At 41.6% G+C, this 288,358-nt stretch overlaps 1 protein-coding gene across 1 annotated transcript in view; it reads left to right on the top strand.

Moving 5' to 3' along the window:
* Positions 1 to 270,817: 270,817 nt before the first annotated feature.
* Positions 270,818 to 288,358, top strand: part of RNASEH2B (ribonuclease H2 subunit B) — a 59,680-nt gene continuing 42,139 nt past the window's right edge. The window contains exon 1 of the mRNA XM_085325000.1: positions 270,818 to 270,919. Coding sequence (XP_085181126.1) covers positions 270,818 to 270,919 — 102 coding nt within the window. The remainder of the gene's footprint in view (positions 270,920 to 288,358) is intronic.

The raw sequence follows: 288,358 nt of genomic DNA, 5'->3' as shown, positions 1-288,358 counted from the left end.
AATAAAGCAGAAAAAAAAAGGTTTCAAATTATGGAATCTGTTATTGAACCTTAATTAGCCCTGGCTCTTGGACATTTTGAAATCTACATCAAGATAAATAATATTTATGATTTTTTTTGTATGCAACAAATTACTCTCAAAATGTAGTGTAGTACGAAACCCTCTATTCTCTCATGACCCAGACCATGTACTGACCTAGGTTTCAGTCTTGGTTGGCRATTCCAGTTGAATAACTGTAACAGAGCATGGGTAATCATCATGTAAGCACAACCAGCCACAAATGGCAAAATGCTTAGCAATGTCTCAGATTTGCACTGCCTCTGCGGTTCTTTTCGGGCCAATGGCTCTTAGTGCTGCTGTGCGAGCTTTTACGTGGCAATACTGCTGTGCTAAATACACAGGCAGAGTCACAAATTAGAAATGGGTGAACTGGGCTCTATTTTAGGCTTTGTGAAGCACTGGGTTACTTCCAAGGTTATCTCTGCGTGGAAAAAGATTTCTTTTCTCCGAAGTGAAATAATTCATCAGAATTAGTGTGATATCAAATGAAATGAATGACTGATCAGGATAAATGAATGCTGGAGCACTTTCAGTGTACCAAATTTGTATTAAATTTCATCTTGACCCCCTAAAAAGTACAAATAGGCAGGATCTGGTCTTCAGATTGTGTTTAGTACTTCTGCCTTTTCTAGAAGAGTGTCTATATACAGACAACCCTGATCATGTTAGGATTTAGTTTGCAAATGAAATATATCCCAAACATTTGACTTTGCTATTTCAGTGGATCTTAATCAAATCAATTGACATTTAGTCATTAGTGTCCATCYTTTCTTGACTGTCTGGATTTTCTTCTCTCAGTGTTTTCTTGACCAATATCACTCTATTTCCCCTTTGTTTAAGCCTTACAGAGCTTGTCTCTTTTTCCCCAATAGGAAATCAAACAAAATTCCTTGCTACAGAAAGAGGGCTCTGTCTCCATCCTATCCATTTGAGGGTGCCATATGCCCAATTAAACCCTTCTTTTCACCTTGATGATTATTTTTTGTTAAAGATGCAGACGTCCAGAGTGTGCAGACTGAGCTAAAGAATTGAGATTGGACCTGGACCAGCAGAAGAGTCATTGTTCGAGTCGTGTTGGTACAGCTTGAGCAAACACTCAAAGCAGCTGGTCAGCTCCAGATGGATTTCATCTCCAGTCAACCGTTACATGCAACCTTGCTTCCAGGGCCTTACCTCTTTCTGCCCAGGCCCTCTGTCTGCTATGATTTTTTTTTCCCCCCAGGAATTCTCTTTCTCACCTCCCATCTTCTTTTGAGTAGTTAGCTGGATTTTGTGGCTGTTTCTTCTTTGGTAGTGGATATGTTTTATTTTTACCTACCATCTTCTGAAAAGAATAAAAACAAACGAAAGCAGAACCCAAAGAGCTCCCCTTCTTTTTGCTCTGATTCCCTGCTACTTTTTTTCCAGAGGAGAAAGGCAAAAAAGAGAGAAAAAGCAGAAAGGGGAAGCAAAACTGCACTTTAATCTGAAAATGAAAGAAAAATAAAAATAGAATYCCTTTTGAAATCAAGCTAAAAATTTTACATTTTCCTGTGTAAAATTCATCCAGTAGCATTTCAATGATGTGGTATTTCTTTTCTCAGTGAAGCCATCTTTTTAGCTTTGGAAAGTGTTTGGTTTATTTTAGTTTTTTTCATCAAGTACTAAGCAGGTCTGCTCTTTTTTATATCTTCTGACAGCTCTAAACCATTTTTTTCTTCTAGGAGTTGAGGCTGTATGTGTGTTAGTAGACTAAATGTGCCCAAGCCTATTCTCGGAGACTGATGCCAGCCGATGTCGAATGGCTGGTGTCTAGGCTAGTAAAGGGCCTCAGCGTGCAGAGCAGGGAGGCCACGTGCAAACTGCTTCCTGKCCACACTCCTGAAATGCTCTGAATCCCAGACCATCCCTGGGAATTGCTGGGGWCACACGAGCTGGTATGGGCCAAAATTATGTCAAAATTGGACCATTCTGAGAGTTTAACAGTAGAGATGATCCAGTATTCAAGACCATTCGATTTAGTGGTGTAGACACAAACCAAGAGTATTCGTGCTTTTCTGTAGGTCCACTAAGTGCTTGGGACATGGTAGTGGACTTTAACTGTTTTAAGTTATAAGGAATTACTTATTAGCTAGTTTTCAGAGGCAAAGCAGCCTCTTTTCTGTTAGAGCTTGTACAAATATCAACTTAGGTTCAAAAAAAATGAGATAAGGGGGTCACAGTCTCTGCATGAGGACCATACCACAGCAGAAGTTCACACAAGAAACATCTCTGTGCAGCAGCCTTTGCACTTTGTGGGAAGAGTCACGGGCATAAAGTTACAAACAAGCACAAACAATGTGGGCCTGGGCTGAGGATGTCTCTTCCAAACCAGGCATCARTGAGAGATCACACAGATTAATTAGAAGGATCCCTATGAAACATTAGAAGAGCCCCATGTAGGATACATAGTTTGTTTCCTGACCTCACCGTCAAGTTCTGCAGAGCTCAGAACTGACTGACTTGCTGAATTAAGCCTGMATTTATGGAAATGATGCTTACAAATCAACTGAGAAATCAATGTCCTCCTTGCTGATTATACATCACGTGGTTGCATTGGCACCTGTGTATGTTGGACCAGAGTGCAGCAGGAAGCTAGCATCCAGATAGTCCAGCACCAACCAGTCTCAACATCAAATTACTGTTATCTCCAGAGCAGAGTAAACACAGGTGATATTCCCCACAATCACATGCAAAGAGCAAACAAAGGTCTGTTTTCACTAGGCAGCAACCCTGAACACTCATCTAAATACCTGCAGAAGTCACTAACCATTAAAGTTTCAATTCTCCRACATTGGCTAGAGCCAGTTGTGAACAAAATCTTCTCAAGTTACAAGTTAGTTAAAACCACAGAATTAACAGCATGGTTTCACTAGTGCTGGCCAGGTTAACTATTAATTAACTGCTCATCAGATGATGTCAAACCTTGGTACACAAAAGACAATTGCCATAATTGTCACTGTTTTTTTTTCCTAGCTGATTCTATTGATTATGCAGTAAAACGATAAGCATGACAAGATTAGATTGCCTTTGATGCCCACTGAGGAAATAAATCATATTTATATTTTTGTTCAGATCCTCAGAGCCTTCATCTCTGTGAAGATATTTTATTTGTATTTATACTAGAAAGTAATATATTGCATACTATTATGACAAGGCCCGCATACTAATCTTTGTTCTTTTTCCCAATCTTTGTATTCTGTTGATAACGTTTTGTTAAACAAGTTTTGAAATAAGATTTTACCACCTTCTGGCAAGGACAGCACCTTCTTATTTTTTCTGTAAAGTGGCAGGCAGAGTTATTCAGAGCCATAAATAGCTCATTCAAAATATTCCCCTTTCTGATGTAAAGCAATGTAAATTATCCCTTATCCTTAAAATTATCCTTAAATTATCCCTCGTTAATTTGTACAAGGAGGAAGGGAATAGGTTATAAAGTTGTGTTCTTATGGTTGCTTCTACCACCAAACTCTTCCATAATATTAGATCTGCCGCTATTTGTGGCTTCCTCCTGTCACTGGGACTTTTTGCACAGTGGTGTAAAATAAGAACACTGTCACTTCCTGTGTTTGCACTGATGACCTTTGAGGTGACCTTTTTAAAATTACAAGCCAGGGTGGTCTGAATGTCATCATTAATTCAGGTTAGTCAAGAACTGTCASTTCATATACCCGGCGTGGCCACAAAATTCTCGGACTGCCGGAGCCCTGGAATCCCAGGGCTTGTGTGGACAAGTAGCAACCAATTTTAGCGGTGTCTCCACCATCAGTGGTAGCAGGTTGTTTACCAAGTTATTTTGAGAAACTGAAGGAAAGTTAAGGCGCTGAGAGGGATCGTCAGAATAGTTTGTCACGTAGCATCTGTAGAATTTATTCTCTGCCTGTTGCTGGGGTAGGTCTGGAACCAATGCTGGCAACATCGGACTTATTGATAGAGAGATTRAATACTGATTTTGTAATTAGTGGGAGTATTTCTTTGTTTTTATTGCAGTAGTGCATAGAATTTCCAGCAGAGATTGAGTGCCTTTCTGTGATAAGCATTAGATTTATGTATAATAATAATTAAAGTTCTTGTCTCATACTCATATGAAGGTCATCTGAAGGATGCTGAGAGATTTCAAAACAAACAAAGCAGTTATGAAAGGGATCCACCTTGAGCTGCTCAGCTCCCAAAGATGCAAGATCAAGTCAGGACCACACACATAGCTCCCCCTCTCCGTGTTGTTTATGAATGGCTTACAAGGGGCTGTTCCCAGGGGGTCACTACCACAGGCACTCCAATATTATACCCACTTCTAAAACAGCCTCCACAGAATCGTTATTATGAACATTTTTTCAGAGGTTATAAAGCAATGGCTTCACGGTGAGTTAACTACTCTCTAGCTTAGTCGAATAGGGAACGATATAATTTATGTGCTCTGAGCTTTCTCATGGATTAAATTTATCATTTGGTCAGTGGAACTGCCCCAGTTTGATAGATGTAGGCCATTATTGAACAATTTGGCCTTCAAAACAGTGACTGCATTCTGAAAAGCACTTTTGGCATAACCAACCTCAATTTTAGCAATCCATAATATAATGTAATGCCTTGTGAGACTTTCCTTACATTGACAAAGACATCTTGGAATAGACTACTCCTGAGAATATTTTAATAAATCAGATGGTGAGGGCATTGTCAGTAGGAAAAAAAACGCCAGGTCAGACTCTTCACTCTCTCCTCTCACTATGGTGAGGTTTTCTGTTGACTCCTGCTGAAGATAATTCCATATAACCCATTCAAAACCTTATAAAATAATTAATCAGCTTCATGTCATAACAGAGTAGAGAGTGAAGTGCAATAGGATTGGTGCAAGAGGGCTTCGTCTCGGGTGAGGGAGTGCTTGAGTGTGCCCTTCTGGGCAGCAGTGAGTACAGGAGGGATCTACGCACAAGCCATCTCTCAAGAAGACTTGTTAGCAACACAGCAATTTTAAGATGATGTGGCTATACAGAAAGCATGATATGTACGTGCACATTTGTATATGAAACAGGAGGGATACAGACCCCATATAGACTCTTAGGCAGTGAAGCCTGATTCCGTATACAAAGTATTGTGTCTGTGTCAGATCAAGTTGTTGGACAAGGAGAAAAGATATCCCCCTAAAATATGGAGGAGTCTACAGCCAGGGTAAGTGAATTGCAAAAAATACAGACAAGAGCAAGGTTTTCCTCTTTTTTTCTTCACAAAAGAATACATTTCTGACAAGAAGAAATGGGGAAATCTAACCGTTAGTGGCCATCCCAAACACTGCGATTTGCAGTTAGGATAATGGGGTATGGAGAATGTGAAGAACAGGGAAAAAAGGTCTGAGGAAAAGTATTCAATAGTATTTAAAAAAAGGTTAATAATAAAGGAGCGGTAAAGCTTGGAAGGGCAAGAAGGGAAGAGAGATTTGTTGCTTGAGGCCAGGTAGAGAAGGAATGGAACAAGTCACTGCAGGTGGGGACAAAGCAGAATCTGATGATATAGGAACAAGTGACTTCAGACTGCAGAGCCTGTCACCAGGGTCAGCCTTGATTTGGTCAAAAGCACTCCAGCATGCCCCCATCCCCAAGTGGAAGGGCTTTGCCCTTCTTTGTGCAGTCTGTGGAGGGTGAAACACTTGGTAATGCTGACAGCATCCTCCCTGCTAGCTTTGTGCCACCTGGACAGGCAATGCTGCTAGTTTTAGACCTCTATAGATACCCATGATGGACAGCTGGAAAGAACTGAAGATCTTGCTGAGCTTTCCATGAGCATCACAGTTATCAGAGTAAGGCCATATATTCTATGACAACCTGAGTTAAACATTGTCACCTATGTCACTGAGCAAGAAAGAAATACCAGCCATGTCCAGAAAGAAAGAGCTGAGGTTCAAAAACAGGTAAGGCATTGTGCTAGCACATCCAATACTGGTGTATTGGATGATGACCAAATGATACCCTTCAGGGTTACAATAATCAGAGGACATTATGTACTTGCAGTTCTCAATGGCCTCTGCTCTGTTGGATATGTCTTTCCCCTAGAAAGTGTTGATGACACTTGAATGGCAATTAATTGGGAGTGAACTGGCTGCCATACAGTCTTATTTCCAGGATATCAGTGGCAATGATGGCGTGTTGTGGAGACCCACAAATATGAGTCTAGTATAGCAGCTTATGCAGCTAGAAATCTATTTATTTCTGCAGCAGTAGAGCAGCTGGGGTGCATTGCTGCTCGAGTCAATGGTTGCTTGTGACACCAGGCTGTGAAGCAATCCCTTCCTGTCCTCTAAGGAATAGCCTGCAGCTATCATCGCATGGCTGGAGCATGACCTGGTATCATCAGCGGATGCTGAAAGTGCAAGACCACAAGTAGTGTGAGATAACTTCTCCATCTCCTTGCCCTTCCACAATCCTCATGAGCAGCAGCAATGTCCTGGCATGGCAGATGGCCTGGAGCCCAGGAGCAGAGCCTGGTGGGGTGCTGTGTGCTTGGGCTGCACAAGGGTGTGCAGCGAGGCTAGGGCAAAGCAACTCTGGCTGTGTTTGAGGATATCTTGGTCAGTGCGCAGTGTGATCACCTGGAAAATTGACTAACAGAGACCACCAAACCTGGGGTGGTCATAGAATCATAGAACCAGTAAGGTTGGAAGGGACCTCTGGAGATCGTCTAGGCCAACCTCCCTGCTCAGCAGGGTCACCTACAGCATGGTAGACAGGGTTGCATCCAGGCAGGCCTTGAAGATCTCCAGAGAAGGAGACTCCACAGCCTCTCTGGGCAACCCGTGCCAGTGCTCCGTCACTCTCACAGGGAAGAAATTCCCCCTCACAGTCAGGTGCTACTTCCTGTGCTTCAATTTCTGCCCATTGCCTCTTGTCCTGTYACACGGGACAACTGAAAAGAGTTTGTCCCCGTCCCCTCGACACCCTCCCTTCAGGTACTTGTACACATTGATCAGATCCCCCCTCAGTCTTCTCTTCCCCAGGCTGAAGAGGCCCAGCTCTCGCAGCCGTTCCTCATAGGGCAGGTGCTCCAGCCCTCTGATCATCTTYGTAGCCCTACGCTGGACTCTCTCCAGTAGCTTCATGACTCTCTTGCCCTGGGGAGCCCAGAACTGGACACAGGACTCGAGATGAGGCCTCCCCAGGGCTGAGTAGAGGGGCAGGATCATCTCCCTCGACCTGCTGGCAACACTCTTCCCAATGCACCCCAGGAGACCATTTGCCTTCTTGGCCACAAGGGCACATTTCTCATGGTCAACCTGCCATCCACCAGCACTCCTAGGTCCTTCTCTGCAGAGCTGCTCTCCACAAAGTCAGCCCCCAGCTTGTACTGATGCCTAGCGTTATTCTTCCCTAGGTGCAGGACTCTGCACTTGCCCTTGCTGAACCTCAGGAGGTTCCTCTCCACCCAGCTCTCCAGCCTGTCCAGGTCTCTCTGAATGGCAGCACAGCCCTCAGGTGTATCAGCCACTCCTCCCAGCTTGGTGTCATCAGCAAACTTGCTGAGGAGGCACTCTGTCCCCTCATCCAGGTCATGGAAGAAGAAGTTGAACAGGATGGGACCCAGTACTGAGCCCTGGGGGATGCCACTAGCCACAGGCCTCCAACTAGACTCCACGCCACTGACTGCAATGCTCTGAGCTCTGTCTTTCAGCCAGTTCTCCATCCACCTCACTGTCCACTCGTCTAACCCATGCTTCCTGAGCTTCTCTAGGAGGATGTTATGGGAGACAGTGTCAAAAGCCTTGCTGAAGTCAAGGTACACAACRTCCACTGCTCTGCCSTCATCTCCCCAGCCAGTCATTTCATYCTAGAAGGMTMTCAGATTGKTYAARCAGGATTTCMCYTTGGTGAATCYRTGCTGRCKACTCCTGATCACCTTCTTGTCCTCCATATGYCTGGAGATGACATCCAGAATRAGCTGTTCCATCMCSTTTCCARGGATGGAGGTGAGGCTGACTGGCCTATAGTTGCCTGGGTCCTCCTTCTTGCCCTTCTTGAAGACTGGAGTGACWCTGGCTTTCTTCCAGTCCTCARGCACCTCTCCAGTTCTCCATGACTTTTCAAAGATGATGGAGGGTGGCCTRGCAACACCATCCRCCAGCTCCCTCAGGACCTGTGGGTGAATCCCATCTGGGCCCATGGATGTGCGGATGTCTAGCCTGCGGCTGCTGTGGATATAACTTCAATGTTTCCTCTTTTGGAGGGGACCTTAACAGCCAGATATAAACTTTCTCTTTCTCTCTCCCGCTAGGTCTCAACAGCAAATAAGCAGCTTCTAATGGAAATATTTTGCTATTCAGGTTCAAGTTTAGATGCAGATTGGCTCCAAACATTCCTAACATGGTGAGGTTTATGCACGCATTCAGATGTCTTCATGCTCCTCAGGCTCTGACCTTCCTTTTTTTCACCTGTGTAGCACAAGACCAAAGAATTTCTGGTGACCTTGATGAGTRTGAAGGACTAAAATTATTTTATATTGAAGTAATCTTTCCTCATGAGTGTTGGTTAACAAGCAGTTGCCACTGGGACAGAGCACAGCAGCCATTTTGTATGCAGCAGATCTTACCGACAATTTTTAAGCAGTGGAGAAGTGGCAAATAACTTCCTTAMTTGAAAATTATGTGGGAATTTCACAGTGTGCAGAAGATAATTAACCACACTGGAATCTGGCCAAGAACCAAGGTTAGCACTGCTGTACTTGCAGAAGTGCCACTGGTAAAGCAACACCTCCTGAAAACTTCAGAACCTAATCTATTCCTATAAAATAAATAAAAGGCATGTATTTGAAAGGTGGTGTACAGCTTTTATTTRTATTTGGCCATACCTTCATCACTTACAACTGAAACAATCAATTGCTGCTATACACTAAAATCAGAAGTATATACAGCTCTTAATGCAATGTATTTTTTCAGTGAATCAAAGTTGAGTTAGTATATTGCATTATGCCAAATCTTTCTAAAATTGAGCCAAAGTCATCTTATGTACGCAACACATTTTATCAAATGTGTAAGAAATATCTGGAAGAGAAATATTGTTTATTTAGAGGGAAGGGGGGAAAAAAGTAAAGTTGGCAGTGTATCATGCAAAAATTAGTTCAGTAAAGGGGGGGGGGGGGAATCAAGCTATGTGCCAGAGTTTCAGTCACAGTTAGATGAGCTTTTCTGAGTTTGCAAGTACAGTACAAATGTGAAAAACATGCACTTGGTGAAAGAGGAAGTGAAGAAGGAAATAGCTGATGGAGAAGTCAGGGCTGTTTGTGCCAATGGTGACGCTGCAAGTCAGCTAGGAGAAAAGAAGCAAGAAATGAACTCAGACTTCAAATAAGGATTTTTCACCCAAGTTGCTGAATTGTTGCAGATTTCCTAGGCCAGAACACAGGACAGCTATGGGTCTTGCTGCACAAATAATGCTGTTTCTTTTCCACAGGGAGCTTGATTCACATCACAGTTACAACTTAATAAACCAACAAAACTTTGCTGAAACCAGGGATTAGATTCACTTGGTGCAAAACCCAGATGGTGCAGGTAGGATTTGACCTGACGTGAATGTCCCTGTGAACCTGTGCTTGTGGGTGCAGTGAAATTTTAAACTTTCAGCCTGCTGGCCTTGGGACTGATGGTGTGGCAAGGAGAAGAAAACCTGTGACCTAATATCTTGATTATGAGGGTGATGTCTTGAAAGTGAAATAAGGAGAAATGCCCAAAACATGGAGGTGTGATGCAGGTGTCTTTTCAGCTGGAGAGATACTGCAGTATTAAAGCAGTGCGCTGAGAAGAGCCTCTGAAGCACTGAGGATACTGCGACTGAGAAGAGGCAAATAAACTACCTCCTGCTGCTTGATTCCTAGTTTGCTTGGTGAAATAAGACTCTGYTTATATTCTTTTAAATGAAATCATCTTGCATCAAAGAAATATCTGGTACTATCATTAATTTCTCAGCCCTTTGGGAAGAAAAAGAGTTTATTTTATAAATTATGAATATTGACCAACTACTTGGGTCAAAAGGTAATGGTATATGACTTCATGGTTTGGTGTGAGCGTGTTTGCTATTTTGTGTTTTGTATTCTGTTGCTGAATGCTTCGAATTTATCTGGTGGAGATTTTATACTATCTCTGCCTTTTTTGTCAGCATGGCTTTGCACTGCTGATAGAAACTTCCACCCTTGTGGATGAACAGTGGCAAGGGGAATGGCCCCATCCATGGCAAATACTAGAGAGGACTCCCCCACACCCTGTTAAATCCCCCAAAAAACCCCGTAACAAAACCCCAAGTCCTAGGCAAAAAATTGCAGTATTTCCCTGCAGCTTTCCAGCTGTGGGAACTGTTAACTTAGTGGGAGCTGCAGGAGAGTGGGGCACGAAGGAGGGGATTTCTATGCATCCCAGCGCACACAAACCTGGAGCCGTTGCTCTGGCAAAGCCTGTATTGACTGGCCCCTTAATGCAATTTTGCTGTGGCTTTGAACGCAATTTTTACACAGCATCCTTCTCCTTGACATATCCAAACCCTTTCATCAGTGATGACTGGCACCAGCCCCCTGTGGCTCCTCTTGGACCAGATTCAAGACGTATGTTTTTTTTTTAGCTGTAAATCTTTCTGTCCTGCTCCTCCACCCCCTCTCCTGTCCCAGTCTTTTAAATTTTTCATTGATTTAATACCCGCCTCCCCCCCAGGCTATCAAACCGCTTTTCCCCGAGTGCTGGTTGCTCTGGCAAAATGGACTTGGGAGAAAAATGGTTCCATGCTGAAAACTCGGAGTGGTTATACTTGAGTGCTGTACGTGGATTGAAAAGCTCTGAGTTGTTATAGCAGCTGTCCCAGCTGAAAAAATGTCAGGGAGTGGGATCATTTTCTCTGTATTTTATGGACAGGGAATAGGCCAGGTTCCCTGTTATTTGAGTTACTCTGGGGTTGCTCAGCCAACCCCTACACTTTGCAGGATAGTAATCGGATCCCCAGTGCCCTTGAAGTATGCTTGCACTCAGTGTAGAAGGCAATAGCTCTATGCCAAGCGCTAAATGAACTTTTAAGTATGTAAGTCTTTTTTGTTCTTGTAAAATCTAGATTTGATTTCATAAAAACACTTGCACACCTTCTTTTCTGGGTAGTTTGGTACAATTTTTCTCTAGATTAAATCAGAGTGAGCTACTGTCAGTGAATAAATCCCTCTCCCTTTTCTTTTTCTTTTTTTTTCCATTTGTGATTAAGAAAGGATTTGGTTATTACTAATTATTTAAATTTGGTCAGCCACACTTGGAGCAATATATTGCAATCACTTGGTCGCTTGCACTTGCTTCGCTATGGCCAACGTCTTTCACAGAACGTAATGCCGGCGGGGACCATCGGAGCCACCAGCCTGACCCCCTGTTCACTGCAAGCCATTAAATTTAACCCATCTGGCCTCCTACTCAGCCCAGTAATGTCCAAGCTTGGCTAAATCACAAAAGCCAGAAACGGATGCAGCCTGGATTTGAAGACATCCAGGGATACAAACTCTGACACTCCCTTGGTAGTTTGTTCCAGTGGTTAAAAATTGTGCCTTATTTCCTATTTGAATCTGGCTGGAAGCTGAATCCAGACCTTAGTTCTCGTTATGCCTTTCTCTGCCAGGTGACAGAGCCCTTTAGTATATGGTATTTGCTCTCCGTGAAGGTACTTATGCTCTGGAACAAAATCACATCCCAGTTCTTTTTCTAGCTTTTAAAAAAATAATGTAAATAGATTATGCTATGTAATTTTCTCCCAAAAAGGCAATTTATGTTTCYTTTTAATACACCTCAAAGCTCTTTCGACATCCTCTCAGATATTTGACTATCCTCTTAAACAGACAGACAACAGAACTGCAGGCATTCCAGTTCCTGTCTTGCCAGAATATAGGTAAAAATTCCTAATTCTAGGTAAATTTTTAAAGTCATTTTAAGTAACCACTAAGATTTTGTGGTTATTTCACRGAGTGAAGGAAAAAAGCAGGAGAAAGACTAATCCACCTTCACCACCAGACAGCGGGCCTGCTGGAAGATGGGGAGCATTTCAAGGAGAGCGAGGGAGGAAGTTTCAAGTTCCTGTCCCTAATCACAAATTATGGGGTGGAAACCTGGGCTGAGGCCTGCTGTGAGCATCATCTCAGCACCCGCTCGTAGGTGGTGCCTGGGTGCATGTGGTTCTCTCCTCCTAGCCAGCTATCTTGTCCTCTACAAAGGGACAGAATGATGGGACTCCTGGCAAAACTTTTGCTCCACTTGGCATGAAGACTTTAATCAAAACTTTTGCTCTGCTCTCACTTGTGAGAGATTTAAAAATGTTTCTGATTGCGTTGTGAAAGGGAGCAGCTCAGGCATGGAAAGCTAATTGTGGTCCTCTCCCGGAGCATGAGCAAGGAGGGCCAAGCCAGGGACCTGAATCTCAGTCCCTGCTACCTGAACAAGGTGCTACGGGCTGTTCTCACATGGATTTCTCTACTGTTATAACTCTCCCATTAGCCGTGGTGTTAATTTATTAGCCACAAGGAGCTAGCTGACAGCTCTCATACGACAGCTAGAGGCCATAACGATCGTGCTTTTGAGTCGGGGTGTCCGTTTGGGACTCTTCTGCTTGACCTAATCATCACGTAATTATGGGTTAAAGCCACTTGATGAGAAGAGCCTGTGGGACCCTCCCGCTGTCAGGTTGCTCCAAGTTCTGTGCAGTTAGGTGCACAGTGCAGCATCTGGCTGCATGAAAAGTACTGTGTTACTCCCAAATCACTGATGAAAGTGATGTGAACAGTGTCTAGYTTATTTTGATCAGTGCAGAATTCAGATACACCTTATGCATAACTTTCCTGCTGCTAACTACTTTTGGAGATGTCATTTAGCCAGCATTTGGCCCAGATATGGGAGCCCTTACTGACGGTGTATGATGCTAATTGATGGAACTGAAAGAAGTGCCATGTATATAATTCCGCTGGACACTTAACAACCTAATAAACACCAATCTCCTTTGTTCTTAGGATGACAAGACCTTTTCCCTGTGAAACCACACTGATTACCAATAATTACACCCCCATCTTTCAATTCTTGGTTGACATAATCCCTCGTTTCTGTCTTGTAAAAATAGCCCAGGATTGATATCAAGTTAGCAGACTCCAGATACCTGTGCCACGCGGCCTGCCTATTCGGTATTTTGGTGCTTCGTTGTAGGCTCTGAGCYTTTGGAAAGGCTCCAGCATTCAAAGAGGCATCAAAAATGACTATGAGTAGGCCATTGATTGTGGTAAGCAGATCTTTAAGGACTCTTGGATGTGGGTTATATGGRTCTCCTACTAAAAATGCTTCTTGCTAATAGATCTTCAACATCTTTCTTGCTTGTAATAGATTCAAATGTTTCTCATTGTACTCATGTGATACGTCATTCATGTTTTACTGTGCTTTACACATAAAGGGCAGAATTATGYGTCAAACTCTTCTGCATCCTTGCGTATTTTTCTACAGTTTAGGCACTATTTAGAATGATTTTTTAAATATTGCATGGTAGGTAGCTTTTTGATATCTTTAGCCTACTCTATCAATTTTCTGTATTTCAACTTTTAATTTATATTAATTGCTCTTTTGCTTCCTCATGCATCTGYCATATATTGCTCCTTTATTTCTAACTTCAGCATTCTGTTCATCAGGATGGGCTTTCAGTCAAAAGTTAYTATCTTTTTTGATTATGAAATTGTGCTTCTTGGCTGTCTAAGAAATTTCTTTGGGAAATACACTCACTATTGATATTTTTCTTTCTCTATTTTTAATCTCCGGTCAATTTTGCTTTTGGTTTTCTTTTTCTTTGGAAAGGTCTCTGGTATTGAACGTACTGTTCAATAACATTTTGTCTGCATAACTATGTCTATATAAAGCTGAATTTAAATATGTTAGTGGTCCAAACTGCCTTTTCCAGTCCATGCTGATTGTTCTTTTGATCAAGACAGCTGTTGTAGTCTGCTGCCTGCCATTTTTGCTTATAATGATGTCTAAAACAGAGTTATCTTGTATTCTGTACCAAGCATTTTGTATTAGAAAATTGTCATTGATATTTTAAAGAAATCCTGCTGCCTTTCTATTGAATGTGTGGGATTTTGTGTGTCCATCTACCAAACTGGGGGTTTCATACTGTGCATCCTCATTCATTTCATATCAGAAACCTTCACCTCTTTTTGATAGCTGCCTTCTGGCTGCTTGCTTTTTAGGATTTGTCACCCAAAAGTCACATGCTCTTTTTTTTCCCCCTTCTTGCTCAGATCTTTTTGAAAATGGGAATGAAATATGTAAGATATTCCTTTAGGAAGAGAGCTGAACCAGACCAGGAGAAGCTGAATGAGGACAACTTTGCTCTCCTCCCCCCTTCCTCTTCCGAGACCCTGCAGGATCATTTCAGTGGAACAGCTAAACAGTTTTCCCACAATCCCTGCTATGTCATTCAGCCCATCCTTCATATTTACTGGGCCACCTGTAAGCTCTCTTGTCAGAATAAAGAGAGCAAATACCCCATGTGGAGCCCTGCATATAAATTTCTATACTGACTTGCATCTTTGCTTATCATTCTTTTTTGTTATAAGCTGTAAAAGTGCCTGGATCTGGACTGCAAGCAGTTGCCCTCTCGCTACTTCAAAAGAGCATATTATTCATGTAATGAACAGGCTTAGTATTGGATTTGACAAAACACTGGGAAATACATGTTGGGCACAATTCTGTGCTGTCAGGGAACTGGACTGAGTGACCTAATACAGTTCTTTCATCTCCAGTTACTTATGATTTTCAGTGCTAATTAAAACCTCACTAGCTGGTGGGGAAGAACATCACAGCCAATTCAAATACCTTCTGTTAAAAACTTTCCTTCTGTTTATTTTTTCCACTTGCCACTTTAATTTTATATATGTATCGGTTAAAAACACCTTTAATTACAAAAGCATCCAGCTATAAAACTACAGGACAAACAAACAAAGCYGTTTATACATAGCAGCTTGCAATAAAAATGCAAAGGCCAGGAAATACATTAGTTGCCTTTATTAAGGAAAAAAAAAGTCATTTCTCTGGTACTATAGCTCTGACCCGTTACCAGGGTCTCTGGGTACGCTGTGGGTAATGACTGTGCTGTCAGCTAACCCGAGCTCTCCCTGGGCTCACACCAGATTTGGACACTGAAATGTGTCTAATGGTGATTTTCTTTTTCCGTAATAAACCATCCTTTAAACTTCTGCTGAGCACCTGCTTCAGCTCGATGGCTTGCTGGTGAAGGACAACCCAAGTCTCTCTGTTGTAGTGTCTCGCTCTTGCATGCTGGATGCTGGGATGTTGGCAGAGGAGGCTATGACATCCTCCATGGGTATGAGGAGCTTGGTTTTCCTTAACCATTCTGAGGATGGCAAAGGGCACCAGCATATCTGGCATAGCCTCACCTGCCACAGCTGTAAGCAGGACGTGAGTTCCAGGACTGGTGTTAACTCTTGAGCCTAGTGAYGGACATGCTGCAGTGACCAGCACTGAAGTACAGGCATCCTGCCTGATGGTCTCTCTCACAAACCCAAATGATTTCTTGTGTTTCTTGAAGGCAYCAGAATCCCTGAGTGGATAGAGATGGGTAGGATGGAGGACCATCTTTGTGGAAAAAATGTCATGAACTGCCAAAGTGGGGACTGCAATCAGTAAAGAGATATTAACACAGAAGGGAGTYGGATCACAGAATAGTTTTGACTGTGGTGCAGTTGCTGCCCAGAGCAGCTCTGCCTTTGAAGACAGATCCAACCTTAATGTTAGAGCAGATTGCTCAAGGTCTTGTCCAGCCAAATTTTRAGTATCTCCAGGGATGTAGACTCTGAAGTCTCTCTGGGCAACCTGTGCCAGTGCTTGACACCCTCATGGTGAATATTTTTGCCCTAAAATCCAATTAGAATTTGCAAAGTGTTGCAAATTGTGGCCCTTCCTCCTCATCCTTTCACTTGCACTTCTGAGAAGAGTCAAAGTATTAAAGTAAATGATAATTAAAAAATCAAAGCAATATTAATAGAAAATAACAAATATAAAATTTAATAGTTCAGACTACTTGTTCACTACATGGAAGCTTTCTATTTAAAGACAAATATCCCTGAGTGGCTGTTATCACTACAGTGCTGCACTATCTAGGAACTGTGCAGCAGTATTGGCACTCACCTTGCTGAAGAGGATGTAGAAACTGTGAAGTGTGAGATCAATTGAAAAATGATATAAGAGATTACAGTTGGTCACAGCAGATTAGCTATTATTTCCAAGAGTAACAGCTGCCTTCAACCCAGGGGCATGTTCAGGACAAAAACGTCCTTTTGGCATTCATGCCAAAATATGAATATATTTGTTTTAAAAACTAATCTCCAACTGTTATTTTTTGGGCCTCTTATCGTAATGCATTCAGATTTGCAATTGACTCTAAGCTCCTTCCATAGAAAATACAACAGTAGAATGCAATATTTCTCCTTAAAAAAATACAGTAATTTCATGTTAGTTCTTGGATTTTTAAAAAATTGGCTATTGCATATTATCCCATTTAAAAGCATTTGCTATAGCAGCTACTGACGAAAATATGCATTATAGAGGTTTGGAATCTGAAACACCTCTTTGCTGGGTGTGTTTCTTACCTCATCACATGTTCTTATCATAAGAGGAACCACTGCAATGCTCTGCGACCCAACCAGTAGGTAATGACTTCTAGGCAGCTGAGATAAGCTCCACACRGATACGCCACTGGCTGGGGGTGGGATTGGTCCAGACCATGCATGGGCATCTCTGCCTGAGCTCAGTGATGACGCTTCTTCTATGGCTTTTTTGGGGGCAGGGTTCATCTAATCTTGAAGGAGGACCTTTAAACAGGCACTACAAATTGCCCCAAAACATGGCCTTTTCTTCAGGGGACCCGAAGAAGACAAGTGGTGGTTCAGCCTTCTGATGTTACCTGGGACAAATCTAGCCCTTGGGACCAGCTCTTGGGTCCAACTAGGGGAAAGGGAAATGGGAGCACAGCCCTGCTTGCTATGGCATGACCCCCAAGACAGACAGGATGGATACATTATGGTCTTTGTGAAGTGTTGGAAACAAAACCAGGGTAAAAAGTTCAGGTCCACCTGGAACAAGAATTTTTCCATTTTATGCAAAAACAAAAAAAACATGAGAAACTTATTKGGTCTCGATCCAGACCACTTGGCTGGTTGCAAAATTAAATGTTTGGAGGTTTGACATTAATTAAAYATTAATTAATTAAAGAGTTAAACATTTCTTTAGTTGAAGGTATTTTTCTTTCAACTTTGGTCAAATTTGAAACAACAAATGTTATTTTGAAAAGAGAAAAAACAAATGTCTTTTTTTTTTAAGTTAACTTTTAACTTTATAAAGAACTTATCTTTATTTTCCCAGCAGAAATTGGATTAGCCAAATTCTGCTCAAATTCTTTTTGGATTATTTGAAACAAATTTGCATCTTGTCAACAAGATAYTACTAACTCTCATAAGGAAATATCAAGGAAGGTGTAACATGTGAAATACAAAAGCATCTTCAAGCAGATATTTTCTCAGATGGGTGAGGGAATTGGTGAATATGTATGAGAGACTCCATGTGCATGGGGAACTGTAGACTGTGGATGGAGACAGTGTGAGGCAAAATGGAAAGAATAAAGCAGGTAGCTATTGTCAAGAAGATAGAAAACTGGTGGTAGGTAGGGAGGGTTGTGTAGGTATGGATGGGGAGCCTTGGGGAGGCTGTAGAAGGACTCTAAGAGGGTAGACAATGAAGTTAAATTGACCAAAAATGGGCAGAGCAGGTACCAGGTTGTGTGCAGACTCTGGGTAAGTGCAAGGGTGCCAGTCAAGCCAGCTGAGTAGAGTAAGAGGGTGCAAGGTGGTAGGTGATCATGGGTGAAGTTAACACTGTAGTTTCGTGCATAGGCCATGGTGCTGACAGYGATCTGAACTAACGTTCTGCTTCATCCTGGACTCCCTGAATGTGGTCTTCAGCAAAGTACTTCTGAYAGAGACACTAGGAGTTGTGAATCTGACAGAGGATGACCTACACACGTCTAGGTAGTCCAGGAGCTWCTTGGAAGCAAGGGTGCCTTTGTATGGGGGGAATCCTTCAGACCATTGTAGGAGATGGTAGGGATGTTTTGGTTTGAGGGGGGAGGTCCTTCAGACCATCAGAGGGAGACTGTAAGGACATTTTTTACAGAGGAGTCCTTCAGACCATCAGAGAGGGATAGTGGGATGGATAGTCCAGCACCATCACCAGGGGCTTGATGAATGTCTACACACTACCGTGGATCCTGATGATGATTTGTCTGGGATTCCATTCTCCATCCTGGAAGTGGTGGCCTTCCCTATTGTGAGGGTTGCTTTGGGGGTGAATTCAGTAAAGCTCTCACATTAATGGAGCTAGGGTCATACAGGCTCCTAGGACGGTGGAAAGGTGCTGTGTCAAAATTGCAGAACACTTTGGGGTACATTGGCAAAACTGAATGTTAGCACTTTAGAAACAAGTTAGAATTGRAAAAAAGATGATAAGAAGGCTACTTTTTGCAGAGAAATTTACTTGTTACAAAAGGTAGGGGAAACCAAGATGCCCTAAAGGTTTACTGAGCATACATAAGCCCCCAGCCAGCAGTGGTCCGCAGTAACAACAAGTATTTCTTGCAGCATGTTATTAATTTATATTTTGGTTTTCTCATGTTCTTGTTTACATATTTAGCATTTCCTGTAGATATTTACATGGTAGTTTAGAAAGGAGCATTTCTGAGCAGCCTGAATTTATGGATTTCTATAATTTATACATTTATATGATTGTTGGTCAAGAAATGTCTGGTTATTCATAGTTTTTCAGCTTGTTTTTGCATTCAGAATGATGGCTTTGTGCATATTCTGAACAGGAGTAGGATGAATAACGTGGCAATTATCTATTAAATTATAGTATGCTTGAAGGAGAGTAAAACTGGGAAGGGGGTTGTATTAAAATATCGTCAAGAAAGAGTTTACTTGTCTTTCACTTTATTCCTTTTGTAGATACTTTTAGATAGGTTATAACTGTCATTCTCATGAAATGGTTTCTGTTTGTGATAGATTCTGAGTCAAATTGTTAAAATCAGCCATGTGGTGATGGCCGACTTTTGTAGAAATACTAAAGTTGGAAATTCAATGGAAAGAAAACATTCTGTTCCAGGATGTGGGCAAATACTTATGGGTAAAATAGAGCTGAAGGGCAAGAAATGTATAAATTTTTGGCTTGTCCTTCCAATATATTCACTGATTTATGTCAGGAAGGTAGCAGGATACGTTCTCATGACTTTATAAGCTCACAAGGGAGAAGGAGAACATTTTCATTTAAATTCAAAGGATAGAATTAAACTTGCTAGGAGATGGTTTGATACTGTTGAAACCACTAAAGTGTGAGAAGAGGTAAGAATCACATAGATTTCTCCTTTTTTTTTTTTTTTTTGGTTTGGAGATTGGATTGGACACAGATGCGATACATTGTAACATTGGTAGCACCTAGCTTTGAAACAAGACTTGTCCAAGTCTGCTTATCTCTTATACAGATCAGAATAAAGGATAAATCAACATTAGCCTGACAGGTGTAAGAAGAAATGTATCCTGGAGTCATTTTTAAATGTCCCACAAAGAAACTGAGTAGTTTTGAAAACTGATGTGACCTAAATCTAGAGCCTTTCAGAGAGCGATGTCTTCAGCGTCCAACAACAGGCCAGGCAGCAACTCATTGGCAGGATCTTTACCCGTCGCAGGTGACTTGACACGAAAAGGGAAAAGACCTGCCTTTTGGGTTGAAAGGCACTTCTCCTGGTGCTCCCATGCTGTATGTCTCTGACTTCACAGCTTCACAGTGGCCACTTGAGTTGATTTTGGACTGGGAGGCAGTCTATATTATGTCTGGGACAACTGGGCATACCCCAACAAAAATAGCTCTTACACGTTTTTAAAGTGTTTTACTAGAGGGCAGGGGATTTAAAGGAGGGAGAAGGGTAGATTTCGTCCAGAGAAATGCTCTTTTACAGCCTGCAGCCAGCTGGATGCTTGATGAGCTGCTTCAAATTGGAAAGGAGGGAATAAAATAATTATCCTTCCCTAAAATGTAAGGGTCCTAAATTGATTTTACTTAAATTCAAGCCTAAATGGAGTGACTTATGATTTACAGCAAGGTGAGATCAGAATCAGGCCTGAAATCATGTTTTTTTAAATTTTTTTTTATTTTTTTTTATTAAAGCTATTTTCATCCCTTGATGCCATAGACCTTTCTGGGTCCCATCTGTTCAGGGGTGTTTGCAGCATTTCTTCATAGACAGGGTATTTTTCTGGGCAGAGATTTCATTCCACCGATCGTTCACCAGCCTTAGTGATACTGAACTTACACAGTATGTTGGACTTCATGTTTTGGGGGTAACTTGGCTAGTGTGTGCTTTTCTATGTATGGCCTTTAAAAGAAATTTTTGGTGGTAGTGCTTGGTAAGAGAGCCAAGTTTCCAGCCCTGAAAAGCAGCTTGCTCTGTTGTAACATACAGTTACAGATCTGGAAATTCTCTTTAGACCATTGCTGTGTCTCAGGATGATGTGGAAATGACAGTTGCGGAGGAAAAAAGATATACTGATCATCATTTTTCTGCTTCTTCACTGAGTCTGTTTTCCTGTGCTTTGATTCTGGCAGATCTTTTGACTTATAGCTGTTGTCCCCTCAGATGAAATTGTCCTATGGGCTATATGATTTACACAAAACAAAATCAACTTAAGTAGTCATTCCATACACAGCTTTTAGGAGATGCTTCCCAGGTCAGATTTGTGTGTCTGCTATTTCTTTTTCCTTCATGTTGCATCAAGAAAAGGCAATGCAGTAAGACTGTGCTAGGGGACGAAATGGATGAGAATACATTGGAGAAGTCTGGCAGAAACGAAAGGGTGGAGGAACTTGTGTGGCTGCTAACAGACATGCTCCAGATAACTGTTCTTTCCCCTTCATACTACACAGCTTTTACACAAATCAATCGCCTCTGACACCCTCATCGCAAGGGCTGCAAGTCCACATACCACAGTCATGTGTGTAGTCACCTCTCATCAAAGTTTCTGCGCAGCTCGCAGTGATGAAAGTACATTTCCAATCTGTATCAGTTGATGTGCTGATTAATGTACAGCACCACCCTGAGGGGAGGGCACGGTTGGTTAAACTGCTTCATCACAGCTTGAGACTCTGCATGTGTTTTCCCCTCCTTCCAAGAAAAGCTGACAGGCCAGTGGTCAGCAAACATGTTTCAGATATAGAGATAGTTTAAACCTCAGATAGACAAAGGCAACACTGCAGATCTCAGTCTTCCACACCATAAATGTTTACTTTCATCACTAAGATAGGGATTGTAAACCTTTTTGATGTTCAGTAAAAATTTTCTTTCAGCTAAAAATATTGTAGCTCATTGGTGTCAGTCCACAGGTCTAATGGTGCCAGTGCGTCACAAGGCCAATTTATTTATTCTGGAATCTTTCTCTGTCTAGTATTTTGATTTGGTTTCTATGAAGAATGAAAAAAGAAAAACCCAACCYTCAAATCTCTAAACTTTATGTGGAATAAGAAAACTATTTCCTACTCACTCTAGGATTATTATTATCTGAGGGGAGACCAAGGCCCAGGTATGCAAAGAAGTAGCTGAGGGCTTAGCTCTCTAATGAGAGATTAAGGTTGAATTTGGGTGTCCAAGTCCCAGCATATGATCCTTAAAGCCTATGCATAGTTCTTTACTATTAGTGGCTGTTCACCAGTGAATCCTAGAGCATTACTACTGTGTGTGCCCAGAACTGCCTTCCTCTTGTCAGAGTTGGGTGGCTTGGTGCCATTTTCATGACTAAATGAATTTAGTCGTGTCCCTCTAAATATGAAGAGGGACRTGATCTTGCAGGTGTGCTTGGAGGTCTCATGGCTGAGCTCCCACTGGTGCTGGAGGGATTTGTGCACACGTCTTCCATCTCTCAGAACAGTGCTGTGATCCCTGTCGGTGCGGAAGAGTGCCGAGGGGTGTCCTCTGTCTCCTCGTGAAGCTGCGGGGAGAAATACAAGAGCTGTTGTGGCACAGAAAGAGGATATTTGTCTCTTTAGCCCAGAGATTAGATCTTTCAGGTGGAGGTTTGGGGCYCCGGGATGACTTATTCCTTTGGCATTGCGTGATTATGGATAAAATATATGTACTGTTTGGCAACGGGGAGTGCACTCCGAAGGCTTCTGTATTTGTTTCCAGCATTAGCCGTTGGACATCTCTATGGGTGGGATTCATCTCTTCTAACTGCAGATGTCTACATCTGAGCAGAGCAGGGGTGGATATAGATATTGCCTGACACTAGGATGAGATTTACCAGATGCATTGGGTGACAYGCACCATTATGCCCATGAACAGATCAGGGTAAGTGAGGAGAAACAGGCCTTCTCTGTATTTCTGTTCTTCTCTGCTCGTTACTGGATAATTGCCAGGTATGTTCATGCAATTAATTCCAAGTTAATGCYGTGGAGCAGCCTCGTTTAGTCTAGCAACCACTTCACTCTTCTACAAAAAAAAGGAAAACCAAAAAAACCTACTGCCATCTTGTGTCCCACTGGTGTTTACCAGTTGGAAGGTAAAGAGCAAGAGAGAAGTAAAGCCTTTAATATTTAGGTACACAATATTCTGTTGTTTTACAAAAACCTATAATTTTTCTCTAACAATGTTGGTTCATCAGAAGTACTGGGGACCCTACAGGTGACCCTCATGGGAAATGGCTGCCACAGGGAGCCAGCTCTGACCTTTGTCTGCTGGCAAACACTTGTGCACTCACTGGCTTCATGGAAAACTGTGGCTATTTTGCTTTTCAAGCACATGGTTTTGCAATGGTTTTGCAGACTACTTCCAACTGTGATGTTGATCCCAGTCATCTGTGGGCTGTAGATTGAGTGACAACACAGTAAAGGACTTTGTCTTTGAAAGCAACAGTTCAAGAGTTGATCTGGCTGAAATTTGGTGTTTTTTTTTTTCTGCTGAAAATGCATTTTTTAGGTCAATACAGTTTTCTGCGAAGGAAAGTAGGAAAAAACCCAAAACATTTTGACTCATTATTTAAAAAAAAAAATCTTAGGTTTGTTTTGAGATGTCTATTTTYAGAGACTGACCTAGCCTTAATTAAAAAAAAATAATAAAGTACTTCCCCTTCCTCTCTCCACTCCCAGGAAAACAAAAGGCTTTGTATTTACTTTTGTTTGAAAGAAACCTTTTGTGAGATGGCAGTTTTGAAGTGCTTTGTTTTGGGTGGAGACACCGAAAATTATTTGGTTTTGGTCAACCCCAAACAATTTTTGGTCAATGAGATGAAAAAAGCAATTATTTGCTTAGCTCTTGTCATGGGTTTGAATCCTGGTGCTGTAAGTATGAAAAAAAGGCTCTGTGCTGTGTTTCAGCTGTACATGAATATCTTCAGTGGTGACTTAGCCAAACATCTCTTATGAAGGAAGAACATTTGTTGAACAGTTGTGGAAAATCAGTCACTAACATATGCTGTAAAAAGAARTCCATTTTTTCCCTCAGAGCACTTTAAGGTCTACACGGTGCAGCCTTGAGAGACCTTCTGTCGGTGTTAGATGCAYGCAACACCCCCCTGGGAACACGCCCAGCCCGAGTTCTGTGGAAGTAAACCCCAGGCAGCAGCAGAGGAAGCTAGTGGAGTCGCTCAAGGTTGATGAATGGGTGACTCAAATGCGGGAGTTAATTTGCCTTTCAGTTAGAAGTTGCTCTGGAAGCAATTTCAGGGTGTTTTCAGGCAACGGCTATATAAGCTGGGGGGCTGACCTTCTGGAGAGCAGCTCTGCAGAGAAGGACCTGGGACTGCTGGTGGATGACAGGTTGACCATGAGCCAGCAATGTGCCCTTGTGGCCAGGAAGGCCAATTGGTCTCCTGGGGTGCATTAGGAAGAATGTTGCCAGCAGGTGGAGGGAGATGATCCTGMCCCTCTCCTCAGCCCTGGGGAGGCCTCATCTCGAGTTCTGTGTCCAGTTCTGGGCTCCCCAGGRCAAGAGAGACATGGAGCCACTGGAGAGAGTCCAGCGTAGGGCTACAAAGATGATCAGAGGGCTGGAGCACCTGCCCTATGAGGAACGGCTGTGAGAGCTGGGCCTGTTCAGCCTGGGGAGGAGAAGACTGAGGGGGGATCTTATCAATGTGTGTAAGTACCTGAAGGGAGGGTGTCAAAGGGACGGGGACAAACTCTTTTCCGTTGTCCCGTGTGACAGGACAAGAGGCAATGGGCAGAAATTGAAGCACAGGAAGTTCCGCCTGACCGTGAGGGGGAATTTCTTCCCTGTGAGAGTGATGGAGCACTGGACCAGGTTGCCCAGAGAGGCTGTGGAGTCTCCTTCTCTGGAGATCTTCAAGGCCTGCCTGGATGCAACCCTGTGTACCATGCTGTAGGTGACCCTGCTGAGCAGGGAGGTTGGACTAGATGATCTCCAGAGGTCCCTTCCAACCTTACTGGTTCTATGATTCTATGATTCTATAATGAGTTTCTGCCCATCATTTTCATTCRTGGTTCTACCCATGACAGGTGATACTGCATTTTGCGCATGGATGCCCAGATGTCTAAGTGGTCTTGCTTTAACTCACAAACATAAATCATCACAGACAAATTGGGCACACATATGCATTTCCTATGACTTCWAGATGTCATACAGTGATGGGAAACAAGCACAACACTTGAGATTGGAAGAAAAGCTGAAGAAATACAGGGGTCTCAGGTTTGTTAACACTAAACAACAGCTAGTCCGGCATGGTATTGGAGACAGCTGAGTTATCCCTACAGGATTAAAATGCAAAATGCCTGTGGATTGTCATGTTATACATATGTTCAGCATCAATATTTAAAGCCCAGACAGTAGAAAGAAACATTTTACAGAACTGAACAGATGGAGAGAGGGGAAAATTGATCATTGCCTTTTGATTCAAAATACTCATAACCTGAAACGTGACTATGCAACCCCTAATCTGATACGGCCTGGCCCAGCACACGTGCTTTATGCCAAAGGCTCAAACTCATCTTCTAAATCACAAATGATCACCAGAAACGTTCCCCACCTGTAAGCCAAGGTCTCACGCTCTTTTGCCAGGCTGACACACACCCTTGGGACACCCCTGGGATGCCTGTGGGCAATATGCTCACCCCATCTGCTGCTGTCTGCCACCCGACAAAACCCACCTGCAGCCTCCACCACAGTCTCCCTTTCAAGTTCATCCCTGTCTGCTTGTGACTCCTTTACAGCACACTGGCAAAATTTAAGACAGGTGAGGACCTTGTCTTCGCTATTTATGGCTTAAGTGGAAGAAAGATGTGAGAATTTTCTTTCCGAATGTTGGTTGTCCCAAATGGCTGCAGATGTGTAAATAGATGTAAGTGTTCTCACTTCCTTAAGAGTCTGTTTTCTTCCACAGATTTGGCTTTCTCGTTTGGAGCGGTCATTGACTTTTCTGTTCTTTTAGAGAAAGTTGGATTTCCARCTTGTAGGGAAGTTATAAATCTTGGCAACACATATCATAGTGTTTTGAGAAAGATAAAAATCTGCTCTTTCCACAGGTGATTTTCTGTAACCCGTCAGTGCTGCGCTTTATTGAATAACTCAGTACTAAAAGCCAACATGCAGTTATTTTAAAACATTGCCATTAAAAGGGGACCTTAGAGTCTTTCAAAGCCACAGATGAAGTAGTGCCCCCCTTTTCAGGCTAAAATAGTTAGAAATACATATTGAAAAAGCTCAGTTCTAAGTAAATGTCACATATCACCTAATTTCTCCCACGGAGAAATTCCTTCTCTTTCTTGTTAATTCTGCACATACTGCAGTGTGAGGTGTACCTCCTTAACCCCTTTGTTGTCTCGTGCCATCGTAAGTTTTATGGGTTCCTTTGAAGAACCATGTTTCACTAAGACACCAGCACTTTAATTTGAAACATGCCTTTAATTAGACATCTATGAGACATGGGGTTGCTTACCACCACGTACTTGCTATGTTGTTTAGCAGTCAAATGCTTAAATGTATTCAAAGGAGGTGGCAAACCTCATGTGGCAAATTTACTGGGAAATACATTTATTTACTGTGGAACCAAACCTACACAAAATGTCTTGAGAGAATCTGCTTGTGAAGACCTGGATTAATACTAGAGAAAAATAAAATGTGAGTGATAGTAYGAAACAGGTGCCCAAGTATTGGTAGGATGCATTATCTTTAAAGCAGTTAAATACCTCGGTTTCATGAGAACAAACTTTCAAACCATCACAGTCTTATCCAGAATGTCACTGAAAGACTTAGTGCAAATTAAAATGCAACAGAAATCAGACTAGCATTTTTTTTCAAGCTCCACTTTCTGACTCAGTCCTTTCCCAGGCATCCTCTGGGAGAACCACAGGGGTATCAAATAGCCCATGGGTACTGCAACCCTATAAACACGCACATCAGCTTGCCCCTGCCTTGGCCSCCACGCAATCATTTACCACCTTGTTTTTGGCTGTGCTTCCCGTGCCCCATGCAGGCAGCCCCAGGTGCAGTGCTCCTGCAGCCCTCTGAGCAGGAAGGGCATTGGCCCTACTTGCAACCCTCTCCCTCTTCCTCCTCCTCCTCTGGAGCTGATTATGGGTTTTCTCCTGCCACATGTTAGTTTGCTCCATTTTGGAGCCAACAGCCAAGCAGATTTCAAAAGGTCCATCCTTTCTGCTGGGCAGGAATCACGTAGTTTTAATTGCCCCTGGATAGCAGAGTTCAATCCTCTCACTTGGCCCAAGGAGCTAAATGTCATCCTTAATTATGGGAGATAATAATTTAGTAAGAACAGATGTTTAATCATCTTGGGGTCTTCCTGCTGTGGTGGGGATCTGCTTCCCTGCTTTTTGAGCACGCTTGTAGGAAAAGCACAAAATTGCTTCCTTGTGGGTTCTCCCCATCATGCCCCCCAAAACTTTGTCTTCTCTCAGTTCCAGTAAGATAAAAAGGAGAGAATAAAAGAAGCAAACCATCCCCAGGACATGATGCTCATCCCAGGCCCTGACTGCCTTTTGTTTGTGTCATCAGAGAAGCAATGGTGTGCATGATCTTATATGAGCGCAGGGGGAAGGGTGAGGAGTGCAGAGTTTTGTGTGCTGATGTAGAGTTCTTACAGGAACYCCAGGGTTTTCAATTGAGAAAGTGCTTAGAGGCAATTTATGTAGCCAAAAATGAGGTGGTAAATGGTTGTACTGGGGCCAATATGGGGGCAAGTTGGCGTGCCTATTTATAGGGTTGCAGTGCTCTCAGGCTATTTGATACATCTGTGGTTCTGTGTGGGAAAGCCCAGGAGAGGTTTGGGTGAAAACGTGAAGCTCTTAAGGATTTTAATATGATTTGTATTACAATTTAATTTTTAATAAAACTTTGAATGAAGTTTTGATTAAATGGTCATCATGACTGGAAGATTCCGCTTTAACATAAAATGCCAGAGTTCCCAGAATGTGTTAGGGTATGTTTCATAATAGCGAGATATGCACCTTTCTCAAATACATTTAATAATGAATTCTATCAAAATGGAAAAAAGGAAGATATAGATAAAAAAAAATCTGCTGTGTAGTCAGTAGTTCCACGTTTTGGAAGAAATTGCTGAGCTTCTGGCATCCTTAAATAATACCCTTTTCACATGATAGTTACACTACTCCAAAGACAGTATAATAAACCATGCCAAAAATTCTTCTGTTTCGTTTGCATGAAATTGAACTGACAGATATACCTGTCTATGTTACGTCCAAGAAAATGTCTTGTTAGAAACGTGTGAAAATATATTATATGACAGATGCTGAAAATGTTTCAGATACAGCAATAAATTGATTGTGGTTTCTGGACCAGATGTGAACTCTGTTTAAAATTCATCATGCTGGTCTCTACTCTAGCTCTGCACTTAAATAAATGCAGAGAAGTGGCTTTGCTTTTCAATGAAACCCATTATAAGAATAGAAGAGCTTCTTTCCATCTAATAAAGAAYAGCACTGACAGTAAGACTTGCATCCACAGAACAAGTATTAAAAGCACAAACTGAACTCAGAGAGAGCTGTGCCTGTTCTCAGTTTTTTGCTTTATTAATGTGCATGAAAATGCTTGGCATATCTGAAGCYGCTGAAACCAAGAAGACTGCAATGTGCATTATTTTCACTTTAGAGGGAKATTCACAGCCATAAAGTAACTGGAGGGGAAAGAACATGGGTTAAGGAACGATGTTGTTTAAAGGAAAAATAGCAAGTTACAAAGGCAGTACAGACGTGACTGGATATCTGTAATCATTGTGTGTTTCCCAAATCTTTTATTTTGTAGCCATGCGTTCCCTTCTCCTGCAAGGGAAAGGGAGCAGGGCGAGAGCCAGGCGGGCTCTCTGGAATACAGCTCGGGAGCTGCGCTAGCCCGGCTGGCCAGCCCTGGCTGCCTGAGGCAGGTGCTGAGCTGCCCCGGGGATCCGCCGGCACCTCCGAGAGCAGCCGGGAAGCCTGGCGGCAGAGGCTGGCGATGTGGGAGCTCTTTCTGTCACCGATGTTTGGGATCTGGATCCGAGTGGCTCATTCGGCACCTTGCTCTGGACATCTGAATCTTCCCATCATGCAGTTAACAAGTGCCTTTTTCTCCAGAGATGGAGGGGAGGGTGCACATCCTTTTGCGTCAGTAGTTTCACCTGGGAAAGAGAAAGCCTCTGCGTGAAAGCAGAGCCTATTATTTCTCCTCTTTGCAGCTTTTTCGTAGTGGACAGGCACTTTTGTTCAGGTCCTCCTTGATCTGTGATATTAGGGCCAGCAAGTAGAGGGCCTCTACTCAGCCCTAATGAAGCATCAGGAGTGCTGTGACCAGTGCTGGGGTCCCCAATAGAAGAGAGACATCGAGCTACTGGAGCAAGTCAAGCATAGGGCTACCAAGATGATTAGGGAACTGGAGCATCTCTCCTATGAGGAACGGCTGCGAGAGCTGGGCCTGTTTAGCCTGAAGAAGAGAAGATTGAGAGGGGATCTTATCAATGTCTACAAATAYGTTAAGGGAGGGTATCAAGGGAATGGGGCTCGACTGTGCTCAGTGGTGCGCAGTGATAGGATCAGAGGTAATGGGCACAAACTGAAACACACCGGGGTTCACCTGAACACGAAATAAAACTTCTTTGCAATGAAGGTGACAGAGCACTGTAAAAGGTTGCCCAGAGAGGTCATGGAGTCTCCTTCTCTGGAGATTTTAAGCTGTCTGGACACAGTCTGGGCAACATGCCCTAGGTGACTCTGCTTGAGCAGAGCGGTTGGACTGGATGACCTTCAAAGGTCCCTTCCAACTTCAACCATTCTGTGATTCTGTGATTTTACGTAGCAGCACAACCAGCCCTCTGCRATCTACGAGGAGGGTCATGTTTCTTTGCAGCCACAAGTTTTACGAATGTAATGGGGGTCTTGTAACCACTTCTCTAGATTTTACACTCAAGTTTTCTTTGTCATTCTCTCAAAAACTCTCTCTCTCTCTCCCTTTCTCTTTCTGAAGGGAAAACAATTTGCCTGATCCCGCAGAGGAATATCTACAAGCAGGGGAGAAATGACACCTATGGGTATCTTCCAATATAATGCAATATCTCCTCTGTTTTAAAAGGTGTTTGGTGCTGTCATCTGATACACTATTAAGGATACGTGAATCTCCCTCTAATGTCAGATAAAGGTTTTCTCTGAGTAAAGAAGCTCTTCATATATGCTACATCTAGAACTCACTAGGCACAGTACTCTGCATTAGTGAAATGATTATAGATATTCAATCATGTCTGTACTGCCTTTGTAACTTGTTATTTCTCCTTTAAACAACATCGTTTCTTATGCTGCTGTCCATATTCTTTTTGCCCTTAGAGCTTTATATTTAAAAATATTCCCCAAACTATGCAAAACCACATATCTCAAAAACTCTCTAGTTGTCAATAGGCTGAGACAGAACTGTTTAATTTTTATAAGTGTGCGGAAATTTCTTTTCTGACACATATCTGCAACTTTAATATAAAATCACAACACCCTCTTGTCCTCCAGTGACTTCTAGTTGTCTGAGCTTTCTGTCCCCAAACACTACTAGTGCTGGATTGTGYCATCATTAAATACATACATAGCACTCAAACCGAGCAAAAACCCTGGACTGCATGAATGCAGCTTCCATCTTCTCTGTAACTTGTAATCATGCTGCAACCCAGAATCCCTGATTAAATTATAGTTGTTATGTGGGTTGGACTGGAGGTTTTTCTGAGTTTTCTGTTTGTTAAATGCATTGTTAACATTGTCAGTCTACTTTGTTGAATGTGATAAATCTTGTCACTGAATGTCAAGATAAGGTTAAAGTATCAGGTAGAAAAATATTTTGGAAGTTTCTACATTTGACATGAGGTGTGAGAATTTTTAGGTTTCATATTCATATTCTGGTTTCTCTCAGAAATGTATTTTTTTAACAGAGCAACAATCAAGTAAACAAAAGTTAAATATGAGTTTCTCAGAAGTTCACAAAAGCCAGGAGCTGGGTCTTTAGGAATAGCAATGCATACTGCAAAGCTCATGATAAAATCATGTTATTTGGCAAGATGCTCTTTTTCCTGTTTGTGAAAATACAGCTATAATCTTGTCTGCAGAACCTTCTCCGCCCAAAGTAGGACTTAAGTCATGACTGGTCAGATGTGAGGCTGAGAAGCCTGGCCTTATTCTTCTGATTTAACAAAAACAAATGCTCTCAAAATGAAGACTGAAACTCAGCCCCTAAACAGTCCTTTACACATCCTACTTCCTCCAAACAGTCCTGAAGAGGGATGGCTGTAATGGAAATGCTGACACAAGCTTAGCTGTAGAGACGCTGTAAGACACTGTTATGCTAATATGAGCATTACACCCTAAGAAAACATATTGAGTTAGTGATACATATTTTTCTCTTGAACAAAATTGCCACAGGAACAAAGGTCATATGCCACATGGATGCCAATGTTTTTAAGAAAGTGCAGTCTGTCCTGTAAGTGACGTAAATGTATGGGGTTTCACGCACATATACATTTTGCCACCTTTTAGTAGAAATAAGCTCCTATTAAAAATGAGTTTAGCTTTTTGGTGGGCCTCTCTTTGGCTAGTCCAAGCCTTCTGTTATTCTCCTTTTTGGTTTCAGATCTACTCTTTTTCTCTTGGAAGAGATAATGATTGCTATGTAATAGCAAACTACTAACAGCATTTTCACTGTCACCGTCAGTGACTACACAGATGAGCAAAAGCTGCTGGGAGAGTGCAGGGTGCAGTGATGTCCAGAGCTGTGTCTGGCTCCATCATGTCCCTGCCAAAGGGAAGTGAGGAAGTCAGGATATTTCTGTTCTCTGTTGGTGCTGAATAATTCTCCTCATCACAAATGTCAAAGCCTCCCTTTGCATTTGTCCTCTTTTGGGTGGAAGAAAAATATAGATACGTTTCATCCCTTTCCCATACTGGTACCCTCAGCAAGATCGTTTACTGTCCTCTTTCCTCTTGTTTTTAGAAAAGATATTTTTTAGAAAGATTGCTTGTTAGATCTTTTTTTCTAAGTGCTTTTATCTCTTTCCTTTGGAGAGTGATGCAAGCAGTTTACTCAGCCCCTCTATTGTATACAGTGACCCCAAATCACTATTTCTGAACAGATGATGCTCCAGTAGCCTGGCTGCTCAATACCCTGTGGAGCTGGGCTAATCTATGATGAGGCTTAAGTTCTCAGTCTTCTTGTGCTTCAACTAGTGATCTGCCAAACACAAGTATGAGATCCCAGGCATGTGTAGGAGTGGGCCACAGCCTGAGGGTTTGGAATGGACTGTCTCCTACCAGCTGGCATTGAAGCTCAAAAGAAAACACCCAGATGTACTATAGGCCCCTAAGGGAAGGAAATGGGAGGCATGACCATGACACCAGTTGTGCTCCCTCTGTTGCTTGAGAGAATGAAACACCCAGGCTTTGTTCTTCTTGCTGCCAACTGCATGATAAACCCATCAGTAACYGGGAGGTTTTTAGACTGCCCAGTGATGGGTTTATATTAATAACCTCATCTGCAGCTTGGCATTTTTTTTCTGTTTTTGAGAATGATGTATTGATACCACAAGAAAATCTATTCATGCAATTGCATTCATTCTGGAATGACAAGCAAATCCACGGGCTTGGAGAGCTGTGTGTGCACATGGGAGTGCTGACCAAAGTCATGATGATGTGCTAATACACTTACCAAATCAAAAAGAGAGCATGGCATGTACTAGAAATGTGAGGCACTCAGATATGATTTGTTCTTCTGAGTGGCTCTGAACCCGTATCTCCAACTCCAAAGAGCCTATTCATCATTGCGTGCTCTGGAGAAAGATTGACKTGGTCCCTCCTGGGGACCAATGGGCATTGACTAATCATGGATATAGAGAGGTACACCAGATAATTTTAGATTAGAGGCTAAACTGTTCTCCTGGGAGGTAACATTTTTGCTTCTTGTCTAATTAATATTAATTATATATGCAAAGTCATACAGTCCCAAAAGAGACTATCCCCATGCATGGAATGCCCAGAGAAAGGTGTCTGAAGCTCTCTTGGGAAAAGGCAGAAATGAGGAYTCAAATCTTTTCAGAAAAAGGGAAGAAGTGAATTTGGTTAACTGTCATCCTGAGTGGACTCATTGACCACTGGGATATGGGAAAGGAGAGAAATGGAATGACCTGCCCAGCCCTTCTACTTTTCATTTAAGTGACTGAAAATGAAGCTATGAAGTGTGACATAAAAGTGAAGGACACTTTTCCATTTCCCCCATCCCTCTATGCCTCAAGAAAATGATTTAGGTTCATCTGAGCTGAAGTTTTAAAAACCTTCTCTGTTTCAGCAGCCAAGCCTGAATGTTGGCCACTTGCACAGCTATTGCTTCAAGAGTGAGCGAGTGCAAGTACTTCCTGGGGACTGGCTGACTTCAGTGTTGAGCAAGCACTGCCAAGAGCACCAGCAGTAGTCCTCTCTAGAACAGATTGAATTCTTGACCTCAAAATATGCTATTTCTAGTCACATCAGTGTCCTTTGTTCAGCAATTCAATTAAAACAAAAGCAAACATGGATTTTGGTAGAAAGGGCAAAAGGTAGAAGTTTGCTTATGTGGAGGTAACAGGACACAGGGTCCTGGTTTGTGGCTCTCTCTGTGGTTTTAGGAGGCTGCCTAAGGTGCTGTGGGGGAAGCTTCTTTCGGCTCACCCCATGTCCTGGGATGTGCTGGTGAGCATTGGTGTAAAAACAGCCTAGGGCACAGCCTGCTGTCATCACCAAGGCATCCCAGCAACATCCGGCTGGTGTTAGACATGGTGACTTACCTCTGTCACATGAGGCTTCCTCCTCTCCTCGGGGAGGGTGAGAACAATGTATGGAGTGGAAGTGTCTCAGATGGAGTCACAGGTTTTGCCAGCTTCTCTTCTCTTTCATGAACATGGCTTTGGGTTTGTATTAGCAAAAAGAAGTCAAAAAGTGTGCACTCACATATGGAAGCTGATAGTGATGAGATTTATCACACCCCTTAGTTTCTTGGGAATTGTGTTGCATACTTTGAGATCCAGGAAATAGATAAGAAATAGATAAGAAATAGATAGGAAAACTCAGAGCCCAGATGGGTTTTTGCCCTGTGTCAGAGGAATGCCCTTGTCAACCATGCTTCTTCCTACAGCTTTAGGTAGACTTTTAGATGTCACAGGATGCGACTGTTGGGTGCCTTGAAGATAAAACTTGATATTCTGAACTTCATCATTTGGGAGCGCCATGCAGAGCATGAAGACAGGGTTTAATACATGTTGTTAACCTGCGCTACTGAGGAATGCTTTATTCAGTGTTTTGTGTTGGAGTTTTCTAAGGGCTGACAGCTTCACGTCTGCATGGATTGCTTTGCTGAGGTCTTACTACAAAATGATGAAGGAAAGAGTAACCTGTGCCAAAACACTGTTAGCCAGGATGTCCTGGGTAAACAGAGATTTTTAGAAAGTGTTATTTATAAATGTTAGCAAGTGAAACCATTGCATCAGTGAGGAATTCAACAACGCTGTTAAATTACCAGAGTGAATTGACTAGTTGTGCATGTGGGCATATCTTCAACTAAATGATACTAGGCGGGGCTGCAAACTCTCCAAAGAACTGTTATTCTCAAGCTAAACCTCAGATAACCTCCAGTCCTTTAAAAATATCTGTTGCTGAAAATAAGTCCTCAGATAACCTTCATCCTTGGATAACCCACATAAAATCAGAGGTAAGGGACTAATAATGGGAGAAAGGGGATTTGGAAATAAACTTGTCCTCATATTGCCCGCACATGTGAGCAACACACGCTGCTGCTGACTAGGGGCTATTTTTACATATAGTCCATGTGTTATAAATATTTGAAAAGGACGCTTTCCTTTGCTTACCAGCATGGCCACTTTCTTGCTCAGGTAACCAGAAACCTGCACATTTGACTGATTCCTTGTAGAACTTGAGTTGTAACTGACAGATTTGTTTCCCTAGAGGCTCACACATTAATCTAACTAGGACCAAAGCTATCTTTGGGCAAACTTAGGGAAAGTGGAAACCCAGGCTGGTTATAACTCAGAAAAGTGTCCCCAGATTATCTGAGTTCTTTTGGTATTCCTGTCACTGCTACAGGGACAAGCATTTTTCCCTAGCTGACAGTGGAGTTTTAGAATTTAGGTTTGGARTGAACATTGGTAGTTGAAGAGATGTGAAAAAGGCGTGCCTTAAAAAAAGAGAGGCTGGTTCATGTGCCTCCTCAGCATCCTCATCAGCCCACTTCAGCATTGCATGTGTGGCCAAACTTCAGAGCAAGGCAAGGAAGCAGCAAACCAGTGAGAAAACATTCATCTAAATGTGTCCTGGGGAGAAAGTTCCAATACTTCCAGGCTCCTGCAGGTGACGAACTGGAGCCCTAACCCACGTGATCTGATTACAGTCACTGGACTGTCTGATAGTCTTTGATGAGTGAATATGGTGTCCCCAAGGCAGGAGGCTGCATGACACTTGGTGAACAGAGGCAGAAAGCACCTGTTTGTGAACCTCCCTGAATGTACATGGTCTTTTCTACAGAGCAGAAAAATGATCCATAGCACTTGGTGAATAGTTCATTTAAGTGCTAGGGCACAGAGGTTTGATAAAGCAGTTTGCTGCCCAGATAGTTCCTCTGGGTGGGATTTGGCAGCTCTCATGGAGGCTGAGAGTAAGGTTTGAATTCATTCATCTGACAATAGAAACTGGAGCCAAAGCTAACACAGAGTTTTATGCTCATTTACAGATCTCTACAGACTAAAGAGTTCATAAAGGAGTTCACTGATACCTTGTTGACAATGGTGATGAAATACTCTGACTTGTCATCCTGGGAGATTTCAGCATAACACATCCACAAGACTGCAGACACAAAGTCCCCTGGACTCACCTCCTGGCTTTCCTCCCAAACACTCTCCGGGTGTGTCTRCACTGACATTTGCAGTCAGCCTCAAAGTCAGCCCCTTTACCCATTCTAAGTGATGTGTGTCACCCTAACAGCACACTTTCTTCTTCAAGTCGCTTTGAGTTTCATATACGTGAAGCAGGACTGGTATCACCTCCACCCATAGGCAGGGCAGGAAGAAGCAGGGTGTGGGTGGTTGGGTGGCCAGGATCACGGAGCACGGCCATGCTGGCTGAATTCCTCTGCTTGATGCCTGCAAACATGCTGCAGAAAAGTAGGTAGCCAGGAGCAGCCATGGAGCTAAGCTCCTGCAGATCCCTCAGTGTGTGTTGATCATGGGGGTCACAGTATGAATGTTTAGTTGGTCTAAGCTTAATAATAACCTAAGGCCAGTCTTCACTATCAGTGTTGATGATCATCTCTGATTCAATCCACACAGTCTTTGACCTACTCCAGACTGAGTGTCAATAATGTGGACCAGGATCTCCAAAGGCTGTCCTGGAGTAAGCCAAACATTTGGCACTCACAAGTCCTTTGGCTTCTGTTGCCCCTGTTGCCAACCTCTTCTTCTTGCTGCTCTCTGCTCCTTAACATGTCCAYGTGGCAAAACTGATAAGCAGTGGCAACAGCTGAGAAGGATCTGAGCAGACCAGATTAGCAAGGGTTAGTGGAGGAGATATTAGGCTGATGCGAAGGAGTAGCAGCATGATGGGACCTTCAGACCTCTCAGTATTTTCCAGGCTCYGAGGGGCTATGCTGGCAGCTTGCCTTTTCCAGGGCACAGCCATTTCAGCTCAGCTGCTGTCTTGGATAAAGCGTYGCCTCACAGAGTTCCTGGTTGAAACTTGCTTAGCTAGGCAATTTTAGTGCTTTTCTAAAATTGCCTCCAACCAGCCTTGTAGAGGAGAGTAGTGCTCCACCTACAGATTCAGGAGCTGAGGAGCCAGGAAGCTGCTGCCCCCATGCACCAACTTTGGTCATGAGCATCCTGACCCTCAAAGACCTTTCCTACCTCCGCATCCACAGAGCACCTCAGGATGGAGAAAAGATGGGGAAGACAGAAGCAAGTGGAGGAAGCCAGGGTGGTAGKGCTGAAAAAAACACTTGTCATGAATCAAGCTCCATCTTCACTGATGTGGCACAAGATGCCATGGAGCCTTCCTTAGCTATAACAGTAAAATARTGAAAAGTTCATTATTTTCTGGCAGGGAGATCTCCAGCTAAAGGCCATGGGGAACAGCATGCAGCACATGGTTTTGCACTATGCACCGAGTCTCAGAAATGATTCAGCTTCCCTTTTGCTAATACACTGACTGGGTTTCAAACTAACAGTGGGTGAAGAGTGGCAAAGGATCATCACCTTTTAAAATGTATTTTCCTCATTTCCAAGCCACTTGTAACCTCTGGAAGATATTTCCTGGCAAATAACAGATAAAATTACCAGCCATACAAACTCCTACAAATAATTTTGGGAATAATTCAAAACATTCAAACATAGCTTTCACTTTCTTATCTTTCTTTTTTTTTTTTTTTTTTTTTTTTAAAAAATTTTAAAACTTGTAATTTCAATTGGAACCTTTTTTTTTTTTTTTTTTTTTTTTTTTTTTTTTTTAAAAAAACCTTTAAACCTGGAATAGCAATGGGAACCATTATTTATTTATTTTTTTCTGACTGCTTTATTTTCCTAATAAGCAGATGTGGATTCTTTATGCTGTCCTGCTACTGTAGCAATAACTGCACGTAACCAAACTTAGTTGCTTAAACAGTGATGAGGAAGTGTCACTTTGCTCTATGTTGACAGAGATAGCTTGTTAATAGTCAATTAGTCCTTTGATATGATCATCAGAACAAAGCTGTTAACTTATATGGAGATGCATTTTTTTTAATTACTTGTTAGCAAACATTTGGACATTCATCATTCCCCAAATCAGTGAATCTTGTCTYGCAGGTGCAGTTACCAAGAGCTTTTTTTAGTATTTTTATTTTCATCCAAGCATAACAGAACTTGACTCTAGATCACATACCTTCTGTTACTGAAATCTGAGTAATGCATTAAGTAATGGACGAATCYGTCTGGATTGACTAATGTGGTTACAGAAGTTTATTCTGATTTGAGATGCATGAATCTGAGATGAGAAGACCCAGTTTTAATAAAGTGCAGATCCCTCCTGGGGACTCCAGGGGAAAGCGGTCGTTTAGGTACCCGCACTCCCATCTGCATGTGCCACCCACCCACCAGGCCTCTTCTTTTCTTTCTCTTTCTCTTTTTCCTTTTTTTTTTTTTTTTTTTTTTTTTTTTTTTTTTTTTTTTTTTTTTTTTTTTTTTTTGTCATTTTTCCTGGAGTGCTGCCTAAAGGAATGAATTAAGCCTGTTAGGGTTGGAGTTGATGTGATGTTTATGGCCCCAATACCGTGATGATTGTTTTATGATGTTTGTGTTTTGGCATCAGTGATGCCGTGATGTTTGCACTGTGATGTTGTCATACAGGGAGGGCAGGGCCATGGCCACATTACATATACATATCCCATATGTGATATAAAACACGCATATAAATCATATGAATGCTGTGCACCTGAGGCTTGTGTCCAGGGGCCCTCATCCTGCAAAGGAGTGCTCATGAGGAACAAGTGAGCTGTCATACGGACTGGCATGAAACTGCTGAGAGTGGCTTGCAAGTCCAACAGCCTGCCCATCCGGTCCTCACACCTGGCACAGCGACGCCAGCACAGCTTGTGAGATTGGCCGTTGAATTAAATGGCTTGCATTCACCCCAAAGCATGCAGCTCTTGCCTGCATCCTTGGAAAATGTTCCTTGGTAATTTGGAGGGAGGCTCCAAGCCCAGGAGTYACAACCTGTGACTGCCCTGTGGATGGGCCAGGCAACCAGCATTTCCATGGGCGTGAAGGTGGCCCGCGGGTGATGCGATACTGCCGTGCGGCTCTAAATCCAGACAAACGGCTCGTGGCTCGCAGGATATCCGGTGAAGCCTTCCTTCTGTAGCCTGAGGGGCATAAGTCACTGTATTTCCTGTGAGGAGTAAAGTTTCTCAGGATACACCCTGACTACTAAGTGCTCACAGATATGTGAATGATACATTTTTTTTGAGTGGTTTTCTACTGAGCTCAAAATGAGCTGGCTCTCCTGAAGGCTACTCGTACCTGCTGTACTTTTCTCCAGCTGAAGAAGTCATGGAGCAAATATAAAGCCTCACAGTACTAAAACCTCCATCTTCCCCACTTAGCCATCAGACAAGACTCTGCTTCCTGCGTATCTTCTAGGCACTTAAGTCAAGCATAAACCATGTTTCTGCATGAATCACCCCAAGTGAGAACTGTACACTTCACCTTTTTTATTTATTTATTTATTTTTTGCTATTGTTATCAAACATTTGTAACTAGTTTCTGTTTCATTCACCGATGTGTAACCTGTAAATGCCAGACCCCTGGTCCCATCCACAGGGCAGCTATAAATGTCCTTCTTTAGCTGGGCTGTGTTTTTTTTGCACGATCTGTCGGCACTCTTGCCACATATGCTACAACAAACCAAGTGTCTTTGTTCTCCTAAAGCAATACTGCACTGCCTGAGGCCATCCTTCCAGTAGACATTAGTTCTTTTGTTTGGATAAAGAGAGTGTCATCACTCATTCACTATGAGAATATGATTCAGCCCTGTCTTTTCACATTCATGGTGCAGTCTTCATAAATACTCTGTTTTACAGCATATTGTATGTGTAGTCAAATGGCTGACATCAGTGGGCCAAATTCTGCCCTGATGTGAAACTGTTTCAGTCATGTTYGTATCAGAGAAGTTGTGGAATTAGAGGCAAATATCTCTATCCAGTCCTACTTTAATGCATCKTCTCTCTGAAGATAATGAGAGGTAAGAGTCCCAGCCACTATATGAAATTACTCCCAAATCAAGAACAAGCAACAAAAGTAGCTAAGTAAGCTCATTTTCCRTTAAGCCCTTTTGTAATCACAGGGTCACATATGCCTTTATAAATTTAACACAGTGCAATGAACTCTGTAAGTCAGAAATGACTTGTTTTTGCCCCTCCCTGATGACCATGAAGCCTGAATTTGAGACTTCTGCATTTTAAACTATGGGTCTTCAAGAGAAAATCCCATCTCTTTCATCTCCAAGCCAYTAAGACACAAGGGCTACATCAAATGGAAGGATCTGGGGGAATCYTCATATGTGGAACAGTGGCCTAAACCCAAGGGCACATTGGAGTTCATGCTGGCACCTTCTCCTTCCTGCTGTGGTTTCCACCTGGGAGAGACCTGGTGGCACTTGGTGGGAATGGTGCTGTGTCCTGGCCAAGCCCTGCTCAGGAGCCAGGCTGTTGAAATGCATGAGTCACACACTGGCTGCTTGGGCTGCTTTGTAATCTGTGTAGACTGGCAGGCRAAGGAGAAAGGGAGAATTATATGATGCATGAGTTACATTTATATTAGTGGGTTGAGGAGTCTTGGTAAGGCTTTGAGGGAACAGGGGAGAGCCAGCTAGTGAAGGCCCTGAATTACCTGTTGTACTCTTCCAGGGTGGTTCCTTTGAGAAAGCCGCCGTGAGGAATGGGTGGGGATTTCAAGGAAAATTTTTTAAAAACTTAGAACAAAGTTTTCCCTGAAAGTATCTTATCCCATTTTCTGAAAGAGCAAGGGTCTCAGCTGAAGCCCATTGAATTGAATGGGATTTCTTTCCTTTACCTCCATTTTTTCATTCCTACCTAGGAAGTTTGTTAATGCTGCTGTTGTCAAGCTGGCTTCAGGTAGGCAGCCAAAATTTGGTGCTCACCTGAATTTACTGGAAGTGCATTTTTGAAACTTGCCCATCACTCATAGTTTTCTTCATTTCTTTTCTTCCAGGAAGGCTGTAACTAGTCAGAGACACCACTGAAAAGTAGTAAATAGTAATAATTAATCAGTATCAGCTAGGGCCTCTTGCTTTACTCCTGAAAATTAAGATTTGTTATGGCTGTTATGTCTGCAAGGCACAGACTGGTGAATGCACTGGCCTCTCTCTGCCCCTAGGTTTTACCACACTTTGATTTTCCAGAGTCCCTTTAGTGTACAGCTGTGTCCCAAACTGGATCCCTGCCAGCTCAAGGGAGAAGTGAGGATGCAGGAAGACCTCTAAAATGTATAAAAATACTTTGACTGCAATGATTTAACCCAATGCTAAGTTTATTTAATGACAGCAAGGGTGTGGTGTAAATCTCTATAATTTTTGCTGGAAAAAAAAAATCCTCGAATTTGCTGCAATAGAGCTAAAAGATATGGAGAGATACAGGATACGACTGACTTTAAAATAATTCCTCACAACATCTGTTAACACTGAGACAAGCTAATGTTACTTTATTTCATGAACTAAGGAAGTGGAAAAGAGCCTTAAGGAAAACACATTAGGATAAGCTTAAGGAAGAACGCAGAGCATATGGTGGCACATGGGTAAGGAGGCCTGGCTTACCTCGTTTATAACTCACCCAACACATTTCTGCACTAATCTATTTAATTTCCATATTTACCTTAAGTTGCTTTACATAAGAATTTCCTAGACCTAACTGCAGCTTTCCAGTGTATTAGAAGGTTTCTGTTTGGTGTGGAAGGATTTGTGATCAGCCAAACATTTCATAGCCCTGTTGGTAATGTGTTAGTGAGCCTTCTTGACATCAAAATTTATTTTAAGGAAAGATTGTCCTAACATTCAGAAAAGCCTCTAGAAGCTCTTCTATTGAGCCTTGAAAGCTAATCCAATGTCCATTGAAGCCAAAGGAAAGACTGTGATTTAAGGATACATTTGGTGGGGACCCTTAAGCCAGGTGYTGGCTAAAGTGAGCATCTGCTTTGAAGATGTTAGTGTTCAAGGGATTGCACAGTGCCCATAAATGATGTGTTTTAGTACCTACTCAGTTTATTTTATTAAATAAGAGCATTTTTCATAAATCTGCTGTCAACATTACCATGCCAAACTGAGTTGTCAGTTCTGAGCYGGGCTTGGGAGGAAATCAGTTTGTTATTAATTAAACTGATTAAAAAATTAATGAGGCACATAACTTGATGAATAGTGTTGAAAGACTTTATGGTTCTGGCTGCTTGTTGCTGAATGATGCAAATGCATTGGATACCTTCTGCGCAGAACCATGGCAAAAGCTGTGAAGTTATTCAACAACTTTTTTTTTTTAGTGTTAGGCTTTCTGGGACTGGTATTACTGTATCTGCTATATGAATCCTAACCCCTGCTCTCTGGGAAGGCTGGTGGAACTTCATGGGATTCTTCCTTGTAAGTGTCACCATAAAAATAGGACCTGCATGGCTTTCTCTGTGATTCACCACAACAAAACATCTTTTGTTTCGAAAGCCAGACAAGACTAGTAATGAACTGCATACTTGACTAACACGTCATGTACAAAACCAACCACTTAAAATCATGGAAAATTCAGGACATCATAAATCTTACACCAACTGCATCATTTTATTTATTCTTTTTTTTTCCCAGTTATTTAAAATAAATGAAATGTGTTCCTACATAGGCTCTAAGAACTCTGCAAACTTAAGACTACAAAACTAAAATGCAATATAATTGACTCACTGCTTCTACCAAACTGAAGTAAATAAATACCAGTGCACCATTTATCAATCAGTGTGCCTAAGACTTCTCAAAGAGCAGTCCCAACACTTGATTCCTGTGGCATGACCAAAAGTCACATACAGATGGTTTCAGACTACAGGAAGGGATTTATGAAACCTACAAAGCTTTCAGGGAGTATCTTGCTGATTATACCTTCTCTGTTACATTGAAGGGGACACAATCCAGTCATCAGTGCTTCCGATAGCTGCATCTCTGAAAGGTGCATGCATCACGGAGTATTTCTCTTAGAAAGGATCTTTCCTGGAGGCTATGGGCTTCCTAGGCCAAAGCCATCAGCTGAAAAGCAGTTAGTCTTCTCAAAAGTAGCTGAAACAAGTCCCAGTGCACAGAGGTCCTATGTTTTCTATAGGAGATGTGCATACCAGGTGTGTGATTGCCTTCTGCACCACAGCCTGCTTCCAATTAAATTGCAATGCAGCCCAATGTGAAGGATGTGCTGCAGGTCTAAGCCAGAAATGACAAAAGCACAGATGATGGAAGCAAGTTACCCATCTGAAAGTAAAAACCGTGGCAGTTTAGACAGGCATATGTAATAAAAACCCTGAGAACGACTGCCAAGAGTGAATGCAGCCCTGTGTAATGGAGAGGACCATGCAGCCTCTGCATGAATTATGTGCTGAGGGCTCAAAGGAGGGACACGTCACCAAAGGACAGGGACAAGTACAGACCTTTAGAAAAATTGAGGACGTCTGGAATTACTAGGCTTGTTGAACCTCGATATCCTGGATTCAAAGGAAAAGGAGCTGTAATAACAAACCTGAATTGGTTAGGTGACCTCTTAGGAGATTATTTTTGATCCATAAGCAGAGGGAGACAAAGCTGAAGAGCGTGGCCGGGAAGTAACACATAGGTAAGTGCAGCAAATTGACTGTTTTTGAAGGTAAAAGATTGAGTTTTGAGTATGTCCATCTACCTTCTCTCTGAAGAGACACATGTAAAGTTTGGACAGTTTTTATCTCTGTGGAAGGGGAAACAATTTCCTAATGAATAGATTGGCTTGAATACTCAGGAAGATATTAAAGTAATAATAAAGATGTTTTAAAGGGAAAAAGTATACTTTCACTCAGTAGCAAATCAGACTCTTGAGCAAGTAGAGAGCAAATCTGTCCAAGGACATGAGGCTAAGAAGTTCTATCATTCCTGACCCATCTGTTGTAGGTAATTTGGCATATGTTTCTTCTAATGGTACTGAAACTGAGTGAGAAAATTTGCTGAAGCAGAATGTGAAATGGTTAAGATGTGTGAACTGTGGACTTTTTGTTTTGTGACTTAACTAAATCATTATTTTGGATAGTCTGGAATATTTTTCTCATTCTAGGTGTGAATAATATCAAAATGAAGATGTAATTTTGACAGAAAAATACACTACAGTCTGGCTGTGTTTAAAATCCTATTTTTAAAAGCAGAATAGAATTGATAAAAATAGTTAGATTTATTAGGAGGRTGATGTTCAAAGGGTCATCATACAGTGGCTGGGATACTCACTCTGGGCAGCAAGGATTCAAACTCCCTCTCTGCCAGATGTGGAGCAATGACTTGAGTCTGTGTCTTCTCCAGTCGTCCCTAACCACTGAGCAGAGCTTCTATTTCTTCTAACATTTCAAATGCATTGAAGTTCAGCAGAAACCTGATCTAATTATGACAGATAGAGAGAAATTGATTACAGAACTCAAGGGAATGGCTGTGTATGTGCAAAAGATCATGTCTTGATTATATTTGTGTGCAAAAAGAGTAAAATACAAACCAGTAATATACATTCTTGATTCTTTAAAAAGGCCAGTTTGCAAAGCTGAAAACAATTATAAGACGAATCTACTGGGAGAATTTAAACAGAAAAATGTGAATGATAATTGCAAACTGTTTAAAAACATTTTCCTAAAAAGTCATACTTGTTAAAACCCAAAACAATATAGCTTAAGTGAAAGCTGTTCTACTATGCAAAAGCCCGTATGTAACAACTGGAAGAAAGAGAGAGGCAACAGAAACTAATCTAAATCAGAAGACAGGAACGGTGATAAATTCATAGGGAAAGTTAGAAAATGTACAAAGAAATAACTGGCCGACAGAGTTAAAGAACATACAAGTTAAGGACAAGAAGTTTTTGATTTATGTTAGGGAAGAAAATCAATCAGTGACGTTACTCTCAGTAGACAGGAATGGAGGAATTATCAATATCAACTCAGAAAAGAAAGGAATTGCTTTCTGTGTTGTTTGGAAAAAACTGATGAAAATTTATATTCACGTGATAGTGATAATATATTTTCTGCTACAAAAAATAATTCAGGAAAATGTTTGAAGAGCAGCTACTAACGCAGATATGTTAAATGAGAGGCTTGAACAGCTTATGTCCATGAGTTCTACAAGAGCAGGTCAAGAAATGCCTTTGATATAAATAATGTTTTTGGAAAAAACAGGGAGCACTAGAAAAGTTTAAGAGGACCGAAAAGATACAATATTTTCAACTGTTTAAAAGATAGGCTTAGAGCCACAATCATATGCTTTTCTGTTTGACCCTCTCTCTCTGGTTTTGGAGAAATAAAAGCTGATTTAGGACTTTGCTAACAACTTGATAAAAGAGAGTATTGTAGTAAAAACCTTTTAATAAGTGTTTATGCAACTAACTTGATATCTTCTTAAAACAAGCTTATCAATGTGACCAACACAGCTAATAATATTGCTGTAAAATATCATTATTTCTGTATGACATTTAACTTGGCATGTTATACAAATTTGATTAAGAAAACAAATATTTTCTTAATTATAAATCTTAATTATGAAGATATGAAATCACCATGTCTCACTGAAAGTGTGGCACACTGACTGATCTCAAAATGAAATGGTCAGTAGARAGCTATCATTTTGTGTTTTGAATGGGATCCTCAAACAAGTGATAGTTGGCCTGCTATTCAAGGGTTTTGTCATGAAGGGCACATACAACTATTCCTAAAAAGGAGTACAGGTAAAAAAGAAGATTGGTAGAATGATGAATAATATGGACAAAAAAGGGAAACTCTCCTGTATTACTTAAAAAGCTGGATGTGAGCAAAAGTCTTTTTTTTTTTTCAGTAGGACCACATGTAATATCCCAGGAAACACTAGCCTTGTCTAACACAGCAAATAATTTGGCAGAAGAGAAGCGGGCCAGCACACTGGGCCAATTCCTGCTGGGGTCTCTCCATGTGGCTCAGTGTTTTGTGTCAATGTAGATTTAGTTGGGTCCCACACACCGCTCACCCTCACCGTACACATGGGTTTAAGTGATCTGAAGGATYGGTTGCTGTTTCAGACCTTGATGTCTCCAGCAGGGCTGAGGGTGCCTTTGGTGCGTGCTGGGAATGGAGCTTCTGGCTTGGTTTYCTCCTGGAGGGATCTAGTTCGTCTGCACCAGAACTGCTCCTACACCTGCTCCTGCACAGGGCAAGCAGAGAGGGGACAAAGTGGGCAGAAGCCACTTCTGAAACTTGCCACAGTGTGGGACCAAAACATTATGGTGGATACAGTCACTGTGTCTACAAAGAAGCTGGGAATCAGGATTACTTGTGAGCTGGGCAGAAGCTGCCAGAGGGTGCTATACTCAAGGGGCCAGKTCTGAAAACATGACATAGGAAGAAGGACATTACATGTGCTTTTGGTACCACTGTGGCCACTCCGGGTACGTGGTTCTTCATCAGGGTTTCCACGCTTGAAGAAGGRTGCTGGATAAATTGGAGAAGGTTCAGAGAGAAAAGCCACAGGAACGATGAAAGGTCTGGAAAACATGCCTTACTGTGATAGACTAGCGGAGCTCGCTCTGTTTATCTAACAGAGAGAGTTAAGGGGTGGCTTGATCACAATCTATAAATACCTACATGGGGAGCAGAAATTTGGTCACAGTTAGCTCTTTACTCTGGCAGACAAGGGATGTGATAAGGTCCAATAGCTGGAATTTGAAATTGGACAACTTCAGATGAGAAGAAAGCAACACACTTTTAAACAAGAGGACAATTAATCACTGTAATAGCTTAYTAAAGGTTGTGGTAGATTTCATATCCTTGACTGTTTTGGAACATAGGCTGGTGTTTTCTCTTAAGTAGATGCTCTACATTACTGTACAAATCCTTAATTTTCTTCCCCTGCCAAGGATCACCAATCCTCTTCAGAAAAAAAGAAATGCACAGATGGTCTGATATAATGCTTCCACAGTAGCTTTCATTTACATGCAGCTCAAAATTAAGATAAATGCTGAATGTTTGTTTATTCTCTTTATTTCTCCCAATTTCATTCACTTGCTTGTTTGCATGTGGAGAAATGTGAATATATATTCAATGGGAATGTGGGTTTCCCATTGCAGAACTGCAGATACAATGAATGTAACAAAATTTAAAATAAATTTATTTTATAAATTTCAAAGATGTTTTGTTCCCAACTGAAAAAGTCCAGATTCCACTAATAAGAATATAATAAAAAAATTCATTTTTCTTTCAAAATTCTGGCTTACATTGAAGTCAGTCAAAATGAAAACCTTAGTTCAAATTTTTCTCACAGTTTTTTTCTCCACAGCAAAATCAACATTTTCCTGTGGAAATTTTCAGTTTTATAGGAGGTACATTCCCATTAGAAAATAACTATGCTGTGAAACTGCCAGGCAGCTCCAGTAATGATGACCATCACAGAGAGGGAGGGCGACGAGTGGATTTCTTTGCACTCTTTCGGTCAACAAAGAGCTTCTATTTTCCCTTTGTTTTAGCAGTTAAGTTTCTTAAGCCCAGAAACCATATGTGTATGCATTTATTCCTAGGGTATCAGACTGATAATATATTAAAGGGATTATGATTTACTACTGTAATTATTGGCCTCCCAACTTTCACCCACAATTATTGTGTGCATATATCATCTGGCTTGCAAAATCCCCATTTGCCCATATAAATGATGTGACTACATTGCTCCATACTTTCTTTGCTGCCCTAACTGCTCATTAGAGCAAACACCTCAAAGTGTGCATGTAAATATGTCGGGACTGCCTGGACTATCTGGCTCACTCTATCTTTCTCTCTGTTTCTTTTCCCTCTTTTCCCTTGCCATCACCCCACTTTTTCCTGCTATTGTATATCACAGTGTATTTTTCCTCCTATTTTTTTCAAGTGTCCAAATGTTCCTGTCCGATTTATTTATGTCTGACACTATTTTAGTATGCCCAGTTCATTTCCTCTGGGACCACACTGCTTTTATCTCTCTTCATTTGGATGCTTACTTCCTCCCCCTTCGGCTCCCCTGCTCAGCTTCTCCAGTGCATCGTTTTTCTCCCTCTGCCCAGAATTACTCTGYCTTGACGTTATTCTTCTTCCTTAGTCAGGTCTCTTCTTCTCCTCTACCTCTTCTTGTCTCCTTTCCTTTCTTYCTTCACATTCCTTCTCCTGTACATTCCTGTTTGATCCTAAGGCACCATGTTGCTCACCTTGCCTGGCCTCCTGCACAGCACAGGAGAAGGAGCTTCTCCCTCCAGCCCAGTTTTTCCTCTGCTCCTTTTCTTCCATTCTACTCTTTCTTCTTTTCTTGCCTTTTTTTTTTCCTTTCTGTGCCTTCTGCTTTTGCCTGTTTGTTTACAGTGTAAAAAGCTTTTTCCTTGATGTGCTTGTTCCTCAACTCCACTCCTTTGGGAGATGAGAGAGTTTTATCCATGTCTCCCTGGAGTGTAACACAAGTTTTAAGGAGCTGCAGGTGGGATGGAGATCGGAGGATATTATTGTCCAACCTGGTGCAGAAGCTCTGTTGCATCCAGCCCCTGTGTGGCTCAGAACATGTGTGCATGGCCATGCACGCATGTCCTTGGGTGAAGTTGTCACTGGGCTGCGTTGCCAGCCACACCCCAGGGTCCGGTCCGACGCACTGCACAAGCCAGTGCTAATAGGCAAGCAAAAGACCCCTGAGGGCCACTCACCTCCATCCCAGTAAATGCACACATGGTTTGAAGGGATACTTTATTAGGTGCTTCTGTGTACTTGATGCCTTGTATTTTTTACATGCTGTGAAGCCTGAGGCCCTCCTTCACATTTCCTACAGTAAACCAAGACTTTTGGATCCGGAGTGTCCTAGGGACACTGCAGGCAGCAAGTTCAGCTTTCATAAAAGTCACAGGTGCTTTCATCCGCGAGTCACGGGTCAGCAGGCGCTTGTGCTCCTTGGAGCACTGCCAAGCGCTGCAAGCTGCTGTTTGGAGGCCAGGGAGGTTGGTCTTGCAGCATTGTGTCTCTTTGCTCTTCCATGGTTCAGGCACTATGTTTCTTGGAGGCTTTCTGACCTCTGCCCAGCTCAGGGGAATGACTGTCCTAGGACTTTTTTCTCCTATCTAGTCCTCAGCTGAACTACCTAATAGCTGAAGTGGTGCCACTGGTGTTTACACAAAAACCAAGAAAGGCACTTAGAGAGCAACCATGCCTTAGTGCAGAAGAACATTAAAGAAAAGGGGTAGAAAAAGAAACCAGCTCCTGTGCCTCCTCCATGTACTGTTCACTCACGCAACTTGGTGTCCATRCAGTGTCTCCTCTGCCAAGAGGCAGAGCTCCCTTGCACAGAGAGGATGTTGCCAATAGCTGACCTCACCCTTTCCAAGGAAGAAATGATAGAGGACTTTCTAGGGTTCCACTTAGCGTCCTGGGAAGATGTGCAACCACATGGGGAAAAACAGAGCCTGTAAAAGCCCGTAAAGGCCATCAAAATGAACGTACTAAATAATAATAATAATAAAATATAGTGTGTAGGTCTCTCAAATGAGTTTTTGGATAGTGATTTTTAATAAGGAAAAGGATACATGAAACACACTGGAATCTCTGCTTCAAAAGGCTTGAACATGCTGCATATAGGCTGTTGCATTTCTGGAAAGAAAAAAACAATCAGCAGACAGCCTTCTCCCTTGAGTCTGAAGATGTTACAAAAAGAGAACAAACAGGCTACAGACAGAGTTTTGGGAGTAGCTGCCCTATCAACCAGTGATTATCAGATTGTCTGCCTGTAATGGCATATCCAGTCATATGTTTTCTCCATCAAACCCAAAATAAATGAAAGGAGGAAACGAAGGAGTGCAAGAGTCCAGCACTTCATTCTTCATACTTCAAGAGCTGCAGCCACAAATGCTAAGGGAGAATTCCCAAGTGAGAAATGATACCAGTTCAAGGTCACATAAATTGATGCATGGAAGTACATTATAAGAAAACTAGAAAGCTATTTTAGGGACTGTCATTGTTTATTGAATGCTTGGGGGGATTGTTCTGATGTTCTGTGCCTAGGCTCTGGGTTAGCAGTTAAACCAACGCTTTTAAAGCAAAATGCTGGGAAATGGGTAATTTTGTATTCTGTTGCTGAGGACCACAGACCAAACTGATTCCTCTTTCCTGAGCCTCAGAGAAGTTTCCATTTTCACACTCAGGATCATCAGGGCTATATCTTCTTAATAGCATGGTGGAGAAAACTAATTTCTTAATTTCCTAATATGATGGCAGTCTCCATTTTGCAGGGGAAGAACTTTACATTTTTGCTACTGTGGTCCCTCATTTAAAGCAATGTGAAGCCCCATTATCCAAGAAGAAAGTCAGAAGAGGGGGCTTTACACCAGAGGAAGGTGTTACTTCATGGARCTCCTGCATCTGCACAGTGAGGAGCATCTTGGAGCAAGAGAGGGTCCAGGGTCCTCTGCAGTGTGGTGCCATCACACTGTTGCTTTAGGGATGTCTTTTGGGTTGCTAGGATGGCAAGCCTATGACCATCACCTGAGCTAAGCACCTCTGCTTGAAGCTGAGCTCAGGGCCGGATTGTGCGGGGAGACAGCCCCGTCTTCTGCCCTCCTGCAGGAYCTGAGGGGGCTCATGGTTTCCCCAGGAGGGGCTTTGCTTCCCAGAAACTCCACCCTGGGCCCGCAGAAATCTTCCCAACAAGACCAAGGCAGTACTTTTCTGCTGGATGTTTCAGTTAACAAGCAAACAAACGACTTGGATGAAAAATCCCCAGCAAGGGCTAATAATAACATTTGTGCTGCTCCACCCTCTTTCTGTTTAGGCAATGCAGATGGTGAGCGCGTCCGCGAGAGGATTGAGCGCAGCACGGGTTCGCTTGCGCTGGCGGGCTGAGCTGCCCGAACTGTGGAAGTGCCTCTCTGCACAGTATTATTATTATTAATAATAATCTTGCGAGAATGGTATGTGCTGTCCATCCTCCTGACATAGCCGAMACAGGCTCTGTAAAACCGGTCTAATTTTAGAGCAGCGCAGGCTGAGCGTTGAATAAGATGAGACCCGGGAAATTTTGAGCTTTCATTGTTTCCTCAGCTGTGTGTGAAATGCTCCCAGGGACGTTTGGGAGAGTTTTTCCCAGATATGCGAGCCCTCGGTTGTAGTCTCATCTCGCATAAGCTCTGTCTCCCAGAGCCAGGTGACATCAGCCTTTTTCCCTTTGTTTCCATGTCTTTAAAGTGGGAGATTGTTATTTTCCTGCAGCGCTTCAAAAAGAGAGAAATTAGTTAGGAGAATTCGTAAAGAACGTTGCTCAAGTATTTGAGTAATAAAATGTTAAATGCTTTGTTTTGCGAGATAGCACTTCAAATTTAATGTAATTTGTTTGGGCTTCCTGGGAAACTATGAGATGCCTATGTASGTTGCATGGGCATGCGTGTGTGTGGAAGGGGCAGGGAAATTTGAGACCTGTTTTTATATGTGCAGGACAGATTTACAGAACTCTGTTTTCTGACGTCTTCTTGCCATCAGTCAGTTTAATGGCACGGTATGCTGCCGAGTTGTTAAYGTCTTGTTGTTTGGCAATGGAGGAGGAAGCCTGCAGCGAGGCTGGTCCCTGCTTGAGCGCTGTATATTCTGAAACCTTAACTAGTGCCTGTTGTACCACTGAAAACATTTCTTGAACACTTTGTCATGTGAAAGGCTACCTGATAGCACTGTGCATGTAGAGTCATATCAGCTGGCATATCAGAATATGTTGCATGAGGAAACATATTCTTTGCACAAGAGTTTTTTTTCTGGTAAACAAGCTGACTGGCAGGGCAAAACAAAACTGTTTAACCATAGCGAAGAGAAAGGAAAAATCACGCTCCCTTTGTCTGCAGAAGGTTGCTCTCAGTTGATGAAGTCTGGTACAATCGACCTTAAGAAGGTCCATTTTGTTACTGAAAGAGGTTTTCCTCTTTGGTGGATGGATTAACTTGAGCTTAGAATATCCAGCTCTTTTTATTACTTTCTTTTATCTCCAATGGTCGTGTCAATATTCCCTAGAGTATCAGAGTTAATACTTACAATGACATTGCTGGAGGTGAGGGATGGTGACAGCACTGCTTCCACTTCAGCTTTCTGCCAAGTGATTATACAGCATGTTTATTTAATACTTCTTATACTAATTAAACCTATTCTTTAAAGGTATTTGCATCAGGCTTTCTACTGTCCTCTTTCAGATCCAGGAGACAGAACAGGCAATTTGCTAGATTTTTTTTGTTTATTTGGGAACCAAATAGCAGAAAAGTAAGAAAGCAAGAAAAAGGCTAATAGAATGAGTGTGGTCATGTCAGCAGGATGGAGAGGCAAGCACCAGTTAAGGTGTCTAGCCTGGAGGAAGCCCTGTCCAACAGGTCAGGCCTCAAACCACAGAGCAATTATAAGTTATTTCCAAGATTTTTTTTTAATTATACTGAAGCTGTTTAATGAATGGAGAAGAAATGATATCTAGTGGTATGACATAACATCATTATTTTCTGGCCCTGAAGATAGAAAGTTTCTAGCAGTTTCTGTCTCTGCAACACTGCTTCTTAGGTTCTTAGATGTTGTCATTCTTCTTAGGTTCTTAGATGTTGTGGCTGGAGAGATTTTTGGTGTTATCTATTACAACACAGTCTGTAGGATTGAATTGCCGGGTAGAATAGATAGCCCGTCTTTAAATACTGCAAGTGATAGAGATTCTATCCCATTTCTAGATAAATGGTTGCAAGGTTTAATTCCTTCCCTTGTTAAAATCTTGGCATTTATCTAGTTTGGATTAATCTAGTGTCAAATTGCACCTACTGGATGTCACGTCCCTGTCTGCTAATTCAGAGATCCCTCTGGTATTAGAAATATAATACAGCTACTTGTAAGCTAATACCGAACAAAATTTGGAATTTTCACGTGGTGGGCAGATACAACTTGTCAACGTTTGTTTCCATCCCAAATTATACTAAAAAGCTGCCTTCCAAAAAAAAAAAAAAAAAAAAAAAAGGGAAAAATAGAATGGAAATTGAAAGAAAATGTAAACAAAATTAATATTTTCTTCAATACAGGACTTCTGTTGAAATTTCCTGAATTGATTGACCAGGGCTTTTGTTTTGTTTCAGTTCAATATTTAAAAAAATATTTTCCCATAATGCTGCATTCTCCCTGGGAATTACAGCTTGAGTGCATGCTACCCTTCTTCAACTTAGGCAGAAGCTTCTTGGCTGGCATACAGCTCCTACAACATTAAATACAACCCAGAACTGAGTGACAAACTACCCTGTGGCTGGCCTATAGGAGGAAACAGGTACCCAAGCTGTAGGTCAGTGTGGTCACATGAAGAAGAAACTTAACACTTCCTTGAACAGAACTTGAAGTGGAGTGACTTGCTGTGAAACATTGCCTTTTGTCTGTCCCAAAGGCAAATTAAGGTTATTTCTTCTGTAAAGAAATTTGTGTGGAAACTTCATTTTCTATTATTGATAGACTTCCCAGCCAGCTCTGTTATGAATCACAGACAAACTACCATTTATTCTTCCATTAGATAAAATAAATGGAGATTTTTTTAATATCTCACTGAAAGCTTTTGCCAACTGCAAATATATTTGTAATTCTTTCTTCAACTATTTCCAGTTTGTCAATAGCCATTTTTAAATATGGACATTATAACTGGACCTGCTCTATTGCTACTATTAATAGTCTCAGGAACAGTGAGCATCTGTCCATCTGTCCTTGTGTTTTATAGTCCCCTGCATGCACATAGCAGGATCACATTTTCTCTCTTCGTCAGTGCATTGCATGGGGAACTCTTGTGAAGCTCAGCTGGTTGTCAGCTGTGACCTCTAAATCCTCTTCTGACTCTGTTTCTAAAATATAGCCCACATCCTCAGTGTACAAACTATCTGGGCTCCTCAGAATTATGCTTAACTGTATGATAAAATATGTGCTTTTTTTTTTTTAATGTGCTCAGGTTACCATACAAACCAGATTGCTTGTAGAACAGATCTGCTTTTCTCATTATTTACCACTCCATGATTTTTGTGTCATCTGCAGATTTCGCAAGGAATGGTTTTAGATTTTTATATTGGATCACAGATAAACATATTGAATAACAAAAGCAAATCCAAATGGGCCTCCTGTAAAATATCCCCACTGAATGGGGACTCTCTGTTGAGTTACTCTGGGGACTCCTCAATTTTTACTCTGTTTAGTATGCACTATATTGTCTTTTGAGAAGATCCATTTACTGGAATGTTGTGCTGTGTTAAACTCAGACATTAGCAGGGGTATACTACATCAGAACAGTTGTACAAAATTGTTAACCTTTGTAGCTGCTGTATAAAAACAGCCAGATGACTTCTGGGATATAAAGYATTAAATTAGAATTGAAATGTTTTCTAAAGTATATCATAGATCAATAAACCATTTTYCCCCCTGTTGTGAAACAGCACTATTCTGCATCATTACCAAAGACCTTATTTTTTTTTTGTCTAGTCTGGTTATCGTCTTTCTTACACTTATGGGATTTTTTTTGATGTATTTATAACTTCAGTGCTGTAAGATGGGAATACATATTTGGTACTCTGATACTTGGCTACTAAAGGCATTACATTATTCTTTGCACCTATCAAATCGTTTTTCATTGCATTTAAATTATACTCTGAATCGCTGATTACTTTCCTTGAGTAGATGGAAGAATAAGATATAGAAAGAGTTCCCAGAGTTTAAGTGTAGAAATAGCTGGAGCTAGGTGTATAACTAGGGTGCTGCATCTCCTGCAAAGTAACACTCCACTGCAAACCACTGTGATGTGGAGGATGCTAAATTCTGTCTATAGGCCAATTTCCTCTAACAACCTCTTCYTGCAAGAAGATTTGACACCATCTTCCTATTTGCCAACTTGGAATATCAGAATTTTCCATTAGAAGTCTAGGTTGTTGAYGGTTTAAATTTAATAAAAAAAGGTTTGTTTTAATGATTCACAGTCAGATGACATCAGGCTGAAGTTTTGCTTTCTCCTTTCTAGACCCAAATGAATTGAATCTGWTAGGAAACAGCTACCAAATGAGCAACTGCTGATCTTAGTGCCTGGCTCAGGGCACTGCAGATGCTACTTCCCTCATGTTTCTGGGAGAGTAGCTGTGCTTGGTCCCACTACAGTGCCAGTGACACAGATGTAAGCAGGAATTGGACTGCAGGTGGGGAGAGAAGGGTTTCCCATGCACAACTTTGCAATGCCAGTTTGCAACACGAGGCTAAGCAACACAACCGAAAGTCATGCATTGATTTCAGGTCAAAGCCGACTTGAGGCAGCAGGTAAGGGAAAAGCAGAGCTCAAGGTGCCTGGTGCTGGTATTCACCAGTGAGGGCTATGCTTGGTGGCCTCAAGCATGGGATCTGGTCAGGAGGTGTCTGCTAGGGACATGTTTTGAAGTCATTGTCCATGGTACTCTGGAGACCAGAGTTGCTTAGCATCTCCTACTTCTGGCAATTTCTCTGGGACACGCATTCAGCTCTTTTTCAAGAAGCATAGATTTGAAAGGAGATTTTTGCAATATGTGAATTGCTGTGTAAAATCCTTACATCATTCCTTAGCGTGAGAATCCCTCTTGCTCTTGTACATGCACAGAAAAAGCCTGAGAGGGAAAAGACTCAGGCTGGATGTACATGAGATTGGTTTGACAGTCTTGCCCCTTTTCATACCAGTCTTGGGGGATGATCCTAAGGGCTACTGGTAATGTCAGGACTTTAGCCTCCCTAGATCACCAAGGGCTCCATGGGGAATGGAAGGGAGTGTGCAGGAGGTGACTGAGGCGAGCAAGCCAATCAATGATATGCAGCAGACGATATGTGCAGGATTTCGACAGGGGAACCATTCTTCCACTGGAAAGTTCAGAAAGTTCATAAACTGAAAGAAGCAGAGGTACCCTGCCCTCTCCTCAATGAGGAGATTTGGAGAAGAGATGTTGCTTCAAGCATTGTGCTGGGGAGGAGCCTCTTGCTCTCCAGAGTGGCCTTGGGCTGAAGTCAACTCTGGTGGATACCCCATAAATAGTGAACCAATGCTTTGTGGCTTATGTGACCAAATGCATATACCCTTGAAATAGCCAAGAGTCATGAATCACAGGCAAAAATGTTTATTAGATGCACAAAGACTTTGCTGAATACTTCACATACAGTGATGTGTGAATACGAGGAAAGCAGAAAAAAGGATGACGTTTGTTCAGGAGAATAATTTATTAGGATTAGTTTCCCTATTTTTATTCCTTCATCGCAAGTCTTTGGACCAGACAGTTTTAAGCAATATTTTAGAAGCTGGATACAAAATATAAGTTAAGCTCACCCCTGTGCAGAGGCCCGGTTTAAGGTTTATATTACACCACAGTACTATTTAAATCTGGTTTTGAAGATTCCCCTGGTGCATGGGCCTGGTGACGCTCATCCTCTGTGATCTGGTGATGCATCAGATGGCTGCCTACAGGCCCATGGTTTCTTACCATGTTCCTATTTGCATAAGAAAAGACTTCCTATTTTAAAACCTTCCCTAACCTACAAATTAGTGTAGATGAATGGCCTCAAGTTGGAACTAGAATGGTTATCSTGGTTCCAACAATAGCACAGGCAATGCCAGATTTTAAACCTTCATAATACATATAATTGTGCAATATTATACCAGAGGGGAAATTTGTTCTTTAGTCCAGCTGGTCCTTAGCTTTACGTTGAGGCATAGGGATTGGATACCCCTTGAAACTTTATCCTGGTTAACGTAACTACAGCTGGTATTTTGTGGTATAACAATTCAACCCTTACTCCTGAGAGCAGTCCCACTGGGCCAGACCTGGATGTCCTTGCTCAGATTTTGCTCAGGCAAAACTCTTGCTACCTTCAGTTAAAACTGTGACCTGATAAAGCCAAGTGTGGACTCCAGGAGGAGATGATCCAACAGCATTTCTTGGTTGGACAGTATTTATTCAGATGAATAAGGTTTGCAAGATCAGACCAAAATGAAGCATGAATAGCTGTTAGAAATGTGGGAACTACTAAATTATATTTTATTAATAGCTTACTTATATTAATATTCCAGCATCTCCAACAGCAGCAAGAACCACTTCTTTGGAGATTATCCATTGCTCAGTTTTTTGTGTTTACCTGCTTGCAGTCTAGGATTACCTTAACCTAATAATTCATAGACGGTTTATATACAGAACCATACCTATTTATACCTATTCCCTCCTATGTACCCCATTGCAGTGTGCACGGTCTTATAGTTCCTATCCTTCTCTATTTTGTTTCTGAAACTTATGTACTAAATGGGATCCCCAAAATTTTCTGTGATAAGAATTTCTGAAAGAGGAATTTCTTCTCTCTCTTTTCTATTTTTTATTTCTATTTTTGTGAAAATGAAATTCTAAACGATTTTTTCTAAGTTAAATTGCAACASGTTTTTGTGTTTTTGTATTTCCTCATCTAAAAAAAAAAAAAATCTTGATTTAGAAGAAGTGAAAAATTCTAATACCGAAGAGAAAGGCATACAAAAACCAATGTCAGCTGAAAGGAAACGATGTTCTTCCTCTCATACTGACTAAGTTAAAAAAATCTGGCTTTAATAAAACGTTTCAAAATTTAATTTGAAAAATGAAAAACGCTACCACTGCTGTTTTTTTTCAAGTGAAAACAAGGCTGAAGATTTTAAGACACAGAATAGAAAGAGCTCTTTTTTAAGAAAACAATTAAGTGTTTTTTACTAATATATTTATTGCAAAGATACGTGGTTACAGTATGCTTCAAAACTTACTTGTGAATTGMAATCAAATCCATGTTCTTTCACTTGTTGCTTTTCATTTTGAGCGTATTTTTTGTTCTAAAAGAGTATTGATAAGAACATACATTTGGACTTTTATGCACTCTATATTTTGTGTATCTCTAGCATATGTTTTCCTTTGTCCATTGTAAAATAAATGATCCCGTTTATTCTTTTTTTTAACTTGAATCTCCTGTAGAAATTCCCTTCCACGCTATTAATTCTTTGAATAATTTTCATTGCAGCATTTTGAACCTTTCAAATGTCTTGCACGTCTTGTTAAATAGGATCACAAATGACTTCAGAAGTGTAGATGAGGGGACATCTTCACTTTTTCCTCAATGCAATACCTTACTTTATGTTTCATCCTATTTTCATTAGCATCTTATTTATATATTTGCTTCCCTTTGTGTAACGAGCTGCCCCAAATTGCACCTTTATGCTGAAGGTACAGGAGAGTTAGGAGATTAGGTTGGACCAATTGTAACCAAATAATTTTTTTTTGACGGGGTGTCAACAACGGCTGACCGGGGGGAGCGGAGAGCAGGGCGGGCTGGGGGGATGCTTCCTCCGTTCTCCCTTCCAGCAGTCCGGCTCGGGTTGCAGCTAAGCCATCATTTTTATAGCCGCTAATGGCCTATCCTCTACTAATCTGGATAATCCCTTTTTGACCACTTTTATACCTTTGCCTTCCACAAAACTCTGCGGTGATCTGTTATGCAGCTTGGCCTGTTCTGCGTCGTTGTTTGCCTTGACCTTGTTGCCTGATAGTTTAATGGGGAGAATTGTGATACTGTCCCCTATTTATCCTTGTTGCACCATTTGAGATTTTTTATTTGCTGTCCTTTTCCCTTTAGCATTTCCTCAAGGAGCTGGAAGGCTTGTAAAGTCCTAGGAACTGAAAGTTTGAAGTAAATCTCTAGTGAGGTAGGAAAAAGAAAAGAAAATAAAATTCTGATTTACTGAATGTGTTATGGTAGATGTGATTAAATTTTTCAGAGTAAAAACTAATTGGACTTAATTGTGAGGCCAGTTGTTCTAGTAGAAACATATGTAGAGTTTATATATTTGGCTGATAGACTATGTGGAGGCTATGCTGGCCAATGGAAAGATACAAAGGAATTTGGCAGTGTAGATAATACAATTCATTGAACGAAATGTTTTGAATAAATCAATCTGCATTGGGATTCATGTCTAAGCATAGGGATTTAGGTTAATCTTTTGGGGAAACTTCTGATATTGAAGATCCTGCTACAAGGTGGAAAAGAAAGGATAAAAAGCTCTTAAGAAATAATTTTCAATTTACTTGCATCTTATGACAGGCTTCTTGCTTAGTTGTGCTTTCTATGAAAGTGTTAGCTGCTCTGCAAATAAGCGGTGATTATTCCAAAAGTCAGGTGATGATTTTGAATCACAGAAGGTCACATTTTCTTGGCAATTGAGTATTGTCTGCATAGGTACAGGCTTGCTGTTGCCTGTGACACCAGAGAAGCACCCCACTATATTATATTTCTGTGGTCTTTTTTGCATTGATCTTGGTGCTGTTTGACTTGTTAAGTATGCTGAGATGTATTCAGCAGATACACTTGAATGCAGTCTTATTGAGAAATTTTACATTGAGAGATATACATTTATTCATACAAAATGTCTAACAACTGGCATCTTATGAGCTCTCTTCCGTCTCTCTCGTGCCTGTCCTGTGGTGCATTGTAATTTTGAACAAAGTACTAAATTCTCTCCCTAGCCTAAATTTTTCAGCATTTTCCAAACAGTAATTGCCAACTCTCTGAGTAGAAACTTTCTGCTAAATGAATGGCATTACACATTAAAAAACAGTCTAAGATGAGGTTATCTTCGGATTTATCATGAAGTTGCCATGAATTCTTTTCAGTCTCAAAAAATGTTATCCAGAATGAAAGGAAGTTAAAAATCCTAAARTAAGAAATGGAAAATAGGGCCTGTCTACATTACGATGGGCTCTGTAGACTCCCTATGGAAACCTGCAAAGCTAACGCAGCATGTGCCAGTTTAATTGCCCTCCTGGAGCCTGTTCCTCAAAGTGAAGGAGAGACGTGCACGTCTCGTAAATGATAGGAACAAAGACAAGGAAAGATTTAGCTCATTGCTGATCCAGGTGAGAATGTCTTATCAGCAGCACCAGTGCCGAGGTTGGAAAAAAAAGGGGTRGGTGAGCCGGCTGGTCCGTGGAGAAGTGAGTGAACTCGCCTCCCTGCTCCTCCAGGCTGGGCACCAGGAAGCTGTTAAAGTTCATATTGCTTTGGTTAGATGTGGCCAAGCTCTCCTCAGCATTTCCTCCGGAACTGTATGACTGGATCAAGGATCAGATGAAATGCAGTCAAGGGCAGAGACTGAGGAACAAGGGGCTGTGCGACAAAAAAAYGCAAGGAAATGCACCTCTTATGCCAGCAGTCTGCTTCATGACTACACGAGATCTGTGATGGATGAATATGGCCAATTTTTCCAGGTTGAAACCTGGAGGATGTTGGGGGCCCAGAGCAGGGCAATATCAGTGGAAATTGAAGGGAATCTGGCTGCGTTACCTCTGGGGGGTTGCAGCGGGCTGCACACAAGGCTGCGACTGATCCCGGGCATCCAGCAGGGATCAGGGACAGCCACCACGGCTTCTTGGCAATGCCTTGGTCGATCTCCCCATCCCAGGTGAGGTGGCTGCCCTGGGCACACTYGCAGCTCCTGGGCAGCCTGACACCAGGAATTTATAACCCTGTCGAGGATAGGAAGGAGGGAGGAAGGTACAGGTGGATGGCATGTCTCAGGGGTAGTCTTAGGGCACTTACAAAGTGGATACAGACTCCCCTGCATCTGAGTAACAGCTCCTCAAACTCCGTGATCATTCTGTTAGTGCTCAGGTGATTTATCAGCTAGGCATTGGTCTTTTAGTGCAGCTTTTCCTCTCCAGTAGGAAAATGATTACCTATCTGGCTATTGGAAACATTAAAAACTTTCATACTAATGAATCTCTCTGCCTGTTGCCTTCATTATTGTGTGAACCACAACAATTTTGAAGATACAAGTATTTTCCATCAAGACTATGAATAACACCACTTGGCAAACAATCCCTCTAACAAAGAATAAGCCTCCAACTTTTTTTAGTGACTTTACATACAATGTGCCTTAATTACTGGCAAGTATGTCAGGAGCCTATTCCCACATGTGTCAACACTTCCTTAATACACTATAATTCATCATGTTAGCATGGCAGAAACAAGGTACTCTACATCTTTACACACATCCTTCTCCAAGTTCTGGTCCTGAACCGAGTATTAAATGAACAGAAAGTCTTCATCTAGCGAACAAAGAACAGACCACAGCATCGAAACAGTAAGGTCCCCCGAGTCAATCAAAGTCATACATCACAGAGCACTTTATCATATTCTTCACAACACTGTCTAAATCCAAGAAGCACTGCTTTATTGTCAAAAGGACATTCACTTAATAACAGCAGTAAATCCAGAAAGGCAGGCTAATTTTAGACAGAAAACTTGGCTAAGAGAGAACCCTATCATTTCCCACTCCTGACATTTTTATTCATTGAGTTCATTTTCATGCTAGTTGTGTGATTAAATGCAGATAGGGATTTATTTCCCTTTAATAAAAAAATACATGATTCTGAAAAAAGCCAAAATTGCAAATAAGGGACCTGATCCTTTTCCCACAGAAATAAACAATAGTTTTGTTGTTGGCTTCAGTGATGGCAGGAATCAAATTCGTGAATCTTTGTTGGAAGAAAAGGTTAAAATTCCATTTGAAATCTCTTTTTCGACCATACATTAACTCTCTGGCAGTTCTGGTGGTAACCAAGAATCAGTATGATTTCTTTTCTAATCTGCCTGCATGCGTGTTTAAATGTATGTGGTGGTACAGGGAGTCATTTTGAAAAGAAGCAACTGGAAATAAATCTGTCCACAGTGTGCTGAAGTGAAATGTTTTATTTGCACTCGTAAACCAAAGTGCTTGCTCTATTTTTGCATTGCAGTTTTATTGTCAACAATGATACAATCTTCCTTCCTTATACATAGATCCTTATACAAAGCCAAGGATCCTAGATGAAGAAAAGAGGTATCATATATTAAAAGTAAATGTGAGAAATGCCATTTGCCAAGCATTTTGAAGAACTCTTGTGAGCAATACATATCCCAGAGAGAGTGTATATCTTCTGTATTAGTCATTCAATCAAAAATAACTGGGTTTCAGCTGTATTCAAAGAAAGATCCAATTCTTTTCTTGGGTCACAATTTCTTAAAAAACCACTAAGGATCAACTTTTGATCTTCCTTATGCCTCTGTAAACCTGAAGGGCTCTACTGAATCAGCTGAGCTCTTCTGGAACAACAAGCTCAGACAAAAAAAAAAAAAAAAAAAAAAAAAAGGTGGTGCTCAGAGAATTGGTTATTTTAAAAATGGATTGTATCCTTCCACTGGCAAAATTTATAAATTTCTTTTTGTCTTAAGAACACAGTGTTTTCTTCAATGGAGCTCCCTTACCCAGTTCTAGTGGTACAAAGGAAACTGCGCTTCTGTCATCATAGCTGTCCCAATTGGATGGGCTCTGTGGCACAAGAGCAGGACAAGGACTCCCCTGCCTACCTCTTCCTCTGCTCAATAGATGCTTCCTGCAGGTTTTCCTTTGCTGTATAGTAACAGGCAGGGTTGGACAAATAGATCCTCACAAGCAATCCAATAAATTTCACCTCTCCTTTTCTATTCACAAAGTTTCTGTGACCTGACTACAATTTTCTTTCATTTGATCGTTATTGAAAATTATTCAGAGTAATTCATCAAATAATTTCTATGAATAATTCTTGGTCTGTAGCTTGTTTGCAGTCAGCTGGTCATGAGTATATTGATACTTGAAATTTAATCTGTTTTGGCTGGATGCAAAGAATGTTCCCTAAATGAGGACACTTAACATTCAGAATCTTTTTTACAGTGCAATTTCTCTCCATTACAAATTTCAACTTGACTTTGCACAAGTATTCTGCAATGTTAAGTGATTTTTTGGTGAACATTCCTTCCTGCAAAAGTAACCGTTAAAGTACTCACAAAAAGAAGATCTGCATACACAGGTTCGACCAAATTTCTGTCCACACCTGAATGTACATTTTCAAGACTTCTTGCAGAAGTAGCAGGTTATGTTGCAGCTTTGATATCATTCTGCTCCTAGTTAATTTTACCATAGTTACACAATCATTGTAACCAGGAGAATGATAAACTGATTCTGAGTGTAAATATGTAAAAGTAAAGCTGGTTTCTGTACATTCCTCTCCAGCCTCATTACAGTATGTGTAAAAATGATGTGTTATCATTGCTTCATGTGTAAAACACATTATGAAAGCACTAACTGATCTGATTCACAGTAAGGCACACACATAATATAATGTGGTTTGGATCCAAATATGTTTATTTTATCTGCCAGAAATTAAAATGACAGTAGAGCTTGTTTTTTAAAGCAATAGTTTAGTTAAACAAGAACATCCAAAGCCTGTTTGACTGTGTCCAAACCAGTCCATATGAGGTTTTCCTTTTTCCAGACATGTGTCACTTCTCAGTGAACAGAGCAATGTGAAAGGATCCTTCAGGGTAAAGATGGGCTTGGAAAGGCTTTGTTTATCCCTCCCCTAAAATACCTTTCTGGAAAAAGTTTTCTCAGCTAGGATGGTTAGGTGTTTTTTGCACTGTTGAATAGGATTGCCAGAAGGAGTCTATTCCTCAAGGCACTGACTGCAGCCAAGTTCAGGTCTGTTTTGGACATGGTAAAGCTACACTGCTTAGCTTTCAAAACAYAAAATAACCTACTTATCTGAAATCTCAAAGCCATTTTATTCTTCCTTATATGTGTTAGACAGCAAAGAAAGAAGACATTTACCCCTCACCCCTCCTCATCAGGCCTAATATAGAAAAATATGGGCCAAAAATATTTTTCTCAGTGGAAATCTTTCTTTTACACTGTGTGTGCTGATAAGTGTTATCTAGTAACCCTGTATGGGTTTTCACTAGCAATTGGAAATAGCACACAGTAGAAATCTCTATGAGAGACTAGATGGTTACAGTCCTTCCCCCAGAATAAGATTGTCTGGTCTGATGAGTACAAGCTATCTCATTTCTACTAGAGGGCATTGAATCCTGTTTCTCATATCCTCAGTTAATATTCTTGCCACTGAGCTCTTGCTCTTGGTATGGTTGTCACAGTGGCTTCCTCCAGCCACGTTTGTTGGTGACATGGATCTGTCACAGGCTTGGAGAAGCAGATGCTTCAGGAAAAGCCAGCTTTAAACTGCCCTTCGAGCTTAGATCCAAAAGCTCTATGAAAAATGGGATTTCATAGGTGTGAATTTTGGAGTGAGCACCTAAAGCAGCTGTAAACCAGTGCATTTCCCCCTTTCCTCTCCCCAGTGCTTTCATGGCTCTAGCCCCAGTGATTTTTCTCTGTGCATGAAGACAAGTCCACTAAAGGCATGGYCAGAAGATCATGGCTTCTTTTGCTACACTAAGTCTTCCTTCAAGTGATTTTTCCCTGAACTTTGCTTTTCTAGCCCTCATGCTGTATGGTAGGTAACCCATATCCCATGAGGCAGGACCCTTCCTCTACTCTGCCTGCCAYGCATAAGGCAGGCCAGGAGAAAAAAGATAGTTCTGCTCCATGTGTCACCAAATACTTAGTAACAGATAATCTGCTGTAATCTTGCCTTACATTATGGAGGCTTTGCTTTTTCTATAAATTATACAATGTCATAGCAAATAAAGTGAAATAATAATTGTCAAAAGAAGTGTGCGTTATCATTAATTTTCCCTACTGTTTATTGTTGTTCTTCATTTGCTTTAATATGGTAAATTCAGTAATTTGAAATGAGTCTCTAGCTGCTAGTGGGAATTTTGTGAGGACTTATTGTTCAGTTTGTTAGGACTTGGTCATAAATAGAGAGAAAACCCCTATCYACCAAACATCAATGTAGGTGTTTCAGAAATATCACACAGCCTTACCACAGCATAAGAAAGTAACTTGTGCTGAAAGGAAAATAAATATACATTTTCTATGTGTGCAAAGCATATAGCAACCTACCATGAACAGCTGAAAACAGCATCCCAAAGTCTACACAAMAGACCATAAGTAACACATTACATTCCCTCTGTTCTTCTCTTTTGCCTCTGCTATTCTGAAAACACTTCTTTCACTTCTGCTCTCGTCTCCAAGCCTCAAAGCCTTTGCCTTTCCTCGAGTCCTGAGCACTCACTCTTTCACTTCTTCTTTTGATTCAGCTTTTGCAAAATGCTGAGGTTATCCCTTCCCCTCCTCTCTCAACAGCTCCAAGCTGACAATTTTGTTGTTCATTGTCATGCACTTGRTTGACTTTTGGGGTTTCAGGTGATGTGGTAGGACTAACAGGTCAGTTTTCAGCAAGACAAAGGTGGAGATAGGGAGGGTCTTGCAGGTTTGGAATATGATGGAGTCTCTTCAGCATATCCTCTTCATCATCCGAAAGGGCAATGAGATGAAAAAGGGACTTAGAATTAAGTACAGATGAACTTAGAGAGGCATAAAGGTGCTTCACAGGGGCAGTTTGTGACAGACCTGAGGCAGTCTGACATTCCCAGATGTCCAAATGATTGTCMTTACATGCCACCTCCTTCCCCGGCACATCATGATGCACCATCCAGAGCATCAACAGTTCTTCACAAAACTTCAGAGGACCTGATAGTAAGAGATGGCCTTACTAAGGGTTTCTGCTAGGCAGAGTCCTTTTCCATTTCCAAATTTTGCTTATGAGATCATTTTGCCATGACGATAGCAATAGTTGTCTGTTCATCCTCTGCATATGTGAAGYTGGACAGACGTCTCCAGTGCCCTAGGGAGATGGGGACAGGAGCAGTGGAGACTAYAGGTGCCGGGTGAGGCTTTGGGTACTGGCTGCCTCCACATCTGGTAGGGCAGTACTCATCAAGTAACATCTCCTCCGAGAAAGGGCAGCATGGGTCTGGAAATGGAAATGTCTCGTGAGCAGGGTCAGCCTGCTTTGTACTATGTCGACTGTGCTGGCAAAGCAAGATACAAATTGTGACTGACTGGGACAGCCTTGGTTACTACAAAGGCAGGTCATTGTGCAGCAGTGATTAAAGACCAAAGAAAATGTTTATATATACACATATATACTCACTCACACACACACACACACACACATACATACACACATGTATAAAAGCTACTATGTAAAATATAACAAATCCAACATGCAGAATGTGGCCCGTGTCCACTAGACCCATATTAGATCTACTGTGTGCCTATATCAAAGTTACTTCAGTCCACTTTCAGTTTCTGGCTAGTCTAGTGACTCTGAAAACTCTTCCTTGCCATATGAGACTTCCACAGTCATTTTTCTTTTCAAAGTCACCACAAAACTTTGACATATGACAAACATCTCAAGACTACACCTTCYGCTCTGCACAGTCTCTGCTTTTCCATGAACTTGAGATTTGTTCATCAGTGAGAACCAGAGGGGGTTTCTTTTCCCTACCACTACTTTGTTGCGTGGCAATGGACAGCTAATGATACTGTGAGCAATATCTCTGGTTAAGCAAAATTTCTTTCCTCTTGCCATATGCTGAGGCTGGGAAGCTGCAGATCCACCAGGCGTGCCAGCACCTTCTGTTTAAAATCTATTTTTCCTTGGGTTTGGGCCAATAGTTCAAAGCCAATTGCCGTTGCTGGGTCCAGACTGCTAGGCTTTCTGGGGCAGTGTCTAATACCTTTCCTTGACAGCAGGCTGTACTGGAGTGCAGTCCCACACCTTGGCTTCAAATTAGACACATTCAGTAAGTCCTACAAAATGGAGGTTAAAATACAAAATGGAATTCACGGTTTGATACAACTGTATCCCACTGTTTCATGGCATAAACGGTATTCCTCTAGCTGCCTGGAATGCTGCATTCACTTCTGGTCTCCTTGCTCCTGGAAAGGATATAGTAAAACTAGATAGAGAGATGGACAATAAAAAATGATTGGAGACATGGAATGACTTCCATATGAAGAGAGACTGAAAAGGTGGGATCATTTAGAGAGGAAATGAAAAAGAGAAGGATATAGTAGAGCTATCCAAGCTAGTTAATAGCATTGGGAAGATAAATCAGATACTCTTCCCTACCCTTTCTCCTTATAAAAAAACAGAGGAACATTCAGTGAAAATAAGAGCAAATTAAAATGGATAAAATCAATTGCACAAAATGTAATTAACTTATGAAAGTCATCATCACGGGATATCACTGAGGTCAGGAAGATGGAAGGCATGAAGGGGAGCAGAAATTTTTGGTGAATGGAAATACCTTTGGGGATTTTAACTATGAATAAATAAATAAAAAGCCATAAGCTGTTCTATACCTGGTGGGGCCCATGTAGAAACACTGAACCTGGCTTTGATGTGTCTGGATAGTTTGATGTCCTTGATAACTCACTGTGAACCAACCAACATGAAAGGAAGGTGTCTCAGGAGGATCTTCTCAGCAGAAGATGTGCTGGTGCCTTCCTCACYATGACAGAACTTTGAGAAGTGCTGACAGTTGTTAGGCCCTTTCAAAACCATTGACAATGGCCTGACTTCAGTGGGTTGTTGAGTTTGGCACAGTGGAAGGAGTAAGTAATGTAGAAGCAGGAGCAGGACCTAACTGCATGCCAGCTCATTGTTGTTGAGACTCTGTCTGCTGTCTTGATCCCAAGGTCTGTTGGTCTGTAGATGTCCCTCCCACAGATGCATACATATAGGGTCCTTAGGGCACAATCCAAAGAAGGACGTGGATGCCTAATGTATGATTTAGACTGACACCAGGTGCCAAAATCTGAGCTCAAAAGCTCTTAGGTTTCTACAGCTCTGCAGCTGTGTACACTCAGAAGTACTGCTGGCTTGGCTGAGCTGAACCTAAAACTTTTGAGAACTAGAGTCCAGGAGTCTCTGCCACTGAGGGAAGCGTCCAGAAGCAAAGGCTGTAGAGTCCGGACCATCCTTTCTCTGGCCGCAAGAATCTTCTTCTTCTGGCACAGCTGCTTATCTTTCATAGGAATGGTGGGATCTGCTTCACCTGCCTCCCTTGGAAATAAGCAGCTGATGCTGTCCATGCTTGGGTGCTCAGGACACCTTCATGTAAAGTGGGTGATATGGAGTCTGAGTGCCCTCAAGATGAGGGTTATTMTGGGAAATTATGAGATAACTGCTGAGCTATTGTGCATTAGACTCTCGAGGTCACCACAGTTAATGAAAGCATCTCTTGCTTTCATGACTGTTAAGGAACTTTAGGTGTGCTCTGAATATGTTTATTGGATCTAGCCCTAGGGAACTGAGGCATGATCTATGAATTCCACAGCCTTTGGCAGAGATGGAGAAAAAGCATCTGGCTCAGCCAGTATCATGGTTCCATTGGGCATGCTTTGTAGCAGAAATATTGATGCCAAACTGAGCTTTCCTGTCCAAACTAAAGCACTTACAGACTCTCAGACATCTAAAGGATTAAGCAAATCCTTAGTGGATCACATATTTGGACATGGGTGACTAAATTCTGCCTAAGCTGCTTGAGAAGTTGGTTTGAACACATTGTGATTTTCCAGTTCCCTTCAACTAACCCTTTGGTGTTATACAGGTGATAATTACCTTTCTCTCTCTTGCTTTGTCTGGCTGTCTCAAAGGGACCACTCTCCTTGCTAGCATGCCTCTTTGTTCCAGTGATAGAAATCATCTTCTCTCTCAGATCACCTCACTGATTAAGATAACCAAATTCAGAGCAATTCTTCTCAGCTATATTTAACTTTGAAGTTTGCTGCCTTTCTTTCAGAACTAAAGAAGGGCCCCTATACCTTGTCTGTTTTTTCCACCAGCTTTAACCTTTTTACCTCCTTGGAACATTATGGCTGCAAGAGCATTGCACATGTGAGAAAGACGCATCTAATGTCACCTGAGTGCTCTCAACAGCTCAAAGAAAACCCAGCACCTGGCCTAACTGTGTCCTTGTTGCAGCCAGAAGATAAATACTTCAACCCTGAGAGAAAAGAAGAATTAGTTTTCTATCATCAACACAAAACTGAAGATCTGTGTAGGTAGAGACAGTTATTACAGTCCTGCTGCTTAGCCACCATACTCCCCACAGAAAAGCTGTGCAGCTGTTCTGCTATTTTTCACAGGAGACTAACTCCATTTCTAGCCTATTATATAGCGAGGAGCTCCTCTAGGAGTTTTGCCAGCTAGAGCAAGATTTGGGAGGGCCAAGGCCAGTACTTCATCAGAAGCACAGGAGAGGCAAAGATTACCTGTTGCAAAGAAATATGAAGAGTAGCAAAATATTCAGAGTGYGATTCATTCCAGCTAGCTGTTGATGTCAGGAGTACAGACATCCACACCTGTGCTAGCCATCCAGCTCCTCTGAGAACCCATGGAGATCTATTTAAGACATTGTGTGTTACAACAAGATGAAGCATGTCCAAAAGTGTCTGTTTCTCCCCACTGACGCCAAATGGGCCTTGTGGCAAATAGCTTGGACATAGACCTCTACATCCAATCAATCTCATCCTCAGTATGTGCTTGCTAAAGCTTAGTGGGTGGATGTTTGCCTCTTTGCTGAGGCTGGGTGAACTCGTGGAGTGTGCTCTGACTCACACGGCTCTGCAGCCTTGTAATGGGCCATTGCTCTGGAAAGAGACAGCTACTGTCTCCAGCTCATCTTCTCTTTCTCCTTGCTACTTGTGCCATGAGGGTGGTGGCACATCTGCAACTCTCTGGTCACATCTGGTTGAGGGCAGATAGATGCAGTAAGAGATATCCGTATAAGACATCTCCAGAGGGTCTGCTATGAGGACAAGACTCTGCCACAGGATTTGAAGTAAGGATGGCTAGCAAGAGATGCGTCCATCTTTCTCTCTTTCTTTTCACCCACATGGCATGTAGCTGTTTATAGAACAAGATCCGGTCCTCTAGGATATGCATATGCTTGCATGTGTTGGATGAACACATATAGATGTGTGTCTGTATGTGGTTTACTAAGAATTAAAAATGCTTCTTTTTGACTCAGACAGTGCTTCCAGTGCTTGCCTTTTCAGTTGGGGGGGGACTGTGTTTCTAATCTTGCTAATACAAAGAAAACAATGGACCTCTTTCTCTGCTAGCTGTAAAGGGTCATAAGTAAAATGAGTTTTGGCAGACTCATTCCAACTAGACATGCAACCACATGCAAAAATGACTCTAAATTTAGCATGTCAGTTGTCAGGGTTAACCCTTCCCTTCCTCAAAGAAAAARAGCCTATTTGCTATCTTCACGTAGTCTGTGTTTGTAAACAGATCTCACTTCTCTAAAACTGCAGGACTTTAGAACTGCCTTTTCTTGTGTAAGGCTTTATTTCTCTTCAGAGCGATGATAAATGCAAGTTTATTCCTGCTTCTGGGAACAGGACACAGTACTTTTATGCAAGAATAGGTACACTTAAAATCAAAGAAAGTATTTTAATCTCACATTTTGGATTAGTGTGGCATGGTCCTGATTTTGCCTTTGTACGGACTTTAAAAACAGTTGGAATCAGCTCTGTGTAATTCTGTAAGTCTCGGTCACCAGCATGAAAGTAGTTTAATGGAATAAGGTTACTGCTGTGAGAAATCAACTGAATTGAAGTCAGTCCAGAAGTCTTTGAGAAATATTATATTGCACCTGAGACTTTATGCACACAGACATTGGTGTAATACCTGTTATAGCAGGAGAAACAGGAACTGACCTTCAGCTGCAGCTATTTCCAGCAGGAAAAGAAACATTGAAAATGTCCTCATCCATTTTCCAGTGTGTGAGGTTTCTGACGTTAGAAAGTGTTGTTTTATATGGTTATCAAAGATAAACAAGCAAGAGCTTCAGTGGAGGATGACACAAACACAAATCCTTGCTTTAAGCTGAGTTGAATGTCTGTAGAGCAATGCCAGTAACTACGCTAGGCAAGGCAAATGAGTGACATATATGAGTGAAAGTGGAAGCTTATCCACTTTGAAATGTATTTCTTGGAAAAGTTGATCTGATCTGGTCTCATTCTGTCTGTGTTTCTCCCTTTTATTCGCTTTTCCCTCTTCAAACCAAGAGAATACCATTCCCAGAAATCCCAGAGGACGTTCTTAATTGAAAGCAATGATCATGAGTCATTCTTGTATATTAAGTGAAATACTCTTGCATGCCTCCCAAAGGACAATGTGATTAAACCCACTAGAGAAGGGCCCAGGAACTCCTGCTGTCCCTGTAAACCTGGAAATTAAAAATCAAGAAGACAGCGTAATGCTGCACTGTTTTGTTTCAAAATACATCTCTCTCTGAAAACTTCTAGTGCCTGCACACGGAGACAGAAAATGGATTACTTTTCTAACAGTTTAAGATTCAGATTTTGTCAAATGAGACTGTTTGTTCTTCTGCTCAAATTGTATCCTGCACTGTCCTGTTGTCTGGGATATAATGGARTATAATGTTAGCCTCGGACAGTGGTTCTTGAGCCAGTGCCAGCCTCACTAATGAGCATGTGGTTTCAATAATAATATGGCTACTTGTAAGATGGCTGGCAACAAGCCAAGCACTTAATATGGAGGGGGCAACAGACGTAAAAAAGTACCATCCCCTGACATGACTGCATTTCCAAAAAATCTCCGGCAAAAAAGTTAAGACTCAGCAAATCAGGATAATGAAGAATCTCCCATATCAGAAAAGGACGAAGCTCTGACAAATGAATAGGAGCCCTATGGACTTTGTGCACATATGGTAAAAAACAAGAAATATAAGAACAAGGGTGATAAAGGCATTGATAATTCTTCTTTGTGGAAAAACTCAGATTGCAAAGGATTTTTCTTCTTCTTCTTCTTCTTCTTCTTCTTCTTCTTCTTCTTCTTCTTCTCCTTCTCCTTCTCCTTCTCCTTCTCCTTCTCCTTCTCCTTTTCCTTTTCCTTTTCCTTTTCCTTTTCCTTTTCTTTTTTTTTCTTTTTCTTTCCTTAAGGCTTTTGACATTCGAGGCTTGGACCTGAAAGTCTGAGTGCATCAAGACAGTGAAATGAATTACAGTTTAATAATATTCCCACCACACAGACAAAATAGATTCAATTACATAATGGTAGCATTAAAAGTTATTAAGAAGGGGATTCGGAGTCTTGAGGCCAGACTTTCAGAAAATCATGATAAGCTGCTTAAAACAGCTGAAATAGCACATTTATAGGTTTTCCAGCCATAGTTTTGCTGAGGGGAGAGAGCAAGGGGAAGGAGTCATTACGTTTGCTCAGAGACTCTTGTGTGCTAATCTGTTATCGAGGATTTAGTGTACAGAAAAGAAATGCAAGAAAGTTTCTAATTTGATTGTTGTGTCTTAACCTGTTTGGTTTGGGGATGCTTTCCCGTGTGGCTGCCCTGACGGGAACGTGCCCATCGGAGGGGTGCAGGTGGACGGGTCCAGCACCTTGTGAGGCCGTGCTGGGTGACGACAAAGCCAGCGAGAAGCCAGCAGTGTCCGTAGGGCTGGCTCCGTGCGCTGGCACAGCCAACAGCCCTCCACACGYGTGGAAGCTGCCCAAACTGCTCCGCATCCGGCACCCGTGGGCTCCCGGGGTGACGGAGTCATGCTGAACTGCTAAACTCTGCCAGGCACATCAGTCCGGGCTTGCTCTCCAGGCTTCTGGTTGGAGGGGGTTTGACTGCGGTGTGGAGCACACTTTGCAGCTCTCCCAGAACGGGGCAGTCGCGGGCAACGCATCATTTTTTTCCCATGAAACCAGAAAAAAAAGACTTTTCTATTCTTGATATTTAGAACTACACTTACAAGCAATATTTCCTGAACCTTCAACTATGTTTCTTTTTCTTTTTCTATCTTTTTCTTTTCTTTCCTTTCTTCTTCTACTTCTGTTTTGGCTTCAGCTTCTGCTTCTACTTCTTACTGGAGAAAAGAAAGCTATGATAAAAAAGGTAGGAAGAAACAAGAAAATTCCCTTATTTTTTTTTTTAATTACTTTTCCATATTTTTCAGTCAAAAAATTGGGGAGAATCTAAAAACAATAGAAAAGCAGAAGAAAGCATTGTAAGGATACAAAAGAGTTCCAAAGGGGAAGGGAAGGGAACTTTTCTGATTTCCAAGACACAAATGAATTGTTATTTTTAGGTAAGTGAAATTYTAGTTCACTTTACAGTGAAAAGATATGAACACTCCTCCTGAGATCTCTGGCTGGTGATATCAACATGATCACTTTCTATAATAGTTTTTTATCTTTAATTATTTCAATCAATTCTGGATAAAGTTTTCCATGATCCAAATGATCCAAACKCCTTGCTCTCTTGATTATGTTCCTCTGAATATTTGCCCAAATTTGGATACTCTAACCAGAACAGTTCTTTCGTATGCTACTTACYAGCAAATGTTTCTTTTTAAAAGTTGGTTAGGCTGAATAATTTGTGCCAGAGTTGGGGGAAAACTCAAGCTGTGTTTGAGTGAGCAATACTTTTTTTTGGAGCATTTGCTACAGGGATTCATGGTCTTATGATAAATGCTTTGTGACCAGGTAATTACATATATCAGTTTGTTATAGGCAGGAGAACATTTCACTTCTATGCTTCTCCTAATAAAATATCCACAGGCACCTCAAGTCATCATTGATCATCCCCTCCAAGGGTTGGGAAGGTATTCACACCCTCCAAGAGTGGTTTGGTGGATTATCAGAAAAGAGCTCTGAGGTTTCCGTGTCCTAAACAGTCCTGTCTGTAATAAGACCTGGGACTGGATTTGCGTTCCCTGGCATTGGTTTTTGAAAAGGTATTTGTGTGAGGCTCCCATGGYAGTTGGAGGGGAGGGGAGAGACAGAGAGTCCTTGAGAATGTGATTATCTCAATCTCAAGTAGATGTCTAAGGGAGAGGCGATAAATTGCTCTGTGGAAGTGCTGCTTCTTTTGTCTTGTCATCACTGGGGACCTAGACATCTGCCTGAGACAGGCTGCCAAGCTGGTAGGTGGCTAAAATTAAAGGAGATGTACCCTGGCTGTACCATGAGTTGTTGGCAGTGTCGCATCCTTTAGATAYTGCCAATACCAAACTGCTCTGTGACTGTGATACAGCTTTACTTTCAATGAATCGATATTACAGATTTTTGTTTTGGCTGCAGTGTGTTAACTGTATAAACAATCAAGTAAACTGGGCACCACAAAAGCTTGCTGGCTGGTTGCTGCATGCCCTCTAGGCAATAAAAACATGTGCAAAGAACAAAGGACTGCACAAATTGACTGCAGATATGACCACACACGTTAAGATGTAACACGTCACTGAGACAGGAGAAAAAGCCTTTGTAGAAACTAGCGCTGGGCGGAACTGGCTAATCCCATTAAAGAGTACCAAAACCCATTGATAAAGCGCCGGCTTTTGTGCTCTCCCTTACACTGGGGCAAACCTACTGACCTCTGGAAAAAGGAACGGAGAGCAGAATCCGGTGCAGCACGAGTCCCGTCCTTGCCTACAGAGATGACAGCATACGTGGTAAATGACATAAAAGCACTGGTTTCTCCAAGCACCCTGCTGTTTGAGGAACAGAAGGCTGGAGGAAGCGTATAAATCTGCTGATGCCAGGATGTTATGGCATGTGAATGTTCAGATTTGGGGGGAAAAGCAATGAAAACTGCATAGACAGTGCTGTTCTGAAGAAACCCACCGCTTGGAGCTTTGATCCTCGGAGYCTGCAAGCTGTCCCAGGCATCTCTGTATTTCAGCACACTCCAAAGTTTGAGTTGCTCTTTGCTTGGGCACTTGGACAAGAAACTGGGGCACATCAGTGGCAGGGTCTTCACTTGCATGATCTGTGCACTGATGGTGTCCTCAGCCAAGACAGGCATCCAAGCTTTTCCAGGAGATACTGTGCTGGTACCTTGTTTGCCTATTCAAGGGAGCAAGTCAGCTCTTTATGTTCCTTTAAGTGGTCACTTCATAAAATAAAAATAAAAAGGAGATTACTATCTTGAATAGTTCCTTTATATTCTTTGGGATTTTATATATAGGTGTGTTCCAATTTCCACACTGTATATTTATACAAAACAAATTATACCCAGTCTCTCTTCTCCTCCCACCAAAATGAAGCAGAGTGAAAAAAATGTAAATCAAATGAAAACATGTTGTTCTGTGAGTCACAGGACCAGTGATAGCTTGTTCCATACAGATGTGCATCTTCTGACTCCTAACGCCCTGATCCCACTGCAACAACGCCAGCTTCTTCCCGCTCCCCTCCAGCCAAGCGGCACCATATAACTGAACACACATTTGTAGCCTGTGTGCGTGCTCGCTTACCAGCCAGTAAGTTTGTGCTGGTTGGCCAGATGAGCTCTGCCAAATATAACAGCTGAGTTTGGCGTGTCCTTCCCTCACTGGGGTCACAAATTTGGGTCTATCTTCTCTTCCCTCGTTTAGTTTTAGTTGAAATTGGATTCAAAATTTCTTCGTGTGCGTGCACTAAGAGGAAGTGGAGGCTTAAAGACAGGCAGACACACAGACAGTGCAACTGCATGATTCTCATTAACCAAAGATTACACAAGGCTTGGTCTGGTTCAGGGAGCAAACCCCAACCCAGGCTGCAAGAAGTCGTGGTGCGATGAGCGGAGACAGTCCTCATCTGCCAGGGGGGCTCACGGCTTTGGCTTGGGTTCGCACGGAAGGGGGATGTGGCAGATAGGAGAAGAGGTTTGCTTGGTCATGCTTGTGCTGTGGGACTCAGGGATCCTTCTCGGTTTCTAAATTCACGTCAGGGTGAGACCCCGGGCACAGAAACCCAGGGTATGTTGGGGGGAGCCCTCCAAGCCCCACCTGGGCTGGGTGTGCTGGGAGCCAGTGTGCCTCGCAGTGCACCCAGCCTTGCCAAAAGGCCTTCGCAGCGCTGGTGCCAACCTCTCCCATTTTCACATTCGCAGACCGTGGCGCCTTTGTGAGCTCGTTTGCATTGAGTGAAAGGTTTAATAAGTTTGTGGCTGTCTGGCTAAAAAAACCCAAACAAACAAACAACAAGATAATTCTTGTATCTGTCCACATTGGCCTGTTGCTGTATGTGAAATGAGTTTAAAATGTATGTGGAGAATGCATCTTTGCTTCTACGATTATATTAGGGGTCCTTTRCCACATATAATTACATATATTTAATTTTGCATAAGCTCTTTGCTGTTCACATTTAAGCAGATGTTCTTYTACATCTTAAAATGTATGAGCGGCTTAGAGTTGGCCAGGCCAAGGAAGGAGARAGAAATTAACCCACAAGTGAATTTTTACAAGGAATATATTTTTAGACCAAGAATTTWAAAACCTGTGTATGTCTGTGAATCTGGTTGTGCGTGTGGCTTTTTGTCTCCCTGCCCTGCTCTCTCCTTTCCTTCTCCTGCCTGTTTCCTAGATCTCCCCCTCCCCATCCTGCTTCAGAAAATTAGCTTTCATTGAGCTTTTATAGCTGTACTTTTAAGTCAGTCAAGATTATTATCTGGCGCTTAAATTCCTAGTTAACATGTCACGGTGCCATTCAGTGCTGAAAATGATGTAATTTATTGGGTAGCTGGTCAATTGCACAAATAGCTGGAAAAACAAGTTTAGCTTGATATAAATAACAAGACAMAACAGTATATACAGTACAACACCTTGCCTCCTGCTGCGAATCTCCTGATTTCTGTTATTCTGGTTTCAGCGAGTCTAGCTGCYTTCTTACATTCACTACTATGAAATAAGATAATTATAGCGCAAGTAAATATTACTCAATCAATCTACCGTAACAACTGTTAAAACAAGCCTTCTTATAAATTTTGCTAACAAAATATGCCTCAACCCAATATACACAGAAGGTAAGTTGCTCTGACCTTGAAATAAATTTCAAGAGCATGATGAACACGCAGTGACGAGAGGYAGAGCTGGGGTTCAGTCCTGTTTCCACTGGTCCCCTGAAATCTTCCCCAGTTCAGTGGCAGAAAGATGATGTATTTTAGGACGGCTTCTCTTTTCACATTTAGCATAAATAGGTATAGCCCTCTGAAATCAGTAGTGTGTGAAATCACAGTTGCCCCTYTTCTCCTCAGCCCAGTGGCTGGACTCAGGCAAATTAACCTTGCTTTTCCCAAGAGAAAGCCAGAGACTGGTTCTTATGCATGCGACCATCTCACACAATATCAGCAATTCAGTGCAGTGAAATAGTAAATTCTCTGAAAAACAGAGCATCCTTTCTCTCTTGCTCTCTCTCCCCCAAACTCTTTAAAAAGAAAATATCAGCACAGATTAGAATAAGTTACTCAGTGGCAAGCTACTCACACCTCTGTGCAGAAAGTACCACATGGGCTCATAATAYTGCAGAAGACCACTCAGACCAACAGGGGCAAACTTTTGCACCAACTATAGTAGCAATCTGGTTTTGAAATGCTCCTGGATTTAATCCAARCAGGATTCTGTAGGACTTCCTAAATGACTTACAGTGAGAAGAGGGTTTCTCTTAGGGTGGGGATAGATGAAAAAAAAGAGAGAAAAATGCCTGATTGTAAAGATTAATGCATTTTAGAAGAAAATAAAGATGTTCTAAGTCTGTATGTGGAAGAGAGTCTCAGGGGAGAAGCTAATTGTGATGTACTGCTTGAATAACATTATGTGCTAATTAATGAGAAAGATGATGGATTTGAGAATTCTTGTGTTACTAAATGTAAGCAGAATAAGGTCGATGTTGGCAGATTTGAAAATCTCACCGTGCAGCAGTCGGCAGCCAGATCATGCACTGCCTTGACATCTCACAACAAGTATGTGCCAAGTTTCCCATGCAAGAGGCAAAGCACGGCCATCTACTGCCRCACAGAAGCAGGTATCAGCAGGGGTTGTGAGGGGGAAAGGATGGTGTGCGGCCCATCCCCCATTTCTGTTGTACAACTAGTCTTAGAAGGATAGCCATTTCCTCATTGAAACCCCTCAGAAACATTGCCCTAGATATATCCCAATGAACTTTATGGCTGCCTAAACAAGGCACATCAAGTATGGTCGTAGCCACCCGAGGCTCCCTCAAGGCTCAGTGGAGAAAGAGAAATCTCTGAGGGTGAGCTTGGATCCACGATGACATGAAGGAGCTGGCTAAAGCTGGTGAGCTTCCCTCTGCCCAGGAAAATGGCTGGGGATGGAGGCAGGGTATGGATGACACAGCGCTGCCAAAACTCCATGAAGTCCACCCTTCATTTCAAATGTATTATATGGAGGAAGAGTGGGCAGGACTGGAGGGGCAGTAGTGCATGTGCGCCTGCAGTGTACGGAGAAACAGCACGTACTCGCCCTGATATATTCCCTGCTGACCTTTTTTAGGTTGTCTCTGTCTGTACCTGAAGCATGCCTGTTTGGTAGTGCCATGCGTGTGTTGAGAAGCCAGGCTAATATGCTAACATTCGCAGGGGAATGGTAGGAATTTTGCAGAGCAGATTAACAGCCCTTAGGACTGGAAATGTTGGTGTGACTCACCTGTGTCTCTCTATATTGGTAAATTAAATGTCCCTGAGACCATTTACCAGTGTAGTGTGGCCCACATCCTTATCCGTGTCTCTCTCCAAAAAGGGGAACCCTATCCAAATAGTCCATCGCAATAGTCCCTTGCCCAAGTTAACACGAGTCATGCCTGCAAACTATGGGATAGATATAGCTGGCATGAAAGAAAAGCTATGCCTCATTTTTTTTCATGCCAGAGATCCCTGGAAACTTCTTCAAGGTCCCCAAAATCTGTCCAGGGCCTGGCTCAGCTGAAAAACTTCTCACTTGTGAAGGGCCACTTCTAGCAACTGAGTGATACAGAGAACTAACCGCCAGGCAAGTCCCATTTTCTTTGACATAGAGTGACCAGAAAATGAGCCTTCTCAAATATGGGAAGCAAAAAACATGGAGAACAAATTGAAGAACTTAAATGCATTTGCCTGCTGTGGAGTGACTTCCCATGGGAACCAGTAGAAGTTGCTTCTGCTGCTAAAATTTAAAAGCTGTACTAGACGAACACCGAGGAACATACAGAAGATGTTTGGAAATGGAGTCTGTGACCTAGTGATGTCTTCTGGTAGGAAATCAAACCCACTTTTTCATTAACTTTTAAGTCTTGTAGGCTGAAAGAGGAGGTCATACTTTCTGTCCCTCCGAGGAGATGTTTCTGGTTTGTGTGTGCCAGCCATGTTCATCCAGCCTATGGAGCTGAATGGAATTCATTGTTTGACATATACCTTTTGTTGCTTTTTGCTGAAAATCTGGCTTTCTCATCAAGTCAGAATTTTTCATAGGAAAATTCTCAAGCCCTCACCCATTTTTTTTCTGTCAAAGGTACGAATTTTTGAAAGAAAAAATTGAATAAAAGCAAAAATAGCATTTGTCTTATACTTTTTTATGAGAGAATAAGCATTGTTCATCCCTAGATTAGTCCCCTTTCTTTGAGGCAGCTGTCCCCAGAGTGGTCAGGAAGTTTCCCAGGCTCTGCAAGGGTACAGAGCAGTCTCCTCTGTTGAGTGCAAAGGACAGGTAGTGACTACCTCTCTCAAAGCATACACTTATGGTGCTGTTGACTTAAATAAGCTATGATTTGGGTCAGAGTTTCTTGAGCAGTAATGATGCAGAAAGCAGAAATGTGCAGAGGTGCTGGAGCTGGTCTGCAGTGCTAAAGCCACCAGCACTGGAGGTGATTTCCAGACAATTGTTCTTGCCTATTGCTCAGCATTTCTCTCCCTCAAGTGTACTGACCACAGCCTGCACTGGGCCTCTTCTTGTACCATTATGGCACTAAAATACAGCTTTATTTTTGTATAATCAGAGGAGAGAGGGTGTTTCTATAATGTGATGCCAAAGGGCATGACGACAAGGGATATGCAGATGTTGGAGGATGCAAAGACTACTGGAAGATGATGGAGTAGTATTGTAGGGAGCTAATGTGAGAGTAATCTTGTCCATAAWTCCCGCAGGGAGCAGTCTGTGAAGTCAGCTATTCCCAGAATCACACATGGCTTTCATTTTTTGAGAGAAATAGCTGATTCACTCCAAAAGAGAGAAAAATAAGACATACTCAGAAGAGACAATGAAAGGATGGGGACCTGGGAGTGAAGATGGAAACAAGGTCATCTCAGAGTCCCAAGGCATCCTGAGCTGAGTCTAGAAGTGGGGAACTGGTTCTCAGGAGAAGTATGGTTGCGTTTGTGCAGGCAGACCTGCTAAATAGCCTGTGCAGACCAGTGTGCAACAGCAGCTGTGCTGCTCCTGCTGGAAGTGCCAGCTTGTTCAAAGCTAGTTGCCTTATGTCCCACCACATAAATGGCTTTCTTCAAACATATTTCATGCCTGACAGTCAAAGCCAAACGTTCAAAATGGTCTCAACACAACTTTTCAATTGAAATGCCCTCAGCGAACGTGCAGACCAAACTGCATCCAACCAGAAAAGAAACCGGCTCTACTAGTTTCAGAGCATGAACATTCACTGTCTCAACGGAAAGACCTAGATTTGTTACTGCAAAGCTAGGGGCAATCTCACAAAGGCAAGTATAGACCAACTAGGCAGCAGAGAAAAGACAGCAACACACTGTGCAAGGGTGGAGAATAGGAACATGGGATTTGGGGTATGTGGTTTTGGGTGTGCATGTAAATTGTTTGTGTGGGCAATTTGCTGTTTTTACAGTGAAAAATCCTGATCTTCTAAAACTGCCTATATGGAAAGAAAAAGGGAGTGCAATTTTCACTACTCAGATTTATAATCTGCTTTCGAAAGTATGCCCACAGGAAACAAAATTAGAATTTTCTTCTCAGGACAGTGCTAGCTCAGGAGTTTAAAATACATCTTGAGCTAACATTTTTATGAGTCATGCTTCATCACTGAGTAAAGATACATATGATGTGAACATTCTGGATTTAGGAATGAGCTGGTGTTGTTTTGTACCTTATTCCACTGCAATGAATTTTCTTGTTCTGCCACCAGAGGTTCATTAGGATAAGTTTGTTCCAGGTATAGCTTTAATGGAGGCAATAGAGAGGTGACTGTGGTCCTGTAAATATGCCACTAAGATTGTAGCAGCAAAATATGTGATTATGTTTTCTGGATTTCTGTGGTGCGTTCTCAAGTATCATTACACAAAATAGGCAATTAGTTCACAATCTTATATTCTCAGAAGGAAAAATTAACTCTAATTCATGTGCTGTTTTTTCTCCTCAACGGGAGATATCTCAATGAACTACAGAAGATGTAAAATGAGTTTGGGCTGCAATTACACCAGCAGTGCTAGGAGAATAAAGCAGGGGTTAAATAAGGCCATGTGTTTAGTCAGAGTCTTATAGGGCTATGAATACAAGGAAAGTTGTTCTTTTTTCATGATATCAGGACAATGCACTCATCCTGTGTCGATTTTGCATACCATCCTGTTCACAGCAGAGAAGCAACTTCTATTTCAGTATGAGCTAAAGCAAAACCAAAGGAAGAACAGAGGGGTGAGGGGCGAGATCTGAAGGAGATGATGATAAATCCCACTGCATCTTGTAAAACCCTCCTGCTCTTTCCTCCAGAGCGGCATTATTTTCCCATCATAACCACTTCCTTAATAAACAATTAGGCTTTGTGTTTGGAATCTAAACATATTTTTGGGGGCGAGGGAGAGAGCGACTGGATGGCTCAGGGTTTGGCAGTGGCCCAGTAAGGAGTCTACRGTGGTTTGATTTTAATTCAGGCCATGGTGCCCTCAATTTATTAGCAATTCTGGTGCACGGAGAATTACCATCTCCCCTCCATTCTATTTTGGCAGGTCGACACTCTATAGACATTAAACAAGATAAAATAGCACATTGCATTTCTTTTCTCGCAAATATGTGACTGTTTTATTTTGGAAAGTGAATTCATGCTGATCCTGTTTATGCACCTTTGTAATGGAAGTTCAGGTATACAGTCCAATGAATGTTGAATAAATGAATAGAGATAGTCAGCCCTGATATTTGATCAAAAAAATGATAGGGACAGAAAAGTAATGAGGCAGTTTGCTATGCTTGCATATCCAGTGCATTCCTCCAGTGCTAGCTGTGGAGGTGGAGAAGGCTCAATCTGGTATCACGGGAAGGAGGGGTGGACTGACATGTTTTTAAGAAGAAAGAAGCCATAGATCCAGCTTGAACTGCAAAGCAGGTACGCTCTGCCACGACTCGCCTTCTCCACCGTGTAGCACTGCTTTGGCCTTCAGGCTGAGTCCCGGGGTGACAGCGGCCTGATGTGACCTCTTGCTCTCCACACGCCTGCACCTTTCTCTTGCCTGTGGCAGCCTCCAGCCCTGCCCAGCGTCTAGCACTAAACTCCCTAACGCTGCTCAGCTTGTGCAGTCTCAAAATGAACAGCTTGCAAATGGGCCTCGGGCCAAGAATTATTCAACAATTCTAAGAAATAAATCTGTGAAATCCTAAGCAGTCTGTAGAAATTCACTCCTCAAATCACAAGAAAAAAATGAAAAAAGACAATCTGGCAAATGGCTTGCTCTGAATAATTCACTCATCTCCAAGATAAAGCCTAGGCTGCCCTCCTCTGCTCCCTGGCCAGGGACTGTGGGGACACTTAGGCTGCTACTGTCCACACTGGTAATTCTCTGTGGCCTGAAATACTCCTTTCCTTTCCAATGCCATCAATCTGGCATCTTCCCATTGTACGTAATTATTATTAATATTTTTTTTTCAAATCCTTGGAAAATGATGAGATGCTTTGCTAACAAACAGTTTTCATGAAAGAAACAGCTGGGTTATTCTATGTGTAGCTCTTTACAAAGACTTTCTGCATGTCTGTCGAGCCTGGGTGTAGCGTGATGAGCTGTTTCTGTTGAGAAACCAGAGTTTACAGAATAAACAGAGTTGAGGTAAACCCTGATTATGGGGAAAGTCTGYGTGTTAGGCTCCCTAGCAGCCTTAACTCACACGACTGGCCTGTATTTTTGGAAACACTTCCAAGCTTTTTCCTTTGTGAATTGGTGCAAATGGCTTGTTGGAGCCAGGCGTGCCTAAATTCTCACCGACTTTTCCTTAATCTCTTTGACTTGTGCAGGGCCTCAGACAGGCATAAGGAGATCAAGGGATTCCCGCGGGAGCGCTCAGCCAGCGGGGTACCGTCCAGGAGAACAGGCTCTTTGCTTCCAAGTTCCCGCCATGCACATAATTGTATACTTTCCTAAATGGGAGAAGAAACAAAGCAATGTGTGTCAATAAGCTAAAGGGAATTATCTCATGTGAAAGGCACAGCAAGCTCTGTGTTCTCATTTGTTTGCTCTTGGATTTTCATTCTTTGTACTAAATTCAGTGCACAAGAAATTGAGTGCAACCCTCTGAGGGCAACATTCAGATATGTAGTATCCTTGGGGTGAGAGTAGCGCGTTGAGGGTGATTTGATGAAAAATCAGTTGTAAATGGATCTCAAGTAGCTCTTTTTCTTGGACATTGTGCATAACCCAAGTGCAGTCTAACTGCCCTTGGCACTGTCAGCTCTTCTCACRAGGCATTGCTATGTGGAGTGTAACTAACCTCCGTCTCCTCCTCTGTCTCCTCCGCAGGCTTGACCAAAGCTCGCACGTGACTAAAGCTCAGCCTATGCATAGGCATGTAGAGCCCTAAACCTTTCTGTCATACAGCAATTGATTTTATAGTGTTACTTACATCAGTGGAGGCGGTGTGAGGCATGTGCTGATGTGTCTCACCAGCCTAGAAAAGATCTTGCAGTTCAGATGATGACCTAAGAGCCTGATTGCCCTCTCTGTCTTGCAGCTGAAGTTATATAGGTGTCCTTGGTGGGTGTAAAATGCCAGATCTTCATTTAGACAAAATTCCCCAGAATAAAATTTCCCAGCTTTACTTCAGTCTTTCCATTGACCAGATCTCTTCACTCTTCTTTGTGGGACTGTCTACAACAGAGATGGGGGCAGGTCTCTAGGTTATGTGGTATTAATCATTCCCCTTCCCAGTACATCAGGATTTTGCAGTTCTGAAGCCAGGAGGCGAGTGGCTTCCTAGCTAAATACTCCAAGATTTCTGTTTGTTTTATTCTGCTCAGAGGAAGGTTCAAAGATAGAAGGATGATTAAGAATGATGATGTGCTCCCACTCCATTTTTAACYGTCCTTTAGCCAGATCTTCAAAGTGAGTTTTATTTGTTTGCATTTTGAACAGAATTTCTGGAGCTCTGTGTCTACAAGAGGCTGTAGTATTACCTGGGAATTATTAATTGGGAGATGCATACTACCTTCTGCTGCTCAAAAGCAACTAGAACATGTTGTTTGTGAAATGTGAAAGAAAAATGAAAACAATTTCCTATTTGCTCTCTTTGAAGTTAAGGAGGAAAAAACCCTCAGAGTATAGCTGAATTACCACATAAAGCAACTTATTTTTTTTTATTATTAAGTAAAGATCAAAGTAGAGGGAGAAAAGTATTCCAAGGAGTTTACTTTGATGAATTTGGTTAAAAATCAAAACTCAGTTTGATGGGGGAGATACAGACACAAAGCACTATGTGCCACAGATTTGCTGAATATGTTAAAAAAGTGCTGAGCAGTATTAAATTAATGCAAAACTGAAGATTACACAAGGGTAAACACTGCAGCTAATGTTTGACTAGTGCTGAACTGAGGACTGAGTGCCTCCACTTAATTTGCAGACCATGCCCACGGCAACCCCCAAGAGGCTGGGAGTGGAGGAGGCAGACATTTTATAGTGAAGAGCCACATTATTATTTTTAAATTTAGAAAAAAAAAGGATTTCTGGCTAAAGTTACTGTTTCTGAACTTTGTGGAGAGAATTGAGAGAGAACAACAAAGGAGGAATAGTGAGTGGCTGAAWGTGAAGCTGAAAGAGAGAGAGATCTGTTAAGTTAATGTTCAGTAGGTGTGAACGTCTCTAGCAAATACTAGATCATCGTAAATAGAACTGAGAAATCAGCRTCATTTAAAAGTCCTGCTGCAGATAACAGTTCAGTCAGAAATGGACTTTCATTTTTTCAGACGCTGTTCAGGCATGTGTATGAAAAACAGGCTTTTCATGAATATTCATTTATATAATATCCACTAATCAACCAGTTGTGGTGAGCGAACTGGATGGCATAGGGAACATAGTGAAATACAAAGTGGCTTTCAAATTCAAATGAAAACTTGAAAATTATTTCTTCCACTCCACCCAACTCACATCATGACATACTCTCCTTCCCTCGCAAGGTGGGCCATCCCCATAATCCTGCCTGGTCGCCTGAGCCTGCCTTCTGGATCCTACCTTCAAATGAACGATGAGCACGAGTGACYGTTCTTGCTTTGCAATGAAGAGTTTTATACAAGAGTTTCCATTTAAAAGGTACAAGTTTGGTCCCTGACCATCTGCTGAAATCCCTACTTGCATTGGTGGGTTTAGAAGTGAGCACTGCAGAAAGGAAAGAAAGGAGGGCAGGACTGGCCAGGACCATAACTGATTTGAACTTATTCCTTAGATAACCTTTTTTTGGTCATTGAAGCCCTAAGTGCCTTTTAAGCATGATATGCTATGTCTTCAGTAGCACAGCAGTGGATATCTTTAGATTGGGTTTTCATCATATACTTTAATTTTCTAGGCCGGGGGATGACCATAATTGCTGAACAATTCAATGTAATGGAATGGGCTAATTCAGCGCTTTTTACTGCATTTTTCCACATAATATCTAAAATCTTTTTTTCCACCATAACCCATGTTTATGAAAGCAAGTACTTAACCCGCACATTTCCTGGGCTTGAATCATTTCCTTAATAAGGCATAAAATTTTGCAAAATCACTCCCTTTACATTAACACATCATTATAAGGAGATATCAGTGTTTAGCACGTCACAGGCATACATGAGTCTGTGCAATGTACAGCTACACCACTCAGCTTCAGAGTCCTGTATCACGGCTTTTGAACAATAGTTATATAAATGCAAGAGCTTTCCTTCCTTCCTTCCTTTCTTTCTTTCTTTCTTTCTTTCTTTCTTTCTTTCTTTCTTTCTTTCTTTCTTTCTTTTCTTATGTTTTTAATTCAGTGTTTTCTTCTGAGCTAGTTATAGGCTGTTCTCTTGCACAGGATGAAGTATGTCAAACATGCTAGCTTTACTTTTAGTTTTGGCTTGGAGTCTGATAAGTAGAAACAAAGCAGCAAGCAATGCTACAATTTGGAACTGCTATAACCGCAGTTCATAAAATAATATTAAAAGATGACAAAAGCCATAAAAATCTCTGTGTTCCCTTTCATTGCTGTGTTTTGTCAGACAGGAATCTCCTTTTCTAGAGAGACATTGGAAAGGTTGATATATTACCTCAAAAAAAAAAAAGTATAAAAAACAGAATTTCCCCTGTCAAAGGGCTGTGAACCTATTGTACTCCTGCTGAATGCTTAAACTTTCAGCACCCAGTGAGCTGAGTCTCTGTCCTGCACACAGGTAAAGCAGCTCCTGAGAGCAATTCCTCCGACATTGAAAAAATTGCCTACATCAAGTTAAACATGTGCTCAGGACCTGGCCTTCATAGGGATTTTTTGTTGCTATGTGAACTTTGCTTTGGAAAAAAACTTTTTACCAGAGCAGTAAGGCTGCAACAGCCTTTTGAGTAGATGGGGTCACTGAGCTGAAAGTTCAGCTATATWCAGTCTTACAAGTTGTATGCCTCTTTGAGTCCACTAGAATGGGATAGAGATTAAGRATGTCCAGAGCACGCTCCAGGGATGCAAGTTTGAGCCTTCCTCTAGCTTTGTGCCAGAGGCTGCCCTCAGACAACCCGCAGGTAAAAGGCCATCTGGTTATTCAGACAAGAAAACCAACGGCAACCAGGTGCAGTAAGTTCATCTTTGCTCGTCAGTGTGATATTGGCTGTAGAAACTGGTACGCTTGGTGTAAGTGCCCTCTTAAGCGCCCTCCACGYGGCTGGAATGGTACTCCTTTAAATACAAGCAAAGAGCTGAAAAGTCAAAGATGATGCTCTGACATAAGGCTGTAATCTTTGCAAGCTCAAACGTGTAGTATTTATATGTGGGGAATAAGGACAAACCTCCCTGTTTCGTAAAAAGTGCCTCAGATTGTTCACTTGGTCTTTCTCTGTTGCAAGTATTCCCCAGCAGCTCCAGAACAGACTTCTGAGGAATAAAAGCAGCTCTGTTGACTAACATCACTAACTAACATCAGGAAACACAGGCTGTTTCCTAGGAGAAGGTCTCACAACTCTTGAAAAAATACTAGTTTGTCAAATCTTGCTTCCTATTTGATTTGTGATAAAGGTCAGACCACTTCAGACAGTCAGATCTTCCATCTGAGTAGGCAATCCTTTCTCCCATGAAGATAAGCACATCAAGAGTTAAAAAAATAACAGATTTAATGAAGAATGTGATGTTTTGCACCCTGAATGGTAGAGGGTTAATGAAAAGCAAACACATGAGGGCTAGCCACAAACAGAATTAGCACTGGTAGCCTGCTGGTTCAGGTCTTTATAGCGTGTTCAGGATTAGTATGAGTGGCTAGCAGCATATTACTACAGTGAGGCTATTTGTGTGGGACTGAGCTTATTTCTCTTGGAAATGCGAAATCATAATTATTGGGTTTCTTTCAGTTTGAAGCAATCCAGAAATGATACATCTTCTAAGTGTGTGGGAGGAGAATTTCCTTTCTTCCTTTTTTCGTTCTCTCTCTCTCTCTCTTTTTTCACTTTTTGATCCTAATGTGTGACAGGAAATAGTACTGAGAGAATTATTCATATTGAATGATTTAGTTGATATATTTTACCCTGGAAGCTCTACAAGCACGTTGTGATTTCTCTCCAATGCATTTGAAAAATTCCACTAAATTTAAGCCACGTGGTACTATTTCCCTTCCCCAGCTGGATGATAGACTCTGTGATGAGGACTCTGATTTGAATGCTCAGATAGGTCAGGAATATGGAGCAGGAATATCCAAGTCCCGTGAATTTTTCATAGGTTGTAGGATTTCCAGCTGGTTAGAGCCCATCTCTTTGATTAAAAAAAAAAAAAAAAAGAGAGAGAGAGAGGAAAAAAAAGCTCCTTGTCACAGAGTTGGCTAATTTAACCAAATTATCCAAAATTGGCAATAGCTGTATCAAGGACACTTAGCTCCTACAAATAAGCAGCCAGGTAAAGGAGAGAAGCCCTATCAACATATTTGGGAAGAATAGCCTTAGCCTGAAATCCAGCTCCCTTTTAGACACCAGATAAGCCACATGGAAAGGAGGTATCATAAATGCTCCAATCAGGTGAAAATCTCCAAAGGTCAAGCTTTATTCCAGGCCAGAGAATTCAACTGGGACAGTCACTGGAAAACAAGAAACTGCACATTTTGTAAAAGAAAAATAGTTTAAATTGTGATCACTAACAGGCAGCAGATAATTAAGTGTATGTGAATGTGTGGAGGTGAACGTCCAAAAATGAACTTTTGAGCTTTTCACACAGAAGCCTGTTACTTGCTAGCTGCAGCTGGTACAGGCTGGTTGTAAATTTTGATAGCACCTGGACTAAACAAGGGTAGTAAGTCTCAAATCCTCCAATTGATAAAGAGACACGGTGCAAACCCACCAATTAGGAGGCTGATCACATGCTGTGCTTCTGCACAGAGGCAATTTAGGTTGGGGAAACTGAGGCCTTGGGATCTCAGAAAGAAGAGGAGACCAAAAAGAGGGCTTACTGTAAAGAAGAAGGAAAAAAATGGAGAAAAGAAGGAAATAAGGAGGTGAAGTTCCTGGCTGCAATAAGGACCCTGGACGYGTGAGGAGAACCTGGAGATCAGGGAGACATGGTAGCACTGCCACTAGTCCAACTCAGTCACAGGACCGTGGCTAGCCCAGGCACGAGTTGAGTGAGGATTGTGGGCTGGGCTTACAGTCCCATGAGGTATGCTATTTCCACATGCTTTCCTTTGCCAGTTGGAGTTTGCAGAGCTCCAGAGGTGTGTGCCATGTGAGTGTGTGGTGGGAAGAAGGAGTAGGGCAAATGGGTGCACGATGGGCTGAAGCATCATTTAGGGATTTGGGTATAGGGACAAACAATTATGTTTGGGAGAGTAGCAGTCCAGCGGGGGGACAGTTAGGCTTGTGGCTCGTGAGAGTGGTGCCACCTCTTGTCCCCTCTCTGAGCCAATCGTAAGAGCTGAAGGGAAGTCATTAACCACACAAGGAGGGATGCTGCTCAGCCCACACCAGGGGCAGGGGGCATGCTCCTGTGGCTACCCCTGCAGCATGAGTGCGTGCCCATATTTCCACCAGGGACCCACCACATGACACATGATAATGACAGACCTGTGCTACGTCATGCATACTAGATGCGTCAGATATACTGGGCCTGCAGAAAACAAGCACATGGCATGTCTGATGAGYCCAGGGCATGAAACCCACCATCGGACTTGGCCACTTTCCTGGCAGGGCTGCCACTGCCCAGACAACCTGCAAGGGTGCTGGGGAGGAGCCTATGATCCCCTGAGCTTTCCCCTTTGCCCCATCCACCTCCTTCTACCTCTGTGGTCACACTAACATGGACATCAGTCCTTAATCTACGCTGGCACCTTCTAGGCAACAGGTGAAACCATAGTGTGCATGTCCTTGCTGTGAGGACCCTTGTTAAGCAAAGCAGGAAAATGACAGAAAAGCACAAAAGGGAGAAGCGACTGTCTCCAAGTTCATCAAATCTCAGCAGCATGACCAGGAGGAAGACTCAATTTTTCCTGACGCTGACCTCTTGGCTCCCCAGATTTTTGGCCAAGTCAGCAACTATCCACCCTCAAAGTGTCTGCTGGCCCTCACATACTTTTAGCATCAGTTGTCTAACTGAAARCACTACTGGTTTAATACAGACCTTACCCAGGGTTCCGTTTCTGGATAATTTTGCTATCACGTTCAACCATGCATGCTTATGATTGGGTAGAAAAATGCTCTAAAAAGGCTATTCATAATTTGGAGGGAAAAATTTTCAATGAAAAGAGCTGGCAGAGTGATCTGGATAATGAAAACAATTCTCAGTTAAGGCCTGGAAAAGTGGGGAAAATGCTGGTCATCATGGTGAATTTGTCCTCCTGTAAAGGGACAAAAGAATGACAGTGTATAAGGTCATAATGACAGATTTTCCATTTCTTCCTTTCTTCTTTCACTTCCTCTTCCCCTTTCCCCTTTCCTTCCCTTCCCTACACTTCCCTTCCCTCTCTCCCTCACTCCCTCTCTCCCTCACTGCTTTCTCCTAGTAGAAACAAGGAAGGTGACAGAGAGGTTGGTTATAGCTCTGATGGTGGGAGGTGAGGAGTGACTTGGAGTCAGGAGTGATCCCAGCTGACATCAAGGTTCGCACTTACTGCCTTCTATTTCCCAGTCTGAGAGCTAGGTTCTGCCTGTTGCTCGTGCTGGTGGCGGCAGGTCGAAGTGGTTTGCCTAGCTGTTAATTCTCTTTCCAACCCGCAGGGACCTAGTTAAATTGAGGCTGGTTGCTGGAACCCTAATTCACAGTTTAGGATGACGCTGCTGTCTAGGCCGTTTCCGTGGACCGGGAGCTGGGACTTTGGTGCTCTCAGCAAACCGCAGAAGGCTCCTGACAGTGAGGCGTTCACAGGCGGTGTGACCTTATCCTACTCCCAGTGTGAGTGCCCTCTCTGACAGAGACGTGAAAGCCAAGGGAGAGAGAGAAAGAGAGAGGGTATGGGAGAGGGCAGGAGAGAGAGGGGGAATTAAGAAAAAAAATGTTTAAAATGAAGACTTACAAAGAGTCTTTTACTGAAGAGTCTTGAGCTTGGCATAACACAGAAGGTTACCAGTAAGGCACCAGCAGAAGCACACAGGCAGGTTAATGTCCCTAAAATAAAGCAAGAGCCAGTAATAACAGGGTCTTACAAATAGTAAGCTACAGCTGGTCAGAAAGTCTGCACAGTAACACACCATTAGATTTAGCAATCGCTGTATATACAGAAACATGTCCCCACTTCCCAACAGGCACTGGGAATGTGTAGAAACGGCTTTCTCTCCAAATGATAACCCAGTTTAAGTCCCTCAGGAGTTGGGAAAACCTAAATATTTAAAGTCGTTCTTTGTGTCCTTGGCTGCTGGGATCAGATTGAACACGAGGCAGTGAGGGCCAGCCGCAGAGGCAGGGCTGGAAGCCTGGGAAGTCAAGAGCAGTCTTCTCCAYGGGTACGGCTTCCTATGCGTGCTACCATGCGTAGGTAGCACACTGGCAGCTTGTATGAGGAAGGGGGAGAAACTCAGCTTGACCGTTAAGGTAACATAATAGAGTTTTATCAACATGATAAGGCAATGATTGGGACAAAGATTATCTTTCCTTGACAGATTTTCATAACATTGCAGGCATAAATGATTTTTTCTTTCTTTTTCTTTCTCTCTTTTTTTCTGATGACAGTGAAATTCCTGTATATGGCAAAACTAGAGATATTATACGAAGAGAAAAGAGACACAGTCTCTTACACATTTCAAACGTAAAAGAAACTAGAACTTACTTTTTACAGTAGTTAACATTGTATTTTTGTTAATAGTCATTCTTCTATGGATTTTGAATACCCATTCTTCTCCCTGATACGTTCATTTGCCTCCTAATACAATGTGCATATAGACAAATATTTCTTCAAGAAACGTAATTTGAAAATCATCTGCATTTTTAGAGACAATAGCAGCTACTTCCTTGCTCCTTTCTGTCATTTTATTAGAGTGAAAGCACACACACACACACACACACACACACAAAAAGACCTGAACTTGAAATACTGTGCTTGAAAAAATTCATATTGATGAAGAAGTTTACCAGGCACAGGAATGAAACAGTAATCTCTTCATCTGTATACAAGCATCCATCCAGCAGTGATTATGGAGTCCCTGAGAACTTGAGACTTGTGCTGTGGTCTCTACACCCTGCTCCATGCTTTCCACTGAGTCACGCAAAGGCACTGCCTGTGTTATGGGTGTGCAAAAACCTGGTGCAGGAATTAATAGTAACTTAAATAATTCTACCGAGGATTGGTCAAAAGCAAAGGAAAATGGTAATGCTGGACTGGTCAGGCAGTGGCAAGCTACACCTGAGTAGGAGCAAATCCTTACGTGGTCTGCCCATCAGTAGTCCTTGCAAGGATAAAGGCTGTAATTTCTCTGAGAGGCCTAATGACTCAGGAAAATAAAATTAGTCTCTTTTTCTTGGCATGGATACTCTTTGCAGGACCTTTTTTGGACCCAAGGTTGAAGTGCCTTGAGAGGTCATAAACAAACAAATAAACAAACAATCGGCAGCAAGAATGGAGAAGACATCTGGCCATGTACAACCATGTCACTGATATTTTGGGGAGTAAGGGAAGTTTCAGCAGTAGAAGGAATTTACAATTTACACAGTTAAAATGAAAGGGACCAAAAAGAATATAAGGAAGTCGTTTATGTTCTGTAACCCAAGGCCCTTTTTTTTTTTTTTTTTTTTTTTTTTAAGATGTGATAAATTTGTAAGAGTAGGAAGTGAGAGGGTTAATGTTGGGGGTAAGGATATGTGTTTGCTGTGGATTAGATGCATTTATTTAAAAAAAGAAGGAACAGCCACAGTCTTGTTTTGGAAGGATCTGCATCCCAAGACATTATAATGCATGCTTGCTTTATATACAGCTCTGGACAAAATGCACCCATTGAGTAGAGATAGTGCTGCCTGAAAAGTGGAGATTGGGCTTAATTTGCCCCTACAAGGGACCTTCTCTCCTCTTTGCTACTTTCTGGCTGTTCTTCTGTTTGTCTGAATGCAGAGAGCACCGAGTCGTGTAGTTGGGACTAGGATGTGATGCTGCATCTATTTTTAAAGCTTGACTACTACAGACCAAGCGATCACTGCTCCTATCCCTGAATTGCCTACAAACCTACTGCCTCTCTTGGGCTGGTTCCCACTGCTGCTGGTTTTAAACCCTTGTAATGCCATTGATTTCAGTGGAGCTAATCTGAAAGGTACACATGTGGGAGATAAGAATCACTTCACTCCCATGCTGAATGACATGGTCTGCACTTTATAGTTGGCAAATGTGTATGTTTAGTGGCACCACCACACACTTGGGATAGTAGATGTTGAAATTACATTAATCTGAATCGAATATTCCAAGCAAAACTGCTGCCAAAACACACACCCGTTTTGGTAGCAGGGATGGACAGAAGCCAGCGCTCCTCCCTCAGCCCCCTACAAAGAGTTCATGCAGAGTCTTTAAAAAGTTACTGAATGCATAAAGCGGGGGAATGTCATCGTCACCTGACAGTAATGATCACATTTCATGGTAAATAATTACCAGCTCCCTATTACAAATGTGAACTTCTTAAACTGCCATAATTCATGGCAACATGCACGCTGCCTCCAGCCATAAATCACAATTTTTGCTAGGGTGTGGGTGAAAGAACCATCTGTGCTGAATTGCAGCAAAGCCTTCAAAAAGCCAGATTTATCAATACTGCATTCGTCTTTCTGCTCAYTCCTGCTGGCCTGAGCTCTTCTGAGTGATTCTCCTAATTCTCCCTCCCAGTGATGGTCACCAGGACGAGTCTTCYGACATGCACATCTGCCCCTAAAACAGCAGTTTCACAGACCTGGAGACCCACTCAGCAGTTCCCTCTGTCTGCCTGCAGCACCGGAAGGGCTTTTTAACCAACGTACATGGGTAAACACTCATTTTAACAAGGCACTCATGTGCCTCGCTCGCTTTTCTGTAGCGCGGCGTCTCTTGTGCGGCTCTGAAACATTATTCCTTTTTTTTGCCTGGCAGTACACCTAGCAGCAAAGTGCCTYGGTAAGCAGGCAGCACGGCAAAACTCCTACCTTCGTGTTCACATCTCTGTCATGGTCCAAATGACTCATATACAGCTGTTTCAGCATTCTTGCTTTTTTTAAGCCAGCTCTATTGGTGACTAAAGCTTATGTAAGTAATCTAAAACCTCAGCGTTTACAGTATGAAAGCACCGCAAGGGATCCCTCTCAGACTTTAAGCTTCTGTATGATTTTATTTGGGGGCATTTTATTTAAAAACGCAATATCCTCCCCCCCCCCTCTTTTTTATACTTTTCTTTCTTTTCTTTGAGGAATTAAAAGAGAAGAACTTGGATGGCAGTATACTATTTATAAAAATGAGCTTACCTCATTTGTGTAAGAAGGGAAAATCTGTCAACCTTGATTAGAAAAAAGTAATTCTTAAAAGGAGTCACACAAGGTTTGATGTTATTATACACTCCAGGCCTGAAGTAATAGAAGTTTTCAAGAATTTTAAATAAAAAGTGAAAAATGAATTTGCAGCTCAGGAAATCAATGCATCTGAGAGCCATTGCCAGGGCTGGTTTAAAAAAAATGTCCAAAATAGCTCGTCCTGATTTAGGGTTGGATATTTTACAAAATGCATTGAGGGAGTGCTATTGAACTACGCTGCGTTTTACTACAATGGGCACAATTCCAGCCTGACAATAGAGTCACACACAACAGAGTATTGCAGTGCTGAATCAGGTCCTAAGTGTCATTCCTTTATCTGGTTGTTTCATTCCTCTTTTTAATTCTTGCTCCTTGGCACATTGGTGGGATACAGTCCACACAAAATTGGTCTAAAAATGACTTAGTTAAACTCGTGCAAGACATGGTCACTTAGACTGATGTAAATCTGCTCTGTATCAATTTAGTTTAAGTCATTTCCTGATCAGATTAAGCTAAATCAATATAAACCAACTTTAAATAGATTCCAGTGCTTCCACTGGCTTAACTAATTTGATTTTAAAACACACCTTTAATTAAACCAGTGCAATTCTGAGTAAGGAAAAGGCTTTGCAAGGAAGAACTGCTTAACTGTGATAATCAGCTAAAATTTTACTACACTGCTGTGTTAATGGTGACCGGTAAAATACATCGAAAAAACAATGCTGTGTCTAAGAAGCATGACAGTAGGTGAGACTTATAAAAACCCTGTGCTTTCCCCATGGCCTGGAGCAGTCCAGATGTGGGAAGATAGCTGTAGCCTGTCAAAAGACAATTAAGTTACAGGAAAGATGAGCATCATTTCTGAAACTAGCCACTCTTCAAAGAATGGATAGCACTGGGAGAAAGTGTTTGTACCTGCTGCTTGGGGTGTTTTAGTGTTTTTGTTTTGTTTCAGGCTCTTTGACTTGGCTGTTCTGAATATTTCTCACTATTTTAATAGCTTTACCTAAAGAGAATACCTGAAACTTGTAGTTTATTCCAGGGTTAGAATTATGATTATTCTTTTCTGTAAAAAAAATTTTTTTTTGCTATCCACACAAGCCTATTTGTGTATACTCTGCTAGTCACATAAATTCTGAGCTTGACTCAGGTTCAGAAATTTGCACAGAATTTTTGGTAGCAGCACCAAAATATTAGAAATATATATATTCTCCTACAAGAATTAATGCTCCAGATAGTAAACTAGCCAGGAAGTCTGTGTTTTATTTAACAGCAAATTGAAACACAGGGAAACTCAAAGCTGAGACTCAGCCCACCTTTCCTAGGTGTCTCATGAGTCACCAAAAGAGGAGCCAGGCCATCAAAGTGAGCTGCCTGCAGGCCGTGGAGAGAGACAGTGGGAATGAAGAGCAGCAGGGAGGGAGCTGCTTGGAGTCACCCCGATTCCCCCTCACTCTGCCAGTTCTGTAGGAAACCCAAGTCCTCTAGGGCTGAGTTTATCTGCTTAAGTAAGGAGTCTATTTCTTCCTTAAGAAGCCAGAGGGGCAACAAGAAACATTATGTGTCTCCGGACACTTAGGATTCAGGTTGYCCAGCCCTCTTCTGAGGGCAATAGTATGTATTAACAGTATGTTTTAAGTGCTTTGTACCAGATTTTATTGTCTTTTATATCAGGTTWGATAAGATGAATGTTATGCAACTAATCAGGCAGCAGAAAAAAATTCATCTCCTCTATAGTACAAAATTTTTATAAGGTTCATTCAGTCTTAGATGCCTGTAAAAAATCAGAGTCTGGGCTAGCCAACAGGCGCATGGAGATGTAGTGATTTCGCAGAGTGTCATTCAAGYGAAGGGGAGAGAAAATGACCTGCTCCACGTGTTACCCTGCCAGGTCCTAGCCCTGTATAAGTGGTGAAGGATGAGACCACTCTGTTCTGGGAAAGGAGAGGAGGGTGGCTAGAGCTGTTGCCCTTGTGCTCTCCCASTCCTCTCTGGAAAGCTGGAGCAGAAAAGATACTGCATTAAATGCTTCCTGGGGGGTAAAGTGGAAAGACTAAGCATAAGCCTTGCAAACGAGGTGTGAGGTGTGGAAGCAGCTGTGGAAGACCTTARCTGACAAGGGTCAGCTAAAATGACGTATATGTATCTTGTGTGGTCTTCAATACACATCTAACCCTGAAGGCCAGGGCAGGAATGGCAGATGCAATCTTCCATCTCAGAAAAGCAAGCAGTGAATCAGCAGCTGAGGGTAGTACAGGGCAACTAGCCCTGACTAAACTTGGCTCTGCCTAAGCTAGTTTGCTGGTAGCTAACGCAGGTATTGCTGCATGTGGCAGATAGACATCTTGCCCTCAGTCTGAGGAAAGTGAAGAGCATTGCCTCATTCCATGTGCACCTTGGCTTTACTGTGGAAAATGCACCTAGAAGAGTCTTCATTTACTTATCATGGATGCAAAGGAAACTTTCTTTTAGCTTTGGTGCAACACTTTGCTGTCKACAGGCCAATGTCACCCAGGAAGTGCTACATGGCAGCCTGCAGCTATTCTCCTTTTTTAATTACAAAGATAAGTTCATGGAGCCCCAAACCCCATAACGCAATGCCCTATTGTGACTAAGGGGTGTTTTAGTCACTCATCAAGATGAAACAGAACRTATTGGAACCTGCAGCCTGGAGGCCTCCCAGATGGATATTGTAGCTGCTCTATTTAATTAATTCAAATTGGTTGGGACCCTGACAAGCTGCCAGTGTGCCTAACAGGCAATGGTTGAACATGTCCTTACTTAGAATATTTCTGTAGAGCATAAAAGAAGTTAAGAATGCGCAACCTGACACATTTTAACGACTTGCATCCCACCTTGTAATTTCTGTTTTTAAAACCTGGATGAGTCAGAAGAAGCATACAGAGAATTCAGCCGCTAGCACAAAGGAAGCACACCACCCAGGACCCCATCTTTTATTGCAGGACTAAAAGTTGCTATTAAAACCTGAAGGCCCAATATTCTCCATATTGGGTTGTTATTGTTATTCACAGTGCCAACAACCCCAACAATTAGTTGGGGCTGACTACTATAACGACCTTAGGAAAGCTGTGAGATCCAACCCCTGCCCCCTAAAGCAGAAGAGCTGAACTGGGAAGGYGAACAAAGGATGCGGTAAGAAACTGAGGCATGGAGAGACAGAGTGACTTATGCAAGCTCATGAAGTAAGCCAGTAGCAGAGACAAAATAAGATCTCAGAGGTGAAAGTTAGTTCTGGTGTAAGAAATTATCTATTCACTGTTTGAGGAAGAGATGTGAAACTCCCTTTGATGGAGATCTGATCTGTTCATGTACACATTTAAGGAAGGCAAACTAAAATTTTATCCTTCAGCCAAAAACACCTCAGCAAACCACCCATCCTGAGGGTCCTGCTCTTCCTGTCACAGGGCTTACCATATTACTGATATTCACAATTGCATAGAAGAGTGAAAGTTGGACCAAAGTTTGTCTTTTTTAGTAATACATAAAAAATCTGGGCAGAAATATTGTTGAATGTGAAGGTAAGTGCACACACTCTTGCTTTGCTAATTGTAGGTGACCTCCCAGGGAAAAATCATCATGGCTTGATCCGAGCCACTAGTGGAGTCAGTGCAGTGGAGTCATTTGTAGATTATGAAGGACTGGGAGAGTGATGCACTACTGGAGCAAGAGGGGGCTGTATTATGGTGATAGCCAAAGAAGGGTGAAGTCCTAAAGCAGCCCTGTGAACAGCTGAATGGGATACAGTAGGATCTGCAGATATTGCTGAAGACTTAGGAAGCTCATCTGCATGGCATGTGAGGGATGGAAAAAAACAAGAGTTTTGCAGAGTCATATTCACCTCTAGAACAGAATAATAAACAAGAGTTTTGCAGAATCATATTCACCTCTAGAACAGAATAATTAACAAGACCTTCTTCCCCTGATGATATTTTGATGAATAAAAAAATCTATGTCCAGTGAACACAGAAAGCTGCAAAGATAATTCTGGAACGCACTACAGAGCAGTGAATTCACACACACAGAGACACTCAGCTCCTCACCAACAACACACCCACATAATTCTTGCAAACTTCTGAATGGAAACTTTCCAAAAACAATACCACAAAATACATCTCTGCCCTTCTGTTTGTGATAGGCAGTGGTGTAGTTAAGGGTAGACTTGGTTAGACAGAGTATAATCACTTTTTATTTTTGGAGGCAAAAGCTTGCCCACTTTTTGGCAACTGTAAGTGCGGGTACMTCAGGAAAAAAAACACAACAGCCTTGTTTACCTTACATAGCTTCCAACCCTTTCACTTACTGAAACTGCCCCCAAGATGATATCCTTTATGTACACCATGGTATGCGCAATGGTGCTGTGATAGAATACTTGATAATATCTCAACCACTCGATGAATTAGACATTGTCTTCTGCATAATTGTCTTGGTTGCTAATTAAACAAAACAACAGAAAGCTAGAACTTCAACTACAGTCTCGTTTTTTTCCCTTGCAGGACCTATTCTTGTSAGTACTGAGGACCGTGGGCTCTCCAAGCTGGCTCCTGTCTAACTTGACCCCCACTGCAAAGCATGAAACATCATCACTCTTCACATAAGTCCTTCTTCATGGCTCGAGTTTCAAACATTTTCAGYCACATTGACGTAGATGTATAAGTGACAAAAGCACTGTGGTAAGTCTTATCTGGCAGCTAGCTTGCTGAAAAGGACCAAAATGGAACAGCCAACTTGCTGTATCTACACTGGATCTCTGTCTGGTACTCAGATTTTCTAAAACAACCGCTCAAAATAGATTTTCAGCATGTGCAGAGGTACCAAAAAAGTGGCCTGATTTTTACTGTGGTAAGCATCCTCTGCCTTTTGTTCTACTCTAACTATGCAAGCAAAAGTAGAGATAGGAGAGTAGTGAACAATGGTAATTTATATACTGATGTCCTAAAATTTGTAAATGTTAACTCATGAGTGTTAGATACCCAATTTACAGAGATAAGCAAGAAATTTAGGAAATAATTTATTTACATTTCACTGGGGTGGGGGAGCATTAAAATTGTAAGGCCTGATTTTATGTCCAATACACTGAATGGACAACTTTCTACTGTCTTTAATAAGCTTTGGATCAAGCCATTGACTATCATTTAGGCAGCTTTATTCAAAGCCAGAAAATGTCAAAGTCAATACAACTTTGTTTTGCTGTGTTTTATTTTGCATAGCCAGCATAGTGCAAACGTATGGTTAGAAAGTATTTTTCCAGTAAATAGCCCATTTCAGAAATATTTTTATAAAATAGGTCTCTAGGACCACTTGCTTTTACTATAACTTGAATCATCTGTATAAGACCACTTGCCACTAGTGAGAAGTTCCTAATTTTTACTGACTTTGCATGTTTTAGTTAACTTTAATGTTTCAGGGACATGAATTCTTTTCTCCAAAAGTTTTCACTGTTTATTGGGCAAAAGAAGGGCATGGAAATAACTAGATCTATTGTTTGGAAGTTTAGTTTTGCAAAATTGGACAGTTTTTGCAATGTTTGGCAGGAGGGTTTCAATATTCATTAAGAAGTCTTCTGCAACCATATCAAGAATTTGAGGACCCGTTACTTTAGGACCCATTCCTCTGGGTGAAGAAAACTGGAGAAGACATAGGTCCAACGCCCTATTTGGATCGTGTCCATAGTTTCTCAAAGTTCAGGAATGTTCTGATCCAACACTGAGTTTATTTCCTAATAGATAAAGGAGGCCAGATTCAAAACTTGCTTGTGGACCCAAGTCCAAACTTCTCCACGGTTTATTTTAGGGCTGAATAGTTCTGCTCCTAAATATCCAGGAAGAGGCTCAGTGGAGAATTCAAACTACAGGAGTTATATGATGGTGTAATATGTTTATCTTTTGCTATTGCTCCATGTTTATTTAAAAAGCACCCATCAGATGACTCCACGCACTTGGGTAATTATTTAAAATATACACAGCTATGAATAAAAATCCAAGATATCTTAATTTGCTATACTGCAACAGTTCCTGTGCCAAAGCAATAGCCTCCCTCAACTTGCCATTTTGATTTGCTCAACCTGTCATCTCCAATAAAAACTAGAAAAATAGATGTATCTTGCCAGTATGCCCCCAAGTCAGTAAATCTGAGCTTTTTGTACAAAGAAAGTGGAAATTATTCCAGGATGGAGGACCCTGCAGGGAAAAATACCTGATATCAGTGCCTCTTTCCTGAACAAAGGATCTCTTTGCCCAGGCAATATCATGTGTGGGAAGAAGGTCTCTTGAACAGCCACAAGCCAAATATAGGGGCTAAAACCATGTATTCCACTTTGACACTTTATATTCTAACTTACGTTCCAGTGGTTGTAAAACACTAGCCTTTTGGAGCTTTTCCACACTGGAAAATTGCATCATGATAAAACACAACCCCGAGGAATCCTGGTAACTAAGACAATGCTAMACATGCTGCTAAACACTGAACACAGACAGGGACTGTTGTGTTTAACACCACATCAGCTGGTTGTGGTTAAGCCCAAAGGCTGACCAGCTGCCACAATGTTAAACATGATGGTGTCTGCCTGCGCTGAATGTTTAACAGTGTGTTAGTGGCCATAACTCTCGAGGGTCTTTTGCTAGTATGATTTAGTTTTCCAGCACAGGCAAACATTATGCTGATATATGTGACTGTTGTGAGGTACCAGAATAACCAGATTAGGACAGTTTAAATGTTACTCTGATTTATGTCAAGGATTTCACTCTCCCAGCTGAGTTCCTAACTAGAGCAATCACAAACACCACCTTACTTCATGCCTTTCCTTTATTCTGGAGAGTTATTCTTTATTCTGGAGTTCTCCAGTTATAGCTGCAGTGAACCAATGGTGAAAACAGCAAAAAAATGGCACCCTGACAAACCTTGTATTTTACAGAGGTCTTATCCTAGCATAGGAGAAAGGGGAGACAGATGTTTGAATGGTATTTGTGTACCAGCAAGATGGTGAGGAAAGAAATGACAAGCATCTGCTTTCCTTCACGTGATTGGGCATGATGTATTGGAAGTACTCTCAGCTCCGTAATGTGAAAGGATAACACAAAGTTAACTCTACTAATGGACCAGTTCCAGAACTATTTCAGCCCAAAGAAATATATGACATGTGGATGTCTCTTCTTATTTATTACCAGATATCAGACTCCTGCAGAAACAATAGATCAGTATGTGAATGGCCTAGAAATTAAGGCCAAGTTTGTGAGTTTGTGCAGCTTGATGCATGACAAACTCCCCACAAGATTATTGGGATGACCAGATATTTGGCTTTTGAAAGGGAAAATAAAAGCACATAACAAGTGAAATCAGTGCTTATTCTGAAAACAAGAAAAAAAAACCAAACTACACATACAGCTAAAGGTAGGAAATGGAAACCAAGGTAAGTATTATTAAAACAATGTGTAATCTGACATCTTAAATAACCAAGTGTGGAAAGAATAATTGGGCATATTTTTTTGGTAATAAGAGGTGTAGTTTAGCTCTTGATTCAAATAACTAAATATACGTGACTATATGTGAGCAAGGTGTCCAAACTCTCACTGCAGACACTCCAGAGCAATTCAGCTGGTTGAATGTATGTGTCCATGTTAGAATGAGCACAAATGCGCCAGGCTCCAAAGACCAAAGGTTTAGTACTGACTAGATCAGGACTTAACTGCAAGGGAGCTTAGACTCCCTTGCACATACAAGCAGACACCTATTTTTCTAGATGAGAAAGTATTCTGCTTTCAGGAAGACTACTAGCCAGCTGAAGAGCTGTCATCTAAGCTGCTTTGCTCCCTGCTGTGTCCCTTTGCTTTTGACCTTGTGAGATGCAGACTGTTGTGAGATGCATACTGACTACTTTGGACCTGACAGCTAGCCAAGACTCAAGTGCTTCTTGTAAGACAGTGGGCTAACCTGAGAAAAACTGGCCAACTCTCACTGCAACTTTGAGATCATCTAAACTTTGTTGTCCCTAAGAAACTAGGTTAAAATTCATGTACAACATATTAGTTAATGATAGATTTTTCTTTTGTTTATAATTTTTGAAAATCTTTTATAATTTTTCTATAACTCTCTATATAAAGTTTGGATTAATGTAAGAAGAGAAAAGCAGGCAGCAAAAGACCAGGTACTAGTTGTGAAGCACTAGCCTACAAGAGAGAGATTTATAAGATACAAAGGGTGAGTCCAGCTTGCACAGAAACATAAAAGGAGAACAGAATTAGAGGACAAGATGATCAGAGAAGTGGGGCAGGAGTAAAGAAAGGGCTATAAAGAGAGCACTCAAAAGAGAGAACAGGGAGACTGAGTTTTTCAAGTGAGCATGGAGGCTCATCAAATACRGGGTGGGAGCAGCTATGTGAAGGCTATGGAAAAGAAGTGTGATTCTTCTACCATATGAGTTAAAGAGGAAAGGGATGGGAGGACAGAGGCGTGTAACAAAGCTAAACCCTACCTGACATCCTTCTACTACCTCCATTTCCACTCTTTATGAAGACCTAAACTTGGGCCCAGATCCTTTTAAGTAAAATAACACCCATTCTGGCAATCTGATTTCATACATGGTCATCAGAGTCTACACAGTGGCTAGTACCAAGTGAGCTTTCCTCCAATTTCATGGTGTTCCCAATATTTAATTGGGCTCAAGGGCTCTTCTTCCTCCTCCAGATATTGCTACTTGGCACTTCCCCAAAGCTTTTGCCATCACTGCACACACTAAGAGGAGGTAGGAACCTTCCCCACTGGGCTGGCAGCTGACCTTTCTACCACTCTTTCAGCGGACAACAGACCCTCAAAAACTCCACTTGGAAGATGACTAATATATAGATGGAGATGGAATCCAAACCTCTTAAAAGTCTGAGCAATACATAACAATAAAGTTATAGAGTAGTTTCAGGCAAAATAGGGATGTAACTGCTGATAGGGCTATTGGTTGTGGAGAGGATGAATAAGATCCTGACCATAGAAATTTTGCACAGAGGAAAGTGACAGGATTGGATGAGAGGAGAGCAGAAAGGACAGTACCAAGACAGCCCAGGATGATGAGCGTGTGTTTCAGAAAGCAGAGTTTAGAAAGTGTGGGAGAACAAAGAGGGCACAGAGAGGAAAACAGTTGCTTTTGCCAGCTAGTATGAGGGAGCTGCAAGCTATTAATGAGGTGTTATCAAAAAAGATGTAAACCTGAGCCAAGGGGGATTGACTTGGGATGGAGAAGATTTTGGAGTCATCAGCATAAAGATGATAAAAGAGGTGATGGGAGATGATGTGGTCTCCCACAAGGAAAGAGCATTAGAGAGGGAGGGAAGGGAAAATGGAGGATCACAGACAACCTGCTGGGTGCACCAGCTTAGATAGGAAAGGGATAGAAGAAGGAGGCTGATAGAGACCTTTGAGAAGACGAAGCAGCTGGAGGAAAAAGGAAGAAAGAAAGAAGATAAGAAGGGAAGAAAGAAAGAAGAGAAGAGAAGGGAAGTCATATTCGTAAAAAGAACAGCTAAAGTGTACAGATCAATGGATGGTCTTCAGTAAAATATGACATCCAGCTGAGAGTTTCCAGTGCCTGGGGGTGAGACACAGAAGTAACAGGCATAAAGCTCAGTTCAGGCTGCATGCTACAGAAATGATCTGAATATCATGACTTTGGGATGATTCAGAGATTAAGGAACATGTAGAGTACTGGTAAACTCTGGAGATGAGATATGAGTACAGGGGGGACGCAGTGCATACCAGCAGCCTCCACTATGCCAAAGAAGGTCTGGCAGCACTAGTGAGACTACAGAAACCCTCTCCTCAGCAGACTGAGYAAGACCTTCAAAGCTACTGCCCTGCTCCAAGGATGCTCCTCACCAAAAGGGTAGCAAGACTGCTGATGGATATGTGTTGTCAAAGCCAATTGACTCAGTATGGTGAGGGTTTTTCTTCTAAACTTCATGGCTAAAAAAAATCCTAATTTGATCTAAATTCCATTGCAGCCCTTAGGTCAAGGGTTTCCTAGCTCTGCCAAGACTCTAAAGTACCCTAGTCAAAAGGTGCATGGGGACTAAAGTGGAGCTGAGGTGAGGAGGCTGTGTCACAGGGTCACTGTGCTCTGGAAGGAGTGCACCCCAGCAAATGAGGATTTTGTGTTTGCAGAGGCACAGGGTTGTGAAAACCCTTCTTGTCTAGCCCCCAAATTAGCCTGTCAAATGGGATAGCAGAGTAAGCAAGCAAAACTGTTGAAGGATTTACTTGCTGAGCCAAAAGAGCCTGTAAGTAATTAACTAGTGTTTAGCCTTGCTGAACTTTCACAGCACTGCCGGTGATAACCAAATGGGACCTGCACTGCACAGACTTATGGAAAAAAAGATCTGGACTCGTCCTTTCTCAATTATAAGAAGTCTCTTAAGCCCCAGGTGGTGAAAGATATCAAATTTAAGGTGCTAGTAAAAAGAGACAGCTGAAGGCAAAGCCATTGCCCATTTTCTTTGATAGAATTATAGTAAAACTATAGAGTGGTCTGGTAGCATGCGCAGCAGGAGCTCTATTGTGCTACCCTAATGTCAGTCTGGGGGACAAAACTGCAGGAGGTACACAGAAGGTCACTGCCCAGGGCGAAGTGATTGTGCTCAGATGTTTGGATGTGGATGCACATTGTGTAAGAGGCGGCAAACAGGTTAAGCCAAGGGTGTTCACGCTTTTATTTGAAAGACTAAAAACAAGGGAGTTTTTACATGCATTTCATTTTTAATTTGATTTCTAGAATTCAAGGACTCATAAGATTTGGCACTTTTTTGTTAGACGAAAACTGGGATTGGTGTGGGTTTTACATAGGATTYTTATTTGGTGACTCTGCTGTAAAACTAAAGCAAGACATCATTCAAAATCATTCTAAAGTTTTGTGAGTCCTTTTCCCATCATGGGATGGATTCAGGTAAATATATAACTAATTAGTGGACCAATATCCAAACATTTAGGCAGTTATCTTCCAGATTTATGAAGCTCAGAAATGTTCATTTTCAAAATATTCTGTGACCATTCCAAATTGATGACTAGTGGGAACCTAATTCAATTATTCCGTCTCTTGAGGAGTCTCTGAACATTCCCAGACATCACGATATATATGGTCTGACTCACCAGAGCAAGATGGCCAAATTTCTGAGCTGCACACCAAAGTACGCAAATAGCCAAGAGCTATCTGATTTGTTAGAGGGCTGATGGAAAGGAAAACCCAGGAGCAACTCCTAGGCATGAACTTTGCAGAGGTCCAATTGCCACAGGCTGCCCCGGGCCGCCCATTGGCCTTGGGCTGATCACACAGCTGGSGCCCAGGGCAGCCAATAATGCCGGTCTGAACTGCCCTCCTGGCTCACTTTTCTCCCAGCTAGGCAAGCAAATTCCCAACTGGCTCTAGTGCTAACACTGGATTACCAGTCTGAGAAGAAAGGCAAAAATGCAGAATATATGTAAATATGGCTCTAGGAACATAAATTGAGAMTGTAACAGAGGGGGTTAAAGCAGCTTAGTGTCAATGGTGACTGCAGAGTAGCAGTCCTGGAGCCAGCACTGGTCTAATCTGATAGAGGCAGGCGGTGCGATATGGTGCTGACCTGGCTGAACTGCTTGAGGACCCAGAGTAACTGCTGTGAGGTCATGCTGGGCACTTCTGCCCCTTGCATGCCCTTCACACAGTCTGCATAACCACCTCACCACAACTAAATACAAACTGCTCCGGGTGCATTGTCATTGCTCTCAGAGTCATGATTTGCAGTTAAAAACACCAGTTTTCTATTTTACATGTAACTGTGCTATGCARTCAGGCAATCTGAGAGGCTGTGCTCATTCCACATAGATGTATAAACACAGCCCTCTGTGGACAAAGTGCAGTTTGTAGTGCTGGTAATGGAGGCCACAAGCAGCATAAATCTGCAGTCCTGCATTTAAATGCTTTGTTTCCAGACATGCATGCAAAGCAAGTTCCAACTGTTCATCATGTTAAGTGGTTTCTGCCTGAAATGCTACATTTATGCACGGATCTGTAATAATGCGTGTTTGCTGTGGCCTTTCTAACAGCTGCCAGATCTGCTGAAGAACAGTGAGAAGATCACATTTTCCTCTGAATTCAGTAGAGGTCCTTGAACAGTACTTGCATAAGTGTAAGGAGAATCAAGCCCAGGAAGCCTGTAATTATCAGCTAAATACATAATTTAATTAATACAAATTCTCAGTTAGCTCTCAGTCTGTCTTGGCAGATTTATTCTGTTTTGGSGAGCTATAAAGCAGTGCCAAAGCCCCCACCTCTTGCCTTTAGGGATTCTTCTTCTGGAAGGAAGTCCAGGTGTCGTGTAGAGGGGAGGACCTAGCCCTGTAGGTTAGCAAAATACATCAGAAATAAATAAGAAGTGACCCTATTGAATAGTTTTTTTTTMTTCTTGCCTCTCAAAAGCTCAGCTCAGTTCCTAACCCCAATCTCTCATCATTTTTTTTCATCTTTACATACCTCTAAATTTCCTGCCTTTTGGCTGGGACCAGACATATGAGAGCCAAATACTGTTATAGCTGTTTTTGTGTTGGTTCCAGCCCAATTGGAAGCAGGAAATACTAAAAATCTCATGAGTAAGCCTCTTCTCAAGAGACTTCGACTCTAGTTTTGCAGATTCATGAGTGTTTCATGCTTTGGGTAAAGCTCAGAGATGCAACCAAGGCCAAATGCTACAGATAYATAGGCATGAAACATGCAGGGAAGCCAGCTGAGTTTTGTGTGTCTGCATCATCTCTTGATGGCTAGATGCTCACTTGAACCAGACTACTGCAGAGTCTGTTTTAAGCTGAGTCTAAAACCATATTGTTTCTGCACACCCCCAGAACTTGCTCTGCACTGCTTTTTCTGAGGGTTAGGATTGAGGGTTGAGCCATTTCTGGACCTGAGAGCAGGGACAAGAAAAAAGTAAGGAGATTGCATCACACTCCCTTCTATCCTCACCTCCACTCTTTGAACTTTTTCTGTTTTACGAAACTGATTATTTCAGGCTGCAGTATACATCCCTCTCAGTAACATTATTTTCACTCCAGATGTGACAGACTCGTCTGGGATGGTGTAAGTGGCTTGGGACATCATTCATACTATACGCAGTGGCATTGGCAAGAATTCAGGATTTGGTGTTTGGACTAAGGGCCAGAGGGGCTCCACTGTCCTAAACACAGTTTAGCTGCWCCCTGTCCCTGCCCGAGAAAGATGGCAATCCAGGGTTATATACTTTGTGTTTCTCCAAGGCTTTGGTCATAGAATCATAGAATCAGTAAGGTTGGAAGGGACCTCTGGAGATCATCTAGTCCAACCTCACTGTTCAGCAGGGTCACCTAGAGCATGGTAGACAGGGTTGCATCCAGGTGGGCCTTGAAGATCTCCAGAGAAGGAGGCTCCACAACCTCTCGAGGCAACCTGTTCCAGGGCTCTGTCACTCTCACAGTGAAGAAATTCCCCCTCACGGTCAGACGGAACTTCCTGTGCTTCAATTTCTGCCCATTGCCTCTTGTCCTRTCACATGGGACAACTGAAAAGAGTTTGTCCTACAGTTTCATTTGTCCTACCAAGGCTGTTTCTGTGTTTTCTCTCTCATTTACACTTACGTGTACTCTTGATGTATCATTGCATCATGTCACTGCCTCTCTTCTGCCTTTGCTCGCTCTTCCCTATGCACAAGAAGAGATCTTACATGCCTGAACTGAAAACTGAGTTTCAGAAAGACTATGCCTCTGTGTAGGATGCAGGAAAGACTTCAGCATTTAGGTAAACAGCTCCTTGCCTTCCCACAGAACAAGGCGCTGAAGRCAAGCTCACTGGCTGCTCTTCATGTTGGTGATTATTTGTAGTACCAGTCTTTAGGCATTGCAGCTTGTTTAAAAGCCTAATGTCCTCAGAGAGCCCATGGAAGAAGGGATATTCTTCCCAACACTGGTTCATGAAAAAGGTCTAGCTCTGTTGCTGTCCTGGGTGTGTCCATACCATGAAGGATTTCAGTCTACAGCCACAAGGCCCTTAGGACACTAATAGAGGCTGSCGTGTGCTGACACAGCCCATTGTGAGACCTCCTAGAATAAACCCATCCATAACCCACAGCACTTGCACACATACGAAAAACCCTTGGTTGGAGTTTCCTCTGGGCCACAAGTGATGCCTTGAGGCCCTAATACTTATTATTTTGTTCTTCCCTTTTTCTTTTTTCTTTTTTTTTCTTTTTCCAATCCAGTCCTTGGAATATTGTGAAGGCTGTCTCATRGCCCATCAGGAATAATGTTTTAATGATGCAATGCTGCAGTGTGTGTGTTACATGCCCTTGGGAATGGTAGGAGGGTGCATGGAGGGGTGCCTAGGAGGTGATAGACACCTCCAGCTGCTCTGATGCTGAGTGGCACTTGCACTAGCTGGGGCAGAAATGGGACACTCAACATCATCTGAGCCTCTCAGGACCTTTTCTGCCAGCTGCTCTCTCCTGGGGGCCTGACAGCAGTTTTAAAATGATTCCTTCTGAGAAGAGCACTTGGAGATGACAGCTCTGCAAATACAGGTTCCTCTGCACAGTGAACTGGAGCACAGATTTGCCGATGGCAAGCATGTGTAGGGCAGTCCTTTCTGCCACTACCATGCAATGGAAATTTCTACTGGCAGTAAAAACAATAAAATCTTTGGGGGAAAGGAGAAAAAAAGTCTGGGAATAACTTGGGGAGCCCTTGGAGGAAGGGAAAGGGAAGAGTGCTGAGTTCTCTTAATATCAATGTGATTTTTATCACTAGTGCACCAATAATCCCACGTAATAACCCTGTCCTCACTGTGTGCTCTGCAAACAGCATGGGCATACAAAGATTTATGGACCTCAGCCACTGTCAACGAACCAGGGAGATTTGCTTCATGAGGCCTGTTTGGGGGGGGGGGAATGAGAATGTCTTTCTTTGCCTGCTCTGGAGCTGATCAGAAGATACTTGTTTAATAAGACTGTTATTTTGTATTGTTTGTGCAACATGAGTACAACATTAGCATCTGTTGAAACTGGAGACCCATTTTAAGTAGCACTGTACTCAAACACCGTAAGAGACAGTAGTCTCTATGCTTATCAGTTGAACAGAAAAGATCCTTTCCAAATGGGGAACTGATACACATAAATGATGAAGTAATCTACCCAACAGATACTCAATATGCAAACACAAGCATGACAGCCAGCTGCGGTACTGAACCATGGTAAGAGATTTAACAACGTGGAAAACAATAGGCATTGTATACTGTAGGCTTATAAAATAGGATTAGATGAAAAATGGTTCTTTCCTTCTTTTATCCCCTGAGAAATGATAGATCTTTGTCAGACACAATTTGTCCTAAAACTGGAATATGTACCAATTAGAATATCTTTTGTTTGGTGATCTTCACTTATTTTAAGGAAAAATGCTATTTTTTTTCTCTTGGAAACAGACACCTCTCATGGAGAATTTGATTTTGATCAGAAAAACAATTTTCACTGAAAATCTGCTTTGATGGAAAATGCACAGCCAGCCCTGATGCAAAGTATCTTGTTGTAGGTGCCTTCTTTCAGTTTGCGCTTGCATCTGGATCTGCCCTAAGGTCTTGGGAATCCTGCACCCTTTGCCTTCATTTGAAAACCACCTTCTGCTCCTAATATGCTTTGGCTGGCTCCAGCAGCTCTAGCAGAAACCTTCCCAAATTTGAGTGTTGAGGTGTTGCTGGGAGGAGGTGGAGAAGAAGAGAGGAGGTAAACAGGAGGTGAAGGGTAGTTCAGTTCCCAGCTTTAGAAGACTTGTCTAGCTTTGTTTAAAAAAAAATAGAAAGGAAACTAAGTTTTAGCTGTTGTGGTCATGGAGAAAAGCTAGAAAATGTGAAGCTCGCAGGCACAAAAACCACCCGTCTGCAGATAAGAATTCCTGATTTTCTGCTTTGTTTGTAATGCTTAGGGTTGAGGACTCTGCCTGCATCAGGTGTGCCAGGAATCGCCATGGGCATCCATGGCATTTCCCCCCAGATCCTGGGAGCAGGCAGCTGACCTGGCTCCTGCCTCCAGGTCTCGCTCTGGGCTCCTGCCTCCCACCAGCTGCCCCCACTTGTGCATGGCCTCCTTACAGCCCCTGGAGCTGGGCCCCAGCATGCCAGCCCTGTGGAGGAGGAGGAAGGAGCAGCCTTCATCGCTCTGCTGACTCAAGGCTCTTTGGCTTCCTCTCTTCTGTTCTATCAGTGGCAGAGGTGGAAAATCCATAAGAAGAAGCAAGGAGGACCTTGCATGGACCATATGTGGACTTTTATCTGGAGCAGCTCTGCTACAGTGACATCAATTGCAAGCCAAAAGCCCAGCAATTGCATGGCYACCTCTCTTTGACTCATTCAGGATACTTATTTTAGATATTTCAGTCTGGTTTTGCCAATTCGAAATACATTCTTTCTTTCATAAGCTAACCTTGTGAATTTTCTCTCTGCCTTGATCTCCCTTCCATTTGAAGAATAGTGTTCATTTCTCCCTGAGGAGCTTCTCCTACAGTAATAACACAAGAATAGCCAGTTTTCCTCTTGAGTTATTTGCTCCCCTACCTTGAGCCATGTCCGTCTCCTGTCTGCTGCTCCGGGATATTTTTGCTACAGGACTGATCACCATGAGTCTAGAGAGTATCTCAAATTAGCTCAGCAAGGGTTTATGCTTGTCCCGGACCCTGGGAGATAGGGAGTAGTTTTCATGCTGTTTTCAGCTTCCAGGCATGCCTGTGAGGAGCACTGGCCTGGCCTGAGTTGCAGGGGACATGGCAGTTGGCTTGAGCTGAAAAACTAGTGACTCTGGAGACAGCTGGCAGGGACAGGCGACAAACAGAAGCATGAGGGCGGAGGGGGGATGTGAAGTTAAGTGGAACTGAACAAGCAGAGATTATTTATTGTAAAAAAACACAACCATGATCAGAGGGTCCAGGTGAGATGCTTCCCGACAGAGCCGTAGGGAAGGTCTGAGAAGCGCCGCACAGGGAAGGCGCACCTCTAAGGACCATCCCCACACATCAGGAAGGCTGCATGGACTTCTGGGAGCGCACTGAAATTAAACCTAAAGTCGACTGCAGGTAGCAGAGTGGAGTTGCTAGGCATATTTTTACCCTAGTATTGAATAACGATTCCATGAGCAGATTCCCATGCCAATGCATTTAAAATGGTGGAAGACTGTCATGTTTTAAGCTCTTTCATACCAGCAGTTCAACTCTTACTCCTAGGTACATGGCACTATACCCTTGCCTACAATGCTGTTGAACACATGAACAGAATATATTTGCAGATTTACAAAAGTGAGCATTTACCCTCAGTGGAAAAATGGTATCATTTAATTTTTAGGAACTACTGAGCACTGTATTGTGTGCATCAAGATATATAGGCCAAATGCTCTTTATCAAAATAATTTTAAACATTCTAACACATTAGAAGAATATTTCAATCAAAGCTAAGAGCAGATGTTGTGTGGCATCAACTACATTAAGAAATACACTCAGATATTTTTCTCTTTGTTGCCTGTTACTTTGTGTGAGAAGTATACCACGGAGTAATGAAAATGTTATGCCAAGCATTAAAGAGAAAACTCTCAGCTTCAAATATTATATAAAAATGGAAACATAAACACAGTTTTTAGAAGGATGTGTCTCCAGGGGGCAGACTGGGTGGCCCTATTGGTAAGAAAAGTCTCATTGCATGGGGCATCTTTCACATACAGTTACTTGGAGGACAACACACATTGTTTGCAAATTAATTCTGTAGCAGAAAATGAGTTGAAAGGGTGAAAGCCACAAAAATGCAGGCAAAAATGTTTTGCAAAGCTGCCCATATCTTTTGAAGTGAAATCAGTTGAATAGTTACAGTAGCATGAAGACTTGTTTGGGTGGAAAAGACCAGTGCAGTATATATTAATAAAAATTCCTAGCATCCCTGTCTTAGCATTGCTTGGGGGGTTTGTGCTATTTTTTTCTTCTTCAATTTACAGCACTGAAATGCTTGCACAACAACCCCTTTACTGAAATACTGGACGAGTGAAGGATACACCATTGGGACAGGATGCTTTCTTAATGTGTGAGATTAGCATGCAGTCAGCACACAGTGAACACTATATATATACACATATACTCCCTGCATGAATGCTTCTAACTAGCCATTGAATATTAGCTGCAGTGACTCTCAGAAAGGAAGAAAATTATTTGTGTGAAGTTTGATGTCAGACCTCACTGGTAAGTTATTAAGTAAGTAATTTGTTTTGGGACAGTCATCTTAGGTCATAAACCGTTCTCAGTGTGAATTGATATACAAAACCTGCAAAGGTTGTACGAAGTCTCTTCGACTGACTTCCGAAACCTTCTACACTCAAGATTGCCATTTAAGTTAGCAGGTACTCAACGCTAGAAGGGACTATATATGGAATTGGAACGCATGTGAGCAGCCAGTACAGATATTCTTAACACTGAATCCCTGTCTGAAATGGTCGCTAAGCCAAGACCATCTGCGTATCACTTTTTAGGTTGTGGGAGAGCCTGAAACATTTTTATTGAGTGTTTATCAAAGAATGATAYAGACCATCTGCCTCATGTTATCACCTATCCTCCATTTGTGACCAAAAAGGTATACCTAATACCAAACGGCTCTTTTATCTTGTAAGAGTTTTAGGAGGGCTAAAATCATATTTCCTCCGATCGCCGAGATCTGCTTTTTGTATACTTCTTCCAACTGCCCCTATCTTTCTTTAGTTCATATTCATCAGCAGGTGATAAAAACTGTACTTTCTTAGTTCATTTTGCTTGCAGAGATACTTCTAAGCCCCCTTAAGGAAGCTTTACTTTTACCCCTGTTATTTTGTCCTACAAAAGTTACCATACAAGCATGACCTTAGATTCAGGAGAGTGTAGTATATACATATATATATACACACATACACACACTCACACACATATATACATAACCGTGTTCAGACTGTGCTGATTACAACTGAATTGCAAGTAGCTCTTCCAACAGGGAATCCCCCAACCCCACCACATTACGGTGTACTACTAAAGTAGCAGATGAGTCAGGTTTCCCAGTAAACAGCACCGGAAAGCAATGGCAGCGAGGAAAAGCGAGTCTTGTCACGAGACAACTGCCATGCTTACCTTTTTTGTTGCTTAAGTGTGTACTAATAAAAGGAACATCAGTTACTAAGGTATTACCTAAGGGACTAGAAGTAAATCAGGGAGATTACAACTGCCTTCCACACAAACAGGGGACCCCGAGCATTTTCTGAGCCATTAATTCACTAAAATTCGCTAGCAGGGAGTTAAAAGTTTCACATATTGCATCATCAGGAAAAAGCTACCATTGGCTAGCGAATTCCCCGGGGATCCACCGCGGTAACGGCAGCTTCTGGGAGCTCACTAACCCTTTCATGCCTGCTAGCTGCATCGCGAGTTTGGGAAGATCACGGAAGGGCAGACAGCATTCAGTGACTGCCCCTTCAATATAGATAAAAAGATATCGACCAGGGCTGGTGAGGAACCATTTTTACTGGTTTGGCCTCCAAGAAAAAGTTTTCTCCCCAAAAAAAAAAAAAAAAAAAAAGGCAGCAAAATTGGTCTGGTTTCACCTGGCATTTTCTTCCAGTTTTCCCAGCTTAAGTGAAAGCCTGCATCATTTTTGGACCAAGTGGAATATTTGGCACGAGGTGAAAGGACGTTGTCCCCTTTCAAATCCTAATCTGAGAGCAAATCGAAGGAGGGGAAGGGCTAGATGGGGAAAGCAGCTCGGGGAGCAGGGGAAAATGGGATGTTTTTATCTGAGTGTCCAATGTCCAGGGCGTGCAGCCACCTGCAGTCCAGAGGGGGCTGGAGGAGGAGGAGGGCACCGATCTTGGGCACCAAGGCAGCAGGGGAAGAGGAAAGGTGTGTGGGAGCTGAGCCCAGGAAATTACTGCCAGCTTTCTCAAGTGCCAACTTTTCTCAAATTGAATTTGATGAGATTAGCAAATTGTTTTAGGGTAGCTGATTTGTTTTTAGCCAAATAAACTCTCTCTCAGAAAAACTGCATAGATCTAGGATACATAGTATTGAAGATCATGACTCACTGAATAGCAAACAGCTCCTAAATATCTTCTGCTTAAAACTGTACAGCTCCTGCTGCAGTATTATACCAAACCTTTCAAGTACATAGATGTATCAAGGCTTGGAAGCTAATCCTGAAGGTGCTTCAGATTTTAATCCTTAAAGGTCCCAAGAGCTCAGACAACAGATATTTTAGTAGGCTGGCAGAAAGGGGAGGACGTGGGAACTCTATGTATGGTGGCCAGTGGAAAACAGAGAGGCAGGGCTGAAGATGCCTCGAGAGTGACACCTGAGACAACAGCTGTATATAGCAGGTTTGATAAATTTAGATGGGAAGAAAAGAAACCAGGGAGAAGGGAAGGGGGAGCTAGGGGCTTGCAGAAACATGCTGGCTGGTATTTCAAGTGAGGGTTTGAAGGTAGGAGGGGATATCTATTCCTCAATATTCCTGAATTATGTCTCCAATGTATGTGTACTTTAGATCTGCCTCAGATTTGTGTTAGCTCTGTTCCTTGTTGCCTGAAACGCTGACCTCTGGCTAATAATCGTTATGTACTTTTTTAAAAAAAATGTAGGAGTAAAGAGGTTGCAATAAAGTGAAAACTACCTGAATTCCTACTTCCCTTACAGCATAAGTGCAGAGAATTGTACTCTTGGTAAGAATGCAAGGGGAGGCTGCCACCCCGCAGGATGCAAGGTATGGTTTACACGCAGAAACTGTTCATGTTTCATTTAAGCTGGCTTTTAAATCAGTCTAGTTAAAATCACTTKCTTCTGCCCACTCTGGTTAAGCTGCTCATTTGGTTTAGCTTAAGTCCTTGAAGAATCAGCTGCAGCAGAACAAACATTAAACTGCTCCAAACCAGCGTAAGAGTGTCTGGACTTAGAGCTGTCCCAAGTTAGCAAAGTTGTTTTAAAAACGCACCCTTGGTTAAGTGGTGCACGTCAGCGTAGATAACGCTCGAGTGTCGGCTGCCTGTGCGCTGTGTTTCCCGCCTGCAGCTGATGGCACAGCTCTGACCCGAAGCTGTATTCCTCTTATTCATTAAGGTGATAATGATTGTAGCAGGGAGCACTCACTTTGATAAACTGGCTTTAAATTGCATTTATTTGTGATTCTTACTTGCTCTTAATATCTTTGCGACTCCATTCTGGATTTGAGATTCCTGCAAAGTGGTGTTGTGGGGGAGGTTTCTTCATTTATAAATCTGTTTTACAATCTTTTGCTTCGCTTCTAAAGCAGACAGATTGATGGAATAACTACTGTAYGACGGTGCCACGGTTGTAGAAGTGCACGTTCTGTTACATTTTGGTGTGGTTTTGTTTTCACACACTGGCTATTTTCTTGTTGAAGTAACTTTTTTTCCCTAATACCTCCAGCCACAAAGTAGTTTCATCTCAGCAGATGTCTTAAGCGTAGTTCAGCTGCATCAGCAGATATTCCGGCGATGGTATTGCTCCCCTGTGACTCTCAACAGGGATTTTATTTTTTTTTTATTTAAGTGCTGGCAACATGGTTTATTTATAACAAGGAACATATTTCAAGAGCATTTTCTATATCCATATCTATTTCTTCAATCTTTATCTCAGTAAATAGAACTTTGTGTTCACATTTAGCTTTTTCTGCCCCCTCTCCTATACCCCCCCCATACATTTTGCTCTTCAAACAGCAGCATGGTTAAGAAACATTTGGTGGAAGTACTGTTTGACCGGTATTATAGTCTAAAGCAGACTCAGCGGCACTATGCAAACATTTTCTTTACAGCATTAGTTCTTTCACCTACCAGATATATCAAGCTAAAAGTTCGTAACACTGCTTTTTTCCCTCATGTGTGTTTCAATCTTTCTGACATCTGGAAAAAGTGGTTTCTGACTTGGTCCTTCCTGCATAACTTCTGTTTAAACTCGATTCACAAAAAGATATAGTGTTTGCCTAGGGTTTGGGTGATTAAGACCATTTCTCCTTTTGCCTGGCAGCGCTACAACTCTTTGGTAGAAGGAGCCCCAAAAGAACTACTCTGGGAATTGTCACGTTTTATGATGTATGAGCTTCTCTTTCTTTTTAATTTTACCACAAGAAAAGAAGGAGCAGGCTTCCATCTGCACAGATCTCCTCAGCCCCTCCGAAGGTCAAGGCTCGAAGCTGGTTAACTATTAAAATGAAAGGCCCAAATCCTGCAGATTCCTCCTAGCCAAAATTCTCATTGACTTTGGTAGGCGCTTGGCTTGTTTAAATATGGAGGGTCAAATCCTAAACATATGAATAAATTGGCCTTGTTTGAGGATCTCGCCCTCTCTGTGGATGGGGGTTGGGGCAGGTTGTTTTTTCCTAAGGGGGATGAGAGCACTGCTAATGCAACCCCTGGGTTACAGCAACAGTCAACACCCTTTTATTTCCTTTGGGGGATTTTTTTTTAAATTAATGAATTCTCAAAACTGCAGATCCCCTGGCTGATCTCCATTCCTGTTTTCTCTGTGCACCACTCCTGAGCAGAAACGAGCAAAGAGCCAGTCACCTCTGTGCCCCTAGGCCTGTCAAGTTCTCACCACAGATTAGGAGCCAGAAGAGTTGGTTATATTATTGGCCTAGAAACTAGGGCAACACCTTATGCTAGAAGTTTCCACTGGCATAAAACAACCAGGGTGGAAGAGCTTCAGCTTCTGCTTCTTAACTGAAAGCAAAGGGAAAGTTGATTGAGATAAATTAAATTTGTCCCTAGGGTAAGCTGGTCTGGAAGTCGCTTCTGGTGTGGGCTTACCTATTGATTGCAGCTGAATGGGGGCAATTTCTGCATGTAGGCAAGCTCTGTATCTCTTGGGCTTCCAGACAGAAGAATTATTCCTGGGCACTGGAATGCAATTACCCGCAGTGCAAATTTGTCAGCAGAGCCCTTAGTATGGGTTTCAGYTGGGTCAATGACTGTGCTCTCAAGCTACTCCTGGCTGATGAGTCTGAAGTTAGCACAGGGGAGGAACAACTCCAAGGGAGCCTTTGGATGTGGCCACCCCATTTAGGAAGTAGGGGAAGTTTGTAATACAGCTGTGGGCTGCTCCAAGCCTGCTGGCCTCGGGGCCAAAGACTGGTCCTAGGCACATTTAATTTACTAGTATACTTACTAGTAAATTATATAGACTTGAGTGCCTTTAGTATTTCTGTTTTGGACACAGGAAAACATGAATGAAGAAGCTACAAGTTCCCAGTAAACCTGCTTGAAAGCCTCCCTGCTTATCCATTGCTTAAAGGCATACTCATTTACACTGTTCATGTGGTGATGGAACTGTTTTAAAATGCTGGTCAAACGAATAATGTTTTTCTCCTCCTGTTCTCAGCACTAGATCCTGTCATGATGAATAAAACCATTGAAATAACATTTTCCATTTCTCTTTTCCAGCTGCCCTACCTTCTCCTGGCCTTGAATTAGTTAAATGAAATGGTGACCTTCCTGAGTGTGCCTTCTGTCCATGCCTTCTCTGTCCATGTTGTAATCCCAAATTCTGTTTTGCCCCACTAAAAAATAATTATAAGGATTAATTACCCACCTCCAGTGCTGCTTCACACCATCTCACAGTAGCACTACTTTACAATCTGCTTCATTCATAACTGCCTTGTATTTTCATAGGAGCACCGTGGTGGACAGTAGAAATGGAAAGAAGAGAGAACTCCTCCCCGTAGTCCATAATTACAAAACACAGTTTGACCATTCAGTTGAAAATATCTTCAGAGCAGGACTTTTGAGACCAATTGTTGTTTTCATTCCCTGTAGTGTTACCTTAGAATAAAATTGATGCAAAGGAGAAGATAATCAAACCTCTGTCCTTCATACACATCTCTAAAATGTTTGGGACAGTTCTGTTTCTAAATAGTATTGATAATGTGCATTATTTTATGCACCCCTAATAATCTCGTTTCGGGGATAGGGAAGGTTTTTGGGAGGAAGGTTTAAACAATCTGTTAGTTGATGATTTTGGTTATAGAGCTAGCAAGGCAATAATTACTTGTATCTTCTTAGCAAGGGACTGTCAAGGAACCATCAAGGGTTAAGGGATTGCTATGTAATGATGGTCAGGGCTATCTGGGGAAGGCTCTGAGTGCCAGCCACCTCCCAGAGTCAGTACTAGCTCTACCGTGGGCCTCGGGGTGCCTGCGTGCAGCTGAGTTCCTGCCACTGGCAAACGGCTCTTCAGGGAGGATCACACGTACCTTCAAGCCTTCCCAGCCTGATGCGATAACCACAAGGGCAAATGGGGAGCTGGACACCTGGGACTTGTGTCTGCACTGGAGGTAAATTTGCCCTTGGGTGGCACTGTAGAACCTGGTAAGGGGTTAAGTTCCTCCCAGAGAATAACATCAGGATTCCTGTGGCCTGGCTGTGTAGGTGTTCCTCCAGCTGGGTGATGAAGACTGCTGCCTCCTCRGCCTCATATCTACCCCTCTGGCCATCCTCTGCAGCAGTGCAGATGGAGCCACTTGGGATGTCAACAACACAGTATTTGCTTAACTGGATTGAAGCCATGAGACTCTCAGCAATGGTGACAACTGAGCTGGAGATGGCAGCAGACCCTTATCATGAAGAGGGAGGCTTGTGGTTTCAGTCTGCTTTTTTAAGTTGTCTGTTTCCAGAATGTCCAGGGTGCCTTTTCTGAACTCGCATACTGAGTTGACTCTGCTGCAGTTAATCCTACTTTATCACGGTGTAAATGCTGTRATTAGTTCCTGAATCACCTAGAAAACAGCCTGTTGGCAGCATTGGAAAAGAACTCACTTTCATCCACAGACACACTGACCTCATTGTTTTAGGTAGCTGGAATCTGTATCSTTGCTGTCAAGGTGCAAATCCCGCCCATGGTACTTATTTGATCAGCTCTAATAGCTCAGTGAACTAGTTCCTCCTGTGAAGTTAAGTGAAATATTAGGAGTCTCATGATAGAGCCTTTAACAATCAACAGCAGCAACAGTGGATGCACTGCTGTTTTGGATACCCTTTCTGCCATCTTGATTCTATAGGCCTGACTCTTAAAGCCACATTCACGCCAACCTACCTACAGAATGCCTCCTCTGAAAGTCCCTCTGGAGTCTCAGCACAMGGCTAACCTGTCGTTTGACCTTCAGATTGACACATGGGCTGTTTCACCCAGCTGGGAAGACAAATGAAGTTCCTTGCGTCACTTTGTTCTTCAGGCCTCCTTTGCTGTTCTCAAAATCCTTGAAAAATGAAGAGAGAGCAAGTGGAGGCACCTGCAGGAACTGTTGCTGCCCCTCACCAGTAGGCTTCTGCAAGCCCTCCATCCCCTGGCTCAGCCTCCTGTCCCTCTGATACTCTGTGCGTGGTGGTATCCGCAACCTGTGGAAAGTTCGGAGGGTTCAGCTTCTTCACCCTGTCACTGGAATCTACCACAGAAATAATCCACTCTTCCAGCTCTTCTTAGTACAGAGGGGCAAATGTGAATTGTTACTAGTCCACCAAGTACTGGCGGACTCTCCACAGAGCTGCACCCCTCAGAGATATGKTTCATGCCTACACTGAGATTGTTATATATTTTTTTCACTTGCTGAAAGTGGCGATCTTGTTTCCACGTCCCTAAATCTGGTGAGCGACATGCACTTAAATACATATTTTTTCTCTACCTTTTGATCACTTTTCCCTTGATTCTGTTTCTGCTCTACATGGGACAAATTCAGCTCTGACAGATGAAAGTTTAMCTCTGTTGAATTAAAAAGAGCCTCATCTATTTCCATTTCTCCTTGGTAGGAGAAATTTTGTAGAAATCATTTTTCCTGTCTTTTGCTTAGAAATTGACCAGATAATGTTCTCTTTAACATGAAATAATGCAGAGTAATTCCAGAAATAGGAGTTTTTCAGCATTTGTAAAACAATTTGGCCTCCTAGAGTGTCTGAATATTTATGTAGTGGGAGAAGGGAAATTTAAAGAAGTGGCATGTTACATCACAGCAACAAAGAATTTCAGTAGGTTGTATAATATTCTATTTCCACTCCTTCTTCTAGCATCCATCTAGCAAAGATGTGGCACTCAGGCTTTAAAAAATATATTTAGCAACAAAATCCAGACTAATTAAACAAGACTCAGCAGTGTCTGTCTAGCATCATTACTGAAAGTTGCTTTTCACTTGATTTAACTGAGAAGGATTTAGAGTATATTAAGAGTGGCAAAGAAAAATTACCAACCTGATCATTTTAAAAAAAATATCACTGAACAACAGCATTGAACGTTTTGCTGACAAAACAAGGTTCTGGAAGTAATGTGGAAAAAGTGATTTAATTTGAACACCTTTTAGCCAAAAAAACATATGTTGTTTTCAGTGCAGCCTAATAGCTGAGCTTCTTAGGGCWCTAACTAGCCTAGAGAGTCTTCACATCTTGATGTCTGTGGTTCAACTGCTTCCCACAAGTTAAAGGTACAGTTGTGGTGAAGGGTGAGCACTGGAGCCCTGCCAGGAGCTGTCGGGGYGAGGTTTGTTGGCAGAGTACTGGTACCTTGGAAGAGGGCATTGTTTTAAGTGAATGCAAGAAAGCCACTTGGAGCAAGATCTAAAATAAGCTTGTTGGCACCTTGGTAGGTTTTAGGCAAATAAATCCCAATCTGTGATTCCTGAACTCTTTCTCTYAGCAATTTCTTCATCTGGCCATTTCCCTCTTGTCCTGGAAAGCCTCTAGATGCCAACAGATCCAGGTAGCCCCTTTGGGCCTTTGCCTGAGCTGTACCATGTTCCTGACTGTCAGAGGAGTATTTCTCAGGGTCATCGAGTCATCTCAGGGGTATAATTGTAGAGCCATGCTCCATGCACAGTGTATGTGAAACGAAGGAGTACTCAGTGCATCATCCTTCCCTCATTAAAAAAAAAAAAAAAAAAAAAAAAGTTAATAAAAAAAAAAAAAAAAAAAAAAAAAGAAAAGAAAAGAAAAAAAAAAAAAAAAAAAAAGTTAATACCTTTATGTATTAGGCTGGCAGTTAAATGCAATGACTAAGGGGCAGTAAAGCTGGATTCACCCCTTTTACCAGCCTGAGGGCATCCATACCCACATTTACTGCTGAACTGGTGAGTACTCTGAATCATGCCTTTGAAAGTGAGTTTGCGTGGGAAGGCTTGTCCCATCCTTCCTCCTGAAGCAAAGCTATGGTGTAGCAAATAACACAAGATTCATGTAACAGGAATGAAAACCAAGAGGGAAGATGACTCAGGCGGCTAGCGGTAAGAGTACTCAGCTGGTGGAGTGCACCTGGGGCTGATCTGTGCTCCCAGGGCTTCTCATAAATTTCCTTTTAAATAGACCCTGGATTAAAAAATGAAATAGCCATGGTATCCTGTCTTCTAAGTTAAAAGGTCATATATCCTTATGTTCCCTTTTTCTGAAGGAAGCTTTTGCAATTTTTTGTTGAGTATGTGCAGCATGAGAGAAGATACCTCCTGGAGACTAATTTGATGGCAGGAAGAGAGGGAATTTGTGGATGGAAGYCCTTCAGACTGAGGTCTTCTACTTCCCAAGTAAGCGGCTATTCATATGAACTCCCCTCCCCCCAATATTTCCATTATACATCTCCAAGGTTATTAAAAGAGGAGCCTAGGTCTACTTTTCTAGAAGATATTGGCAGATCTCATGGAGCACACTGCAAGTACTGAGTAGATGGAGGCACCTTCTGCATTTGATGTGCAAGCTCCCAGATGGGCCAGAAATTCAGATCCACTGATATGACTTGAGCCTCTTATTGGTCCCTGTAGAGTGTGGGTTCTGGGTTTTGGGGCAGAGAGTTAGATTATTTTTCTGTGGTCATAACTCTTCCCTAGCTGAAGGAGCCAATCTGGGTTTTGGATTCTGTCCTAGAAACCAAGACTCCTACAGAAGTGACAACATCTATCTTTGTCTCAACCTGGCCTTTGTGAGTGTCTTTTAGCCACACTGTGAACCACACTGCTGAACACAACGTGCCATGCCTTCTACTTCTCTCAACCCACCAAGTGTCCAGCATTGTCACTGCTTGATAACTAATGCATATAATTTTGACTTAACACAATGCAGTGCAATATATTTGGCTCGACAATATGGAAAGGGTCTGCCCTTTCTCTCTCTTTATCAGTGTTATCTGACACTGAGTTATGAGCTGCTAATGACCCAAAGATAATGAAAATCATGTCTAGGAGAGCTTGCAGTCTGAAACACTGATGCAAGAAGTCAGGAGAACCACTCAAGAAATCCAGTGGGAAGAATAATCTGTTTGAGAGTAATATATGTTTTAATTACTCTTTGTTTGGCTCTCTGGTAGGGAACATGGAAGAAAAAAAGCTTTTAGGAGAGTTTTCAGTGGGCTGAGGGCAGTGATTTCATTTTTTTTTTCAGTTGAATTCCCTCCTCTTAGCTTTCCTTCTTAGAGTACTAACACTTTGATAAGTGTTGATGGAAAACACAGTCTTTTATGCCTAGTGTGGGTGTGGGCGTTGGAGAGAGTATACTGAAGGCACTGCATCCAAGTGCCAGGAATGCCTGTGGTTCCCACACTCGAAGGACCAGGAAAAGGTCTCCCTCTGGAGGCCCAGTGGTGTCAGAGGGTGTGAAGTAAAAAAGAAGGTGGGCCATGACTTGAGCTCTTCTCTCTCCTGTCTCTCCCCCAGGTTCTAACTGATTTGGAGAATTCGGCAGGGACACCTATGTTAGGAGTTTGGTGGCCTGGGATTGCCTTCTGAAGATGTTTCTCTCAGGTGTCTTCACGACGAAGTCCTGCAGACTTTGTTTAGGCCAGTTTCCTGTTGAAGCCTGTTGGCCATACTCAGTTAAAACAAGATAATGATTCTTGTCTAAATTATTCAAGATTTACACTGATATGATCTGGAGAAGAATCCAGYGCAGATACGCCAAGGAAGAAGGCAGTTAGTTCTATGTGAACACATTCATTATACATATTACCCTAGAGAAGCAAGCCACTGTCTCTGCTTGCCACTTCAAAGGAGCAGAGTGGGTCTGTTCAGAGAAAGGCAAAATCCTCAAGATGCCTCCAGGGAGAATAATTGAGATTTTGTTGATTTGCACAGACAGCGTTGGAGACAGAAATATCATGCTTGATTTTAAGTTTACACAGCACCCTTTTTTTCAAGCACGCTGTTGTATGTGAGTCTGAAATCTTCAGCTAAACCACTGCAGCCGAGCAATGAGGCTCCATGATCTTCACAATATGCCTTTGTTTTTATAAGTCAAGAATATGCAGCTGATGAAAGACTGTCACAGATTCCCTGCAGAGCACTCACAGTCTGAATCTTTCTCTCATGCCACCAGAATGAATCAGTCCGTAGACAGCAGTTTTTAGCAAAGATGCTTTATTACTAGGACTGTGGCACCCACTAGAAGGGGGAAACTCATTACTTTTAGAAAATTATTCTTATGTTTGAAGTTCTTTCCCAACCCCAAACTGAAGAAATTGCAAAGCTCCACATTTTTTAATGAGAATAAATGCACTGGATGTCTTAATTGGACAGAGGTGAAAACATATTAATTACCAGAGGATGAGTTTCCATCTTCAAGCAGTGATACAGAGGCACTGGCCTGAGCTCCCCATAGTAATAAAGCATCCTGGCATGTTGACTAACAGCCTGACTGCCTGCTGGATCAAAAATAATTAGTGGCTATTTCCAAATCCTCACTATCATGAAGTACCATGAACAGAAACATGTGTTATATACCTTTGGAATGCTATTTGCTAATATCACATAGCACTTTTATCCAGCTTCGCCAATTTATACATGAAAAACAATTGATTGTTGTATTTTCATTTGTGTTTCCAGACCATCCTTATTTTAGCAGCAGCTGTCTTGAAGCAGAGGCAATAGGCTGTTTAAAATCTTGTTACTTCCATTTTCAAGTAGAAAACACTATTTGCTGAGTCTAGGAGTTTGTGAGAAGCTTGATTGCTAAAAATCTTGCTGAAACTGAAGGAGGGGAAGGAGAGGAAGGTGATAATCAGAACAGCCTGATTTTTAAGTGSGACTGTCAATTAACTTATTCAGGCTCAGTTCCTTTCTGCTGTTGTCTTTATCAGCTGTTGTTACTCCCTCATCTGTTAAAAATGCCCAAATAAATTAAATGCAGAAAAACATTGGATGTCAAAAAATATTGACTGAAATTCAGAGTGCTTGGGAACAGCTGAAGCTCTTATGGGTTGAACAGGGAGCTAGTAATTGTTCATGACAGCAAAAAACAGTCCAAATGCAAAAAGCCCTTAGTGGAGTTGAAAGGTAATTATTGATATCCAAGTTTGCAAAAATATTGAAACTTTATTGTTAACAAAAGATTTTGTATTTCTGTGCTGAATGTATACTTTTGTGCCTCTAAACACTCCAGGAGACTTCAAGGATGCTCTAGGTACTTGCTSGCTCTGATCAATTTTATTTTTAGATACGACAGCTAAAGAGCAGCTAGAGAAAGTCTGATTCTGTTGGCCAAGGTGATTTAGTCAGTGCAGAATGGTAATATTAACTTAGCTAACTGTCTCTGCTGCTCCCAGATTGCCTTTATCAGCTTGAATGGTACAYTAGTTTATTGCTTTGAACACTTGCATGGAAATTACACAACAGACAGTGTTTGTTCAAGTAACTACTGTATAATCTTTCTGCTGTAACTGTCTTTTTGTGTGCTTGTGCGACATTAACAGTAGCCCTTAAAGTATCTGGCACCCATAGAAGAAGAAATTCCCTCTCACGTTYGGGCGGAACTTCCTGTGCTTCAATTTCTGCCCATTGCCTCTTGTCCTGTCACATGGGACAACTGAAAAGAGTTTAGTCTCATCCCCTTGACACCCTCCCTTAAAGTAGGGAAATGATGTTGTGTATTCATTTCATGAGTGCATGTATCAGTCCTTTTCCCCACTTCCAGCTCCTCAATTCATTAACTGATTTTGACAAATTTTAACAGAGGAGTGGAAGGCTCAAAGATAAGAAGTTTCTACAAAAGGTCTGTGAAATGCCTGCCCAAAGAGCATATGAAACCCCATGTATTTGACCTCATCTATAGCCTGTCTTCTCCTTCTAAAATGGATGTGGGCGGAMTGATTCATCGGGCAGCTGCACGGTGGTGATGGGGCCAGGCTAATGGAAAAGCGTTTCCCTCCTGACCAGCTGGCTGAGCCATCAATGTGGGTCTGTACTGGGCAGCCAAACCATGCTCTTGTAGCCCTGGCCCCTATGAAGATCCTCATGTCTTTTGGCCCACCAGCAGGCTAGATAAAGCTGTTAAAAGATATGGGTGGTGGGGGGGGAGGGAGAGGGGAAGGGACACAAGGGTGTTGTGGTAAGGGATTCAGGAGTCCTGCAGTGCGCAGAGACGAGGGGCTAAGGTTATTGTGGTGGGGCTGCAGGTGATATGAGGATGAGTTCATTGTTGTGGTTCATTTGAAGATTCAGTCAACCATGAAGCACAAATCCAGAGGAAATCAGAAATAATTAGTGATGAAGTTTGCAGAACTGCTTGTTGACAGTATATAGCATTCCTCTACTTAGTTTCCTTTGCTACGTCAGGTTCTTCTTTTCAGACCTAGTTATATGAAAGGTCATCTTTTTAACCTCGAAGTAGTTACGTAATGGCTTTAAATGATGGATTACTCTGTATCTTAACTTAATGACAGTGGCACTTGAAAAATGTGGTGGTGATGTATGGATGAGAAAAACATGGCTTAGATTCTGGTCTTATGCCAGGGTCGTGTTAGTCAGGCTCTGTAGTATTTTGTATTTTTTTGTGTTCAAGTAMCCATACAGAACCTGTCAACACTGCATACACTGCACCTGATTTCAGCAATCAGTTTAGGCACTTTATTTGCCTAATTCTGATCTAATGGTAAGATAAACAAGAAGTGATTCAATTTAAATTTACAAAACTAGAGTAACATATTTAAGGCAGTGACATCAGAAATAGACTCTTAAGATCTGATCTGACTTCAATGTGCTCATGCAATAACTGGAAGAAATGCTGCTTATTAAATGCTAGACTCATTGCCTTTTTTTTTTTTTTTTTTTTTGACGACTTTATACACCTTTTATGGCTGTCTCTAAAGAGTTGGAGGCCTTTTGGGAAGAATTGCAGGTTTCAGGCCCTTGTTTATCCCCAAGCCAGGAACAATGCTGATAGCTGAAATGTGAGCTTCTCTGGAGCTCTGTAAATGACCTCCATTTGGTCCCAGAGGGTGATCCTCTCATGAGCGAAGAGCCAAACTTGAATACAGCTTATTTCTGAGTTGGCTTTAAAGCTTCTGATTAGTGGGCCTCACGCTGAAAGAATGGATGGGCCTTTCCTCCCTTCTACTCCCTCCCCCCCAACACTTTAACTCATTCTGAGATACAACTCAAGTATGGTAACGAGTTCTGACTTCACCTAAGTCACCCTAACCCCTTTGGGCTTTGAATTGGTGATTCTCTTAAAGTCAGTGATGTGGAACCATTACAAAACTGAGCAGCTGTGGTCTTTCTAACTTTTAATAGGTATTCTCCATTTTGTTTTGCGGTTCATCTCAGTTTCTAGTGGTTTCTACTTATTTATATYCAATGTTATTCATCTTTGTAGAGATTATTCTTATAGCTGTGATCTAATCACTTAACAATTTTCACCTTTTGGGAAGGATGCTACTAGCTGAAAACACCTATCTTCTACAGAGAGAGCAATGGCTTATACCTTTTGCTAGATTTAACTGTGTGTTAGAGGTGAGTCAGAGGTGATTTCTCTGCCTCTTCATGAATAATGTTAGCATCTGAGTTTAGTGTGACTCAGCAAAGAGCCCTGTAGATCTCCTTAGTGCTGCCATCCTGTTGCGCTGGCAGGCTGTTTCATACAGCTTCAGTGGAGAGCAAAGATTTCTGATTGCATTTCATTTGAGTACAGGTCCAAGAGTCTTCATTAGGGCTACTCAAGGGAGAGGCTACTCAATGGGAGGGAATGAGGTCATTATGTTACAACTAGTGATTTTAAGTTATCAATCCTGTTTCAAAACAAGTTTGACTATAACCTGGTGCCTCAATTTTTTAAGGCAATTTGAGGTGAAAGAGAAGGGGAAAAAAGCAAGAAACTATCTAAAAGGAAAGAGGCAAAATGAGCAAGAAAAACACTAATTGAAGAGCACCACGATACTATTTCTAGATAGGCACTCTTGCCATTGAGTTGAGGGAAGGTTTTGTCAGCAGAAGATGGCACCATGTTTTCTTCCTGAAAGATCATTTAAGGATAAAACCGTATTTACTACCACTAAATAGGTAATACTCACTTTTCCTTGTGATGTGGTACTACCCAACAGTCTGTAGAAAGGGCTGCTTTGTATAACCACTTGTTTGAGAGCTGCTCTCCTGCCCTGATGAATGCAATGTCTGGGTCATGTTCTGCTTTATAAACAATRTTCTATTTCTGTTTCATGTATAAGATGTAAAATGGCTTACCATGAGAGTTTGATTAAAGCAGTTGAAAAGACCAAGAATTGCTTGCGTGGGATTAGTTTTGCTTTGATACTGAAGACCTTTTGGCTTTGGCTTTTTCATCAGAAGGGAAAACAACTGTGCTGAAACACTACTTCAGTCTCTGTCTGCCTCGAATAGCACACGGGATGTGAGAAGTGCTCTGAGGATTTTGGTCTGGAGATGACTTTTTCCATGCCAGATAAATATCAGAACACTACAAAAAGCTTTATGGAGCATTTGGGCTGCTACAGGTTCAGGTGGGTCTAAAGGTCTAAGCACTTTCAGCCCTCCCAAATGCGCACCTGAGAGTGGCTAAAACGCATCCTGTTTTGCCATATTGCTATTAGATACTGCTCTGTAGTAAGAATTTGCATGTAGTGATGCCAGTACTAGTGGCAGGCATCTCATAAGTACTAGCACTGCCTATAACATTTGTTGCTTTTTCCTATGATGTGCCACGTGCCATGTATTTCCCACACTTGAGTTTCTGTTAGCTCAAGAAGTAATAACCCTATTGGGATTTGGGACTAGATAGAAAGTATTGCCATGAACTGCTGGCAGTCAATATTGGGCACTATGTGGCCAGCTTGATATAGTATGCACTATCAAAAGGATTACAGAAAGTAGCAGAAGGATTTAAGATTTTTCTAACCAGTTTATTAAAGATTCCTTGGACAAAACCTGTTTAAACTCATGTTTTTCAGAAAGCTAGTCACTTTTTTAAATATAGCTTWTAGTCTGAGACCTATTTCAAAGTAGCTATAATCAAACATGTATAACTTTAGCCTTTTCTTAAGAAGCGTAGAGGTAAATTATGCCCTCCTCTATATAGGGGTTACACCTAGATGTTCAGTTTTGGGTAGGTAATGAAGAACAAAATCTGTCTTTTCGTTTTCTTTTAAGATAGTGAAAAGTTGGATGGCAATCCATTTTGTTTTTATACCCTGCTCATCTCTGCAGTGCTGGAGTGTTTTCTACTACTACTATTAAAATAACTTCTGCTGCATGCTTGTTCTTCCAGTTTCTTAGAGAGAGAAACGTGCATAATGAGTAGATTTGAGTTTCAACTGTATGAAATGTGCATGCATTTTTGGATTCATGTGCACACACCCAATCTGATATATTTATATCTAAGTTACTTAATGATCACACGTGTCATTGGAATTTGATTTGTGTGGTACAGTCCAATCAACTGATACTTTGAAAATTTGTATCAGGTTCTCTTGTACTTCAAACTTAGTCATCTTGCATGGGACGGTAGCCAAGAGGTTTCATTGCTACATGATGTACTATGAAATCAACACGCAGTACAGACTAAACTAAAACTGGTGTTAGATAAACAGACCCAAGCATGGAATAAGTCTGGATGACCTGAATGGATGTGTCATATATTGCCATGAGTTATTGATGACCTTTCATAATTCACAAGTGGCTCAGGTTCCCTCCACCACTTCTGAGCTATGAGATCATTAATAATGTGTGGAAATAAATAACACATCTCGAGTCAGCTCATTGTATTTCCTATTGCTCTCTCTTTCCCTATATGTATGGTATGTATGTGTATAATATTTATTTCAGAAACAGCAAAATTCCCACCAGCAGCTGTTGAGAAGAAAGTTATATCTCATAGTTATATCTTTGGAGAGCTATATTTCATAGCTGTGAGGCTATAGTCATAAAATATAGCCTTTTAATGTGTTAAGAAAACTCAGAAACACTTCTACAGTTGCTTAAACCAATAGGACTATTGTATTCAAATGAAATAAACTTTACAGTATGGACTACATTTACTGGGTCAAATTCTACCCTGACTTACACACTGAACACACTGGGAATAGCAAAAGGCATCAGTCAGTACAAAATTGACTTTGCAAACCCTCTGGGTATCATGGAATCACACCAGGGATGAATTGGTCCAGCAGTTAAGGTCTTTTGACCCTAAATGTGCTGTAGCTTCAGTTATCCCTTGCCAAGCCTTCTCTCTTTTAACTTGGAGTAATGTGACTCTCAGCCAAAAACTAAACTGATCCCAAGCCCATTGAAGTTAAATCTTTCCATTGAATTCAGTAGGCTTTGGATCAGCTCCTAAGAGCAGCTGCCATCTTGGAAAAAAATATGTGAAAAGTGTCCTTGATTTCACTATTAATGACCTTTACGCTCCAGTTACTTCATTCCCATATTTTTCCAATACTGTATGTAAATACTGTTTTCCATTCTTCATTGTTCAGGCAGCTTTCACRATCTATTCTCATCAGTGGTTTCCTTAGTGTGCTAATAAGAAAAATACTGCTGTTTGTAATCACTTCTTTCATCTTTGTGTTTATTATCTTTTGAGAACGTATGCAGTTCCACTCTGTCCACTGTCTTSTTGTATCTCTCAAACTTCCTGCTCAGTTTCTGGTGGRCTCCTCCTGAAAAATGCTGTAATAATTGAACCAATAAGACATATTTGGGGTGGGGGCAAATAAGCTAATGGGTATTGTTAAGTTATGTGGTAAAAYAACTCATCTCTGCATGGCCCCGGTGTGGATCCCATCATGATGATTTAACGGGGCAGCTCTCTGGAGCAGTGTCCGGACTGAGGGGGGATACTGCCGAAGTGTGTGGTGAAACATTGGGGGATGCAGGGGAAGAACATTTTGGGATTGTGTGAGACTTATTACAGGGAGAATTTATTCAGGGGAGGATCCAAAGGCGCACAAAGGGAGGGATTTAGGTAATTTGTGGAGGAACAAACATGGAAAAATAGAGGAATGTGGGCATAAAAAGGGCCCAGTTATGTGTAAATAGTGCTGATCAGTATGCTTGCAAGGCCATGCTCTGTGCCTGAWCAGCAGAGTCTATCCTATCTAATTCATTTCTTTTCTAACTCTTTTCCTGGATGAGGGGCTCTACTCTGAGCAAATGTGCATCCGTGGAGGTCTGAGTGCCTGTAACTGGAGCAGGGCCCTTGCATCTGGGATGCCAGCAACTGGATCAAGTGAGGGAGCACAAGTGAGTGTGCCGAGAGTGACTGACCGAGTTGATCTTCATAGCTGGACGTGTATATGTGTATACATATATGTTGTATATGTGTATTGGTGTGAGTGCCTCCTGGGAATGCATGCTCAGCCCCACTACTTGTTTTACCTAGGAACACAGTGATATGCAGCAGCCCTGCCCCGTTAGGTAACCAAGTTCGGCCTCTCATGACAAGTATAATATCCATATTGCTGCATACATAGCAGTGGCCTAGTAGTTAATTGACTGATTATTTATGGCTGTTTCCTCACAAGGGCAGAAATTCAGTGTGCCAAACCCGCTTTAACAGAAGCCAGGTATAGCAGCGTTCTGTTAAATGCGATATCAGATTGGTACCAAATTAGGAAACCTCTGTGTTAAGCTGGTGCCTGTATCAACAGAAGTTAAGTTTTCAAAAAGCAGAACCCTTTACTATACACAGATGAATCTTATTCAAACTTTAAAACTATTTCTTCTCTTTGATATAAATTGGAATGTGATTTTGCAATTATTTAAATAAAAGAAAGGGAAGGAGTAAGAAACGTATACATAAGTGGGGCTTTGTTCTGACACATTTAGTCGTGCTGTGTGGTCCTTCATCCCAAGGCAGAATGGGGACATTTTGGTCCCTCTACTGATCACCTTGGTATGCGTTCACACTGAAAGGTGATGTTAGCAGGTTGAAGCATCCAGAGCGAGGAAGCCCTGGGCCAAAGTAAGGAGTTGCAGCTGGWTTCCATATGGCCCGCTCTCTTTATTGTAACTCAGCAGTGCTTCGTGGCAATGACTGAGTGGCTGGACAGCAAGGAAGCCTGAGTGGTCTCCTTAGTTTATCTGAAGATAGCTGTCTAGTGGGAACTCTAGGAGGAAGAGYTTAGCTGTGAAAGAGAACAGTGGTTGAACTCAAGATGCGTTGCTCCAAAGGCAGAATACAAGGTCTGGATGGGGGTCCTTTCCCTGCAATGAAGTGATGTGGTATTCACAGTAGCTATTTGACATTATGATGGAGTTACTTGAGATTTATATCGGAGTGTTCGCTGAGGAACCACTTTCCACATCTCCCAAAGTGATCAGGAAATGTGATATTTCCCAAATGCTACTGAAGCCACTGCTGCTGTTGGATCACACTGGCTACATCCTTCGAAGAGAAGCATCCTTCACTTCAAGTATGATTTTGGGGGGTTGCCCAAAAYGTGGGTCATTTCTTCACAGACAATTTTCTCAAAAATCTCTGCCTCTGTGTTAGCAGATACCCATCTTTCTACTAAATAAGCCAAGGATTTGGCTAGCTGGACTAGCTGCACAGAGTAAATCATACTTTGACCCCTTCATGCAGTAATCCTTCCACTCTAGCCTTGAACTCATTGATAGAGTAGCATAGGAAATCTTGCATTCTTACTGTCTGGCAAAATAATAAATAAAAATCTATCATTTCTTAATAGACTTTGGAGAGGTGAGTAACATAAATCTAGTAAATGTGAGAGCTGCAGCCCTTTTTTTGCTTGGACAAGGGAAAATGGTTCTTTAAAAATCATCTAAATATCCTTTTGCATGTAATGAAAAATTGGTTCTAATCTATCTAAGAAGATGTAACTAATATTTTTTATTCTGGCTAACCAGTTGTAATGCTACCCAGAGGGATCCTGATCCATCTTCTATGGATGGAAGTCATCGTGGAGCCTTTCAAACTTCCCTGATAGGTTTTGTTGTATTACTCAGTGCTAATCTGAGAATAACAATGAAGTCAACAATCAAAAGCTATTGTGATTCATCAAAACAAGAAGCAGATTTAATCATTGTAAGAGTACATAGATAATTGGTTTCTGAAAAGTTTGATTAAGAAACTCAAAACTTGCCCATGGCCTCTTTGGTGTGAATAGCAAAAATCCTCCTGGTATTAGCAGAAGCAGGATTGAAGCTTTAAAACCATTAATGGAAGAGAATTAATTAAGGTACAGCAKATTGAGGTCTCCTCAAAATGGAGACAACGAAGAGCAAATATAGCCTCAGTGTAGATTATTCCATGGCTTGGGACTTCAGACCACAGTGAAACACCAAGAACAATAAAAGAGTACTGGCAGCRGAAGAGGCAGGAAACCTAGCCAAGAATATTCAGAAACTGTTATAGTCAATAACTGTTTTGGTATTGGTGTGGGATAACAGTAAACTCAAGAGGGCAATGGATGAACTTGTTCTTGTGCAATGCAAGTTAGTCATTGAGATTAAAGAAAATTAAAGCTTTCTTTTCCTTTCTTTTTTCCCTTTCTTTCCCTTTCTTTCCCTTTCTTTCCCTTTCTTTCCCCTTCTTTTCCTTTCTTTTCCTTTCTTTTTTCCCTTTCTTTCCCTTTCTTTCCCTTTCTTTCCCTTTCTTTCCCCTTCTTTTCCTTTCTTTTCCTTTCTTTTCCTCTCTCTCTTTTTTTTTTAAGAGAAATGGCTCTCTTCTATATGAATGAAGTAAATAAAATCCTTATCCTTGATTTTTGATGGACGCAAGATAAAACCTCTCAGGAAACAAACAAAMAAAAMAAACAAACAAAAAAAAAGAAGAACATATGTAATTAGTGACAATTCAGAGACTGAGATAATGATCATCTTTATAAAAAATAAAGATACGATGTTAATTTAGATGGTAAATTACCATATAATGCAAATGTAAGGGTAAAGGCACAGCAGCTAGAAAATATGAACTTGTCTTAACAATCTGACAAACTTATCAGGCTATGCAGAGTTATCTTTTAGAAGGGTACTGGGAAATTGCTAGGATGATAACAGAAGTGTTCTAGCAGTCCTCAGAAAAGGAATGATCTCAGTAATAACTACTTTATTTAGGTATTTATAATCAAGAAGTCAACATTTTAAAAGGAAAATAATCTTTAAACAACTAGAYAGAAGTCAATAAAATTCTGATCAATAACCAGCACTGATTTGTCAAGACYAAATGTTGACAGACAAACTATTTTCAGAGCCTACAGTAACTAGTGGATGAAGAAAATGAGGTAAATGTTACATTGAAGGTCAGATTCTCAGCTGGAGCAAGTGAACACAGGCATATCGACTTCACTATACTTACTGAAACAAGATGAAGATCAGCCTTTCTACTTTAAAACAGCATTTCTCAGAGTCTAATGAAGTCTTATCTGAAAAATTAAATAGAATTGGTTCTTAACATGTCCCATAAACTAGAAAATGGTAGAATGAGTACAAAACTGAGTAATCTGGAATGTTTTTAGATGTTGCCAAGATTATTGCTAAAATCTGTTTTATATCCTGATTTTGTTAATAATCCAGGAAAGATCTAAATTTTCTTAATGCTACCTGGTACATGTGATGAGCATTAGAGGAAAATAATCCAAAAAATACATAGAGTTAGGGAGAAAGGTGAGAAATAGTAAAGATGCGATACTTTTAGGGAAAAACTTTCAAAATACTCATCTTCAGAAGGAAGAATCATAGAATCGGTAAGGTTGGAAGGGACCTCTGGAGATCATCTAGTCCAACCTTCCTGCTCAAGCAGGGTCACCTAGAGCATGTTAGACAGGATCGCATCCAGGAAGGCCTTGAAGATCTCAAGAGAAGGAGACTCCACAACCTCTCTGGGCAACCTGCCCCAGTGCTCCGTCACTCTCACAGGGAAGAAATTCCCCCTCACGGTCAGGCGGAACTKCCTGTGCTTCAATTTCTGCCCATTGCCTCTTGTCCTGTCACACGGGACAACTGAAAAGAGTTTGTCCCCGTCCCCTTGACACCCTCCCTTCAGGTACTTGTACACATTGATAAGATCCCCCCTCAGTCTGCTCTTCCCCAGGCTGAAGAGGCCCAGCTCTCRCAGCTGTTCCTCACAGGGCAGGTGCTCCAGMCCTCTGATCATAAGAAGAAACTGGACAACAGTAATGAAGTTTTGCTTGCACACGCAAGGATATAACCCCAGTTTTATTATATCTATATTTTGATATATAATCTATATCTTCTATGTAAAATATCTATTTCTATATGCTTTCATTTGAAATAAAATGAAATCAATGCCAGGATTTCAATTCCTTTCCTTAAATTCCTTTACAGAGACATGGTGGGATAGCTCACATGACTGGAACRCTGTCATGGATGGCTGTGTGCTTTTTAGGAAGGAGGCCAGGGAGGCAAGGTGGTGGAGTTGCTCTTTATGTGAGAGAGCAACTGGATTGCATCAAGCTCTGCCTAAGGGGGGAGGAGGAGGAGGCAGTCGAGAGCTTATGGGTAAAGGTCAAAGGGCAGGCCGGCATGGGGGACACTGTTGTAGGTGTCTACTACAGGCCACCTGACCAGGAAGAGAAAGTTGATGAGGCCTTCTCTAGGCAGCTGGAGGTAGCCTCATGATCACAGGCCCTGGTTCTCATGGGGGACTTCCACCACCCTGACATCTACTGGAGGGACTACACARCAAGGCACAARCAGTCCAGGAGGCTCCTGCAATGCACTGATGATAACTTCTTGTCACAAATGGTGGAAGAGCCTACGAAGAAGGGTGTCCGGCTGGACCTTGTCCTTACCAACAGAGAGGGACTGGTTAGAGATGTGAAGGTTGGGGGCAGCCTTGGCTGCRGTGACCACGAGATGGTGGAGTTCAGAATCCAGCAGGAATGAATTAAGGCAACAAGCAGGACTGCAACTCTGGACTTCAGGAGAGCGGACTTTGGGCTCTTCAGAGACCTGATTGGTGGAGTCTCATGGGTTAAAGGCCCTAGAAGGAAGGGGGGGTCCAGGAGAGCTGGCTAGTATTCAAACATCACTTCCTCCAAGCTCAAGAGCGGTGCATCGCTATGAGTATGTGCAGCAAAAGGGGCAGGAGACCTGCATGGGTGAGCAAGGAGCTCAAACCATGAGAGAAGATACGGATGGAGACAATCAAGGAGAACACCAAAGGGCAGTGACACAATACTGACCAGTCAATAGGCAATTATTTCAGTGTAAATTGTGTGAATCAGTTCATCCATTCTGTCTTGAATATGTGCCTCTGCCCTCAGATCAATATGGGTTAGAATTTATTCTTAAGATGACTTTCCAACCATTTACTGTATGAACACTCAGTCATATCTTGGGCATTACTTCAGCCTGAGGTCTGGTGCTCTCTAGAAGAAAAACTGTTATTGTGTCATAGAGTAATTTAGCTTGCAAGGGTCTTCTGGAGGTCATTTGGTCTAACCTACCCTCAAAGCACGGCCACGTAGAATAACACAAGGTTGCTACAGGTGTTGGCAATGCCCTTCTGCAGGCCCAAGAAGTACTGCAGGTGGAAAGGGTGTGTGGACTGTAGTACTGCTGATATTCCAGAGCTCACTCTTCATCTCCCAGGTAGAGACATGCTTAGATTTCCCAGGTGCTCCCATAGACCATACTTTTTAGTATGAAGTGGCTTTGCACTGATAGGCACACCTATCAGTAAGAAGGGAGTGTTAGCATGCTGCAGGGCTAGTTGAGCGTAAGCAGAGAAGGAAGGGCCAGCTTCATCCAGCTGGAACTCTGTAGTTTATTTGTGAGAAAATAACTGGAAATATTCGCTAGTGGGAACTCATATGTCCAGACTTGCACACAGGTTATAAGCAGTATTACTGTTCCCATGTTCCGGTTTGTAGTGAGAATGTGGGGCAATTACAAAAGTAAAATTTGCTTTTTCGGCAGTATGTGCAACATTTGTTTAAAGTGAATTGTTCCAGGGAACATCTTTGCCAAGAAACTCTTTCAGGAGATAATTTAAGGAAAATGAGCATCAAAGAATGGAAATTATGGGATTGAATTCATTTAATTCAAATGGAAAATGTTTTCATGGTTTTTACCCAGCAGGTAATGCATATGTTTATTGCATTATAGAAATTACAGAGCTAGTTAAATTATTTCACTATTTTTGACATTCTGAAGATCTTTCCATTCCTTGTGATCTGAAATTGATCCTTTTCCTGCTTATTTTACAATATATTTCCATAGATTTTTGCCAGCATTTTTATGAAAATCACTTTAGAAAATCATGTTTACTGATAAACTCTCTCCTTCCTCAAAGTAGGAATAATAATGAAAACAATGTTAAAATATATTTCAAAAATATTGACATATAGAGTTACCAAAATTTTAATGAGAAGTACTGATACTTCTTGAAACATTCCCTTTATGAAATGCAGGTTATTTTCAAAAAAAAAAAAAAAGGCATGAGATTCGCTAAGAGCTATCATAAATCACAGATTTACAAAAAAATTCAGGCTAGAAGAGACCTCCAGAGGTCCTCTAGTCCAACCTTCAGCTCAAAACAGGGCTAGCTCTGAAGTCAGGTCAGGTTGTGTTTTGAATATCTCCAAGGGAAGAGTTTCCACAGCCTCTCTGGGCAACCTCTGCCAGCACTCCACTACCATCGCTGTAAAAGATTTTCCTTAAGTCCAATGAGAATTTTTCATGTTGTAACTCGTGACTGTTGCCTCTTGTCCTTTTGCTGAGTACCCTGAGAAAAGGCTGAGCCTGTGATCCTTTTCTTCTCAAGGCAGAGCAAACCTACCTCCATGAGCCTCTCCTTCCACCTCCGGACCCCTACTCATCTTCTTGGCTCCATCTCCTTCGGACTCTCTCCATTTTGTACATCTCTGTCTTGCACTGGGGGGCCTGAAGCAGGGCACGATATTCTAGACATGGCTTCACAGATCCTGAATAGAGGGAGATAATCATATTCTTGCTAATAGAGCTCAGTACGTGCTTAGCCTTCATTCCCACAAAGACACACTGTTGACTCATGTTGAACTTGTTCACTAGGACTGCCAGGTCCTTTTCCACAGAACTCCTCCCCAACTGGTTAGCTCCCAGGCTGTACCAATGCAGGGGGTTATTCCTCCCCAGGTGCAGGGTTACACATTTGCTTCTACTGAACTTCACAAGGTCCCTGGTGGCCCATTCCTCCCACCTGTCTAGGTYCCCCTGAATTACCACCCAGTGCCTCCCAGTTCAGTGTCACSAGAGGACTTGCTGAGAATTTACTACATCTCACGGTCCAGGTTATTGAAGACTCTAAGCAGTGCTGGTCCCAGAACTGATCTTGGAGGAGCACCACCTACTAGCTACTTGTTAAGCTGAATCATTGACTACCACCCCCTCAGTCCAGCTGTTTCTTCATCTACCTTGGAGTCCATCTACCCAGTCCATATCTCCTCTCTTTGCTACTATGGCAGACTGTATCAAAAGCTATGCTAAATCAAAAGAAAGAATAGCCCCTGCTCCCCACTTCTACGTGGAGCCAGTCATCTCATCACAGAAGGTAATTGCATTGATCTAGCTTGATTTGCTATAGATTAATCCATGCTGGCTGTTCTCAGTCACTGTCTTTCTCTTCATCTGCCTTCGAATGGCTTCCATGAAGTCTTACTCCATAATTTTTCCCCCAAAATGACTGATCTGTGGTTCTCTGGATCCTCTTCCTCAGGTTTTTGAAGAATCCTTTTTTTTCCCTCTTATTGCTGACCCAAGGATGTTGTCCTTTTTGAGGATACCTTTTCTTTGTGGTGCCATTTGCCCAGGGTATACACATGTTAATATATGTGTCTATCCTCTCCTAACCAAAAATATTCTGCACCCTTGAGAAAAAAAGGGCCTTCATGGGGCACATTGACATCCCCAGGGATGTCAATGCTGTCTATTAATCGTGATTTTTTTCCAAATCCTAAGTCCAGACTTATCTGCTGTCTGCATTCTTTACATGCAAGTATATGCTCAAATGTAGACATGGACTGAGTTTTGGAGCTGTTTATGAGAGCTGAGACATGCCTGGCACTTTAGTACAGGGCAAAGATCTTGTTCGCTTGAGTAGACTGTATAGAGGCAGGACCACACACTCTGCTGCTGAGGCTGCTGATGCATGCCTCAAGCTTGGCTATTCTTCAACACATAGTGAAAGAGTCAAGCCTAGGCCACATTTGAAGAAATACTCAGTGATAAAGACAGAAGTGACATTAGGTGATGGGTGCAGCATACTTCTGCTCTGACCCACTGTGGAAGGAAGAGATGTGCAGTTTCTAGTTCCCTACTCTGGGAGAACATGATGAGCTTGTGGTAGTGTGTGTTTTTTGTAACYGGAGGTTGAAATGAAGGTTGTGGGAGTAGACAGGCTTTGCTTCTATATCTCATGCACTCATTTTAAAAGAAATGCTATAATAACAACTATGAGGTCTAGTAAAAGAGGGCACATTTTGTTTGTTTATTTGCTAAGAGATTTTAGATTGCTTTAAACAAAGTCAGTGGAGAGGGGTTGACAACCAGGCTATAAAAGTGTTTCAGCTTTAGCTTTATTCCACTCTGCCCTGTGGCTGAGCACTCTCTAGGATACAATTTCAGCCAATTTTACATGAGAATAAAATAGAAATAAAGGACTTGATCAGCATACTGTTCAGGTAACAAGCCTTTTATCTTTCTGAGTCAAAGAGTCTCAAGCAGCTCCTGTTTTTGTTAAGCGATATTCCAGCAATGAAGGTGACTTTCASTTCAGAAGGATGTTTGTCTGGAGTGACATCATCTTATTTGGGCTTTGAAAACTCCTGTTGCCCCCGTGAAAACGCAGGCGGATCAGCACTCGCTTCTAAGGTACTGCTGATGGCTGAGCTCAGCCTGACAGTTCCCAAACAAGCCTGTGCATAAACCAGCATTACCTCATATGTCACTGTGATATTTTAAAATGGTTACATAATTACTCTGACTGTTGTACTCAAACTGGGTGACAGGACTATGAGAACTGGAATTCATTCCAGATCGGATTTTGTCTCTTTTTTCTCACTTGTTTTTCCCCTGTTGTTGCCTAGGTGTACATGAAAACCCTAGGTGCTAGGTGGTGAGGGAACGTTACAGAGGAGGAGAAGGCACAGTGACTACTAGACACACACACTTTTCCTTGTTCCTCAAAACTCRCAGTGTGCACAGTCACCTTATTGCCATGACCATTACAGGCCTAACTGTGCTGCTGAGCTGAGCATTTGCATCTTTAGTGGATATTTTGGTACTAAGTGACCATCTCCCAACCATGGTGCTATCTTAGGAGAAAAGACAAAGCTATACTCACAATCACCTTCATACGGGATGCACTATGGCCAGAGATGGCAGTGAAAACTTCATTTTTCTGCCCTTTTTGAGGTGACATCTACTGATCTCTCCCCTAAAAGGCACTTTTGGGGCTGCGACAACACGCATCCTACCCTTTAGGAGTGTGGTCTGTGGTCAGAGGGACCAAAGGTCAGGCAGGACTGAAGACCATGGTCCTGCCTGACCTCTGATGAGCTCAGTACCTCCTGAGGGCAGGAGGGCTGGCACCTCAAAGCTGTGTGGGCCCTCTTGCTGAATGATGGCCCCAAAATCAGGATATAATGAAGTTACCACATGGAAAGTAAACTCAGTCCAGTGTAAAGCAAATGCTCTTGGCGTTGAAAGGAATAGGAGGAAAAAGAAGTCTTTGTTACCTCTATAAAAGATATTTACATTCAGCCTTTAGGCCATGACCCAAGGTATCTGATTCAGACTAAACAGCCATTAATTTGGGGACCTCACAGGACCCTACTTATGATGAGCACACTTTAAAGCATGTGAGGATCTACTGAGTAGTCTGAGTAGGCTGGGTTTCTTGTACAGATTTTACAGGGCAGGGATGAAAAGTAAGTATCAAGAAACGCACTTCTCCCAGACRCATAGAAAGCCCTTTAAGAATGGACTGTGCTCCACACAGAAAAGAGACCACATGAAAAAGACAATCAAATGCCTGAAAGTCTATTTGACTTTTGACTTCAAAAGAGTTCCCTAATAGAACTGTACTCACAGTATCTGCCTCCTGATCATATGGTCAGGCATGAGGGAAATTCATTTGATTTCTCTCTCAGCTATATAACAAAGCATGTTATGAAATGTAAAATTGGAAAATTATGCTGGATTCTTAATCTTTTTATGTCAAACAAGTGGATTCTTTCTTTTACAGTCTATCTACTGGAAATGCAGACAGTGATGTACAAAATGAATTTAGAAGCTAGAGGTTAGTGAGGTTAAATTTTCATCTTTTCCATGGATTAGGGGACCAATTATGTCTCCTTGCTGTCTTGTCCAAACTGAAAAGATGACTGATYCTCTCAGGCACTCTGATTACCACTGTTCAGTGATGTGGTCCTTGATGAGTACCCTGCTGGTTAGAAGATGCCAGAGAGAACATGGGATAATTTGAAAACAACTGACCTGCCTCACTGAGACAATATCTATATAAAAYAGAAATAAGAGAAATGGGGGTAGAATTGTGTTGATAATTGACTAATATGTTTGCAGGTTGATCTGAAAAAATCATTGAACTGCACATCATAATTGTCTTCCCCACAGCAGATTTTATTTCTTGCCGAAGTGGAAAGGAGTTAAAAAACAAAACAAAAATTTGGGTAAAATGTAGCAGAAAGTTTTCCTCTTGAAGATTTGAAGTAAAAGTCAAGAAAACGAATGAATAGACTCATGAAACTGGCAGCAGCTTGGATTTCCCTTTGACTCCAGAGGAATCTCCTGGTCCTGCATTACCCAGGCTGMGAGGGGATGTGGGTTGTGCTGACACATCCAGCTTTTTTTGGTGTTATGCTTGACTTGAGCTCCCTCCTTTGCCTTGTTCATCTTCATCTTCCTGCAGTGTCCCACTCCTTGTGCCTCAGAGCGCTGGTTGGAGCATCCCCAGTCTCCTCACTTGGCACAGTCTGGTTGGGCATTGCGAAAAACTGTTTTTGGTGAGGGACCGACAACCGTTGTGCGATTACTGTCCACCAAAGGTGACTTTAGTTCAAGTCAGTGATCTTAATCAGAAAGGACATGGCTGATGAACAGATGTTTAATTAGTCTATGGAAACTGCAGCACCATCCACAAGGACCCGTGAGAGAAGAGACCCATCAGTACTGACTGAAGGCCAGTACAGTGCTCTGGGATGGAGGTTCAGCTCCTCAAGGCAGAGTGAGAAATCAAACCTGAATCTTTCATTTTTCAGCTGAGAGCATTACTACTGACCTATTGGATAGAAGGTAAATGGTTACCAATATACTTTTGTTTACATGATTTTTATTGTAAGTACTCAGAAAGCTAAATATTTCAAAAATATGTGTTCACAAAGTGTCTAGACAGACTGCTTCTGACACCTAAGAAAACCCAGTCTGTATTTGCTTTGGCCAAAACTATTTACTGAGTTTGGCCAAAATTCAGAAATTCACCAGCCAACCTGAAATGGCATTTTTTTTGGTGACTAATAGTTTACCAAAAGAAACATACTTCTCTTCCTCTCATTTGGGAGCTCATAGTGGATTTTCCTTTCCTCTCTTTTTTTCCTTTACAGGGGGATCTACGCTTCCTCAGGAAGTGTTTTGCTGCACAGGTGGTTTCAGCTGTAATTTGGGCTTCCAAGGTAGGAGAAGTTGAAGCCACATGGATTATAAAATCAGTGTCCAGCAGGTGTCCTGCCTGACCTGCTCTGTGGCTGTTGGTGGGCCACTTCTGCATGACACAGGCTCTTCCCAATGCCAGACCTTTTGGCCAGAACAGGCCAGTTTATCCTACAAAGCACAAATTCAGAGGCTGTTTCTCATAACCCCTGCTTTGTGCAGAGGAGGACGTTATGTGCATCACCCACATGAGGTGCACTTGCACTTGAGGACATGCCATGCACCATGCATGGGCAGAGATCTTGCCTGTCACAAGCCAAGTGCTATATGAGGGCTCTGAGTCATTAACTTGTTGATTACATGGGAAGCAGAAARCCTTGCGGAAAGAGGGTGGTTATCTTTTAAAATGATCTTTGTCCAGCAAAGCAAGCTTTTGGTTCATCTTCGCCAGTGTGGAATACTCCCATAACTTTAAATCATATCAGGGTGTGACTGTGAGTTTAAATATAAGTAGTGAATGCTTAAATCCTATGCAAACAAAGACCAGACAGGGGCCAGGAGGAGCTGACGTGTAAGCAGCCATGTTGTTCCTTCTCTAGCCCAAGAACTGGATTCCTTCACAAAACCCTCTGTGTAGCAGCGATAAAGAGATGAATATTTGACATAGTTGTAAGATAACACTCTGACGCCCTAGTAAACATAAGTGAATTAGTGGTTATGAAAGAGAGTCTATGATGCGGCTGCTTGCAAGAGCAGCAAGTTGGATGCGTTGCCCCAGAAGGCCCCTTCCAGCCTGGTCTTATCATTTCTCAGCACAGATTCATGGGAAGACTTTCAATGGGATTTGAGCTGCTGTGTTGTTTAAGTGCTTTTGAAAATATCGCTTTATACCTTTACCTTTGCTATACAATGTACTCAGTGTACACTGGAGCTGCACTCARAAAAACAAGGTTGGATCATATTCTCTCTCTTCCTCCTTCCCTCTCTCACTCTTTCTCTTGCTCATTGGGCGAAATTGTCACACCTCTATTTGCACTGAGTTATAATTTATGCTGCAAATAATCCCCCAAAGGTCAGCGCAGCTACCTGTRAAATAAGCAGGGGTTAAAGCTCTCCCCCCTCTGCTCTGCTGAGTGCCTAGGGGACACTGCTGTAACTTGGGGGGTGGGAGGGGAATGTCCTAGCCACAGATAGTACTGTAATCATTGTCACAATTCAATAAATGAATTCATAATTCAATAGTCCGCTGAATTCAGGGGCCTGCTGGAGAAGTCTCATAGTAGTATTCCTGGGAAACAAGAATGGCAGAGACTAGCTGTAGAGTAAGGAAAACTGGAGACTTTGGATSTATGCAGGCTTTAGCTTGTAAGATATTAACATAAAACACTCAAAGGGAGAGTTTACAAGAACGAGTCCAATTTAAAAACTGAAATAGAGGGAATTTTAGAATCCTCTGCAAATTAGCCTATCAGACTTACAGCAGCTTTCAGAGTCCTTGTCCCTCCTGAAGCATAGCTGGTTCTTACTCCTTCAACTTGATTTGTTAACATGTATGCTGTCAAAAGGTCTGTTTCTTATTTTTGTTGAGTTATACCTTAAATGTGTCTTTTTTTGGCTAGTTATGTTCTAGTTTCTGTACAGYGGCAGCCAAGCAGGGGCCCAAGTGCTCATTCCTGGCCCTCAGATTTATTCCCACCGCTTTGATGGGTTGAATCTGGTTTTGCCTGTATCGCAGAGCACCTGGATGGGCTGAGCGCAGACATTCATTGGCACTGCAATCTCAGCTGTGGAAACAATTTTGCTGGCAGTGGAAGTCTTGTTTTGCTCGGGAGGGGCCTATATTTCTTGTTTGAAGTGTGTGAAGCCTCATAAGAGCTCTGTTATCAGGCCCACTGGAATTTTTTCCCCTTGTTCTCTTCTTGGTCCACCGTCTCTCACCCCCCTAAATCTTACTTTACTTCTGCTTCTTCTCAAAGTCCCTAATGTGTCTTTTCTGGCTTCTTCTGCTGTAATCTCTCCCTTCATTTTTTCTTTGCCYTTTAGCTCTTCTTTCACTCTGCTTCTCCACTGCCCCCTCCACTTTCTGTGTCCCACCTCTTCATTTCTCAGGAGCCTACAGTTTATCTTCCTTTGTCCACACTGCCATTCCCTCCCCAGGAGCTCCGTAAATAGCAATTGTATTAATGGAACGTATCGCTTGGAAAGACAGCTCTCTTGTCCACAGAGATGCTGTGAACTGGAGGTCCAGGTGCCATTGTTACTGTTAATATTTTTTTAACAAGTGACACTGGGGCCCCATAGCGCCAAGCACTGCAGAGTTCAACTGCTCTTGGCTTGAAGGCCTCCTGCTTCATAGGCAAAAAGGGATTTCAACCCCCTTGTTAAACATAGAGAACTGAGGCTTACAGAAAATAGAGACAAATTTACTAAGCTATATAGGCACGTAAAGATACAGATACATATCTTTCCCCCAACTCAAAGTCCCTATGCATGTTAACTGTCTAACTCTGTTTAACCTATTGATTTTACTGGAATATAGGAACGACACCCACGTAGAAACTTTGGAAAACCTTGCTCAGGGTGACTGGGTCAGGGCCATGCAGGCTGTTTGTATCACAGTGTCTCGAGTTCTAGAGCATCCATTTCTCTCTACAGTTTCGTGGGGAACACGAAAGCTAAGCACAAGTTAAAAAAAGAGAGAAAATGAGGGGAGAAAAACAATATTATGCTCATTGTGCTGTATCTGATGTTAGCTCAACGGCCTGGACTGGGAAGCCTGTTTTCCTGGAGCAAGACTAGCCTTGCTTTAGACTAAAACACACAGCACGGTCCTTATATTCTGGGATAGTCTAGTACACTACTCATAAAATACTGTGTCAGCTTCATTACTGTATTAAGGTGGAAGACTATAATGAACAAGCATGAATATCATTATCCACATTCTCTTGTTTTGAATTATTTTGATGTTTAGAACATCACAAATTTTACACCATCTCCCAGTAAGCAGGTTTTGATCTGCCACAGGTGTTACCCGTGCAGGGAATAAGCGGATCTGCTAAACTTCAGAGGAGAGAAATGGTTAATGTGATAATATTTAACTTGCCAGAATCTTACTTTACAGAGGTAACAAGCTCGTGAGCAGAATATGGCAATTCAATCTCCCTCAGCTATCATTTCAGGATGCCTGCAGAATCAGGAAGACTACGTATCAGTTTACACTCAGTTTGGTAATCTTGCATGGGGCCTGTTTGTGTCTCCTGTGCTGAAGGCTGAATGTAAAATGAACATTGTTAGCCAAGAAAGCAAATAAAGGGAACTATTTCCCAAGGTATTTTACTCTGTTTATTTAACGCCTCTGAACAAACCCCTTTCCACATCCTCTGAACCTACTGGCCACTTCAGATAGCTCCATTTCCTGCTGGGTGAGTTTTTTCTAAAATGTTTATTCAGCTCCAGGAAATGATGATTTCCTGAATATTCTGAAACTTCATATTTTTGTTGTATCCCTGTTTATTTAATAGTCTTACTTATTGTGCAAGTGTGCAAAGCACAACACCACCCCTTGCTGTGTAACTGCAAAGAAATAGTGGAACTAGATGTAGTACATCAAAAACTAGTTTAAATGAAACTAAATCTGTATTTTCTAATTTATACACTGACGTATTTCCATTAGCTTGAGTAGTTGCTCTTTTTTTACTGGCCCTAATGAGTTCAGAAGGAAGCTTTCAACTTTCTCCTACTCTTTAAGAAAAAGTACCTAAAACTTTGTGGTAATGAAGGAGAATTAATTAACTTAAAAATCAAGATTTTATAATTCACAGTTTTCATTAATGGCATTTTCTCTGTGGTTTTGTTCTTTTTTTTAAGCAGCAAGCCAATACAAGGGATAATCTGTTTTCCTCGCTCTACACTGGGGATAAAATAAGAACTGCTTATTTTGTGAGGTCAAAGCTAACCTATAGCCAACACTCCAGCCCAACAWGGATTTCACTAAGCAGAGTAAAAACTGTACACCACCTTGATAAAAAGGCCATGATACTTTATGCACAAGAGTGTGACTCAGATGAAACTATGCCAAAATGAGAAGTGTTACTCTAAGGTAAATCAGAATTGGGCCAGAAGAACTTCAGGAATTACATAGCTTTGTCATTAACCCTGGGCTGAGCCTTGAGTGTCCCCCACATCTTGGTCTTCTCCTTTCATGTCTGCTTATTTTTTACCTGCATCTGCTGGCATCGTTGGCTGTCATTCCTTTTGGCTYGTTAAAGACAGAAGAGAGAGTTCACATCACTGCTGAATCTAAAGASAAAGGCGGCGTGGGTGCGCTGGCCTGCCATGCCTCTAAATGAGGAACTCATGTAGTATCCAAGTAAAATTGCCTTGTCCTTATCTGGAACTTCTACTCTCACGGAAACCACATTCTTCGATTACCACCCATGTCTCCATTTAGAAAGGATTTTGATGGAGGAATAGACTGAGAATTAGACTTCCCTTTTCTGAGGCTTCCTCCTCTACTAGGAGGCTAAACTAACCTTCTCCCCTCCTAAGAGCCATTTGTTGCTGCTCCTTTTCCTTGCTTTCAAATGTTCCTTTTTAGGGCTTCTCTCCTTCCTTCCTTCTCACAAGCTGTTTCTGTTTCATAGTTTCATGTAAGAGTTCTTATGCATCCTGAATTCATCCACTTTTTTTTTTTTTTTTTTTTTTTTTTTTTGAGCCAGGTGGAGACATGCTGCTGGTGGACTATTGCCTGGATGTCTGTATCAGTGATGGAGACTGACCCTTCTGTAGGCATTAGCAGGGGTCTACTTTCAGATCACCCCTTTGTGAAGCAATACAATACCGCTGTGACTCTGTCTGAGCTGAATATTCTTCGTTTTGACTCTCTGAATATTTGATATCCACATTGCTGGGCTGAGTATACTCTTAGGGTGGCTTTTCTCCTCCCTGAGTTTGTGCTGCACTACTTTACCAACAAATAGGTGAACTCTTCTATCTCCTTTACTACCGCTGTGCAATGTTGCTGCTGACATCCTGATTATAAGGATGTTAATTTTACTGTAATTGATTTTGAGCCCTGCTTGGAATGTTATCTTGGCCAGGATGTCAGCTCTCATTTATAACATTTTGGGAAAACCCCTCAGTAGAGCAGAATTTAGGTCCTGGAGATTTTTTGGCATCTCTCTCCACCTAGCCTCTGGTAAAGCAGGAAAGTCGAGCATGTTGTCATGTCTGTGCTTGCAATGAGCACAGCTCCATGGGTTTTGTCCCATTTGGGGAAGTCTCAAAACAAGAATAAAGAGAAAAGGAAGAAATGCTCCAGGTGAGAGAGGAATGAGAAATGGGCAGAGACAACATTTCCAAGGAGATCTCAACAGGACCAAAGCCAGTCAAACCAGTTCTCAGTGTGTTATAATTTGGAATACCTTACATTTATCCTCTCTGGTGCAAACAGCAAATGTATGAAGAAACCAAAGAGCAAAATAGGCAAACTCAACCAAGCGCATAAAGCACTTGGCATCACAACTCATGAAACTCCATGAGCTGCAAGGTGTTTACAGCATTTCAGACTATGGCTCTGCTTCTCTCTAACTTGCACTTTCCTCCTCTTACCARTCATTATTTGTTTTCTCTTTTTTTCCTCTACTATTTCAGTTGTCTCTGATTAAGTCACCTTACTTCTTTTAGTGACCTGTTTTCTGCCTTTGCAGGGGAATACTTCCATCTCTTCCTCTTGTCGAATGTGGTCAGGCAGAGGTGTAACCCTTTTATCTTTTTCCTTTTCAGGAACCTTTTTCCTCCTACCTTTTATAGTCCACTATAGCCATGATACCAAACTGTCAGCTCCAAGATCCTCTTCCCCAATTTAACAGAAGATTACATCATCCTGAGAAATTTGTTATGTTTTCTTCAGGCTTGGTGAAGTTGTCAGAGGATGTAAGGGAGTCACGGAAAATGTTTTTATCTCCTATAGAAGTTTTGGCTACTTGGCCTCTATTATCACTTCAGCTGAGAATGCTGGGAGGCATTTGCAGCACCATGTTTAAATTTGAAATTTCATGAGAAAAATCTACCCCAGGGTGCTATTGCATTAGTGAAGTAAGTTGCTAGGTGCTAGGTAAGTAAGAAAATCACACAAATAAATAGGTTTAAATTAACTCCAGGTCCTGTACTAATGCATGATGACATTTACAGCTGCCTTGGCTTACCCTGCCATCTTCTGGTGATACCTGCTGCAAGATCAAAAGTTAGAGGTGAAATGAGATGAAATATTTTATTACTAAGAACACAAGGGTTGGCTACAGTCCAACAGAACAGTTTCCTTACATAACCATTTTTAATATACAGCACCATATAAGATTCCTGCAATAAATGTTAGGATTCTAGATTTTGATTTAACTTCTTTCAATAACGTATTTGTTTTACTGAATGATACTTCGCTAGGCTAAAGAAATGTTTCTGACCTGACATTGCCTGCCCTGGAAAAAGCAGACGAAAAAATGTATCACTCATTTCTCTATCATTATAAAGCAACCAAGGATATTGAGCCAGCCAGAGTGCTTGACTGGCCAAGTATTCAAGACTGTGACCTCTTGGTCTCCAAATCTTTAGATGTTCAGTTGCAAACTGTTTCTCTGCCATCCAAAATCTGACTATTTGACACTTTCCACAACAAAACCACTGATCTGTGCTCCAATTCTCTCACTGTCTCTCTCTGCCTAATAACTTTAATGATTTTCTTTTTGCTGGTTTTCCTGCTTCTTTCCATTTCTTTTTGCTGGTCCAAACTTACGYTGTTTGTCTTCTTGGTTTCACTCATTGACCTGCCCCCAGTATTCTTCCTTTAAAAAGGCTTCAGTACTGGCCATCCCTTTAAGCAGGAATTGAGTTTGAATTTTTTCCTTTTGCATTTAAAATTCTGCTGGTTTGGAAAGTCCTCCCACTTACCCCAAGGAAAATTTTGACTTTTTATTAGAAAACCAAAAAATATTCAGTATTTGGCAACAAAGGGATTAGTCATGTCTCAAACCTACAGGCCGTTCTTTAATACTCACTAAAAATGTTCACTTTTTGTCAGAAAATGTTCAGTTGCCATAAACAGAGGACTGGGATTTTTTGGTGTTTCTACAAAATATTGGAAATTTTCATGGAAAGCAGCTATTGTGAGAGAAAAAAAAAGTATTAGACAGAATAAGCATATAAAAGCCCTTTTTTTACAGTTGTATAGAAAAGCTTTGATGGAAATTTTTGGCCAGCCRTGCTTTAAGACCTTTTATGGTGCTGTATTATGAAAGGATTAGATTTAGACACTCTATCTTGCTTCTTCACTTATTTCTGTTTATATTTCATTATATTAGTCTCTTTGCTGTCCTCAGGTCYGTAATCCCATTTCTTTTGATATTTACAGTATTTATTCATTTGATTTGTTAAAAGTATTTTTGTTTTTTCTATTTCCTGGGCATTTTAGTTACAGTCTTTTGTCAGTTTACCTGATTTCATAGTGGCTGTACAACTCTGCTTTACAAGATTGCTCTCCAGGAGCTCTCCAGAGGCATGGTACTAGGTCTTTACGGCACTTTCACGTTGCAAACCTTCATGGCTCCTTCAAAGTGCACCAGTAGCACAAAGCTCCCTAGCATCCTTGCAATGTCTTCATCCTGGGACTGAGTAGCAAGCTCAGATTTTTGTCCTCGCTGTTTCACCCCTGAGGAACTCCCGATTTATAGCAGAAACTGTTATTAGTTACTAATTGCAGGATTTCCTAGGTGGTATTATTGCATTTTATCTCATTTGTATCATGCCTCTCCTCATGGTGTTCAAATTTTTCCTGTTTTTCTGGCTGTAAGCCTGCTTCTGCCCCAGCTCGCAGTGGCTGTTCTGCAAGGGGCTGCAACTGGGAGGCATTGTGTTTCCCTAGGGCTCCCGCTCCCTCACCAGCCCTAATTACGGCCTTAATTACGGCAAACTGCACAGCCTAATTCCAGATGTTGAAGGCTCCTGGTGGCCACAGAGAAAAGCACCTAGGGGATGCAGAAGCACAGCTTTTATGGGTATTTGGGCTTCAGAAAGATAGACACTTTTAAATTGGAGGTACTTTTGAATTCTACCCCAAATGGGCCAAAACAGTGGTGTTTAGAAAGCCCACACAATGCTGTGTCCATGTCAGAACTACACAGTAATGCTTTTTTTCCTTTAATCCATCAAAGTTCTGTGGGGAAATGGCAAGCTAATTTGGCCAATTGTTTTGTTTTTTCCCCCAAACTGCACTTACCAGAATCAGGACTAATTAGCTCTCCAGACAGTATGAAATGCAAACATATCAATCTTTTATTTTTCTTCCTCTAAGTCCCACCTGATCTCATTTGGTTGCACCTTCAAGCATTGAGCACATTAAGAGGTTTGCTGTCAGTGCCTACAGCCCAAAAGCAAACGATGTGAGGGAAGCGGGGTTTGCTATGATTCACACGGTCATCGTGGGTGAAGCTGATGCCCACGGTGATGGCAGGCAGTCTTGAGTCTCCACCACCTGTCATCTCAGGCACTTTTTGGTGTAAAACCAAATCAAATCAGGCTATCTATATCGAATAGCCCATTAATACTTTTAATGCACTGAGGAAAGTATCATTTTTTCTGCTTCAGGCAATCAAAGCCCTGCATCTATTGCTGCAGGCAGGGCAATAAACCTGGGTGAAGCGTTGATTCAGAAAAATGGGAAGTTTCCTGCATGAAACGAGACACATACAGGCTAGGTGAATTTTGGCTTTCTCTCGAACCTCGCCAGGATCCCTAGGTGCAGTCTCTGGTAGTGCCCAGGCCGAGCAGTGACCCAAAATATTCTCCAGGCAGTGACATTTTGTTCATCACTGAGTCTGGTCCCACAGTGCCTCCTGCAGTACCCGTTGCTACAGAACGCTGAGCTTTTGCAGAGGTGATGGTAATATTTGAAATAAGAATGACCAGATGGTAAGAGGTTTCTGAATAACCAAGAACATGCTCTTAGTCTGCGGCTTTACTGTAGAAAAGATATTTTTGGCATCTTTTGCTAAACATTCATCTTAAAACAAGCGGAGTCTGATCTGAGTGGCACTGGTGTGAGTCCAGCTACCTGCAGTGAGTGACTGAATTATGCTAGATTCACAGCAGGGTGATGAGATCAGACCCTGACCTGCAGCGACTGGTCTGCTCCGCAATAGGCGTCCAAAATTCCTGCTCAAAACTGGTAGGGACTGCAAACATAAAGGCTGATCGTGATAATTAGCGAGTTTTACAGGAAACACCACTGTCCGCTGAATCCCTGTGACTGAAGAAATACAAAACCACCTGAACTCCRCCAGCATTTGTTTTCATCATTTCAGCGACTGATGGCGCGTCGCAGGTGGTGAATTGCAGGCGGTTTGCTAGGGCAGCCACAGCCGTAGCCTGCTGGAGCTTCTGGCTCTCCTGCACACAGCGTGAGGAGCCGGCAGCTTTCCAGAAGCACGGCAAAGACTGACACAATTTCATGCTGCAACGCTACAAAGCAAAGCTTGATTAAGAAAAGTTGAATTCCTTATCTTTCTGTCTTATGGGAAGATGGCACAGCCCTCTCTACAACAAATATTCTCATTCGAACGCCTTTCGGAGACATCACAGACTTATTTAGTCATCTTTGAAGCATGTGATAGGTGTTTTTAAATCCCTGCAAGAGAAACTAAACAGCTCTTTTATGAAAAAAATGCAAGGGATCAGAACTGTTGAACCCTTGTTAAGTGTTACAGCTGTTAATTTAAAGGTCTTAGCTGTGGAGACTGTGGTAAAATGCCAAGAGACAATATAGTCTTATGGCACTTAGAGGAATATTCTTTGAAGTAAACCTAAGCAACCCTCAAAAATGCAAATTGAACATGGCAGCATTTCACCTACAGCAGTAGGTGAAGTGATACATGCACAGCACTGGGATATTTTGATTTGAGGGAGCAGGAGCAGATAGCAGTGAGGATGGTTGGATAGACATTGCCGAACATGGATCCAAATTAACTTTATCTTAACTTTGATAGCAGAGTTTTAAAATCAGATTTTCTGACACTGCCATTTTTCAGGCATTTTCCTTGGCTGTGCTTCCAAACTGGAGAACTCTTATTCTAGCGCACTTAAAACTAAATCAATCTGTAAAGAGATTAACTGAGAAAAGGGAGATATTTGTAAGAAACTTGTATTTTTAATTGTAGTTGTGTTCTGTGACAGTCCTTCAACAATTCTGCCTTCCTGCTGTGTATTTCCCCATCCTACCTGTAACAGGATCTCACAATAAATCCCATGTTTCAAGGTGAAAAATGCTTTTCTATTTTAGGTGGACTTATTTTAAGGAATTGATACAAGCAGATCCACCACATCACCAAGTCTGGGTCCTACTTGAAAAAATATTAGCTGCAATATGTGTGAGTATAATTGAGACAGTGAGAGCTTAGCATTTGAGTTTAGGGTTGACATCCCATTGTGGCTATTGAGAGAGAGTATTGAGAGTGCTCAGTTGTGGTTTGGGGCTGTGGCAGCACATACCACACTTCTTATGCCTGTTTGATGGTCGGAAAATTATTATACCTAGCAGGTCAAAAGCTTGGCTTTTAAAAATAAACAAAGAAGTGGAAAATGAGGATTCTGTAGAATCCAGACGTGCCAGGTAGACAAAATGATGTTTTCATGAGGGCCAGATACAGCCTGTGTGTTAAAGCCATCAGTGAAGCCTGGCTGAAGCCACGGATCCCGGCAAAGGCTTGTCACGGCGTAAGGCAATGCAGGCACGGGTGCCACCCGACACCGGCCTCTGGAGTGGAAGCTGTTGTGACTTTGCTGGGTCAGCACAAGCAGCAGATAGGGAGGGAGGTGAATTTAGTGTGACCTGTGCCAACTCTGAGCCAGAAGTTTCAGCTCAAAGCAGTGACATCACGAGCAAAGCCTGAGCATCTGGGATCAGGAAATTAAGGGCCATGTTCAGGGGCCAAATGCTTTGATAATGTGCAGGGTTGCACCTGAGGAAAGTCTCATTATTAGAACTGAAAATCAAAATATTAAACTGTCAAACAAACCCTGAAGACTTAGGTAATAATTCTAACTTTTCAGTTCTTTTCCTCTTCTGAAATAAATTATTATGGAATTTACATTCACTAGATGAGTAACTGAGAGAATTTTTTCAAAATGGGATTTAAGTACCCAGACAAATCTGGTAGGACATTACCCTCCTGAAGTATGTACGMTATTTTTTGGCATGCTGCTTGTTACTTAATGCAGCCATTAAATGTGGTTTATCTGTGGAARTGGAGGGAGAGATTAACGAGACTGGCAGAAGTGATGAATTAACTGACCATGATGAGGTGTGCTTGCAGAGTGAGCGCTACCGTGCTGAACAGTTTTGTAAAAACAAGAAATATTAAAACTGTATCCCCTGGAGAGGATGAAAGTGTTACAACTATAGACAAGGTTTCTGCTCTAGGGGTTACAACAGGCTCTTTCCATGGGAATGGGAAATGGGATTTTTATAGGACTGATGGCTTCCAGGACCTATGGGCCTATCCTGTGATCCTACAGTCACATGTTATACTGGYCTAATGTATGACATCCCTCTAACTGTGGGCGTGCAATTTTGGCAAGCTATATAGCATGCTTGTTTTGAATGTAGACTCAACTCTTTCCAAAGTTTCTTATGACTCTTGTCTGACTTACAGTTTGACAGAGTGTCAGAGACTTAGGACACATCTGAAAAAACCTGAATACAAGAACTTAACATTAGCTTGACTAAAGTTAATTTAGTTAAATAAGTTTAATTTGAATGAATTAGACTTTAGAAGATAATTTAGTGAAACTTGTGCATGGCCCTGAAGATGCACAGGGGACACCTGGGTCTTCCAGAGACCTGATGCTCAGAGGCAGTACAGCAGTGCTATCAAATGCTCAGGGACATGGGGTCAGAAGAACCTCAGGGGGTTGGAYGGGGTTTTCTGCCTCCACTAAGCCTGTGCTTCCTACTTGATGTGATGCCATGGGGGAGCTGGGACCACTTCCTTGAGCTAACACCTAAGCTGCAGCACGAGGTGGAGGTAAGAGCCTGTGCACCTTCCTCACTCTCCTGCAGTGCCTTAGGCCAAGGCATGATCTGTTCACCCACTCCCCTTCTGGAGCCCCCTGAGCCATAGGTATGGCTGATCTGTGCTTTTTAGAAGAGGAAGAGCTTTGCAAGGTCAGTGGGAGTCTGACCTCCATCCCTTCTCTTTACTGATGTTGGAGGAGACAAAGAGAGTAACAGTAGGACATAAGACTAAAATTTCCTCTAAGTCCTCAAGAATACCAGCATCTACCAATAAACAATGTGTCAGCATCACTAGATGTTGCATACACTCAGAACTGTGACACTACCATACATCCCACTATTTCTGCTCTATTAAGTGCTTAAGTGATGTAGGCTTAAATATGAGCCTGGTTAAGACCGTATCTACCTCCAACACCAATTATTTGATTGAGGGACATGACTRTTTGTGTTATAATAGCACAATGTTGCAGACCAATTGCAAGAGTTAGGTTGAGACCTAACTTGTTTCTGAGGAAGGAGGGCTGGATTGTTTCTGGTAGCTTGGGCTGAGAATAGGAAGCAGGGTTTGTGTGTCCCTGCATCTTCAGGAATGGGAATGGGGAAAAAGAGAAGGGGTCCTGTGAGGGAACAGGATAGCTTTGCAGGGAAGAAAATATCCATCTTCCTGAAATAGGGTCAATTCTTCCTTATTTCCCCTTCTCTTCAGCCACATATTTCCTGGTTGTCAATACAAAACTGAGTCTTGCCTCTGTAGTAGAGCTCTGTAGCTCTGCTTTAAGATGTCTGTCTACTATCAGTGATTTTTTCTTCCTTAAACTTATCCAGTCTCCCCTTGAGCCCATGTACACTYTTAGCATCCACAGCACCACACAGTTTGCATTCACACTCTGTACAAAACACCCTCTTTTGCTTGTTTTGATCCAGCTACCACTTGTTAGCTTCCTGGCGTACCTCTGAATTCTTGCATTGGAAGATGTAGTGAACAGTCATTTCCTATTCACCCTCTCCATGCTACTCATGACTATATGACTTTTGACTCTATTAGACGCTTTACTCCACTTCTAGATCTTTTATTTTTCAAGCTGAAGTGTTCTAGGGTAATCAGCTGTTCCTGTGTGGAAACCGCTCTGAACCTTTGACCCTCCTTATTGCTTTTCTCTGAACCTCTTCCAGTTTCCACTCTGTCTTTTTTAAGATGTGGGGGTGGAAGAACAACCAGGACTGTACAAAGTGTTCATGATGCAAGTCCATCATGGCTTTGTATGGTGGAAAATGCTGCTGAGCTAGTTTTTTGGCTCATCTATAGCACTCTGAATGCTACTGCAGTTAAAGAAGGATAAAGGAGCTGTGGTGGGGGCAGACTTTCTGGAAAAGGGCAAAGTGCTTCCAGCCAGTTTGGGAGCCGTGTGACTAGGAGACCCCATTGACTGGTTAGGACAGAGCTACCACAAACTAGTCCTGGAGGAAAAAGACAGAGGAGAGTCAGGAGACTTCTGATCCTTCTCGTCTGCAAAAGGCTGAAGCCTGTAGGGCTGTGACATACAGCGCCCGGTCCATGGTAGGGGGCTGTGCAGGAACAAAGGAGACAGGACAGAGAACGGGCTSTTTTCCAAAGGATATGGGCCTGGAACAAGGCTGGATTGATAAAGCACTAGACTTAGGAAGGGAAAAGACTGTAGAGATGTCTGGAAGCAATAGAGGGTAACTGCTTGTAAAGTAGGTGGTCTGTTAAGATCCTGTGAAAGGGACATTTATACAGGCCACCCAGGACACAAGCCTTCTGCTGGGATCATTCCTTTTCCAGTAAATGAAGAAAAAAAAAAGTTAAAAAAATGGATGCAAAACGAGTCCTGGTTACTAGGGACTTTATTGGCATAACTGTTCACGCCAGTGTAGTCTGAGAGCTCCATCCTGTTTACAAAGCGGCACTGAAGATAACCTCTGAAACCTGTCTCCTCTGAGCTGTCCCATAATTTCTGCTGCAAGCAGTCATTTCTCTGATCTTAATTAAAGGAACAGAATTGCATTTTAATCTATTTCATCTCCCCCCCCCCAGCACCACTAGTATGTGAAACACATGTGAAGGAACTTAAAACACTTGTCTAATGTATGCACCTTCGTGGTCGTTACTTGTGAAAAAATTGCTGTTTGATACTAGCCGATTTTGAAATGAGCAAAGTTTTTGAAGAAGGGACACTAAATGCCCTGAGGCATTTGGAGGCCTTGATACGCCAGGTCTCAACTTCTGCTATTCCAGCTGTGTCATCTTTTACTTCAGCAGAACCACAYTAATATGCTCCAACCAAGGAGCTGGCCTCCCATCTCAATTACGCTGTACTTGCTTCATAGGTATATTGTTTGCCAAAGGCTTTAGCTCTGTCTTTGTGGCTCAGTTTATCAAAAGCAGAGCCAACGCAGGCAGTCGTAAGGGTGGGGCCACACGTCAAACTGTCAGTGCTCACAAATTCTGTTTCACATTAAAAAGAGACTTATTTCTGCATTTCTGTGTTTCATTTTGCAGAGGGCAGGTAGCTCTTATTTACTTCAAGATATTTTTACATCTTCTTTCTGAGTGCTTGATATAGGGTAGGCTGCAAAAAGGGAAAGTAGGAAGAGTTAATCCAAGCAGAAGTTTTGACTGCAGCTGTGTAAAAAATGGGCCAAAAAGTGTTTTATACATTTATCTTTGTTTCAGCAAAGCCTATTTCTTTTTCGTACTTCAAGTACATGAAAGGGGGTAGTCAACCTGAAATCGTTTATTTAATCCAAAATAGAACATCTTGGTTTTGGCTTGCTTAATCCTAATAAAAGAAATAAATAAAAAGAGTCAGCCTCTAAGTGAAAACATCTTCTAAACACCAATTTGAAAACATTTCAGTCTGAGCATGGTGAAAGAATACATCTAGGCTGTAAAAAAAATGATTATTATTTCTGGCCAAAAGATCTTATTTTTTATATATATATTAAAAAAAAAAAAAAAGTCTGTTGGGGGAAAGAGAAAGAGAAAGAAAGAAAGTACACTTTTTGGTGCACACAGTTAGGTCAATGACAAAACGTACTGAGCGGGACTGTTGCCTGCGTGTAAGAGGCGTAGGTACCCTCAGTAAGACAGCTTTCCAGGCCAGATCACCTGCACCGTAGACAAATCTGATGCTGCTGAGCAACAGGGAGCCTTTGGTTGTCCCTGATTCTTGGGCTGACTGAGTTAAGGCCATCAGAAGCAGCTGGTCTGTGCAGTATCATACTGCCCATAGCTGCAAAGAGGCAATGMGGGAGCATGAGGTCTCTCCCTCAAGTCCTTGGCTTGGCTAGCCCTGTCCTATGTTCTCTTGGTGCTTTTCCACCAGGCCCAAAACTCTCATTTGGGCAGACCTGCTGGGTTTGGCTGCTCATCAGCTGRGCAGAACAGCCCTGAGCTGGCAAAGCCGGGTCTTGCCCACCCTCTGCCGCCGTGAAAACGAGGGCTGGACCCATGCAAGAACCAAAGCTCTAGTGGGCTGAGCTGCCTTGGACAATTATTACAGCATGTAAGCCAGACAAAATCTTGATTGAATCTAGCTTATAAAGAGTAACTTACTGAAAACTCCTTGAGTTACTTGCACACATTTTTCTAATAAATGAGCCATGCAAACATTTAACCCTATTATTGCTTCTTAAAAGGAACATAATAATAGCTTATCTTTAATAGCACACTGATTGAAAAGTTATCTGTGGTGCATTATAATTTATCATAAGCAATTTAAAATCAAATAAAAAATCAAAGGAGGTTGCAAATGACAGGTGACAATATGAATAATGCTTCACTAACCCTTCTGATTAAATATTTGCAGTGGGCAAATGAGCATTTTCCTGTGAACAGAGCCTTTTGGAAGCTTACAGGTGTCAATGAATTTACAGGCAAGTTTCTGTTGGGAACCAGTGAGAGGAGCCCTCAGCAGCCCGCTGGCTTCACTGGCACCGTGGGTGCTGAGACAGCTCTGTAGCTGGGGACCTCAGGCCTCGTGATCCAAACTGCAGGGGACGTCCTGATTAATTATTCTGGAACAAATCAGCTCTAAATTCTTTTTTATTAGTTTCCCTTTGAAGGAGAAACTTTTGAAGGAGAAACTTTATTTTTAATATCAGAAGTCACTGTAAAGTGGAAAATTCGTGCTTCCACTGGCTGTTCCCGTGATGGAGGCAGTAAGGCAAATCCACGCCCTCGGTTTGGTATTGACCATAAGCCGCTGTGGGTACAGGGGGTGCATCCCTGAAGTGCCCTCATGCCGATGGAAAGGCCAAACAAAAGGCTCTCTGAGGCTTTAGAGTAGCTGGCATGAAGCAATGAGGCAAACTGGGTGTTCGTTTGCTGTCCGCAGGAGATGCAACTGGCACCGCCAGCTTATCCCCTTGCTGCCTTCTCACAGTGTCACTCGGCAGTGCCAAGASCGCTTTATTCCTCCTTCACTCCCTGTTCCTTTCTCATCTCCTCCTGTCTCTCTCCTGTTAGTCTTTTCCCCCGTTTCTCACTTTSTTCTCCCTCCCTTGCTTGCCGTGTATTTTTGCACAGCCCCCGCTCTCCCCGGAGCGTGGGCAGGGCCGGGAGCGCCGGGAAGCGCCGGTGCCCAGATCCGCAGCGCTGCGCGCGGCCGCCGTCGCAGGGTTTCTGCAGCAGCGGCAGGGAGGATGGGCGAGCAGCAGCTCTCCCAGACCGCAGGCGCCTGCGTAAGTGCTTGGGCACGGAGCGAAGGGAGCTCGGGGTGCCGCGCAGCTTGCCTCCTCTCTCTAGCTCTGCTTATCTTCTACCTTCCCAATTTAGGAGATACTAGATTTGGATCTCACTCAACTAAAAAAAAAAAAGAGAGAGAGAGAGAGAGGACAGGACTGTTCTGGCTTTGGAGCCGTGCTGCGCAGCGTGGGAGCAGCCAAGCGCTGACCGGTCTGCCGCGGAAACCCGACCCGTGTGCTGAGTCAGGCCGGGATGAGCTGGCAGGGCAGCGGCTGCTCATCTGCTCGTGGTCCGGTGCTCGCCGCCCGCGCCTCGCCGCCGCCGTCAACGCGTGGCGTAGGACACGGCCCAGGGAGGCCACCCCCTCCCGGGCGYGAAGGAACCAAAGGGCGAGGAGTTCTCAAGAAAGAGAGACTATTTTAAAAACCAGGATAATATCCTTTTCACTATTTAAGGACCAGCAGATCTTCATGTAATGACGGGCTACGTGACAGACCTTCAGTAGATGGAAATAGGTGCAGCTCTGCGATGGAGTTATGCCGAGTTATACAAGTGGAAAATCTGTCTCTGTGCTAAAATTTTGGGTGCTTTAAAGGAAGAATATCCAGTTTAAAAATCAAAACCTTTTAAAATTTATGTTAGTGTCTCAAGATGCATAACCAAAAGAGAGCAAAGAAAATRTTTCTTCTTTATTATTATTATACATTTCTTTGTTTCCTGGTGTGTTTAAACTGACCTTTATATATCACTGAATGTTGCCTATTCACTGCTTCTGAATAGAGGTGATTATTCCTWGTGCAGGTCTCCCATGTACCTGGAGGAAAGAAAAGCTTTTTTAAAAAGGAAAGGGCAAGTAAAAAAGTCCTAAAGCTGGATGAAGGATTCAGGAGAAGTGTAATACTTGGAATATATTTAACATTGTTTTGATTGGTATTAACCTGGGACAGAATCAGCTCTGAAAAGTAGGGAACCTACTCAGAAATTAGAAAATGGTTCAAACCACATCTCCCTCCCCCCAGGTCATTTATATACTGTACAGATAAGTGAATGCTATCACCTTGCACAGTACTGGAGGTATATTTTTAAATGAAAATGTTTTTACTATATTCTTTATTGGTCCTAATTCGACCATACACTAAGTAGAAAAAATACTGTTTAGGCTTACAGTGTTACACAGCAGTAGAAATACTTAAGAAACATTAGCTACAAAAACTGCATTGGGACCATTTTTACTGCTAATTAAATAATTAGTTTATGCAAAAGCAATGTAAAATGACATCAAGTATAAAATATGTTTAATAAAAGCAGTTACTACATTTAATAAATAGTGTTGCTAGAGATGTTTTCTATTGAACTAAAATTTACTTTAAGTCCTTTTCCATATTGTCTCACACTCTAATGCAACAGTTAATTACTGGTACAGCTGACTGACTTTATTTTATGCTAACTTAAAAGAAACAGTTCTTCAACCGTAATAGAGCGAAGAGTGTGTGCCTGTATGTTGCTACAGTAGCTATCATTTAGATGACAGCATTTTGGCATCAAGAAAATCAGTTAGAAATAGAGAAATMAATTAGAGCAAAGGGCTGTAAAGAGAGTTACACTGGTAAGCCTGCAAATAGTCAGTGTATTTCTGTGGTCCTTTGAAATTTTACTGTTGCTCTGGGTAAAATTAAACTAAATTACGGGTATTGCATGGGGTACCTCGGTTGGTGGGGAGCAGGCTCCTTCAAAGAGGGCCCTTGGGATGCTCCTGACCGACCTGCTTTCCCTTGACATCTTCTCCCAAAGCCCGTTGGAGAGGCGCCGCACAAGGAGCAACGGGCTGCCATGCTGGGGGGGGAYCTAGGTTTGAACAAGTATTTCATACCTTGGAAGCCTTGGCAAGGAGCACTGCGCTCCTGCCGGTAATGAGCACCAAGGAGAGTAATTTCCAGCAATGCCTGGGTATTTCTTCCGCTTTCTGCATGTTGAAGTGTACAACAAAGCTGAGGCGATGCGTACACCGCAAACACGGTGCTTATTTCTAGCTCATTGCTTTTCCCTCCGCTGCCCTGTTGTTAAAAACTGTTGTGTGAAATCCTGTTCTGAAATTCCCCCTTTCCTGTGGCATTTCAATGAGAGTAATTGATCTCCTGGCCTTCTCCGAGGGGGACTGCGCTAGCAGAACAGGCTCTCCTCATGTTATTTYAGGAGAATTATTTATGGGAAAAGAGCTGAGGAAATAGGGTTATTACTAAGGACTTGGGAATGGAAGAAGATGAACAGAAGTAGAGGCTGTAAATTAAATAAAGAATGGGACTGAAGGAAAAAAAAMCACAGCAAGTCACAGGACCCAGTTCTGCTCTTGCTTTACATGGATTTGCCGTCACTGATTTTTAACATTTCTAGGCAACTGAGAGGAGAGTGTCAGAGTCTGGGTTGTTATTGTGTATAATAACTCTTGAGTATGATTGCTGGGCAAAAAATTAAACTGTCAGATATGTGTACATCCTAGGGCAGATCCTCAGATCAGGACAAATGACCTAAATCTTGGGGTTCAACAGAGCTACATGGAGGTGAGCTTTTGGAGGACCTGCTGTGTTTCATTTCTTAGTGGTATAAATAATTTATAATTAGGCAAATTTTTACTAAACTCACTTCACCATTTTGTGTATGGCTTGCTATTTTATGTGTGAAAAATACTGTATATGCATAGCTGGATCTAACACAAAAATATTCATCARATTGCCTCCATTCGCTGGATTTGTGCTGCCACAGAAGAGACCCAAATCTCAGCTCGATCTTTGAAATAAATCATTGAAGTGCAACCTTGGTATCTTGTTCAATTCGCTGTTCAGTTGCCTTCTAATTCAACAGAGTGGCCTTTTGAGCCTGAAACCCTTTCTCATCTTGAGGGTAGGACAGAGGAGCAGCTAACTTCTGAGGAAAAACGTTGGAAGTTACATGTAACTTCATAGCRATGCCTTATTGCATGTTTTGGAAATCTGCTGCAAATCCCCATGCTGCATTTTTTATACGACATCAGAAGTGAAATGTTCATCAAATGGAAAATTGCAAGAATAAGTAGTTCATTCAGAAATTAAAAGAGGTCAGATGTAASTATGAAGCAGAATAAAATGCTGCTTAGCTGAATGACTGATTTTTTGCATCCAAAGTTTCCTTTCTGTCCATGTGCTTGGCTGAATCACTTCCTCAAGATTTCTTTTGATTATTTGAATCTCTTTTTAGCCAAATAATTTTTGTTTCCTGCAGCATTTCAGATAAATGAGATTGTACTGAGAGAAAACAAGAGCTAACACCGTTCCAGTGTAGAATTTCTTGGCTCTGCAGCTTGTCTTTTCTCACTTAAGAGGCTCTCCAAGTAACAGAACATATAATATAGCCTTTTAATGTGCRTATTGTTTCCAATGTTCTTTCTAATGGCAATACTGTAAATTGAACTAACTGTTAGCTCATGTTTTAATAATTAACGCTTTAACATAAAATAGTCTTTTTGGTATCCTGTCACTGAGTGAAGTTTCATAGGTGATTTTAAAAGTCTGTTTTGTCAATCTATTCTGTAGTTGCAAGGAAAGATATTCTAAATTAAAACTAACAAGCCATTTTTTTTTAAAAAAAAAGGGCCTCAGCCTAGATTTAATTTGTGCCTGTAACACAGTGGTATAGTATGTGCGATTTTACTGCCTTGCTGTAGCAACAGTTCCTGCAACAACCGTTGTTTTTTTTTGTAGCGAGAGGCGCTCTGCACCCTGGATGGCCCAGGACTGCATTTTGGGTGCTGAAGACATAGCTCCTGTGCCGAATGTGGTGTCCATGTGAGATATGACTATTTACACACTCAATTTAATGGGAAACAGGTCGAATTTCTGGGGGAAGGTAGGCTTTTGGGGGTCTGTCTCAGCACCCGCCGCTGGGGCTGACATGAGAGAGCCGGGCACTGCTCACGTTCGGTTTCGCACAGATTTGGCAGGGCGAGGAAGAGCTCTCATTTCTTAACCCTGATGAGCTATTTTTTCCTCTTTATCTTCCTTTTAAGGGAAAAAAGGCAGCCAGTGAGGGGGCCATCCTCCCCCGAATTAGGAGTGTATGTACGTGCACTGAGGAATGACTTGGTCCACTTACTAGAAATTGCATTTCCCGTGACATGAGCAGGAAGTATTTAGCAGACAGGATACAAGTGTATACAGCGGTGTGACTGCCTAGCGCTGTCTTGCAGGAGGTGTGTTTCAGGATTGCAAAGTGATTCATATTCTGAAATAATTCAGCAGTGTTTGCTCTAAAGATATATTCACATTACCGCACATCAGATACCTAAATTAAGGAGCTGTTCTCCTTGGCTTCATCTCCGGCATTAGCTGGAGAAAAACATGCTCTGGCTCTTATTTGTCCTCTGGAAAGAGAGGGAATCCACTGTGTAGAGAGGAAGACTTCCTTCCAACCATAAACACCTACCATAGGTGGTGTGAGTGTACCTGTTCTGTAACAATTCTCTGTGCAGCATCTGCCATGGCTTTCTAATGCCAGTTGTGTGTCCCCCTCCTCTTTCCTACTTTATTTATTGCTCCTGAGCTGTGGGAGAGCTTTCAGGTGTGTTGATACTTTACGGTCAAGGCTGGGGCCAGTTTGGGACAGCACGGTTTGGTACTGGAAGCGGTCTAGCAGGATGCCCTGGAAAATGGTGTGTTACTCACTGGTGTAGTACAAGAGAAATAACAGAATTTAATGCAGAAAAAYCCCCCCACTATCTACAGGGATCGCACCCACAATATGAACCTAAATTGCCAAATAACCCCCTCTGCTTGTGAAATAAATATACAACCACAATGCTGCAATGAACTGGAAAAAGCAATTTTGCCCAAAAAACATTGTTGCTAACAGCCCTGTGTGCTAAGCTCAGAGCCCACCACACCCAAAAGTCAGGACAACAGCAAGAAATAAAATCCCAGAAAAATAATGCAATCTTGTAATGAAAACTACAAATTATTTGCCTCCTATCCACCCTCCCTCACTTCCTTCTGTTTCTGGTCCTAAGCAGATTTCCAGATAGCTGTGTAGCTGTATGGAATTTATAAAGAGAAATCCAGATACTGGGCATGTACAGCACCCTTGCTCTTTGAAACTGCTTCTGTTCCCTTAATAAGTCATTTTGTACRTAGCAGAGGAAAAGCAGGGTACTAAGTGCTTTGAAAGAGTATTATTGACCTGCAAATCCTAGCAAAACTCTCTTTTGTCGCTAGTTAACACACACCAATTCTCATTACTCATCCGTGTTGCCAAGATCTTCCTTTCACGMTTGCAGAATACATAGGTTAAATCTAATCTTTGTCCTTTTTTCCAGTTAGACAGGAATTTTCCTAATCTGAGATTAAATTAATAAATTGTTGCTGCTGGTTGTAATATGTAAACAGTGCAAATATGTCTGATGGTTGGGACTTCCAGAGATGTTCTCCATTAGCCTAATTCTGCGAGCACTAAGATGTGCAATAAAACTCCTATCAGCTTCAACAGGAACGGAGTTCAGAAAACAATTAATCCTCAATTAATTCTCATGGAAATCCCATCCTTTATGTTGGCTTTTTTTTTTTTTTTTTTTTGCTTTTCTTCATGAACTGAAATAAAAATTACACCAATTCCCCTCTATTTCTACTTATTCCTACTGAGTCATGAGAATACAGAGCAAATCTTTTGCTATTTCAGTACCTTTCAGTGCTGTGTGCCATTACAGCTAACTAATTCTCTCTTTAGCATCCCATTTTAATACTTTCTTCCCCCTGATTAGGAGTTTCTAATAAAACCAGGGCAGCCTTCCTTTTCCTGAATAAGCACTTTGCCAGAAGTTGAATTCTGTAGTAAACTATGTTCTGTGTTGATGTCGTGGCCCTAGACAAATGAGTCCTTTTGRGTTATTTTGCTAGAGACCGTTGATCGAGATGGTTTGTGAGCAATGATGGCGCTGAAATTCTCACAGTTACAATCCATGCCTTTAGGACAGGAACCCTGCTGAAGGGCCTGGGTGAGAGGAGCGAGGCATCTGCCTTAAGGCGCTGATACRTGTGGTCAAATATGTCGATGTAATATTCTTTGAAGTCATACCAGAAGGAACAAGGTGCCTGGGATTTCCCGTATGCATTTCATTGAGTGCAGCATTCTGCAAAGTAAGATTATTTAGGAGGAGGGAGGACACTGGACCAATATCTCTCTTCATGAACCAGAATGTTTTGCTGTGGCCTCGAATCCAGTGAAGATTGGCATCTTCCACTGCAACAGCGCAAGTAGTAATAATGAATGAGCCTCTGAGGTCTCGAGTTCTGTTCCCACCTGGCCACTGTCCCAAAACTGTGATCCCTGAGTAGTAAAAATCATGAGTCAGCTCCCCCTCCCTTCCCAGCAGCGTGCTAGAGTGCAGTCAGGTCATGTTTTCAAACTTTCCTCTGCAAACAGGAGGGATGGAAACTTCTCTTGCAGGAATGAAAGTTGAGATTTGTATTCAAGTCCAGCAGCTGGGACTTGAAGACCAGCTTTAAATCTGTGAAACTTTGGATAAAATCAGGAGAGCTTGCAGCTCTGAGGAATGATTTTATGCTGTTTTTTGTAGGAACAGAGTCCAAGCTACACCCCAGGATATGAACTTTTGTGGGTTTGAAATTTAGTGTCCCACTTCTGAAGCTCTTTCTCTGCTATAGTATGTTTCCAAGGGAAAAAATAATATGAAGGTCTATCTATAAGATGCAGTGAAAGATGAAAGAATTTTAATATAACTCACAAGGTACATMAGCGAAATATGGGAAGTGGATTTTCTTGAATGACTACTAAACACTTCCCTCTCCTCCTTGAAAAGGTTACACTAATTAAAAAATGACTTTGGATGAAAGCAACAAGCTGATTTGGCTACTAGCAAGATGCATCACCATACAACTGCTCGGTAGCAGGTTAAATTAGCTTTTGTGACACACGGTGCTGACGAAGCTGCTTTGTCTTCCCTGCTTGAGCAGACCTGTTCAGAGCTAGTGCAGGGATCTCTATGTGCGCAAAGAGAAGAACAGGGCAAGTGCAGGGGGCTGAAACATCACACTTTCCTTTTCTCGTTGGGAGCAGACTGTGATCCACTGCTCCCTGAATCTCCCTATGACTCTTAAATAAAAAGGCAGCTGTATAGTTTTTTTTCTTTACGTTTTTTTTTTTTTTTTTAGTGGAGAAACAAGGGAAAAAGTTTCAAAGTGAAACCAGTGCACCTTGGGATGAATGAGTAATGAAACAGCACCATCATTGCGGCCACATGTGGCATTGTTTACTCGTGTCAGTGTAAATGATTAATGCGGAAAAGCTGCATTTGAACAAGTGAGATTGATGAGAGCTTTACAGGCTATTTTTGCGTAATTTAAAACAGTGCCTATACTGGATGGTGAAAAGAAGAATGAAGATGAGACAGCCAGTGCTGTCAGCTTTTCTCTCTCCTGATTTGGTCTTTGGCCATGCCTTGTCTCCAGTCCAGAAAGCCAAGGTTTCAGATGAATATTGGAAGCAGAAAAGCTGGGGAAAGGTCTTGGTCATGTCCACACCAGCAGGTGCAGAGATATTTGAGCTCATTCTTCCACATTAATCCTGGAGCTCATAGCGAGGGGAAAGTTGGATGGTGGGTGCAGAGACACCCGAGTGGGCTGGAGGTGTGCCAGGAGGGGTCCAGATGCAATTTAGCTATGTTTGGCCCTGGTCCCAAACTAATAGGCTTGTAGAGTTGATACTTAAAAGCTTCTGTGCAGCATCCAGGTACTTGGATCCACTGCATTCAGACCTGAGCCAGTTAAAGACTRGGTATTATGCTGTGGCTAGGGATAATCACCAATAGTGATATCTCTAGTGCATTTCTTCCTGCAGATGTGCCTTTAAAATTCTTTGATCCTGAAAGCCCAGTTTTCATGTGTCTTYGGAGCAAAAGACAGGTTACAGGTAAGTGTCTTTTATAGCTGAGCAAGTATGGATAGGAGATAAAATGAGCTGCTCCTTAAGCATCTGTTAATAATTTGTTGGGGATGTGGGAAATAACAACAATAATCAAAAAGTAACTGAGAAACTTATCATGGATGACTTCAACCAGAGGGCCATTTGCTGCTAATCTCCTGTGGCCAATAACAAATTTCCTTAGTGTTTCTATAAATAATAATGTTGTCTTCTCAAAACAGGAAGTCCTGTATTCAGTGCAAGGTAACTTGATATTGGGCTGAAGTCTGGTGAATGAAAAACAGTTAGTCACAGACCCAAAAAAAAGCAGTTGCTGAGGTACCAGAGATCACAGTCAATTTAAATTTACTTTATGCAAATAAAATAGGGCACTGACCAAAAATCTGCACATTTGGAACTTTAGTAGGGCCAGTTTTCCAAAGCTTAAGGCATTTGTTGGCATAACTGACTGAGTATACACATTTTAAGTGGGAAGACATTGAGAAAAATTAAGAATTGTTCAAGAATATTTCTACTAGTTGTTCTAAAACCCATGATTCCACCAACACAAAGAGAGTTATGTAGAGGGAAAAAAAAAAGCAGAAACTGCCTTAGTTAGATGGAAAAACAATAAAATATTAAAGTATATATTAAGAACAAATASAGGAGATCTGATTCCAGTGGAGTTAAAAATGATACAGAGTTTTTAAAGTTTGTTAGGATCCAAAACAGGACTGTGCCAGGTATAAGTCAACTACTAGATACAAATGATAAAATCATGAACACTCGTGCAAAAAGGTAGAAATTCTGATATATACTTCTTACCTGTGTTTATTTGTACACATCTCCAATGATAGGACWGGTATTTTTTTAGCTGTAACAATATGAACTGTTCTGCTAAAATCAAACACTTAACTTATGCCATGGAGATGTAAACTTATMACTTGATGAGCTATCTGAATTATTACTATTAATTTCTTACAAAACTGTGAGAATGAAAGAAATCTGAAGGCTGGGTGTATGTTCAGTTTAATTTTGTTATTAGAGACAATAGATGATCCCTGAAAAGCTGTAGTTAAAATGTTGCATTTTCAAAAAAAAAAAAAAAAAGAAGCCCAAAACAAAAAACCTTCTTGTCACTGAATTTTATGAGACTCATGAATTGAGATTTCTGTTTTACTGTTTCCTGAGACCAGTGATTGACAGGCTAACTAGGGGATATGCGCTGTTGGACTAGCTAATCACTAGCTAATTGGAATAGAGAGAGAAAAAAGTCAGAGATGCAGATTGATAAAACAGGAGACAAAGGACAGGAATTGCAATGAACGAGGTTCACATTGACTTTAGGAAAAATATTCCACAATGAGTGTGGTCAAACATTGGCAGAGGTCGCCCAGAGAGATTGCGGCTTCTCCATCACTGGAGTTGTTCAAAACCCAACTGGAGAAGGTCCTGAGCAACCTGATCTAGYTGGACRTGTTTTCAGCAGGCTSGACTGGATAACCTACACAGGTCCAATCTAACTTTTTCTGATTCCATTTATGTATCAGTGGTTAAACTCTCTGCTTTATTGCTTAAACCTATAGAAATTCAGAAAGAGAATGAAAATGAATGAACAATTAATTTTAAAGATCCAATATAGCAATATTATTATATGTGATTTCTTAAATCTGTAATATCCCTTTGGCATACTTTCCAAGTTCTGTCATATTGAAACTAATCAAACACGGGACTAAAATACTGGACAAGACAGGAAACCCACTATTTCTTGGAGTTATTTAAAATTWGAGAAGCCATGCTTAACATAGCTTCTGGCAGAAAAAGAAAAGATCTGTCTTGGTTGCACTGGGTCTGTTCTGGGCAGTTGCGGTACCTCTTTCAGTCCTTCTGCTCATTCCATATTCTCATAAGTGTTGGAGGAACTAGACTGTATAGTCCTCAAAACTGTCTGTTAGGAGAATATCATCAGTCTCAGACTTCAGTGTTTCAGCTGGTCATCCATACAGTGTGGGAAGACTTCCAYCTGCTCTCTCTTATTTTAGGGACAGGACATGAGGAATGGGCACAAACTGAACCATAGGAAGTTCCACCTGAATATAAGGAAGAACTTCTTTACTGTGAGAGTAACAAAGTACTGGAGCAGGTTGCCCAGAGAGGTTGTGGAGTCTCCTTCTCTGGAGATATTCAAAACCCACCTGGATGTGGTCCTGTCCAACGTGCTCTAAGTGACCTTGCTTGAGTGGTGGTTGGACTAGATGATCTCCAGAGGTCCCTTCCAACCTCAATCATTCAGTGATACTGTGATTCTGTGATTTTCCTCCTTAGTTACAAAATGGTAGATTGTGATGACAAAAAAACACAGGGAGTCATGCTAACCACAAGTAAAAGTGCCGAACCCTTAAGAAACAGTAAGAGTTAATACCACATTTTAAAATTTCTCCAATATGTTGCAGAATCTAAAGTTACTATAATAGTAGCATTGCCAGGTAAATAAAGAAGGTATTATGAATACCTTTTTGCATATTTTTTATTAGGCTGTGGTGGAGTTTGAGTAAAGGGACAAGACTGGAAGGGTTCCTACCAAAAGCTACTCTGTTGAATTTTAACACCTTGCATATTTACTTATTTTGATCAAAAATCACAAGCATTGCAATGTTCTACTTCTTTGGAACTCTGCTAGTCTGTCAGGGTGGAATGAGATGCAATGATGTCAGCTTCACCCAAACCACCTGAAGTAAAAGGAAAAAGAACGGAAGATTTTCCCTATCCTAAAAGTATTGGTCTGATTCTTGTATATATGACTGTTTTCTTATCAACAAAAGGTTCTGTACCTTTATAAAACAGTGATGGGGACAGTTTTCAGGGTTGGGCAGGGAAGTCAAGGCAAACATGCCATCTTAAATACAAGTTTACAAGGCATTTTGGATACCTAAATATCCAAAAACTGGTGAAGTACTGGACAGATAAGTGGACAGAGAGGTGGACTGAAAACTAACTAAACTGCAAGGCTTGAAGTTTTTGATTAGTGGCACAAGGTCCTGCTGGAGGCCAGTCATTAGTGGTGTCCCCCATGGGCTCATACTGTGGCCACCACTATTTAACATTAAGTAATCGATGACTTGGATGATGTGGCAGAGCACATTCTTAGCAGAATGAAAAAAATGAGAGAGGTGGTTGATATACCAAGTGGCTGTGCTGCCATTCGGTGGGTCCTCAGGGAGTGGAAGAAACAGGCCAGCAGGCATCTCATGTTGTTCAGCAAAGGGAAATGTCAAATCCTGCGTCTGGGGAGGAATAAYCCTGTACACCAATAGAGGCTGGAGGCTGACCTCCTAGAGAGTATATCTGCAGAGAAGGACCCCAATGTGCGCAACAAGTTGACCATATCTAGCAATATGTCGTTTTGACAAAGAAGGCCAGTAGTATCCTGGCCTACATTAGGAAGAGTATTACATCAGGTCAAGGGATGAGATTCTTCCTCTCTGCTCAGCCACACCAAGAGGGCTTAGGCCAGTGCTTGGCTCTCCAATACAAGAAAGTCTTGGATGAACCGGAGTGGGTCCAAACAAGGACCATGAAGATGATCAAGGAACTGGAGCATCTGTCATACATGGAGAGGCTGAGAGAGCTGGGACTGTTCAGAGCAGAGATGGCTCAGGGAGAAGCTTATCAATATTTATAAATATTGTATGGGAGGGTGTAAAGAAGAAGGAGCTGGACTATTCTCAGGGTCAGGGTGAGAAGCAATGGGCACAAAACAGAGACACAGGAAATTCCATCTGGACACGAGAAAACACTTCTTTACTGTGAAGTGATTGAGCACTGGACCAGGTTGTCCAAATAGGTTGTGGAGTCTCCATCCTTGGAGATATTCAAAACCTGACTTGACATGGCCCTGAATAACCTGATCTAGGTGACCCTGCTTGAGGATGATCTCCAGTGGTCTCTTCCAACTCCAGCTATTCTGTGATTGTGATTCTAGGCACTTCAGGTAGTAACACAACACACATGTTAAATTCTAATAACTCTGAGTTTTGATTGACAGATCGAACAGCAAATATGGGATTATAATTAACCTCGAAAGATCCAGACCTCCTGAAAGCCTCTCTAGATAGAACTCAAGGAATTTTATGGTAAGCTCTGAGCATGCTGACAAGTACCCTGCTCTGGAGAGGTAAACATTTATCTCCCGTTGAAGCACCACTGCACTCCAGAGAACAAATGCACCTACTCATAAGTCACAGTTCAGAAGCCGAGTTTATCAAAAAAAAGTTGCAATCTGCTAATTGTGTGCAAGGAGACTGTGAGAATGAATTTCAGCAACATAGTTAAAGACCTGCTCAAAGCACGGAGTCATGAGACCATGCCCTGCTTCAACAAAAGTTTATGTTATTTACCAGAGGTTGTTGGAAAGGCGAGGGTGGTATGAAACTGTCTATAGAAAAAGCAAGTGAATGGAACAATTACATCCTGTAAGATCATATGGGCCTACACATGAGATATCTAAATTAGGTCTTCATGCAAAAGATATCTGACTCCTTCTCTGTTATGTGAATATCTTCCAAAGAGGCTCTGGATCCGGCATGACTAGAGATACCTAAATTTCAATTGGAGTCAGTTAAAGGTGAAGAGCCCAGACACACTTCTCACTTCTAACAAGTGAGCTCTAAGCAGTTCCCCAGTCAACATGTAGCTTAGGGTGCTCTGCAGAGATGCCTAAACCTTTCTGAGTAGATGGATATTGCACACTGTACCATTAGCACTCTGGATCTTGCCCTTAGTGCCCTTACTGAAATATCCTAGCTTCAATTTCAGCTTCGTAACACTATCTAGCAAACTAATAGATTGTCAGAGTTAAAGTTTTACTGGGATCATACTCATCGGACTGCTTTTATCTGATAACAGTTTTAATGGCAATTGTCTTATGACAAGAACACAGTCCTTTCAAACAAGGTAGATGGATGTGTTGGGATACCATTTGAATAAAAACACTMTCCACCTCCTGAGAACATTTACGTCAGACACTCGAAATCAAATTCACTGGTTTTATTTCCCCGTGGTTAARTAAAAAAAATTAATTCTTTTCAGGAAAGGCATCAATGCGGGCAGAAAACTTCAGTCTATAAAGTGGAGACCGGAGAGTCAAAGAAACAAGCTGTCCTCCCTCATTACATTGCCTTAGCTCTGTCCTTTCAGGTCAGCCTTTAACAATGCCAATTTAACATATTTTTTATTCCCATACTTATCAAAACCACTAAAGATTTTTCAGGAGTTATATTGAGTTTTCTGCTTTTAGTCAGAATCACTGTGAAGTATTCAGCCTGGGACCATATCCGAAAAATGTTTGAATGTTATGAGCTCTCAGAGTGCAGAATGTTTATTTAGTGCAATTTTGGGTTGATTTTTGAATGTAGTTCATTACAGATGTTATTAGCATCCTTCCGTGCTGACTTCTGTCATCAAAAGGAGCAATTCAAGAAATGAGTCTTCCTCTCCAAAGTCTAGGTTTTCTGATCTAGTAAAGATTTCTACCCAGAAGGAGAGCACATCAGGATGAAGGCACATCAGGAGGCAGATGTTCAGACAGTTCTTTTCTAAAATAATCATTGCGTGTTTGATGCAATATAAACTGGCAATGATTTATATTCATTAATACTCTATCTGAAATATACATTCAACTGTTAAATGTTCTACAGCTTTCCAAGTTCTAACCACCTAAGATCTAACCATCTAGAGCTAGATGTTACAGAAAATGGAATTGAGAAATGGATTGAGTTTTGCTCATTCAGAGTTGTATTTGAGTGTCCACAGGGCCAAATACTCTTCTGTTCTGATGACAGGTTGATGTTTGGGGCTGCAATCCTTATTTCCTTTTGAGGAACCAAAGTCCCTCACCTCTGTAAAAAACACAAGGCAACCTGCTTATGATGATAGGATAGACAGGAGGGGATTGGCAAAGCTCTAGAGTCTTGAGGAAGCCAAATCATTCTCCCAAATGCTGAGAAATACCAAGAGGCAACATACAACTCAGGTCATGTTGAGGCATCAAAGCCACTTTAAGAGCAATGAATATCAGACTTGGCTTAGTTTTATATCTTTTAGTATTTGCTGATGAATTCTTCAGTGGTCATGATTTCCACATACCATGGGATTGAACTAGATTGAATCTGCACTTGAGTTAGTCAAGACCTTCTGTGTTTTGTTGGTCRCTTTGATTTGATTGCAAAGATAAACTGTTTTGGGTGTTCATGTTCTATTTGGGAGGAATCAACAGGTTTGGGGACTACGTGGGGCAGTATTTGATCCATTCAAACTCAGAGGTTTGTAAATCAACCAAAACATTTTTTGAGAATTCCTTCTTTTTAATTCTGTGTGATTTCCAGTGTTTTGGGCTTCTTCTTTCATTCTCCAAAAAAAAAAAAAAAATAGCTTTCCCCAGATAAAAATGCAAGCCTCTGTCTTTTTTTTTTTCCTAAGACCTGCATCTTGATATGCTTGCTATATAATTCTACTCCAATTCCTCAAGGACTAAGATAGCTTTCAGCAGAGGAAAGCTATCTGAACTTGGCCGAAGGACGGTATTTAGAAAAGCAAGCTGTACACCATTTCTGTAAATGTGACAAATCTAAACAGAATGCAAATAGCTGGCCTTCTTAAGCTTCCCTGAAAAATTTCACAGACAATCCAGATCAATATGATTTAAAGGTAAGGATTTGCTTTTCCATGACTCAAAGTGAAAAAATGAGCCATATATCATGAACTCCAGTTCTTTCAACACTAGATTTCTTCAGTTTGATAAAACAGGATACGATATTTTGGGAGGAAGTGGCCAAAAGTGATATTGGCTGAGTGAAAAGTAGACAAAAACTTGCATGTATTTTGGTGGCCTCATCTTTCTTAAGCTGCTGATTTAATTTCTGCATTTTGCAGCTTTTATTTTAAGTGCAGGTGGAAGAGTACCTTTTTAAAAATAAAAATTCCCATCTGCCTAGGTTTCTGTATCAGAAAACTCTTGTCAACAAATGTCTACAATGAACTTTAGGAACAATGTTATGTGAAACATGACACTGAAATATCTTTAAAAAATAAATGATCGTATTCTTACACAGTTTTACCCCCTGGTTTTTTTCAGTTGCTTTCGTGTTCCTCTTCCTATTCAGATGTGTGATCACCGGATACTTTTCGAGGGCTCCAGGGTCCAGGCCTTTGGTCCAGACTCCTGCTGCTCATGAAGGGCTCAGAGGAAGGATATCAACAGCTCCCTCTTGTCACAGGGGCTGTATCTCAGCGAGGAGGGAAAGAGAACTCGAGTTTTCTGGAATTTGTCAATAAACCCCTAGGTGAAACTGAAGAATTATGTTTGCACTTCAGGTCAGGTCTGCTGAGAAATGCCTGTGAACACTAGTACACTGGAGAAATGTATTCAAGAACATTTCATCCTTGTGAAAATATTACCCTGTTACAACTGCCAAGGTCACTGAGACCCAGAGTGATCTGTTGTCTAAGTGCTGGTCACAAAAGTTAAAGATGCCTGGCGGCTACTATAATTAAGTTATGAGTGCTAGGAGAATAGTGGAAGCAGTTTTCCCACAAATATTTGTTTGAATTTAACAGTGACTTTAGACATGACCATGCTCAGAAATCCTCTCTTTTTTTTTTTCCTCCCTCCTTGAAAACATTCAGATGATCAGGCTGCTTGTGAATGCCCAGGGCATCCCACATTTCACAGACTCACTTGTGCTGTGTCAGCCTGAGTAAAGAAAAGCAACACGTCGCAGCTTTCTATCAAACACAGTGGGTGTTTTGGATATGTTGCTGGGTGAACTAATAGATAGATAGAACAAGAAATGTAATTTAAATTCTCACTAGGGCCTGTTGTGGACAAAATAAAAAAGTGGCATTTGGATAAACTGCCTTGACAACCAGTAGAAACCTGTTTTGATATTAATGGATGTCCTAGGAGAAAAACTGAAGAATTCATATTGCTGCCCATTTTGAATCACTATTTGGTCAGCTTTAATGGTTGTTTTTTGTTTTCTTGCTCCCCCCTGAAATGCTGAATAGCAAGTTCCCAGGTAGGTACATGAAATATTCCAAAAATAACTACCTACAGGCCCTAGCATACAGTGGAAAAAACCATCTTACATTACCTCTTTGTGGTTTTGATTACATGAAAATCCTGCAATACTGAATGTCAGGGAAATCACGAGATGACCATAAAATGCAGAGTGTGCACACTTGCAAAACTGAAGTGCAAGGGATGGAGATAGTATAGATTTTGTGTAGTGGATAGGATTGCTATGCCTCTAGGCAAGGCACTTAACAATTTTCTGTTGTTGTTTACAATGGAGAGATTTAGAAGTGTAAAAAAATATAGTTACAAATGACAAAAACCCTCTAGCTGTATCTCGTGATATTTTAACACACACTGTGTAACGAATATTCAGCATCTTGAAGCACAATTAACCTGCAGCTAGCTGAGGGATTAAACATGACTATTCTCAACTTGAATGACCCTTTCCCCTAAGTCGAGCTGCCCATTTAGCGCCCTTAATAAATACAGGGATAATTTAAACCATGTGGCTGCAAATTGAAAACATGGGCTTTTGAACTATGTATTTTCTTTCTCATGTTGGAACTCCTCCCTGGAGATAGACTCAAGTCCCATGATCTTGTAAAAGACAAATCTGTGTATCTTTTTTATTAAGTGTTTCATGATATATATTTTTTCAACTCCATTGCAGTGGATGTATTTGAAAGATGTGTTCCACCGACAGTACACAATACCCTCAAAGACTCTTGATCCATTTATCAACTCAAACTAATAAAAGAAGGATAATATTTCTATGAAGAAGAATGAGTTTTAAAAGCAGCTTGACAGCTTGGTAGAATACATCAATTAAGTGTACTGAGAAATTRGAGGAAAAATGGGGATCCTACTTTTTTGCTAGCATTAGAGTTAATAAAAAAATATTTAATCTGTCCTTCAACAGGAAAAAAATAGTGTTCATTCCCAGCTTGCATACCTTGTGGTTTGTGCTAAAGAATGTTACACTCAAGTCCTATATTCAACTACTGGTTTAAATTATAGCCTTTAGAAAATAATCTACCATTCATTTTAATTAATATCAACAATCACAGAGTCAGTTAAAAAAAACTCAGCACAACATGCTAATGTGAAATTAAAAATGTGTCTGTCCTTTTTTTCTTTTTCATAGAAAACATCAAAGAGTCTCATCTATTGGCAGCTTTGGTRCCCTGTAGCCTTAGGCTTCTTTCATGTTGATCCAAGGAAGGTTCACAACCGATTTTCTCTAGTTGGTGGCCCTTGAGACACATCTGGCCCCATCATTTCATCTGCAGTACAAGAGACACAAAGTACTCTGCTAGACTATTTTACCACAAATGCTCTTCAGTACCTTCCTCTCTTGAGACAAAATCCTTGGGCTTGCCTTTTCTACCTCTGTTTTGCGATTTATCCCCATGGAAAAGTGAATGGCTGAGATCCCCTTCCAGGTTTAGGTCAGAGACAGCACCTTGCAGGATTTTGTCTCAGATCCTGCCTAGTGCCTTAGTGTTTTTCCTGTTCAAACTGGCAACGCTGATGCATTGGATACTACCATATCAATGGAACATTCTTGCCTTCAGCTGAAGGTCCAGGTGTCACTTAAAAAAACAGGGTTGTAGCTGGGAACAAGTCTGGCCTCCATAATCTTGTGTGTGTTAATAGCCAGTCCCCTTCTTAAAAACAAAAACCCAGGCAGCTAACTTGCAGGATCCAGGCTCTTGATGTTGCACCTGATACCAGAAAAATCCATCACAGAGAAGTTACGTGCACAGGTTTGTGAACATTAGGCTTAGTGTGTTGTGTGTTTGTTACATTTATCTGCYAAACTGATGTTGGGAGTGATTCTTATTAGGAACTTGTCTTAGTTAGAAACTGTCAGTTTTGAATCTATGGGCAACCCTTGGATCAACAACGCTTCTTTCTGCTGGTGATTTACTGGACCTAATTGAGTAATATTAGGGCACAGGATAACAAGGGGTCAGAATAAACTATTACTTTTTGGCTTGTATGGTAAAACAGTTGCAGATATAATACTTTCTAAACTATATTTGCCTGGAAGAGCAACATTCATTTGTGTTTTGTTGTTCTACCACACTACCACCAGCTCTATAAAGCTCCCCTGCAAAACACTCATATACAGCATTGTCCACAGAAGCAGCAAACTGATAGTAATTAGTCAAGCTAAGAAGCTTTTTTTTTCAAAATTATTTTTCTATCTTCTAACAGTACACTGAATTAACTGCAGTTGTCCAGTTGTTTCTGTATATGACCCTTATCAGYGACAGAGTTCACCACAGTGTGTTTCTTATACTTGCTTGTATCTGCTCTTGTGTGATGGTGTAGGATGAGGAAAGTGAAGCCCTCAGATCTTAAGAGGTGTTCATGCAGGACCTAACTCATCAGATTTCCATCTTGGCAATGCCCAGAGGCCCTACTGAGTAATGCAAATAACAATCCTGCTCACCCTTGGGAATCTAGCAATTGGGAGGTTCAACATTGCTTATCTAGGTCACTGTGCAGTGCCACAGGTTTGGTGAGAAATCTTCTATTAATATATCTTCACCTTTCTCTGGTTGGTTTTTGAATTTGAAGAAAGTGATGGGAGAATGTTGAATTACATTCCTAAATTTTTGCAAGGCTGAAAAAATGATAACTGGCAATTTGCTTGGCTAGCCAGGAATACAGTTAATATATTTTTCTTTCTTTTTTCTTTTTCATGGGTTTTGCTTAAAATTTTCTAGCTGTATGCTCATGTACAATAACCCTTGTAAATGTTCCTTGCTTTGTATATTGTCCTCCAGTTCCATTCCCATTGCCAGGAGGCTTCATTTTTCCTCATGTTTTTCCTCCATGCATGAGGTGGCTCAGTCCTGCAGCCCCTTGGTGCATACTTTCATGTCTATAAAAGCAGGGTGACCCCATGCAGCTTGTTGGCAAGTCGAACCGTTGCTCATGTGTCAGAGTTACATCACCTCACTAGCATGAGGAAAGCCTCGATATATGATACCAAAGAACAGGAAGGTTGCCTTAACTCTACCAGAAAGGCTGACAAATGAAAAAGAGCAATATTACGTACTCTTAAGTCATATTATATGGATCATTTTAGAGGTGTCTCAATGCTTTCTTAAACAGAGCCCTTTCTGAATTTCTAAAATTGGAGGGTTTTTGTGGGTGCTTTCTCTTGGCATTGTCTCTGTATTTGTCTTTGTGCTAGTTCAGTGTTGCTTACTTACCTTATGAATGCCTACTGTCAACAAATAATAAGAGAGGTGTTGATAATTGCTGTTGACTGAACATCATCTGCTAATTTCTGAAGCTTAAGTTAATATTTCAGTCAAAATCTCCAACTCTGAAATGGAGGTTTGTCTTGATTTAGTTTATTCCTTACGGTATCAAAATGTGGTGACAGCTTAAAAAAGAAAAATAACATACAGCTTCAGGGAGCAAAACCAGAGTACAGCATTTTTAATGGTTTTAATTATATTACAGCACTGCTGGTGTTTTTTTTTTAATATTCACGCCTCATATTTTTCTTTTGTTAGTAGCCAGTTGACAAGGGGAAGCTCTTTTCCCTCCTTTGTTCTACTCTGTAAATTCCAGTTGGAAACATCTTGTTTATCAGAGATATATGAAGAGTTGTAAGTGGGTGTTCATTAGCTTCAATATTCGAAAGACCCATTTCATTAAAACAAGAGTATCATTTCTTTTTTCCTATCTCCCCATGTCGATTATCTTTTTATCAACTCCTTGCCTCTGTGCAAGGGAGATTATATTAGATACAATGCAAGAAAAGCCTGCAGAGTGTAATGTTTCTGCTTATAAACTTGCTTATAAAGCAAGTAATGAAATAGCTGAGTAAGAGCAGTATGCAGTGGAGCAGCCTTGCACACGTGGTCAGCCTCTCTGCTTTCAGGGCTTATATGCATAGAGTCATTCTCAAGTGCCAATATTTGGAGGATAAAGCTTCAAATGAGATTGTGCTAGTCTGAGAGATGATATCTGTTGGCCTGAGACCCTACAGCAAATTTGTAGTAGATAAAAGAGATTTGGAAAGGAATCTGTCTGGGGCAGAGGATCCGCATGTATGAACTTGTGAGCACTGTGATTTCTTGAGGAACGTTCTCAAAAGGAAAGTGTTGGTATAAAATTGCAGGTTTGTTAGAATGCTTTGAGCTTGTGTAAGACCTTCTGTAGACTCCTGTTGGGACCTTTAAGAGATATGTCCTGCTTCTTCTAACTGTGGAGCCTACAGAAACCCTGGGAGAATTCAGTACAACTGAATGATGTCTTGTCAACATATCATTCATGTCAGGGAATTGACAGGAAAGGGATCTTTTTTTTTTAATCTGATTTGGCCCAAATCAGCCTTGAACCAAATGAGAGGGGAGAAAGGTAATGATTAGTTTATTCTTTACCAGGAAACCTTTGCTATTTTGCCACCTCCATAATGAAAAAACGATCTGTGGCTGAAATATTGCAGCTGAGTGCTTGAAGGAGAAAACAAAGGAGTAGAAAAGTAGAAGAACAGGAGAGGAGAGGAGAGAGAAACCTACATCTTCACAGCTGGTAAATGTACTACTATTATTAGGCTTCTGTTTCCTGCAACTATGTTCTGCTCAGGAGTACAATAGCCATATGGGATTTTTATGTATTCTTTAAAATGTCCATATACATTTTTAATATATTAATGCTCATGTTTTTTGTATGGGTATGGACACTCCATGTCCTACAAGAACAGTGAAAAACATGGGATAGGCTACCAGGAAATTGGGGAAGTGCCACCACTAGCGGCTGCCCAGACTGATACGACAAATCTTAAAGATTGTCCAAACTCACTTAAAACTGCCCTAGTGCAAGGAAATGGACTGGATGTTCTCTTGAGGTCCTGTTCAGCCCTTCACTCTGTGATATTATTGTGGGTTTTCTGCTGGCAATGTACCATTTGTTGTTATATTGCAGTGCCAAGTAACGTAGCGACCTTTATGAAATGAAGCCTCTGTTTTAATAAGTAGACACGCTAGTGGGAAACCAAAAGTCAGCAGCAAGAGGTTTGGAAAACATAACTTACAAACCAAGTTTGAAAGAAGGGAGTTTGTTTTTCTGGAGGAGAAGAGACAAAGTGGGACATGATACATTTTCCAGAATGCAAAGGCTGCAAAAAGAGAACAGGGATGAAAAATGTTCCCTGTGGCTGTTAGGAAATGGTCAACAGGCATTTAGCTTAATTTACAGCAAGGAAGATCCAGGTTCCACACCATGAATCAACTTCCTAGCTGTAAAGGTGATGAAACCCAGCCTGCTTAGGGAGACTGTGGACCTCTCCTTCATACGTCTCTGAGAGCAGGTGAGAGTAACATTTGTCAGGAGTCGCATACTCATTACTGCCCCATGGGGTTGGCTAGAGCAGATGAACCTGAGCCTGAGTCTCTTCTAGGCTTTTGTTAGTGAAACAGCTAGGAGCAGTGGGTGAATTGTTACCACTGCTGACTCCTGGCAGGTTGGCTTCTAGCTCGTGCCTGTGAGAGGTACTTCCCCAAAGCGCTAGCTTTCCGGCATCTAAGCCCCGCTGGCCTCCGTGTCCCGGCAGGATAGATGTCTTTTGATATATCCTTGAGGGTGCAGGTCCCACACAGGTCCTCGTGCACCTTAGTCAGGCTGATTATGGTGGCAGGTGGCAATGTTTCTCTAGGTTATCCAAGTTCAGCCTTAGCCACCTGGGCACGCTCTAGCCAGACTTCATCTTCAAAACAGCGGATTCTTTGCCAGATACAAGCTAAATACTCAGGGTGACAGCTCCAAGCACTGGAAATGAAAGGAGTTACAAATGCAACGAAACCTGAAAAGACACCCAGTCTGATTTCAGCTCAGTAGTTCACAGCACTCTTCGCTGACTTGGTGTAGCCGACCCGAAAACATCACCCAGCAGCTGCTCATCTAGCACCCACCGCAGATTATGTCAGTGAGATAATCGTGTCTGGTTTCCTGGCAAGGGACCATCAGCAATCCCTGTGCAGCAGACTGTTGGGCCTGGCAGCAGGGGTTCGGTAAGCATCATATATGCTTGCACCGGTTTTCCTCAGAGAAAGGAGAAAGGTTTTTCTTTTCCCCAGCTGGCCACTTTCAGAGACAGGATACTTGGCTAGACAGGGTTTTGGTATGAGCAGATATAACCATACTTCATGCTTACTGTGCTCATGTTCAGGACCTTTTTATTGGAAGGAATGCCACATAAGAGCAAAACAAGGGTTTTGTCCCATCCATGAGTGGGAAGCGCTGGTTCTTCCCATATCTAGCCCCCTTCTGTCAGGTTTGTGATTCCCACCTCACCTGTCTGTGACTCTGAGGTGTAGAGATCCAGCAGTGTAGGAGATGAGGGATCAAATCCTGCTGAAACTGGTAGAAATTCCTTCTGCCTTCCTYAGGAGGGAAGTGAAAGCCGTCTTTGTGCTGCCTCATTTCAGCCTTCTCGCTTTTGTTGTTAAAACTTACTGGAAACACAGTCTATGTATAGATACCGCTGCTTGTGAATCTATGAGTTATTTCTTCTAATGACCACTTCAGGGAAATACTTGTAACATTGCAAAGCTGAATACTCATGTTCCCTGCAGTAATAAAAGCACAATAAATAGATTTCCGAGTGCGGCACTACACTATTTGCAGCAATGAACTCCCTGTGACTATTCAAATCCCAATAAATTTTTCACTCTGGAAAACATATTCCACTAAACACTTGTCAATAGCAATGATTGAGGAATCCAGTTTGATGCTAATCTCAAATACGGAGGTGTCAGGCAGGTGCAGTAGCACCTTATACCATGCTCCCAGCATGTGAATTAACGTTGGTCAATGTGCAGAAAGGCTGAATTAAAAGGGCTAGGGCTGAGATGTTCACCTGACAGTTAAATGGTGCCTAGGTGTTTTCAGGCCCCAGTGATTTGCCTTAATCAGCCTGCATCTTTATTTTCCTTGGAAAGACTTAGGATTATCCAGTTCAGCCGGGAGCTGAATTTCATCCCAAATGATGCCCCAGCATGTTCTATTCAAGCCATAGCAACAGCAAGACAGGACAAACAGCCCTCAGAGGGGGTGCCCCAGAGGGGCAAATATGCCTAACCTCTGGAAGCGCTTGCTGGAACCCAAATAAAAGGATTGAAGCTGGGATTTGAGCAGGCAGCAGGGTCTGAAAGGAACAGGGTCCAGGCAGGAGACCCAAGGGGTTGAGAGCGGCACGGAGAGAACGCCAGGCATCATAATGTCTCTGTTGACTGCACTGAAGATAGCACATCCACTRTGGAGCCCTGTGTGGAGCTGAGCTCAAAGGGGTCTTTGTTATGAGGCCTTTGCAAAACAGCTGTATATTTTTAAAGGTTTTATTAATAAAATATTTTGCAAAGATTTTTATTTTTTCAAAATAGCAACGTGCTCTAGAAAGAGGCTTAGTAGGCCAGCACGCCAAAGTGCCACATCCAGATTTAAGTATGTCCGGCGGTCACTAACACAGAGTGTGGTGGCTAATGACCCTAACTCATGCCAGCTCTGAATGAAAACTAAAGCTAATTTTAAGCTAATCCTATGCTGAATGTTTCCTTTGGTCTGACCACAGGGAGCCGTCTACAGATCATTTTAATCTTGTCATTTTCTTTAATGTTTCTGTGTCTCATTTTAAAATAGAGCATATCCTGCTTTTCAAATTCAAAATCTATTCTGAATTAATTTAAAAACTAGGCATTGTGAGGATCAGAATACAGCTAATGACTGATACAACCAGTATTTATATTTTGAAGGGTCTTTCTTTCCTGCATTCCTATGCACACTTTGACCTACCTCTCTCAGTAAAAGCATATTTTTAGTAGTTCAGTTTAACTTCAAATGAAGTTAAGAAGTCAGAATGCAAAGCAGAATACTTTCTGCATTTTATCAAACTTGATTTGTGATACATAGCTAACTTTCTTCAATTTCATATCTATGCTTTTGTAACCTTTTTAACTGCTTCCCCATCCCACTTCCCCACACCCTGCCAGCTCTGGTTCATTTCATTCCTAAAATTTTCCAAACTTGTGATGTCAAAACACAAACTTTAGCCCATGCAAGAGCTTTGCAATTCTGATGGCCATGTGAGACTGGGTTTTCAAAAGAGCCCAGCTTCTCTGTTGCGATGAGACCAGTCCGTTTGCATGCTGAAATAAGATCTGATTGAAAAACAACAAAAACAATAATAACAAGAAAATTTGGCTCAGTTCTATCTCCAGCTACACCCATGTGGCCCTTGGATATTTTTTTCCATTTTCTGTTCTTGAGTTAAGTGCTGAAAGCCTTAATGCACCCATTTTACTTCAGACAGAGCATTTTGGCAAGCAGGCCACTCTAGCAAAGATTTGTCCCTCTGATTTAACACAGATACTCTCCTACTATCTCCTCCATAAGGGGTCTCTCTGGATATCCAAGCTTTGCCTTCGCAGACTACAACAAAGAGAGAGACATCATATCTGCTCCTGCCACTGCTCTGTCCCTCCTTTTCAAATTCAGCCCTGTGACCTGCCATTGGAGTTGTTTCAAGCCTCCCAATCAACAAAACTAGTTCACAAAGACTTTGACTGAATGTATCCTCTCCTGTTTYAAATAATGCAGCAGAAAAGTGGTCAAAACCTGGCCCTAGACTGTCCCCAAGTCCTAATTCTGATTATAATTCTGATTCTGAATTTCTTTGGCTGTTGGCCTAATGCTGCTCCACAGGMTGGACAACTGTCGTTCATTGCTCTCCTTCATTGCTGTCTCTTTGGAGAAGACAGTAAATCGCTCTCTCCCAGTAATGAGCAGCTGAATGGAGCATCTCCTGCAATGCTTAGACCCTGGCCTACAAACCTGACAGGAGGCAATAGATGTGCTTGTGTTTGGTGGAGCCAAAGCCCCTTCCCATATCACATCTCCCTCCTATGAGCAGATGCTTTGAAACTCAGAGAGCTCCGTTCTTCCATGTGTCATAGCCCCCTGTGGCTGATGCCCTTCGTGCCATTCCCTTGGTCAGATGCTCTTAGAAGCACTCCCCTGCTCCATCTCCACCACACAAATATCATCTTGTGAGTCTGAAGGCATGTGACTCTTGCTGCATGTTGATTTTCTGAGACTTTCCAGGATCTTTATCATACCATTACTTGTTATTTATACCTGGATTTCTTCCAAGTGTAGCTACACTGCCTTGCAGCTCTCTTGACAATATTCCTACTGGTTTCCTGCTGGGACATCAGCATCCTCCCATACCCTTCATGCATGACTTTATTGAAGAGTCTCAGACTTTTTGGTTGGTTAATATTCTAGTCTATATTTTTTTATTCCCAAAAGATTTTGTGTTGCATTTGCAGCTCAGCTGCCTCCTTTGATTCTTCATCATGGTAAGTCTGTCCTTCACCATAACTATTACCAGGTAATGCTTTGCTCCCTTTGGGCTTCCCATAGACTGGAAGTTACTTTTGTGTCTTAAATCAGTAACTTTAAGGTTGATCTGTCTGGAGGTGCTCCTTCTCTAGATCTCTGGGTGCCAGTGTGGATACTCCTACAAGGAAACACTCACTCTCTGCATCTGTTACTTCCTTTTCTCACAGCCTACTATCACTTTCCTCATGCCACTTAGCAAGTGTGTTCAACATCATTTCATGGTTCTCAATAAATGTAGCTGTTTTTGTTTTTTCATGACACTAGGCAAGTTGGCTTGAGCCCACATACAAGGAAAAAAACCTACCTTCTTGTGGATTTGCCACCTCTAATTTTCTCTTTCCTTGCTACATCCTAATCCCTGTTCCCACCGCAAAAAAAAAAAAAAGTGATTGCACTCTCTTGATTGTTTTAGTGGGACTAGATTGGGTTTTGCCCTAAGTCAGGCTAAAATGGCTATTTTTTTCTTCTGTGTTCTCCCATCTGTATGGCCTGGGTGGTGGAGCTGCCCCAGGCCCATGTTACACCTCCTGCACAGCTCATGTCCTTCACAGTTAAACTGCTGTAACCTGAAAGAAGTGGCTTCAAGGCAAATGACATGTTTCTGACTATGTGACATTTAATCCATTGACAACTGAGGGGTGAAGCCCTGATGTTGTACTAGTTAGGAGTAGTAGTTTTGCACTAGCAAAGTGCAGGCTACTCAAGGTAACTTCAGTCTGATTTAGCTATCAACAGCAGTGAAGGTGTAGCAGTAGGAACTAGCATGTCCAAAAGCTGCCTAAATACCTTGAGCCACTGGAGAGTTTTTGTAGCCAATGCTACTGCCTCTCCTCCTGCTGCTATTTGCTGCGCTGTCTGCAGTGTGTGCACCTATGCTGGAATCACCCCCTCCAGTGTAGCCCTGTTTGGTTCAGCCTCAGCTTTTGAGCTCTGAAGCAGGACTTGGTGTGTTGCAAGGCACAGGGGTCTTCGTGCCCTTAAACCTCCATGTGAGTGCTACTGGCATGGCACCATCCATCTTCCTCCTGCACCCGGCTCCTTTCAAAATGCTCTTTTGTGGTTCTGTTGGCAGCACAGAAGAAGAGGGAATTTACTCTGAAGGGAGGCACCTGTCAGGGTCCTGTTTTGAAAGCCCCTTTTGGGATTCGGCTCAAGGAACAGAAGTGGCTTTTGAGAAACACGAGAGGAGCCCCAGCTCCCCCTCCTCGCGCAGCCCTGCCAGCCAAGGCAATGGGAAGCCACGGCAGGTCTACGCGGAGAGACCGCCCGGCGAGGCGGCGCGGCTCCCGGCAGCCCGGCGAGCCACGGGAGGGTTAAAGCGCTGCGTGCCCAAACCACACCTCTCCGCTCGCCTGCCTTTGTTCGGGCTGAGCTGACTGCGGGCACGGAGGTTGTGGGCAACTTGCCACTCTCCAGATGGACTTGCTGCCTCTAGTTTGCTTCTTTTTTCTTCTTCTTCTTCTTTTTTTTTTCTTTTCTTTTCCTTGCTGCAGGCTAAATCCTGATCCCAGGGATCTCATCATGCCAGATGAGAGTGGCAAAACTCTCATCTGTTTCTAGAGGACCCAGGTTTGGCCCTGTGTATATGAGTCAGGGTAAAATGGCAAATGGGTTGTGACAGAATATTTGTACTGAGGCGTATAGGTGAAAACTTGAATCGTCTCTCGTAATTTTGGCTGCTGTAACAGCTGAGCTAATATTGAATCCCCTGAATACATGCTGAATTATCCATGCTCTTAAGATTGCACTGAAGCACTGAAATACATCTTTTTCCYTCAGAGTTTGTATGCAGCCCAACGTGTTAAGGTCAAGATCCGCACTCCAGAGAGAAGCAGATGGTATCCTGAGTGATGTGTTTTCACTCACTGAGCATGAATATGAAAAAGTCTTCTTATTTTCCAAGCATATGAAAGTCAGTAATGTAGAACAGTCTCAGAGAATCTTAATATGTGAATAAACATGTGTGTTGCAAGAGTTTATTTTGGTCTTTGTGCTCACTATGGATTCCTAAGATTAAATGATACTCAAATACTATATATCATTGTTTTTATTAACTTGGTTCAAACATCAGACCTATGCCAAAAGGCTGTTTYAGTTTGTGTAGATTTATAATAATTCTGACCTTCATAATGAACTAACCAAAAGCAATCTTGGAGTCAGTAAATATTCACTTTATAGAAATCCCTATGTATGATAAATACCAAATACCTCAGGGATATTCTGAAGTGTGTATGATGTAGTTAGTCAGTCTATATCGCRGAGGGAATGTGACAAAGGCAATTGCTGGAAACTCTCAGCAAATAAGTTAAACTGAGTTTTAAAGCCCAGTCCTGCTCTCTCTCAGCATCATGCAGCCTCTAGGAAGGAGACTTAGGCAAAGGGCAGGTTTAATTGCACTGAGGACCATTCTCATCCTTTACGTCCCTCAAAGCAAGCCACGCCATGTCCAGGTRCACAGCCACGTGAGTCCCTCTCTATAATACCTTTGCCACCAGGCACCTCGAAGGTCTGTACCYTCCTGGCTTTATTTCCCCCATTCCCCCATCTAGGTAGAAAGGGAGGGTACTGGCCACASGAGGAATGAGTGGGACATCTTGCACCATCTCCTGCTGCCTTAGTACCCTGGCTCACTCKTTGGCCCTACAGTGGACAGAGTCAACCAGGTTGTTTCTCTGAGTATAAGCTGCATAGGAAAGCSGGTTTCTGTTCCCTCTCTCCAAAACAGCTGTGCTTGAGAGGGGAGAGAGGGAAAACAAAATATTTTTAATATTTGGAGCACCCACTTCAAGCCAGTGGAAAGAAACCCATTGATTTCAGGGAGATTTGGATTAGACTSTAAAATTCCTCCTAGATCTAAGAGGGGTACAAAGTAGAAAATTAGGGAAAAGGCTCTTAAACATTTTTTCCCCTCTAATCCTTCACCTGTACCAGCTGTTGGAAAACATCTTGCCAAACATCCTCTCTCATCATGCTCACTACAGAAATTTCCTGAGTTTGTGCAGCCAACCAAAACATTAATTTCTACTAAGACATACACAACCCCCCACCTTTCTCGCCAGCTCAAGTAACATTAAACATTTTACTCAAACACAGAAAAACAGAGATTCAGAGCTGAGGCTGCCGCTTCTCTATGWGCACTGTGTATTTTTAATGTTTCTGGCTAAAGATGTGAGGTAAGGAAGAAGTGGAAGTGAGAACAGTGAATTCCATGTTGAAAGAGTCATGTGCAGGTTTTAAACAGCATTTTAAGTGCACCTGAAGAATTTGAAGCTACATCCATTTTGTGCACAGAAAATTGCATGGTTGTGCCACTTCTTTGTGCACAACAAAGAACTAACTGCGRATGCCTGTATAAAATGTCATCTCTCTGCTCATTTACCCACTTGCCAAATGCAAATAGATGTGCCTGCAAATTCTGCAAGGGCAGTGTGGGAGTCTGTGTTGAAAATATGCCCTTTTCATGGTGTTTAGATGTTTCTTTAGCTTGTTCTTATCTGCTTATTTTTCCCTCTACCTCCAAGCCAYGTAACAAAGGGTAAAAAAAGACCCTCTGACAGTCTGAAGTACCCCAATAATCAACAGTTCATTGGCTCTCAAGAGTATTAAAGCCCAAAAATGAATGCTGCTTGAAACTTTATCTGGAAGCTGACTGACTGGTGGACAGAGCAAACCACAATGGCAGGCATTTAAAAACCCAGTTGGCTGTGCAACACTCGCACCCTTGAGTGCGAGCAGAACGCTCTGTACCTCCCCTGAAAAGTCTTGCAGCACAGTAGTTCCTTTATGAATTTTGATAACTGGGTTGCACACCAYGCATTTTAAATACCTCAAGACACTAACCCACTGATTGTCTGCACTTTTTTTTATTTATTTCAAATGTGAATTTTTTTTGGAGCGAGAGAAATGCTTGTAATTACCCATGCACGCTAATGCTAACAGTTGAAAATTAACATTAAAATACCCTTCTGCTTCAGAATAAATGGGAAGAAACCTTTTAAAATCATGGATTTACCTTTTTTTTCCATTTTGAGGTTTTTCTTTTGACAGATCTGTACCTTAAGTCTGCTTTTATCCCATTTTGACTCTATTTGTTTCTTAAGAAAACAGATTCCCAGAGACTTCATTTGCCCAGTGTGTGYGTTGTAATAGAAAGCACAATGTGTGGGACTGGGAAATAGATCTTAATTCTTTTCCTGATTCTGATTCACTGGTTGATTGGGGGAAACATTTTTGGCTAAATAAGCCTTATTTAACTCCATTCCTAACACAATGAATTTAGCCTTTCTTACGGCGATAGTTTAACCCACCAGGGTATTGAACCTACCTCCTGGACTTGCCTTGCTGCTCTGCGGATTCCCAGACCCCTTAGCATGGACCCAGGCTCCTCAGGGTAATCAGCACTATGATGAGGAGGAGCTGGATCCCATGGCTTCTATGAAGGAGGTATTAGCCAGTGCAAATGCCCAAGGATGGACTTGAGGGCAGCCTTGGAGAAAGAGAGCTGCACCTGTCCTTCAAAAAGAGAAGTACTCATCTGGGAGGAAGGGCAACTTCTCCTCCCAGCTCCCCTCCACCCCTCAGGGATGCCCCAAACTCAGGACAGTTTGATGTAAAAGCAACGCCGCTATCTGCTATCACTGTGTGTTGCGCTGGGCTTGGGGAATGCCTACAGCCTGGCAGCAAGGTGGGAGGATCACGGTGGGCCTGTGCATCCCCAAACATGCCCCTGCACAGCTCTGTCAACAGCCACGCATGCCTGGAGGCTACAGCATGCCCTGGGGAGGACATTTAGACCCCTGGTATGCCTCAGTCTTCCTGCAGCCTGTGCTCAACTCTTGTCATCCTACGTGCCATAGCAGAAAGTCATCTCTTCTAAAGCAACCCTACTATTCATTCTTGTGTCTCCTGTGCTGTGTTTATAGATATCTTATGAGACCTTTTGCTTTTTTTCTGGACTGAAGGCAACTCAAACTTATCCTTTTTTCGGAGAACAGTGCCCCAGACTGCACACAGTGATTCCCAGCCACTTTATAGAGGAGAAGGCGGATTGTGTGTCTCATGGAGTGTAATTCTGTTTGTGCATTGCCAGTCTGGGGCTTCTCTTTTTTGCAACAACATGCAGTTGCTCTTCGGCTTGTGATCTGCTATAGCCCCTAGACCAGTTTCTCCAGAACTGCTATCCAGGCAGTTGTTTTATGTCCTACAAATATAGTTGGTTATTGCTGGTGAGGTGCGGGATCTGTAAGCTTGTCTCCAGAGTAGCTTGTTTTTCTGTTAGACCTTAAAAACACCAGTTTGCCAAGATCATTTTGAATTCTAATCTTGTCCTCCAAACTCCTGACAATCCCTCCCTGCTGGCTGCCATCTGTATATTCTCTCTGTTCCATCGTCTGGGACATGAATAAAAATATTGAATACGACTAAACCTGGGAGAGACTGTGCAGCACCTAGTCCATATGTCCTTCCATTCTGACTGGCAATACAACGATTCTCCAYGTACGGCCTTCCTGCCTTATTGTGGCTTCCTTCAGACTATGCTTCTCGAAGCTGTCTTTTATGACAATTGTTCTGACTAGGTACAAATATCATAAAAAAGAGAAAGACTACAATTCAACTCCTTTCCTTTTACCATGCTTGTGTTTATTATTTTAAAATTATTATTTGTAACAATAACATCAGTTCTGAGAGGAATAATCTGATGGGTGCATTATTTCCTAGATCTACCTCATTTTTCCATTTTAGAGGTAGGCACCACGTTTGCCCTTCACTACTCTCCTGCCTAGCCAAGATGGTCTCTTTTACAAATAAGTAATTCTAGTATTAATACATTTTTTTAAAGAAGTGTCCTGCCTTCCTTAAGGATTTCTGTTTTAGATACGTCTCTCAGGGACTCTTATCTATTTATTCTTTGATCCTGTTGAGATCTGCCTTCTGGACCACCATTATTTTATTCTACTGCAATTCCTCCTCCCTGCTGCCCCACTCCACCACGCTCTGTTCCCAGAAGGTGTCTGAGCAGTTAACTCCTTCCCCACAGTAAYGTTGTGATATAAGAGCAGCACTGCCTTGAATTTTGGAGATCACTGTCACTTYTCAAAAAGCACTGTCTAGCTGACCTTCCTGGTGTGAAGGCCCAAAGTAGCTCTGTGCTATGACAACAATTGTCCCATTTTTCCCTTTTATCATTTTCTGAAAACCTTCCTCAGGTTATCTCCCAGTATGATCTGAATCTTGAAGCATTTTGGTCTACAGGGCAATGTCTATGCCCTGATTTCCCAGCCATTCTTTCCGGACGTGTGCATATATTACACTATTCCAGGTATGAGAATTGTTCCATCAAGTCCTTCTGCCATAATCGAAATAATAATTTAAGCATTCTATATAAATCGGCTCTTTCTGCTCAGTCCCTGTACATCCRTGAATGCATCAGGCTCTGTCCTAGAGAGGGTTCGTGAGGCTCTATGTGCCCCCTTGTCTCTCCTGGGACAGGCTGCGGACCACCCTAATTCTCCCCTTTCCCAGCCCTTCGTGAAGACTTCGGCCTCTCTCCAAGCCACAGGAGCTGATGCTTTTGGTAGCCCTAGCCTGTGGCTGCTTGCATGAGGCTGGTCCRCCGCTGTGCCAAAAAAGCCGGCGGCAGCACTCCTGGGAGCCACAGCAGCAAAGAGGGGGSTGAGCGTCCAGCTCCTGTGATGCCTCATCTGTGCAGGAAAGCTGGAATTTTAGGCTTGCTAAATTGCCCCGTCATTACAGGAGCACTGCAGAGGCTCTGATCTAAAACCTACCCAGGCAGATTAGGAATGTGTCAGATGCTGAACCCCTCAAAAGTGCTAATACCTTACTGCCCTTTTATGTGGTTTAAGTCCTGCATTTGTTTTGGAGCCAACCAACAGTGCCAGGAAAGAAGACGAAGCAACCTTTGCCAGTCCTCCCTTTGTAAACCTACATAGCACAGTGGGAAGCAGGAGAATTTACTTTAACTAAAGCCAAGTCGGTGGTTTAATCTTTGTAAACATGTCTTAAGTGCTGTGTCTCTTATCTTTATGCCATGGTTTTTGTACCAAAAAGAATGGGTAAAAAGCTACTCAGCCAGAAATCACAGTTCTGACATAAAAACTGTTCATTAATCACTTTGTATTGAGCTCCATGTGTGTGCGCTTGTGTCTATGTCTGTATGTATTCGTGCGCTTATTTTGTTCAGACAGCTACTGGTGGCCTGTAATGCAAAAGCAGGCTGCTCCTAAAAGTGGCTAACATGAAAGAAAGAAAGAAAGAGAAAAAGAAAGAAAKAAAGAAAAAGAAAGGAAGGAAGGAAGGGAAATAAAGAAGGGAAAAAAGGAAGGAAGGAAGGAAGGAAGAAAAAGATCTGTTGTTTCTTTATTTGTACGAGGCAGTTTTACTTATCTCTTATTCCTGTGCTTGTAATTACAGGCACCTAAGGCACATTTTCTTAGGCACTGTGCTTACAAGCTTTTCTTYAGGTATATTTCTTTTTAGCCCTTTTTGTTACAATAACAATAAAGGACAAACTGAGCATCCTGTGAGCGAAAAATGAGTCTTATTCAGAAGCTTTGTGATGTACCCGCAGCCACACCGTTTTGATTTTGGCATCCGAGGGGATCCCTTGGTATGAATGAAGCACAAGAGAGGAACCTATGTGTCTTCTGAACCCCTGCTGAGTGGGGTACCAACRCGATGGTGAGGTTCATCATGGGCTGCTGAAGTGCCACTTCTTTTGTAGTATGTAAAATGTCATAGGACTTCGGTTCCCAAGAGAGGCCAGCAGAAGAGGTTTCCTTGGAGCATAGTCAGGTAAGAAGAGAAGTAAGGGATATACATGTGTGTATATGTGTATATGTGCGTGCATATATGTATATATATATAACGTGTATATATGTATATATATGTATATATGTGTGTGTGTGTATATATATATATATATATATATATAAACTAATTAAAGCATGCAAGCACAAGAAGAAAGACCTGGGAGAGCTGAGAGTCTTCAGTAAGGTTCTTCAGCGGATTTGCTTGCAAAGTAAAGCGCTAAAGGGAAATAAAGCATGGGAAGTCACTCTGGGCTCTGAGGGAAGCTGGGGTTKGTTTTCTATTGAGCAAACAGGTGTTGCACTGTTTAATATCTCGGCGATGCAAGTTCAGGCTGGGGAGAAAGCTCTTCAGAGACACCGCAGGCTCATACAACCACCCAGCAAGGCTCACCAGCCAAGCAAGGCACTATCCTGTCRTGGCTCCTCTTTTCCTAGACTTTATGAAGTTTGGGCCGTATTAATCTGGGTATTGGCACAACRCGGTGCTGCATACTCCGCAAAGGTACTCTGTGTGCTGTGTCCACACAATCTGGTTGCATACTTTAGGCACAGAGAGATTTCCCAGATCACCAAAGAAAATCAAGTGCGGTCTTCCTGAGAAGATATTTTTCGTCCTCTATCTTTTGCTTGCCCTAATTTTTTAAAATAGTCTAGATTTTCTGAATGAGAGGAAGGGMTACCAACATAAATGCTAGAGATGACAATTTCCACATTAGATCCAAATTTCCTAGGATAGACCTCCTCTTGACTGTAGCAGAGAGACTGATTATAAAATGAACAATTAGCAATGACTTGGGTATAACTGATGACAGCTGGATTATATTTATTGTTATCTCCAAATGGAATGAAGTCCAAACCAATAAAGTATATTCATTGTGCCTTAAAGACCAAATTTCATTTAGCTGAAAACAATGCTGGGAGAAACTCAGCTGGGAGAAAGATTTTATTAACAGGAAAATCTGAATGATGATTGAGAATCACTGGATAATACTTAAGTGGATGCCCAAAAAGCCACACCCAAGAAAGAAATCTGCACTCATTAAATGGCCTGCCTCAGAAGGGAAGTAAAACTTCTTACGCATATGTGTATATGGACCCCAAGAGAAAATACAAGAAAGGCTTAATGACAATGCATATAAATTAGAAGGTAGGATTTGGAGAAAATTGGTAAAAGGGGTGACAGTTCACAAGGAGAGCCAGGACAAGCAGAACTAAGGAAAGTTGCCTATTGAAGAGTGTTTTGTTGTATGTTTGGGATTTTATTTAAGTATTTCCAGAACATAAAGGAACCTAACAATGACATGAGTCCATTACGAGATGGAARTAGTAAAACTGCCAATAATAAAGAAGTAAAAGAAGGCTTACTCTATAATATTTCTGATCTGTTTCCAAGGAGAAAAAAAAAACTAATCATTTATTCATGTCACCTAACAGTGTTCACATACTTTTTGTTCTAGTTGTAACTAAAGAGGAGGTTAAGCAGCAGATAATAAAGTCAGGCAAAGATCTGAGTAACTTGCATCCAGCAGTCTGAAAAAAGCCAGCCAAAGAAAATAAATCTTAGTACGCTGGGGAAGTTCCAGATGCCTGRGAGAAAGCTAGCATGATAAATGGCAAAACCTGGATAATTTGTGGGCCTGTCAGCCTGACACTGATCCCCAGGATTTGACTTGGTACTGCATAACATTTTGATCAGGCAACAAGGATGACACAAAATCAGTGGGGCGCATGCTGGATGCACTGAAAGCAGGTAAATCTGTGACCTCAGAATACTTGCACACAGCATATGTTGACCATTTATAGATGGCTTTGGTATGTATGTGCTTTTGTGTGTAGCAGGAAAGAGAGCCAGGCGAGGTAGTAGATGAGAGTTAGATCTTATGGCCTAACTGGGAGCTAGACCTTATGATAGTAGTGATGTTCCTGAGACTATTCAGAAATAAACCGTAATAATATCCCAGACTGGAAAATGTACTGGATAGTGAAAGATCTAAGGGGCCCATCGAAGCAGAAGGTGATTTGATCACAACATATAGCCATCCATATATTAACAATTGCCTTTAGAGGCTGTTGCAGTCTGGCAGCCAGACTCACAAGATCCAGTGGCTAGAGTTTGAAACAGATTTCCAATTAAAATTAATTAGCTGTAAAAAAGCACTTCACCACTGGAACAACTCACAATGAGTAAAAAATGTTTATACTGGAAAATTTTCCAGAAAGATTTGTTTTATTCCAACCATTGCCATTAGACCTGGAGCAGGAGCTGATCTCAGCAAGTCCTGCAGCCCATGTAAAAAGGACATTAGACTGAAGGTTTGTGGTGAGTCCTGTTAAATTCTATGACCTGCAAAGAAATAAAGGCAATGATGCACACTCAGGCACTTGCTACTGGCCAGGTGCCTGTCTGCGGAGGTCCCACTCCTGCCAAAATATGTGATTTCTGAAACTGAGGAGATGTTTCATTCCAGAGTGAAATTCATGTAGAGGTAGCCTAACAGGATGGCACCAAAAACCTTGGTGGTCCAAAAAACAGCAGTGTGGTAATCTAAAGGAATAAATGAAGAGCGTRGTGGCAGAAGGATGGTTATTCTCTRTCTCCAGCCTTTCCTTTAGCACATCACATTCAAATAATTCCTTGGACCTGAAGTGATGCTCCTTATCACGTAGATTAGATTGAGCTATTTGGGGAAAACAGGGGGAAAAATGTTAGAGAGTTTTGCTTTGTTCATTTTATAGTCATTTGGATCTTCCTGTAAAAATACCCCTGAGCAAGTTGGCAATATTATCAGTTCTCAATAGCACCATTTCAYCCCATCTCTGTACAATTTTTTAAAAAAGCCTCCAAAAAGTGCAAAGCACTACATAAGGTAAAAGACAGTTAACAAAAGGGCCATCAGAAGCCATCAGAGATGCTGTCTTTAATGTCTCCTGGCTAAACCAGCTCAAACTTGAAATAAACTGTAAGCAGCAGTGGGAGGACATCTGTGGACTGTCAAAGATGGTGCAAAGGTTGGCGAAAATCCTTGTGACCACTGTGATTCATAGATATCAACCAAAAAAAAAAAAAACAAAAGCTGTTTCTTTTCTAACATACATGCTTTTGTGGCTTGAGTCAMACAGAGCCCTATTGTTGAATTATTTTGTCTTATTTCTTTTGCAGATTCAAGTGGAGAAATAGGCTCAAAGAGCTGTTGGGGCAGAGTCTGTTCTGCATGTGGACCAATGAGATGGGTCTTTCATCTCAGGCTCCCCTCTCACAGCTTTCTATCCTTAGTCSTTTCTTCCATCTCACTAACTGTCATCCAGAGATGACCAGGTACAGGGCATGGCCTGACAAGTGTATTCACCAGCCCCATTTACACATGGGTCCCATTTATCTACTTAACCCTCTGTTTTCCTGTGCTTGTTCCTCCCTAAAYCACTTTAATTCCTCCCTTTCCCTGCCTTTGGTTCCYTCCTGAAACTTCTCATARTAAGTCTTGTACCATCCGAAGGTGCTCTTCACCAGCTCCTGGAGGGGGATCCCAAGAGCCTCCCCCCGGCTCATGATGATGGGTGTCCCTTCTTCCCTGGGGACAAGGGACAAAGGACAGCCCTAGGAAGAGCTGAGCCATGATGCTACATTTTCTCTGATTATGTTATTGGGTCCCCCACCAACGGGTGTGCTTCTGTGCTCCTTTGTGTGGGTGGAAATGAGCCCTAAATCACTGGACCAAACAAACTGACCACACATATCATACTGAGATACCTCAGTGACCAGCAATGCAACTTTGATACTAAATCATGGCAAAGGGCAGGGAAGAAAGAGGGCTGAACTTTCAAAGCACCTCTGTAGAAATCTAAGTTGGAAAAAGTTACTATAGCACATAGCTTAGCATTAGTCTGCTCTGCATGGATACCTCGTCACAGAGATTAATGTGCAATTTGCTGTAATTTTGCATCTCTGAAATTTTTACATTATGTCAAGATTCCTGATGCTTGGGAAATCTGTTATAGTGTTATACACTAATGAATGTCAGGACAGGCAATGACACTTTCCATGCCCTGTGCCATAGAAAGTGGGTTCCCTAATCTGCCTGTAGCATGCAATTTCCAATAATGTCAGTGGAGCTCATTCACTGGCTCTCCTAAAGCTTCTTACTTCAGAAATGAACTGGAAGGAGTTTAGAGGAAAAGGGAGGAAGTTAATTTTCTTCTCATTAAACCTGGATGGATACTTCCAAAGTATTTCCTAAATGTGCCGACTCGTATAAAATATTTATTTTCTTTCACCTAAATGCACGCTCCTGTCTCTGCTTACCACAGATACTTTAGCAACAGAGTTTGCTGGCAGRATATCTGAGAGAAAAATAGTTAAGTGAATAGCAAGCAATATTAGATTTGCAGATAATATACAACGGTAGATTAGCAAACCTGAGCCATTTTGAAAATCCACTCATCCAAAATTAGGTCATATCTGGCAGAGGAAGCAATGAGATCTCTGGCCGTGCTGTGGTCAAAGAGGACTTTGAGGCCTTTCTTGAAAACTTGAGCACCGAGTCTGTTTTGGGAAGCTGATTTATCATCCTTCTCCTTGCAGGAAAACTGTCCTGGCTGAAAAATGGAAAAGAAGGTACAAGGTTGACAGATCTTTCTTCTCCCATCTGATGCGCACAGAGCCTTGTGAACCCTCTGCCAACTCACCACCACCTCCATAAGCCCTTTTACCACCACTGATGAAGAGGGATGATACCATGATGACATTCACCTTCAACAACAGGCTTCTCCCTCCAATCTTCATAACTAGAACCTCTATGGAGAAAGGTCAAAGCTCCTGCTTTAACTCAGTCTGACCAGAGCAAATGTCCCAAGGACCTGTGTGGGTTCTTCACCAGTTGCTCATGACCCAGTCTTTGATATAGCCATCCTCATCATAAATTTCCATCATTGAAGGTCATGTTGAACTTTTCTGCTGCTTTTACCAACTTGATTTCCTTACAGTTGTTTTCTCAAACAGACAAGGAAGGCCGAAAGACAGTGCAGAAGGTTTTATATGACTGATTAATCAGATGCACTTCTTCTGTCCTCAGCTTCTTCACATCAGTCAATAGGCTCCTTCTCTATAGCTTCCCCCACCCACGCCTGCCAGGTCTCAGGATTTTAGGTGGCTCAGGCAGTATTCACTGTTTTCCTTAAAGTCCAAATTCCCAGAGGCAAATAATTCCTCAAGAGACAAAGGGAAGCTTGTGTTCTCAGCCGTACTGTCTAATAGGCTGACCAAGTGATCTCTCAAGACTCAGATGAAGAGACAGGGAGTCTGCAAGTCACTATTGTCTTGTTTAAACWCAAGATTTCAGTTCTGACTGATGTTTGTAAATGACAGTACTTTTTCTCATTTTTATTCCCTACTTCTCAATCTCTTTCCCATTTCAGTCACTAACAAAGGAGTTGCTGAGGTGATTTTAGTCTAAGCATGAACCATCACTGAGAAGAAATACCAGTTTTGTTCTTTCTAGAGTTTAGGAGCAATTATTAATATTTATCTTTCCTGCAGTAGTTTTGGAGAGCTGACATATGGCATCACAGGTATTTACAGATCCCCCAAGGGTGGAGCATTTGTGTTATTTTGCTAATACCTTYGTCCTCTTCTCTGGCAACTCTAGTGCTTCTAATCTAATGTGTGCTACAGAAGTAGTGCCCAAATGCATGCATTAATTTTTACCACATAGCTCCACAATACATTAGAARCTGGCATCTCTTTCTGCTACACACCAGTTGAGAACTATGCTATCATCATCTTTTCCACTGATATCCCCTTTTGATGTAGCCAGTATATGGAATCTTTCATAAAAAGCATWCTATTTTTGCTTAGGTAATAAATGGATTTGCTGTTGTGGACGGCTTGCTTGGCAGCTTACTGATGCCAATGGGAGCAAAGCAAACAGTGGTAAATGGAAGCTAAATTCTTGTGCTAGCTTTATGCTGAGGGTCTTGTGTCTGCTGTTTCCTAATTCCAAAAATTGTATGGAAGGTTCTGCAGATATCAGAATTCTAATCATTTCCATATAATCAAAGAGATTTTGTTTTTTCACCTGAATTTGCAGGTTTTCAGAGCAAACTGGAAGACCTCTGAAGGATATCCTGCCATATTTACTTCTTGAAGTGTAAAGCTCTTGAGGATGATGACTCATAAAGCACTTCTTCCTGCCTCAGGGAACCAAGCTTGTGAGTGGAAACAAGGTCTACAGTTCCAGTGAGAAAGTCAGCATGGGAGTAAGTGTCAGGGCCCACATCACAGGAGATGACAATGGATTGATGGGACCACATCTGTGGGCCGTGAGAACCAACTGACTGTCAGAGTGAGAGGAGATGGCTGGAACAGAGGAATGTCATTAGTCAGCCCAAACACTGGGCAAGAGAGACCTCAGCATAAATGAGCAGCAAACTGGAGGCATCCAGAGGCTCATAGCCAAAGGCAGCACATGAACATGGTTTTCTGAAGGGAAGTCTCCCTCCAGCTGGTGGAAAGTCATTGAAGTCCCCACCTGCTACCCCACTTAATGCAGAATCACAAGGCATCACTCAATAACACCTGAGTGAATCCTACAAGAACAGAATATAAGTTTGGCTCAGTCTAGAATTCAGTTATATATTTATCAAACAAGATAGGCCTCACTAATGCCATGTAGTTCTGTTTCCTGAGTTATTTAAGGTCACTTCTGAGTTTTTTAAATCAGGAAGAAATTGCACAAATGTRTATGTATTATGAGATGGAGCCAGAACTCCTGCCTCTGCCTCTTTTCTCATCTTCCCCATGATAACTCCAGTGGTGAAAATCAGAGAGTCAAAGAAAGGAGAAGAAGCAGTTAGCATTTCCTCCACAAATAATACTAAAAGCAGCATCAAATAATGATGTATATGAATAATTACATCTATTCTTACACAAACTAGAATAAAAATGTAGGAGTGGTGCAAGCTGGGATAAATCTTAATGCTCTGGGACATAGYGCATCTCCTGAAGTTAAGCAGAAACTGTTCCTTGGGCATGCTATTGCATAACTGTACATTTTGTGTGTGGTTTTTGTACCTTCCTTTAAAACATCTGGAGCTAACAACTGCCAGAGACAGAATACTAGATTGCAGGAGCCATTTGTCTAACCTACAATGGCAATTCCTATCTCACTACTGGTTATATTCTGTTTTCCTTTCACCCTTTCTTTAAAAGGCCATCAGGGTGCATTCATGTCCCTGCTATGAGAATGTAYCAAGAATGCCATTCAAAGGCAATAGATACACATATGATATTAGATCTGCCAGGTAATGAAAYTTTTCTTTTGCATGCTTCTCTAGTCACAGTGATTTCTGTGGTGCTGTAATATATATCTAATAAAATGATGATGTCTTTCTTCTGTTGATTATATGGGTATCTTTGTGTTTAGTGCACTTTCGAAGGTTACTACTCCTTTTGTCTTGTCTCCTGCAGCAATACTCTGAAGACCATACACTAAAAGCAGCAATTATCACATAGCAGCAGTACAGAGGTCAACTAATCCTCACAGTGATGAGACTCCAAAGGCAATGCATGTGCTAATAAACCAAATGATGCCAGGGAACATTCCTGGGCACTGGCACTAAATCATCTATGKTGCTAAATTGCCAGGCCTGTTCCAGGCACACTTTTAGCCCAGYCCAATTAGCAATCTCCCAAACAGCCCCCAGTCTGGGAGTCAGTGTGGGTTGCTGACCATTCCCCCCAGTCAGTTTGGACATGGTCACCCTCCTCTGCAGGGTTTTACAGTGTAGGTGTGCCCCTGCTGTGTCTGCGGCCTCATTTCCAGTGATGGACACAGTAAATTCRCTAGCCTTGGTCCAGCCAGAGTGTTCTGTCTCACGTTCACATCTTATCTTCATTGCCCACAGTCCTGCTCTTGCTATGCTTATCAGCACTCTCCTGTTCATTAGCACATCATGGAATGTATGGCTAATTAGTTGGGTGAGGATAGCCATCACCCTTCATGCTCCCTTACAGGCAAGGTGCTAAGGGCTATAGGACTCGCTAAAAGTCACTAAAGGTAGAGCAGTTGTTCATCTTTAGGGCTCTCCTCGCTCACAGTCAGGCACTGCATCTGTTCTGCAAAAGGTAGGGTCCCCAGTGGCCGGCAAGCCTAGAGGTGTGTGAAAGAGCCGAYGCAGAAAGCTGTGGAGGAGAGTGGAGTCTATTCCCTTTCTCAGGGCTATGCGCCTACAGCTGGTCCTTCTGGTACAGATTCATGCTATTTGTCATCTTCTGTAGTTAAATTCTTAAACTAACCCTTTCTTAAGGGCTCCTAAAGGACACTTTCCAAGCAGGCAGGTAAATGCTTTTTAGGTTCAGCAGCTATTGAATAGGAGGGTTGAAGAAACATGATACATTTACACCCTTAGAGTGGAAGTAGGTTGCCCTTATTTGCCTAAATGATCTGTGGATCAAGCCCTAAGTCAAGCACTGCTGAGATTTACAGGGTTTTCTTGTGGTCAAGCACCGTTTCCTCCCACCGGTGCCTCCCTAAGCCTCACCACAGCTTCCCCATCACTAAACCTCACCACAGCTTCCTGTGCAAGGACTCCACGGGGTGCAAATGAAACACAGCCCRGCACAGAGGGACAGGACAAGGTCAGGATCCCTGCAGAGCCGGGAAAATGGGGCCAAAATGAACCTCAGGCAGTGCCAAGGCACCGTGGTGCTGTGGGGCAGGGTAGCCCCTCTCTCCACTGTAGCCCCGTGTGCTGTCTGATGCTGCATGACATGCAGAGCCATAAGCACAGGCTTTCTTCGTCTGAGCACACACCATATGGGTGCCTCGTTGCCTTTACATGCTGCTGCAGGTTTCCTGTGGCATATGTTCAGCGTCTCACAGCTGGAAACAGTAAGAGGTAGTTTGATCTGCATGTTATACTCAGGAAGGATTGGAGTTTGCAAATTTTTAGCACTCTGCACACTAGCAAGCCCATAATAATCTTTATTGGCTGGTTTGCCTGCTTTATGGTTGCAATTTTCATCCCCCTGTGAGAGGCTGCAAGCACTTCCTGCGGGAGCAAAAGGCTATTGCCACTTTATCACTTCACCCTCATGTACCTCTRTGCACCACTCCCTCTTTTGTGAGGAAAAAAAGCACCTTCTGCATTGCTTCTGTCCATCAGATGAAGGAGTAGAGCTGGCATTTAGCCATGTTTGGCGAATGTGGGTTGATATAAACTGTTTGAGGCTTTTTATAGAGCCTATCAACAGAGTATCAAAGCACTGAAATACTGTTATTCATGTTTGGCTCCCCATTGATCGTATTACCAAAGGCCAAATTTACTAGAGCCCATGGGTCTTCCATGGGGTATCACTTAGRKGTTTTGTTTTGTTAGATATCCAGCRCTGGGATAATCTCTAATGCCTGAGTCAGAAAAGCATTGTTCATAGAAGCTTTTTGCAAGGTGACTTTAACATAAAAGTGTTTTCTTAAATTCGTTTGTTTCATGCAGTGAAGTCTTTAGTGTTTAAGGAGGTCTGTGGACATTGCAAGCACTGAAACTGATGTCACAAAATTCTGCCACAGGTGGAGCCTGCATAGGAAACATTGTAGAAATGGATTTATAAGAGAACCACAATGTTTAGAAAATAGCCAGCTGTGCCATTCTGACTGACGGTTTTGCTCATAATCTATATAATGGTTATATTAGACCTTTTAAATTTCAACATATTTTTATACTTTGGCACTCTCCAGACACACTGAAATAAATCTTGCGGGTTTCTTTGCATGTTGCAACAACTGGGTGCGTGCTACTGTGGTCAGTTTTAATACGTATTAATACAGTGAGTAGCAAGCAAATTATAACTGTTTCACATTAGACATAATTTTACAGCAGACACTTTTATAAGGAGAATGGAATGAATCAAATATAGTAATTTGTATTAAAACATCTTTTACATTCCCAGTGTTCCAGTGGAACTGATGACAAGACTAGAGAAGCATGCTAGGACAAACAGACCAGAAAATTAAATTCTTCTAGCTTTCAGATGCCACAGCAGGAATAATTTAATTTTCTTTTCCTTTCTCAGTCTTTCTTTTTATTTTCTTTTTTGGAGAGAGAATGACAATTTAATCTTACGTTTCCAAATCACATCAAAAATATTTCTTTTTTTTATTTTCATAGAACTGTTATCTTTTKGGTTATTTTGGATGGAATCTAGCATGGTATTCATGATAGATGGCATTCACTTTACACATGAATAAAACCAAATGGTTAAAACAAAGGTTGGAATCTCAGGATTCCGGATCTTCAGGGAAAGCGTATTCTCTTAATTAAGCATATATATGTGCCAGATGTCCAAGATCCAACTGCACTTCTAACACACAGCCTATGCTACAGGGGGCTGTGCTCAAGCCTAGATGCCGCTGAAGAAACATACTGGGTGCCTTAGCACTGAGGCTCTGGCAGCTTTGAGCTTTGTGTGCCCCTTTAGTCAGGAGATACCTCCAAGAGCTGTGAGGGCTTCATGGCTCCTGGTAACTGGGGGGAATCTGAGGTCAAGGTTTCCTTAGTATAATAATTCCCTCAGCCTGATCTTAGCTGCCTGTACATTTAGTGTCTTGCCTAAGTCACTTAGTTAGCTATAACCAATGTAGAGAGAGACACACTTATAAGGGGCCCATTTATCCCATATGCATATATGTATTCAAGACAGGTGGGAAGAATGCGCTCCAAAGGTGCCTGTCTGTGTCTTCGACTACAAGTAGAGCTCGAACAACAAGCTTAGCTGGATGCCTGACATTTAGATAGCTGCCTTAAAGACCAAGCAACGGGTAGCCTACTCTGGCAGCAGAGGAGTCCTATCCAYGGAGGGCATGGAGGTGATGGATGGCATCATGTCTGTCAAACCCTTTCTTTACCTTGTAGTAGACACAGCCACTGCAAGTCTCTGAGCCAGGCATAAATCAGAATGATTACTGCCTTCTTCACCAGATCTTTACAACTTGTAAAATAAGGGCTAGCAAAATATTTGCAACAGCTTCTTACACACGGCTGATGCATGGTCATTAGTCAACATATGCAAAGGGCTGCGTGATTCATGGATCAAAGATGTTGAGTTTGCCTCTTTGTTTTAGGGTTTTCCATAACACTCATCACTTGCTCTGAAGTTCTGACCCTATAAACACCTCTGTATATCCTTAACTTTTTTCATGTGAGGAGTTTCATCGATGAGCTAAGCACTGGTATCACTCACTATACAGTTACTTATTCCACTCACTTTATTTATAAACTCCAAGACCTTTTCTCAGAAGGTCAAAAGCGCAAGATACTTTATACTACTTACATGAGTAAATTTAGGTATGTTTCCTGTTGAAGTGTCTTTATTTCTTGGCAATACATAATTTATGTTTTCTTAAAAAAAAAAAAAAAAGAAGCTCCGTAAATATGTGAGAATGATTTTAAAAACTCCACTAAATCTTTCTTTCTTCCCCCTTTGCTTTTTTATTAATCTACTCTGATGCCTGTGGAGGAGGGCTTATTTTTTTGGTGACACTCAGAGCTAAGTGATGCAAAAGTTTAAAAAAYGATTGATCATATTTTTTTCATATCATAGTATTTATTTTTTCATATGGCTTGATACACTGTTCTGCACGCATCTCTTTAAAAGATACTGAAACCCAGCAAAATGAAATCTTACTAACCAAAATGGTTTTTTTTTCCTTTAGAAAACTTGTCTTCTCATCACTGTCAAAATGTGGTCAGATTTGAGATTTTTTATCAAAGCTCTGGCAAAGGGTTTTTTTTTTCATGAAGCCTCAGTTTATAAGGTCATGTAATTACATTCAGATTAAGGCTTGCATTTGAAGAGGGGAAAGTTACTGATGAGTGTAGGACCAGTAAAATACCCTCTAACATTGAATGTAAATTTTTCCAAAAGCGGTCCCCTTGAGGAGTTGTTAGGGATCTTCACAGTACTAGGTTTTATTCTGAGGCATCTTTAGAGGGAAAAGAGGGGGAGAGGTGTGGATGAAGGCCAGAGCAAACCAGCTGTGGGGCTTTCAACAGAGAGCATGGAGAAATTTGGAGGAGGAGGGAGCCATGGAAGGTTGGTGGTTTCCCACAGACCTCCTTGAGCAGCTGCTACTTCACCAGCCTTTCACAGCCTGACTGTGAGCATCTTGTGTGAGCTGCAACCCTCCCATGCACCTCAGTGAGACAGAGAYAAGATGGCCCTGCGTTTCGGAGCTGACTATCCTCCCGTTCTCCTGACTCCACCACGTGTATGCAMTTTAGCTGCTCGCTGTGGTTTTTGTGCATGCATGCGGCCGCAGAGCGGTTGTGCATTTCTCCTGGCCCATGACATTATTTCATGCTCAATAAAAGTTGTTGCTTTTATATTAGCATTTTATACAAGATTTCTAGGAGGAAAGGAAAAGATTACTTCTGTACAGTGGAGCACAAAGCTCAGATCTTTGACTGTAGGCTAAGCACTCTCTGTAGCCCCTCAGGGATAAGGACAAGGGGTGGAAAAGGAGCTATGGGCTTTTGAGAGCATGAAATCTGGATACAGGAAGGGTGTGCTCTGTTCCCAGTCCTGCCAGAGAGTCCTTCTTGAACAATCTGTTCTTTTCTTTCACGCCGCATTTGTTAAATAGGTATAACTTCTGCACATCTGCCTGCCCCRCTGCAGAACTGTGGACACTCACGTCTGCGTATCATTACTAATATGTCAAGATCTATATAAATAAATGACAGATATTGTTACCTGGGGACTCCGCTTGCAGGCCAGGTGAGTACAACATGGCCTTGAGGCTTTTCCCTGGGTTGCCTTCTGAAAGCCTGTCTTTTGCCACAGCTCAGGAAAATTTGCTATTCCCTTGATCCTTTTAACATATTCTTCTTTCAGGCAGTCTCAGCTCAGTTCAATCTGTTCTTACTCTAATTTTAAGGCTTCAGTCAGCCCATAACTATATCTCATGTACTGAAAAAATGCTATATATCACTAATGTATTGTTTGCTATATAGCCTGTTCTCTATGCACATTATAACAYGATTAGTAGTTAATAATAACTAATAGTTATGCATAGATTTTGCATGTATGGCAATAAACAGAGGCACTACAGACACCATATCTGAGTATTAGAACCGTTCTCCTCAATCAATTGCATGAAAAGCAGAAATAGCTTTAGCGAAGTTAGTACAATTCTGCCAATGCCTTCCAGTATCACCATTGAGAGGATCAGCAGCATTTTAAGGTCACCCTGGTCAAAGACCAGGTGAAAGGCCAAGTAGAAGCATCGCTGAAGTTATTTGGAGTTGCTTTCCCCACTTCTTGGCAGCATTCAGAAAAGAGTTCACCTTTTGTTAGGTCCTCCTCTTTTCTGCTGTGGTAATGTCTCTGGATCTGCTTATTTTCAGTCTAGGTAGATGCCAAGGAGGAATCTGTGATGATTTCACACTCTTCAGTTGCGTGAATTTTCCAGGTATGTTTCCTTTGATGTTTTTGCAGAGGGTGAGACTCTCACTGTTGAATAAATGTCACTACATTTTCTGTGCATATAACACATCTGCCAAAAGGTGTGAAGATCTGCTATCTAGTCAAGACACTTTTTGTGGTTTCCATTTACTTGGCATAGTAGTTAGAAAGATTTCCTTTCTAACTTTTACTTTAATAAGAGTTTCCTTTTACTTTAATAAGAGTTATTGAATAGCAAACATTGAAATACTGGTAGGCTTTCTGCTAGTGTGGAAATAGAAGAGCAACGCAGGCCTCTCCACATCTATGAGATCCGTACCATGTCATTAATGTTTCCAGCCACTCTGGAAAACAAAAGGATTGCACAGTGTGTAACACCGTTCACAGTCTCAGTCTTAAAGCTCTGAGCAATAAAGAAGACAGCAGTAAATATCATGTTAAAATTTAACATGTTGGAAAGGATAATCAACCTGTGCTTACGCAAGTCACATGAAAGCATCCTAAAAACATTTGGCATCGTGGCTGTCTGTCTCTCCTGACTGAAGGGACAGCCACTTTCCAGCAGCCCCAGGGCTGATTTTTATCATTTATCATTCCCTCCAAAGTAGCTGATGAAATAACTGAGCTTGTGTGACGACCAAGTGAGCCATCTGTGGAAGGCTGGCTGAATTTACCATAAGTTTGAATGCTATGAATTATGGTTTAAGAGGTGAGCACTCCTGGCACTTGTCCAGGACCCCAAGCCAACACCGCCCTAGTAGGTCTGGCTTATCAAAGAGGCATCCAGCATGCAGATGGAAAGAAGGAACAGCCCGTACCCCAACCTTTGCCCAGACTCGCTATGGGTCTGACACCATCTGTAGAGCAAAGCTGTTGTGTTTGCACACAGTCTTGTCTACAGAGGTGCCCAGAAAAAAAGAGTCTAAAATCTCTGCTGGCTGCCCAGCTTGCAGCACTGGACACGCTCTTCACCAGCTCTCTCATGTAGATACTTACACCACTCACAGCCAATGCTGTACTAGCACAGATCCTGGGTGAAATTCAGAGCAGTCCAGAGGGACTCTGCCACCTTCTTGTGTCCTTCAAGAGTCACTTGAATCCTTTTCCAAGTATTTTGTAGGGACACAGGACTAGATGGGACTCTACGGATTGTCAAGTCTATATCCCTGTAGCTGCAGAGAGTACAGCATTCATTTCAGTCAGAAATGGTCAGGACCACCTCCTCTGTATAACCCCGTAGAGCACTCCCCACCCCACTACTACAAACCTGAAGCCTCTGCAAAGTCCAGGGAAGGTCCAAACACTATAAACAGAATGGCTACAACCATGCCATATCTTTGAACATACGGGTTCTTACTCTATTGAATTACTTTTCCTTACTCTTATCTCAATAGAGGAGGCAGAATTTGCCTAATATATTAAACTGTGAAAAACAGCTACAGCAAAACTCCTTTCCAGTTGGTCTACCCAGGTCTCATTTTGCAAGAAATACAGCGTGAGGCTGATCCAGACYCCTGCTGCAGTCAGAAGCAAGACTGCAAATGACACCTGTCCCTTACGGCTGATGCCCACGTGGGAGAAGGCGATGCCTGTGCAGCCAAGCAAAGCTATCAGGCAGAGCGCATGCTGAAGGCTGCACAGTGCAGCCCCCCATGCACATACTGCTCTGTGCTTGCTTACATGGGGAACAGGGGCTCCCATCTCCTAGCACAGTACTTCCACTCCTAATTTCCAAATATTTCTGCATAAAACTGTATTTGATACTTTCTGCATCAATGAGATGATTTTTTAATACAAACAAATTGGTTTATCTTTGCATCTCTGTTTTTAAAGGCATCCTCAATTAAATAAGCTTCCTGAGAAATGAGAAGTAGCAATTGATTTAAGATCTGATTGTTTCTATAAATATAAAATGATGATGTCTTTAGACACTCCTTTCACATTTCTTTCTTTCCAACGGAGACTGTTACCTTTTTTCCATAGAAGATTCTTTCTGAGTTTTGAGTTCCTTTCTCTGTCTCTCCCTCTTAGTTTCTCTTTTCTACCAAAGGCCTGAGCAGCATCGACGTCTCACAGAATATATCGAACAAGACTCAAATGGATTCTAGGTAGCCCCTTTGCACCGAGGTAGACTTTCTCCACATGCAACTCCAGTATTTCACAGGATCTTAAATATTATGAGAGTTGCAATTAAATGATGCTAGCTGGGATCGTTCAACAAGGGTGAGTACAGGGTCCTGCACATAGGGAGGAACAACCCTATGCTCCAAGATAGGCTGGAGGATGACCTGCTGGAAAGCAGCTCTGCAGAGAAGGACCTGGGAGTGCTGGTGGATGACAAGTTTGCCATGAACCAGCAATGTGCTTTTTGAAGCCAAGAAGGCCAGTGGTATCCTGGGGTGCATTAGGAAGAGTGCTGCCAGCAGGTCGAGGGAGGTGATCCTGCCCCTCTACTCAGCCCTGGTGAGGCCTCATCTCGAGTGCTGTGTCCAGTTCTGGGCTCCCCAGCACAAGAGAGACATGGAGCTACTGGAGAGAGTCCAGTATACAGCTGCAAAGATCATCAGCGGGCTGGAGTATCTGCCGTATGAGGAATGGCCGTGAGATCTGGGCCTGTTTCGCTGGAGAAGACTGAGGGGGGATCTTACCAATATCTACAAATACCTTAAAGGAGGGTGTCAAGAGGATGGGGATGGACTATTTTCAGTAGTGCCAAGTGACAGAACAAGAGGCAATGGGCACAAACTGAAACACAGGAAGTTCCACCTGAATAGGAGGAGGAACTTCTTTACTATGAGAGTGACAGAGCACTGGACCAGGTTGCSCAGAGAGGTTGTGGAGTCTCCTTCTCTGGAGATCTTCAAGGCCTGCCTGGATGCAACCCTGTCTAACACATCCTAGGTGACCCTGCTTGAGCAGAGGGGTTGGACTAGATGATCTCCAGAGGTCCTTTCCAACGTCAACCATTCTGTGATTCTGTGATACACTGATTGGCTCATGTGTGAGACATGGCTTCACGTTGGCTGGACACTCCTGCCCCAGCATCTGGGAGAGCTCACGGTCTCTGCATGCCTTCACGCGCCATCTCCACGCTTCGCCATGACTGCTGCAGCCCTGGCCGCCAGGCGTATGTTACACTTCAGAGTTGCATTTGTTAATTGTTTTTCAAGCTCAGTTTGGGCAAATGCAGTTTTAGCATCATTTTATTTTGGTGGGGAAGAGCTTAAACCAATAATGTTAATGACACCTATGAAATGCAGGTGTTCTGTCTGGTTCCACTAAGCAGACCTGCTGCACTGCTTCTTAATGCCAGACCTGACCCTACAAACTCTTACCAGTCGGGGCAAGTTTTACACATGGGAATATTTCCTGCTGCATTGGTTGAGACTGTTAGGTTGTACAAAATTGGGCACCAACACAGGTGTCTGCAGCACTGAGCCTACAGTTTGAGTGACTCGGTCTAGTCTAGTCTGTTGCCATACTTAAAAAATAATCAGTCAAGTTACAAAACATTACTACAGTTAAGGCCTCTATTGCTTTTTACAAAAAAAAGCTCTGATCAAATCTTGATGAATCTCTTGATTAAATTATGTTATTAAAATTTTCTTTTTCACCTTAAAATAGCCTTGCCAAAGTCTGTTGTTGATCAGTGACTGTGACTCATCTTAATGATGTACAAATCTGAAAGCCTACATACTTTAAAATTTAAGAATGAAGTCTTTTTTCTACATGTGGAGCCAGGTAAATAATTACCTGAAATAGAGAAGCAAATAAGAAATAATTTACAGTTAACCTTTTTAATGTGTAGCCGGATGTGATGCATTTATGTGCTGTAGAATAAACAATAGCTTTCTCTATATTTTTAATTTTTATCTGTACTATGAAAAACAATAACACAAAACCTTAAATAAGAAAATGGGAATGAAGATAAACTGAGGACTACAGTAAAAACTACAGTAAATCATTTATTCCTTTTAATTAAATATATTTCTATTGGTAATTATGGTATAATGCAGCTTACCATATGTAAAGTATTTTAAAATAATCTGAGTTTCTGCATATATAAATGTATTTTTCTGTACAATGGGAATAATACTTACTCCACAGAGAAGCTGCAACATTAGACTAATCTTTATAAATCAGGCAGAGATCCTCACAAAGCAGGTATAATACAAAACATTTTCCAGTAAGTGATTAACCTTTTTTTAATTAGACTTAAAGACTAAATAACTTAAGTTTCTAATAGTTCAGAAAATTTTCGAGATGTTCCATAGATGTTTCAGGACATGGCCCTCAGCTGGATAACAGAGTTATAGTTGAGTCTCTTAGTCTAACAGTTGATGATGTCTTCTATTATTTTTCCACCTTTTGTGACTTTTTAAATTCAATTTTCATATTTTCCTATCATTGCACTGTGTTTTTTTTCTTAAGTTCTACCTGCTTTGACTATGGTGGTAAAAGCGGTAAGCTATTGTGAGGCACTAGAAGACGGAAGAGGAGCAAATTAATTCTGCATACGGCATCTAGTGTTCCCTGAATTTTGCAGACTTTTGTCTTTCCCACTTAACAACATTTTAAAAACATATTTGCTTTTAGTATAGGGGAAAAATAGAAGAGAAAGTGAACGACAGCGGATCTTGCTATGACCTTAATAAATAGTGAAAAGGAAAAGAAAAAAAACATATTACAGTGCTTCATGTAGATGGAGGCCAGAGCCTCTGGCTGTTGTTCCAATAGCAGTGTTAACAACACTAGTAACAGGAGAAAAGACAGATGATGGAACTTGGAAAAATATTTTTAAGGAAAAATGACCATCCCTCCTTCTGTGACTTGCAGGCACAGAATGGTTAGTGTTGCAATTCTGCTTTGGCTGAATAGCAAGAGACTAGCCATTGTTGGATCACTTTGGGTACATCAATAGCAAAACAAAAAAAGTGGCTAAATAGTGCAAAATACACTGTGAAAACAGGAAGCAAGTTCATGTAGGTGGGACCAGATGGCATAAACTACTTCAGTAACTGTAGATCCTTCCTCTTCTGAGAATAAAGTAGAGCCAGATATAGAAATGTTTTCCTATGCATTCAAAGAACTTGCTTAGTATAGTAAATGGACAGAATAAAATTTGTACTTGTTACCAGTATCTCTGATGGAAGTTTTTGAGCCACATTCAGTGAAGAGCATAAGTAGTGATGCGAAATTGATAATAGGTGGAAGAATTATATACCCAAGTAAAAGATTATTTGGATATATAGGATGAGGAAACTCATTTGTCATGACGAGGGCTATGAGGGAACTAAACTCATCTCTTTCCTTTTCCTAGTTTTCTGTGGGAAAAAAGTTCTGGAGTGGGGAAAGAGCACAATTTTGTGAACAGAAGGAAACTGTAAGCTTGAGAACATCACTCCTTGGAAAAGAAATCAAACAATAAGGAGTTTCTTTTCTTCCTTCCTTGCCAGAAGGTACTACAAAGGAAGCAATTTCATGTAGTTTTATTTCCAGTGGCACCTAAAATGGTCAGATCACCACTGAGAGAACGGGATAAAAGCTCAGAAGGGTACGTAAACCAAGTGAGGACACTATGGAGGAGACATAGATGGCTCTGATAGGAATGAAATAGCATAGACCTTATGAGGATGCTGTTTGAAGTTTTCCAGTGACAAAGCCTAGAAGGTAACCCTGAGGAGACATAAAGCAGGGATTGTTTAGAGACCAAGTTTGGGTTTTGAAGAGGAGCAAACTGAATCCCTGTGTCATTGCAAGGAAATGCTTGTGTTTTTCACCTCACTTTGGGAAAAGAGAGGGCTCTGGATTCATGAAGGGCATGTGAGAGGGAGGGTGGGAGAAGAGAGAGCAGCTCACAAGGGGAGGGTCTGGATGAACGAAAGGGGAAGATAATCATAATAAATAGGGTAGCATTGTTATTCTCATTTGATTTTGGATTTCCATTTCCTAGAAGAAAGAGAGGACTTGGTCCTCCCATCTTCCCAGTGGGAGGACTGCAGAAGGAAAAGGGAGTGTGGTCAGTTAAGGAAGAGGTTTTTCCAAGGGCATATCAAGAGCATTGTCCTACTTAAGCAATTCAGCCATCCAACTCAGAATTTCACAGATGTGTCATGCCCAGACACATCTTCTCATTCTTCCCTCAGAAATTTCTGGGTACTGGTACCTTTTGGACAACCTGTGCTGTATTGGCTGGATGCAGTCCTGGTGGCAATCTTCCAGTTAAAACAATGCTCCTCTTCACCAGTGATACAACAGACATCTTGTACCACAACTGTTTACTCTTCCTTTCTTTGTTCTTATTTTTAATCACTAGGCAGTGATTTTGTCTTGAATGAGCATGACAAAGCAAGGGACTATGGTAGCAAGAACACATTGGTGGAGTTCTGGCACAAATGCAGTTAAACTATACCAGACATCCTTGTTCTTTGCAGTCAAGGTTATTCCTACATCAGTGAGGAGAGGAAATCTAAATATAATCCCTGCACTTACACATCAGTCCTTTCAGCTGACTAATGTTTATGGGGCTGATGCCTTCAGCAAGATCTGGAAATCTCAGGTAGAGCAAAGATTTATCCTTTTTAATGTTTCTCAGGTCTGGTTCTCTCTTATGTTATCCTAAATATCTGGGTTTTGTTTGAAAGATTCAGACCCCTAGTAGGCTTTTCAGGCACTCTCTGCCTGACGAAGAAGACTGGTCACTGAGTTTGCAAAGCAGGATAACAAATAGGTGACTTATGGACCCAGCTGGAACAGAGAAAATCTGTTTGCATTTTCAATACTGCAAAAAGGGGACTGTTCATCTGTAGAATTACGATGTTGCCAAGCAAATTCATACAAAGAAGAAATCTCTAAGAGTTGGCAAAGTAAAAGGGAAGCCAACAGATTATTCCACACAGATTATTCTTTCCATTCTAATGGTAGAAATACTGCTATTTTCAATGAATAAGAGCAAATTGTCCTTTGAGTCCCATGCTGGAGCTGTAGAGAAACCACTGCATTTACAGTGCCAAGGGAAACGCTGCTACGCAAAATACAGCATGACCCAGAAGAAAGGACATTTGTGCAAGGACCTCATTGCACAGAGTTGTTAGGGACTCTGTAAGGTCTTGAAAGGGTTCTCAGCTGGGGGCATAGTTTTCATTTTCTAATGATGGCCAAGTCATCCAGCCTCTCTGTTAAATCAAATTATTGCTAAGCAGTAAGACAGATGTAGGCATACGCATCTCTGCTAGTCATGTAGGCTCCCACTGTAATCAAAGTAGAGAAGCCCAATATTGTGCAAGTTCACTTCATGGGAAAGCAGACATCTAAAATAGGCTTGGTGACTCATACCCTTGAAGCGCCTACTTGTCTCCTGTGACTCTGATGGGAGCTGACGGTGACTAGGTCTCTTCTGTGATGTGAGGTGAGGTGAAGCCCATCTCCAAGTCTTTTAATCTCCTTTTGTTTGGGATGTTTAGGACAGCAGCTCTGTTGAAGTCTGGACCCTGGGAAGAAAAGTGCACATATGTTTAAACATGCCTGCAGGCCAGCCTGGGCATCTGGGGCTCTTTGTGCCAGGCCTGACTTTGAATTCCTGCGTGCGCTGTGCAGCGCTGTGCAGTATTTCAAGCAGGCAGAAGAGCAAAAATGTGTGGGAGGTTTGTGCAGGAGAGCAATGAAACGTCTTTCTGTCAAAACCTGGTTGCCATAGAACAAAAAGCAGTTAGCTAGACTGTTTGAAAAGAAGAGTTTCTTCCTAATAAACACTTAGGACAGTGTTTATTTCTTGTTTAATAGAGTCTCTGTAGGACAGTAGACTTAATTGCAGTTGTAGCCTTTTGAAATGACATATACTTTCCTGCTCTGTGATCTAAGATCTATGTAGACTGTCAGAGATCTAGAACATAATCAAATAAAGCTGAAATTTTCCGTGAAGTGGAAATTGGAAACATTTGATGATTTGAGAAAGTTACTTCATTTCAGAATTTCTTTTCTTTAATTTTCATTTAGCTGATGTAATGTCATCTTCATTTTTATACTTATTTACCTTATTTCACAACATAGTATTAGTAATGGTAAACAAACACTTAATTGAAATGTTCTATTATTTTAATTATCTTTAAAAATCATGGAGAGGCAAGTGCTATTTAGCATGTTAAAATATTTGATCTTCTTTTCTATTTCAGAATGTCTCCTACTTGAGATATTTGATGATAGTATAAATAATAATCTTGAAGATTATTAAAGACTTAAACATTGATCCCCTCAAAATTGAATAATAAAATTCTGAACTACCCTTTTCAATTAAGTTTAGATTTTATGAAAATTATACTTTCACAGAAAAGTAACTAGACTGTGGATGAGTTCACACTGGCTTTGTTTATAGACTGTTATTCCCCACAGCAGTTTTCATATAGATTTTGTTCAAATGCATAGGCCTTTGGTCTGGAGATTTCCCCTCAGAGAGAAGGCCATAATTCCCACTAAATCTAAGAGACATATGCATGTCATTGCATGCATAAATCTGGAGAAAGAAATGGGCCTAAAGTTTGAATGAAATAGAGTGATTAGATAGCCAGATAAATTAGGATGATGAAAGATGTGACTAGGAAATGACAGCTAAATTAATTTAAATTGCCTTACGTTTCTCATAGGCAAATGCATACCACAGGTTAGCACTGAAACTTGCTGCAACGCTAGTTTTTCCATGTATCCTAATTATCCTAATTAGACAGACACACAAAATTATGTACTTAAAAAGTTATTGAAGTCTTAATCCAGAGGTTTAGCATCTGAGTATGTAAGAGAAATGTAAGAGTTGCTGGATTTTCACACATTATTTTAATGGAGGAAAAAAACAGTCCAATGGGAATAAACTAGCTCTAGAAGTGTATGAAGTGGTGATCCAGTGGTGGGCAAGGTAAGGGAGAAAAGAGATGCCAGTGGAGCTCCCCCACTTTTCGGACCTGGCCTCTGGGTGCTGGCGAATACCCCAAGAGGGAAAGGAGGGGAGGGGGAGATGGGGAGCACCGAGGTGCCGGTGCCAGCTGGGACTGCCCAGGCCATGCCCTTGCTTCCCTACACAAAATTAACTTTACGGCTCCCGGAAGACCTCACTGTATGGGGAATATATGAGTCCCCGCTACAGCTCTCGGATTCAGAGCTGAAAACCTGTCTGTGGAGACGAGATAGCATCTGCTGCTGTTGCTAGATGATATTAGTCAAGTAGTTCACGCGGTAGCAGGCTGTGCAGCAACGGAGACAGTTCAACTTTAAAGGCAGCTGTCGATGCATGGCTGAACGGGGGAGGGAGAATTGTTACAGCTGCACATAATGGCATTTATTTTTAGAAATTTTTTCTTCATTTAAAAAAAAAAAACTTGGAAATTAATTGCTGCCTCCAGTTAGGTCAATGTGTTAGACAGAGCTGCTCAGGGAGCTTCTAGTGCAAAGAGGCCCCAAGGAGACGTGCTGCAGACTGATCACGGCCAACAAACTTGCCAGTGTGTCGAAGCTGTCTCTTTCCCTGCACCACATTTCACGTCTGCAACTACACAGTGAAAAACATGAAAAAGTGCTTTAGCAGTGCTTAAAAAACCCAGAGTCACCCCGCACTGCAACAGCGGCCAGTTCCACAGCTCTGTCCCCGTTCCATATGTGCAATAATTTGTATACACCCAGTTGCCAGCAATGATGAATGGACTTCCAAGTCACCTCGTGTGGTGGCTTAGCAGGTCCTGAGTCACCTCCAGGATCCTGAGCAAAGCCATGAGCGCCCTGGTGGGCGCCTGCTCCCTCCTGGACCCCRGAGGGACACAGCACCCACCACCTCCTGCAATTTCACGGGGAATGTTTTGTCCTGTTGGCCACAGCTGGACATTGAAGCACTTTGCAGACCACCCTGCAAGGTGGTCCTGCAGGAGCCCCAAGAGCCTGCAGACATTTGTGTTAGACAGTCACCATCGCGCTAGCTCGTGCTTAACGGATACGCCGCTCGGCTGCATTCRTCGAAACGAAGAGCACAAGCATTTGTGTTCCATTAAATAGAAATTAATAAGATTCGAATAGGGAGAAACCAAACTGGACCGTTTTTTTGTGTATACAGCTGTGTTATGAAGTAATGCAGGGAACGTTAGTATGAATAATGATTGCACATGTGCATTCAATTTATTCCTTTTACTTCTTCTACGGTCTCCTTTTACCGTTTTTCTCTATAGGTTTTTCAGAAATCAAACACAGGTTTAACAGCTGGGTAAGACAGGGATTTCAACTGTTCCTTTCACACTACTGAGGTCCAATAGCACTTCTTTCTTTAAAGGCAYGCTGGGTCACTTGGAAGTTGTGCTTTGAAAAATGTTCACGTACTTGATGACTGAGTACACGAATGCGGTGGTCTAATTTTTACCAAGGTAAAAAAAAAAAAAGGAAAAAAAAGGAAAAAAAAAGGAAAAAAGAAAAGTGTTCTAGCCTCTAAACAATGAAGGACGTATCCTGAACTGCCACGAATCCTCACGCCTTCCTCAGCAACRCTGTAGCAGAGCTGATTTATACCAGCTGAGTATCTGCCCTTGGGTCCATAACTTTGTTTAAACAAAATTAAAAAAAAAAAAAAAGAATCGTGTTTCCAGCTCAGCTGAAAATCAAAAGTGAAAGTTCAGGAAGAAAGCAGAGCCTCCTCCTCCTCCGACAGCCCTTCTTCTGGCTCCCGGTCGAAGAACAATTTAGAGCAGTTCCTTCCACTCGTTGCTACAAGTAAACAACAAAAGTAGACTGTGTTACCCGGTTTGACAATGACAGTCTGTACTCAGCTTGATAGGCCACAAAAGGCTATGGTAGCTTTGCTTTCTCCAGTCAGCTTAACCTCGCTTCTTTTCTTCCAAGGGAAAAAAAAAAAAAAAAAAGGAAAAAAAATTGGCCAGGATCCAGGCTGAGCAACGGGCCCAGGCCAACTGCCCAGTGCCTGTGTGCGTACCAGTGCCTGGCGTCCCTCTATCGTAGCTGCTCGTAATTCTTCCTCGCTTATCATTTTCCTGTTTTAATGCTCAGACTTTGCAGAAATAACCATCCTAGAGGCTGTTTTTCTATCACCCGAGGCTTTTATTCCTGTGAGGCCTGGTTTTGCARCAGCCTGAATGCTTAAATTTTTGTGCCAGGACTCTTACCTCCTCACCCTACCCCCCCCCTTTCTCCTCTCACTCCCTTCTATCTTTCTTTTAGTCTCTGAAACTCCTATTATCCCACTAAACCTCGATCTTTCAGGCTGAACTGAACGAGACCCTTATCCCAGGCTGGGCAAGTGGGAGGGGAGGCAGCAAGTGGAAAACGTTCCTCGTTCTAGATGTAATTGCTGAGCAGGAATTTGCTGTTCCATTAGCACACACACCTCCAGACCTGCAATTCTGCAGAAAAGCTAACTCCTACTTAATCCTTTGGATAGGGAGTCAATTTTCTGGAGAGTTTTTCCATGTCATATTCCCCAATTCCTGCTCTTTGTTTTCCCACACTTTCAGGACAGGACAACAACCGAGGGAGATTGTTTGGCTTCCCTGAATGAAAACACTACGTTCAACACAAATGAGCCCTGCGCGGTTCTGGATCCCTATAAAAAAGTTCTGGCTTAAGCTCATCCCTGTTGTTAGGTCCTATCTGTGCGCCATGCCATCGCACAAGATCATGGGTCCTCTTCACCTGCCCAGGTGAGCTCTGAAGACACCTAGTCTTGGAGCAGGTCAGGAACTTTCAGCAACTGCACGTTTTAAATTGGAAAATGCCTATATTTGTTGAAATGAAAATCTTTCTTACAAATAAATCCTTTTCAACAGACCGTCTTTTTAGAGTTGCCAGTCAAGCTCTCCCACAAAGAAAAAGGAAGCAACTTTCACAGAAGCTCCTCTTGGTTCAGCCACTCAGCTAGGGTTTCCAAGGCTCAGCTCCAGTCCTGGCCTGAAACAGGGAAAGCAGTGATTTGAACTGTGTCTGGCCCCTTCCAGGTTCATGCTTCAGGAGAGATCACTGGTTATTCTGGAGACAGGGTRTGTGAGTACATAGATAGTAAAAATAACTTTCCCTTCTGAATATTTTTGAAAGGGCTTAGTTTTGCCTTGCATTAGAAAGGAAAAAAATATCATTTTTTTTTAGTGAAACAAAATTCTTGTCTTCTTTATTTCTTTTCTTTATCCAGCAACTTCAAGAAGAACAAACCAATACCATTCCCGTGTAGAGTCTGATTTTCTGGAAGATTAGCTTACCTACATAATAATGTGTGTTATGAACAAATCTTCCCATATTCATGAACTAAGAGCACAATAATGGATGTCACTTACTAATATTGAACATTTTAAGAATAGTTCATATTCCCATTGTGCCCACCTACATATAAAAGATTGCAAGCTTTCATGACCTTACATTTACATATCACACATACATATTTGCTCTACTCGGACCATTGTTTTGCTAAATCCTTTCAGTCCTTGCGGACAACAAGCTCATATACAGAAACACCTCTGAATGATGTTGCTGGGCTAAAATCAGACCCCATTTTTTTTATAAATTTGTCCCCTCCCAGCTGAGCAACATAATAAATGATATGAGCCTTCAGCACTCAAGAAACAAGTGCCATGCATCACTTCAGTCATGCAAGCTACCATAAATATGTTGGACTCATTCTTTTCTCTCTGCAATGGTTTCCTATAATGTTTAAATGAAACTTACAGATTGAAGTTTAAATTTTAATTGAAGAGGTGGAAGCAAGGACAGCTGACCAAAGATGAAGACAGACACACTGTCCAAGCATTCAGCGATGGAAAGGATTCAGGATTAGGAAAGGCAAAGACTTCTTGCAGTTGACTCTGGCAAAGGATGTGAAAGGCAGTGAGAAGCATATTGCTTGTCTGTTCAGAGAGGTATTACTTATCCACCAGCAGTAACAAAAAGACTGCTAGGGAATATGTGGGCCCACTGCTGAATGGGGCAGAGGACCTGGTGACAAAGGACATGAAAAAGGCCAAGGTACTCGATGTCTTCTTTGCCTCTATCTTTCCTGCTATGCCTTGTCTCAGGAATCCCAAGCCCTTGAGACCATTGGGAAACTTTGGAGCAAGGAAGACTTATCCTTGGTAGAGGAGGGTCAGGAATATTTAAACAAGATGGACAAACACAAGTCCGTGGGCAGTGATAGAATTCAGCCATGAGTGCTRAGGGAGCTGGCCAATGTCATAGCAAAGCCACTCTTAATTCTATTTGAAAGGTCATGGTGATCAGGGGAGGTTTCTGAGGACCAGAAGAATCATAGAGTCATAGAATCAGTAAGGTTGGAAGGGACCTCCGGAAATCATCTAATCCAACCTCCGTGCTCAGCAGGGTCACCTAGAGCATGTTAGACAGGGTTGCATCCAGGAGGGCCTTGAAGATCTCCAGAGAAGGAGACTCCACAACCTCTCTGGGCAACCTGGTCCAGTGCTCCGTCACTCTCACAGGGAAGAAATTCCCCCTCACGGTCAGGCAGAACTTCCTGTGCTTCAATTTCTGCCCATTGCCTCTTGTCCTGTCACATAGGACAACTGAAAAGAGTTTGGCCTCGTCCCCTTAACACCCTCCCTTCAGGCACTTACACACATTGATAAGATCCCCCCTCAGTCTTCTCTTCCCCAGGCTGAAGAGGCCCAGCTCTCGCAGCCTTGAAAGTAAATGTCAACTCTATCTTCGAGAAGGGCAAGAAGGAGGGYTTGGGAAATCACAGGCTGGTCAGCCTCACGTTTGTCCTTGGGAAGATGATGGAGCAAATCCTCCTGGATACCATTTCCAAACATATGAAGTACACAAAGCCAATCAGGAGTAGTCAGTATGAGTTTATGAAGGGGACCAACCTGATAGTCTTCTACAATGAGATGACAGGCTTGGTGGACAAGAGAAGAGCAGTGAATGTTGTTTACCTCGACATTAGCAAGGCTTTCAACATGGTCACACATAACCCACTCATAGACAAATGGATGAAGTGCAAGCTAAATAGGTGGCCAATGAAATGGACTAAAAACTGACTGAACTGCCAGGTTCAAAGGGTTGTAATCAGCYGCATGAAGTCCAGCTGGAATACAGTCATTAGTGATGTCCCCTATGGRCTGATACTGGGGCCAATACTGTTTAACATCTGGATGATGGGACTGTCTGCACTCTCAGCAAGTGTGCAGATGATRAAAAAAAATGGAGGAGTGTTTGACACAGCAGGTGGTTATCCTGCCGTTCAGAGGGACCTTGACAGGCTGGAGAAACAGGCCAGTGGGAATCTCATGAAGTTCRACATATGGGAGTGAGTCCAGGGAAGGCCCACAAAGATGATTAAGGGATTGGAGAACCTGTCATGTGAGAAGAGGTTCAAAAAGTGCTGAGACTGTTCRGCCTGGAGAAGAGAAGGYTCCRGGTGAATGAGAAGAGAAGGCTCAGGAGGAATCTTATCAATGTGTATAAATAYCTTTTGAAAGGATGTGAGAGAGATGGAGCCAGTCTCTTCTCAGAGGTAACTGTGACAGAACAAGAGGCAATGAGCATAAACTGAAAAACAAGAAATCCCACAAGAAAACATTTCTTTACTGTAAGGGTGAATGAACACTGGAATAGGTTGCCCAGAGAGACTGTGGGGTCTCCAACACTGTAGATATTCCAAACTTGGCTGAATATGGCTCTGCACAACCTTTTCTAGGCTGTTTCTGCTCTCAGCATGGCGTTGGACTAGATGATCTCCAGAGGTCTCTTCTAACCTCAACGATTGCATGATTCTGTGAAGTCTGAAGACTTGGCTCACTATCTTAAGAAACTCAAATGTCTGGGACTACTTCATGTTGACGACTGTCTAGGGCTTTGAGAACATGAGGCTTAAAAACTTGACTGCTGTCTACATGAGAAGTAATATTWATACGTGTGGAGATGAAAGGCCAGGGTGAGACTAGAAGGAACTTCTCCAGGAAAGACCTCTCTCAGAGAATAAATGCTGCCACATGCTTCATCATCTTTTACTCAGAGTATGGTCTAAATTCTTTTGGCTTGCCCTTTCCCAGCATAAACCTGCAGCAACACACATACTGAGAAAAAGTGCTAACAAAACAAGGCTACTCTCTTCCCTGAGGTGAGAATGAGAAAGGACTGCTGTGCATGGCACATGTGAAACATGTCACTTGGCATATTATGGGATGGCAGCCAGACACTGCAGGGATTTGCATGCCATAGGAACCTGAATGGGCTAGAACAGAGTATGCACACATGCCCACATGATTTTCAGCATCACTAAGTATGCTTATTTCTCATGAGCCACAGTGGCAACTGTGGTTGTTATATTCTTCTATAAACCTTTTCTTTAGGTGCTGAAATAAAGAAGGAGAGGAAGATTGGTTCATTAGGTGAGTTAGGCACCTGAAGTGTGGGCTAGGCAGAATACAAATACTAAATGCAAAATTTTCTTTGTGCTTTTTCTTCCTTCAGATAGCTCCTGCCTTGAGATGGCAAAATCTCAAGCAGGATTCTGGCCGCCTTCATATCTGACCAAGTTTATTTATATGTGGGTAGTTAAGTACCCAAAATACTGTAGTCAAGTTGAATGACCTGATTTGATAGAAATCGAACTCCAGAAAAGATAYTGCCTTTTGTGCATTAGCCAACAATTCTAACCTTGAGTATATTGTTTGCTGGAAACCTGTATTGTATTTTGTTAGTCTACATGCGTATGTGATTATGACTGCAGTGTGAAAATTTTAGTAATAATTTTTATAACAATAAATGCCCTGATCCAAATATTTTCCTTTATGTCAGTGAAATTTTTGATAATGACTTTTGACATTCTATATTAAAATAACAATCAAGAGCCCTCACTGAATTTCTTGAGCCAAAAATGTAGCATAATACTCAGAGCAACTTAAAAATTTTCCAGCAGACAGGTTTTCTGTCAAAGAAGGTTGTTTGATTTGAGAAAATGGAAATGTATCACAGCATCTTACTGAGACTTTGGCACATAACTGTAAATATGACATTTAATTTTGGCTTATTGAACTGTCCTTGAAGTATTCCTTGCTGGTCAACACCACTGAAATCTCTGAGTTTTAAATTCAAACGCTGCTCTCTGAATGGCAGAGCTGGAGAAGGTGACTAAGGGCCACTCTTTCACTCTCTCATCTGAGACGTGAAGTGGGAGGAGTAAGTGGAAGAGGCAAAAGGGAGTCAAATGCATCTAGCAGACGTCAGGCTGAAAGCAAGCACAAGGAGGTAGTTCAGTGTCTWTTTAAGTTGAGGATCTTCACATGAAAAGTTATAAAAGCAAAAATTTCAGAGGACAAACCTTTTCAGTACTACATACAAAGACACCAGCTCTAGCATACAAACTAGAGATCCCTGAGCCACAAATCACTGGAGACCAAGRGTATATTCTGGTGAAGAATCACTATTTGCTTGCTGTTAGGAATTTCCTAAGGGAGACCTGGTTTTGAGCAAGATGTATCTCTGATCCTATGTTTCTGCACAGGTAGGAAGTATTATTTCTAACTGGTTCTAGTACTAACAATTCAGTTTTCAGCTTTGCACTTTCCACCCAGTTGTTCTATCCTTGTCTTTTCCAGGATGAAAAATAATAGTAGTCAGAGGATTGGGGGAAAAAAAAAACCTGACCTTTACACATTTTCAGATTTGGGGTATTGGGGTATAAATAAAAAGAGCAAATGAAAAAATAATAAAGGATATGAGAGAAACTATTCAGTCAAACTCCTTTAAAGCTGAGACCTCAAGCAACAGTACAGGACCTAGCACAACAAAACATTCTTTTTTTCATTTCAGACTAACACTCCGTGCTTGATTCACATTGTTATTTCTGCAAACTGTACCCTGAACCATGTAACATCACACAGAGATGCTGTTCAATAACTTACAGACCTGGGTTTCTGTTCTGTAAGTCTGCAACCTGGAAGAATTTAGGCCAGGTGTACCCTCAGCTTTTAGGAAGAGGGTTTCATCCACTTTCTCAGGGGACCAGTAGAGGCCTGAGTGCATGAAGACTACTTACCTGCGGTCAAAGTCAGATTGGAGATATCTTTAATTTTTATTGTCCTTGGCTTTTCCTAATGGCATGAGAATTGCAATGTTTTACTATTTTGGAAAGTTTACTTCTTTTTATTTTAAAGTAAATCCTAAAGAAATCCATGATTAATCATTCCTGGACAAAATATGAAAATCCTTAGAAAAAACCTTTACAGTTTACTGAAACTATTGCTAAGTACCATGTGAAGATATATATTTACGAGCCCTTTAAAACCACAATTATTTTTACAGGACATTGGAAGATCTTTTAAGGTCTGTTCCTATTCAGTACTAAGTACTTGTTCATGAAGATTTCATATCACAAAGTATTGAGCTATTTATCTTTAGGCTATGCYTGGCATGTATATGTAGCGAGTTTGCAAGTTTTAGGTTGTCATAAATGTTTCTTGAGAAACTGCCTTGGACAGAAGGCATTTTTCTAAATTAAATAAATATGTTGTTTCTGATTTTCCAAAATACCCAAAGGAACTAGCTCACATTCTAGATCAATGGCCTGCAAAATTTCACTTTGAAATACGATGACATTTTTTATTTAGTGAAGCAGAAAACATGTCTGGAAACAAAGAAACCCTCTGCAGAGGATCTGGTCCTGCAAACCTGCAAAATGAGAATTCTCCAGGCAAGTTTCCCCCCTGACTTTAACAGGACCACTTATCTAGGTTTTCCTGTTAGCTGAGTAGCTAGATGGAACATTATGCACAGGTCTCTGTACAATCAAGATTATTTTGTAATTAAAGCATATAATTGACTGATGCTTTCCATAATATTTGGACTTTTTTAAAGAAGGAATTAAGGTTTTTGAGTTTTTTGTTGTTGTTGTTGTTGTTGTTTTAGAAAATCTGGAAAATTCTAACCCTCTAAAGAATAGGGATTTTTGAGGGTCAAATTCTTAATCATTTTAGACCTGACCCTCAAAATCTTTTCTGCATTGTGGCTTCATATAAATTGCATTCAAGTCTCCAAGTTAAGAGGTGTGGGGATAGAAATAAAACTTCTTGATGGCTCTGGCCTCTCTGAATACAGTCASTCAAATGGTCCTGGGAGGTCTGGGTACAGCAAACTGCTACGGACACAAATCCAGTCTGCACAAGTTTATTGCTGGGTCTGTTTCAAATGTACTGAGAACAGTGACTAAAGCCTTTAGAAATCAATGGAAAGTCGCCCATTGATTTCAGTGGATTTGGATCCAGCTCTAAACAAGCACTTTGGGATAATGGATTCGTTACAGAACAGGGGAAACAAAATCAAAGAACTTCTGTAGCCCAGATACTGTGGTGCATTCAAAATACCAAGGCACAAATACAACATACAGAAAGAGACACCAACCCCGCACGAATTCAGCCATCTTTAATACCCACGCAACATCCATGAAGAACCAGAGGCAAAATGGGCTCCAGGGTGTTTATGACTTCACTGTTTGCTTGCAGTTATACATCACTCTGGCTTAAATTTCTTTACAAGCAAGGCTTTGTCTTGCATAAGATCCGCTTCTTGTTAGCTTTGGCAAGAGCTGTACACAGCTACCTCTGTCTAGGTCCTCTGCCAAAAAGGTAAATTGGATGTGCAGAAAGACTTGGGCCTGCTCCACAAAGTGTTATCCATAAAAACAGAGTCAGAGTCATACAGACATGCCCAGAAAGGCTGTTAGATCATCAAGATCAGTTTCCCAGGATAATATAGGCCATACTTTTGTATTTTTTATTAATTAAGTTACTTCCATATCACATTCTCTAGCTTGAGTTTCCCTGACACATAGTCTTCCATAAAGACATCCAGTCTTGAGATGAAGACTTTTGGTAGTCCGGGCCAATAACTCAAATTATTCTCGCCTTCCAAAACATCTGCCTTGTTTCTCTTGTGAATTTGTTTCATTTCTGCTCTTCATTACTCATCACAGTAGCTTTCTCCACTTTAGAACCCATTGGCCCAGAGTAGTGCCTTGAGTTGAAGGCACTTCTGGTATATTCAAGTTTCCTATTCTTCCTCTTTTTGATCAAGTTGCTAGGGCTCACAGAGTGTAGAATTCTTATTTTAGCCTTCATATATTTTTTCTGGCTCATTTTCTGCATCTTCTTCAGTTTTTCAGTATCTTCTTATAAATGTGGGACAGCCAGAACTGCACATAGTGTTCCAACATCTGTGTCACTGTTGCTATGTACAAATGTAAAATTACATCCTTATTTCCGTGGATTGTTTCTCTCTTTTTAGGGCTTGCTAGAGCTACAGCATTATATTAGGAGCTCTAATGCCACTGCGCTTGTTCATGAAACTTAAGTCCTTCTCTGAGGCGCTACTTTCCAGAGTCCCATACGCTGTGCCCATCCTCGCCTTCCTTGATCCTACAGGTAGATTTTCGCTTTTTGTTTCCATTAAAGCACATGCTCTTTATATGCCAAGTCCATATGATTTTGTATGTCTGCCCAGTCCTCATCATTATGTATCGTTCTGCCAGTTTTTATGTCATTAGGACATTTTCAACAGTAATTTTATATTCCCCTCTAGATCACCAACAGAAACGCTTACTAGCATCAGCCCTAGTACTAATTTGCACAAATTCTATTATAAACATCTGTATGTTCATATGGTTTCCTGCTAAAAATGCTATTTTAGGATTCAGTTCTTCGTCCATTCCAGAATTTCTTCACAGGTGGTGTATTTTGCGGTTATATATACACTCAGTTATATATAGCACAGTATTAGGGCAAATAGTATTTTTTAAGCATTGTACACCTATACAATTCATTTTATCAACCAGCCTCCATCAAACAGTGAAATCATTTTGTTTAACGAGATTTATTTTTTTCTTTAAAACATTTTAACTGGCAATATATTCTCACTTGTTATTCCTTATTACAGTTTAGTGAAAAGTTTGTCTAGACTTTCTTTTTCCCACTGAAAATGCAAATTGAAATAAACCGAGGCATTTTCTGAATTTGTATTAGTTTTCTCATATCACATCAGTTGAAAACAAGTTTATATGTGTATGTGTGCAGAGAGAACCTGAAAAAAGTGTTCAAAGACATTAGCTTGACATTTTAAAAACRGAACATTTGAGTTTTTCAAAATTTATTTAAGTTTTAAGTACTTTTTATATCTTAAAGACAAATAAAATATTTCTTTTGGGGTCAAATAATGCACCTTTTTGAATCTGGACTTTCTTTATATTAAAAAAAAATCTCATCAATCTAGAACAATTTAAAGAATGCTATTGCAAGTGGATTAGGAAGGACTTTTATTCACACAACAGCTTCCTTTATTGCTTGAATACGATTTCATTTTTTCCTAAAATTTCTATTAGACTATAGAACCTCTAATAACTTTTGCTTATAATTTCCTATTTGCTTTTATGGATATTGGCACAAAGTCGGCATCTCCTCAGTTACCTGAACTTATGTGATACTCCAGAATCTCTTAAATATCTCTTAAATAGAAAGCCAGTATGCCAAAGGTCTTCTCAGCTAAATCTGCCTCAGGAACAGGTGCTTTTTAATAGTCTCCTTAGCTAAATTATTCTGCAATACTCRTGTGACCTACATGTGCTTCTTTTTGCTGCTTCTAAAGTATCTAATGGAATGACTTATCTTAAATATCATTGGCCACATCTTTATGAGAAATTTGACCGTTTGTAAACATTTCAAGGGCTATAACTCTTCTATGCTTGTTTTCATTCAGCAGCTCTACTGCTGAAATACAGACTTTAACAGCCTTATCCAATTCATTTTTTCCTGATGTGTTTATGTATGTCCCATATTGCTTTTATACATTGCCATACTTTGGGTCTACTTCACCTTTTTCCCTCCACATGTTWTATGTTGTCACTATGACTGTTCTACTATTAGATACTTTTCTTGTTTGTGGAGTTGAAGTGTTCTGGTTCATGCAGTAAATGTCTTCTAGACAGCTCCCTGTTTCTCACCACAACTTCTTCAGGCTGTTCTTTCTCATCAGTGAGGACCATAAGAACCTGTCTGCACATGCAGCTGAAACTATACCAGTAATTATTTTGTACAAAAATAATCTTTTTTCCACAAGATGTTTTTTAGAATCATTTGCCTGAGCACCCTAACCCAAAGCTTTTTATCTTATATTACTAGCACAATTGCATACAAAGCATGTACAAGGTTCAGTGTGGCTCAAGACAAAAAGGTGAGGTATGGGAAGAATCTACTAAATTCAAAGTTATTTTTTTTTCATCATACCAGCTTTTGGCAATGATTTGCTTTTTTCCTGGGCATACATTATTGAAGGAACTTAATACAGTCATTTAGAAAACGTCCTGATTCTCAATCTAGTTTGGTGTAGGAAAGTCTGGATTTGGAAGAGGACTGAAAGTCTTCTTGTCCCCTCACACTCCTTCTGACAGGTGGGATTTGCAGCACAGCTGTACACCCCTAGTCAGGTCCACCCCTAGTCATGTCCATGCTTCTGCACTTTTTATCATGCCACCAGCATAAGAGAATGCAGCTGGCCTGAGAGCRTGTTATAAAGACTAGGAGCAAGGTCTCTCAAGCATGAATTGATTGCAAAGAGGACAAATGCTGGAACAAAAGTTAACTTTATTGACACTGGTGGGGAAAGCCCCATTCTGTGGAGCTGAGTGTGTAAATAGTGAATAAAGTCACCTCTAACAAGGGGAATCTCAGTGCTTAAATAATGGGATCACAAGGTCATATGAAATCCCCTCTAAGAAAGCAGACTCATTATATAAATCATGGGAGCATAATCTCTCTGAAAAGTACAAATAACAAAGAGGACTCAGTACATAGATGGTGGGATCACAGGTCACTCAAGTTTAAATCCCCTATAAAAAAGGGGGAATTCAATACCTAAACAGTGAGAGAACAGTGCTGTTGTGTACCATCATAACGCTATGGAAATTATTTTTAAGATRGAAAAAGCAAACCCTTTTGCTCCTCCATTGATAATGCTGCAAGATGCATTTCTATGCATATATACAGCAAGAACTGCTGCATCCACTCAGAGAGACTGCCCAGGATGGAATCATCTCCAGGCAATATTAATAACTTCCTTCCTGGGGTGAGCATGTGTCTTTGTACTCAGGAGATACACCAGGCAGATGGTGTCCACGCTTTTGCTCTGTTCTCCTCCCCTTCCACGTTCTCCCTGTCTGCTCGTATCCCACCCATGTCCTGCTGCACTGTGCTGACAACCTTTGCAAATAACCCTGACTCCATCATGTGGCAGCTTTTATTTGATCTGAAACACTGACAGCTGCCCTGGCTGAAGGCAGAGGGAACCTGAGAGCCTTCTTAGGCCCATCAGGAGAAAACAGGCTGCTTTCTGATGGAGTGCGTGGAGGTGCACACTGCCAGGACAGGTAGGGACATGTGGCCATCCTACACGCTCGTTTAAATGTAGCCATCCCTTCTCACAGAACCGATGGGAAACTGCCTGGCCACAGCGCAGCATACCTGTCTCACTCCCACACAGTGAATCCTCATCCCAGTTAAAGCTGGATGGTAGCTGGAAGATCTAATGCATGGAGGAGGACAGGTACCACTGCTGCAAATGGGTATGTAAAGGGCCCAGCTGCAAGGCAGCATGAAAGGCAACTCCCTATTCCAGGCAGCCTCGGACCARTGGCAGCTCGATCCTGGTCTTTCCCAAACGATGCTATCAAGATCCTGTGGACTGCCGTAAAAATCAGTGACCTGTGGGTCTGAACCCACCCAAAGTATTTCTTTGAAGAGCTCGAACTGGTTTTCTGATTGTGTCTGCAAGGGCAAAGGGCTATTGTCTTATCCCATGAATCATTCTGCTCTGCAGAATAYCACTTCGAAGGCTTCTGTGTAAAGAGCATTTATACCAAATTTGCAACATGTTATAATGTAAGAATCAGATTACRCGCAAATATGCACTCATAAAATGAACTACAAGTGTTTTATTGCATGTTCACAGGCAAAACATTTTATTACACTTTTATATGTAATGCAGTCATGTCCGTGTCCATATGTGCGCTTAGGGAGAGAAGAATAGCTCCCATTATGAATGCACACACATACATCTTCAACTCAAATGGGCCCACTTACATAGACATAAATCCCACTGAAAAGGGCAAATTCTGACAGTCCCTTTAGGTGTTCTGTTAAGAAGCAGTACATCTGTCTGGTGTAAGATCAGAATGATGTCTTTTTTTCTTGAACAGAAGTTACAACGGTATAATTGAGAGTAAAATTCCTTTCTGTGTTTAACAGGGCTCTGTGTCATTTGGATTACATGTCTAAATGTATTTCTGGTAAAACAGTTATCTTGGTTTAGTTCAACAAAAAGAACTGCAGAGAAAAACAAAGGTTTCTGTTGTTAAAATAATATTGGCTTGTGCTCCGATCAGGTAACAGATTTATATGTTTCTCATTAAATAATAATAATATATGTTTGCATGTATAGAATGAGTGTGTGAGTATATGTGTATAAATAGTGTATACATGTTTTTCAAATACGCCATTCTAAAAAGAGACAGTTCTGGTAGTCCAAGTTGTTGAGAACCTCTGTAAACGCAGGTCACATACATGTGTACCAGATTTATAGTACTTGCTTAGGCCTGATCCTGAATACATTGAAATCAAAAGCAAAATTCTCCTAACTGTGGAAGTCCAGAATTAGGCCTGTCTGCAACTGCAACTGAAATATTTGAGCTAAGTTTCACTGGAAGAGAAAAAGAGTGGCAGGCTCTATGTATTGAGAGGAATTTTAAAGATATCTTAATGGCCACAGTAAAATGTTATGTTCCAGTTCAGACTTGGGAAAACAAAGTCTTGGTCCAGCATGCAATGTGTGGGTAGCATCTCAGGGTCTAAGTCCTCCCACTGACTTCAGCAGAGATTTCCAGATGCTTAGAGTTAAGGTATGTATTTAAGAACTTTTTTAGATTGGGACTAATTACTGCTAGTTTAAATCATGTGACATAGTCATGGGTACAAGGGCCTGAGCAGTGATTAAAGAGATGGTAAGGGGCTCTAACAGCCTTGTTTTGCTTGAAAGTCATTTGTCACTTTCATTATGTTCCCTCTTTTCTGTGCTTGTGATCAGGCCTTTCAAGTACTTTTTGAGCAAGCTAATTTTCCATGCATGTCATCAGTGTGGCTATGGCCTTTTATATTCCTCCTATGAACCAGTTTAACTCAGTAAAATCCTGAAGAAGGTACTGGGTTGCCAAGGTCAGGGTTCTGTGTTGGTAGGACCTTTTCCTTTTCACCATTAAAAGCGCCTTAGAGGACAATTTTGGAGTTGGATTTGATTGTGTGTCAGAAAAGTGAGCTAACTCTGCTCATTGTCCCCATTCGTGCTCCTGTGACCRTAAATTTTCTCATGATGTGGGACATCCTGACCCATAGGTGATTTTGGGGCAACAAGATGAAAAAGTCGAGGGCATGCAGAGCTGAGCCTCTGATTCCCGTGGCTGCAGGAATTGCTTCTATTGCATTGAGTTTAGAGTATTTTTCTTGCCCATGTCTCCAACATCTGAGCTAGCTTATGAGCTTACTTTTTGTTGTTCACCTTAAGCTCAGTCTCCTGTCTCAGTTAAGAGGGCATTAACCCATCATTTCACAATCCAAAGTGATGAAATTCAATATCCTGCCTCCCTCCAAAAGATTTTTTAACATCAGGTTCCCTCAGGAGTTTTAAAACATTGTTTGGGAGCTTTYAGTCTTTTATTTCTAATAGTTGTATTTTTTGGCATGTGGCACGTATTTTCAAACTTACTTGTTCTGAAGATYCACCTGTGATGTATATAAAGGGTGCTATACAAATTAGTATAGATTGTAAATCATTTCAACAAAACATGTGCTATTTGAGGCCAAATCATCTCGGTGGTCGCCGTATCATTAAAAAAAAAAAAAAAAAAAAAAGGATGAGAGGGGAATTATGTTCATCCTGGAGGAGGCAATTACCACTTATTGTCACCAGCCAGTAGATACCAAGGTCCACCAGTCCTTTCATAGTGGTAGAGAAGTAACTGCCTCCAGCTTTGGGCTTCCAGGTTGCTTCTCTGCTGCACCGACAGTGTGCGGGTGAGAGAGATTAAAGGTAGAAGAAAGAGCCCAACCTTTGATGCTTTGGACGAGAGGGAGTGTGTTGGCGCAGGTCCTCCTGCCTCTCCTAATTGGATGTGCAACTTTCAGGCATAAAACTATTATTTTGCTTTCTGGGCCTTCCACAGCAGCTGGGCCAAGCTTCCTGCTAGGAGCCAGGATCTGCAACCTTATGAAAGTTGCAGGGCCCGGCAGGCTGTCGGTATTTGCAGCTGGATCAAGCCCAGAACAATTTTATTTTCATCAGAAATGTTCCCTGGCCCTACCACATGTGCAAACYTACATGAAACCACCAAGAAGGCTCCCTCCCCCAGCTATCTTATTTAGCTCAAATTCAGCTGCCCAGCAGAGCTGTTTCTTATCCAAGCCCTTAGAGGCTGGAGAGGAGTGCAGAGATTTAATTATAATCTTTCTCTCTCTCCACCTCCCACAGAACATTAATGCTTTTCATTAGCTAAAGCCAAAATCTTGCTTTATAAGCTGTGAGAGTTGTCTTAAAAAAAAATCCAGCTTTAAAAGAGTTTTGAATGGTAGTAACAGCAGCAAACCCCTCATCCACAGGTGTGGGAGATTCGCTTGAGGATTGCTGGTAGAGAGGCAAGTTTTATTTGAAAGACATCTGATTCCTATTTCTGTCCATTGGCTGATTACCCCTTGTATTACAACACTTCTGTGCCCACTGACAATTTTACATACACGTCCAAATGAACAAGAGAAATCCTTGACGTCCAGGAGCTTTGGGTGATTTTTATAAGTATCCAGATGTTTAGGCTTTTATCTGAAGCTTATCCAAAAATAGGAGGCCACTCCTAGCAGCAGCCTGACAAATACCTACAACCATTTAGTCTGTGTGTACTTGTGTGCAGGTCTGTAGCATACGTTTATATGGACATATTACTGGCATGGATGCATCTTCTGACCTCAGTGGTATATAAATGCAGATAAATGAAGAATGAGATTTTTGATCCACRGTTGCAATGTGCTTGGAGTCACCTAATGGAAAGGTGTTGTGTTTATATAGGATACTAACCTATTGTTGTCATTGCCTTACAGAATACGTAAAGCTGATTGCCATCCATGAAAAATGAGAGCTTACTCACAGTACTTTCCCTGCAGACTACCCAGAGGTCAGAGAGCACTAGGCAAAAGATGGAGACTGGCTCCTCATGACAGCAGATTTCTTTCTTTTTTTTTTTTTGGCAAAATATTTCTTTTCTTCTCCTTTCCTTGTGTCTGCCAGCTTTAATGATATAAATAGACAAATGAACCTCAGCAAATTGCTAGGATGGCTTCAGGAATATTTGTTATCTGTATTCAGTAGCACTTGGAAGTGTCAAGCAGGCAGCTCTGTTGTGGCGGATGCTGTGCAAACACGCACTACGGTACGAAATCCTCTTGTGTGAAGAGCTGACAGTCTACTTGGAGGGAAGATACGACAAGCTGCATAACAAATACCTGCCTGATTGATAAAAGACAAATGAAAGGGCCATGGGATTACATGGATTACAGTTGTTGGTTACATAGATTAACCAAACAAWTAAGGGCAGCAGGAATAATAAATATCCTTCCAAGAGCTGCTATTGGGCTGCAGGCTGAATTTAACTGTTCAGACTGTAAACTATTTAYGCCGTAAACACAAAAGCACAGTGAGAGTGCTGAAGGAGAGGGAGAACTTCTTGGAAGCAGTCCCATGAGTGGGACACGCTTTCCTTGATTCCTCAAGAAATTTTACACAGTTGACTGGGTTTTATGTACATTTTGATGGTTTCTTATCTTACATTTTAATAGGAAATCTGCTGAATGTCTGAAATGCCTTTTGGCAGTCAGACCTTTTGTTGCTGATCTCTGTGACTTAAAAACAGTTTAACTTATCACGTAGCTTTGGTGTAGAACTGGTGTAGTGGGCAGGTTCATTTGAGTTTTAACTGCTTTCCTTTGGATCATTTTTAATCATCACTTACACTGCATATGGCCATTTATGCATTGACAGGTTGATGGGGACTTTAATGTACATAAAACTTTCTCTGTCAGGACTTATGTCTCTCTGTCAGATTTTATCCTGCAGTAGAGAGGGTTCATGTATAGTTGCTGACAGATAAAATAAGCTCCTCCAGCAGCTGCAGTTCTGCCTCCCACAGATTTTTTCTGCTCTGATCCTGTGTCCCCAGTTAGGCATTCAGAAAACACAGGCAGTAACAGAGGAGGAAAACGGCACGAGAACCGGGGAGAGGGCGAATCTCTCATAGAGGATTTCGAAAGTCACTGCGTGGAAGAGGTGCACAGACACTCTTCTGACATTTGAGGGTGAATTAGTCTTACTGGGGCCAGCTCCGGTAGCCTGACAGTYTGATATTTGGTGTCTTTCTTTTACCCCCGTCGCAGGAGACAGGCAGTGACAGGAAAAAACTTTGGGCTCTATTTTAAAGAAAAATGACTTTCCAGCTCTAATTCCTGCAGAGAAAACCAAAAAAGCAAGAAATCTACTTTAAAAAAAGTTTAAAATCCCAAATCACAGAAAAAGCTGGAAAAAAACATGAATTTCAGGTCAGTCCCATGATTTTAAGGACTAGCATCATAAATTTGAAATGCATGGGTTTGAGGATAGAGGGACCAGCACTGTGCAGTTTGGAGGGCAAGCACTATGTTTTTCCTAGCTGATACAATCAGAATTAAGATATGCTGATATTATACCTAACGCTAAAAGGTGCCCAGCACCTGTCATTTCCACAGAAGCCAATGGAAACTGCAGACACTCAGCTCATAAGGATCAGGACTTTAATCATTAATATGCTTCCAGATCTATAAAAAAATGTTTCCTAAGATACTTTATTTCTGCAAGAAATTCCCTGTTGGCAAGAGAATTTTCATAGCTCCTTAAAGACCTATAAGGAACTGTGGAAGAAATAAAGTGGGGCTTTACTTATGGAAATCAGACCTACTGGAGAGCAACTGGAAATGTTTTTTATGAGACTTTATAATGGAACTACAGTAGCAGTTCCATGTTGATTTTCATTCTAAGACCTTATTTTTTTTTCTTCTTTTTAAGCCAAATTTTTTCCCACCTGAAACTTCACGTGTGGTCTCTTGGCAAAGAGGAATATTTTTGGAAAGTTTAAGGCTGATCTGATAAGCCTTTTTTAAGTAAGGAGATTTGAAAGCATACAGATATTTTACTTTTAAAAAATCTTCAAACTTTTCCTTGCTCATTTAGAAATTGAAAACTGCTTACACTAAAAAACTTCCATTTTTTTTTATATTTGCCCTTAAGGAGATTCAACTCATGAACATATTTTTAGTAATTCTAGTCATACCAAAATTTGAGGATTTGATTACGTTTCTTGCAAAGGTAACTTTAAAAAGTGGAATAAAATTGGCATAAAAATCAGAGAGAGAGTTTATATTGATAGAAAAGTAACATATTACACACAGATGTGTCAATCAGCATAAATATATATACCAGAATCTTTCAAATGATTAAGAAGAATATTAATTTTTATTAAAATTATCCAGATTTTCTTTTCATATCGATGATAGACTTTTTCATAAATAGTTTGGTCCACACCCATTTAACCCAAACTACAAGTGACATCTAATAAGTGGTGCCCAGTAGTAGTGAAAATTGGCAKGTGCTGTCACTGACTTGGTAGGCCAGTAGCAGATTCTGTTAGAACCAAAATACAAAAATGGTAGTTTCAGTCAGAATATTATGAATGTTTATATAGACATATCAAAGTGGACAAAAGTGATCCACAGACAACAAATACAGTTCTGTAGAAATACTTAGAGATACCCTGAGTATCTCTGAACAGTGCTTTGAGGCAGAAAAACTCGTCCCTGGAGCAGTCTGGAAAAGAGCGCGTAGTGGGTCCTTATCCTTAGCTGGAGATGTATTTTCTCATTTTTCAAATGCCTTTGAGTAAAGTTCTTGCAAATGAGCCATGACATTTTGATAAGGGACACACTTTAATTTTAAATTGTGATGTGTGGCCTGAGCATCGAGGTCACCAAATGTGAGCTCTGTTCATGACTACTTGCTCCAGGCTTTCCTCCACGGCCGTGTCTGTGCAGCCCTCGAGCACGTTTTCCTTTCAGCAAGCTGGATTGCTGGCTTTTCCTCTGCCTTTTCAACGTGTTCTTTGACGAACACTTGATTTTCAGCCTGCAGAGATTTCCGCTCAGTTTCTGCAGTGGTTGCCTCTTGAGCAGTTCTGCACTTTTTACTGCTTTGTTTTGTTCGAGATGCACTTGCCCTGACAAAAATCTTGATTAGATATGAAGTGATCCCTTTCATCTCTAGGAAGAGAGTTTTGAAACTGCTTTCTTCCAGCAGATAAGCAGCACCTTTTTGTTCCGCAGACTCCTCTCCTTCTTCCTGCCCATTCTCCTCTCCTATTCCTCCCCTCATATTGGTAAATCCATGCTTGCCCTTGTTTGTTTTATTGACTTTCTTCAGTAAATAGTTGATTTCTTTCTTTTTTCTTTTTTTACTGATATTTCTTAGTGCCTTCCCTTCTTTTTTTATTTCTTATTTTTAGAGAAATTTATATCCAGAAAGGAGGGGAAAATGGGGCTGCTTCTGATTCTCTATGCCAATACATATATACACAAAGTAGAAGTACATTCAGGCTTTTCTTCAATTGCAGCAAAATATGAATCCACCTAGTTCTTAACTATATGTGAATACACCATGCTAAGTAAGAAAGGAAGGGCTTGCTTGCATGGTAAACCTCTGTCTAATTTTGAAGAAAGGCAAATGCATGCTTGTGTTAGTAGGGCTCCTCTACCAGTTGTTTTATGACCATTATAGTTTTCTTGTTCTTCTGCACTCATCCTGTATGTTGCTCAAGTGAACAAGGGATGTAGCTGCTGAATTTTGGCTCATAATAAATTCTGTCAGATCAGAACCTCATTTCAGTGAGAATGTGACTAGCATAAGGTGAAATGTTATATCCATGATAACAGTAACTTCAGCAGCTTGGATTTCTATTTAGGGAAAGACACTATCCACCAAAAGAAAGGACAATATTAAGTATGCAGAATATAATGCACTCAGYTGGCTTCTGACATGAAGGTCAACTTGAACACTTAATCTGAGCCATATATATTTGAAGTTCCACAAAAAGTGAACAGCAGGACTTTTTTCTTGTGGAGTCTCCTTCTCTGGAGATATTCAAGGCCCGCCTGGATGCAACCCTGTCTAACATGTTCTAGGTGACCCTGCTGAGCAGGGAGGTTGGACTAGATGATCTCCAGAGGTCCCTTCCTACCTTACTGATTCTATGATTCTATGATTCCTTCTTATGTATCTTTGCATTTTTCATTTTAATGAGTACCTGTGGCAGAATTTCCAATATCTCACATAAAACACTTTTTTTGCRGTATTTATGGTGTAACTAGAGGTGAAAAGCAAGAGTAATCTCATTGAATTCTATTTTCATAATCAGGGTTAGATGGATTGGACAAACCTCTTCACAGCATTCAATGATTTTTATGACTACTTGACCCAGATTTATAGAGATTTGCTCATCTTTACTACTTATTATGGCTGGCATTTGGTCTGCACAACTTGTCATGAACTAAGATAGAWGTTTATGCCATAGTGGTTATGGTGAGGTAATGTCATGCAATGCATTCCATATAGCATCTCCTTTAATGCTCTCCAAGTTCTTATTGCACTGATTTCAGTGAGCTTTGTATCAGATCTTGGACTGAAGATTTAGGAGTGGGACTGAGTTTGCAGGTATATATTAGCATAAGTTGCAATTGTTCAGTGATTTTCTGTGTGGGTTCTAGAGTGGCATAGTGTTTAGTAAATGGAGATACAACATTAGTGTAGGTTGTCTCTTGTTACAGAAGTAGCTCCTTACATCCTCATATAAGCTATCCTTGGATAGCTTCTTCAAAAACATGATCTGTCCCTCTAGAGATAGGTCCTTATTGACAAATCATCTTTCTTAGGTCATTAGACTGGCTACAGTAGTGTTCTCCTCAAAGCAAACTTGGTGGCAATGATGTATGAGGGCTTGCCTGCATTATCAACTCAGATGTTTCCTGGCTACACTGAGTTGCTRTGCTGGTCTGTGGGTTTTACATATGTATTTACATTATGTATGATGCATATATGTATACATTCTATTTTGGAGAATTACCATTTTTTATGTTGACCATAGTATCTGGRAAAATGATACTTGTATAGGCTATCTCAGAGTTACAGCAGTAGCAGAGTATCAAATTTGTGGTAGGAATTAGTAAGAAAATCCAGGATTCCTGCCCAAATGATGAAAATGTCATTCTAGGTACAGGCTAGGCTTAGTGATAGAATTTAGAAACTTATTTAGAAAYTATTCTACAAGGTGACTCATGAAAATGTTGGCACGTTTTGGGCCATTTTAGATAGTATATCTGTATTCACATTCCGAGGAAATGCAGGTTATTTTAAGAAATATATATGTATCATATAGATAATATTCAAGTCAAGTTCTGATGCTTTCATGATCTGGATTGTGATCTGAATTCTGGCATACAAGCTAAGGATAGACCTGGTATCTAGTGAGGTATTGATGAAGAGGTGGTTTATAGTATGTATTCTAGGGCAAAGGTCTGTTGTATCCTGGAAAAAGGCTATTTTTTAGTTAATGATAGTGTTAGAGATGGTTCTGATGAATCTGGTAACTCTTTAAGGAAATTCCCTTGGTGAGATATTACCAGCCTGYCAGGACTTCCTCATCTGTGGATCTTGCAATAGAGGAAAGATAGGAGATGAGGGCTCAGATGGTATAGCTTTTTTTGTAGTTGTTTGAGAAATAACTTGAGGTTATCTTTGAGCTTGAAGAGGAATGTAGGCTCTTCCTCGACTTTCTTCTAGTAAGCAGCAGCAAAAGATTGTCTATTGGCTTTATTGCTCTATGTAGTTATTGAGATACAGGATTACTTAATCTTCTACTTTGGGTTTTGGCTGATCCACTGCTAAGCTCGATTTTTTGGGGGGGGGATCCTTTGGACACAATGCTCCTTGTTTCTGAGAGAAAGAGGGGTTCTGATAATAACATCTTAGGTATTTAGAGTGGTATTCATCTCTCCAACTGTAGCTGTTGAAGAGTTTGATTTCTACCATTCCACAACAGGTGCCTAAAGTAAGTGAGACCATCCCCCTTCTGTGAGTGCCTGTCTCTCTCTTGTCTACTAGAGGGAACCTAGAAAAGCAGCTAAGACTGCCTTCTGGAAGTAGAAAGGGGATACCATCAGGTCTCTCAGGGCATGGACATCACAAACAATCAATTTATTGTGATTTAACAATTTATTCATCACCAGTAACTGATTGTGTGCATGTTCCTAGCCCACCCCAGTTAAGTACTTGCTTTAATCATTCTCTCAAGACATTCATCAGGCTACAGTAACTTAATCATTTGTGAACATCTATTCAGATTGTCATTTCTCAAAGTGCAAAGTCATCTTCACCAACTTTGTTCCATAAACCCTTCTAAATGCTAGCTATAACTATACGCATAAATGGAGACATACAAGGTTAAAATAATGAGATAAGTAATAGGTCTACAGGTTTTTTTCTTGTTCCCATTAAGCCTTCCAAATAAGTAACAATGCAAATGTAAAAATTTAATAGTACCTAACATTCATTTTGGTGAAAAGTTGACATTCTTGAGAAACAATAAAGCTATTAATTTTTTAAAAAAGTCGTAACAGTCACATTATAATTTCATTTGTTCTCAAACAGGAGCTGTGTGGCTCAGGGAAGGGATACACTGACCTTTCACTTCTGTACTCTCCGGCTCCAATGCTGCTGCAGGCCTTTAGTGAAAATGAGTCTATTGGCCTCATCTAAACTCCGGCGCATGTTAGCCCACGTTACAAAACACCAGAGAATTTGGCACGATCAGCAGTTTCTGCTCAAGAGAGGCCCAGGACTGCAATAGCAGAGGTGTTAGAGATCAGGACTCGGGAACACTGGTTGAGTTATGTGGGAAAGCAAAATACACAGTCTCTCACTTTCATCAGGACTGCATTCGCTTGCACAATATAAACATACCATGTACAATGCAAGAAAATATTTATATCACACTAAATGATACTTATGAATAAGGCAAACAGCTCATTACCACCATTCATCCAAAGGTCACAGATTGCTTTTTTAAGCAGAGATTTAGCTGTGCGGTATGCTGGTGAAGAACTGTAACATCATTCTTATTTTACAGATGGAAAAACTGAGGCACACAAACACCTTCTTATCCAAGACCGCACAGGAAATCTGTGGCAAGACCAGCAAAGACTCCTGATCACTGGAGTCTGCATCTGTCRGGGTCTGGAGAAAATGGTGAACTCATTTCCACTTGAGACCTGTGGCAGAGCTGCTGTTGAAGAGCACAGAAATGAAAGGTCAGTGTATCCATTCCCTGAGCTACCCAGCTCCAGCCTGACAACAAGTATGAATACAATGTGACTTTCATGATTTTGTTTAATTTTCATAGTTTCATTGTCCCTTTCCCACAGAAGTCRGCTTCACACCAAAAAGAATTATATGTCAGATCCTGTTATTTGCACTCTCCCTAATTTGGAAGGTTTGATGAGAATAAGAAGAAAAGCTGTAGATCACTGGAGTCTCAAAATGATGTTGTCCACTTAGCACSATGTAATGACAAAACGTTCTAGTTGAAATGGATTAATGTCCTCTTCCCCTCTTTTTCCATGTTATTGTTTTTTCCTGAACTGATATCCATGTTACTTCCTCCCTACGTCCTCTGAGCTGTAAATTAAATTAGTCATGGTTCTAGGTCCTGGACTTCCGGCTATAAATGCAGTTGCGTGGAAAAAAAGCAAGTGTCCAGGAGAAATTAACCCAGATGAAGCAATGCTAGTGTACTGCAAAAGAAGCGGCTTGAACAGGCAGTGAACTTACAGGACAACAGTTGCTCCACAGCCAGGCACCTTCCCAAACCTTCTGCAAGGCCAGCAATGCTCAGCACGTGTCCCCAGACCACAACTCCTACAAACTATTCTTGCCGCTTGTTCCTGGTTGCCTGATCAAATGCCTTGGATTGCTTTCATGGGCTTACATGCACGACCCCCTCCTCCACCCCATGTGTGCCTCTTAATACGCTGTTTGCTCCCCACAGAAACAATGTGGTGTGAGTCATTAGATCTCATGTGAACTTCTCTGTGGATTCCTTAATTAAAAAGAATGACTTGGATGCTTGCCACCCAGTTACACTGCATTACAGTGAGCCCCCATTAAGTGGGATTACTGGCTGAGGGCACAGCTATGCTCACTAAGCACTAATGTAGTGTTTGCAGTGGTGTGGAGCTGCAGGAGTTCTCAGAGTTTCCAAGCAACTCAGGGCTCACCGACAGTCTTCAACCAAAGGGGCCTACTACTGGGGGCCAGAGAGATAGGCTTTTTGTTAAAAAATGCATCAGACTCCATATTTCCATGGTGTCACTCATTTGAGCTTTGCATGTGAGAAATAGGAAGTGATGGAAAAAGAAGTTACAGAGGACTTGGTGTAGCAAAAATGTGGCTGGCTATGGAGCAGCTCCTAGCTCATGGTCATACTGCTGGCCTCCAGTGTAAAACACCAGCAGAAAATATTACAAAGAGGCCACCAGGAAGAAAAATAAATCAGCGAAAAGTCACTCTGCATCAAAGTTTTTTAGTGCTGAAACATCTTATTAACTTTTAAAGCCAAAGGGCAGTGGCAGCATTAACGCTACTCAGGGTAATATTAACTATCCCACCTTCTTACGACAACCCTGAAAGAGTGAAATTCAGTCTGAAATAAAAAAAGTTTCCCAAAGGTGAGTTCACAGATCACAAAATGTGGAGATGGAAAGAATCTATTCAATCATCTATCCCATCTCCCTGCCAATTCAGAATTATTCCTCATGATGTTTTTAACATAACTGCTTTTCTCATTAAAAAAAGTGAAGGAAAAAAAATACCTAGAAAAGGTCTATGAAAAATTCTATCAAAAAAGTGTTTGGTTCCTTGACTAATTCTAGTGTCTGCTGCTGCTCTGCTCAGATTAGTTCAGCATGTGCCAAGACGAAGGATGAACCAATATTTTCTGAAGAGACTCTTCCACCATCTGCAACACTCAGCATTGGAAAAATCCTCCAGATATTTGGGTTGCATCTGCATTTTCTTAACTATTCAATTTTTCCTCACTTTGCATGAGACTAAGGAATCATTCTTTCATGGTACTGTTCTACGTGGTTATGGACTAGCCAACCTGGAAAGTGCAATAAGTCCCCCTATTTAAAATATTACATGCAGACTGAGACACACCTTTGCTAAAATAATGGAAATAAGCCATGAATCTGAGAAGTGGTTTGGACAGTGCATTTATGAAAGAAATTGTGCTATTTTAGCATGGAGAAGAAGAAAAAGCCTTTTTGTCCCTCCAACTGAGGATTCCATGAGTGTAAACTTATTTTTTTTCTGGTTTAATTTAGCTCCTTGTGTTGCAGCATCTGGATGCCTTTTTCATGACTGGTTAGACACTGAGGCCTGTCTCACTGCTAGCTTAAGTTCCATATTGCCCTCACAGAGGCCAGGTTTTACGAAGCTCTTGAAGGGCTCTTTGGGAAGGCACTGTCCACATGAAATGTTCATGAAACCAAAGACAACCCCACCTTACTCAGAACATCCTGATGGCTCTGTTAATGCAGGTGAACAATAAGCTGTGCAGAAGCAAGAGTCATCCTCACTGACTATAGCCTTGACATTGCAGTGGGCTCTGTGGCAGCTGGCACCAGGTGGAATCCGCTGATTTTGGTTTAGGATCCTTTAGCCTGTGCCAGGGACACAGAATCACACAGAATCACAGAATGGTTGAGATTGGAAGGGGCCTCTTAAGATCATCTAGTCTAACCCCTCTGCTCAAGCAGGGTCACCTAGAGCATGTTASACAAGATTGTATCCAGGTGGGTTTTGAATATTTCCAGAGAAGGAGACTCCACGGCCTCTCTGGGCAACCTGTKCCAGAGCTCTGTCACTCATAGTAAAGAAGGTTTTCCTCATATTCAGGTGGAACTTCCTGTGGTTCAGTTTGTGCCCATTGCCTCTCGTGCTGTTGCTTGGCACCACCGAAAAGAGTCCGGTCCCATCCCCTTGACACCTCCCCCCCCCTTCCACTTAAGGTATTTGTTGATTTGTTGATTGGTCTTCTCTTCCCCAGGCTGAAGAGGCCCAGCTCTCGCAGCCGTTCCTCATGGGGCAGGTGCTCCAGCCCTCTGATCATCTTCGTAGCCCTACACTGGACTCTCTCCAGGAGCTCCATGTCTCTCTTGCCCTGGGGAGCCCAGAACTGGACACAGGACTCGAGATGAGGCCTCACCAGGGCTGAGTAGAGGGGCAGGATCACCTCCCTCCAMCTCCTGGCAACACTCTTCCTAATGCACCCCAGGAGACCATTGGCCTTCTTGGCCACAAGGGCACATTGCTGGTTCACGGTCAACTTGTCATCCACCAGGATTCCCAGGTCCTTCTCTGCAGAGCTGCTTTCCAGCAGGTCAGCCCCTARCCTGTATTAGTGACACTGCAGCTAGTTACACATTGCTGAGGCTTGAAACCTCAGAAGCAGGTAATGCTGTCAGCATATTATCAGTGACTTTCAAAAGGAACAAAAATACTCCTCCAACAATATGCTGTGCTATAAAGACTCCATGGTTTTGTAACATCTGAGTTGACAAAGCTGTATTTTAACAGAAATTGAGAGCTTCTTGCCCTCTTCATCTCTTGTATTTTTCTCAGTGGAAGAAAAAGGCATACAGAGGGAAGAGTCATGCAGCAAGCTGTCTCTGCGGCCCTACCAACCCACAAGAAAAACTTTCCCTTTTATAAAGTCTTGATATTTAAGATTATTTAAAAGTAGGAGAAAGCAAGGCAAGAGTTTTTCCTAAAGAGAGTGCTTTCAGAATGGGCTTGAGTTTTGACAGCGGTGTCTACCCACAGACACAAGGAATGAATTGCTTAATTATCTGTGAAGATTAAGGGACCGATGTCATGCTTGACTCACCAGTAGTTATTTACAAAAGAAAAACAAAAATGACTAGCGGGTCCTTCTGGGAAGCGAGTTTTCCTAGCTTTCTTTCATGTGCACATCAGAACTGCCTCTTGTGTCCTAACGGGACTCTGTGGTCCCTCTCTGAGCGGGCTTGCCTTGGGACACAGCTCCGTTCCAGGGTCCCACGTGTAGGGTAGCACTAAGGTGTGGGGACCAAACAAAACACAGGGCTTGGGCATTGCAGAGCTAATGATTTTCCGGGGTCAACGTGGTGAAATAAAAGAGAATCTGGAAAATGTGACTTCCTTAAAAAAAGAAAAGTAAAAAGCTTTGGGATAAAAACTATWATATTAAGCAACTTTTCTTCATCTGATTTTAGGTAGAAAACTTTCTTTAAGCATTAAACTGGTATTAAAATGAGCAAGACCAAATAATACTACATTCTGGATAGTTTCATATTACAGATAAAGGTTGATTCCATTCATTTGACCGTAAAGTGTGCCTGTAAGATGTCATGGTACAGTTAAAGTGGCAGTCTTGCTCAGGTGGCAACAGTTGTGCCACTGGTAAGGCACGTGCTTGGTGGTACACTTTTTTCCTCTTTGGAGGGCTAGATGCTACGCTGGCAAAAGCTAGTGAAAGCACAGCCACACTTGTGGTTTCACCAAAGCAAGTACATGATTAAGAAAGTAAATCTGTCTCCTGACACAGTTATACTGGTAAAAAAAAAAAATGTTTATAGAGTGGGCATAGCTCAGAATTTGGGCTGAAAGTCTCGCAGAACACTCTCTTGAGACTTGGGCTGTTGGAGTACGGCTGAGATGAAAATATTATTTTTGAAAATATGCTTCCTGTAGTATTTGAGTTTCTCCACTCTCAGTCTTAGCAGAGTGCRGAAGTGAGTGGAAATTCAAACAAAAAATTAGCAATAGTTGACTTAATTATTTTGAACTTCTGGAGAAGTTGAGCAAAAAACAGAGCAGTTTGTCTGTTCTTCTMTTTTTCTTGCATTCCTTCTCTTCTCCTTCCTTCCTTCCTCCATTACATTCATCAGTACAACCAAATTCTGCCTTTCCACCAAAAAAACGTGTCCTCTTCTGCCCCAAAGGTGACATCACAATTTCTGCTTTTAATTCATCCCGAATTTTATTCTGTCCCGATTTTTCACTTGTCCTGACTTTTAATCTGTCYCAATTTTATCATTCATCTCAATTTTTAATCCGTGCTAATTTTTAACCACCCCAGCTCCTTTGCCACCCCTCCACCTCCCGCTGCGGGCGCCATCCCGAGTGGCCGCCGCTGCGCGGCGGGGCCGGCACTGCGCGCCCAGAACCGCCCGGCCCCGCGCAGCGCAGCGCAGCGCAGCGCCGCCCGGCCCCGCCCCGCCCCGCGCAGCGCAGCGCAGCGCAGCGCCGCCCGGCCCCGCCCCGCCCCGCGCAGCGCAGCGCAGCGCAGCGCCGCCTCGGCGACTCGACAGCGACACCCGCTGGGCGGCGGCGGGAAGTGCGCGGGGGGCGGCGCGCAGCGCTGGGCGCCGCGGAAAAGCCGCTTGGGTCGCGCTGATTATTTCAACGGCGGAAAGTTGCGCGCAGTCAGGTTACCGCGAGCAGGGTGCAAGAGGAGAATTTAGCAAACGTCAGATTAATATATTCCTTCGAGCTAGCCCACTGCGCGTGCAGCTTCCCAAACACCTTTACATCCTGTAGCACTTTGTGCCATGCTCGTTTTTAGTTCATTTGATTAATCTAAAATCCCATAAGGGAGCTGGCACATTGTCTGTTCCCATGAGGTGGCTGAGCCCAGGCCTCTGGCCGCGCCTGGTGCGCTGCGGACATCAGCCCCGGGCCTGAGCAGCGCCGTGCCACGCAGAAGCTCAGCCAGGAGCACCGGAGATGTGATAAGGACRGACACCAAGTGCTCCGACAGATGAGGCGGTCACCTGCCAGGCCATCTCTGTGTGCCTCATCCCTCCTCTGCCTCTGCGCAGCGCCTCCCGCCTCCTCCTCACACGGCCCTGATGCAGCAAGCACGAAGCTGCGCGCTGAGCTCAACCCCACGTAGCTGCTCGCTCGGTGCGCTGAAACGGAGCTGGGGCTGCGAGATGAGCAGTTTGTGATCCTGGGATTAAAAGCCCTCAGGTTACGCCTGTGCAAAAGGGACTAGGTGGAAGGCTGGGTAGGAAGCGTGATCTCCATGGCTTGCTTGAGGTCGCTACTGCAACAGGGTTCTTTGCCCACTGTCCATCTGAAATGGGCACACGCAAAGCTGCGAGAGAAAAGATAACATACTGTGGTGGGGTGGGTTATGGAGTTTTCCTAGCACAGCTTCAGAAGTGCTGCTTTCCATATACACAGCTCATGCAAATTTAGACCTAACTAAACACAAAATTCGGCAACCACTGAATTGTCCGACTAGGTTCACAGTGATGTGGCTGCTAAACATTTCTTAGAAATGTGATACTCAGCTTATATGTGTTAAAAATACTCAATTTCTAGCTGTGGTGGTCCAACAGATATTTCACACAGAGCCTGGCATCGATCTAGGACCAAATATTTGGAGCTGTCTGTGAAGGAAACACTATAATGTTTGAAAAACAAGCAGCCATGAAGTAGGAGCAATTTGAAGCTGCTCAGCAATTTGGAATGCTAAGGCAGTTTCAGAAATACAGATTCATGAGCGCAGGTGTGCTGCTCTAAGGTGAATGACAGGTATAATTTATTGCAGGGATATTAAAATGTTACCTAGATGATAGGACTGGCCAAACCCCAAAATAACACCTTCTGGAAAAATGTTCCAGATTTCTTTTCAATTTTAAATCTCAATTTCAAGCAGCTGAAATAAAATGCAAGGCAGTTGGTGTACAGTTTATTAAGGAAAACAATTAATGAAAAATCATTAACTTTTTTTGTAATTGATTTTTTCAGTCTTGAATTTTCATCAATATTTATATTTTGGAAATAAAATTCAAGTAGCTCTACATATGTAGTAAAAGAAGGTGTATAGTAAAGGGTTTTTTTATTACCATACTACATACATTTTCTGTTTTCCTGGAGTACTTTGCCACATTTGTTAACCTGAGCCTCACTTGCTGATAATACAAAAATCCATTTATCAGATAGAATTGCTGATACAGTCATGATCCAGGTTTCTTTRCTGGTTCAGATTCTTATACACTAACTTTCTGATGTAGCCAGTGTATCCTGTGCTTTGAACCTGGTATACTGGTGGGGAACACCTTTATCCTTTAGATATCCTTGTGAGGAGACCCAMTGGAAGCAACAGGGTATGCATTCAAACAAGGACTGCTCACCTGAGTAAGGATTGGAGTCGTCAGAGCCCACAGCACTGTTGAAGAGSAGGAAGCTGTTCATCAGAAGCCCTGGTAGCAGAGGATCTAAGTCCATAACTCAGCCACACAGGCAGATTTTGTGGCTCTTAGGCAGAGCAGCTCTGCTAAATCAGGTGATGCTGTTTGCAGAGCTTAACAGAAAAGATGCATACGGAGAGCTTTGAGACACTGCTGCTCTGGAGCCAAATGCCAGGATGGGTATATGAAATCACAGAGGTGCCATCAGAACCCAAAGTGAAGTATTTTAGCATGGAAAAATTCAGCTTTGGAGGCTGCTTCCGTGACAGCAGTGCGTGTAATGTGTGAGCTGAGCAACCACTGCTGAGCACGAGCAGCTCGGTCTGGRTGGCAGGTTCCCTTGCACATCAGGCAGCCCTTCCTTCCTGTGTCAGAGGCAGGAAGGGGCATTTTGAGTCATTCTCTCCGATGCTCTGAATTTTGTCTRTTGGCCAGCAAACACGATGCTCCACACAATACAGCCTGCACCCCTGCTCAAGGGCTGTTTGCCACGACAAAGGTCCATCAGCACACAGGGGCCACAACATGAGGCGAGCTGAGGTTCCCACAGCTGGGGCGTGTTGGATGCTAAAATCTTTCACTAACTTAATCTCAATTACGGTATGATTAAACAAGACCTYGAACCTCAAACATGCTAATGGATAACTTGATATCCATGTGCAAGTGCGTTGATCTCCTGGAAACGGATGAGCTGCACGTTTTACAATTAGGATGATCTAATTGTAAGGCAGTTGAGGCAGTTGCCACACCTCAGCTGTTGGGTGGTAACTTATTAAACCACAGTAATGTGAGCACGTTGAGTCATGAAACCATACCCAAACTGCAGATTCAGGGCTTGAGAAACCATTGCCCTCTGATTCAGTTGCACAGCCATCCTGAAGACACGAAAAAGAATTAGAAACCTGTGCTATGTAGTCAAATGTAGGATGAAGTTTCYCAAGGGATTCTTAAATATCTAGCCAGAATTTCAATGAATTTAACAATGTTTTCTTTTTAAGTGACCTTGACTCAAAATATTCATTTTAAGTGGGAATGTTTGGGAAAGAAAGAGTTCTGGAAATTTTCAACATAAACAGTAATTCTTGTAAAAGACAGGAAAGGTCATGTTCAGAAGGCTTAAATTTCCCCTAAGTCCATGGGTCTACGTTTTTCACCTGCTAGAGATCTCTGCAGGCCTAGAGCCATCTAGCAGGGAAGCTTTCTAATTTGATGGAACTGTGGCTGGTGTATTTTTTTAGATGTAATGTACTTTTAAGCTGTAGCATTTCGTAGTTTCTTAGAAGCTTGAAGAGAAAACTACCTGCCAAATGCTTTCATTTCTCTGCACTTGGTCATTAATTTTCTGTAAATATGCATGTGACTGTGCAAAGGGAGTTGAGATCTTGTTGTTAGTTGTTCTTTTTCAGAGCCTTCATGATGCCATTCCTGTTAGCAACACCAATGATGTGAGCTTTGACCTTGAGAGCATAGATCAAATTCTGGCTCTAGTGAAGACAATGGAAATTTTGCTATTATTTTTTTGAGACCAGGTTTTCAATGCACTGAATTGGATGAAAATGAGTGGTGTAGAATCCTTGGGGAAGCTTTACTTTTAAATGACTTTTTAATGAAATTGGAGATGAAAACATTTGTGTTCAGGGCTAGTGTCCTGCAGTAACTGTAACACAAACACTGTAATATTGTCCTTGTTTGTGAGAGTGGATTGAGTGGGACTGGCAGAAACAACTGTGGAAACTCAGAAAAGGAACTGCCTAAATGGTGGAGAATAAAGAAACATTGCTCTCACGGCCAGTGCTGGAGGAGAGACAGACAGCGCCAACTGGGCTCCAGTGGGTGACTGGCACACCAAGGTGGGGGCACAGTGGCATCACTTTGGAGAGCGCAAAGTGGGAGGATGTCAGGGCTGCAGCCTCCTCCAGCACCTCCACCCCAGCTGCCTTCACCCAGGTATTGCCCCCTGGCCTCTCTGCTGCCCACAGGTCTTTCCTTCAAGGGGACAGCATTAAAAAAATCACCTAAGGACATACTTCACAGAACTTCTTCGGGCTTCTGTCCCTTTGCTATGAAGGGTGGTGCCAATCGCAGTATATGTATATATATGTATATATGTATATGTATATATATGTATATATATACACACACTCATAAATACTTACAGAGGGATGCATATAACACCTTTGTGTGAATCCAGCCTAGAGAGATCCTTCGTTTGTTTGCTGTCTGCCTTTCAGCTCAGCGTTGCCCTGGAGATGACAACATTTTGGCAAACACCACTGTATTCTGCTATCAATGTAGCCCTTTTCCCCACCTCCCTTTAAGGAGGGAGGCACCCTTAAAACAAAACCAAAAAAGAGATATCTGGTTTTGGCCAAGTCTTCATGGATTTTCTTCCCATTTCTAAATGAATTCTAACCTGAGACACCCCAGGCAAGATTTCAACCTAGGGCACTTGTCTGCAATCACAGTAAGAACCAGTGAGTAAGTGTTTTGAGGTAGCCTTAATTACAGCTGTGAGAATGACACCAGTGTAATATTTAAAGTGTAAACATAAAATATGGCAAATCAATCAGAATATGGAACCACACTCGGAAAGAATTCAGCTGATGATGTTCATGATTACACATAAAAAAAAAAAAAAAGAAGAAGAAGAAGAAGAAGAAAAATCACATGTGGAAATTCACTCCTCCAGCCAATGGAAAGAGATACTTTTCTATCTCATAGTCTACAAAATTCCCTCACCTACTACCCAAATCACAGTTAAAAGGAGCTTAATTTATCCTTCTGAAAAAAAAAAATTAACAAGCCGTTATTGCTGCTCAGCAATCACACAGACATTAAATCTTATTGCAAAAAAAGTGGGGGGAATGCCTCTTTTCAGCATTACAGCTGCAGCTGTTTGACAGAAGTGAGTGACTTCATAAACTCTCCTGATTTGGCAGTAGGAGAGCAGGATTTTATGCTGTCTGCTACACAGTTACAGAGGCTGAGAAAGCTCTGCAAAGCAATCTTCACAAATGTTTCACCTCAGTTTATAAATACCTTTCCTTCACTGTGTTAATGCCCTTTTTGCTTTGCTTTCCAGTCCCCTCCACTGGATCATCTACCAAGACCTTTTATTGCTTTAAAGCAATTGATCCCACTGGTCCCACATATTTTTTTTTTCTTTTAGAGCAGAAGATCATACACTTTCACCTTTCCATTGATTTGTTGGTTTACTATAGTAAAATGTGGTGCAGAGTTAGCAGTCTATCTTTATTTGTGCTATAATCAGGCTGTATACCTTGTGTGTCTTCTCATGAAAGGGCCTACACTTAAGTGCTATATTTTTTCTGTCTTTCTCAAGTGTGCACTCCATAAGGAATTGCTTGAAAACACATTTTCCCAAGCTGTGATGAAAATAGACAGATTTCTGATGGTTGTATTCTCAGTTTCCTCCTTTTTGTTTTCATTTTGAGACTTTATTTAAGAATGCATTCTTGTTCCTCTAGAACAACTTCTTGAGATGATTCCAGCTCCCATTAATATGACTTTGATATGAGTAAGATATGAGAAGGCTATTCTGTACTTTGCAGGAATGTCATCTCCATTAGGAAATCTTCACTGATGTAAAGTCAGCAGGATTCTTGCTATAGTAAGATCTTCAGGATTCACCTTTCAAGTTATTTGTTATTTTTATAGGACCATTACAGCTTTTATGGATTCCTAGTGCCTTCGCCAAATATCCTTCTGTTTTAAATTGCCAGGAGATTTTGTAGGATTTGTCTCAGAGCAGATCGTACTGGGATATAAGACTGAGGGAAAAATTGCCAGTGAACAAATGAATTTCTCAATGATGATCTTCAAACACTAGTGGGCTTCATATAAGTCTCTATCAAGTTGCTGTCCTTCTTTTTGTAAAGCCATATGACTACAGATGTTTCTAAACTCAGTGCTATCTTAAAAGCAAAAGCAAAAAGAAGTGAAAAATAATGTTTCTCAAGTTTTCTAAGCACAGTTTTCTAGGCAGAAATTTCCTAGCCTGAAAGTTCATCTCTGATTTAGTGCGAAACAACTTTGGTTTTGAGATATATGTGATGTAACTGTTAAATACTGCTGCAAACTGTCTTGATAGGAATTCTTGGGTGACAGTTTCACCTGCTCACATTTAAAGGTCACCTGCCTTCCCCAGACATCAGCAATTATTTTTTTTAATCCTGTTTCTACCAGACAGAACTTTTGTGGTTGTCCTCAGCAATTTAATGGCTCCAACCCTGACATGCAAGGGTGGGACCTCAGGCAAATGTTGTATTCCAGATGTCTCAGAAGAGCTCCCAGTGGCTTCCAAGGTGACTTCATCTGTGGCTGTGACCCTTGCTGAAACATCACTTCTGTGTGGGGTCCCTCATCTGTGAGGTGACTGAAATCACCAGTGAGGGAGGTGACCTCAACAGCTCTAACGGTTACACAACATGACGAAGCATGAAGACTTCCTGGTCCCTTGGATATATCCCTTGGTATAGCCTGCAGCATGTGACAAGTGCTGCTCTGAGGCCTGTGTGTGGTAGAGAAATGCACTGAGCGAGGCAAATGTATTCATATAACCCATTCCAACCAATGTCACACTTTGCAATTTGTCAAAACCCCTGTCTGCTGCATTTGAAAAAAGCTAAGTGGAGCCTGTTCATCCCAAAGAACCCTCTAATGCTGCTGGCTGTAGGACCTTGTCTACAGCAGGGGCAACCTTCTGCCTGCCATTGAGCTGGGCCAGTACAGTTTCATGAGCCTTGTAATGTGGTGCAGGCTGACACATCTACTAAAATAAAAATGTCTTTCTCTACCCCATCTGCTCCTACTTCTGCCTTAAAAACGGATAGAAGCAGATGGCAGCAGTGGAGTATTAACCCATGAGGGTCGCATGGCCTGGTTCACTCTACAAAAGGGCTGTGTCAGCACAGAGGAAGGAGCATCTCAGTGGTCAGAATGAACAGCTGGATGTGAAGAAGATAGGACATCTTGTTCCGGCAGCAGAGTCAGCTTCTGCCAGCCTAAAGTTAATGTGTGAGTGTGGTCTTAGTGACAACCTGTACCTTCGCAAACTCCCTCGTGCAATGGACGCTTCTGGAAAAACTGTAGGGGATGAGGGAGCCCTATTCCATAGCAYGTCGCACACATGAGATTTTGGCATCTGTTACCTCCTTCAGGTGATGTGTTTACACTTTAGTAGCAGCCTGTGCTTTTGGCTGAGAGGAAATTGAGTTCCAATGTTATTCTTAAAAAAAGTCAAGTTCAGACTTCTTACGGGTTTTACCCTTGTTATTAAAACAAACAAAGAAATGAGTTTTTAAAACTCCATTTCACTTAGACAAGCTGAGCTCCATAACAGTAAAAGCAAAAAGGATTTGCAATTGAAGCGTTAGAATGTGTGTTAACACTGAATCTTGTCCCAGATGACTGCCTCAACTRGCAAATAGAAGGCATTCAGCATGGAAATAACTGAACTAACCATCCAACACTGTTCTTGGGCCCTTAACTGCTGTGTGATAGCAGTTGTGGGTCTGCTGTGGGCAAGGCAAACTCATCACTCTGGTACGCCCTGGCATTGAAAAGCCAGGGAGTCTTGAGTCAGAAGGTTAGCTGAAAAGCAGCTTTTTTTTCACATAAATTTCCAAAGTTTCCCTTTTCAGAAAGATTTTGATGTTTCCTTTGAAGGTCACCTTTCAAATCTCTTCTGTAAAGTTGCCTTAGGTATAAAATCCTTACTCAAATATATTAAAAGGTCAAATAAATTGCTCTAAGTAAACAAGCTAGCTTTGCTAGCTTTCGCAGGTGTCCAGCACATGGGAGCTTTAGGATACATGACAGAGAATAAAAACTTGACTTATCTCTCTCCTTTCAGTAAAACTGAGCAGTAACTTACTGAAGCAGAAGAAAAAATTTCAGACTAGAAATTTTTTCCATTTTAACTTCAGGAAATAGGGCCCTTGTGAGCTGAGCTGATAGAGAGCCACAGTTCATGTGGTATTTTGCCATTTAAGAGGAGCTAACAGGAATATCTGCAGTGATTTGATTTTAAGTATTTTCAGTTGCAGGACAGTAGCATATCCTCCCTGCAGCTTCATTTGTCAAGATCCTTATGTTTAGATAGATGAGTTAATAAAGAATCTCCCCCAGAATAAAAACAGCATCGCCTACTAGTTTCAAGGCTCTTTAATTTATGGCTTAAAAATTTCCACTGCTCTGGGTCTCTTTCATGCAGTTGTCACTCAGTGGTAGGCTGAAGTTTCAGGATGTTTCTGATGGCTCAGCCTTTATTTTTGAACCTTAACATAAAATTGATATTATCCACCAAGTTGCTTTGAGTTTATGAAGAGGGCACTTTCATAAAGACTCCCTCAGAGAAGATACAAACCACTTTCTTCCATCTTTTACTTTACTCTGAAATGCCAACCTGACCCATCAAACAGATTCCTACAGCTGRCTCTTACAGACAGTTGCCTTTTTCTTTACTATGCTCAAATTTTAGACTTGGCCTKCTGCCAACACTCAACATTTTTTCTTAATCTCGCTGTGCCCTGGTAAACAAAATTTCCACTGAAGGCAGAGTGGCAGTGGTGATGCCTTGGCTCAGAGACTGACGCTTCCCACAGCCAATGGGCCAAAATTTGGGAGGCATGGTTGAAGTGCCAAAGTTCCTAATGTCCATTCCTAGTAACTCAGCACCCCCACCTCCCCAACCACTTTCATATTATAAATATAAATATATTAATTTATACATTCAATTTTATATATATATATATATATAATTATTTTAATATACATTTGTTCCCTAAGAATTTCTCAGGATGACTGAACTTCTGGAGGAATACAATGGTGATTTAGAAAGAGATTCCTGTGGCATCACTTGGGCACATAGTAGTMTAAGCCTTAGCTTCCTCCATCTAAGCCTTAGTTTCCTCCATGAGTCTTTCCATGTGGTCAGTAAGGAGCAACTGGGGCAGTTTATCTGACCCATCATAAATACCTGTTTTAGGAAGACCTAGTGCTTCCTTCTCTCTGATTACTCTAAATGGAGCCTAGCTTGAGTAGCTTGGACCCAGCTAATGCCAGAAAGCCTCCACAGGGCAGACGAGCCCCACCTCAAGTCTGTATCCATCACTCATCCCCTGGCTTCTGAAATAGTTGTGTTTGGAATATTTCTCCTAAGAGTTGCATCTCCAAGAATGGTGGAATTATTAATAATTCCTTGTAAAGTCACTATTTCTGTGGAAAAAAAAAAAAAAGACCTAAACCTCTACTGTAGCTCATTCTGCGGTTTTCTGTCGTAAAGCCTCTTTCTAACACAGCAGGTGTGGATGCATGCAGAGTGCAGCACTAGAATATTATTAAATTGGAACCTCCTAAGCATATTTCCCCCATGCTTCCATAAAGATCTTGGAGACAATTCCTCACTTGAAGAACTTCAAATTGTCCGTTTGTCAGTATTTTAAAAATATCCACACAAACTAGTATTAATGTCTACAGCTTGCAAATAACTTTATGGAGGGTGAGACAATTTTTTCCAGGATCACTCTTCATATTAATTACTTTTAAAAATGAACATTCAAAGCTATTAGGTCCAGGAATAACTTCATAATATCAGTGGCTGCAAAATGAAGAACATGTATGCTGGCACATTTGTTTAATCCATGGTGGCAAGCAAGGATTCTGCTGCTATTTTATACGAATTTTAATGAAGGAAATTTATCTCATTTCCATCACCCTCTACGCCATTTTTTATGAATCAGTCTTCAGATCTCTTGCATAAGGAAGAATTTTGGTAGTGGAAACCAATCTCCGATTTGTGCCAGAAAATCAGCAATCAGAAAACAARCCTACTAAGTACCATTAGAAATGTCATCTAGCAACATGGTTCCATATTCCTCCCCATAAAATATGCAAATCCCGTGGGCGCAGAGCTCTGTGCTTATGCTGTGCTGAGCAGCTGGCAGAGACGTCTGGCTATAGCAGCCCTTGCTGTCTGCTTCAGGATCTGCCGTGGAGAAGGACCTCTCCAGGTCTCCAGTTTGCACGCAGCCTAAGTCAGTGATGCCCAACGGTGAGATGCTGCTTCCTTGCCCGTTGTTTGGCTTGCATGAACTTTGTTCCCCAGGCATGGGTCTCAAAACAGCAGGAAAACGAAACCTCCAGCTGGCACTGCTGTGGGCAGTTTCAGCAGAGGGAATATGCCATGCCCCTGGTTCTGCCTGCCTGCGGGAAGTCCAGCACGGCCGCCCTGATGCCGCTACTGGAGTGAAGCTACTGAAGTCACTTGGTGAAGTGACTCACTCTTGATACCAATTAAGTGCYCCCGGACTGATTTCACAGGAGCTGCACTGTTACCCCAAAATGAGGTCTAGGACAAGGAGGCTACAGGTAGATGTACAGGCCTGCTGAGGCTGACCCTCCCCGTTAGGAGTACAGAGCCTGCTACCCTGACTTTCTCCTTTCCCCATACCAAGCAGAGCAGGGGCACTGTAGCACAGGGGCAGGAGAAACTTGCAGAATCAGAAGTTTTTTTATTATCCCACCCTGCCAATCTGGCACCTTTTATGGCCACTATTTTCTTTTCCCCTTTAAAGAAAATAYCATGATTTTTTTTGCAAATGGGATGGCTATTTTAACTTCTTAGCATGATTTATATTCCATTCCCTGCTGGCTGCCATCAAGGTTGGCCCAGTCCAATCTGCTACACACTTCTGATTTAGTACCATTCCAGYGACCCCTCAGTAACTCCAGTGAAGGAGACAGGATGTTATCAAAAAGCCAGAGAAATGCATAGCTGCACCTGAGCAGAACCAGGGCAAGCCGCACACAGCTATTTTGGGACGCTTTATACCTTTTATTTTTCCTTTTCAAATGCACTCAAACTGCTGCTTAAAATACAGGATCTCTCTCCGTTAAAAAAAAGGCCGATCTGTTTGCCTCAGCAGTGCATAATTATGGGAGAGAGAAATGTAGACATTATTACAGGGCGTCTTTGTGGAGTCAGAAGGTACTAGGAGTTTGCCTGTGGGTGACAATGCCAGTAAACAGCTGGTTAGCCATGGGGTGATGTCTGGGTCCCAGGCTAGGGGGGAAGAAAGGCCCCTCACTTTTCTCCATCTTCTCATGGACCCTTTGGCTAAGGAGTTGTACTGTCTGCAAAATCAATGGCACTCTTGCTGTCATTTAAAAAGGATTCACTCCAGGTTCGTGCAAGGATGTCCCTTTCCAACATCCTCCTTTTAGTTGTTGTGGACCATCATTGTCTAATGTGCACTGCTACTTAGCAAAAAACATTCTGTCTAGTATCTACAGGGCCTGCACTACRTGTTTTACCCTTCCAGTTCCTTGAATCTATTTTTTATTCAAGCCTGCATATGTCTATTTTGGGCCGTTTTATAGAGTGACTTTTCAAACCAGTTCAGCCTATAAACCAGTAAAAAGAAAACAAAGAACAATCCCTAAACAAATCAGAAACAGGAAAGCCAGGATTGTCAGGATAGAGTTAAAAGAGACTACATTGTAGCAAGAAATCAGAGTAAGTGTGGAATACTGACTACCAGCATCTGTTGAGTATCTCTGAGACATAAAATGAGTTAGAGCTTTCCTTCAAAACCACTGACTAGAGGGACATGCTACCAAGGGTGGCCATTTCGGAGGGGTTTTGGCCAAAATCATTGGCTTAGTGTTATTTTTAAACGCTTGTTCATCTGAATTTCCCAATGGGTTATAAAATAAATCTTGGAATCCAAATTACTTAAAAATCATTTCTGCAGCAGTGAAATTGCTCACCGCTAAAGGGGCTGGTTATCAGTGATGCAGATTCTGCAGAAACTTAGTGCAGAATTTATGTAACCTCACTGTAAAAAAGAAGGCTTAGAAGTCCCAGAGCCCCACTGGTCATGATAATGGGTTTGCAGTGAAAAAAGATCAAACTTTCCTTCATGTAGAATACGAAAATCAGATTCCAAAGTAAACTGTATTCCCAATGGCATCTAAACACATACTTTCACACAGACATATATTAAAGCAGTTCTGGGAAAGAGGAGGAAGAAAATAAAACCTGGTTGCATTTGGTCGARCTAGCATTTGTTTGTACAAAAACCAAATGCCATTGGTCTTGCTTATTTTAAATTATGAGCAATGAAGAAGTCTTACTGGAAAACTGGTTTTACTGAAGTTCTGTCCATCACAGTACTCTCATTTTTCAAAAGTAATATCTAACAATTTTAGCTGATTTTTATCTTGTTCTTTTCATATCATGCACAGCGTCCAACATTGTCCTTTCTATTTCTAGGTGAATTTATTCCTAGTAAACTCTTTGACTGCTATTCCTGGAGACTAAATCTGGATCCAAATTTTCAAAGATCATATCTAATTTTTGGTGATTGAGTTTGTAAGGGAGTTTTATCTTAACTTGAGGTAACCTGGATTTGTTTCTTCACAAATTGTAAGCAATCACGAACCCAGCTGGATTCAATACATTGATCTAGCATTCTCAAAATGATGACCTTGCAATATCTCAGATTCATCACTCAGTCACTGAGAAAYCTGAGGTCAAATCAAAATTTTGTTCCCAAGTATTTAGCAAACTGATGAGACTGTAGGGGGCTACAACTTTGCTGTTCCAGTCTTCCTAAACATCCCACATGGTGCTGGTCTGTGCTGGGAAGGTCAGGCTGCAAATAAAAGGGTAGCTTCTAGTTTTAGCTCAGTTGGTCTGGCAATTGGTGCCAACCAGTAACAGTGTTTCTGTGATCTACACCTTTGCTACTAAAAATGGATGAGGGCTGCCGTCTTGTTCCACATGGTATACCCCCAAACTTAACGCAAGATAACAGCTTTTGGTCAATGCTAAGGACCAAAGTTCTAAGTTGGCATGAGAGATGTTGGACTCCTTAACCAACGATGAAACTCATGAGTTGTAAGCCCATGCCTAGACTTGTCCTTGTCTATAAAAGGGGCAACAAGAGTTCTTCCTGGGGTACTACCAGTAATCTTTATATTTATCAGAAAATGGAAGAGTTCTTTATTATATATTCATTGGGACTCACACACCGGATATTATAGTGTCATTACAGAACAGCCATGGGCTCAGTTGGTCCTTCAAGTCTCATGAGTTACTGGTCATCTCTGCATTTCGTCTTGTCTTTRGCTCTTTTAGAGTTGCAGAATAGCAATTTAAGACTTTGTATATATAAATTTATAGAAATTTAGACACATAAAACTAGCTTCTGAGAAAGCTCTAAATAATCTTTCCAGGCTCTGTGGCATGTGAGTAAACCTTCATTCTGCCAAAAGCACTTTTATCTCCCAAACCCTTGTGATGCCGATACGGTCAATATTTTGCAGACTATGCGCGATTACTTAATTACTTAACTGAAAATCAACACAAGCAAAGCCCTTCCGGGCCACATGGCAAGACCTAGCATGTGCAGTTTCTGCAGAAAGCCCGAGACCAGAGCCATGCAGTCTCTCTCCAACTTACTTTCAGATGGAYGGGGAAGGGGTGCTCCTGTAGCAGAGGGAGCAGGAGGGTTTGCTCTGCCTCCACGAGCCGGGCAGCCGCTCCGGCGACACGGGCCAGCTTGCTGTGCAGAGCGGCCTCCTGGAGCGTCCTGGGGCTCCAGCATGGCCACCCCAGGCTGGGGAAGAGCTTGCTCCCCGCTTGCTGCTTCCCCGTGAGGCTTTTCCCCCAGGGCTTTTCTGTCTGCCTCCAGCCCCCAGGTCCAGCATGGCCTGCATGCCTCTCCCAGGCCATGCCGAGATCCATCAGAYGTTTGGAGGAGCTGCAGGGTCTGGAGACCCTCCAGCTGGTGACTGATGGAGGCCAGCAAAGCCGCCTGTCCCGCCATGGCCCCGCCACCTCTGCTCCCTCAGCCTCTTCCCTCCCGCGCTCCCGGCCGCTCTGCTCCCGCTGCGGGTGGCCACTCCTGGCTCCCCGGCCCCCGGCGCACCTTGCAGTGGGCGATTCCCCCCTCCACACGTTCCTCGGCCCCAAGCGCCGGCCCGGCRGCGGCAGCGCGTTTTTGCACAGGGCGGTGTAAATCCCCTCCCGCGGCCCCCGCGGGGATGGGGCTGCCCTCGACAGCGGCCGTCAGGCGGCAGTGCTGCAGGGCCCGCTGCTGCAGGGCTTTGCAGCCTGCTTCGACGAGTAATTTAAATGGAGAGCAAGGGCCCCGGCACCAAACTGTTGCCTCCAAACCACCCCCTGCGGGCTTAAAATCCTGCCAGACCCGAGCAGAGGTGGCCCATGGGTTTTGACCAACAAGCTACGATTGTTAAGTTAAAACTTCCCAAAGTTACAACTTCCCAACATCTCCTTGTTTTCTAACTGTTATTATTAATGACCCCAAAATGCATCAAATGCATCCAGACCTGTCAGTTTGACAGTACAGCTTTTGGAGCGTGGAAAAAAAAAAAGACTCAAGTAGGAAAACAGTGGGTTGGAAACGGGAAGGTTGAATGAGCCCCACCTGAAATAACTCCAAAAAAAGGCATTTCTGGCTTTGGCAAGGCAGCCAGAAGGATCCTATATGTTTTTGTATATGGTTCCCRGAGGATTTAAAACTGTAAGATTTGATGCTAAACCTATTTCTGTGCTGTGAAACCAGGGACAGCTGTACAAATATTTGCTGTTTTTAATTAAACCTAACATTGCTACTTCCTTGATTTAAGTTAGGTCAAAGGACTGGCAATTTTATGCTTTGATAGATGAAGAAAAACAGTCGTGGGTGTTGTGTTTTAGAAATATGTTATAAAATAAGAAATCTGAGGGAAAAGGCCTCAGAGGCTATAATAGCTCTCCTCTTGTGCTTTCTTCTCAGAGATATTTTCCTTGTCAAATATTTTGCCTTATCCATATAGCAACTGTTTCTGCAGTAATTCTGCTCATTATTTTTCCTAGAAAGACTTTTACCTAAACTTTCCATTTGCTCCCCAGTTAAACTTTAGATAGCATTTTCTCAGTTTTGTGTTCTTTATGAATTTAAATAAATTTGCTTTGTTAAGGAGAAGTGAGGAGGAAAGTGCCCAGTCCCACCTCTTTGGACCCCTAGGCGTCACCTGAACCACTCAGCAAAATATCTCTCAGAAATTTTCTCAGGAGAATTGCCAGTCTTCGCTGCCACTCCTCAGGACATGGTTTTACTACCACAGTCTCTTCCAAAATCAGATATATCTATTCTGTCTCAGTGCTAGAACTAAACTATCACCTCAGAGGCCCATTTTTTTGTCACATAGCAAAGAAGTCAGAGCATCAACCCAGGACTCAGGAGAGTAAAGTTCTCATTTCAGCTCTAYGGTTGATTTGCTACTTGTCCTGAGGTAAGTGCCTTGGTCTTCCGCTATGGGAAATGAGGACAATCATACTGACTCCCGTAGCAAGGCGGTTTGGAATCTGTACAGTAAAAAAGCCATATATTAGAGTTTCTCAGTCTTTTAGAGGTCAAAGACAACTTCGAATTAAGCAGGAATTTTCCCCCAAACTCTCCTTTTGTCAAAAAAATCCCRATTTATCAATATAGATTGTCTGTTGTAAAACATCCTTTTTCATCATCTTTTGTTTTAAAAATGAGGAAAAGGTTGCTAGAAAGATATGCATTTAAAATGCATTTAAAAATCTAACAATATAAGATTTTTTAATACAATTTTTTTTTCAGTCTACATTTAAGCCAAGCTAAAGACAAAAGACTCCAAGGAGGAGTTAGATAAATGTTTTGCTTGTCCTGACCCATATTTTGCTTTTTTAAAAATTATTATTATTTGTAGGGTGTGATTTCTTTTAGATTTTGATTTATAAAGATTTTTGAGATTTCAACTTTAATCCTCAGTGAAAATCTCATTTTTCATTTCTGTGGAAGAAGTTATGCATTTCTTCCCCTTTGGTACATATAACAGAAAGAGTGGTTGGATTGTCCCTACTACCTAGTATAATGTTATTTCTACTTTAATATTCACATTTCCCACTGTGTTAAATTTTCACTTAAGTGAAAACTAAGTTTTACTTAGTATTATAGAACCTAAAGATACTTCAATATAATTTCAGTAAAGTTCTTTGTTATTATCATCAAAATTATTATTATATTACTACTACTGCTAATTTTATTGCCGCTGTTGCTGTAGTGCCCAATGTTAGTATTGATTTTAAAGGATATTTTGCTCCTTTTCTAAAGATGTAGCCCCYATAATAGATAGATAGATCTCTCTTCCTATAGCGGATGATCAGACTAGACCAGCACTAGTGCAGGACCCACACCACGCACTCAACAACTCAAACCCAACTCAACTCAGCAACTCAACCCAAAACAACTACAACTGAGGTAAAAGAGCAGAGAAGCGTGTGTAAGAGAGTGGAGACGAACAGATGCATTTGCTGAGTTTATCAGCTTGCTCACATCCTAAGTACTACAAATACGGCTTCCATAATGGTGCAAAGTTTTCATAGAATCATAGAATCATAGAATCAGTAAGGTTGGAAGGGACCTCTGGAGATCATCTAGTCCAACCTCCCTGCTCAGCAGGGTCACCTAGAGCATGGTAGACAGGGTTGCATCCAGACRGGCCTTGAAGATCTCCAGAGAAGGAGACTCCACAACCTCTCTGGGCAACGTGTGCCAGTGCTCCGTCACTCTCACAGGGAAGAAATTCCCCCTCACATTCAAAYGGAACTTCCTGTGCAAGGTGGAGGTTGGGGTGGAATAATATTCTACAAATTTTTTTGTATAAAAACCTAAAAGACTCCAAACTCTCTAATAAGCCCTTATCAGGAATTTTGTTAGAGAAACATTATATTGGGACCATAGAAAAAATGAAGAGTGTAATTCAGTCTTTGTTTCCAGCATCTACCTCCCTGTCTGTTTATTGTTTGTTTATGTACCATGTGGCATCCTAAAGACACTGAGCCATCAATCAAGAAGAGAGTAAACCAAGAAGAGATACTTCATGAATTGATGTTAAAGAAATCATATAGTGTGACAGCTATCTTTGTTACCGCTAGTACCTCTCACCTCAGAACTAAAACCATGGCAAGATGGGTCTATTGCCTGCTTTTAACAAGGTTCTGGTGTGTATTCATAAATCCAGAGGTTCTCTTCCTGACACTGATTCTGGCCTATCTGCTTTTCAGCATATGTGCAAAGGGACAGGAACAAATGTAGGAGATTCTACCCCTTAATCCAATCTGTACAAGGAAATGCCAGGTTTGTCCCTATTGTGCTTGTGCTATGTATTTTTTATAGTCAATTACTTTTTCTCAATGAGTTAACCATCCTTTCAAAAGAATAAGATGAATAGCTACTTATTTTAATCTGGCAGCACTTTGAGCAAATACAGCATTTTCTTCTGTCTCAAATAGCTCAAGGATAAAAACCCAAAGAGCAAGAAAACTGCTCTTTCTCTCCCTCTTTCCAAATGAAAGTCAAGGTTTTGTGGGATTCGGCAAAATCCATGGGATTTATGCTGCACCTGTTGAATTCTCACAAGAAAAATCAATTAAAGTATTGTAACTTTGGAAGAAACATAGGAAATCTGCTGGGAGACTAGCTCCATGGATTTTCTGCACCTGCAGCTCTCTGCAGTCCCAGCTCAGTGCCTCTCGGGTAAGGAGGGGCTCTTGGGCCAATGCCACATGCCACTCGTTTTCCCTCGGCACACAGGGAAAAGCCCACTTCTCTGATCTGCTCCTTGTTTGCTCTCTCTTGTTTGAGTTGGCATCTGCTGATGGTGTATGGATGATGAGGCCTTCCAGATGCAGCATTAGAGCATTTGGTCGTGCAGCTTTGGGACTCTGTAGTGGATGTGGCTGGCAGTTGTAAGAGGGTTTCACTGCTCTTGAGTGTCTGGCCAGCAAGGGAGGAGCCAAGAGGCTGAGATCTTGTAGCAGTTAGCTCCAAAACCTAACTAAACCTGATAATAATTTTTAAAAAGCTTGAATGGCAGTGAGCCCATAAGCCTTCATCCCCAGCTGGCTACAGTGGGATTCATCAGGAATGCTTGGGGCATTGCCGCTGGTTATTACTGTTGCTATTTGCAAGTTAGAGTACTCATGGGATGGCACTGGGAGAGCAGGGACATAGGGACTGTACAGTTTTGGAAGAGAGTGTATGTCCAGGAAATATGCTACATATGTTCCCCGAATGCATTGATCTAATTTGTACATAAACAATAAGTAGCAAACAGGAATATATATCTGATTGTCCTAATCATGTCTTTTTTTTTTTTTTATGTGAATGTTATTAAGGAGAACTCTAGACTGTTATAGAGATAAAATAAACATTCATAAAAGACATAAGCCCACCAGCTTCAGCACAAAATCCAACCAAGAACTCATGAGGATTAGGAAGAACTTTGTCTCTGAGGAGAAGAAAATTCCATGTTGTCTCTTTATAGTATGTCTTGCACTTTTCTTTTCTAGTGCACATTATGGTCAAGGAAGGAGGCATAGTCCCATCCAGGTGGCTCAGGCCAGGCTCACTAAAGGATCTGGGTTTATAAGGCTCATTGCTACAGTGAATAGTTTTTAGAGCAACCCATACTGTTAGTACATGAACAGTTTCAACCTTCATCTCTCACAAGTGTGACGTTCCTAAGAGCTGGTAAGATATTTGGGGAAATAATGTTMTATCTCTTCATGCTGTATGAGAAAAGGATTCAATGCCTACCTGGAGAAAGAGGAGAAGGGAATGTGTTTTTTTAGCCTAAAGAAGGGAACATGATATTGTATGTAGTCTTGCCATCCTGGGAAGAGTGGGTGCGGGATTCCAGTCTATATGCTAGGTGTCTGGACCCTCCCTATATACTGCCCTTCCTGTGCCCTAGCTGATTGCCACAAACACTTTGCTCCCCACTCATACTGGTTTCTGGAGTGGGAAAATATTTCCAACAATGCAGCATTGTCAGATGGAGGGAGAAGGACCGGTGCAAGGTTTTGGGGTGCACACTCGCAGGAGCCCTCGCAAGGGCAAAGCAAGAGGGACATCCCCACTGTGCCTCCCTCCAATGGGGCAGGGGGCACAGACAGGAGAGGGCAAATATGCCTGAGCTCTGTTGTAGCTGCTGCAAGATGGAGGGATGGACAGCGAGAATAAGCATTTCATTTATTCCTGCATTATGGGAAGGAGTTAAAATCCCCTCATCTGGAGGATTTACTGAAATCCTAGTCCCTCTCTTTCCTGATGGGGATATTTACAGCCAGACTACAAGAGGGTAGAGGAGGAACCCTCTGGATCAACACTGTAAACAAAAGAGGGCCAAGGAGGCCCTCTGCACTACTGAACTGCCAATTTGGTCCCTCCTCAGTAGCAGCTTTGCTGTGAAACCAGCCAAGTAGCAACCATTTTTTCCCACCATGATACAAAGGAGTGTGGAAGCTACTGCTGTCCCAGTGTGGAGGCCAGGCCTGCTGGAGGAAGCTTTGCTGCTGCACCACTGCCCACAGGGACAAGCTGCATGGGTATTTAGGCAGGGAAATACCTGGATACTGGATATTAATGGAGCTTAGGAATAAGCCAGACACTGAGCAACTGCAGATGCTCAAGAAACTTTCAGACACCTGTGTAAAATACTCATTGCTAGCAGGCAGAGGTTTTTAGGAGCACAGTTTTGAGCACAGGCATGTATGTAAATTCTCCTGTTTAATTGTGAATTGTGACCGGATGATGAACCTCAGAACAGCTGTAGTGGTTTAGATCAGTGTACACCTAGTCTATATTTTGCCTCCAAAAGTAGCAGGAGATGCTCCCATGCTTTTTCTTGAGTGATGCTCATCCCCTCCACTCCGCATGTGCTGACTCCACACCTGCCTCCAAAGCAGGCAATTTGCCTGTCCAGATTGTGGACAGGGTGCAGGCAATGGCAAACCATGTTCATACTCCCTCCTGGAGAAAAGGAAACCAGTGAACACAACTGGATGCCTGATGATGAATGAGGAAAGGCAAGTAAGCTGTAGAATTTTTCTACCTAGTATTTCCACAGCCTTGGACCCTTATAAGCTAGGGTTTTTTTGTGCTTGTGGTGGTTTCTTTGTTTAGTAACCCATACTGGGTCACTCCTCCAAGTGATTGTCAATACTCCCTTTAAATCCATGTAAAACCGTTGTAGCCCCAAAGTCTTTTGGCAAGGAGGCTCACAAGTATACCTACTTATTGCTTGAAGAAACACTTCCTTCCATTTGTTTTCAGCCTGGCTCCCTTATGACCAATATTTTTGTAAAAGAGACTGAGTAGTCAGTTCTCCACGGCATCCAGAGTTTTGCAGATCTCTATCATATTTCCCCTAAATTACCACTTTTCCAGGCTRGACAACCATGGCCTACTCRGTCACAGAAGATACTTCATAACTTTGATTATCYTGGTTGCTCTTCTTTGAGCCTCCGCCTTTCTGAGGAAAGGACAGCAGAAGARCAGGCAGGAATCAAGCTGCCCCAGATTTAAACACATTCACTGCTGAAACAGCCCTTGAGATGTTACTGCTCCTTCCTGGCTTCTTCCCATTCTCCTGCTGGAGGTTATTGCCCCTACAGAGGGCCAGATGGGAATATCGTTTGTCCCAAAAGTATGAAGTCAGCTAGGTTGAAGACAAAAATATTTTCATGCTCGAACATGTTCAAGGGAGACATTTTGCCCTTAGAACCGACCTTAACAGCAACTAAATACACGTTTCATCTAAGTGGAGATACTTTGTTAGAAATAAATATGCTTATAAGCATTTGGAAGCATAAAGGTGATATTTATAAAGCAATCAGAACACCCACCATGCGCTGCATAAGCCAGTGAAAATAACAGCTGCTGAGTTTTATCAGCTTTAGAGGAACACAGGAGCAGCACACGGACCGGTTAATCCGTGATGTGCCGGTGCTGAGCCCAGCTGACTAATGTACTGCTGTGGCTAAAGACAAACTGATCATATGTAGACTATAAGTAGATGATAAAATGAGATGTAGTTTTGTGGCTTTTCAAATGCTTCCTCCTAATATGCACATCTGTACTGTATTTGTGAGAGTAAAAGCAATGAAAATTCCTGCAGGTCAAAATAACTTTATTCTTAAGAGTATACCTAGGGTGTTGTCTTCCCTCCACCCAGTGGTAAACATGTTGATGTTGGAGTAAAGAAAGGGCTGGTATTTTTCCTAGGCAAGTGAAGTACAGCTTTATCACTCTGCATTAACTCTTTCAGGTGCTGTATATACTTTTTAAACTGTTGAACTGTCCTCTGACTGTTTATAATTCATAAAATGCTTTTTTTGATTTCTGAAACCACCAAGATCAGAGTAAAATCTGACAGGAACTGGAGAAGATATAACTACCTGAAGTGAAAGTCTTACTCTCAGAACAGACTCCACCATGGAATGGCATTATTTTTTTAATTTTCTAGATCTTTGGAAGAGATGGGACTTGCTTTTTCCTTAAGGGCAAACCTTCAGGTAAACTAATTGGTGCTGCAGTTTAATAGATGCTGCAGATCAGTTTGAAGTGACATCAGTGCTGATAGATAGTCCCAGACTGGGGAAATATGGCGATTACTTTTCTTAGCAGCAATATTAGCTTTTTTTTTTTTATTAGCTGTGGTGTTCTTCAGGCTGCTACTACAGCTAATGTAACAGTAACAAAAATTAATTTCAGCCAGGAATAACCATGAATTGTTATTTATTTATAAAAACTACAAATAAATATAATTCTATATGTTTAAAGCAGGGATAACAGAATGGTTCTTCTAAAAATCTAAATACACATTATTTGGCATGAAGTGACTTGCCATGGGCTCAGTCTCACCTGTGTTAGCTACAGTTCACTTTGCAGATGTGCTGAGGGATGGTTCGTGTGTTAAGAGCAAGTGACTCATAATTGGACCTTCTGGGAAACATTATGGGTCACCTAAAATCAGCAAGGAGTTTGGGGAGAGGAAATCAAGCTTAAAAGAGCTGAGAGACTTGAGCTTGCGCTGCACACGGGATATCAGGTGGCAGGAGGAGGAACTGCCTCTGACCAGAGGGGATTGGAAACAAGCTTGTCTTGGTAGGGACAGACCTGAGAGCCTCCCAGCAAGCATGTGAGCTGGCTAGGGAGGTGGGAGGGTGTCTCTGGATAATTTTGAACATTACRTTAATAAACCTGGTTTCCAAAGCAGGAAAGTTCTTGGGAAAACAGGAAGAGAAAAAGGTTGAGGCAGAGCCWAAATTAGAGGGAGAGCCAAAATTAGACTGGGTGAACAACAGGATTCATAAATCTGTGTGCAGTTTTCACCTGCTCTTAAAGAATCCCAGCCACAAAAGAAACTCAACATTTCTCATTTGCAATCTGCATAGCAGCATGTGAGCAGTTTATATGGGTGAATGCTCAGCTGAGCATCCAAATGGGAGACTGAATGTTGGTCAAAGAGTTAGAGACTGCAAAACAGAGCTGTTTTTGTAACTGAGGAAAAATGGCATACAAATGTCTTGTTAAAGAAAAAAGGTCAGGTCCGATGAATCAGGTAGATAAGACATACTGTTCAGCTAATGAAAGAWGCTGAGTTTGGCCGTTGCGTTAAGACGGGGATGAAGGTGCATATAAACATTCACACTAATAAATCTCTCTGTCAGTATTGTACCCTGGCTTGCTGTTACGTGTGTAGGTTGGGTAAGTGGCCTGCTAAGTACACATGTAGTGGCAGACTGATATTTCCTAATTTTAGCTCTGTAAAACCTAGGTGTCCCCGTATAGAGTCCTCTACATTTTCCCTTCTGTCAATGGAGAGAGAGAAGCAACCCCGGAGGATGATTCACTCCATCGCAGAACAGATATGAAGCTTCCTTTAAATGATGTTCCTAAATGAATGGCTTAGACCAGAATGTATTTTCTACATAGTTGAAGTCAGGTAGGTGAATCCCAGCTGTAGAAGCTAATTTGCTTTTCATAGTCATTGTGGAAGTCTTCAAAATGCAAAACTCCCATGTCTGAGAAGCTGAATGTAACTTGCAGTCACAAATATTGATCTGTAAGTACATTTCCATCTTCCCCAAATTATTTATTCCTGGATCCACAACATCATCTACATTTATGATGGCAGCTCCCCCTAGATTTGACCAAAGAGGTATTGTTTTGCCATTGAGGCTCCCATGATACATGAGTTCATCAGTGTACTGTTTGAAACAAGCATACGAGGGGCCAACTCATGGAGCACAATTTATTCCAGATCTTTGCGAAAATATACGATGCTCTTGAGCCCATACAGATGTGTAGCCAATAGGGAGCTGTCTGGCTACACAAGTTTTTTATATATTTTTCAACTAAATCAGAAATCCAAATGCAAAAGTCAGCACTCAGGGATGTCTACATGGATTTGTGACTCTCCTGCCTCAGTTTTAAGGCTATAAACCAATGAAGGGATTAAACTCATACATACTTTTTTTTCTTTATGTGACAGACCTAACATGCATAATATTGCTCATTTACAGAATCAGAGAACATTTAGATGGCAAAGACTTCTTCAGGCAGTCAAGGTAAAATCCTGATCTTATTGAAGGCAGTTTTGAGACTGGTTTTGATAGCATTCAATGTCACCATTTTTCACTGGAGGACATCTCTTCTGCCAGCTTTGCTCTTTCCCTTGTGCATTTTATAGGGCCTACTTCTGAAAAATACCCAGAAATGGGACATATGGAAGGCAATCCTGAGGCATTTACTAACATAAAATAAATTTAATAGAACTATAATATAATTCATTTTATTCAGTTATTAGAAAACCATGTGTGAAAAAAATACAGAATGGAGTAGCAAAATGATGCTGTTGGCAGTGAGCGCACAGTGTGTCTGAATCCACAGTAATGGGAAGGGTTCAAGAAGGATTATAGCTCTGTATACATACACATTATGCACCTAAATCCTGTCATGCCCATCTCTGTGACYCCAGTGTTGCCTTCATCGGAGGTGAAAATCAGAGTCACCAACAGCTAAGCAGGTCCTAAGCCAAATACATGCAGGTTGTGTCACACCTGCTGCAGAGACCTTKTGCGAAAGGGGGGCTCCGAACTTGCAGTGGGCACATCCGGCTGAAGTGGGAGCATTAGCACACAGAGTGACTTAGATTATGGCTTAGAAAAGCATGGGAGCTTGATGGATAAGTGCCCCTACTTGCAATGAGATGGGGGGGGGGAATGCTAAATTATTGTGTTTTCTTCCACTCCTGCCCTTGCTGCTGGACAACTGCTTTGAGCTGGAGGACAGCACAGGGCACTGGCACTCATCAAGGCAATGCAAGATCCCTTTGTATCAAGGCACRAGTAGCACAGCTTAAATTTAGCAGTGGTGTGGAACATTTGGCCCAGTGCGCCTTATAGGCTGGCCCTCCTTGTCGGCAGACCTTACCTGCTGGCAGCAGACATGAACTGAGTGATGGCATCTCTGAGTATTATTATGGCACTAAATAAAAGAGGACCAGGAGTGAGCCTGAGGCTTGGACCCTCAATTGCACCCACTGCCTACTGGTTTATCCTCTCCCTGGATCTATTTTAGACCTCTCCAAATAGCTCTCTGCAGGACAGTGCATGCAGCTTTGGATAAGCCTGTGCCAGGTGTACTTTCCTCCATCTTACAGAGTCCCCTAATGCTATTCCAGTGGGCTTTGCATCCCACAAAGCCCCCATATGCCTTTATATCACAGCCCAAGGCATGAAACATGGACCCTTGCTGTAAAACTTGACTCTGGTAGGCTGCAGCTTTGTCCTTGCTTTATTTTAGAAACTTTGAGCTGAAAAGGATACATGGAAAAATAATGACATCTGAGGGCATGAGGCCTGCAGGAGATCCTGAGCCAAGTACAAGGTGGTGCAGATGTAGTTTGCTCCAGAAGGAGCTTGTCCTATGCAGTGTAGATGAAAGCCAGCTGGTGCTTCTTGGCCCTTCACAATTGTTCCTTGGGACCTTCCAGGACTTTAATGCCTGAACTGACATTCTGGAATTGTAGGTAGATGCTAAGAGGAAGCCAGGACAGGAAGATAAACACCAGMGGTTCAGGCTGACCCCAGTGCTCTGGAAATGGCAACCTTGTTCTGCCCTTATCATTGTAGTTGTGAGCTCTGAAGAGAAGAAAGTGAGGAGCTTGTGATGGAGAGCAATAACTACATGCAGAAAAAGGCAACATGAGCAGCTGCTTCTAACCTGATGCCATTAATCCAGTTAGACCTTGTGCTGGGGTCCAGATTGGCAGAAGCTGAAAAAATACCAACATTCCTTTCCAACTTTCAGATCATGTGCTGAAGTTCTTTTTTCTAGGTTGCATTTCAAGAAAATCTCAGTTTTTCCTGAGGTGTTGGTTGGAGTCATTGCTGGGAATATAACACAGACCCTAGAGCTGTGGCATGCTGTTGACTAGCGTATAGGGCCACTGACCCGTACCCAGCAAGCTCTAGAAGAGACAGGCCCTGAACTCTGTCATCTCACCATTGCCTAATCACAGAAGAAAGAAGATTTTCTCTTTTATAAATGGCTAGAAGAATCCAGGATGGAGATGTGAAGCAGAAATAAGATCAGCTTGGGAGAAAAATCTTAATTTTTGCAGTTAGTTTCTCAGTATAGGAACAATTGATGACAGCCTGTTCACTTCTATCCAAAATCCTCTCTCATCTAGTCCTGGGAGAGGATTGGGGTCTCTACATGGGGCACACTATATTTTTAATTCAATTATAACATGGCTTAGTCCTTTTCCTACAACTCAGGCTGAAGCATGAACATAATTAGGCAGCAACTGAGTTTAGCAGCCATAACCATAAACTTGATGGTTTGCATAATTCAGATAGGGGATTCCTCCGAGATTTCCAGGAAATATTGAAGTTCAGGCTTTGCTTTTTTTTTTTTTTTTTTTGTTTACTTACAAAGCCTAAAATGAAGACTCTACAGTTCTTTGGCAGAGGGTACAAATACCTTATAAATAACTGCAGTTTCTCTAGAAATAGGAGCCTGTGAGGTCCAGTCTTATTTTGTAAACACCATTGTAGTGTGCTATTGATTTCAGTGTGGTGTTTGGCCTTAAATAAGAGTCTTCAGTTTACAAGGTTGGGCCCAGATCCAYGGGAATGTATGCAAATCTTTCCCCACACCTATTGTTACCTGCATTCACAGAGCACTTTTCAATCAAATTTGTAACTCAATGTGCAGTTTGTACAGACAGGTTAAAGAAACAAAAAAAAAATGTTGGATTCTTTGAGGGTGAAAGTCAGGCATGTGTTTAAAAGCAAGGGTAAAAATAATGTTGGTCTCCTGCTCTCATTTGCACTGGCCAGAGTGCCAGTACTCCATGGGGGCATCTGTGTAGCTSCACTGCTGGCCACCACCCTGATCAGAGAAATATCTGACCCTGAAAGTACCTCACAATATAGTCCTTGAAATGAAAAAGAAACTTCAATTACTGACAACTTCCTGGTGCTTGCTCTAGGTGATTTGGCTTTTAATGTCATTACAAATTAACATCCCATTACTATAGTATGAAAATTAGCCCAAATCTAATTTTATTTTTTGCTGGATCGTTAATTTACTGGCCATGTATAATATTTTGGCCATGTAAGCATTTTAAAAATGTAATGCAACCAAATTTCTACAGTTACTGTGTGACCATGACCAAAGAGCACCAACTTCCTTAACACACACCTTTAGACAAAACACAGTGTCTTATTGTTAAGGCAATGTGCCAAAAAGAATCAGGTTCTATTAGATGCGGTAAGAAGGTTGTAAAACATATATACATGTTTTGGTCTTGTTCATATAGGCAAGATGTTACCATTTTCTTAAATAGTTGAAGGAAGTGGTTAGTTTTCCCTATGTAGACCTTCATTTGCACATTTTTGAAGTTGTAATGGGCCTTTCACAATGAATCCTCTGTATCTTCACTCACCTGAATGCCCCATGGTCAAACTGAAAGTTAGCTGGAAGTCCAAGGATGTAATTTTCTACTTTCCACTACAGGAGAAAAGGGAAATTTTACTTTCTGGCAGACTTTATTTGAACCAGTTCTAATTTTACTCACCTGTAGATTCATTCCATGTGGTGGTTTATTTAGAGTCAATATTATGGATGGTTATACTTAATGCAAGAACATTTGTAAAAAAGACATGTGCTTTGGATACAATACCCAGTCTATCTCTTCCCAAGAAGAAAAAACTTACAGAAATCTTCCTCCCTCCCCTCTCCAAAGATCTGGGACTCTCTCCAGGTATCTGTCTGGTTTTGCTCCTAATTTTCCATCCAGAGCTTGTGAAATGTATGTAAAGCTATTTCTGTGGGCCATTCTCATGGCAGAGCTGAAACTAGTTACATGTAGCTCCCAAACCAGACTGGGCAGTCAGCTAAGCGGGTGAATAGGAAACCAGACATCTGCTGTAGCAGAACAGGCAGACATATGCCAGGTTTCTCCAACTTCACCTTTGACTTCCACTGAAGGTACATTGATGAATGAGTTTCAGCTCAGGGCCTCAAAGAGCGAAGGGGAAGAATTGGCCTGGGGTGAGCTGTATGTCCAAGGACGATGACATGCTGTGAAGTATTTGAAGACATTCACATAGGGCTGACAGACAACACACAGACTATGGCAGAGCTGTGCTCTAGAGGAACAGCAGCTGGAAACCAGGTGAGGTTATATTTAGGCAATGGCATGGATTTCCTAGAATTTTCTTAAAACAATTTGTAATCAAAATTTCCAGGTGAGTTAAAAAAAAAAAAAAAAAAAAAAAAAAAAAAAAAAAAAAGAAAGAAAGCCTAGATCAGTTAAATAAATAAGCTCAAATGACATATTTAATTAAATTTTTCCAAAAAGAAAATTTCATTTTTTTTTACAAAATCAGCATTTTCCAGTGGAAATGTGTTGGTTTTGCAGAAACTACCCTTTCCTGTGTGGAAGGTCATTCCAAGTAGAAAATTTCCAACAACCTCTAGGTCTATTGTGTGTTTTTTTCAGTCTCTAAGACCCTGAAAAGTACAGGCTGAGACTACCATGGCTTTTCATAGCATTTCATACTGGCTCATTTGTCTCATTGTTTGTGTAGATAGGGGGCTGCTAAGAAGTCTTTTTTGGAACTTCCCATCTCAGATGTCTGGGACACTTTTTACTCCTTCATTTTGAAATCAGAATGAAAGGTTCTTTTCTGCTCTCTTTTCAGTTCTTATCATCATGCCAAAAGCTGTCTTAAATTATGCAGCTTTTGTAAAACGCCTTGAAATGTGTTTATATAAGAACAAACCGTAGAAATTGAAGTGAAAGGACCAAATCCTGCACTGCACTTGCTATCCATTGATGAGGTATTCAGGGAAAGCCTGAATGGCAGCATATGAATACGGGTAGAACAGAGATTAAATTATTCTCTAGGGGAAGAGAGGCACCATGGGCAGGCAATGCAGATCCTTAACATATTCCTTATGGAACCAATATATAATGATAGAATGATAGTTCATTCATGACACTGACACAAAATAAAGATCAAACTTCTTACCCACTTTGCATGACAAACTCTTGAGGTAGCTTACAGCCATTTTTGCAGCAGTCACACTTTGCAAATTCAAACGTTGGTAAACAAAACACACTTAGCCTTCTCTTTAACAACTGGTTTCTCCATGGATAGTGCATTAGCACTGCCCAGTATGTGGTGCATACTGTGTCATGTCTGGGAACAGACTGTGAAAGAGCAAGTCAGTCCCCTATATGTGGGCAACATCCTACTGGAACAAATACACCCAGGTCTGTAAATATTCTCCAAAACTAGAAGTCTTGAAGGTCACTGGAGTTCTTTTCCTCTCATGTCCATTGACACAGTCATTGCTGCCACTCAAGTGATCATCGTATTTTGGTATATTTTTTAACTAAAATAAAATCACTAGAATCTCATTGTTGTAAATACTGCCTTCAGACCTCAGCCAATGAGTCCCCCTCCGCCTTTTTCCAGGGAATGGGCAACAAATAATCTTGGGATGTGGAAAATGTATAAAATCCAGGGACTTAGGGTCTCCCCAGAGAGGACAGATTGCTCCAAAATTAAAATTTATCTTTTAAAACCTCRGGGCCTGGTCAACAATTTATGGAAACAGACATGCTTGCATAAGCATGCAGGAGGATTTCTGCCAGAGAAAGGACTGGGTCTAGAATTTGAGCTGTTTTGAAGGTGTCCTTAGCAACACAGATCTGAGCTTATTCTTTTGTGCATTAAGGATCACGTTCCTTTACTGTGTTGATAAATCTCCCAGTCAGTTTCCTGAACACAACAGAAAAAGTAACATTCTCTTCTCCTTCTGGAGTTTACTATGAAGCCAGTATCTGAGACTTAAATATTCATTTTGATAAACATTTAATTTATTATATCAGAAGTATTCAGATAACATGTTTTGAGGGTGAGTTTTCGTCACGTTTGATGTTCTATTTGTTCCAAAGAAACTAGGATGATTAGGTGGTCATCCTAAATACATAAAAATAAAATTTACCTTCTGTATTCATGTATTTCTTTTTTGTACTAAGGATCATTACTCCTTTTCACCCTATCTTTATAGGAGATGCTCTACAGCAAAGTATAAATGTGCAATAGCATAATTTATATGTTTTGAATACCCCATCCCCTGAATTTCCCGTATGAAATAACAGCTCAGCCATACCATTTACATAGCTCCCAAAGCATCCAAACATTTTTAAGATGAGTTTTAAGCCTGACTCTCACCCAAGAGAGTTTATACCATAAAAGTAATTGGCACCAGCCACATCTCTACCTTCCAGCTTCACATTGGAGCTGTCCTACAGAGAAGATTGTAGCCCTTTTTGGCTTGAACAGCCTCCCTTGTAGAAACAATGAAGGTTTGTCTTTAGTAGAAACCTATTTGGGAGACAAAYCACTCCTGCTCCAGGGTGATACCTTATTCCTTTAAAACTGGTTGGCCTCAGCTCACCCTCTGCTCTCACTCCAAGGACACATTATGGAGATTATTAAGGATCTCACACTTCTGCAGTAATGGGAGACTGAAACTGCAAAGGGTTGCATGACTTTCGTGTCCTCCTCTGTAGCTGTTCATTCCCATCGTATCAGTGGAGCACAACATCAGCATGGGACAGACCCTCTCTAGTGTCTCTCACCCCCATGCAGAGCTGCTCTGGGTAGTGATAAGAAGCTTCCCTACTTCTTACTGTCTTATAAACAGAGGATACAGTTTGGCCTTATGAATGTGACTGTTGCTGATTTTTGAGATACTGACACAATGTATATTTGCAAAGACTGTTCCTTCCTCTGGCCATCCAAGTACAGTATTTCAGAGACTGTTTATATTTGGATATGTAAGAATTAGGCGAACAAAGGCTTCAGCAGAAAARCAATAAATATAACACACTTGTGAGAACTAAACACATTTGAAAGCACAATGAATACAAGGAAAAATACAGGTTCCTGTGCTACTGTATATGTGAAGGAAGAGAGTAGACATAGATACAACAGTTTAGCACAAAGATTGCATGCTGTGGACTCCAAATCAGCTGTAATACTACATCCATCAGTGAATGCAGGAAACAGGATCTGAACTGAGTATTATGAAATCTGTGCATAGAGGGTCTCATCTAACACTCAGAAAAGGTGATGAAAGTTCCCACTGAGCTGTGGAAGGACCTAGAACAAACTGCAAAGATCAAAGATTGCATTTTCCTGACCTGTCAGGTCCTGCACAGTGTTGCCACATGAGATATGCCAGCCTGCTGGCCCAGCACAGCCCTTTCCCTCTGGTACTGAGAAATCGTTGACCTGTCAACCTGCCTTTCACTGAGAGGGAAGAGATTTCAAAGGATTGCTTTTCTGCAAGGCAAGAGAGCACATGGGATTACCAAGATATGTCAGTGGATTTGCAGCAAATATTTGCATGCTGCTCTTCCCTGTGGTACTTTATCTCTGCCTCAGCAGAGTCTAGTGGCAATGCAAAGCAGCAATGCAATTAAACATACAATCCCTTGGGAGGAAAATCCCTCCCAAACTGCTACACATACTGCATTATCCCTCAATTACCTCTTAACTTTGTCTACTGCTTCATTCTTTCTGAAACAAATAGCATAGCTGTTTGATTCTCACATTTTGTTTCCCACTAAATCTTCCAATTCATTTAACTCAGAAGGGAAAAACTCCTTTGTCCCAGCTGTAAATAAATACTTTGAATGCAACGAACCTTAAAACTGTTCCCTGAAGATCTCTACTGCTGCACCCAGTAAGTTACAGGAACTAGTTTAATTTGGCATTAAAATAGAATGACAGGTACAGGAATGCCTGAATTCATGCACTTTTAGCTCATAAAGGACAGGGAGGCACAATGCTACCAGGACTCACACCATGAACAGCAGTAATAACATTCACAAAGCGAAATAATGGATATAAAGTAACTAAGTGCACATGCAAGCAGACTGAGAAATGATTGCTCAGACTAATGCGGAGTAGAGCAAATAAGACATCTTGAAGTAAGATACATATACAAAAATCAAGATGAGCAGTAAACACGACAACTGACATATCACAGGAATCCAGTGCAGGATTCCATACAGGTCATGCATCTAGGGGCTACGTGCCTTAYAAGAATCTGTCAGTTTGGTGCCTTGACGATGGTGGGTCTTATCTACAAACTGCGTGAACATCTGGTCGTTCTGGTTTGCAGTTCATAACAGCAGTATTTCTGAGAGTCTCATTTTATTTGTCATTTCCATTTTCCCACCAAAAAAGCCTAAAATATTTGTCATCATTTTAGTGGGGAAAATTTTAATTTCTCATTCTTTATGTACTTTCATTATCTTTTCTAACTGTTTCTCTCAAGTATCATCTGTTAGATGAAATATTGTGAAAAATATCAACAGAAGTCAATTTAACAAATACTGTGAAATTCAAATAAAAAATACAATGAGTACACAGCTAAGTATTAGTTAAACAACATATAAACCCTGAGAAATATATGAGAGAKGCTCAAATTCAGTTGTTTTTGGTTGAGTAAGGCTCGTCAAGAGTCCAGGCTCATGCAGCATGGCCTCCTAATCCTTTCCTCTGAAACATTAAGGATATGGCATATGTACCTTCACAGTAAAGGTGGGTGATGAACCTAGTCTCCTTTAAGTCAGTGCTCAAAACTCCTTTTTTTCCAGAAGCCTCCCGACTTACCACTCAAGGTAGGATTTGGCTCCTATGGGTGTCTATATGCAGGTATTTATTTGTGAGCATGCTGTATAAGCTCCTGACGTATCAACAGAAATCTATTCATTACAGTCGCTGGAGCCCAACTGAGGTGCCTAAACATAGGTGTCCAGCTGAGACTCCCTAGTATCATAAGGAGACAACTATACATGGATATATCTGAGGCATCTCTACAACTGCCTGGCAGATATGACACAGGATGTACGCCAAACCATCAGCAGCAGCTAGATGTTACAGGAATACACCTGACCATCTAAACTGATCCTTAACTGTGTTTGGGCAACTGAATGAAGCCCAGTGACTTCTGCTTTTGGCTTTAATCTGATTTTAATAATAGTACTTTAAAGTGTATGATGCCTTTATTTAGTCAGCTGGGCCTAATCTCGATGTATAGGACAATTCTAGAGAAGCTGTAAACAAGTTTTTAAAATGGTCATGATGCTCCWTGCCACAAAGCAGTGAGTGTGGATAGCTTCTTACAACCAGCTAAGAAAAATATTCAACATTCCTTCAGACTAAAAGCTGCTCTAGTGCTGGTGGTGGTCCTGCTTCAAGAGGGAGGTTGAACTGGATGACCTCCAGAGATCTTTTCCAACTCACACTTCTATGATTCTGTGAGCCTGGCTTGTTCAGTCCTACGCTACAGARCATCTTCCTAATCTCTTCTTGAGGTCTGCTCTGTTCTTGAGTTGAACCAGAAGCTAGCATTTTTTTTTTTTTTAGGGCATTTCTGCGTGAGTCTGAGTCAGTTCATCAGCTCCCCAGGACATGGGCTGTGTCTCTATTTACATTTATAAAGGGTCTAACACACCCTCTGAACCAAACAAAAACTATGTCAAGAGTCTGCAACTGTTCTTCAACTATGCAGAGGCCTTATATCAAGAAATCACACTCAYATCAACCTAAGAAAAAGTCGAGCATATATTTTAGTGGTTTCCAGTACATGATAATAAACAAAATAATAAATAGTGTTTTCTAACCAGACCGAGACACTTGCTCTGTGAGCAGCAAAGCCTCCCTGACTGTGAAAAGGGAAGGATAATAAGAGCACCCCAGTGTGCCCCTGTAAGGGCAGCCTGGGAGCTCTGCCGAAATGGCATCATCATGACTGGTGGCATGGCTAGGACAGACCCATCAGCACCAACACAAGAGAAAGGCCCAGAACAGGGGATTTATGTGTGGTTTATCCTTTTCATCTGAGAAATCAGTTTCAGAACAGGATGAAGTAACTGGATGTAACCRAACAGACATCTAGCTGAATACTTGTCTTTATAATATCCAATAACTATATATATTTTGGAGAACATGGTGCTGGATTCTCAATTGACTCATTCATTGTACAAGCATCTATTAGATTTCCAGCCACTGAGATTTATTTCTTTTCATTAAAAGTCCACATTATTATTTATATAGTCAAGGACATAAGTAATGTTGGAAAAAATAAGTATTAAAGTTGAAGAAAAAATAACCAAGTCAATAATAACAGAAGAAAAGAAAAATATGTAGTACATATTAAAAATGAAAACAATTGTTATAAATATAATGGCCTTAAATRTTTGCTTTTATGTGACAGATGTTTTTAACAAAATGTCTGTGTTGGCAGTTTGAGCACACTTATGATTTTAATTTGTGTAATATTCCCTTTTAGTATTGATGTCTATTTACAACATCTGTGAAGGGTCTGTAACCTGACTGTGACAGGGAAAAACTAACAGACTGCTATTGGAATCTTTCCACTGGGTCCATGTAACAGACTATTAACAAAAATCTTAAATAGCTATTCTAATCATCAACAGCAATCTTACGCAAATTATATCAGACCCAAAGGACCCGATTAACTTTAAAATGCCTAACAGACCTGAAACATAAATTTTGCTCCTCAGCGGAGTCAGAATCAGATCATATCATATGCACCAGTTTTAGCTAGGCACACACAAATTCAGTATGCAAGGCAGCCCGCAGACACGCAGGCAGGGTTCCATTTTCATGACAAGGAGAGCACATTTCTGAGCATTGAAATTAAATGTAGTCCTCTTTTTTTTTTTTTTTTTCTCTCTGTTGCTCTTCTATAAATCTCCAGCTGGAATTCTCATTCCATAACAACTCTTTTAACCAGCTGGAACTTGGACAAAATCCTGGCACAGGGAGGCATTAATATGTCAATGCAGAGCTGCTGTTAAAGTGATACCACTGATAGAGGTAGGTAGAGGACTTTTGCTTGAGCAAAGCCAAATCTCACTGACCGAGATGCGGCGGCAGAGTATGCAGTTTGCTCTTGGAAAAGTGTGAATGAGAGAACATGGGTTGTCCTTTGCTATTAATTGCTTAATAGTTGCACCAAACTTTGAAATGTTAAGTATTATCAGGTTTTGTCCCAGAGGTCTTATCCAGAGTTCTTGCTTGTTCACTCCTTCTWAATCAGGAGCCAAGATTTCCTCCACCTTTTGCCACTTAGGCCTTCTCTTCCCTTCCCTCCCACACATACCCTTTGTTTGACCCCATCTATACTACAATAACTATTTAATTAACAACAGTTGTTAAATTTGTTTATGGCCTGACCTTATAAYGCAGTTTGGCTGGCCACTTTGGATGGAGCCACACTGTTTTATATCTAGGTTAAGAAAAATGACTAGGTAGAGACCTAAACTAAAGAGCTTTTCTATAARAAATAAAAACCAAAACACAACAAAAAATATAATTACATTTATATCACCATTTGGCCTTATCCACACTGGCTGTCCAGGCTGCATTATAACCAAGTCTTTGATGAGGGAGTCCTACAGGCATTGCTTAAGTTAACCGTTTTTCATACTGTGGAGGAGAGAGGAGGATAGTTCTTTAAGAGCTTTTATTATGGCACTTCCTTTCAAAGCAACAAGGCAAAAAAGCTCCCTTCATCCTTTATCCCTGTTTTCCTTGATGCTTAGAAGCTAGGTCCAACTTCTGGCAAGAGAACTCCAAAGTTTCTGACAAATCCAGGTCTCAGCTGGGTACAACTGCTTACTTCTGAGCAAATGACATGATCATAGGATAAAAAATTTCTAGTATTACCTGCAGTAATTTTTTCCTTCTCTCACACTAGCCATATTTAATTTCTTTTTTTTTTCATTTTTATTTTCATTCATTCTTTTTCCTTTTCTTATCATATTTTTTTTGGCTGCTTTGCCAAAACGCCTCCTTTCTTGTATTTTCATTTCCCTTTTTCTTTTTCTTCTTTTGGTCTTTGTCCCTCAGGATTTCCACATGAATGCCCTTAGGAATGGGAAAGCACCGAGTAGAGTAGCAAAGCCTTAGTGTGTGTGTGTATATATATATATATATATATATATATATATATTTATATATATAAAGAGAGAGAAGTTATCTTTTGCCTGCTACTTTAAAGTCCTTTGAATGTGGAATTCCTTAGGATAGAACTAAGAAATCATGAACCACAGAAGGGTTGAGATTTGAATGGACCTCTTGGAGATCATCTAGTCCAACCTCCCTCCTAAAGGCTGACACTTTCTAGGTGTATTCTATGTAATTCACAAATTATATRTTAGACAAATAAAGATATGGATGTTTTCTACATCATTTAGGCTTTCTTCTTGTTCAGAAGCATTTATGTAATGGATTTAGTATCTGTAGTATCTTTAATAGGCCAGTGCAAATCTCCTTCTCTCAGAGTCCAAAATTTTTCCTCAAGCATTCTGCTACAAAAGGAAGGACGACTCTGAAAATTTTATTTCCTCTCTCTCTGTGAAGCAAAAAGTGACCTCAGATGGGTCTCTGTCCAGACCATCAGAGAGTCAGATGGTATTTGCACATCTGAGAAGGAAAGAATCAAGGCCTCACTGTGTGTATAGAAGCCTAATGAACATATCTTTTTGCCCTTTGAAGGGAGGTTGGTTATATAATAGGGAGAATGTTCTTGGTTGTGCCAATGTCTCAGAGAATAGATGGGGATTCAGCACTGCTGCGGATGTTGCCTCTAAGACAAAGCAAATCCAAGCAATTAAAGATTCCTTAGCACGTTTCCTGAATGTGTTCTTGCCAAACTGGCACTCATTTTGGAAAAAAAAAAAAAAAGAGAGCATACTAAGAATAGGTAGCAAAATGGACAAATGCTCCATATTGTAAATGTCAGGGTTTTATAGTAAAGTCTTCAAAGATCAAAAATTCACTGAAGAAAACTATGTATGCTCACTCCCAAACACCCACACTTCTTTCATCTGCACAGCTGAACTAGAAATGGATTCCCTGTGAGATTTCATTCACTTCACATTTGTGTTTGAGTTAGAGCTAGCATAGTAGTGGAAATACTATCAGAGTATGTCTTTATTCCTACTTCACCTCAACAGAGCAAACAGGCACAAAACAGAATTTTATATTGTAGTCTTTGTTTAACTGAATACAAAAAAAGATTTCAGCTTCAAATTGGTCAGATTTTTGGATACTGGCTCAGACTGTTTCTTATTTTATCCAAACTGACCTATTTGAAATTCTGTTAATGTCCTCTTGAACTAGTTCATGTTCTCCTGCTCTCTTTGTGTAATGAACTGTATATGTTCCAAAACAGTTGAGTGCAGTTAAATCATAAAACCATGGATCTCTGCTGAACCTGAGTGTCAAGCAAAAATTAAAAACATATTTCTGAGAAAGGTTAAGGAATCACATCAGCCACCAATCTGGGTAGATTCAGAAGACTTAGGAATATTAATAAACTGTCTGAGTTCAACTGTTAATGCATAGCTTTTCCACAGAAGTTTCTGTTCAAAAAATGTTTTAGTCTTCTGTTCAGTTCACTTATGATGTATGTAGCAAAATTAGTTCACATACCCAAACAGACATCTTGGACTGAACTGTTCTATATTTCTTGAATTAAACTGTTCCAGGTAGACATAATTTTTGGACTGTTATTCACCTATTCATAAAAAATTTTTAATGGTACTAAATGAGAATTTATTGTATTCTTTGCRATATTTTTTCAACATTATCTATAATGATCTTAAAGCAGATAAATCACTATATTAAATACACATGTTTCCTAAATGCTAGTATTTTTAGCTTGGTTTCCCATAATTCCTGCAATTGGGCAGTCTCTTCTGAACTTAGTGGCAAGTTTCAACCAARTTATAAAGAAGAGTAAGGGCCTAAGAATGTTATCATAGGTACCTAACTTGAACCAAAATTTCGGGTAATTGGAGAAGAAGCCCCCCTAGAGCAAGGACTCTCTCTACAGTCAGTGGAGACAGGTAAATGCCTTTAGAAGCCTCCAAAGGCAGACCTTGYCTGCCAGGTTTATGTGTCTAGACTTAGGCAGACAGGCACTGCTGTCCTTCTGTTGTTGGTAGTCAGGACAGAACCACTGTAAAAAGACTGCTCACTAGTTTCCTTGAATTTAATTTCAGGTTAGGTCCCTATTTAGGGACTTGATCCCATCCTAAGTACCTACAGAAAAATAAGATCTACCTGGAGCACAGAGGTAAAAGACACAGGAGCTGCTCTCACCAACGGAAATGCACTGAATTTAGCTTTTGCGTGGTCTGTTCAGTGGCCAGAGGGCCAACAGCATTTGCACAGCTCTAGACTAGCTGCAGCATATGCTGAATCTTGGCAAATTGAAATGCTGAAAAGGAACTGGGCAGGGGATCTAGGGTTACTATGGAAGGAAAAGTTGGAGAATAAAGGATAGAAATCCATAAGAAACAATTTGTTCCTACTAGAATTTTATTCTATTTGTTGGTTCTGCTGCTCACAAAATAACTTATTTAAGTATGTCAAATACTTTTGTTTACTCTTTTAAGCTCAAAATGCATTTGAAATTCAACTGTGCTGGAGTAACTGGTAACACTGTCCTTGTCCTACCAACTGCTTTTCCAGGACATCACATGCAAACTCTGTATTGTAGGAATATATATTTTGTGGGGAGATACTGCAGTCTAAATGCCTAACTCTTACAGGAACAACCATTGCACTGACTCTTGCTTACATTTTTAATCTTTCTTTGGCTTCTGGCCATTTTCTAAACAAATGAAACATGCCTGTATTGTTCTGTCCAGCAGGCAAATGATAAAAAGTCTGTTTCAGACTATAGGCAAGCTAGTCTTCAGCCAGTCACTTCTAAAGACATGGAACAAGTATAGCAGTCTTTAAGTTTAATATTGCCCCTTCACATTTTAAATCAATTTACAATCTTTCTTTGTAATCAGCTTGGTTCCTTCCCAAAACCAGTATGAGTTATGATTTATTGCCCATTTTTCATTTCTGGTATGATGCTCTTGATAAGGGTTATGTCAAGGACAATACTTCTTGATTCATACAGAACTTTTGATATAGCATTTCACACAGGCTCTTTGTTTAAATAAAGCTCTAGATGGTGGATGTACCTTAACAAGTAATTTTTGTAATGATCTGCTTTGGAGGTCGCAAAATACTGTTAATGATGTTTCAAATAACAATGACCCTTTGCCTTCTAGAATTCCCCTTGAGTACATACTTGGCTGAAATCTATTTTTATGCATATTAACAATATAATCTCTTTGCAGCACTCACAAAATAATAGACTTACTTGCATTAGCAAAGACACAACACTTCATAAGCCAACATACAATTCAACTGAGCTTTCTGATTTTCAGTCAGACTTAGAAGTAACTTTAGAATAGAGCTATTTTCTATATCATTAACACATGCAGGAAGCTAAGAAATCACCRAATACCTAATTACCAGTAAGATTTATTTTGCTCATGAATTCAGAATACTTTTAAAAGATAAATGAAAAACTGTTGTGAAGTGAAAAGCTTTATAYAATGAGAGCCATTAACTCAGGATCAATTCAATTAAAAAAAACACCTAAGTTAGGTATACCTGCATATTTCCACAGACTCTTTTTCCACCTAGAAATTTTGTAGCATCAGAAAAACATGGTCACTTATCAAGGATTTCTGCATGTTTGTCAGTTCATTTGGAGTGACAGCAATAGCTCTGACCAGGCTGTCAGTTCTGGGCAAACAGCCACTATGCATGCACCAGTATCCACACTCCTGTGCAGCTGTTATACAGTCTATTTGCACACATTACTGATGCAGCTGTACAGTGTGCTTTCTGCATGTGCAATAAGCCCAGATCTCCAGAAATGTCAGACTTACTATGCATGAGCTGGCTACCTCCTCACACTATTCATCCAAAACTCCTAAACAGAAGAGCCTTATAAAGTTTATTTGAATATTGACCTCTTGTTCTTGTTTGCAGTAGACCTATTCGGCAAAAATCCTCACTGGCCACATTATGACACATATATTGAAGCTAGGTTGTGTCTATACTAATAAATCAAACAGGCCCAGGCCCCTTCCATGGCCCCAAGGGAAGAAGCAGGCGTGTGTCCATGATGCTGTACTCTTTCTCCTTAAGACAGAGTGGCTCTGTTCAGACAGCCCACTGGGAACAGTCATGCAGCCCCTTAAGTTGTGCCATGCTAGATGGCATGGGGCAAAGCTTTGCCAGGAGAGGCTGAGAATTAGACAATACAGACAGTGTCAGGAGAGTGTAGAGGCCATGTTCTCACCCTGTTTGTTTTACCTTTCCTGATGTCACCCATGGTTACAGTAAAACAGTCAGAACTGCAGAACAGGCAAGCGAAGCAGTCAGCCTCCACTTACTGAGGGAGGACTCTCAGGCGTTTTTAGTTACACACTGTAAGCTCCCACAAACCTTGTTTCCTTAGGACATTGGATATAAACGCCACTCAGAGCTTTTGTAATTATTTTTCTGTTGTGGCTAGTTTCCAATCTAAAAGGAGATTGGGTAGAGAACAGAGACCCTCTACCCAACCTAAACGAGGATTAGTATGCCATTTCTAGAGACAGAAATTCAGTGGATCAGTTAGGCGTCAAGTCTGCTTTTTGATGCACATGAATGACTATCTTTGGCACTAGCAGACTGGCACATCATATTTGCTAGGACATTGAGATGCCTCTAAAGGAAGCTTTTTAAATAGTGCTGACCTTGGAGATCCCACCTGGAGGGTTTCCTCTAAGAGCATAACTCTGTTGGTTTATATTCGTATGACTGAAAGCAGAATTTGACTATTTAAGTTTTGTAGTTAACCATGATGGAACTCTGTAATGACTTCTGAACATAGAATACTGTCTTGACTATTGGTGGATATTAAAATCATGAATATGTTAGTTTAATAACAAGTTTGCTGTCAAGAAAAAGCAGAGTGGAAAAAAATGGCAGAAAGTAAGCCATTAAACACACAGTGATTGTTCAGAGAGAATTCCTCAAACGGGAGAAATGGAAGATCAAAGGAAATTAAAGCTGTTTGAAGAAGGATGAGGGGAAGGAGAGAAGGCATTTTCTGGACTAAAGGAATAGCATTCTGGGATAAATAGTGCTGATTTGTCTGAGAAATCCAGCCTTTTTCTCTACATCAAAAAGGATGAAGCCTCAGGTCCAATAGACTGATATATAGTCTTACGAAACATTTTGGTGCGCATGCACAAAGGCACAAACACACAAACACTACATATATATGCATATCTATAGCATACATTTTGTATATAAATTATATAGTTATTAAATGTATATGTGTCTGTATATAGTTACATATGCATAAGTGTTGGTGTAGGTGAACTGTGATAGCAATATTGTTTCCAGTTTTTTACTTCAAAGTTACTACATTTACTGTTGATATTATGGAAGATATCCCAAGTACTGTTGGATTATAGTAACAATCCTATTGCATCATACTTGTGAGGCTAACTATATAACATTCAAACTCAAGGACTGTCTCATTGCTTACCAACCTGGATGTCTTTTCTTTTCTGATCTGTTCTGTTGGGCATCATTTCTTTTCTTATTCTGCTTATCAAGTGAGCACTTGTTTTCAGAGTCTCCTGATGGTACTGAGAGATCCCTTGAAATCCACAGTATATGTAGGCAGGGTTAATATGACCACAGTAACAGTTTTGAAGTAACGTCTTTTAATTTGGAAAAAAAAAAGTCTCTATATGTTTTTTGAAGCATGTGTTAGTGTTTTCTTTTTCTTTTTTTCTTTTTTTTTCTTTTCTTTTTTTTTTTTGGTCAGTGTCTGAGTCATAATCTGGAGGATATTTTGCAGTAATTTACTGCTATGGATGAACGTATTATGCACATTAAACAAATGTTGTTACCGTTCACTTCAAGCCAGCTCACAATCTGCATGCTCATTCAACTTTTTCTACAAACAGTATACATCACACTAAGTAGTTTCTATAAACAGAYTAAGTTCTGCTTGCTACAGCAACACACCCCCAAAAAGTGAATTTTCTAGTTATTTAAACAGAGAAGGAAAAAAATTCTCAGGTGCTCTGAAAGAAAAATGTGAAATTKCAGTGTTCTTGGGTCAACAGCTATCTATTTCTGCTAACATCACAGTAAAATCCTCTCCATCCTTACAGTATGAAGGATTTACAAAGACAGAGAGATAAYAACAACTATGTGTAAAATGGAGTCTAGTAAAGAAAAAAAGGAAAGAAGGAAGGGGTTCATATCTGCTAACTGAGACATTCACAGTCTGGATATCTACCTCTAGCTAGTTGGCTTCCTCTGAGATAAACTTATAAAGCAGGTTCAATGAATAGCCAGTTGGTTTCTTTCCATTTCACAAAGTGACGTTAACTGACCAGCTTGAAGGTAGGCATTTACAGCCTGGATGCCTAAAATTGGGCAATACTAATCTCATAGTTTCTATGGGTGTGCCTATCTTTTCTGTTTTCCTTCTTTTTTCCATCTCTTATCCCTATTAAAACTGACATACAGACAAAATTTGGAATGAACTGGGTTATCTCCATTAAGGCAAAAATTGATGATAATTATCTATAGATGTGATACAACCTTGATTAGTACAAAGAACAGAGAAATTCTAGCTCAGAGCTGATTAGATTTTTTTTCATTACTGTTATTTAAATGCTTCTATATAAATACTGCTGTTTTATTCAAAATGGAATAACTTCAATAAAAGAGCACTTGTTTAGATTACTACTATCATGAAAAAAATATTTTAAATGATTATTTTTTCAGCTTGGAAAAGTGATTTAGAATTTCARTTAAAAAATAAAACAGTTTTGAGAGTTATTTTATAAATTCCTAATGTTTATGTTAGTGTGTACGTTCTTTTTGGACAAGGCATCTCTATTTTAGGCCTACGTATGTTCTTCTGAGTTGCAGCTGACCATTCTAAGGTGCCTAGGATTTAAATGGAGGGATTAACCAGCTCTTAAGTATTTCTGAAGTTATAAACCTGAGATCGGAAAATTGTTATCTGAGTTAAGCAAACCAGTCTTGGAGGATAGGAGTACCACATAGCTTGTTTTCTTCCCTCTTATACGACAGGATGTGTTTCATGCGACCAAAATGGCATTTTTTTTCCTGCTACAGGATGAGACTATGYCAAGGCATGTGAGAAGAGATGATCCTGTTCTTGAACTCAGGGAAATGGATACTGAATTTTGGTCACATCAGGAAGTACTTTTAGTCACGTGACAAGGAAGAACTATGATTTATTTTGGTGGGTCAGAACAGAGATACATCATCGTTTTATGCTCTGTTAAATTATGCTTTCTAAGAATATACCATTTGTCATTTAAATGAGCTTATTTTAATGTATAATGAAGCATGATTCATGTTTCTTGATACAGTTTTATTAGGCTTTTCAGTTTTTATATATATCTAATGTTTTCTTTTTTGTACGTATCCATCATTAGTCATGAGGGTGAAGGGGCGTAATTCTTGTCTAATACTAACAAAATAATGAAAATAAAGATTGAATAAAATATTTTCAAATAGTTTCAACCCCACATGTATTTTGTTTTCAGTAAAGCCAAACAAAATAATAATTTGACTTGTAATGAACAGAGAGCAGTATTTCAAACTAGACAATTTTAAATGAATCATAATTACTTTTATATTCTGGTACATCAACTCAAGTTACATGTAACAATAGGCATCCTACTGGGATGAAATATAATGCTGTTAYATGGATACAGCTGACCCTTAAACATGCACGTCAATAGATTTAAAGTTATGCATATAAATGCCTGAAGCACCAAAGCATAAAACAGCTAAATTTGGCTCATAATTTTAATTTGTTTGTTGAAACATTGTAAAGTGAAACATAATCATAAGTGGAAACATTTTTGTCTTTTAAATGACAACCTTAGCTTAAGAAAGAATCACACTTCTTTCTAAACAGCRTTTCAGCTCTCCCTCCAAGCAATATTTAAAAGTTACTTGTGTAGCTGAGGAGGAAGGGATAAATTCCACAGCTGAAGGTGGGCAAAAGTAGCATTTCTTTGGCAACAGAAAGTAAGTAATTTTTGTTTAGCGAAAAGAGATGCTTGCATTTGCACAGATATTTGGATTATTAGAAGCAGCCCTAGCAAAAATGAAGGAAGGGACATAGTGCAGGTGATGTTTGAATGCATATCAACTGGTTCTGAAATGTGTTAAACAATTGTCCTCAGATAGGATGAAATCCCATATTGCATGCATTTAGGTTTCTGTATGTGATGAGTCATACTGACCCAAATCAGACTATCCATGTGTGTAAAATTAAGATTTGAATTTCATGGTGATATCACCACAGCAGTTCAGACCAGTCTAARGTTTAAACTTCGGCATTTATTTTGCAGTGGATATTACTAGGTAAGAAACGTTGGCAAGCCTGCAGAGAAAATATTTAATTCTTATGCARATAAGATTTTAGCTTTATCATCAGCTCCTGAAAAAAATCCTTAATTAGTATATTTTAATATTTGTTTATAAAGRCAGATAGTCTATCTCAAACTTCCATGATTAAGAACAGAAAGTTGTAAATATTTAGCATGTATAAATCACTGCATTATTTTTGTTCCACAGCTGATATAATTTTAAAACTTTATTAAAGCTCATTTGAGAATTGCAGTTTAGGGCATTCTGGAGTATCTGAGGAAAACATTTYCAACTGGAAGTTCTTGAAAAAGTACACAGTAGGTCTCAGGGCCAATATACATCTAGAAATTGTGGGAGATGTTTATAAACCAAAAGAAATGAACAACTGGAACCTTCATTCATTTCAATTGATGTTAGGCATACTCAGGGCTTCTGCAAATGAGTTTGCTTATCAGGTGCCTAAATAAGGATGGATTGGTGCAAGGAAAAAAATAAGAGCTTAATAACTCCGTTTTGCAAATGTGCAGCAATATTTGCTGTAAAATTTCCATCATATATGGTCTTGCACACACTGAAGTCAATGGAGGAAACAGGATCTTTGTGCATGCAACAACTGCAGGGTTGCACCTGTGGACCTGACCCTGACATATACAGTATATCTGGAGGTTTGCAGGGTTGGATTCCTAGCTTTTTTTTGAGCTTTATTAAACTCAGCAGTGTACAACAGCTAACTATGCACTGTATTTTGCATGATTGGGAGCCAAATCAATGTTGTTATTTACTAAAAACTTTTTATCCTCATGGAAATCTTTCCTTATTGAAAGATTTCAAACACAGCAACCTGTCCTGTTCTTCTCTCCCACTGCTCTTGTACAGATTACAGTAGAACAGTTGGGAGTTTCTTTTTCTCTTTGCTAATGCAAGCGTTGAAGAGGGTTTTACAACATCCATCAGTAAATGTTGCAATCCAGGCATATGCTATGGCAACTTGCAATCATTTTGAAAGTTGAACTTCCCTGTGATTTCAGTGGGGACTTCTCCTTCAAAACACATGGTGTGGTGTGGTCTTTGGCACTTCTATTCTGTCCCACTTCAGGCAGAAAAAAAGGGAAAATTAAAATAAAACAAATTTAGATTAATGTAATCTCAGAGTTATGAATGTATATGCTCAAACTTCAAGAAAGGATACTTTTCAGCCTCACATCTAC

This window comes from Rhea americana, unplaced genomic scaffold, assembly GCF_003343005.1.
Source record: "Rhea americana isolate MKP2758 unplaced genomic scaffold, rheAme1 scaffold_95, whole genome shotgun sequence".
In the NCBI taxonomy this organism is placed as follows: Eukaryota; Metazoa; Chordata; class Aves; order Rheiformes; family Rheidae; genus Rhea; species Rhea americana.
Note: the sequence above shows the minus strand (reverse complement) of the source record. Positions and strands in the feature narration are given on the sequence as shown.